This window comes from Fundulus heteroclitus, chromosome 6, assembly GCF_011125445.2.
Source record: "Fundulus heteroclitus isolate FHET01 chromosome 6, MU-UCD_Fhet_4.1, whole genome shotgun sequence".
Lineage (NCBI taxonomy): Eukaryota > Metazoa > Chordata > Actinopteri > Cyprinodontiformes > Fundulidae > Fundulus > Fundulus heteroclitus.
This window is the reverse complement of record NC_046366.1, coordinates 6,074,068-6,359,149: the sequence shown is the minus strand read 5'-3', so window position 1 is coordinate 6,359,149 and position 285,082 is coordinate 6,074,068. Positions and strand designations below refer to the sequence as shown.

General features: G+C 41.7%; 15 protein-coding genes and 1 long non-coding RNA gene across 29 annotated transcripts in view; 7 read left to right on the top strand and 9 right to left on the bottom strand.

Annotated features, from left to right (window-relative positions):
- Positions 1 to 2,815, top strand: part of LOC105925301 (leptin receptor gene-related protein) — a 6,894-nt gene extending 4,079 nt beyond the window's left edge. Inside the window, exon 4 of the mRNA XM_012861076.3 lies at positions 1,999 to 2,815. Within this exon, the coding sequence (XP_012716530.2) occupies positions 1,999 to 2,115 (117 nt within the window). The 3' untranslated portion in view covers positions 2,116 to 2,815. The remainder of the gene's footprint in view (positions 1 to 1,998) is intronic.
- A 6,155-nt stretch (positions 2,816 to 8,970) lies between these two features.
- LOC105925257 (cAMP-specific 3',5'-cyclic phosphodiesterase 4B) lies at positions 8,971 to 91,255 on the top strand. Of its 4 annotated transcripts, XM_021315620.2 has the most exons (18): positions 8,971 to 9,205; positions 14,018 to 14,085; positions 36,099 to 36,227; positions 40,565 to 40,803; positions 51,488 to 51,682; positions 51,887 to 51,923; positions 52,388 to 52,458; positions 57,048 to 57,097; positions 77,188 to 77,300; positions 85,277 to 85,370; positions 87,044 to 87,231; positions 87,320 to 87,418; positions 87,559 to 87,723; positions 88,013 to 88,112; positions 88,251 to 88,405; positions 88,631 to 88,753; positions 88,835 to 89,017; positions 89,110 to 89,484. In XM_021315620.2, exons 3-18 carry the CDS (start codon positions 36,186 to 36,188, stop codon positions 89,482 to 89,484), a joined length of 2,229 nt encoding a protein of 742 aa, XP_021171295.2. In that variant the 5' UTR covers positions 8,971 to 9,205; positions 14,018 to 14,085; positions 36,099 to 36,185. The 4 variants fall into 4 exon arrangements, with proteins under 4 accessions (XP_021171295.2, XP_035993824.1, XP_035993825.1 ...); XM_036137931.1 differs by lacking the exons at positions 8,971 to 9,205; positions 14,018 to 14,085 and having other exon boundaries at positions 36,186 to 36,227; positions 89,110 to 91,255; XM_036137932.1 differs by lacking the exons at positions 8,971 to 9,205; positions 14,018 to 14,085; positions 36,099 to 36,227; positions 40,565 to 40,803 and adding an exon at positions 47,045 to 47,264 and having other exon boundaries at positions 89,110 to 91,255.
- A 10,962-nt stretch (positions 91,256 to 102,217) lies between these two features.
- Positions 102,218 to 110,725, top strand: fzr1b (fizzy/cell division cycle 20 related 1b). Its single transcript, XM_012861042.3, has 14 exons — positions 102,218 to 102,414; positions 102,798 to 102,969; positions 103,230 to 103,331; positions 103,410 to 103,473; positions 103,595 to 103,722; positions 105,165 to 105,247; positions 105,331 to 105,514; positions 106,329 to 106,394; positions 106,477 to 106,579; positions 107,199 to 107,380; positions 107,813 to 108,046; positions 108,203 to 108,307; positions 109,681 to 109,773; positions 110,126 to 110,725. Exons 2-14 carry the CDS (start codon positions 102,892 to 102,894, stop codon positions 110,165 to 110,167), a joined length of 1,464 nt encoding a protein of 487 aa, XP_012716496.1. The 5' UTR covers positions 102,218 to 102,414; positions 102,798 to 102,891; the 3' UTR covers positions 110,168 to 110,725.
- Positions 110,707 to 126,797, bottom strand: LOC105925281 (importin-13). 2 transcript variants are annotated; one of them, XM_012861043.3, is made up of 21 exons: positions 126,392 to 126,795; positions 125,750 to 125,875; positions 124,343 to 124,983; positions 124,132 to 124,272; positions 123,759 to 123,900; positions 123,483 to 123,649; positions 121,990 to 122,110; positions 120,369 to 120,516; positions 119,980 to 120,161; positions 119,874 to 119,900; positions 119,648 to 119,782; positions 117,250 to 117,399; positions 117,071 to 117,151; positions 116,832 to 116,969; positions 116,639 to 116,735; positions 115,051 to 115,103; positions 114,897 to 114,963; positions 114,640 to 114,698; positions 113,000 to 113,089; positions 112,724 to 112,905; positions 110,707 to 111,048 (listed from the first exon to the last, which is right to left on the bottom strand). In XM_012861043.3, exons 1-21 carry the CDS (start codon positions 126,458 to 126,460, stop codon positions 110,955 to 110,957), a joined length of 2,910 nt encoding a protein of 969 aa, XP_012716497.2. In that variant the 5' UTR covers positions 126,461 to 126,795; the 3' UTR covers positions 110,707 to 110,954. The 2 variants fall into 2 exon arrangements, with proteins under 2 accessions (XP_012716497.2, XP_021171300.2); XM_021315625.2 differs by lacking the exons at positions 116,832 to 116,969; positions 117,071 to 117,151; positions 117,250 to 117,399 and having other exon boundaries at positions 126,392 to 126,797.
- A 150-nt stretch (positions 126,798 to 126,947) lies between these two features.
- LOC105925285 (classical arabinogalactan protein 9) lies at positions 126,948 to 141,510 on the top strand. The gene is made up of 5 exons (XM_012861049.3): positions 126,948 to 127,296; positions 129,243 to 129,533; positions 134,006 to 134,290; positions 134,379 to 134,539; positions 139,364 to 141,510. The coding sequence occupies exons 1-5, from the start codon at positions 127,233 to 127,235 to the stop codon at positions 139,406 to 139,408; spliced, it is 846 nt and encodes a 281-aa protein (XP_012716503.2). The 5' UTR covers positions 126,948 to 127,232; the 3' UTR covers positions 139,409 to 141,510.
- Positions 141,511 to 141,760: 250 nt separating this feature from the next.
- On the bottom strand, positions 141,761 to 143,503 carry mgst3a (microsomal glutathione S-transferase 3a). The gene is made up of 6 exons (XM_012861050.3): positions 143,429 to 143,503; positions 142,952 to 143,078; positions 142,778 to 142,851; positions 142,623 to 142,680; positions 142,408 to 142,480; positions 141,761 to 142,306 (listed from the first exon to the last, which is right to left on the bottom strand). The coding sequence occupies exons 2-6, from the start codon at positions 143,066 to 143,068 to the stop codon at positions 142,161 to 142,163; spliced, it is 468 nt and encodes a 155-aa protein (XP_012716504.1). The 5' UTR covers positions 143,069 to 143,078; positions 143,429 to 143,503; the 3' UTR covers positions 141,761 to 142,160.
- Positions 143,504 to 145,400: 1,897 nt separating this feature from the next.
- LOC105925214 (tctex1 domain-containing protein 1-B) lies at positions 145,401 to 148,412 on the top strand. Of its 2 annotated transcripts, none has more exons than XM_021315649.2 (5): positions 145,401 to 145,500; positions 145,845 to 145,974; positions 146,096 to 146,178; positions 147,896 to 148,020; positions 148,103 to 148,412. In XM_021315649.2, the coding sequence occupies exons 2-5, from the start codon at positions 145,871 to 145,873 to the stop codon at positions 148,304 to 148,306; spliced, it is 516 nt and encodes a 171-aa protein (XP_021171324.2). In that variant the 5' UTR covers positions 145,401 to 145,500; positions 145,845 to 145,870; the 3' UTR covers positions 148,307 to 148,412. The 2 variants fall into 2 exon arrangements, with proteins under 2 accessions (XP_021171324.2, XP_012716399.2); XM_012860945.3 differs by having other exon boundaries at positions 145,440 to 145,500; positions 145,821 to 145,974.
- Positions 148,413 to 148,464: 52 nt separating this feature from the next.
- On the bottom strand, positions 148,465 to 148,954 carry LOC105925225 (relaxin-3-like). The gene is made up of 2 exons (XM_012860956.3): positions 148,726 to 148,954; positions 148,465 to 148,634 (listed from the first exon to the last, which is right to left on the bottom strand). Exons 1-2 carry the CDS (start codon positions 148,904 to 148,906, stop codon positions 148,483 to 148,485), a joined length of 333 nt encoding a protein of 110 aa, XP_012716410.1. The 5' UTR covers positions 148,907 to 148,954; the 3' UTR covers positions 148,465 to 148,482.
- Positions 148,955 to 151,025: 2,071 nt separating this feature from the next.
- On the top strand, positions 151,026 to 165,147 carry mier1b (mesoderm induction early response 1b, transcriptional regulator). 3 transcript variants are annotated; one of them, XM_012861055.3, is made up of 13 exons: positions 151,026 to 151,093; positions 152,822 to 152,846; positions 153,073 to 153,221; positions 154,954 to 155,136; positions 157,348 to 157,477; positions 157,606 to 157,673; positions 158,821 to 158,893; positions 158,991 to 159,142; positions 159,714 to 159,795; positions 160,710 to 160,804; positions 161,186 to 161,232; positions 162,657 to 162,784; positions 163,898 to 165,147. In XM_012861055.3, the coding sequence occupies exons 1-13, from the start codon at positions 151,058 to 151,060 to the stop codon at positions 164,221 to 164,223; spliced, it is 1,494 nt and encodes a 497-aa protein (XP_012716509.3). In that variant the 5' UTR covers positions 151,026 to 151,057; the 3' UTR covers positions 164,224 to 165,147. The 3 variants fall into 3 exon arrangements, with proteins under 3 accessions (XP_012716509.3, XP_012716508.2, XP_012716510.3); XM_012861054.3 differs by having other exon boundaries at positions 161,105 to 161,232; XM_012861056.3 differs by having other exon boundaries at positions 151,072 to 151,093; positions 153,115 to 153,221; positions 161,105 to 161,232.
- A 1,237-nt stretch (positions 165,148 to 166,384) lies between these two features.
- On the bottom strand, positions 166,385 to 171,799 carry LOC105925263 (UDP-N-acetylglucosamine/UDP-glucose/GDP-mannose transporter). Of its 2 annotated transcripts, XM_012861012.3 has the most exons (13): positions 171,522 to 171,798; positions 170,207 to 170,240; positions 170,035 to 170,121; positions 169,878 to 169,945; positions 169,717 to 169,788; positions 169,565 to 169,633; positions 169,367 to 169,469; positions 169,198 to 169,290; positions 167,703 to 167,770; positions 167,541 to 167,619; positions 167,382 to 167,464; positions 167,140 to 167,192; positions 166,385 to 166,717 (listed from the first exon to the last, which is right to left on the bottom strand). In XM_012861012.3, the coding sequence occupies exons 1-13, from the start codon at positions 171,722 to 171,724 to the stop codon at positions 166,707 to 166,709; spliced, it is 1,023 nt and encodes a 340-aa protein (XP_012716466.2). In that variant the 5' UTR covers positions 171,725 to 171,798; the 3' UTR covers positions 166,385 to 166,706. The 2 variants fall into 2 exon arrangements, with proteins under 2 accessions (XP_012716466.2, XP_035993822.1); XM_036137929.1 differs by lacking the exon at positions 169,198 to 169,290 and having other exon boundaries at positions 171,522 to 171,799.
- Positions 171,800 to 174,306: 2,507 nt separating this feature from the next.
- On the bottom strand, positions 174,307 to 183,919 carry LOC105925262 (plasminogen activator inhibitor 1 RNA-binding protein). 2 transcript variants are annotated; one of them, XM_012861009.3, is made up of 9 exons: positions 183,534 to 183,919; positions 182,798 to 182,978; positions 182,006 to 182,146; positions 179,789 to 179,857; positions 179,487 to 179,561; positions 179,052 to 179,229; positions 178,190 to 178,255; positions 177,892 to 178,095; positions 174,307 to 175,966 (listed from the first exon to the last, which is right to left on the bottom strand). In XM_012861009.3, exons 1-9 carry the CDS (start codon positions 183,787 to 183,789, stop codon positions 175,907 to 175,909), a joined length of 1,230 nt encoding a protein of 409 aa, XP_012716463.2. In that variant the 5' UTR covers positions 183,790 to 183,919; the 3' UTR covers positions 174,307 to 175,906. The 2 variants fall into 2 exon arrangements, with proteins under 2 accessions (XP_012716463.2, XP_012716464.2); XM_012861010.3 differs by having other exon boundaries at positions 177,892 to 178,080; positions 183,534 to 183,917.
- On the top strand, positions 182,904 to 183,796 carry LOC118563395. The gene is made up of 2 exons (XR_004931191.1): positions 182,904 to 183,004; positions 183,151 to 183,796. It is a non-coding gene; the product is annotated as an uncharacterized LOC118563395 (long non-coding RNA).
- A 3,664-nt stretch (positions 183,920 to 187,583) lies between the features above and the next one.
- LOC105925291 (3-keto-steroid reductase/17-beta-hydroxysteroid dehydrogenase 7) lies at positions 187,584 to 194,780 on the bottom strand. 2 transcript variants are annotated; one of them, XM_012861057.3, is made up of 9 exons: positions 194,612 to 194,780; positions 193,105 to 193,308; positions 192,926 to 193,018; positions 192,705 to 192,819; positions 190,317 to 190,511; positions 190,124 to 190,228; positions 189,966 to 190,022; positions 189,772 to 189,870; positions 187,584 to 187,901 (listed from the first exon to the last, which is right to left on the bottom strand). In XM_012861057.3, exons 1-9 carry the CDS (start codon positions 194,647 to 194,649, stop codon positions 187,767 to 187,769), a joined length of 1,041 nt encoding a protein of 346 aa, XP_012716511.2. In that variant the 5' UTR covers positions 194,650 to 194,780; the 3' UTR covers positions 187,584 to 187,766. The 2 variants fall into 2 exon arrangements, with proteins under 2 accessions (XP_012716511.2, XP_021171259.2); XM_021315584.2 differs by having other exon boundaries at positions 194,585 to 194,659.
- Positions 194,781 to 194,945: 165 nt separating this feature from the next.
- LOC105925292 (discoidin domain-containing receptor 2) lies at positions 194,946 to 224,109 on the bottom strand. 4 transcript variants are annotated; one of them, XM_012861058.3, is made up of 18 exons: positions 224,016 to 224,109; positions 214,312 to 214,433; positions 213,759 to 213,863; positions 209,574 to 209,676; positions 209,203 to 209,440; positions 207,259 to 207,406; positions 206,168 to 206,270; positions 205,877 to 206,060; positions 203,741 to 203,981; positions 203,532 to 203,597; positions 203,085 to 203,221; positions 202,116 to 202,320; positions 201,822 to 202,033; positions 199,421 to 199,548; positions 199,147 to 199,338; positions 198,374 to 198,608; positions 198,114 to 198,263; positions 194,946 to 196,699 (listed from the first exon to the last, which is right to left on the bottom strand). In XM_012861058.3, exons 1-18 carry the CDS (start codon positions 224,087 to 224,089, stop codon positions 196,565 to 196,567), a joined length of 2,778 nt encoding a protein of 925 aa, XP_012716512.3. In that variant the 5' UTR covers positions 224,090 to 224,109; the 3' UTR covers positions 194,946 to 196,564. The 4 variants fall into 4 exon arrangements, with proteins under 4 accessions (XP_012716512.3, XP_021171257.2, XP_035993820.1 ...); XM_021315582.2 differs by lacking the exon at positions 224,016 to 224,109 and having other exon boundaries at positions 214,316 to 214,402; XM_036137927.1 differs by lacking the exons at positions 213,759 to 213,863; positions 214,312 to 214,433; positions 224,016 to 224,109 and adding an exon at positions 211,075 to 211,299.
- A 32-nt stretch (positions 224,110 to 224,141) lies between these two features.
- On the bottom strand, positions 224,142 to 258,792 carry LOC105925168 (carboxyl-terminal PDZ ligand of neuronal nitric oxide synthase protein). Its single transcript, XM_012860895.3, has 10 exons — positions 258,227 to 258,792; positions 255,949 to 256,020; positions 252,641 to 252,733; positions 252,490 to 252,548; positions 252,290 to 252,398; positions 240,198 to 240,327; positions 239,759 to 239,886; positions 228,822 to 228,983; positions 226,226 to 226,394; positions 224,142 to 224,684 (listed from the first exon to the last, which is right to left on the bottom strand). Exons 1-10 carry the CDS (start codon positions 258,329 to 258,331, stop codon positions 224,164 to 224,166), a joined length of 1,548 nt encoding a protein of 515 aa, XP_012716349.2. The 5' UTR covers positions 258,332 to 258,792; the 3' UTR covers positions 224,142 to 224,163.
- A 22,044-nt stretch (positions 258,793 to 280,836) lies between these two features.
- rgs5b (regulator of G protein signaling 5b) lies at positions 280,837 to 281,936 on the bottom strand. Its single transcript, XM_012860938.3, has 5 exons — positions 281,789 to 281,936; positions 281,581 to 281,670; positions 281,418 to 281,482; positions 281,145 to 281,308; positions 280,837 to 281,038 (listed from the first exon to the last, which is right to left on the bottom strand). Exons 1-5 carry the CDS (start codon positions 281,929 to 281,931, stop codon positions 280,862 to 280,864), a joined length of 639 nt encoding a protein of 212 aa, XP_012716392.3. The 5' UTR covers positions 281,932 to 281,936; the 3' UTR covers positions 280,837 to 280,861.
- Between the last annotated feature and the right edge of the window lie 3,146 nt (positions 281,937 to 285,082).

Genomic DNA, 285,082 nt, shown 5'->3' with positions numbered 1-285,082 from the left:
GTAGATTCCTTTGATCTTAAGCCATTGATTACTTGAGCAGGCTTTAATGGTGCACAGGAAAAAATGATGGCAATCAATCACTTCCAAGGTAAAAAAATAAAATAATGTACTGCATTACAGAGCTAATAAGCACAAATGGGCCCCAAAAATGAATTGCTTCAGTTCAGTTTTAAGTTAGATAAACCAATTAGATTTTTTTTTATCCGATGAACACTGTAGCAACATGTCCAAGGAGCCACAATTTTAAGAATTTTATTTGCTACTTCTTAAAAAGAAAAAGTTTCTTTTTCCTTCCACTTTACAATTCTCTTCTGCTGTGTTGATCTATCACAAAAGGTCCCAGTGACACACTTCAAATGTGGCAAAATGCAGAAAAGAGTTCAGAATGCTTTTTTCATTCATTCCTCAAGTTGAACAGCGGCCCTGCCAAGGTCTTCACTCCCCTTGGCATTTTTCACGTTTTGTTGCCTCACAGCCTGGAATTAAAATGGATTATTTACGAGTTTGCGCAGTGTCATTTACAGAACATGCCTACAACTTTAAAGATGTTTTGTTTTATTGCAAAGCAAACAACAAATGGGACAAAAGATCAAAAAACGTCAGCATGCATCACGCCCCTAAAGTCAGTACTGTGTAGAGCCGTGTTTTGCAGCAGTTCCAGCTGAAAGTGTCATCAGATCAGCCTGGGTGAGCTCACCATATCCGGCCTCTGGGATTTTTGCTCATTCCTTAAGGCTAAGCTGCTCCAGCCCCTTCATGTTGGGTGGTTTTAACTTAAAAATGTTTTAAAAGCTCAACTCTAACCACAGTTTCTCAATTAGATTTAGGTCTGGACTTTGACTAGACTGTTCCAACACGTTTAATTGTTTCCCCTTAACCCACTCTAGTCTCTCTTTAGCTGTGTGTTTCGGGTCATTCTCCTGCTGGAAGGTGAACCTCCGTCCCAGTCCCAAATCACAGGCAGACTGACAGGTTTTGCTCCAGAATATCTCTACATTAGGACCATCTATCCTTCCCTCGACTTGGACCACTTTCCCAGTCCCTGCTGCTGAAAAACATCCCCACAGCATGATGCTGCCACCACCATGTTTCACTCTGGGGATGGTATTCTTTGGGTGATGGGATGTGTTGGGTTTGTACCAGACAGCGTTTTCTCCAGGGGCCAAAAGTTTAAAACATGCCTTCTTATTTTTATCACTAAGCAATGGCATTTTTTTCCGGCCACTCTTCCATAAATCCCAGAGTGTACAGCTTACTGTGGTCCTATGGAAAGATCCTCCCGTTTCTGCTGTGGAGCTCTGCAGCTCCTCCAGAGTGACCTTTGGTCTCTGTGCCGCCTCTCTGGTTAATGCCCCCCTTACCTGGTGTGGGTGTTGGGAGGTGGCCCTCTCTTGACAGATTTGTTGTGGTACCAGGTGTTTTCCATTTGAAGACGATGGATCTGATGGGGCTCTGAGAGAACATCAAAGATTCGGATATATTTTTTATAACCCCGCCCTGACTTGTACTTCTCATCGACTTTGTCCCTGACTTGTATGGAGAGCTTCTTGGTCTTCATGGTGTGACGCCTCCTCCTTAGTGGTGCTGCAGCCTCTGGGGCGTGTTTATACTGACGGAGCATGTGACGCTTGGATTGCACACAGCTCGACTTCATATCACTAATATGGGACATTTGAAGGTGGTTGCGTCAGAACTTTTTAGGGGCTTCATAGCAGAGGGGGTGGAAACATACAGTATGCATACACCGACAGGTAGTTTATCTTTTGTTTTCTCCTCGTTTCACTTTACCAATTTAGGCTACTTTGTGCAGATCCAAAACCTAAAATTAGATAAAAAAAATGTTTTAATTACAGGTCAGAATGTAGCAAAAATAAGTAAAAAGCCAAGGGGGTGAACACTTGGAAAATAATCCATGCAGCCTACATTTGGGACAGTTGTCCAACCAGGTCTGTGTTGATGTGAACGCTGTGTGTTACAGTTGAGTCTGTCTTCTTACAGATCCAGTGGGGCGCCTGTGGCCTGGTGATGACAGGAAACGCCGTCATCTTCCTCACCATCCTTGGCTTCTTTGTCGTCTTCGGGGGTGGGGATGACTTCAGCTGGGAGCAGTGGTAGAGTGTTTGTAAAAGGGCGCCGACAGATGGGCGGGTAGGTGGGTAGTGAGATGAAGCGGCAGCAGATCGAGGCCCACATTTGTCTCAGATTTATATTGTTTTTGGAGGGGGGGGGGGGGGGTCGTGACACTCATGGCTAGAAAGAACAAAACCTTCATCAAGATGATTTTTCTTTTAATTGGTGGGGTGAATTAGATTTTGCAGACAGTACTTTGTATGCTTATAAATGTGCCTTAAATGTGCGGGACCATGGGGACGCTGATGCCTCTAGCCCCCTATATCCACCATCTCTATCCATTATATCGTGTGGTTTCGCTTGCCTTGGTTTCAACTCCCAAAGCGCCCTCTCATTGAAGCTATCATCCTTATCACCGTGCCTCCGTTGATCACTACCAGAATGGGATCCAGAAGAGTAACGTATGAAATTCACAGTGCAAAGCTTTCTGTACTACCTGGGCTTATATTTCAATAGAGGAGTGGCTGTACTGAAATACGGCAAGTGCTGTCTGCTTTTAGATGCCGAAGGACTTTGGAAAGTTAATATAAACAAAATTAGAAGGCAGTTTGATGCAACAATGAGGCAAACATGTTGTTTGTCATTTTACTCAAGACTTTAATGCCTTGGTGGTTGTTGTTGTTGTTTTTTTGTCCCTGTTGCAATTGTTTACATGTTCACCAAAGATCACTTCAGACTGCAAAAACGTTGCTTTTTCTCCTCTGAACCGCAGACTTTGATATGTCAGAACAATAGATTCATCTAAACAGTTCAGAGAAAGTGTCCTGATTCATTTTATATTATTGTCATGAACAACAAATGGAGAATGGTGACTAATGATCATGGTTAAACTAAATTTGGTTTATTACATATTGAGTAGCTTATTCTGCTAATGTCGGCCAAGTGCACTTCCCATATTAAACGTATCCATAATTGTCTGCCTTGTATGATGTATTTTTAATTGGCAAAGAAATCACTTTCAATTGACTTGCTTTCTGTTTAATTAATATTACAGCGGCACATTCTGTTTGTCATTGCTGACTGGAGTAAGAGTCAGACTGTCTCATAGAAAACTGTAGTTATTGTTCTATGCAATGTTCTGTTTCTTTTGCATTTTCTTCATGTCTACAGGTTTTTTTTTGGGGTGGGGGGGTGGGGGTGGGGTGGGAGGGAGATAATATATTTTATGTATGTAACTGACACCTATTAGTTAGTCTCTTGGTAGGATCTCTATTCTCTATATGGTAGCGTCCATACACACACTAAGAACAGTGAGCTTTTTATAAGCTCCTGACATCATGTCCTCTAACGTTTAATAAAACTTTGTGTTGTAAATGTGCAGACTCCTTTTTTTTGTGGTACTTATGCTTTAGAATTTGGAAAACTTCTAGGGATGCACTGATTAGACATGTAGTGAAGCTCTCACCTGCAGACTAATTTCATCTGGTTCTAGTGTCTCTTTAAGAACTTTTCTGTTAAACGTGATCTTTATTTACTGACTGAATAAATGGAAAATGCATGTATTCACAATTCATATTAACATAAAATATTTTAAGCACAAAGTATCAAAGGTGACATTTTCTGCCGAACCAAGATCTAAAACAATTGCAGTCCTCCAGTAAAACCTAACTTAAAAACCTTACAGCATATTTAATCTACTCCAATTACTAGACAGATTATGGCTCACTAACATCTTTCTTGTGTCCACCTCAAAATGAACAAGTGTGGCCTAAGATATAACGTTTTTTTTTTCTATAGGATCATTTGAAAACAATCAAAATGATAAGTGTCCATCTTGGTCTTTGAGAAAAAGGTTCCGGTTCACTACGTTTTATACTATAATTAATTTACTATAACTATAAAGGCCGCTTAATCACCTTTTATGTCAGGAAATGACCATAAATCTGGTTTTACTTGGAGCAGTCGGTGTTACACAGCTCTGCTGGGATTTTCAAAATAAAACAGTTATTACAGAGGTAACATTTCTAATAGTCTAATTATTAGTGTCTAGCATAATTCACGAGGCTTAGTGCTCTGTTAGGTGGGTCTTACGTTGACCATGAGATTTGCGGTAGACTGCCAACGTCTTCTAATACATCCTGTTCCGTAACAAGCATGATTGTACCCATCAAGAGGATAAAATGGACTGACTTTACGTTCAGCTTCCTGTTAATGGCTGACCTTTCACTCCATTTAAAAGCAGCATGCTAAAGGAATAGCCGAACTGCACACGAGTGATATGTGTAATAGGGGTGTAAATCACCGGCTTTGTCACGATATGATGATATATTGAGTTGTTTACGATAACGTTATTTGCCGAAATAACCGTCTAACGATTTCCGAACGTTGTGATTGATAGGATGCAATATTATCTGCCCATCTAACACTGTTATTATTGATATCAACTCACAAAAAAAACATTTATGATTTTTTTCAAGCATTTACAAGTCAGTTAAATCAAAAACAGTTAGATAATGTTAGATCACCTGTTCACTATATTCTCGTGCCTGAATTTCAAACTAAAGTTGTATCTTAAAAATTAAGGTATGGGTCGATATTTTCATTTCCCATTGGTGTTATTGGATCCCTAATCATATAATCGATATATCGATGCGAATCGATGTATTGTTACACCCCTAATGCGTAAGCAGCCGCTAGGTCTTCCTTCCTCAGTTACAACTTCCACGGTGAGGAGTGTCGTTGTCAGCAGGGCCTGATGAGGCTCCGCTGTGATGCATTGACTATTTGGAAAAAAGATCAGATATTTCAATTTCTGACCAGCCCATCCCGTCAGTACTGTTCAAGGCTTAGCAGCAATTCCAATCACCATCTAATTTTTTCAGGTTTTCTCGAATCATCTTCATGATTTGGGAAATGGATTTTGATGGAGGCTGAGCTGCATGGTCAACTGCTGATGAGGCAACCAGCTGACCCGGTGAGAATGCATGGAATTAAGCACAGCAGTGGGCCCGTGACTGTTGATTACCGTGGGAAGTGAACAGGAGCTGGAAAGGAGACGCCGCTGACAAGGGGATTGCACTGCTTTTATTTTTCCGCTTTGTCAATTTCTGATTCTTCAATTTAATTTTGCTGCATGTTTTTATATGTACACAATGGCAATATGTTACTGTTACATGTTACAGCTTTGCAGAAGTCTGCAGCTCAGTAACTGCCTCACTTGAGACAGTGAGCTGAGGTGAAGGAACGGGGATGGGAGATTCCAGTCTGACTCGATTCTGTAATGAGAGGATCTGCCTAACGGATAGAAGTGCTGGTGTGAACAGGTGCTAAATAATTTAGACAGGTTTGAAACATTCAGAAAGCAACATGTCAGAAAAGAAAAAAAAACACATTTTCCAAACACAGCAGCATTCTGTTTAAATACAGGCTGGCAAAATCAATGGGTGTGTACAAACCGCCTAACAAAAGAATGATAAAAGCCAACATTATGTAGTCAGGGTTAAATAGGACGTGATGGAAATCAGCCATGCAGCTGCAAACAACTTGAGTGGTTTAATTACCTTCTCTGTTGATGTGTGTCCGGAAAGCACAGAACCTCCCTCCCCAATCAGGGCATAAAGCCGGGTGTTTTCGTGTTTTCTCTACAATCACAATTGAACCCACACAGGAATTAATGCTCGCATGAATTACACCTGATCAACCCGCCTCCAGTGATTGCCTTTTGCAAGGGGTTGGACAGAGCAGGGGATGGTGTATCATCTTCCAGCATACTTAATGTTTCTGGGAGGAAAAAAAAAAAAAAAAAAGCCTATGGAGAAATCAACCGTTTGGAGAATATAAAGCATGCACTGCATGAAAAAGGAGGGGTGGGAGTGTGGACTCTTAAATTCCCTGTTGCCATCAAGGCCAGGCTTTGTGTCGGATAAAGCATAGAGATAGGTTAGGATTGAAGAGGAGATTTTATGCGCATAGTGATGGTGCTTCAGCTCTGGTGTGGCATATGCTCGATTAACATAGCCAAGTGGAGCTAGGAGGACAAGTGCCAGTGGGCTGACGACGACTCCACCATCCTCCAAGCATTTCCTCGCCTAGATTATTTCATTTTTGGTCATTTAGAAGCAGTTAAAGCCCTTAATATCTCTAATTTATGACTATCAAGTTGTTCAGGGGGGGGGGGGGAAGGATAGGGATTAAATAAACCTGACATCCCCTTTGGTTGGGTGGATTTCAGAAGAGTGACTGAAATTTTTGCATCTATGAGACACAACCGTGGATGCCGTTTTCTGATGTAAGCCTGCAACTTAAACCCCAGTGGTATGAAAGATGCACTCCAAGAGAGAAACATATAGTGTGAAAAGGAAACAGGAGAAAAGAAAGATGGAAGAAAAAAAAAAGACCCAGGGACACCCATTCATCTCTTTTTTCAGGACAGCTGTTGCCTGGCAACAACCAAGACATCAAAATTACTCCAAAACACTCCTGAGTGAGGCCTTGAACTCAGCACAGCACAAGTTATATGTGAAAGTGTTATTTTGTAGTTGGCTGCTGCTGGACTTTTTTGAACATCTAAACAGAAAAATGGTGATTGTGAAATCATGCTTTCTATTTTCCCTATGAGACGTACAGAAAATGAAATGTGCTTCAACAGACTCTGAAACTATGTAAATCTGACCTAAAGGGTATTAAATCAAACAATGGTTTCTATATTTATGTATTAGCCCAAGATGAAGACTAATTGGAAAACCACAGAGAGTGGAAGGATAATCTTCTTCCATAGCATTCAAGAGGGATGATTGTCCACATGCTGCTAATCCGGGGCATTTTATTAACAGATCATAATAAATTATGTGCTGTTTACCTTCAGGAAGGCAATGGTTTTGGTAGGTTGGTGATCTGGAGTATGGAGGTCAGTGTTACAAGACATTAAAACAGTGTCACAAACCTTTAGAAAATAAAACTGAATTAAGTTTGAGAACGAGAGCAAAAACTTTCTTGGTTTCAAACGAGTGATAAAATCACCCAGAACATTTTTATTCTAGTTTGAAGGTGCAGAGTTGGAGAAGGATGGAGCAGGGAGGGAGTGATAACATCCTGGGATCGTTGACTGTTAAACTTACATGTTTAGGTGATGTGTAAGAGGACAAATAAAGAGGCAATAAACCAAGAATGGTTTCATAGACAAAAATGCACCTATGAAAAACTCTGCTCAGAGACAGCTATGACCAACTAACCAAAGGATACAAAGTGCAACGATGGGTAAGATATCTGCATACAGTTATACATTCTGGAGCTCTATGATGAGCTGAATGAATAAATAAAGAGATTTTTGCGAGAAATTGATATATAAAATGTCACCATAGTCAAAAAGAGGAAATAATCGGTGGCAATAAGACATTTCCTGCCGTTAAAAGAAAATCGTGACTGATTTTAGTTTCAGTTTCTTCACAGGATTAGCGATGTAAGCTTCAAAGGTTAGCATTTCGTCACTTATTAGACCAAGATATTTGGAGGAGGACACAAACTCAGTTTAGAGGAACCTTCCGAGGACAGAATTGAAGGTAAAATGGCATGCAGTCGCTTTTTGCAGGAAAACAACATTGCCTTGGTTTTATTTGCGTTCTGCGCTGTTTTAATGACTGGATTATAATATGAATTGCAGCTGCTCAAAAGCTATGGCGTTAATTTTGTTACATTATTGTTGGAAGCAAAGAAAAATGCAATCAAGAAATTCTCAATCAAACAAAGGTTTTGAGGGTAACTTTGGTGTTTTCTCAGATTAAATTTTTTAAAATAAAAAAAAATCCTCTTTTCAGATTTTATTTGTTTTCATTTTATTTTTTCTAACTTCTTAGACTGAGTTTTATGAATTGCGTTCTTTTCAAATTGTGTTTTACAAATCACATTCTCTTCGCTTCTTGCTCTTGAGCCGTACATTGACCAATGAAAACGTTAACATCCATGCAGACCAATAGAAATGCATCTTCGCTCCTCATTTGAGAGGAAAGCCCGCCTACAGAAGTGAAGAGAATGTGATCTGTAAAACAATTTGTAAAGAATGCAATTCGTAAAACTCAGTCTGAAAATTTAAATGAATAAAAACATGAAAATATAAAACCTGTGAAAAAAATGAAATAGAAATAAAACGCATCAAAACATTTTTTTGAGAAAAATAATTTGAGAAAATAGCAAAGTTACTCTCAAAACCTTTTTTTTTTTTTTTTTTTTTTTTTTTTTTTTTTTGATAAAGGAGATTTAAGAAAGTTTCATTTGAGGATTTTTTTTTTTTCTAAATCTCCATTTACACAGCCTGTTCTTAGCTTGAAACAAAAATGGAACAGAATTCACTCCATACAAAACAAGCATAATGGTGCAAGCACAACAGTAAACAATGGTCTCAACAGCATCACGGACAGAAGCCTGTGTGGGTTGACTTACATCATATGAATAGTATACAATGGAAGTCCCAACAATGACCTATGAGGTACTCCATTAATAACATTTAAAAGGTTTACACTGGATCTATTGACACAAACACGCTGTTTTCAGTTTGATAACGTAGTTGGACTTAGCTTTCATATGCAGGTTTTCTATTTTGGTATGTTTGATGGGTTAGATTTTACCCTTTTATTATTATTATTGTTATTTATTTATTTTTTTGTACATTGACAGCATGATTTGAAATCATTGATGAAAACGAACTCTTCTATTAGAAAAAAAAAAGACATAAAGTCCTATTATCGCTGAGATTAGTGCATTTGAGACCCATATCTTATATGGACCGTAATCTAAACGTATCGGGAAGGCTTCCAGACAGAGAGCCAGAGGGTTGTGGCTTTCAAACAGACAGGTCCATTCTGTTCTGGGAGGACATCTAATGGAATCAGGCAGGACTGGAGGCGGGAGAGCGGCGGCAGAGAGTGTGCGCGCGACGACAAGCCATTGGTAAACTGGGGGGGTTACGTGGTCGCAGTTAAAGCCAATCGATGTGCTCGCGGAGTCGTGAAGAGGAACGAGCGCGAATGGCACAAATGGAACCTGATAAAAAGGGGCGCGTGCCTCTGCAGGCTCGCGGTGGGACGGAGGCTGGAGCAGAGCGACAGCAGCTTCGTAGGAGAGAGGACGCGAACCAGCACCGGTAAGAGGAAATGCATTCGGTGTAGCCGCTCTCTGTGAAATGTAATCATTTTGGTTCGCCTTTCTAGAGCTTTTCGTCGAACTTATTCTTATAAGCCAAATGAGGGTTTTATTTTCTGAGCTCGCGCGACGTTTCTTTGAAGTTTTCACACATTTTGGCATCTCCGTAACTCTTTTCCCGTGCGTGCTTATAGAGAAAACGTTAGAATAGTGTTTTAGGTTCCCGTCATTTGGTAGAGATGTTATATATTTTTTTATACAGGAAACACGATCAGCAGACTTGGGTTTGCCGTAAAGGTCTTTTGCAGCAGCTTGGTTGTGTTTTCTAGTCTGCTGCCCTCCTTATCTTTGTCTCCACTTTGCAGCGCAAGCATCCCTCTTCCTTTCGACAGTTCCGCGTCTTTGTCTGTCACGTTACTTTTTTTTTTAAAACCAGTGATAACAAGATATTGTTTCTTTATTTGTGACGAAACGATCAAAACGGAAGTTTGAAAACAGTCTGAAATGCACTTCAGTTTTAGGACACGATACGTTGAGAGGTGAAGAGAAGCATTTGGATCAGAGAGGAAATGTCAACAGCTGAGGGTTATTGGCTGCTTTGGTCTTTAATCTGTCTTCTGCAATTAGAGAGTCAGTCAGTTTATTTAACAATGAAGGAACAGGCAAATTAGTTTAACCCAAAGGCCACGCTCATAGATAGCTTTAAGTAGGATGAACAATCCAGATACAATGCCGTTAGGGATTCCATGTATCTATTTACAGAGTAAGCAGGAACATCTTTTCCAAGTGCTTGTTTGAAATGTTCCAAACCCTGACCAGAGCCATCACTTATAACTTATATAAATGATGTAACAGCTGCTCTGGTGTGTAAGATGTTGCGGTAAAGCGTTACTCTGATGCAACACCATGTCAGTGGCTGTGTGATTGTTAGGCTATGACATCATTTCTACAGGATGCCGCCTACATCACTATAAGATACAAATAAATCAGTCAATCAGTGGAAATGGGGATTCATGGCTGATGGTTGTCACTAGTTTTCATCTACTGTTTCAGGTGGATTACAGTCATTGAGGAAAGAAAGTATACACCAACGTTAACGTCTAAGGTTTTACACATCAGGGTGTAAAGAAAAATTATATGATCTTTAGATTAGTTAGGCTCTTAAGTGCTTTTAAATCTTCCCTTACTTGTACAAAAAGATACAAAACAGATTCCAAGCTGTCATTATTCGTCAAACCAAAATAACGCAAAAAAACAAACAAACAAAAAAACCCGGAAAAGCAGTTTGTGGAGATTCATTCATGCACAGTTCTCTTAAAGGGGACATATCGTGCAAACTTCACTTTTTTAGGCCTTAAATACATTTTGTTGTGTACTTAAAGTTAGGGCTGCGTAATATGGACCAGAAATACCATCATATTTTTAGACTGAACACCCATATACAATATTTATCTCTGTTTTTCTTTTGATAAAGTAATTATAAGAAGTTATCTCTGAATCAAAGCTTTATGGATCTTTAAACAAACAGCTGTAGATAAATATGTATTTTATATATATATATATATATATATATATTATAAAAATATATTAAAAAATATAAATTTTTTAAGCCGTTCACAGTTTTCTCTATTCTCCATTACGTTTTTTGAACAATTACGTTGCAGTATTTGCTAAGGACTTGCTAAACGAGGTCATGGACCTCTGGCTAACCAATTGTAGCCCACACAATTCATCACGCCATTCCCCCAGCATACTACAAAAATGGCTGAACGGGCTGGAGTGTGACAACTGCCTCATGTTAAGATCATTGCTTATAGAAACAGTTCAAATTGCATTTTCGATTCTAGAAGACCTGTGGTATTCAGTAGAGATCGTGGTTTCCTCAATACATGCAAAGTGTTTGAATCTTTGGGTGCAAATAAAGCCCAACCCATCAGCCTTCCATCGCCTCTTCAATTGTCTGAGGTGTTTTACATTTGGGAATAATCCTTCTGAAAGTAGAATGATGGGCTTAAAAAATAGCCTTATAGCCCATTTTTATGATGGGCAGCTTCTTTAGGGTCAATGCTGATGTTTTTCCTTCATAGCATTGTGTTAACAGAAATCTATGTATTCCAGAGGAGCAAACTCCCGAAACCTACCAAATTCTGGTCAGTTTGTCAAATGCATCTGATCGCCTAGCTGCCTCTTCTCCATTTTGATTTATTCTATGTTTATTAGATAATAACAAAAAGGGAATTTGTTGTGTGTTTCAGAAATCTTCAAACATTTTCAGGGTCCGGTAAAGACCAGATAATTTTTCTATCATGTCCTTATGAAAACACAGGCTTGAAGGCAGCCGCCTTTCTGTTACCACAGGTTTCAGGTTGACTCATAACAGTAAAAGCAATGTGTGAATGAATTAGAATTTAGATGGAGATTTTAGAGTTAAGCTCAGGTTTTTAAACTCAAAGAAGTTGTTTAGCTTGAGGAACAGTGAGCTTTAAAAGCCCGTCATTTGAGGGAGCTTCAGTTCAATTCCAAGCCATGCTTATCAACACAAGGCCTGGGTTTTGTGATCACTCATGTAAATCCGATTTTTGGACCCTCATCCCACCAATCATCTCCATCTAGGAACAAGTTGTAACTTTCACTTGTTTTTTGATTCAGTTGTACACATTAGGAATGTACCAGTATGTCGCGCTTAAGCCTGCCCCGGAAGCATCTGTGTAGTCTGCATGTTGGTCGGGTGTGATCTCAACGGGTCATTGTGCTTTTCTTCTCAGCCGGTGCTGAAACAACACGGCACATCCAGCTGCTGTTTCAAAGCGTAGCCAGACTGATGAGTCAGTGATTGGTTGCTTGGTGGCGTTAATCCTGATGTGACCGACTGCCGGCAGAGACCATTGATGGTTCTGGCTTGTCTGTGTAAAGGCGTTTTGGGTTTCAGATCGGCCTGTTAGTCTGTCATTCAGCTAGCAGTGAGTACTGACAACATTCTGTTCGTGTTGGCTGGTTTGTGTGCATCCTGTAACTGTTATATGAAGACTGCTGCGAGTGTGCTGAAAAGACGCCGCATGTTGATATTCTTTGTTTGATGGGGCCTTTACCATTAAACCGATTTGCTCAAATGGACAGTGTATGACTAATTTGGCTTTTAATGAGTAAAAATGGAGTATTGCTTTCAGTTTAGTCGCTTTTTTAGAGCCAAAATAAGCAACTGCAAGTTCAGAAACGGGCCCAAAAAAACGTGACTCACAGAATTTACAAACTACTTTAGAAAAAAACAAGCGAGCTTGTCAACAGTGCCAAAAAACATTTTACACGATGGCCGTAGCTATTAGCTATTGGCAGTAGCTAAAACATGGAAGACATGTTGACTTTGTCACATTTATGATACTCCGAGGCTTCCGTAGAAGTTATTACGCGCTTAACGGCGAAGTCGTTTGCAATTCATCTAACGCACCACTAGATGGTGCAGCAGTGTGAAAATCTTACACACTGGATCTTTAACTCAGTGGCTCCCAGAGTGGTGGGTGCGCCCCCTGAGGGGGGTTAGTGTAACTACAGGGGGGCATGGAAGAAATAGACCAGAAGAATTACCAGTTTTGAGAGGTTATTTAAAATGTTGAATACAATTACACAATAAAATTATGATTTAAAGAAGATTGCAGTTTATATCATTGATATCTGTTTTACTGCAGTTGGCTTTTCTCTGGTCAAATGTTGAAAAGATTGGTTGGAGGGGGGCGTTAAAACTTTCTTTTTAATCACGGGGGGGGGGGGGGGGGGGGGAACCACTGGCTTATGTGGTGGTAGTGCTTTCTAAGCACCAATTCTTTGTGTTTCTACTGACACAAACTTTGGCCCCAAGCACTGTAATCCGGTGGTATTGCAGCCCCAGCTTGCTGCGCGACCAGTGGAAAGAACCGATTTTGTCAGGAGGTAGGTGGGGACGGGCTCACGAGGAACAGCAGCCAATGAAAACGTTGTGAGCGCCACATTGAAAACACCATAACAGTACAAACAACGAGAATAAAATGTTGGATCAGCGTCAGAATGACCAGAGCTGACCGTCTCTTATCTACTGGCAGTTTATTTTGAAAGTCCCCGTCAAAAAGTGTATGTAGGTCAATGTTGCGTTCATGGCTGATGATCCCTCTCTTCCCACCCCCCCCCCCCCCCACCACCCAATCCAGAAATGTTGTTCCTTTTACCATCTACTTTTGTTGATAAATCTTTCATTAAACGGCGTGTTTGACTCCCATTATCCGGCTGATCGCGAGTGTGGAGCGTTCACAAACACCGCTGCTTGTTTAAAACAGTGCTAATGAATTCTGGTGGGAATAGTAGAGCAGGGATGCTGAGATAAATAATCTTACTTGTGTTGCTTAAATTGTCTCCATGCACCACAATCTGTCACAAAAAACTCGATCAAACGGTAAATGAATGAGACGTTCATGATGATGTAATGATGTGGTTCTAAAATTGGGCCTCAGGTGGTGGAAAAACAGAGAGTTATTTTCCTACAGAACCCATTGAGAATTGGCTCTAGCACCAGCCCTGGTTAAGAACCAGAACCTCATTAGGGGAAAAGCTCTAATATAGCATCAGTCTTATTGTGATTTTAGTCATAGTAGGAGGAGGGTTTTCACATATGGCAAATAATTTGCAGGATTTCTACTCGTACTGTCGTTCTCTGAGGCATTCTGCAGCTGAAGCTTTTTGTGCTTCAGGGAGAACGTCTGGTTGGGAGCTAGGATGTAGTCTGTCAGGTATTATGTTTCAAAAAGTAATCTGTGCCCTTGTAATACGTGTGATCTCTGTCTTTCAGGTTGGCAATCTGCTTGTGCAAATTGAGCTCCTGCTTTCACCACTGCCACTAAGACCCTCAGCTTCTCTGTAAGTACATTTGGCTGCATGTGTGGATGACTGAGACGTTTCTGATGCTATTGTAGCGTTGCTGTTAGGAATGGGCCAGAACAATGAGCTCCGGTAAAATCTTCTGTGTCAAATTCAAAGCCAAAACTCTCTAACATGATCTAGTTGCTTTTACTTTAAACAGAAGCGCCTTCAGGGCTCTAAACTAACGTTTTGCTCTGGGCGCGCCAACATTTTTTTCCTAGGTGCACCTGCACAAATCCTATTTAACACCTCAGTTTACCAGGTTCACATTCATTTAGACAACTGGTAAATGATCAACTATCTGCTCAACATAAAACCAACATAAAACCGATTAATATAAATCATATATTACAAGGATGCTAATTTTCATTTATAGTCATGTATCAGTGGAGTTTATGAAGGTTACACAGAATTTGAATTTCTGGGCATTTCAGCATTAAACAGCTAGCTATAGTGTTTTGACTTAACGTCACTAGTGTTTGTCTTACTTCCTCCGTTACAAACAAATATGAATATATAGTTTAATATACAACAAACCAGAGCTTTTTTATTATTTATCCTCCCTCTCTGCTCCACCTCTCCCCTTCGGCGGTCTCTCTCTGTGTCTCTGCGCCGCTGTGACGGCAGGAGGGCGGGTGGGTGTCAGTTCTTAATCTGGGAGCAGCTTCAGAGAGGCAACGCGCCCCGACAGAACCACGGACTGCGTGGATTGTTTATTAAAAAAGAAAAAAAAAGTCAAGCAGGACCCGGACCGAGCCTTTGGTTCCCCCTTTGGCGATAGCATAGCAGGCCGGGTCATCGGGGCGAGAGACAGGCTGACACATCGCAAAATGTCCTGATCGCCTGTACGCCCCAGAAACCCTCTTTTATTAGCCTGTATCAGTTAAGAAATTCAGCTTCAAGATCAGAAACCAACAAACTGTGACACAATCATGAAGTTTGAGCTGTTAAAAAATAAACTGACAGCATGGCGATTTTTTAATAGCACAGTAGGCATAGCTGTCACTATGACTGCACAATTCCCACTCTGCTTATGGATTTATGTTTAGGGAAAGGACATATTTATACGTATCATAGCATCGACAGTTTTCTCTTCTTTAATATGAGCCATATTTTATAAAAATCGGCTAAGAATTAAGAGCGGTACGACTGTTTTTCTGACAGATGTGTGCTCATTTCGTATTAGAACAGCATGATTTAGTTGACAAGACCTCAGTGCATAGCAAGGTGCCTGTGTGAGAACGTCACTCTCTATAGAGTACAATATGCGATGTCCTCTCTAGTAATACATATCAATGAAAATTCCTCAGACCTGTATTTCAAGCATGTGTGGAGTTTGGGCTCATTGGATGCTACAGGTAGCCGTATTTGGATTTTTCTCCACTACCTATGATTTATTTCCATTCAGTTTGGCGTCGTATAAGGTAAGGTTTTGCAAAGTGAGCTACAGACCGTATTGCTGTCGAAAGATGCATATGCTGTGACATACAGTTTTGGTTCAGTCCACCTTTTTTTTTGTCCACCGAAGCTAAATGGGAAACCTTCCGACTCCCACATAGCAGAGTTTAGCGATAGCTGGGATTCCTCTCTGTTGTTTTTGGCGCATAAACATTGTGCATGTGTTGAGGTAGAATGGCCTATTTGGTTGGTCCAGATGTGTATGTGACTGACGGGACTGTCCCGGCTATTTTCAGCTACAATACTTGTACCTGTGCATCCCTAATTATAAGTAAAGCCTGCGCAATATTTCACCTCAGTGTTAGTTGTCGTCTGGCGGATTTCACGAAGGAGGGCTGCGGCGTATTTTAGAAATAGGGCAGATTAGTGGAACACGATTATGTGAACGTTGTGTTTCCTTCTTGGCCGACTGACAGGGATTTTGTAAAATAAGACACTGATATTGAAATGAAGCGAACACAAATCAGAGACTGATTAGTTGATCTTAGTGTTTGTTCTTTCCTGTGCTGCCGATGGGGGGGGGGGGGGGGGGGGGGGGTTAAGGTGCATTTTGCTGGATGCTTTCAAAGTAAAGCTTCAAGCCAAGACTAGAGTTGATTCTAAAAAGGATTATAATGCCTCATCAGACGGTCAATGGGGCCACTTGAATAAGGTTTGCCATTGACTTTCTGTATTTTTTTCTTTATTTTAAGGAATGATTCACATTGAATTATCAGTTGTGTTCAGCTGAAACCATCAAACCGTGACTCACTCACTCCTACAGCTGCCATTTATGTGGCCCTCTTTCCTTTATCGCAGCAGTGTAACACTAAGGGGCCATGATGGAATAATTATGTATCTGTGTCATTAAAATGTAGGTGAGATAAAAAATAAACAAAGTTTATACAAAATCAGCAGCCATGGTTGATGTATTCAGTTTCGTTTTACAGCCCCAATTCACAGTTAATGTCATCCCAAGGCACTTTATGAATAAAGCCACTCCAGTCTATTTATGCAGGCAGACTTAAAGTCCTGTTACAGACATTCCAGTTTCATCCTAGTTACGAAACAATACAGTCCAGTTCAGATTGTTATCCCAACTGATAAGAAGGGTTTTTGATCTAAGGATCTTTGTTTGTTTTTCCTTTGCTAGCCATTTGTTTTACTGGGGTTTTAATTCATGGTATTTGGTATTTGGCTGTGATTTTAGTGCTTATTGTAAAAGATAAGGCTGGCAAAATAAATAGCAAAGATAACTATTGACCCATAGCTCTGACCAGTATCGTATCAAATTAAATTCTCTATATTAAATTGAATTGAGAAGTTTACTGTTACATCTGACAACTATATTGGTTTTAAACCAAAACTTAGCACAGATATGTGCGTTTTTGCTCTCAGGGAGATCTTGGACTCGTACAGTAGGCATAATCACACCATTTTATGTGTTTTATTGATGCCCCAACAGCGTATGATTATGTAAATCGTGAAACATTGTTTCATAAACTGTACAATAGAGGAGTTCCGGAATATTTATTGAGAATTTTAGTGTATTGGTATGCTCACCAGTCTATGAATGTGAAATGGGGAAACTCTGAATCATCTCCCTTTTATGTGAGTAATGGTGCGAGGCAAGGCAGCATTCTCTCGCCTTGCGTTTTTAACGTGTATACAGATGATTTATCTAAGTTGTTGGATCAATGTAGGACTGGCTGTCGGGTCGGCAATACAACCATCAACCACCTGATGTATGCGGATGATCTGGTGATTTTCTGTCTATGTAGTGCTGGTCTGAAGCAACTGTTAAGGCTTTGCTCTCAATACGGTATAGACTTTGATATTAAATGCGATGCATCATGATTGTCAGATTGTCAGGAGTAAAGAGGACTCTAAATGATCTCTTCCTGACTTCCCTCTGTCAGACAGCATTCTCAAAGTGTGTGATGAGGTGAAATATTTGGGACATTACACAACTGCTGACCTCTACCTGATGATGGAGACATTGACAGGCAGCGTTGTATGCAATATGCACAGGCTGAAATGCTTATTCGTCAGTTCTCTGTGTGCTCAGTATGGGCCAGAACAGCACTTTTTACAGCATATTGCACTCCCATGTATACTGGCCACCTGTGGCGGCATTACAGAGAAAGTAGTATGCACCAACTTCAGGTGGCATACAGTGATGGCATGAGGATGCTGCTTAAGGTGCCGCGATGGAGTAGTGCAAGTCAGATGTTTGTGAATGTCAGTGTACCAACTTGTGCTGCTGTGCTCCGAAACCTCATGTACAGAAGTATGTGTAGACTAAAAAGATTCTGCAAATGGCATCCCTGATATTCTGACAAACGCTGCACAAAGCCCGGTTAGGTTCTTCTCTAGTCTGTGGAAACGCTGGTGCCTCATCTTATAGGCCAATGGATGAACACTCTTTTTTTTTTGTGTCTTATTGTTGTTGTTCTGTTTGTCTGTTTTTTAATATGAACCAATTGGTGTCTGACATAAAGTTGATGATTAACAATTAGTTCAGTTTGCAAGAAAGCAAAGCTCGAATTTAGTTTGCTTCTGCTGTTCTTGTTTCACTTTGCTAAGGCCAAGTTTAAATAAATAATTAAATAATGGATAATGACTTTATTTTCAGCTCTGTGTTAACAGGCACATGTTGTGACTGCAGAACAATCCCGGGACATTAGTCTCAGTATCAGCAGGCTCAGAAGGTGTGGCCAGCCCATTCTGGCCCTGTCTCGCTCTCTCTCAGCCGGTACAGCAGGGCAGTGGCTTCCCTGCATGTGGCCTCCACAGTGACGTCATCTTTCAGCCGCCACAAATCTCTGTGTTGTTTCTTCCCCTCCTCAGCAAACTCCTCTCAGCCCTCACTGATCTGAAAAGCTTGTTTCTGCTGACATCTGCTCCAGCGCAGAATGGAAACATACAGGGAAATATTTCCACTTTGACACAGTTAGTCATGGTTAGGAGTTTGAGTTTTTATAAATAATCTACTAGAAGAACGCGATCACATCTCAGTGACGTAGAATGTCATTGAAAAGTTACATTTATTTCAGTAAATGAAAAACATATAAATTCATTACACACTGAGTGGTACAAGTTCAAGTACGGCTGGCAGCTAATAATACCTTAATTAGATTTCTCTGAAAATTACAATATATCATTAGACCAATGAAAACAGATTATAATATGTAAAATCTACGCAATCATTGGTAAGACTGCTGACTTGACAGTGTTTCTGCATACGGTCGCTAACGCCGTCCACAAGGAGGGTAAGCCACTAAAGCTCTTTGCTAAAGATGCCGGCCGTGCACAAATTGATGTATTATAGCATATTACGGGACCGTTGAGTGGAAGGAAAAGTCGCGATAGAAGAAGCACGAGAAACATGGGTAGCTGCAGCCTTTGGAGGATTGTGAAACAAAAGGTCCTTCAAATTGTCAGGTGAGATGAACAAGGTGTTTGGGCTGCAGCTGGGTTCGCTGTTACAACACCTGAGTCACTGTCACACAGATGTATCCAGGAAATGGGCTATGACTACCGCAGTCCTTGTGTTTAAACCCATTCTGAACCAGAGACAACATCAGAGGCGCCTTAGCTAAGGAGGAAAAGTAATTGAGATGCTGGTCAGGGAACTGAAGTCCACTTTTTAGACTAAAGTGAATTTGCTTTCTCTTTTTAAAAATGAACAATTTCCCCAGAGTCTGGAGGGAGGCACAGAATTGCAGTGAGTGATGAATTGGGTCAGTCATATTATCTACTGCCGTTGGTTTACTGTGTTTTATCAAGCCCCAAGGAGGCCGTCTACCAGTAAACATCACAGACTTTCATGCATCCCTCAGCTGGCAATGCAATGATCAGTGGCAGGGGACCCAGAATTCAGCTAGACCAGCAGAGATTTCTTTAAAAAGAAGGATTTTAATAACAGAAATCAAAAACAGAGACAAAATCCAAAAAAAACCTGTTGTAACAAAAATGGCAGAAAAACAAACAGTCCAGTTGTGCAGGCAGGGCAGGAACAGACAGAACATGATAGCTCAGGTTACTGGAGACAAAAATCCAAAAGCAACTCATAAACCGAATCTTGCAGGAGGAGACTCACCCATAACTCAACAAGACGACCTGGCACTGATGTCTGGTCTCAACAGTTTATATGGAGGTGGAAGCAGGTGAAACCGGTCAGAGATGATTGCAACAGAGGTGGAGTAAGGCAGGTGTGCAGAGTGGGTAATTACACCAGACATCAGTGCAGAGGATCAAAACAAGAAATAAACCAGAAATCAAAGCTAAAAAGCTGACAGGACAAGTGGACAGAAACTACAAACTTACTGAGAAACAAAATCACTCTAAAGTAAAAACCTAAAAACAGAAAATAAAGCTAAGACTAATGATCAGATTAGACAAAACAGGATAAACTAACAGTAAATAAAAACCCAGACAGGACACAAACTCAAAGCAAGCAGAGAACCTAAAGCAGGAGAGGAAAATGACTCAAAAATAAAATCAGAACAGAAACCAGAATATTACAGGCAAACTTTATGGAGATTCTGATTTAATTTACCAGCAGGACGTTGTTAATGTCACTGTGCTTTGCTAGCTTGTAAACTGCCTAGAGCTACATCCTAGAGAGAATCTGTGGGGTATGGTCGAGAGGAAGACGAGAGGCACCAAAACAACAAAGCAGTAGAGCTGAGGCTGCTATCAGAGCAACCCTCAACACCTCAGCAGATCCACAGGCTGGTCTCCTCCATGTCACACTGCATCGATGCAGTAATTCATGCCAGACGAGCCCAGTGCAGGTGTTGGCTACATGGTGTTCATACACGTTTCTGCATTGAAAATCCCTTTTTATTGTTCCAGCATAATATTATATTATAAGGGACTGAAATCCTGGGTTCTCATTAGCTGTAAGCCATGATGAAAAAAGACAAATATCAGTCTGTTTGTAATGAATCTGTACAATTTAAGTTTCACATTTTGGATTATTTTTAAGTGAATTGAAATTTACTACAGTTTTTGTGACATTCTAATCTATTGAGATGCACCAGGTTTATTAGAAATATCAGTTTACTATTAAATAATAAGCATTGCAGTGTTGCCTTTTATATTTTTTTGCCATCGTTTCTTGACGCTGTGCAAGAAAGGATGAGCCGATGTCATCGTGCAAAAACATGATACAGATCTTGCTTTGAGTTTGAGCTCCACACACAAATGCATGCGCTTCTGGGTGAGAGCCACAGATGTTTGAACACGCTGATTTTTTTTCTTTTTAGAAATTATTGTCCCCAACAGCTCAATTAGATCATAGCCATTCTTTCTTATTGTCCAAATGTCTTTACAGTAGCACGGTGGAATGTTTATACGGGTATGTCAAAGCTAATTCCAGAAGTGAAGAGAAATGAAGTGAAAAAATAAGTGAGATAGAAGAGCCTGTGTCAGCTTAAGTGTGGGCTCAATCAAAAGTTTAAAACGCTGATATTGTTGGGGAATAACCTCAGGAATCAGAAATGCTGATTAGCAAACCACTAATGCAACGGCAAGGTCACATGCACAAGCACTTACTGTTTTTAACCCTTTAAATTTCAGCACTGACTGTACTGGAATTTAAAGGGTTAAAAACAGATATCAGTATTATTTTAGATAACATTTCTGATCTACAGTTTCTTTAACTGCGAAAATAGCCTAAAAATCTCAACAAGCATCATGGAGGTTGTATATTTTTCCATACTTTCATCTGAGTCCAGCCCAGTCAGAGTAAGGACAGCTGCATGAAGTGCAGCCACTGCTCTTTGTGTAGGACATGCCTACACAAACAGTGTGGGATGGATGGATAAGATTAGAAAGACCACATTGCAAGCGGCTAGATCCTACTCCAGCATAGCAGATATGGTACTCTGCACATGCAGTTGTTAACCCTGCAAAAAGGGTTTTAATTTATCAATTTAAACCATTAGTGTTGTGCTCAGCGTGGGGGCGATATTATTTGGTGTCAACTTTAGTGTGGGTTAAATTTAGAGAGTGCATATGTGCTGAAAAAGGCACTAGAAGTGATTGTGATGTTTTTTATTTTTATTTTGTTGCTTTTTGAGACTGTTGAGAATATTCTAACAGTCTCAACATAGTCCAGGTTGAAGACTATAGTTATGTATCTGACTAAAAATAAAAGCTCTTTTAGGTCAGGGCCTTTTATTAACAGCCATTGAACTGTTCTTTTTCTCATAGTAAATGTTTAATAGCGAACACATACTGTAGCACTGCTGCCATCGGTGTTAGGCTTTAGTTACATAGGAAGCTTTGCTGCTTCATCGAAATGGTACCCTAATAGTGTTTTCCTACAGATTAGAAAAGGGCAAAAAAAAAAAAAAACTTCTTCAGCTACACCTTGTAATTAAATATTCTTTATTGGGGATATGTCAGAAAAAGTTTGTGGCATGAGCGCTGAATCTCTCAGATGCTTTATATATTTATTATATTTATTAAGTGAAGCACAAAACTAATTGATTTAAATAAAAAAAAATATTGGCTGCTTAAAAGGATTTATATCCGCCATAGAAATGAATAAACAAATTAGACCACCTTTTTGCATGTTTCCATTGTTATTTATTGTCTATTAGGTTCATACTATCACCTAATCTTTAGCACCCGCTACAGATTCTCTATTGGATTCAAGTCAGTAGCCTCACTGGTCTATTCAAAATGTTAATATTACTTACAGTCTGAAGAAACATGTTTGTAACATTAAATGATTGCTTTAATTCTAGTACTGTTGGGGGATTTAATAATTTGGGCTTAACTTTATACAGTGCTACTGCTACCGAGTTTATTTAACTGCTGTTCAAATGTTGCATCAATGACCCAATAATAACTTTACTTAATCTTGTGATATGCTATGCAGACACTTTGTCTGCTCTGATGAAGGTTTGTTCACCTCAGCATGCTGAATGTTAAACGTCACTCAAGTGACATAGTTTCCTATTAATTCAGCTAACACTTATTTGGCCGCTAAGGTTCGCTCATAGACTGTTAATAAAGTAGGGTTCTCTAACACCAGTCAAATCAAATGGCTGAATTACCGGTTATTGAATAGGCTAGGTCAGGACACCAGTTACATGAATTACTGCAAATGTATCACCAAACAACACACAATGACTGCATTAAATATTAAAAAAATGCTAATATAAGATTTGCTACTCTCCCGAAATCCATTGTGGAAATTATAGTAAAACTAGCAGTTTAGGGCAAGCTCCGATGGCGCAGAGGTAGTGCGAACAACCCATATACGGAAGCCTTGGCTGACCAGCCACGATTCCAGCCAGAAGTCTCTCCCCTCTCTCATATCCTCTTTCCTGTCAGTCTGCTGTATGAAAAACGAGCCACTAGTGCCGTAAAAACCCAGAAAGAGTGAAAAAAAGTAGTAATCGCAACAAAACTTCTGGTTTTTTAGTTTTGTAAACATCATTGTGGAGTTCGTCATTGTCACAGTAAATCTTAATACTTCCGACATTATAACAGATTTATAATTCTAACAGGAAATGGTAATTGTCCATCCTTACTTCTCAGCGTGTCATCAAGTTCTGCAGAAACCTGGTTAGCAACCCTTTCACATGATTCCAGGGGGTTGGAACAGGGATACATCTAAAAGTTTCAGGACTTGAGGTGGACACACCTGGTGTAGAGCATTGAACAAGATTCAACTTGATTGTCTTTTCACATTTCACCAGTAAAACCAGTACATCCAACCAGATGTACAGGCAATGACTATAATTATTGTATATGCAGTAGTATAAACTGGAGATTGCAGGTATGACTAAATGCCATGTGAACATAAATGTGTGCATGGGGCTGGTGCATGACAGTCAGGGGTTGGTGGGGTGAGGAGAAAATCACAGATGTTACACAAAACCTGCTTCATCTCTTCACTTATGGACCAGTGCAAAACATGCTTTTAAACACACCAGCATACATAACGGGAAGAGAAGCAGTGTAAAAGGATCTTAAGTAGCAATACGATCAAGTTTGTTAAGTTAAAGTTTCAAATTAAACATTTGAAATAACTTAAAACAGTAAGTTTAAATGCTGTTAAATAGCAATATGCAAAACAACCTTACTTTGAATATCTAATTCTATGACACTATCTTATATATTTGAGCTAAAAATACTTTGTTCTGTTTTGTAAGTAAATGGCTTTCCTTTAGGGCTTTTACGATTTCTGAGCAGAATGAGAAAACATGGTGCTCAAAAATACTTATTTTAGCTCCACGGTGATACTAATGCTATATGCGTCAGGAAATATCAAACAACTTATGGATGACAAAGCACTGATTTAAAATCTGTTCATGTTACTGTTGCCAAGGTTTGACTCCCATTCAAACAGGAAATGTTGCCGTCTGCAACCGCCATGCCTTGTGATCATTTGTACTTACTTCCCAATTTAGCTATAAAACAGGAAGGGAGTATATGAATACACATAAAACAAATCTATTTTTCACTGACAAGAGTGACACTTGGTAAGTTGGGTCTGTTTCTTTATTCGATTATATATTCTTAGATAATCTTTTTTCCTTAACTTTTTAAATTGTATCCTATAAATCCTTTTTAAATCCTTTTTCTGGTGTGTGTGTGTATAAAGGGGACCTATCACGGTTGTAACATACACGAGTTTTGAAAGGCCTGCCACAGTTCAATGTAACAACGTAGTTCTACATAGAGGGTCTTTTGCTTCCTCTGTTTCAGAACCACAAAGCTACCTTTGTTTCGGTATTTAGTGGTTTAAGTGTATGACAATGATGAACTCACCCTGCACACATCTCCATTGTATAATGGCATTATGTGATAGATTGACGCACTAGACTGGTACACTTTGTGTCATTTGCCTACTGCTTAGTGACATAGCGTATCCTTGTTATACAGGTTTTTTATTTACATTTGTATTTTTGGGCTTACATTTTGAGATCCTGCCATCAAAATATTCCTTGGGTCAGATAATAGGAGCCCATCCCATGTAGCTTCTCACCTACTGAGAAAACGTGCAGTCAGCATTTAATCTAATGTGCTCTGGTTTTCTGGACAAAATTGATTTGAAAATGGCTCTGACTATGACACGTGTGACAAAACCATATAGCCACCTCTAACTGGTAGGAGAGCAATAACATCATGAAAATGCTGATAGGTGGTAAATATATAAAATAAAAAGTTGAAACCAGCTTTTTAAAATGAAAATAAATATCTAAATAAACTTTAAATTGTTACAATTAACTGGTGTTGTTTCTTATATTAGGAAATTAAGAGTCAGATAATAAGCAATTATCACTTTTGCGTACACATGCAACAAGATTTTTGGCTGGGACTGTAATGCTAATCCAACATTTTGCTATTGCAAAAAAAATTTTAACTGTTTTTTTGCTACTAAAAGCAAGAAACGCAGTGCATCAATACTTTTTAATTGGTTGTTATCTTCCATGAGTCCTCCTTCAGCCCCCAATGTGAATGTTTTTTTCCTCCGGCCAATCAAAGAGTTAGTGATGACGTAGCATCCCTTTATTGGATCAGTGCTTTGTCAGAAAAAAATTAAACAGGAAAACCCTACTGCTACGAAAACAGGAACATACATTAGCACTGGATCTAGTTGTGTGGGAAAAAAACGCCTGTTAAAGGTTTGCCATGTTTTTCCACCAAGCGTTTAAACATCAATGTTTTGGATGCTCAGTTTTTTAAAGTTATATCTTAAACATCTTGGCCACTGAGAGGAAAAGAGTTGAAGTTTTAAACACTTTAATTGGATTTTTTTGGATTAGTTCTCGATAAGTGGTCTCTTTGAGGTTGGGAACTCCCCTCGGTGTCCATTATGAAACTCTAACCCAGCCGTTCTGTCCCACTTTATTGAGCTGTCTGGGCAGTTTGTAAACTGAGCAGGTGCTCATTGTCTCAGATAGCAAGAACACACAGTGACTCGACTTCCTCAAATATTTACAGTTCTCTAAAATGTTAAAGGTTTACATCTGTTTCTGCTGGACATTACAGGATCTCACAAAATGTTCTCTTTTCTTTAATGGCACTCTTGCCTATTTGATTGCTTACACCGCTGAGAATTTCTACCAATTTGACCTTTTAATGAAGAAGCAAAAGATTTCAGGAAATCTTTACCGTTACTGGGATAGATTTGCATTTGACATGCTGCACAAATCAGTACTGTGATTTACTGTATTTTTAAAACCCTCACTAACCTAAAAAGTATTTAATGGACAGTATTACACTTAGTTTGGATTGTAGTTTAGTAATACTTTCTCAACAGCAGGGGGGCTTAAAGTGTTTCTGTCCATGTTTACTGAATATTGCTTCTGACTTAAACTTGCCCAAATCTACAGTCAGAGCAGTAGTTAAAATGTATGTTTTGTCACCACACAGTGAGGAGGATGGTATTGGAGGTAAAAAAAAAAAAAGATAATCCAAGCTTGCTGATGGAGAATCATAGCATTTCTTTCCTGGGGGCTTATGCTACTGCTACAATCATTTATCTTACTGCTTTTTGCAAATCTTTCTTGGGCACGCAGGAAAATATAGATGGTGTTACAAATAAAAGATTCCAAACTATTTTAGTTACATTGATTTACTCTTCAGATAAGAACTAAGTAAAAAATATTGCAGCTTTTAATCAAACTTTTGTACATAGTGTGTTGGAGAGGAAGGCACACTCCTCTCTAATTTAGGTTTAGGAAGAAGACCATTACTGTAATGAGCACAATATGGCCACTCTCCAAATCTAGGGGGGCAGTAATTTGACTAAGTGGTTGGAGGAGCTGAAGACTCGACCACAGGAACTGTCAGTCGGAGAAAGTAATTTTATTAGCTTCTATACTAATCCAAATGACTGAATATTGATAGTAGCAAACTGTCTTGACTGCTAACCTGAAGTGGGGATGAGGGTTATGGTTATAAAAATGCATTAAAGTTGCAGTCAACAATATTGTATCTGTTGCAGTGATTGGAAGGCCTAAACCAGGAAAGGACAAATATGGTCCTTTTAGAAACAGACCCAGGAAAATTAAACCAAAAACCTTTGGCCAGTATCATTGTTCATCTTTATTTTAAATTATTAACTTTAACTTAGTTTTAACCACATTGGTGAATAAAACGCAGCCTATAACCGTTTTATAAGGTGCAGCATACCATTTATCCAAGGAAGTAACAATAAACACAACACAAATGTTTGATTTCTAGAATTGGCTGTCTTTTGTAATCATTTCAGTCTTAAATAAAAAAAAGAAAAGAAATAATTTTCACCTGCTCTGGATTTAGCTCAAATAGAAATCTAGATTCCAACTAAAACTTCCAGGCCATCAGGGAGAACTTGAAGTTTTTTGGTAACAAACTTCACACCAAACCTGAGTAGTATAGCTTAACAACGTTGAAGGTCTTGGGTTGAGTTTGGTGAACACTTCCTGGATGGTGGCTGCAGTCCCACCCCCAGCCGTCAGTGTTGTCCGTTCTGCCGCTGATTGAATTAGTGTGTGACATTAACACTTTAAAGAAATTTGTGAGAAACAGTGAAAGTTGCTCTGCCTCCTGGAACGGGATGAAAAAAATAAAATCTCAATGCTAGCAAAGCGGAGTAGAAGCCCATTGAAAAGGGGCATTAGCAAACCTCTGCTGCTGCCACCACACTCTTCCTCTGACCTGTAGTCTCAGGCAGACAGGTAATGTCAGTGTTTGTGGAATCCTCCACGTTGTTTAGTGAAAAACTAACCACAACACTTACTCGGCTTTTGTTCTGGTCCAACATTCCCTAAAGCATTAATAGATAGGGACGGTTACCTTTCACATTTGAACCGATACGGTACCGATACCTGGGAATAGATACTGGTACTCAACGGTACCTATTTTCGTTACGTTTGTGTGTTTAACTTTAGTGTGTTTTTTGTGTGATAAATGTTAATAATAATAATAAATAACAAAAATAATAAAATCTCTAAATTGTTCTATTTAACATATTAATTTCTCAATATATAACCTTGTTTGAAGCTACAAATGATCCATCCATCCATCCATCGTCTTCCGCTTATCCGGGGTCGGGTCGCGGGGCTAGCAGCTTCAGTAGGGAGGCCCCTAGGGCCAGCTCCTCCTGGGGAATCCCAAGGCGTTCCCAGGCCAGCCAGGAGACACAGTCCCTCCAGCGTGTCCTGGGTCTTCCCCTGGGCCTCCTCCCGGTGGGACGTGCCCGGAACACCTCTCCAGGGAGGCGTCCAGGAGGCATCCTGACCAGATGCCCGAGCCACCTCAACTAGCTCCTGTCGACGTGGAGACCTCCCCAGATGACTGAGCTCCTCACCCTATCTCTAAGGGAGAGCCCAGACACACTACGGAGAAAACTCATTTCAGCCGCTTGTATCCGGGATCTCGTTCTTTCGGTCACGACCCAAAGCTCGTGACCATAGATGAGGGTAGGAACGTAGATCGACCGGTAAATCGAGAGCTTCGCCTTTTGGCTCAGCTCTCTCTTCACCACAACGGATCGGTACAGCGCCCGCTTCACAGCAGACGCCGCACCAATCCGCCTGTCGATCTCCCGCTCCATCTTTCCCTCATTCATGAACAAGACCCCAAGATACTTAAACTCCTCCACTAGGGGTAACACATCCTCCCCAACCCGGAGGAGGCACTCTACCCTTTTCCGGTTCAAGACCATGGTCTCAGATTTGGAGGCACTGATCCTCATCCCGGCCGTTTCGCACTCGGCTGCGAACCGCTCCAGTGAGAGCTGTAGATCACATCCTGATGAAGCCAATAGGACCACGTCATCCGCGAATAGCAGAGACGCAAACCTAAGGCCACCAAAACGGATCCCCTCAACACCTTGGCTGCGCCTAGAAATTCTGTCCATAAAAGTTATGAACAGAATCGGTGACAAAGGGCAGCCTTGGCGGAGTCCAACTCTCACCGGAAACGAGTCCGACTTACTGCCGGCAATGCGGACCAGACTCTGACACCGGTCATACAGAGACTGACAGCCCTTATTAAAGGGCCCGGTACTCCATACTCCCGGAGTACCCCCCACAGGATCCCTGGGGGGACGTGGTCGAATGCCTTCTCCAGATCCACAAAGCACATGTAGACTGGTTGGGCAAACTCCCATACCCCCTCCAGGATCTTGCTGAGGGTGTAGAGCTGAGCTACAAATTATCCTTATGAAATAATTTATAATTTTAATACATTGCCTGAATCCACAGCACATAAAAAGTTTTACGAAAACATCAGTTATCAGAGGCACAGAGTGAACGACGGTGATGCTATGTGTGAATAAAATCCAGGGAATTATTTTTAGTGCAACGGTTTAAGAGAGAAAAACTATATTAAAAATATTATATTTTATCTAGCTTTGTAAATCAGGGCGGGATACATTTGCAATGAGGGAACAGAGAAGCTCTCCTCTTTGCTCTGACTGCAGACGGCTTTCAAGACGAGGAAGAAGCAGCTGTCTGTGTGAGACAGCGCTAAGAGAAGTGGAAAGAGGTTCACAGCAGCAGTCGCCGCTGCCTCAATAACTGCAGAATAATTATTAGTTTCATGGAAAATCACCAATAACACAGAAGAAAATTACTAGATTTTTCGCTAGACGGTTTTCTTGAAAAATGGTCGCTGGATAGGTCAAAGATTTCTTTTCATTCAAGCATTTATATGCTATGCCATAAGCTGGTTGAATATGCTTATTATTATTATTAATTATAATTTGGTATTATAATTTAAATAATAAATCATTCAACTCAAATTTCCGCTATAACAAATATAGTTCAAATGGTGGTGATGTTAGCTATAAGCTTGTAAGTATTTATACCACTAATGCATTAGTTAATTTGCTGTTATGAACTCAATTTATGCTGGAATAAATGATCAGGTCGGACTGTTAACCGACCAGGTTTATCCAGCAGGCTGTGAGAACCCCAATGTAACTGCAATTAGAGTTTAAATCCTTATTCCTTATCACCATCCAATGATATTGTCTCTGTATTAATATCAGATGTTAACTCCAAAGGAGGTTAGCTCTGATTTCTGAATACCCATGCAACTGTGAATTGGATTGAACACAAAACAATTTCTATTCCGCAGTCGTTGGTTTTATTGAACCAAAAGCAATTCCCTGTTACAGTAATTCTCTGATTCAAACAACTTTGGAATTCTTACTCATTACTAAACTAAAACATGCAAAATATATATGTGGAAATAAAGAACAAAACAAAATAAACAATGGATTAAAATGAGCGGTTAGCAGATCTTAACTTAACTCAAAGTTGTTTAACACCGCCCTCGAAACATCGGCATTTCACGTATCAGCATTGACAGACAGAACAGCTTCGGGAATCTCACTGGACGCTTTGATGTCTTACACAAAGCTAGTTCAGCTAAGCTACCTACAGTCCAGATACACGTGACCCTCCCAAGATGGCTGCTACGATGACGTATGAGGGGAGGTCCTAATAACGTAACCACGCTTACGCTGATGGGACAATGCCTCGTTTCGAGAGGGGGGCAGCTAACTAGGAGTTTAAAGCAAAGCCCGCGACTTGAGCTCGGACAAAGAAATTAAATTGATAAGGAGCGAAAAGAGAGAGAGGGGGGAAGCAGGGAAGAAGATGAAAAGAAATAAATCGGTAACCCACGGCGGGGTTCTTGATGGATCACAAATCAACACAGCAAATCAATTGTAAAATGCATGCACATACAAAGAAAATGTTCAGCAAAATAATTCCAACTTCGTCGTGGAATAAAAGCATTAACCAACACCTACAAAGTTCTACCGCCTGCCCAGGCACTTCTAAACACCCTGTTGGTGAGACAGAAATGAAAGGGGAAAACCCCCGTTACTTTGAGGTGCCTCGGGGCTGGTCCGGAACGCTCCGAGTGTGGCTTTCTGGACGCGCTTCGACGAGCGCAGTTGTCCACAGGCTGCAGCGGGACGGGGAAGAAGCTGCTTCGTTTCTTCCTCCGGGTTCAACAGTCGCTTTGTTGGCCAGACAAAAGCGGGGTCCTCTTCGATCAGTGGGAGATGCGGAGTCTCTCAGTCTTTTGATCAGAGGGAATTTAAAAGTACTTATTTAAGTCGACCTCCTGTTATAAAGCAGGGAATAACCGTTGCGTCGAAAAATCTCGGTCCAGCGAGCAATCGAACACGTGGCGTGGGAATCAGCTGTGCGTGTCTTCTCGGGTTGGCTAAAAGCCAGGGAAGAAGAAAGATGGTCGTGGGTGATCGGCTTTTATAGCCATCACCATAGCAACTTTATCTTGATCGGCGGCCATTTTGCCGTGTTGCGTGATGGGAGTTGGTGGCCATTTTGACCACATGAGTTGGTGGCCATTTTGACCACATTGCATCATGGGTAACGTAGTCCGTTACGTCCCGAATTGATGCAGCTTTTGTCACGTATGAACTACATGAGTTGGTGGCCATTTTGACCACATTGCATCATGGGTAACGCAGTCCGTTACGTCCCGAATTGATGCCCGCTTTCTGTCACGTCTGAACTGGCACAACATATACTTCCAACAGTCGAGGACTCATTTTGCTAGTTAATTAACATTACATTCTAATATATTTTGAAGAAATGTATTTAAGTTATATTGTCAATATATTATATTTAATAGGCTATATGCCCATTATGGCCTTATTCTGCCTGTCTTTGCCCAGTATTTGTCTATTTACTCAGTTTGATCCTTTGAGTCACCTTATTTTATCAAATGTGTATTGCTTGTGTTGATAAAAATAAATATTGAAGTTCCGACTGTATCCTACTGGGTTTTTGTTTAAGATTATGAAACAATTTGGCAATGAGTGCCCCTTTTTTGGCTCAAGCACCTGTCCCCATAACTGTCTGTGCACATGCCTGCTTCTGAATCCACACACACGTGCACAACCTAGTTAATGCAGTAAGTTATTTTTTGCTATTTCAAGACTTTTTCCAGGACATTCTCTACCATTAAAAGCTAAGTCACCTTTAGTCTCACTTAAAATTGTCCAGAGATACATCATAAGCATGCATTCTGGGTGCTTGTCTCTCCAAAAGGTGTGAAGCGTCAGCATAATGCAAAACCTAGGTTGATTTTTTAAAACTTGTTCTCTCCTTTAAGAATATTTCTTTGACACCAAATCGATCTGAAAACATGTGAGCTGACAATAAATAAGGTGAACTGTAGTACTAATAGTCCATCAACTCATGATTCCTGTATTTCAAATCTGCAGTGGGCCTTGCTTGCTTATTCAGGATTCTGCATATGTTAGTATGTCTGTGGGTAGTCCCATTTCAAAAATTCAAAATGTATCTATCAGCAAATTTATGATTTGTGCTGTTAAGCTAAGCAAACTAGAGTGTTCTTCGTTCCTCATTCCAAAGTCCTTCTCCATCTCACTTTATGTAAACAGCAATAACTGTCCGTGTCAAACATGGAACAGTTGAACATGATGTAAATATTTAAAGCACCGAGCCAGACGGCTTGCTTTTAAGGATCTTTTTAAATAGTGTCATTCCAGGCTAGACTGAGGCTCTTGGATAGAAAGTGAGTTTGAATCCACCACACATTGTAAGCAGGTTTAGCTTCTTCATTATCAGAGAGAGGGGATTCTGGGTTATTGAACGGACAGGGCAAACCTTGAGTTGAATCTCAATACAATGAAAACAGACTGGTATTGACCACATGTGGCGTCATCCTTTCGACATGTCGTATGTTATGGAATTATTTATGGACCATCTTTAACAAGCAAGTTGATTTTAAATACTTGAATAGTTGTCACTTTTTCTACCAAGTTTCCTATTAAATGGGTCAATATTAGATCTCTTGATGCCTTACTTAATAACCATTTAATCAAATCTATTTGTTGTTTAATAACTTATTTTTTTTTAATTATATACCATTTATAAAAAATGTTTTATCCAAGTTTGCATACCTGAGACATATATAATAGATAGATATTCAGAACATCTCTCACCTGCTGTGGTCTAAGTGTTTTTTCTGGGTATTAACCTTCAACAGTCTCAGATAACAAATAAAGATAAATTCCTGTACGATGTGCTGCCATCTTAGCTTTTGTGCTAGCTTTTCTCCTTGTTACCTGTCGCACTACACTTGGCTGTTTGTGTTGGAGGCTACAAACAAAGTCATTTAGTTTCCAGGAGATAAACGATCTTTTGCTATTAAAGAACTCCAATTGCAGTTGCAGCAAAAGTCCTACACTGACATTAACCAAAGGACACAGAGGCTGCCAAGCAGGGCCAGTGTGGGTGGAACTGAGCCTGGATCAATAGAGACATGGAAAATATTGATACGTTTCTGTCCCTCTGAAGAGTCAATCATGTTTGCCTTGTGGTCATTTTCCCTGCTGCTCTGTTGTTGAGGAGGGTACAGGCACTGCACCCAGCGCTGGCTGACCAATGGAACAAGACACAAGGCATGACTGAGGCAGTGTATTAGTGTTATATTATACTATGACAAAGTGGTATGTCCTATGAAAATGGCTCATTTCTATCCTTTATCCTATTTTGATGTGTTTTTGTTAGTTTCCTTTATGGTTGGTTCTTGTTTTTGCATAATTTTTCTATTAAAAGAACAGGGCAAGCTCAACATTGACAGTTTGAAGTTGCCAGTGAGTGACTCAGCACTGACTGCAGTTCATTCTGTGGGATGCATGAATATCCGTTCCTAACTGTGTGGCTGTACCATGTGAAGGTATCCCGTTGTTGCTGAGAGTTTCATTCTTAATCAGTTTTAATCATTTTGATGCTAAATGTTGTGTATAACAGCTTAAAAGAACTTTTTCTCCCCTCATCTTTCACACTTTTTTTCCTTGCCTCTGTCCCTTTTTACACCGATCTCTGAATTGACAAATTTTACCCTCTATCAAATTTTTGGACATCTACAAAAAAAGGAAAGGCAAATCAAGTCCTCCTTAAGTCTGACCTAGAGGTTGTAAAATGTGGGTGAGAACCTGTTCTTAAAGCTGAACCCTTGACTGCACGCTTCATTGGAGACAGTTTCAAGTTTCCTGTAATTTCACCTTTCAGATGAATTCTTCAGCGGCGTGCCCCCTCCGCAGCAAGGGGGATGCCTCATCCTCCTGTGTCCTTTAATGGTTACAGACTCACTCCAAGACTAGTTTGTAGACCCTAAATCCACTGTAATCACTCAGTGTTAATTACAGTGGTAAAGATCGTGCTGGAGATGATGCCCAACTGAGCCTTAATGTTTAATGAGCCCACACAAAGCAGGAAACTGCTAATTGTTGTCTGTGTGCTGGTGATCAGCCACATAACATGTTTAGAGAGGCATCTATAATAGATTCTGTCTGATTTCTGATATACAATTTTTTAAAAAAAACCTTTGACCTGGAGATATTGATTCGGCCAATTCTGAATAGTTTATGAGAAGATACAAGAAGGGCACTGAAGAAATGGATACAGATGGCTCAGTGGAATCAGTAGCTGTGCCTTGCAATTAGAAAGTTGTGTGTTCCCCCTTTCCACATGTCGATATGTCGGTAAGGCACTTAGCCCAAGTTGCCAAAAGATATCAGTGTATGAATGTGTGCGCGTCTATTTGGGAGAGAGTGAGTGGTGGAGTATGCTCTGGTGTAAACCACTTTTAGTGGTCAGTATATAAATTCAGTCCATTAACCAAAATTTGCAAGACATATGAGAGGCCAATCACTGTAAAATAGGGTTAACTGTTTTTATTGACCAAGTTAACCCAGAGTTTTAATTCTAAAATGTTGTTGTCATCTTATGTTAGTGATTAGCACAGCTAGCATTACAAAGACCATTGTCGTTGTGTGCATAATCTGGAGTAGTGGTGTCCAGCTCAAGTCCTCGTGATTTACTATCCTGTACCTCGTATGTAAGTATGTCTGTTCCAACACACCTGAATGGCTGAATTACCTCTGCAGCATGTCATCATATTCTGCAGGTAATGATCCATTCATATGATTCAGGTATGTTGGAACAGGGATGCATGTAAAAGTTGCAGGACAGGACCTCTCTAGGACTGGACTTGGAGTCCTATCTGTTCTAAGGGTTATTCTTTACATTATTTCTGAAATTTCCAGAATGCTGAGAGCATTTCTACATCCAGGATGTTCCTCAAGGATGATACAGAGCAACTTTGCATTGCGCCATTCAGCCTGAGAGTTTTGGACAAAGTCTGCTGCCATTAGACACAGTCAGCCTAAAATACAAGTTCATAATACTTGGGCTAAATTAGCCAACAATTATTTCACTCCAAACTGTTCTTTGTGATATGAATACTGCACACAGTGATTCTGTGATTACAATATTATTATGATAAACTGTGCAGCCTTACTCTGATCTTTTCAGGCATTATAGGTACATCTAAAAACGTGAATATTGTGAAAAGGCTTAATGTTTTTTATCCCTCGTTTCAGACAGTGAAAGTCGTATATTAAATAGATTCATTACACAAAGAGAGATATTTCATGCCTGTATTTCTTCTAATTTTGGTGTATGTGGCTTACAGATAAGAAGGACCCAAAATTCTGTCTCAGAAAGTCAAAATATTGAGAAAAAGTCAAAGATTGGAAACTCATGGCTTCCAATCTACTGACCCAGACTGAGGGTCAGTCTGGGTCAGTAGGAAACAAATCATGGGGGAGGCTGCTGACAGTCGTTGATGCCCTCCAAAAGGAGGCTAAGCTACATAAGGTCCATGCTGGAGAAGCTGGCTGTTCACAGAGTGCTTTATCCGAGCAAATTCATAGACAGTTGAGTTGAAGGAAAAAGTGTGGTAGGAAATGTTACACCAGCAACTGAGAGAACTGCAGCCTAGAGAGGATTGTCAAGCAAATTCCACTCAAGAACTTGTGAGAGTTCAAAGGGAGTGGGTTAAGGCTGGAGTCAGGGCATCAAGAGCCACAGACCCATCCTGCACATGGGTTACACGCACTTTACCTGAGATTTGGAGAAAAGAACTGGACTTTTGCAGTGTTTTACAGTGTTGCAAAGTCCTCTTTTCAGATGAAAGTAAATGTTACGTTTATTTTTTAATCAAGGTCCCAGAGTCTGGAGGAAGAGTGGAGAGACAGAATTTATGTTGCTTGATGTCCAGAGTGACGTTTCCACAGTCGGTGATGGTTTGGGGTACCATGTCATCTGGAAGTGTTGATCCAAAGGGGTTTCTGAAGTTCCCAGTCAATGCAGCCACTGAGCAGGACCTATTAGAGCACGGCATGCTTCCTTCTGCTGACGAGCTTTTAGCGATCCTGGTTTCCTTTTCCAGCAGAACTTGGCGCCTGCCCACTGCTAAAGGTACTAAAAGCTGCTTCAGAGACCATGGACACTGAAATTTCTGTTTTCATTATCTGTAACTCATAATCCCCAAATTTCTAGAAATAAAGGCCTGAAATATCTCACTCTGTGTAATTGTATATTATATATGAGTTTCACTGCATGAAATGAATGACAAAAAGTTCAATTCTTTTGCATGTACCTATATATGAATTGTGCAATATAAATAAACGTACCCTGCCTTGTTTTTGTCAAATATAGACACAATTTGTAACCTTGCCTGTCTCCTGTTTGCAGTACTGTTGGAGCTGTGCAGAGCTGGAAAGAGTTTTGTTTTTTGGAGAGAAGAGCTGACAAATTGAGTCTGATTAACAGTCCCTCAAGATGAAGAAAAGCAGAAGCGCTCACGGAGTCACACCAGGCGAGGTAAATGCTGAACTTTCCAACCATCCATCTGTTCCATCCTGGCAGGCGTTATACTGTATTTAGTTATGATTGTTTTCCTCTCGCTAGAAATTCTGCGTTTCACCTTTCACCCACTGTAAGCACACTTTCTGAAAAAAGTTCCACTTCCCTACCCACCCAGTTTGCTCCTGAATAAAGACACAATGCGGTTTAGCAGGAAAACACGGCGGCAGTGCAGTACAATGTGTCCAGAAGGTGGTTTCTGACTCATTAAGAGATGACTGTAGTCACAACAGGCCGACATTCAGCAGGACACGCTGCTGAGAAGGGACAGCGTGTCTGTGTGTGCGTGTGTGCTCATTTGTAGCTTAGGATGGAGTGTTGTTTGTGTGTGAGCGTTTTCACAGGATTTAGGCCTCATGATATGAGTAAAGGCGGCGCTCCGCAGGAGACGCTCAGAGCAACGAGTGATTGGAAGCGTGGATAAAAGGACAAAGAGAAGAGCTGACAGAGAGGCCCATCTGTTTCTCCTCTCCACCACTGGTGTTTATTATTAGGCTGGAAAGCCAGATCATTTACTTTGACATCTTCCAAATGGAGCTCAGAGGACAAGCCAGACCCTGATGATGAAAGTGTCGCTGCTGTGACTTGCCTCCTTCTGCTTCTCCAACCACTTATACTGCTGCATAGACAATAAACGCTGTTTGATAAACAGAACAGATTAATGCAAATTCAATTCAGCTCAGTTTATTTATGCGGCGCCATTTAAACATGTCATCTCAGAACCCTTTACAAAGTCAATTCAATCCAATCATCCAGACTGATGGGTGCAGAGGTTTTCCATCCAAGTAAACCCAGCAGACATGTCATCATTCTCATTATTTCAGTCTCATATAACGTCCCCTGAGCTGAATGTCTCTTTAAAGCCCTACATGTCATTAGGATTCAATAATGCAACAGTATTTGTGTTTGGCTTTGTTGCTCTGACAAGGAGCTGAGGGTATCTGATGGTAACTCCACACATTTTCTCTCCTCTAGATCAAACAACATTTTTCAGCGTTCGTCTTCCACCTTTCATCGAGATTCCAGTATTAAATATTTAACCCTGAGTCGAATAATAACTGGATAGTCCAGTCATCACATGCAGCGGATTCAGTCGCACACCGATTCATTTATGAAGACTGTCTTCAAAAAGCTTTCCTGGAAGCGCCTCAGAGAGCAGCAGACTTTTTCCTATGCTAAGGAAGCCTTTTCATTATCACAGAGCACTTATTCCAACTTCCTGTGAGGCTCGTTGTTTCCCCCTAGCTGAACTTTGACAGTGTTCTGATGCACACATTTAAGCTTTTATTGCAAATTAACTAAAAAGATGAATAATCTTATTCAGCTATAAGTCATATAAGACTGTTCACCAAAGGGAAACCAGTTGTATTCTACAGTAGCTCAATAGAGCATAATGAAACACCAAAAGCCCCGATTTACTGACAAGAGATGGCTGCTTTCAGCATTCATCTGACAAGAGACTCGGATCAGTAGTTAGAGTAGTCATGTACTGTCAGACTGGATTTTCGGTGATTCTCTGCTACAGGTGCATTGTGTCTTGGAGAGATGGAGGCAATAAATCAGACAAATTGCATCTCTTAGAAAGAGCAAGGACATCAACAGTGCTGTCGTCACTGACAATCAGCCAGCAAAAACAAACTGCAATCCTTGCTAGTGTATGTTATTCTGCCAGAGACCTTTGCTTTATAGTTGTAAAGTCTTTATTTTGCTTTTTACTGTCTTATTGATGTTTTGCCATGTCCATCCCTGCATTCACTGGTAGTGACTTTTTTTTTTGAAAAGAAACGTTTGATCTCTGATTTAACCTTTAAACCAAATGTACCTTTGGGGTAATGATATTTATTAAGTTTGCCGTAGGAGTGGAACAAAACATGATGTCTGCCACTGACGATAAGACTACGCATAATGTTTAGGTTATGAGAACAAGATGGGACAGGAATTTAGTAATATTTGGGGGTAAAATAAGATACCCTGTGTTTTTTGTTTTCATAAGTAGAGTATAGCTTCACTAACTGTGTGTTCAGCAATCTGTACCAGGTGTAGAATATAGCAGTCCAGATTAAAGGGGACATGTCAAGCTTTTCATTTCTTCCTTTTCACATCTAAATCATTCAGTTCTGGGACAGCAATGCCCTGATCTGCATCCTTTATTAATTTACCTCAACATTTCTCTTTCACAGCCCTGCTGTTAAGTCTCTCTGAGACCAACGTGTTTTGGTGCTGCCTCTTTAAATCTAAAGGAAGCACTTCACACCCCACCACCCTCCAGGTCACAGGCCGATCCACTTAACCCCTTCGAACATTTTTGTAGTGTGCTGGAGGACAGTGTTATGAATTCTGTGGGCTACAAAATTGTTCAGCCAGATGTCCATGACCACATTTAGCAGGTCCTCAGCAAATGATTCAGTGTAATTGCTCAAAAAACGTAATGTATGTTCGAAAGTAGCTTAGCTGGTCATCAAATTGTAGATGCTACACGGTCCTGTGTGTAATAAGACAATGTCAGAGTGTTAATTGCCTACAGCAGAGGTGCACAAGTCCAGTCCCCAAAAGCTACTGTCCTGCATCCTTTAGATGCATCACTTCAACAGCACACTTAGGCCGGAACCTGGACACCTTTTCCAACGGCGTTGTGTCTGCCTTTGTCATAAAACACGGATACACAATAGTGTGATATAGGGCTGCACCATATATAGCGAGTGTATTGTCATCACAATATTAACTTGTGCAATATTTATATTGCCAAGGACTGTTTGGAGAGCAATAAATTCTATTCAAAAATACCTTATTAATCCCAAATGGAATGAAATAATATGGATAATATATTTTAAGGATGATAAACCTGATTTTTTTTCATGTTAATGTAATATTTGCCCAGTTAGCGTCTGACGGCACCAGATGCTGGTACCAGAAACAAGTGAAATTGTCCAAATGGCTAAAGGTCACAGAGTGATGGAAGGCCAGGGGACAAAGAGAGGAAAGAGTGTCCTGACTGATGTCGTCATTGCAATATTTACCATTATTATCGCCATCGCTAGAGTTTCTACTATGGTTATACCCCATCTCACGATGAGGTATAAACCCATTTACCCTGAGTGGGAGCAGGATATTAAAACACACCTGCACAAGCTCCTGTTGTGACAAAATATATTTAAAAAATATATATACTTTAGTGTCTGGAATATTATTGAAGAGTGCAAAAAGTGAGAAACATTTATCTTGATGATGATAACGATGAAGTGCATTCTGTTAATTTACTGGACTCAAGGCTGCTCAGGTTCCAGCCATACTCCTGCCGTTGATGTTATGAGCTTTGATGTAGCTTCTGGCTGAAACTGTTTTGGTAAATGCTTAATATTAGACGACTCAAGGTATTGTTACGGATAAAAGGAATCCTGATTTGCACATCCGTAATCCGAAATAATCGTGTTTTGTGAGACCTGACCACCTAGACCTGGTCCCCCTGTAGCTTCACGCTTCCTTCTTCTCATACTCGCTCACTGTCAGATCCTGTGTTGCCCACTCCTCCTCCTCTTCATCATCCGCTCTCTTGCACCCCACACACACACACACCAGCAAAAGAGACAATTTGGTGCTTGCCTCATCCTCACTCAAGGGATCCCCCCCCCTCCCTGTTTGTCGTCATCAAGCCTCCACACCACCCTCCTTCATTTAAAAACCTTTTGGCGTGTTTCATTTCCTCTTGCATGCGGTGAACATAAAGTGGAAGGAAATGAGCTGTGCCAGCCCACTTCTGTTTCCCCAGTGCTTTGGCTTGTTTACAGCCCATCGTTTCAGGCCAGCCCTTTGGGCTTCTTTACTTGGAACGTTCACATTAAACACACAATTTATTTTCGCCACAGCTTCATAAACATGTCAATTGACAGTTCAGGTGTCAAGTGGATGAAACAGAGCATCAGTCTTCTCTGAGCTGAAAAGCAATCCAAGTGTTGCCACAGTAGTGAACAGGGCAGGCAGATTGAGTCTCTTAAAAGATCATTAGTTGTTCTCTAGTACGTTTTTGTCTATTTTTTTCTTCTGTGATGCACGACTTTATGTGTGGTTTCCCTTTTTTTTTATTGCTCTAGCAATCACTGTCACCGTTATTACGTAAGATCCTGTCAGTATGTTCTAATTCTCCCCTCATGCAGGCACAAAGATGATATCTATATTTCAAGCACATAATATAACACCTTTTTAAATCTCCTTTTAGTTATGTTAAAACCCATCTTGACTGAGTCTTCCTCGATATTGTGCAAAAATCTAAAAGCTGTAATAATCTTCTGGCTCTTTAGGAGAATACAGAGCCTCCTGGAGGGCAGTATTCACCGGGCAGCACCCTCAGCGTGGAGGCGTTCAAAGTGCACCGGCGCTTCTCTGGTAACCTGCAGTTGCCTCCCTTGTCCTGGCGACAGGCAGAAAAGGAGAGGGACCGGGGCAGGCCGCTGACACCAGAGGAAGATCCCACGACCCGGACCAGACCCACAAGCCTGCCTCTGCCTCGCATCGACATCACACAGGCCGATCCTGACAGGTGACAAATCAGCCCCTTCAGCACCGTGTTAGAGTCCCGCTAAAGCAGCAAGTGTCTCTGAAATGCCTCCTGTTTTATGCTCGCTTTTCTATTTATTCTAGAACATTTGGTGTTGTTTAAATTTTGTAATTACTTTGAGTATTTATACTCAAGCATCAGGTTTACGTTCATCAGTGCATTAACTGCAGTTCCTATTTTAAACAGGACATGGTGCTTTTGAACGAGTCTGCCTGTTTTTAACGAACGTTTGCGCCGCTAATGTGGACAGTAACGAAAACAGGCATTTGTACGACTGACCGAAACCACTGAACAGAGAGACAGGCGTGTTCATGAGGACAGAAACCTGACTATAAAGCAGGTGTCAGAAGTTTTCTCCTCTTCAGCTCAAACATTTGTCACAAGATGTTTAGAAACAACTTGGGACAAAGGTTCACAAAAAAAAAAAAATCATGATTTTTTTGTTTCTTCAATAGATCTGTTTCATTTTATCAGCAATAAACATAGTAGTCCTATTTTCCAGTGAAAGACGGCAGGACTTTTTTGGCTTGTAATAAGAAACAAATTGTCCAGCGGTGCCTTATTGTAATATATCCGTGTATTTCTGTCTTTGATGTTATTTCATGCAGGAAATTGATGCGACAGAGCATTTTCTGTTATTACTGCGAGCACTTTCTATTGCTGCAATGCACTCAGCTAGATGGGTCCTTTGTTCTTCACTTGTTGCTGCTTTAAACTACATGTAGGGAAGACTCCTCTTCAGAAGATATTACCCATTGACGCTTTCATAGGGTTCTTTCATCTTTCTGCTACTCATATACAATTTCCCACAGCAAATGGTCAATTTCTCTGTAATGGATCTAGAAAACTTTCATTGCATCCCACTATGGATGCAAGGTTGTGTTGTCTTTCTCTCAAACTGGTTTCTGAATAATTTGGTTTGAACTCTTTCTAAAGAGTTTAGGCCTTTTCACATTTTCTTACTTTCAGTGTGTTAAATGATTTCACTGTTGCTTTCTCACTTTTATGTTTAAATTTGATTCTGATTGCTGGAATCATGATTTGTTTCAAACTTAATTCTCTAACTTTATTTGTAAAGCGTTTTAACCCCAGCCACAGCTGACGCAAGATGCTGACCATTAAAAACAATGACATGACACTAAGGGATAAAATGGAAAAACTAAGCACACAATAATAAATTGAATACCGTAATGTATGTACGAAAAAGTATTACTGTTTAGATTAATTTGTGTTACCTTTGTGAAAACTCAACATATTCCTGTCCAATTTAAATCAAAGACACTTGTGCGATGCATAGTGGCAGAGATGAGGGCTGTAGTCTGAGATTTGGGATCTGTTCAGACCTGATATTAATGTGCGTCCTTAGTCAGCACCTGGCTGATCCAGGTGTAAAGTGAACGAGTCTAACAACAACAATTCAGTTATGAGCTCTACCTGCAGATAAAATGTAGGCTTGTCAATGATTGGGCCAGACGTATTTTTACACAGGAGGATATCGGTGAGTAAAACGTACTGAGGAACCTACTGTCCGTGTAATAACTCTGCAGTTGTAGTTGAGTCATGGCAGGTCAGTGGGTGATCTTTTTTTTTCTTTTTTTTTTTTTTTTTGTGATCCTGTCTTTTAACTTGGACCTGAGGTCTGAGACTCGGATGAACATTCTTTATCTCAGGCTATCAAGGATTAAGTCAGTAGGTAAGTAGGCCACAGATTGCAGCTCTGACAGAGATGTGATTATTCCCCCGTGAAAGGGTGCGTTCGATTTATTACCCGGGGACATGTGTGGGCTGTTAGGTGGTAATGAATCATAGAAAAGCTGTTCATGTTATCTGGGGCTTCATCTTAATGACCGCAACGATTTCTCTCAAAGTGAATTTAATGGTAAACATTACACCACAATAATCAAAATTATTCACAACAATTTTTCACAACCATTTAACTCTTTAAATCTTTAAAGCTTTATATAGAGATGAAATAGTCATTGGACATTATTTAATTTTTTTAAATTTTCTGTATTTCCTGAGATCTTTGTCAGCACCTGGAGCAGCACTTTGATTTCTTTCAAACCTCAGTTCTGATGGATGAGGCAAGGTTCAGCATTAGTACGTTTAAATCAATGTTTCCACGTCAGGTGTGCCCACCAGAGCTCACTGACTGAGACGAGCACAGCAGTATTTCCTGCCTGACCTTTTGGTTGCTTAAATGGCGTAAGGTTGCTTCCTCAGTATGAACGTCTGATCAGTACAGAAGCCAGGAAAGATGTGCTGCATAGAAACTCATGTCAAACAGTTGGCCCAGACCAACTTTACACCTGGCACCAACATGAGTCATGAGTGATGCGTTCATCTCTGCAAAGCGCCGTATCAATCATTTTATGAGATGCACCTGTTCAATTACTTGTTAACCCAAATAGTAACATCAATCAACTGTATTGGAGCAGCTCATTGCATTTAGGGAGCTGTGACAAAGATGATTTGCTGAAGCTCAAACCGAGCTTCAGAGTGGGGAGGAAAAGTAAGTTGGGGGGCCTTAAATGCAGCATGGTTGGTGCCAGATGGGCTGAGTTGAGTTTTTCCAATACCTGCTAATCGACTATAATTTTCACATGCAACCAACATTTGGGTTTACAGAGAATTGTCTGAAGGCGAGAAATTACCTAGGGAGTACCATTTGTCTGGGCAAAAAGGCCTTGATGATAAACAGACTGGTTCAAGAAAGAGAACAATTCTCAAACAGCCTCTAATTAGAACCAAGCTATGCAGAATGCCTTCTCTGAATGGACAACAGATTGGACCTTGAAGCAGGTGGGCTACTGCAGCATAGTAGACACATATATGTACACATGATCTCAAAATGACCCCCCCCCTGCCAGATTAAAGAGTGAAAATCATATTTTAATTTTATCATCATATTTATTCTCATTAAATGTAATGTTAAGATTTGGACAAGTCCAGCAGCAGTTTTATCTTGAATCTGATTCAGAATGTGCAAAAAAAAATTGGGGATTGCAAAGGTACCTTCAAACCTCAAGGACCTAGAGTAAATACGAAGGATACTTTATGTATTCAAAAATATCCCTGTTATAGGAAAAAGGCTCTGCAGGAATTATACAAAGGTTGCATTGTTGTCATGATAACAAAGGTATTAAAATAGCTCATTGTGCACAGTATATATAATTCTCAACATGCCATTTCTTTTGTAAATATCTTAATAAAAACAATTTCTTTGTAGAAATTCTACTGCTTGCACATTGTGCTATTATTTTTTTATATAGTAGGTGGACATTTGTGAAAGTTTCATTGCTACTAATCTAGGTCAGAAACCCACCGTTCCCCTGAGCTCTTGTTTCAGAAGAAGGCCACGAACAAACCTCTTTGATGTCTGTTCGAAATACGTTTGCAAAAGTCAACGCCTGATGACAAAGATGATTTGTTTTCTAGTTTCTTCTGACCTAGAATAGTCCCTGACAGAAACCTCGGCTTTGTGCTGTGCCTGGTTAGAGCACAGCAGAAGTTGTGGGATCTTAACTAGTCTCTTTAGTTTGTAGGGGTGTTCTGGGCTTAGTCAATCGGATCAGCTTTTATTTGGCAGAATTTAGTTTACGAGTGTATTTTAGAGCTCAACAGAGGAGTTTATCAATACGGTTTTAGGTTAAGAACAGAAATATGTGGACAAACATTCTTAATAACCTTTGAAGAGCATAACCCAGAAACAGTTGCCTGCGTATCATAACTCAAGTCCCTGTATGGGCTTCAGATCTATCAGGAAATAAAAGCAGACAACCGTAGAGAACAGACAACCATGTGGCTCTCAGAGCAGATTGAAAAATGTTTTTGTTACGGCTGCTCTTTTTAATATGTTGAAATGTTACCATGATGACATTTGCTCTTCTGACATAGTTTCATCATACAGATGCTGAAAGTACAAACCAAGCAAGACTGAGGCCTGGAAGTTTCATCTTGAAACAAGTATACAGAAATTTACAGGATCACGCCCCGTGATTATTCATTTTATTTTCTGTGGTCTCTTTATTATTTAGGTGTGCTGTTGGAGACCTTGTTGGCTTTACATCAATCAGCAAGACTGAATTACTATAAATGTGCATAGCTTAATTTTCCTGTCTCTGCTTTAATGGCAATCACTATTGAGCCTCAGGGGCTCAAAACAATTTTGTTTTTGTTTTTTTATTTTTTCCACTTAGATGGGTGAAATGTTCCACAGACCTACAGGCTCCTGTTTCTCTTATCTAGGTGAATTTTGTGCCCACATAAATGCTCTGTGATGTAAAACATTTTCTCGCCATGATTGTCATTCACCACAACCCAAATTTAAATGAACAAGACCAAATAAATTAGCATTATTTAAGAAAATTGAAGAGTTTAGACAAAGATAAGTGTTCAAAAACCCTTTATATCTATCTAAAGTGCTTGAGAAAATAGTTGCTAATCAAGTGAGTGAGCATTTATATAGTAAAGCCCTGTTTGAGCAGTTTTAGTCAGATTTCAGAGCTCGTGCACTGAAACATTATGGTAAAAAACACAAATGATATTCTCATTGTCTCAGATAATAGACTTGTATCTGCAGATACAAGTTATATACTCAGATCGGATTATTATGATTGGATTAAGCTCAATCGGAATGACATTTTTTTTTCGAATGAGACGGGTGGTTTATGCCGATTGACAATCCGATTAACATGCATGTAAATGCTTGTCAGGACCAACTTATTCTGAATGTGGCAAAATGGCCTGAGTGCACATGTGCGCCTGACGTAAACGTGAAGTTTCTGTCTTTTTTTAGGTAAAATTGATAACTGTGCATGTTAGAGTAGTTCTATTCTGAATAAAGCCTGGTACATATAAACGCACATTATGATCGGGTTAATTGATTGGGTGCCCATATAAATGATACAATCTGATTATCTTTAGTTTTTTAATCCGAATATAATTCAAATATTATTGGGAAATTTGGTTCATGTAAACATAGTTTAAATGAAGTAGAAGATTCTTTCAGAAGTCAGACATGAAGATGAACTTGGCACAAATGCATCACCGGTCAGAGCTCCCAGAGTCAAAGCAAAAGGACTTGTATGAAAAATCTAATCGTTGTGACTTCTTGGTCAGCAGTGTCTGTCCACAAGACTGCTTTGAGTCTCTGTGGTAGACTGATGTGCTGACACACCCTTACTTAGTGTACCGTATTGAGATTTATCTTAGATATGTGCCATATCGGCAGGGAAAAGTTTTCCAAACCAACCTGCCTTGTTATCTTGTCAGGAGAAAGTTAGATGTTAGCGTTGCCAGTCAAAATAAAAACCTCTACTGTGCAGCCAGTCAAAAACAAAAAACACCGCAGGGTTACGGGCAGCTTCTCCTCTATAACAACATTTCTATTATTTTTCATAGATCACCAAACCTTATCTCAGTCTCCATAGGAAAAAAAGACATTGGTGCGCTTGAAGTAAAAGAATAAGCATTCTTAATGTAGCATATATATATATATATATATATATATATATATATATATATATATATATATATATATATCCTCCATTTCTGATGGCTGACCTGATTTTTTTCCTTGTTCCTCTCAGGATGTTCCTCTCAGGACAGTTCTGCTCATTTTTCCACATGTCACTGAGGCATACTGGCTTTCTGGCTTTTAAAACTACATTTTCTGGGATGAGGGCTGTATTCGTTCATTATATAAACCCTGGCAACTTGTCAAATTAGCACTGTTTTGTGGCTTATGTCACTACCAGAACCCTAAAGTGTTTTGTATGATGACAGGAGACTGAAAATTAGACTGTTGGTGATTAAGCTATAATGTAGAACAAGTAGCTACGAGCATTTTCTCACACAAAGTCACAATTCCCTTTTTTAATTGGACTAAATTGAATAAATATACCCACTTGTCTTTGCACGGTCACAGGGGGCTGGTGGCTTTCTCCAGACACACACAAGAGTTCATCCTCGTGCAACATGGCGATCATTTCTAAAATAAATCTTATTTTGTATATTCAGGTTGTTGAACCTTCATTCCACTGCAAACCTCCATGATTTTAGAACCTCTCATATAGCCAAAGTCAGTTGAGACAATGAACAGGCTGACTAATCTGCAGCAGGGTTTTAATATAGAGGAGTAAGGGACAGCTGGTCAGATAAACAGAGCGACTGCTTTTCCATTCCCAGTGTTCCAGCTCAGATCTGCCTGCGAGCGCCTGCCAAGCTGACGTTATCCCGACGCTCCGCTTGTTATGGGACAGAGAAGGGAATCTTCGAGTCCGTGTCTGTCAGCAGCCACAGTATCGTCGCTTTTTGTTGCTCAATGAGGAGGGAAGAAGAGGATGTGAAGGAAAAATGTGGCGGAGGTCCCCTAGGTGCAGAGCTCGGTACTTTGACTTTAGTGAGGAGGTGGTCAGCAGAGCACACCTTGTTGCTCCCAGGTGACCTTTAAACTACCTTTGTCTGTATCATATCTTTTGTTCTTATACTGTAATGTTTTTTTTCTTCTGACCAGTCAGCATGGAATATAATAGCTTTATTATTTTTCTTTAGATGTCTTTTAGACAGGTGCTATATTGTTAGATGACAAACGTGTGATCTAAATATCCCACAATTATATGTTTCAAAGGAAAAGTGGTAAATGGTTCACCATTCTGATAGTTTTGTAATATTTGCAGTTAATCCTGGATTTATAGAAATTGTGTTGGAAAATATGCCGATTCCTGTCTCAGATTAAGAGATTTGATTTCTGTGGGGTAAGCACGCTGGCAATGTTGTTGAAAGCAGGGGATTTTAATGATGCACAGGACAACATGGATCACGCTGGCGGTTCTGTATGCGTTTAATCAGGTTTTGCACATTTCCCATTAATCCATGCTTCTCTGGCAGCATTGTGGGACTTGGCGTCCCACTGGTTTGGTTAATCCCAGATGTAGCAGTTGTGACAGCAGTGCCAGTAAATGTAAAGTAAATGCTGACACGTTGCGTATATATTTGCTGCACAAATTGTGTTGACTTTAACGATACACTAAACTTGCTGAGTTTTTTTCTTTTACATTCTGTTTTCAAACTCATGGTTTGTTGCATCTGTTGGCTCCTCTGGGTGCTGAGGCTCTGACCTTTCAGTGTAAACTTTTACCCCCATCATCTGGTTACATAATAGCTTGTACTCTGTTCCTGCACCAACTCCCTGGTGATGAATAGATTATCCGTCTCTGCTTCTGCAGTGGCTCACTAGGTCATTCAGATGTTATGAAAGGCAATTGGAAAGCTATTTCATTGCAGTTAGATCTCCAAGCCTTTTGGGTTTTACTTTTCCAGCTTTGGACACGTTGAGGCTCATATTGTTGTTGTTGTTTTTGGAGATCAGCGTAGAATCTGTTAGGCTTGTTTTTAGCAATGGCTTATCTGATTTGTCTTTTTTATTTAAGTCAGATTTGTTGATGGACAACTAAAGGTGTGTTCACACCGAACACGAATAAGAAGTTTGGAGCGACATAGGGATAACATGTAAATGTTATCCCTATGTAAAGGCGCTTTCAGCAGCGGATTAACGGTCTGCGATGTAAATGGCACAAATTAGGCAAACAGAGCGAAGCAGAACTGCAAACAGAGCAAAGGGAAATTTTGCCCGAGTAGAAAAATTTAAACTTTTCTGTCAATTCGTGTTGCATTTATGCTGGGTCCTGGAAAGACGGGAACACCGCCAGGAGCAATTGTCATCTAGACCAAAGGTTCCCAAAGTGGGGCTGCACCTTTGGGGGGGGGGGGGGGGGGTTCAAATCCAAAAACGTAAAGCATATTGTGAAGAATTGCAAAATTTGCTTCCTTGGTTACCTTTGGTTTCACCTTCACAATGGTGCATAATGAGGAGAGACCGCAGTGTGTTGTCTGTCTTAAATCGCTAGCTGATGTGAGCCTAACAAGCTCCGATGCCACTTTGGAGATAAAACTTCCAGAGCACAAAGATAAGGCCGTTGATTTCTTTCTGTCAAAAACTCGCAAACTGCCGTGCCCAGCAGTGTATTTTTAGTAAAGCTGTCAATACCAGAACATGCTCAACTCAGCTCATATAAAGTTGCCTATCGGGTGGCAAAACCAAAAAAAAGCAGCGCACATAATCGTGGAGGAATAATTACTTCCCTGTGCTATGGACATGGTTTCAACTACGATTGATGACACAGCAGCCAACAAACTGCGGCTATTCCTCTGTCCAATAATACTATTGGTTGGCACATTAATGACATTTCAAAGGACAAAGAGGAGCAGCTTAATGATAAGTTGTGTGACGGCCGCTTTGCTCTGCAGATGGATGAAGCCACTGACAGTAACAAGGACTGCTTTCTGATAACTTCCGTCAGATTCATAGGAGATGGCATGAGGGAGGAGTTGCTTTTCTGCAAACGAGATCCTGGCAGAGCCACTTCCGAGGAACTGTTTAAAATCATTGACTCATATTTAAAAGAGGCCAGTCTGAAACGGGAGGGCAGCGTGGGGATCTGCACAGACGGGGCACAGGCTATGGCTGGGAGACGAGGAGGGCTGCAAGCTCTCATCAAGGGCGTCTCCTCCTATTGTGCAGTGGAGGCACTGCATGATACACTGTGAAGCACTGGCTTCCAAACAGCTGACTTCTGAGCTTAATGAAGTAATGACCAGTCTCATCGCCACAGTCAACTGCATCGAAGCACGACCTGTCCAAGCTTGGATTTTTTTCAGCGCTGTGTGGCGAAATGGGCTCTGAGTACACAGCTGTTCTGTTTCACAGCGAGTCCTGATGGCCGTCATGTGGGAAAGTGCTGTCCAGGGTCTTTGTGCTGAGAGATGAGATCCCCATCTTTTTGAAGGAAGAAGGCAGGCGTCCTGCCCACCAGTTTGACTGAAACACGCTCCTAATAAAACTTGCCTCCCTCAGTGACATGTTTTTAAAACTGAATGAACTGAACTTGCAGATGCAGGGCACAAACACACACTTCCCACATCTGGCAGATACGGTCACATCATTCACCAGAAAACTTGAGATGTGACAGCAGCAACTGAAACACGGCAACGTGAAATCATTTGAGAACTTGAAATCATTCATTGGAGAGAACAAGCTGCAGATCACAGTGATCTCAGGCATCCAAGCACACATCTCTGCTCTTCAGAAACATTCCTGGGGCAGGATTCCAGAGAGTATGACCGGATCCGTCACCCCTTCAGGGCAAAACCACCTGCCGACCTCAGCACATCAGAGGAGGAACACTTCATTTATATCTCCTCTAACTCAATGATGATTCTATAGTTTAAGTCAAAGACACTGACTACATTTTGGATTGGAGTGGAGAAGGATTACCCACAGCTAGGTAAGAGAGCCCTGGTCATACTTCTCCCCTTCGCCACATCCTAGCTTTGGGAGATAGGTTTTTCTGCTGTGGCCTCAATCAACACAAAATACAGATCAAAGCTGGACAATGAAATCAAGCTTAGAGTGGCAGTTTCACACCTGCAACCCAGATTTGAGAAGATCTGCAGCAACAAGCAGGCTCACACCAGCCAACAATATGAGCATAAACATTTTATTTTCACAACAATACCTTTTTTTTTCCTCTCAGTGAGTTGTTCATGTCTTTACCACCATTTGGATCACACAGGCATTTCTGAAGATTAATAGCAAAGTTAAATATTGTTTTACTTAAAGAATGTTATACTTCAAATATTTACACTGTAAAGGTGGTTTGTTTGTTGCTAAAATGTGGCTGTAGTATATTTTACTGCAACTTAATTTATTAATTTATCGCAGTTTACTGAGATGTGAAGTACATTGCAATGTAGTTCGAAAACAAAATACACATGTGTGTCTTGAGGGGGCTATGAACCAAAGTAGGCCCCAGGAAAAAGGTTTGGGAGCCACTGATCTCACCAAACCTGGTGCGTCTCTGGAGGATCTGGAGGATCTGGAGGATCCAGAGACGCCGATTCCATTGTATGGCTCTCCATCTTCGCCACAGTGAGTGGAATAGACAAAAGGAACTGGCAAGAGGATAAACATGCCTTTTATTTGATGACCCGGTGAAGTGGGGGGAATGCTGCGTTGTCCTCATGAATTGTTTGGAGAGAGACAAAATATCAAGTGACCAACGTCAGGCGATCCAGGCAAAAAAATTCACCTGGATCGGGTTCAGTGTCAACATACCTTAATAGCTGTTGTGTCAACAGATTCTCCCACTTGAGCTTTGAACAACTGTGGCTTTTCTTTTCTTACTTTACTTACCACGTTCCTCTTTGCTGGTTCTCCTATAATATGGCCTTTCAGTTTAGGTGGATGGCCATGTTGTCCTGTACCATTTCCTCTGTGAACTGTTTAAAGCTTGGGCAGGGAGAGAGAGCGTTGCTCAGACTGACCGAATCTGCACTACTGATGTATTTTATGAGCCAATTCCTTTTTTATTAAGTAACTATTTAAAACCTTTCACTCATGTTCTTTGGCCTGTCTGCTGTGTTCCTTGTTCTTCGTGATTTTGTGTTTTCACTAATGTCCTTGCGAGTCACTTTATGCAGTTATCTACCTCAGAATTTCTAAACAAAGTACCACACAATGATGAAGAGAGCCCGAAAGCCAAATGTAATTTTTGCTGAAGGATTGATTAAAAAAAAAACATTCTATGTTTCTTTCTTTTTTCAGCTTTGAGGTTGAAAATGGCCCGTCACTGTGCTGCAGTCCATCAGACCCACAGGCCTCGCCGGGATCGGGTCTGGTTCTGCACCCCAACATAGCAGGTCACGGTCAGCGCAGAGAGTCCTTCCTGTACCGCTCTGACAGCGACTACGAGCTATCGCCAAAGTCCCTGTCCCGAAATTCATCTATAGTTGGAGAACTGTGAGTTGTCTGTGTATACATGCATGTATATATATATATATATATATATATATATATATATATATATATATATATATATATATATATATATTTATATATATATGTGTGTGTGTGTGTGTGTGTTGGTGTGTGTGGCAGCACATTTTCTTATGAACAATAAGAAAATATGAACCAAGCCGTTGCTTTTGTCTTATTTCTTTCCAGGCATAATGAGGACCTGATTGTAACTCCGTTTGCCCAGGTAAAGGATGATCCCATGTCAGGATAAAATAAATAAATAGCAATAACCGCAACTCAGTGATACATTTACAACAAATCGGTCTTTCAGATGCAAGGTGCAGGCAGAGCGTCCTGCCTTCATTAAGATTAACCTTTCTGCCCTCTGGTGGATTTGAATTAGTATAACAACGCCAGTGGCCAAAACACAGCTTTTGTTTTGTCACCGTGTAACCTGCTTAGGATATTCGGTCTAAACTTGTTATTAAAATTAAAATAAGTTTGCGTGTCTGAGGGTTTGAATGTATTCTACATAAGACTGGATTGCAAACCTCACCCATGCGCTAAAAGTAGTGATACAAAATTTTGCTACTTCTTTTGCTAAAAGATTATATGTTTTAAAGAAGGGTTGATAAACTTTGCTGAAATTAAAAGCATACAATCATATATTCGACCTCTTTGTATTTATCTTTGTTTGCTTGTTTTTAGGTTCTGGCTAGCCTGCGGACTATTAGGAACAATTTCACTACCTTGACAAATGTACAATGTGTATCTAACAAGTAAGTAAGCTTGATTTGTTGTCTTTAGTAATATTTAGTTTGACACAATGACTTCATGTTCTAAACCGAAAGGCTGGGTCTGTTATTTATTTTAATTTTTTTTGTTAAAAAGTTGCTGACGAATTTAATTGTTAAAAATGTTTAGTTGCAAGAACCTTGGCGTGCCAATTTGTTTCACCGGGGGGCACCAAAGCATCATAAATACAAGAAAGGTTAAAGTCCACGTCCACATCGACTTACTTTACACCAGGCACGCTGTTAGGGACATGCAGACATGAAATCACTACAACCCACAGGGTTTTCTTTCTCCTTTTTTTGCCAAAGAGGTGTTTGCCTTATCTTGCTTCTTGATGCCTCGATCTGACCTCACATTTGGATCTCTATCCGCAGCTGCATGAGGCTGACTAGAGGTGCACATGGTGTCATTGCAACCTCAGAGAGAAGGGTCACTGTAGGCCTGTGATGGTTTCGGAGAATCCAGACAGCAGCTGTTTAGTGTTTCTGCTTTGACGACAAACACTGTTACTGAAAGCAAGTTAGCACGAAGACGGGAGGAAAAAAAACACCACTTTGCTTCACATGATTTGCTTTGCAGCAAGTTTTAGATATTTACTTCTGCATCTGTGTTTAATAGCTATTAAGCATATGTTTCTTGTATAAATACCAATACGACTGCTGAGTCAGGCAACACAGGAACAGGCACTAAACTATCCTTTGCATATACAAAAATGTCAGAATAGATATAAAAATATCTGTTCATTAGATTTAGATATTTAGATTTAGCATCTTTAAAGTCTCTACCTTCTACAGTTTCATTAAAAGATTAAAAAATCTTTTTTTTTTTTTGTAAATAAGGTTACCAAGTAGTTTCAGTGAAACGTGGACCAAGCAAGCAGCACCATGACGATAGTGTTCTTTCTCCTGTGTTAACATAATCCGGCCTGCACTGCCCTGCTGCAAGTTTTAGAAAATAAGGGTGGATGACTCCACAACCATCTGGGTTATTGACTACTAGGGGAGTAATAATTTATTCAGTTCACAGCACAAGACTACACACAACACTGAGCTCATGAGAACAAGACCAGATTCCAACAAAATTTCTGGGAACGTAAAAGTCCTGTTTTTTGTTTTTAGAAGTACAGTGACTCTTTCTCAAATCCTAAATGTGTTTTAAAGAATCTATCACTGGTGTAGAATGATTTATTCTGCTTTGATCAGTCATTATAACGAGCATTTCCTTCCTTTCTCATTCTATGGTGGCCTTGGTGGCTTGATGGAAGAAAATATATCAAATTATGCTTTAAAAAAAAAGAAAAAAAGAAGAAGAAATCTAAAAGGTGTGTTTTTAAAAAATCTCCTCTCAGTATAAATTCCGCTACAGGTTTGATCTGTGTACATGTTTCGTACTAGTGACGATTAAACACAGTTCAGATTCATCAGAAAATAGTGAAATAGCTCCTTAGTTTAACACCAGGAGGCACCTGCAAGTCAGATGAGAACTTCAGCATTGTTTGTGCCGAACTGTTAGCCAGTCAGTGCTTACAGATTGTTGTTAACTGAGCATTGTTGGTCACCCTGACCAGCAGTCTTTAGAAGATGACTCTGTCTATGTAACAGGCAACTAAAGAGCTAAAATAAGAGTCTCAAACATAAACACGGATTGTCAAGCTTAATCCACTGAGCCTCATATCCCAGGCTTTTTATCTAGACTAAGTCATGCTGACAGAAACTGGATCACCCTTTTACAAAGATTTCACTTTGAAATATCAGGATGTTTTAGTATTGTGAGATCTGGACTGGTGCAGAGTGGGGCTTGTATTACAAAGCAGTGGTGTGTCTGGGAAGGCGCTGAGCAACGTTGGAGCACTGCAGGCCCAACAAGTCTCCTCTGGTTGTTTTGCCCTTGTAGAAATGGCAGCTGTGTCATGTAGAAATGCTCATATGACTGTGCAGTTGTGGAGAGTGTCAGTGGTGATCTTATCGAACGTATTTGTTTAGAGCTGTGGCACAACAGCCTTATCGTTAAGCTGAAGAAGATCCTGGAGATAATTGTGTTTTGTTTTTTTGTTTTTTCGAGGACCTGATGTAGACTTAAACTTACTCAAGAGTTATGGAGACTTGACTTTTGGCTGCATTTTGAAGAAATGTACATGTAGTAGAGTTCTGCTCCCACAAATCCCTGTTACCCACAGGCATACCGATAACCAAGTAATAATTGCCAGTGTGTTTATTCTTCTAGTCAACAGTTTGACATCAATATCCACAGATCATGCAGCCACAGTTATGCTCAGGTACTAGACTCACATGTAGAATAGATGCTCCCTATTGCACAGCGACCTGCTGGTATCCACAGTGTTATTGAAGTGTGCCGCCTGACTAGCTGTGATTCAGCTGTGTGATTTGGATCTGCTGTACAGGGGATGAACACTCTGAATCGAAAGCAGGTTTATCAACTCCACTGACCTGCTGGGACAAATGGGCCCCCTCTCCCTTGCTCAACCCTTCAAAAGGCCGATCAAAGCGAAACAGGAAGTTAGGTTTGTGACAACAGAGATGTCATCTGAACACAACTCGATGGGGCTGTTCACCGGACTGAATCTTATGAAGTTAGTCAGAGTGCTGGTGCTGTGTCAACATTTAGGATGAACGGTTAGTAGTAACCATCCAGTGCTGAGACCTGTGTCACCTAGTTTTTAATATTGGACTATAAGATGGGCTCTGTTGCCCAACGCTAGACTTGTACCCATTTCTCTCAGTCCAACTGTGCATTTCCACGTGCTGGCAGGGAACCCAGCACGTCTCAGGAACTCCAGCGTGGCAGCCACCTGCTGCATGTGCCTTGCCCAAGTCTCCGTGGACGATGACGTCATCCACCTTGTTGGCAAAATGCACTTATTCCAAAATTATTCACACCTTTGACAGAGTTAGTTTTACTGTAACTTTTTTCATTTTATTTTACTAAAATATTTCTTTTGACTGGAAGTAATACCATTTTGGAGTGACCCAGACCAGTCCCACCTAAATCACTAATCAGAGCTAAAGGTCAGGGTATGCCGAGAATGCCCTCAGAAAGGTGCACCTTAATACATTCTAATATAATTGAATATTTTATTTATTTCAGGAAATCTATTCAAAATGCAAAGCTCATATAGTTTTATTACGCACAGAGTGATATATTAATAGAGACTATTTCTGTGAACTTTGATAAATATAGCTTAAAGCTAACAAACTCAAGATTCAGGTTCCAAGCTTATTGTAATCCATCATAACAACAATAAAAAACATTTATAAAGTGGATATTCAGTCATACTGAAAACTATGTCCAAAATATATGTAAATGACTACATATTGCCTTAATACTTGATCAGGGCTCCTTTTGCATGAATTACTACAGCGATACTGCATGAGATGAAGGCGATCAGCCTATTGCTCTGCGGAGGTGTTGGGAAACCATTGGTTGCTTTAATAGCATTCATCTGCATTATTGGGTGTGGTGTCCCTCAGCTTCCTCTTGACAACACTCCAATAGATGATCTATGAAAATGAGGGGAAATGTGTGTGGAATCCCACATTTCATAGCGTACGACTGGTCAATGCTTCCTGATGAAACGGTTGGAGCTGGAACAAAAAGCAGTTCAAGTACTTATGGTCCCAGTGTAAACAGCCTGATATATTATAGTATGTTAAAGCTTGAGCCCTAGCTCAAGAAGGAAATGAGCAGCATTTTTTGTAGTTTTCGTTATTCATGAAGAGATCCCCATGTAGTGTCTCCCGTTCAAAGGGAAAAACTCTTGCAGAACTCCACCGATCCTGAAGCAGTACAAACAGAAGAACCCTGACATTGTGCCCTAATTGCATTGATGCTCTTGAACACATTCACAAGCATTGACTCAGGGGACAGTCTGCCAATAGTTGACTTTACTTTGAAAGAGACCATGCCTGATAAGGTCCATTGGACATAGGACATGGTGAGCACAGGGCTCTGCTTTCAGACCTATTCTTCTGCTTGTATTGCACAACTGCACATTAGGGTTAGCTGGCCAGCAGCCAGAGCTCAGCATATCACTTACAGGCAAGCTCAGAATGAGTCATAACCCATGCAGATTTAGATCTGAGATTATTTTCAATCTACTAAGACGTTAAGAAGGAAAACAGTCATTTCTATATCAATATAAAAATAAGTAGCAATTTTGGAATAAAAATAATTAATTTACATTTTAGTACAAAAAATGCCATGTTGAACATGTGTATACCCTTCTTAATAATCAATAGAAAGATGTTTTATTGGTATTACAGCATTCAGACTGTTCTTACAATTGCCAACCAACGCTTTGCAACTTTTAAAGATCACTTTAACCCTAAATCTGGTAGGAGTGTGAATCAATGTGCTCAAAGGGCTCACATTATGCACATGTTACATCCAGAGCTTTTGAAATAACTGAAGTAACACGTTTTTGCATTAGTCAAGCATTGTACAGTTCTTGGTCAACTGTAAAATTAATACATGTGAGTTGTAAATAAAAAAAATCTGTTACTGTTACTCTGATCTAGGATGTTTATTTTTTTACTTATTTTTTGTCTTGTTACAGAAGGTCCCCTGCAACAAATCAGCCATCAGTCACCAAAGTCTGTCTCTCAGGTGAGTCCAGTTTTTGCTAAACACAATTAAATATACATTAAATTTGGGCCATGGATTACAACTGCAACAATTGTTTTACTTTGTCATTTCTTCCTTAAACTGAAACAGACACAAGTACAAAATAATACATTTCTTCCCTGAATAATGTCATTGTGCTCTGACATTGTACATTTTCAGTGTGATAAACTCTAGTAGTTCATCTAGAGCTCTTAGTGACTACATTTTAGAAAAAAACTTTAAAATTTCTTGAATCCATCTGCATCACCATCTGCAGCACCGGCTGGATTTAATACAAACAAATTAATCAGCTCTTCAGCCGCATCCTCTACTCACAGTTTTAATCTGTGCATTTTTTCGATCTATCAAAGGTGAATCCATACACCTCCAGTAATAATTGGATGGCCCTTAACAAGTTACAGATAAACCACACTGTTTTTAGGTGTTAACAAGGTCTTTGCAAAATTTTGCCCACTCTTAAAATTATAGTTATTTTACATGTGTAGCTTCCTTGGAGAGCAGTCAAGTACAGTCAGTAAGTTTTCACTTGAGTTGAAGATGCTGCCATGCCAGAAGCTTAACATTTTATCCATTGTGAAAACCACTTTTTGAATGCTTTTGGAATCATCGTCCCGTAGGAACACCCAGCTGTCCAAGTTTCACCCATATACATGTTGATTTGTGTTGATGTTGAAAAAGGTGGAGCACTAGTCTCCTGCCTTCATCTTTCCACTCCTTTTGTAAGTGCACCAGTGCACCAGTTAAAGCGTGATGCTGACACCACCATGCCCTACAGTTGATGAAGTGGATGAAATAGCGTGTCCAACGCTGTACCCGTTCACTGTGGGCCTATTTTATGCATGTAAAAGCTTCAGAGATTGCAAAAACATCTCATTTCTTGTCTTGATTACTATAAGTACATTGCATTCACAACCTGTGCTATTTTTTAGTTTTTTGAATGCAAATTGATCTTCAGAGTTGTATTTATGCAACAAAGTATGGCTCAATGACTAAAGTAATTCCATGCACAGACTTTTCAGCTGAGAAAAGGAAAGCATGCGGAGGTAATCTGAAGAATAATAATTGGTTTCAGAGTAGAATCCCGTCTATGTGAAAGACGGGAAAGACACAAGTGACAAAGGTGGGAGGGAGGCTGACATAGATATTGGTTCCTGCTGTACTGGTTTTTCAGGCCCAATTGACGTCAGTGATTGCCTGCACATGGGTGCTCTAAACTTCCTATCAGCGCAGATGGCTGTGAACAGTGTCCCGCACCAGGAAAAAACACAAGACAACCACAAATCTCTTACTGTCCTTCCTCCACACTCCTCACAAACCTTGACCTTCTGCAAGTAATCGCTGACGAATAAAACCGTCTCATTAGACCCGCTTGTGACGCACCGGGGAGATATAGAATAGGAAAAATAAAACAGGATGAACTCTCTAACATTAATGTTTTCTCCACTTTCAACAATATCACACTGAAAGAGACAGTTAAATCCTCTAGTGCGCTACTTCTTCTCTGGTTTACCTTAAACTTGTTAGCTGGAATAGTAGACCACATTTGTATTGTTTTAGTTTTTGTTATCCTTTGGGCTTCCAGGGGTCTTCAGTTACTACTTTACAGTGCATGCATATTTGTCGATATGAGCTTAATACATAGGGGTGAGGTTTTTGCCCCCTAAATTAACTCAAACTCTTTTTGCAGTATGGAAGCCTGAAAGGAAGACTAAAACAGCATCTAAATAAGGCATAAAGTCATCCCACACCCAGTTTGGTTTCAGTTGAGAATAAAAGAAGCTTTCAGGCTCTTAAAGCTGTGAACCTTTAAGTCAGACACAGCACAAGAGGTTGACTTAAATTAAATTATCAAAAGAAGTAGTAACATGACCTTGACCAGTGGGTGAAGGTGCTTTTAGAGACTCTAAATAAGAATCAGGGGTTACAATAAAAAATCAGCTCAGCAGCAAATGCGTCACTGCAGGCTTTTCACCTTTATTAAACATCTTGCCCTTGTAATGTGAGGTGGTTTTAGTGATCCTATTGTAGTTGATCAGTCATGCTTCACAAAACACCAAACAGGCTCCATCACACAGTTTGTGAGTTGGCAGCCAACAAAGGGTTCACTCTTCCCTGACTGAATCTGATTCTAGGCTCGGCTCTAAATTATACCCGATAAACTCTACTTCTGTGGAAAAGAAACTTGACATTGACGTCTCTAACCATCATAATTTAATTAATCTGTAACAGTTATCACTTGTATAAGCTAAGTATTGCCACAACCAACCAGCTCTTGTTAATGGGCAAAAGATCCCTCTGTTTAATCAGGGCCTGCAGAACTAAGGCTTTTCAGTCAATCCTGGTTAAAGAGAGGATTTTATAAAGCAAAGAAGACACTGCTTTTTCTTTATAGTTTGTCTAGTCACTGTACAGTTTGACCTAACATGCTGTACCTACACTTTGTTTTGTTCATCTAAAACTTTAAAGTTTTCAGTTTGAAAATTATTTTCTCTACCAAATGAAAACCCGGAGACTTTTGTAACAACTACTTGAACAAATGAACACAACCGAGGGCATAGTGCATCTTGTAAGTGCTACACTGTTTTTTTCTATGAACCGTTTTAATAATTTTATTTATATTAAATACATTTTTTTTTTCTTTTTAAGATTTTTACACATTAGTAGCTTAACAGAAAGAAAGGCAGAGAGAAAAGGGGATGACGTCCAGTGAATGACGGAGTTGGGAACCATTGGCTGTGGGTACGGTTTTTACTGCTCTTTGAGCTCTGAGCAGAACACCACAACAAAAACATCAGAATTATGCAAATACAAATTCTAATGTTCTAACTTTACACCGGTTCTGACGTTAGCTTCAATGTGTGCTTTCAATGTGTGTATTGTTTCTCTGTGATGCTTTATCATTGATAGGAGGTTTTTAGTGTTGTCACAAACGGCTAGACAGCAGTTCCCCTTTTTGTCCACATAATGTACAAAATTATAACCTGAATCAAGTTTCTAACTGAATTACTTCAGTATTACTAACTGAATAGAAAGTAGACCTACATCCTCTTTTAAGTTTCTTTTTAAATGAGCATTTAATTTGAATAATGTCAAACATTTTCCATGTATCTTAAAATCAGGTAAAGGCACCCTTAGTAAATGACATTCCATAATGACATTATTTATCCAAAACTAATTTAAATGAGTCAGTTCTTTCCTCTTGGTAATCTGTATTGGCTGATAAGGTATTCTGAAACAATTTGAAGCCTATTATCTTCAGATTCATTCAGGATAGTCTCCAGAATTGTTTGCCCAAACAAATCACCCTAAAGTCAGACTATTTAATATTCAGATATTTTGCAAATAATCCAAGAGCGTCATCTCAGGTAAAGGTTTCAGTTAGCGTGTCAAAAGTTATTTTAAAACAATATGGTCTACAAGTATAGATTGTAGACGGCCAAGCAGCCTGTTGAATGTGACGTGTAGGCAATCAGAAAGCGAGGTGAGGGAAACCCAGAGAGAAAAAAAACAGTTCACCTCCATATAGTAGAGCAAACAATAGAGTCCCGTTCACGTTGTCTCCACTAACCACTGCCTTTTCTTTTTGTTGTGTATTTTCTCTGTTAAATTTAGCCTACAGACTATCACCATTGTTCTTCCTCATCGTCCATGTTGTCCTCTGAACTCAGTTTTGATCTTGAGAGGTTTCGCAAGGTTTCAAGTCTGACACCACACGCTGTATGAGCAGAGCTGTTCTACCTATGATTTTTTATCTTTACATGTGGTGTCTCTCAGGCTTTGAAAATCATGCAACTATTTTAAAATCCTGGTTCGTGAACCAGCCTTTATAAGGGTTCCTGCTTGAGGTGGTGTTGTAAAGTGTTGAATCGTGTTCTTTTTCACTAAAGCAGTTCATCTACTTGATGTGGGCCGCTGCCTCTTAGCATCAGTTCTTTCTGTCTCTACCACTGTTGCTCCTACTTTTGCACATGATAAATGTGCAAAAGTAAGGCACTTTGTACTAGACCCACATTCAACCAATCCCATTCACAAACGTGCACACATTCATACATATAAACACAGATCAGTAGGCAACTGGGGTGAGAACGCCTTGCCCAGGACAGGGTACAGCAACACGTAATAGAGGAAACTAGAATCGATCTCGCAACTTTCCAATTACTAGGAGACTCCACCCACTAAGCCAAAATCACCCCCAAATTTAATTTGCAGTTTTTTTCCTAACATTGTCGACTTCCGCGATCTGGTCTGCTTATTGTCTGCATCCTGTTACACCTTCCCTACCCCGTTGTAATAAGCTGTTATGCACCGTACCTGCAAGCCTTCTTTTACACTCCTCTGCAATCAAGCCCATTACGCACTCCTGTTTCCTTGTGCTCTCCCCTGACAGCAGGCAGATGCCAGATTATTGAAAGATATTTATTAGTAGATGTCCAGCGTTCCTTTTTTGTCTAATTACCACATTTTGCTAGATTTCCCTGTCTTGCCCTTGTCGGACATCTACCAAGCCTTTGTTTTCTGGACCTCAAACTGGATTGTACGACAACTTGCCTTGCCATACCTTGCCCATGGATTGTGTCTGCCTTGTTTGGACTTCCGGCATGACCCAGGCCTGTCCCACCGACTCTGACCAAGCCTCAGCCAACCCTGCCTGTCTCCTCTGTAGAGAGTAGGCCTGCTCATCTCTGTCCGGTCTCCAGCTTGTTCCTGCAGAGGATTTCTGTCTTATTATATATAAACCTTTTCAATGCAAAGGTCTCATATTTCGGCTGCCCTGCCTGCCCAGGTTCCTAACATCGACTCACCAACCTGTGATGCTGAAACAATGCTTAAATCTACATGCAGCGCTACTGTTTGTAGTCATTTTGAAATTCTTTTAGACCCAATTTCATTGGCATTGTGAAAGAGCATTCTTAAACACCAAATGTTGTTTAAAACTGCATTTCTAATAAATGTGGGTGATGTAAATCCTGGAATAGGCATCCTGGAATAGTAGCTGACTCATAAATGCAGTAATTTGTATTGAAATGCATTCTTTGATTCTTTTCAGAAACAAAAAAAATACCAAAGAGGGTGGAGGATTTACTGGAAAACATGTGTATAGTGACGTAATGACTTGGCATTGAGACAGCTTTCTACCTGAGGGACAAAAAAAACCCAACCGGTTCCTAATTGTTTTTTTTTTGTTTGTTTTTTTCTTAACTAGCTCTAACACCAACTCCAGGTTCAACCTTTCTTTCGCACTGGAACCAGTCTAGTGGAAAATGCCTCATGCTGTCCTGGTGCATACAACGACAATTTTAAAAAGAACATTTCTTTATGCCATTTTTATTAACAAATGTAAATGATTGTTTTGTTTTGTTTTTTATCTTTTTTTGTTTAAGAATAAAGGTGATTGATTTAGTACAGATGACAATAACTGATATATGGAGGTAAACATTCTTATTCAAGCCAATACTTGACTTTGTGCGTAAACTCACCAGGGCGTGTTGCCGCACACAATTGCTATTACTCATTAATTTTTTGTGGGGTTTTTGGTAAACATGTTCCAAAGCAAGTCGTGAATGAGCTATCCAAAACTGGGGAGTTGGAAAAAATATGAATTTGTTATTTACTGGTAATCTGTAGAGTGAGACAAATATTTAGACATAGTCAGAAAAATGAAGCTGTAGGATTAAGAGGGGTTGTGTATGCCACAAATAGGTCTTTTGAGGTAGAGGATTTCTCATCCCCCTCATCGCTGGAGGTTGAGGGAGACTTTTTGGAGCCCAGTGGGCCAGAGCCTTATTAGTTTGAGCTGCTGGGTCAAGGCGGTAACCCAGCAATGCCCAAAGCCAGTGCTGCCAAAGCAGTGGAGGACAGGATGGGTCCAGTTTGGTAAAGTAATGTTAGCAGTATTATAGCAAACATGCGCTAACTTTCAAAGCAGTGACAAACTTTCTAAAGGTTTACATTTAGATTTAAATTACCTCAGGTAAAGCATATGATCGAATTTATAAAGAATATTACGATTCTCTTTCAGTGCTATGATCAATGATGACAATGCTCAAAATGCCGGCTCTTGACTTGCTACAGGGTTGTGTGTCTGACTGAGATGCTTTTGTCCCTGAACACAAGGCTATAATGACGAAAACATGTACCATATAAACCAATAGGAAAATTCAACTGCAATAGCCACCGTTCAAATTTCGCCCAGCTCGCTCCACCAGTTCCTCTTGTCTGTTCATCTCACCATGGTGGGCATGGATTTTACCGAGCGGGTCATGTTGCTGTATAATGTTGCTGCTGGCCTCCCTTGGTCCACCAGATCCTGCAGAGACGCTCCCCGATTTGGCGAGTACCACCACCTGCTCCAGGAGCTGTGTCTCAATGACGGTTACATCCAGTTGTATTTGGGTTTGTCCAGGACCTAATATAAGGACCTGCTGCCTCGTGTCAGGTGACGGATCACCGTCCTGGACACCAACGACAGGCTCTCTATCCCCTCTGCAGAGTCCATGTCCATCTGGCTTCGATCAGTAAATCAATCAATGCCCAGTAGAAATATAGCCTAATTGTACCATCTAAATGTGTAAAATAAAAACATTTTCAAACCTAATTAAATGGTTGAGGAGGGCCCTCAAGATGACGCAAATGGACAGAAAAGTTAATATTGTTGAACTCAAGTGACATTTCTCACGTCGCACATCCACCATGCCATTCGCAGTTTCGCTTCACTCTATTCACCCAATTCAAACCATTTGCATCACTCGAAACACATTCATATCGCCGACCGTTAATTCGCTCATGATCTCACCTTTACAAGGGATAACATGTAAATCCCTCGCTTCATTTGCCTTGTGTGTCGCGTTCGGGGTGAGCACACCTTAAAAGGGCAGCAGTAAGACAGTTTTAAGACATATTTATCAGAACTACACAACTTCACATGAAAATGTAAAAAAATGCACATTAACATTAAAGAAGAACCCTTAGGCACAGTTTATACAGTTTATCTGCAAAAAAGTTGATTTTTGGGGTGGTTAGAGTGCAGGGCACTTGCGTCCTGGAGAGGCTACAAGGGCCTGGGTTCAAATCCCACAAACTGCCCCTCTGGGTCGCTGAGCAAGACCCTAGGTGTTGCACAGTGGCAGCCCACTGCTCTCTAAGGGATGGGTTAAATACAGATGATGAATTTCATTGGACTATATGTTGCAATGACAAATAAAGTATAAATAAATTATTATTATTAATTATTATTCAATGAAGTATTTAGTTTCAAGATTAATGTCCAGGGTATCAAAAACATTTTAAAATTTGGCATCAGAATATAGAAAACCCTCAAGAAGCTTGGCAAGACTGAAAGAGGAAACATAGGGGACATAGTAGTTGTACAGCTGCAGCAGAAGAATCAATACCTGAGAACCTCAGACAATTTTTAAAAGTTGGGGAGCAAAAATCTCCAATTTTTTGACCCATAGAAAAGTTACTTTTACTTACTTTTAATAAATATAATATAATTTCTTAATTTTAGTCACATACGTCTGAGTTAGTTCAAACCACTGTCACTGATGCCACTGTCTGATTTGGAAAGCAAAGCGGCTTCATCTCAACATGATCTTTTATGTCCAACTGTTTGCAGCTTTGTACAGGAAGGGTAAAATGAAAAGAATCTGAATTTGTTTTTTACGGTATTACATTAATGCTTGATCAGTCTGATAACACGCACATGGAAACTGCCAGAATCTTTGGCACAGAAGATAAAGTGGTTTTGGTTTAATGCTCCACATATATACAAAATTTGCTCCATTATTTTACAACACACTGTAATCAAGCAGCCATGGATCAGAAAGACTGTTGTATTTGAATGCATACTGCTAAAAAAACAGTGAGGACATTTTTTTTCTAATCAGCGTATGACATCAAGTCAAGTAAACCTCTGGAATATTTATCATGCCAGTTCAGCAGTAGAGGAGGATATTAATAATTATGTGTCAGCCGTTCTGATGTTAATGAAATAACTACACTAAAGAGGCAACAATGAGACAACCCCAAAAACAGGAATTGTTTTGCTGGTGGAGGCCTCAGACATTTTTCCCCACCTTATTTTTTGTCTGCTTTTCAATAGTTTTACAGTTGACCAGGGTCAGTGTCCCTACTGGTACCATGAGGTAATATCTGGACCCTACAGAGGTCACACAAGGAGTCCAACTCCACCAGAATGCCTTTGCCAGAAAGTTTGCTGTTTCCAAGCACAGTCTCAATAGCATGAAGGAGATTTTAGGAGACAGGCAGTTACTCTAGGAGAGCTGGACAAGGGCCATTGGAGGTCATTAACCCATCAGCAGGACCTTTACATGATCCTTTGTGCAAGGAGAAACAGGAGGAGTACTGCCAGAGCCCTACACAGTGTCCTCTAGTGAGCCACTGGCATGAATGTCCCTGACCAAAACATGAGGAACAGGCTTCATGAGGGTGACCTGAGGGCCCAACGTCCTCTTGTAGGCCCTGAGCTCACCAGCTGGTGCTGTGAAGAGAGACAGGCATTTGCCAGAGAACACCAGAATTTGCAGGTTTGCCACTGGTCCCCTTTTTATGAAAGTGATTACCTCTGACATGAAAGGGTCTAGAGAAGCTGAGGTGAACGTTATTCTCCTTGCAACATTGTTCAGAATGATCAGTTGGTGGAGGGTCAGTGTTTCTCTGGGGAGGCACATCCATGGAGGAATGTACAGACAAGATAAAGTTGGCACTCTGACTGCAATCAAGTATTGGGATGAAATCCTTAGACCCACTGTTAGACCCTTCACTGGTGCTGTGAGTCCTGGGTTCCTCCTGGTGCATGATAATGCCCAGCACCATGTGGCAAGAGTGTACAAGCAGTTCCTGAAGGAGGAAAAAATGTATACTACTGACTGGCCTCCACACTGACTCTACAGATCAGGCTGGAAGCAGGCTAGTTAAGTTGAACTCAGCCTCTTCAAAATCACAATTAATTCATTTTTTAGCATGGTCTACAATTACTTTTGCTAGGTCAGTTAAGATGTGTTTTTTTCCCTTTATCATTATATTTTTTTTGGAAACTACATTAGTTATTTACTTCAGTTATTGTTGTGTTTATATTAAGAATTGTTGGTGATCTAAAATGTTTAGATGCGACAAAAAGCAAAACTAGCAGAAATCTTCAAGAGGGCACATTCTTTTTCAAATCCCTGTATACACAAAAGAAAACAAAACCCATCCATCCCAGAGGAATTGTAAAAAAGCACAGAAAGGGTCAAACAAGCCCACAAAACATTTGAGGGACATTAAATATATATAAAGGGACATCTTAGCAAACCTGTTACCTTATACAGTTTCATATCTGCATGGAAAAAAATCAAGACATTTCTTGGCTGGTGCCAGTTGCTGCCAGGCTGGACAGCCAAGCCCGTATAAAACAGGTCACATCACAATGCAACAGGGGCATGTCTGCACTGAAGTTTAAGTAATATGAAAAGGTTCATATTTTCTTTATTATTGGGAAGGACAATAGATTCATGTTAATGCAAATAAAAGTTCAAAAACAAAAACACATCAAACAATTTGTAGTATTTTAAAAGGTTCCAATGTCTGCTGTAAAAAGGCTTTCATAAATGATGGATAATTGGTTGCTGTATAGAGAGCCGACCAGGCGTACAGACGCTTTACCGCTCACTGACGGTCAGAACAAAGCTGACCCGTCATTTTCAGTCTGGGCAGCGGTCTCCACTAATTCCTGCAGCAGCTACTCTGCTCCGCAGCAGGAATCCAGTTCACATTTTCCACCGTCACACCAAAGGAAAAGAACTGGCGGGCTGAGACCAAGCAGCCTACTTAAGTATTTGAATTATGCCATTGACGTCAGCACAGTCATAAACTTCGGTTCGACCCATCCCTCAAACTTCCCCGTGCCAAGACAGCTCCATGGAGCATTGTGAAGGAGCCGTCAGACAGGTCCTGATAGGGTGCGTGTGTGTGTGTGTGTGTGTGTGTGTGTGTTTAACACTTTTTGTTTTGATAGGTGAGAAGATTATACAGCAGTGGTAAACTATGCAGAAACTTAATCAGTGACAGTTGTTTGTGAGGAAAAGATTGACAGTAGTTTCAGGGTTGGACCTATTTTTAATTTACACCCTTAGGTTCTCAAGCTGGAAAGATTAAAAGTAAAAACACGCTTATTAAAATCTGTTGCAAACATTTTTTCTCACTCATGTTTTTTTTTTCATTTTATCAAACCTTTAGAAAGTACTAAAAATATATATTTAAAAAAAACAGTTCATATATATTAATGCACAATGTGTTTAGCTCAATTTAACTGAAACACTTCTAAACCCTTCTCTTCTAATTCATGCATTTTAAAGTATTGAAGTATTCAAAATCAACAAAAGATTTTATAATTAGAGGAAGGTGCTCATTTTCCAAAACTAATGCACAAAGAAAATGATTGACACAAGCTCTGTTGAATGAGAGCAAAAATGCTGCGGGCAAGTCGACAATCAGTTTCAAGTTCTTTACATTGAATGTTTTCCTATCATGTGCACTCAGAGCTGACTTTTCACCCATACTGTTAAATGTTACACCGTCGCGTTGTGAAGAAACGTTTCTTTTAATAATTATTATAAAAGCCTGTTATTCCCCTCTGACATATGTGGATATACTGACGTACATGAGGGGTGATACGACTGTGAATCATTGTAAAACGGTGAATCATTATACCACCCCAACACCTCCCCTTAACACACACACACACACACTCCTCCATCTCAGCTCCAGTTCTTCAAAGTCATAACAGTGTGAAGGATTGCATGTATTGTCGTCAAAGGGAACACTTTATCCTTGAAGATGTGATGGAGTCAGGACAGAAAATGGGACTGTTTTAATACACACTGATAGCGTAGTGGTGTTAATCGGAGATTAAAGACCAATGGTCTTTCACATTGTCCATAAGTGATTAGCAGTCCAATCCAGGGCCAACCCCAGTGCAAGTCTATAAATATATAAAATATTAGAGTATCTACGAATTTCTTTCAGTTCTCATTTGAAAACTGACAGACAAGCCTTTGCTTAAGCCTGCCTTTGAATAAAAGACTTAATCCATATTAGTCAAGTGTAAGTCACTGAGTCAAAACTAATGAGCAACTTTCGGTTTACGTCAAGCCTTTTTTTAAGCTGCTTATGACAATATGTTGTCAAAAGTGACTCAGTTTAATCACAATTGTAAAGGATATTTTTAAGTCCTGGTTAAATTATGATGAAACTGTTTTTTATGATAACCATTTGTATACAATAACTTTGTAGGTTTTTATAATATTTGCAATGCGACCACCTTACGTTTTAAAAAGTTATAATTTTCACCCACATGTCTATGGTCGTAATCGAATGTATCTTATATAACATTAGAAACAAAACAGGGAGCTGTAAGTAAGAATATTTTATTTCTATAGCACATTTAAATAGTGTTCAGAATGTTCAAAGTACTGTGCATCATATCTAAAATAAATTTAATGAGGTAACAATAAATAAAATGTAGCAAAGAAATCAATATAAAATAAGATAAGAAACATCTTTATTGTTCCACAATGGGGAAATTCAGGCACGACAGTGACAGAAACACAGAGTTATACACTAGATTAGTAATGGATAACAAGCTCATTTAAAGCTGAGTTCTAAAGCAAACTTATGAGGGAAAAAAGAAAATATTGCACAATTATTGCTAATATGGCATATAAAAATGCAACATTGCAGTTAAATAGAGGAAAGACGGGAGCCGGTCAACAGAACGTTTTATACAGACTATTACAAGCAATAAGACAATTGGGGAAAACTGCCTTTGTAGTACTGTATTTTTCAGACCATAAGGTGCACTGAATTATAAAATGCGCAGTGAATTAATGTGTCTTTGTGTGTCTTTGTCTACACATAAGGCACACTTCCCAAGTGTTTGATATCACCTCGCCCCTTCACGTACACAGCTCTTTCCTGAAAGGGAGAGCTATCCGTCTCTGTCGGAGGCCAAAATAGTTGGACTACACTGCCCTGTTTCTAACATGAGGCCAAAACAAACATAACTTTTATATTGAATTAGCATACTAGGTTTATTGTTGGTAGCGCGTACTATGGACGAGGGCAGCCTGAAGGCTCCCACATACTCGGGAGTACTGTGCGCATACTGTGAGCTGTGCTGACTCTCCGTGGATGTTTTACCTTTTATAGTCGAGCGTACTGTTGCCTACATCTCTTGTGGCTAATTCCTACAATTCTCACACTTTCTGCCAGTGGGGCGAAGGGGTGGAACGGATGGTAAAATGTGTGATTAGCTAGCGGAGCACCTAGAGCTGTTTCTTTTCCAGCAGGCTCCCACCGCACACCTCTGCTGAGTGAACTACACCAGAGTAGGTGGGGGCCTTTACATGAATGCACTTCTAGTTTAGACATTACAGGCAGGCAGTCTTGTAGAAAGCTCAGGGGTCCAATGAGGTAGTGACACAGTGTACCATAATGCTCCGAATATCCATTGAGCGGAGTGGCTTCGTTGCTTACCAAAGTCATACTTACACATTTTAACAGGTTTTTGAGCATATTGTACCACATACAATCAGTCAACGGTAATCATATATAAGGTGCACCATCATTTTTTGAGAAGATTTAAGGGTTCTAAGTGCACTTTATAGTCTGAAAAATACGGTAGGCTGGAAATGGCAAATTAAAAAGCTAAAGGTTTAAGCTTTGGCTTGAAGACATACTAGTAGTTGGAAGGAGCATGTCTGATGAACAGGAAGAGCCGGTTACATAGATGTAGGTCAGCAACTGAAAAGGACCCGACTCTGCTGTGCTCGGGGCGGGATCCAGGGACATGTAGAGAAAAAGGATCTGTTGATCTGAGCATTCTCCAGGACAGATTGAAATCTAGTTCAGTAATAGATGAAAGAGTCTGCCTTTTAGCTTATTAAATACAATCACCAGAATTTTTAAAACAAATTCTGATTCAAACAGGGAGCCAGATCAAAAAGGCTAGGACTGGAGTGTTGTGCTCATTTTTTTGGCACCAAGAAGCTGTTATGCAGCAACATTTTGGTCCATGCATGGTATCACAAATTATGTGCTTAAATATTATATGTTGAAAAGGGCCCCTGTGTTCCTTAGTCATCTAGTATTTTTATATGGAGGTACCTTTTTGGATGACTCAAAAAGCTTTTTCAAGTTGATGAGTGAGCATTAATTCCTGGCCAAAACATAACATGAGTTCTCTTTTTTTCCATCTTAAAATAATGTTAAAATCATTTGAATCTATTCTTGTGTTAAAGAAAATTTGCACAAGAGATTCCTCACTGTCTTCATTTTGTGAACAAAGAAGAAGCCAAAATGAAGAAGTTACATATGAAAAAACTAAACACATTCATTGTTTCTACAAATTAGGAAAAGTACCAAGCAGGTACTGCCAATCAGATGCAACTGTTGTTGCCTTCAGCCCACAAAATAGTCATAGAGTCAAAACGCCATCACTATACAGTGAGAACTAATTATTTTCAATTGGAAAACATTTAAAACAGTGGCCGATGTTCCAAAGGAATCACCCCAAAGTCAGACATTGCAGTGCTAAAAATAATTACACAACAAAACTTTAAAAGCCACACCTTTTTGATAGCAGAATTGGACAAATATATAGAACAAATATGGCTTGTTAAAGAGTTGCACAGGCTTTCTTCGTTCTGAAAGGAATATGGCTTTGGTTTGCAAAGTTTCATCAGGCTTCTGGAACAATGTCACTTTAGCTAAAGTAAAGATGTTTAGCTGTGTTGGCCTGTTTGAAGAAAACAAAAGCAATATATCAGCATACGCCAAATGTCAAACACGGTAGTGCAGATATGATGATTGTAATCGGCAATCATTGAGTCGACGATAAAACCCTTTATACACACGTGTTTTAGGATCAAATGTCACACCAAAGGAACGGATCTTCAGCTGTAGGACAGCTGAAGCTTAGGCCAAATTAGCTTATATGAGGAATTAACAAAGTTGTGTACATAAGAGTGAGCCACTGGACAACATTGTTGGTGGGAAATTTGATTCTGTATGATTGCATTTAGTCAGCTAAAAAAGCACATCCATTTTATTTTATCCAGACATGTAAAACCTCAGGATTAAGGGGCTGTACAATCTTTTAGGTAGAAGGAAGATGCATTTTTAATATTGTAATAATTCTCATGCTGAAGCCAAAACTTTACTCAAAAAATACTTTATCTAGATGTTTGAACAGGGTTATTGTGTATTTCTGCAAACTAAGCTGTAGATGGTTAGAAAAAAACTTGGATAGTTTGAGACGGATGTAAGGGAAAGGTGTCTTGGTGGGATTCTAGGCCTGGACCCAGCCCTGGTCGTTAGTGCAGTTGATGGCTCTTACAGAAGCTGTTTTGTGGTCCTAGAAGGCAGCAAATGAGAGAGCTGATGCAGACGAGGTCTGTCTGCACACTGAGGTCTGCTGTCCTCTGCAGGTTTCAGCATGTGGCTAAAACATTACTGCTCTCCACTTCCACTGAAAAAAAAAACAGGCTGGAAAAGTACCTGTCTGGGAGCAGGTTTGTCAAACTGAGTGTGCGTCACGCCACCGTTGACTGGTGATTCTGTGAAATGTCAGAGCGTTTATGATAAAACAAAGGTGATGAAAGCTTCATTGCTTCATCTACTAAGTGTGTGTACACGTGTGTGTGCGTGTGCCCGGGCATTACATGCTTTTCCTTTAGAACTTCAGTTCAGACCTTACTGTATAATTATTACACAACTCAAGTTATAGAGTAATGGCACCAGGCGTTCTTTCGACAGTCAACAACACATTGTTCAATGTCTGTTTCTGTGATTCTTTTGGAACATTTAAATTGATGGCAGATAACTAAACCAGTGATCATTTGTTCAGCGGACTACACATTTTATTGCCATGCGATTTTACATGCTGTAATGGACGATCCTGGCCTGTAACGAGGTCATATGTTTTGTCCCTATGGCCTAATTATAGCCTAAAGGTGCCTTTCCACTGCAGGAACCTTTTCAGGAAGTCAGGTATTCTTCTTGGAAAACTATTCTCCCTCCTGCGTTTCCACTGCAGTAACCAGGACTGAACCAGAGCCCTGAAAACGGCCCTGCTAGGGCTTGGACCTGTTGAATAGACCCTAAACTAAAGCTGGAGCTTCTCGGTGGGACTATGCTAAACTTTTATCATTGCTGAATATTATAGTGTTTTATTTATGGGCGACAGTGGCGCAAGAGTTAGAGAGTTTGTCCTGTGATCTGGCACGTTGCCGGTCACTTGTTGTGTCCTTGGGCAAGACACTTGCATTGCCTGCTGGGGATGGTCAGAGGGCCTGGTGTGTGCGAATGGGTGAATGACTGACTGTAGTGTGAAGCGTTTGGGGTCATCGGACTTGATAAAGTGCTATACAAGTACAAGTCATTTACCATTTATTTGGGACATCTCCTCCACTGCTGGGCATATTTTGAGTTAGCTTTAAATTATACTGTAGGAGATCTGTATTTTAATGAGCAAACTCATTTAAATCCAGCCACCCATGCTTATAATGAAATACATTGATAACAATGTTTTTAACGTAAGTGGAAATATGAAATTACAAGAAGTGCGTACTACTGCTTTCAGCATCAATGCGGATACAGAGAGCAAAACCCTCTTATCAGAGCCTTTTGCAGTCATTTAGCCAGTAAAGTTCAAATATTTTTGAAGGTTTATGTTCTTTTGTTCTATAGATTAACGTAGAATTTGGTGATAAAAAGATCTCAAAATAATTTTTCTTTAATAGACATATGAGAAAGGTCGATATAGACAGATAAACAGATAAGATGAACAGCCAATGATAAAAAAAAGAGTTGCTCCTTTCTGGACCAGTCCAGTGGCTGGAATAGAGCCTTGAAAAGTTAGACTGATGCAGACAGCACAGTGGCAGCCATTCGCTCTAACAGCTAATGATTGAGCAGCTGCAGCATTAATTCAGATAACATGTAGGTCTTCATTGAGTCCAATGTGAGCGCCCCGAAAGAAGAAAAGTCAGAAGACACAGCAAATGACATTGTTGGCAAGAAGGGCCTGAAAAGTTCAGTCAAGTGGAGCTGCTTAAAGTTGGACAATAAACAAAGTAGTGTGCACTACAAATTATGTCAAGCCTATGTTGCGACAAAGTCGGGGAACATCACCACCCTGTTTTACCACCTGAGCCGTACCACCCACTAGAGTGCGCAGAGTATATAACTTAATCCCACATGAGAGCGAGTGCTAAACCGTCCCATCCCCCTGCCCCTGAAAACAGCGCCTATATAGCAACAACCACCGACCATAGTCAGCTTTCTCTATCCTCGTCCCCTATTAAAAATTTTGATTTCTTTTATGTTTTGATATATATCAATATAGACTGATATGGAAAATATTATGGTGATAGGATATTTTTCCATATCTTCCAGCCCTAGATTAGAGTGATCACAGCTACACAGGATTGTTGATTATTTGCTGATTTGAAGTTTGAATGGAGCAAAAGCACCACAGGGTTCTGTTACAATGCACATCTCACACGCCTGTAGATTACAAACTAGTTAAAAATTATTTTATTTCCGGCAGCGGTGAGTGCGAGGGTAGTGCGTGTGACCCCTGTACGGAGGCCTCAGTCCTCAACGTGGCTGCCTCGGTTTCGACTCCCAACCAGTGGATCTTTGTCACGTGTCTTGCCCCTCTCTCTTAGCCCTGTTTTTTATCAGACCACCTTCAAATAAAGGCCACTAAAGCCAGAAAAAGTGATTTTAATTTTGATTCATAGCTTAACCCCTGTGAAATTGTTTCTTTGGGTAACTGATTGTAATCCTGACCGACTAGTGCCGGTGTAATCACCGGCACAGTTGATCTAAAATCCACTCTATCTAAACATTTAAACCCAGTTTGGAGTTGAAGTCCATGACTGCTTTGTAAGAATCTCAGATTAATTCTGCATTAGTATGATTTGACTGTTTTTAATCACATTAAGGACTCTTGTTGCAGTGGGCTGATATTTTTGTCCTGAGACTGTAGCATCACTCGGGACAGAGGGGGAGTGTCAGGCAATGTCATCAACAGAAACAACCCAAGTTTCAGACCCTTCGAGAAAAGCACACAGGAAACAACCTGGGAAGATAAAGGTTGAAGGAAGTTATGTTCTGGATAAAACCCACCGCCAAAACGCGCCTGGGTGAAAAACAGCCCAGTGTCCATTAGTTTCCTAACCCAGGCCCTGGATTCAAAATGGTCAAATTAATTACATTTAAAGACAACGACCTCATAATGTCTGATAAGACTTTCTCTAGATTTGGATAGCATAATTCATAACATATAACTATAAAAAAATTGCTTGTCTTTGGTAAAAGTGTGAGTGTTGAGCATGGCTTGCACCAGCTTACTGTGACTACTGAGCAGGTATAGTGTTGGGGGGGAAAAAGGTATCTCACCTTTGGCATTGCTCTTTCACATATGTTGGTTTGGATAGATTTTTAACAGATAAGCCTTATTTGGAAACTGCCTTTTGTATTTACTTTGCTAGAAATCCGATTTCAGAAAAAATTGGAGTTCAGCATTAAGACGTGATCGTAACCTTATTTTTTTACTGCGCTGTAAAAAATTAATGTTATCTTAGATTAACAAACACTCTAGTATAGGCTAAAATACTGTTCTGTTGAAAAAGTTCAGTAAAGTCTGATTGTCAATAGTTCAAAATGTCGGTCTATGAAGAGTTTACAGGGCTTCTTCTAGACTAGGGTGTTGGTACCTCTTTCCGGCAGTCATTGGGCGAGAAGCAGGGTACACCTTGGACAGGTCGCCGTCAGTCCATTAAAGGTTGTTTAAAGAAGTAATAAAGTGTCAACAACATGGCTGGAGTGGGTTAAATGTTTTTTGACATTCTGTTCTGTTTCTATGATTTGTATGGCTTAACAACACTTGGCATCTACTTGTTCATTCTACAAACCACTCTGTGAAAGACTTTTGGTAAATTTGACACAGCAGTGTTGGTTATGAGTTTAACACTGCTTACTGGGTTAGATTTCCAATGACTGTTGTTAAGGCCACCAAAGAGATGGATGTAACAAATAACCTATTTCTGATCTAAATCACGAAACAATTGATATTTTCGTCTTCTTCTTTCTATACCCACTTTGGGATGGCTGTTGGCACTCTTCATCAGACATCAAGCAGGAGGTTAGGTGAACCCTAGAAAAGTGTCTTGATCAGCAGAGTCACAGAGATTAAATAAGCATGCAGGCACTTATTGAAAACTAAGGGCAATTAGCCTTACATTTATGATTAAAACTACCCTACGTTTGTTCAAACATCATAAAACCAAGATCTGGGTTAAAGAAGGAACTTAGCATAAAACCTGACGCTTTCTGTTCCCTTTCTGAGAGTTTTGGTTCACAGAACCAGCGGTTTCTCTGAATACTTTAGACAAGAAAACTTTACATCCACTCATATATTTTAGTTTAAAGCTTCTGGGAAGCCTCTGAGAAAAACCAGAGCAAATTTTCTTTTGTTAGTTATAACCGTGGTACACTTACTAAAACCTTGTGGGTAGCCTTAAACAGCAGACATTTCACTTTCTTTGTTGTTCAGGGGGAACTGTTTTCATCATCTTGTTCTGATCAGTGTTAAAAGGGGCGGTTTTCTCAGCTGTGCAATAAGTCCAGGGTTTTTTACAGTTCTTTGTTAAAAAGTGGCAGTTAAAAATCTGTACACCATCACTGTTTGAAAGGCTTTGATCTGCTATATTGACGTAAATTGGAGAGTAGCACGCTGGCTGTCTTGTTGTGTTAAGCATATGGGCTAAATTTCTTCCATGTGTGAAGCCCTATGAAGTACAGATCAGTCTTTTCCATAAAAAAGGGAAGGTGGGGGAGATCCAGATGCATTCAACGGCCCTTCCTTGCTGGCAGAAATATGTGGAGCAACCGCCCTCCTCTATATTTCAGAGAGAGAGTGTCTTCTCTTTGTTTTCTCTTATGAGACATCTTATTTCTTTTAAACCACTCTTTTCCTTCTAAATACCCACGCTCCTGGCAGATGTGAGTCATCACTGGAAACAGCGGAGCTATTAAACTGAACAACATCGATCCGGCGTTTTTCATTAGCAGATCCGCTCCGTGTTTTGCAAAGGTTCAGAGCCAAAGAGGAAGTGCTTTGGTTTCTTTGGCAGGAGTGAGGCTCTGGCTTGACTTCTCTCAGTTGGGGGAGTGAAAATTTGCCTCTCTCATGTTGCTTGTGTAAACAAGTGTTGGTGTTTGATATAATTTTTCGACTTCCTTTCAGAGGATTTCAGAGGAGAGAGACCATTGGTGAGGCAAGGTGGCGTGAGCTGCAGCTGAGACAGTTCAGCGGAGTACAACCTCGTGTTTCAGAAAGGAAGTCGTCGAGATAGGAAGAAACAACGCACTATTAGACGTCTCACCCAAAAAAAGATAAAAAAAAAAAATGTAATCAATGTGATACGAAAGACATCATCATTGGAGTGAAAATAAAACAAAGTGAAAGCGTTTCTTTTCTCTAAGGTCTTTCCTATGGAGGGGAAGGACACACAGAGTTACTGTCCTATGTGGTTAAATGGTGGGGGCCTCATGCGCATTAGCAGTAGGAGGCAGTGGTCTGCCTAGCTTTCACGCCACTTGTTCAGACGAATAGCAGTGGAAAGGAGAGAGGTGAATGAGAGAGCGACCGAGAAGGGGTGGGGGAACCAGACAGAGTGGGAGGGGGTTTGCAGAGTACACCAGCGCGAGGAGAAGAAGGGGTACACGGAGAATGAGGCTGCACACTAATAACTCTACGCTCAGTTTTTCTGAAAATCCAACTGCCCTGAACTTTCTGAGGCTGTAGAGAATTACAAGGATGAAGGAGCTCTGTGTGCACCCCTCCCCCTCTCCTTCTGCGTCTTCCGGATGTCCTCCAGGCCAGTCCCCCATGCGATCAGGGCACTCTGGGACCCCTGGGCCGCCACACGCGGTCTCGGCTGGCTCGAGCGTGGCCATGGATCCACTTGGACCTGATTACATGTCCATGTGTCTGTTGGCAGATGAGTCCTACCAGAAGCTGGCTATGGAGACAATGGAGGAGCTGGACTGGTGTCTGGACCAGCTGGAGACGATTCAGACTTACCGGTCTGTCAGCGACATGGCCTCAAACAAGGTAGGGCGGCCGGCACTTTCTGCCCAAATGATAACTGTCCCAGTTTTGGTTTCTAGTCTTGCGTTGGAAATATGTTTTTTTGGACAAACAGGAAATATAAATAAAGTTATGATCGTAATAAAATGAAGCTCTGTGAGCTGATGTGTTGGGTAAAAGCATATCTGATTTTAAAACAAAAGTTCTAATACGTGAAGAGGAAATCCTCCGTCTCTCTTTGCGTATTCAAAGTTAAAAATAAGATGATTATGACCTTGGTCTGTCCTCTTAAAGTTTAAATTCGTGATGTCTTGACTCTGAAATATGATAGAATAGTTATTTTTCACAGCAGACAGCCAGAAACATGCAGTGGACTCAGAGGCTGACATGATGATGACTGGACTGATCTAATTCCTCTCCTCCACACTTCTGTATAACTGCTCTGTCTGCTGCCAGAATGCAAAATGTTTGTTGCCACATTGACGTACATGCAAATCAATTTTTAGGGCTCTCGCACATAAAAAGAGAAGCGGGAATACTGTGTTTTACATATAAGACAACAAGGTTCCTGTTATCTCTGAAGATCTTTGATTCCTGCTTTATAGAATTGCATGGGTTGTCGTTTGCAGACACGTTTTTCAGCTGGCAGTACAGGCGCATGAATATAACTAACTAAATGCACTGTACATTTTTTTATGTGGTTCGCATATTGACTCTTTTATCTTCAGCTCATTTAGATTATTAAGCAAATTAGCTAGAAGGTAGCTAAAAGTATTTGAGGTCATACTACACATGTCCCTTCACCTTATGTCAAAAGCATTAGCTCAGGTAAAGCCTTCCCTTTGCATGTTAAAAAAGTTACTATACGATATTAATAGCATGTACACCCTTTAAGGCAGCTCAGTTAAGGTTCACCCTGGAGAAGTATTAACTTTAAACAACTCTCATAAAATAAACAGGGTTTTTTTATGTAAAGCTGTATAATATGTAAAATCACGGTCTTCATCAAGTTTAAAATGTACAATTGCAAAGGATTGCTTGGATGCAATAGTTTGTGGTCTATAATATTCCAGGTGCCATGTATTCAAACTCTGCTTTGGCCGAAAATATATATTTGGCCTCTTGGAAGAACTTTAACTGTTTTATGTCAAATATAAACCTAAACAACTGAGATGATCTCAGGAAGAGAGGATAAAAGATCATAAGAATGGAAAAAAGAATACAGTTGTTGCAATAACAATAATATTGTAATTGTGTTTTTTTTCTGAATTTGGTGCATGTCACCTGTAAGATGAGCTCTGGACTTTTTTTTCTCCCTTTTTTTAAAGTTACAAATTCATTAGTGACTATGGAGGTTGCATGTATGCAGAAGTAACCCCCCTAAAAGCAAATGGTGCAGCTTGTTGTGTCACCCCTGTCCCATCAGACACCCCCCCCCCCGTACCCCCCCAACACACACACACGCGCACACACACACACACACACACACATTTTAATAAGTTGTGCTGATGTATTAATTGGACTTTGAGTGGTATAAGATTCCTGCTGTATGATAACTTTGAGGGGAAAAATTGAAAGAATGGTTTCACAGTATCACAAAATAAATAAAAAATACTGTAAATAAAATTCTAGTATGTTATAATTCTTTAAATTTCAACTCAAAGTACACAGTTGTTTAAAATAACATTGATAATGTTAGACCCTAATGTAGGCATAATGACGATGCTAACTTCAAACAATGGGGTTAACCCCTCTTTATTTTTTAAGCTACAAATAAATTGCTAGCTAGAGAAGTTTCATATTTGTACTTTTAAAGCCTTTGTGTTATTGCTGCTTCTATTGCTCTTTCTCTCTGTCCTCCAGAGCGTGATCAGTTCTTATTGTTTCAGTCATCCTGTGGCTAAATAGATGCAATATGCCAGACGGTGTAACTCTGCCGTTGGTGGTCTCGTTCAGTCAGGGGGAGTTTCTCCTGAAGTTTATTTGTCAGTGTCATCGGGCGAGATACTGAACCCCACTTAGATCCCATAAACACCACTGGTAGGTCTGTTTAAATAAAAGCCTCCTCTACACCGCTGGCTACATTGAGGAGTTAACTTTGAAACATTCTTGTACCTTTGTTTCTTAGTTTGTTAATATTTTACCAAATTAGTTTTTCTGGTGAATATTTGAGCTGCCTGTTGTGTCCTATTTAGAGCAACGGGATCACCAATACTACCGAAGGAACATGCAGTGTTTTCTAGATAGGTTCTCTGGAGTCCAGAATGTGAAACCATTTAATGAAACAATGATGTCGGAGAACATCTCAAGAGGCTCATGTCTTTTTTCTTAGAAACATCAGCTTCCACTACATAGAAATACTCACTGCTAGAATAATTAAGTATTCTCAAAATCCACTCACATCATTTGTTGCGACTGGTGAGTAAATCAATTGTAATAAAAGTTATTACACTAATAAAACCTCAAGTATCAGCCATCTGATTTCATTAAATTGAAACTAAATATAAATCCTGATCTTCATGTAGACTCAACAAGAACCGATTACTTCCCTTTGCTTTGCTGCACATAAGTTTGCTTAATTTGTACAAAGTTAAACTGAATTACAGCATGCTGCAAATTATTAGTCACCCTCCCCACTGGCCGTGCAGACAGCATGGCGGCATCAGATTATAAACACTCAGGGTGGTATTGTCCATTTTTTTCGTCAGTGTGGTCAAAAGGAGGATTATGATTAGGAGGAATGTTGTCAGACCGTATGATGGGTGACTGTGACCGTGACACCTTTTTCCTGTCTCTTTTTATTTCCTCTGCTTTGCGCCCAGTTTAGCAGACTACAATGACAGCGCTTGCACACAGGCAGGGTCTTTAAAGGTTACTACGTCATTAGAGCTGGCAAGACAATGACCAGAAGGTCGCTGAAGCCCGCTGCTACGCAGCCTCCTCGTCAGGCACAGTGCCATTGTTGACCAATGCTGATTTTGAAAGTGCACAAGTCAACAGTTCATCGCGTTACTCTTTAGTTTGATCATTGTCCTGGATTTGTCGCAAGATTGCAAAAGGCTTAAGAGATGCATTTTTTTAGGTTGTTGTCCTATTTATTCCTATAACCCATGATGCTTTGCATGAATTATTTTTGTGACTTCTGCTTACATGTATACAAATTCTCTCACAGAGCAAATACAGACAAAGGGGGAATGTCAAAAGTTACACTTTAGGCAGGATAAAACAAACATTAAATTCCATTTGTCTTTTAAAGACTGAGAGTGTGATGACAAGGAATAATCTCTAGAATAAGATAATAGCTTATTTTGCTTCTTCATCAACTCTATTGCTAGAGATGGAAAAATTACAATTTTAAAACATACATTTTGATTGAACTATTTCTGAGGGTTTGACCTATTTACCGTCCACTTTCCATAAAAACCTACTGTGTCAAATAAATATGTTGTTAAATATAGTTTACACTATGATACTGTGTGGATGGAAATCTATATGGTTCAGACCTGGTAGATTTGGATTTGAAATTATTTTGACATGCACGTCTCACAATATAAGAAAACAATGTAAAATGAGCACCAGTTCTGAAGGGAAAGTTGCTTGTTTTACATTTATTTAAATTTGCTGTGGAAAAAAAATTGCATCCCTTCTCAGTCATTTTGTGGGAAGGTCTGCGTTGGGACTGGTATTTTGACGATTTCTCTTAAGTGATGAGCCTAAAGTCTTTGAGTTTGGAAGGCCTCTGTGCAATCACCTTAATCTGTAGGTCCCTCTTCAGATTCAGGTCAGGACCACTCCAAGACATTATTATTTCCTCCAGTCAGTTGAAACTTGTTGGTAAAACTAAGATTATTTAAACCTCCTACAGCAACAGCAGGAATTAGATTTATTCATTCCCTGCTAAATGTACGTCCAGTTTCTCTGTTGCAGCCATTATTGCAGCACGGTGGGCATCTGCCATGAGTCTTGACAAAGAGCCTGTTTCTTTTCGGACCCACAGGATCCAGTTGAACCCATAATCAAAGCCAGGGTGTCTCCGTCTTCAGTGTCCAAGGGCGCAGGTGTATCCGGGGGTTATAGGACCACACACCCTGCTAACCGCCCGCCTGGTCAGGGTGACCTAAGAGGGGGAGCCGTTTCCCTGCCCCTCACTATCATTAGCCTCGCCACACTCCCATGCCGTTCCTGGTGATGGCCTTGGACAAACACTGCCATCTGAATTCAGTTAGAGGATTTTTAGTGCCCTGCGGGCTAGCGTGCAAGCGAGACCCCGAGCAAAAGACGAACCAGTCGGAAACTTTAACTCATGTGTGGTCACTCCAGCTTTGAAGCGCCACCGTCCCAAAAAGGGGGGGAAAAAACGACACAGTTATTGAAACAGATGGAGCAGTGGGTCCGGAGCTGTAGCACACGTAATGGACATTAAATTATAGCTGTGCAGTCTCACTGTTAGGGTGGTGGGGAGATCCGACCAGCTAATTCAAATCGTTGAAAAAAAGTCCTCCATGGGTCCTTTATGGAAAAGAAAGGACATGAAACAAAAACATGTTTCTTACTGTAACTCTTCCCAAGTAGTTCCAGTCAACACCTTCTAGGAACTGTGTCCTTTTTGCTGTTGCTAAACTGTGAAAACTTGCTGGATGTGGTTCACTGGGTGTTGACGCTGTAAACAGCTGCACGGGGGGAACAGAGGCCATGTTGGCTGATTCTGGGCTTTGTTCGATTGCGCAGCTGCGTTTTTTTGCTACATGTCCCATAACGTTTCCCTTGCAATCCCATTTTTATTAGTCCAGTATTTCCTCCGTGTAACAGTGAACCCCTTCCCAAAGGAATAGCTTTGCCTCACTTGTGACTTTCCATCACTTCTTGGCTTTTTGCTCAACTTTTTCTCGGGGACTCTAGCGCTGCGTGCTCTGCTCAGGTATGTCAGTAGGCTGCCGCCTGCCTGAGGCCATGCGAGGAAGCAGGATGTAAATGATTTCAGTGAATTACCCTGGTAAGTGAAAAGGAAGTAGGTGGAGGCACATGCTCGGGCCTGTGTTGGAGGGAGGAGCAACGGGGTAGACTGTTTTTAGCCCAGTCAGTCAGGGCACTTATCACTATATGTTTCCTGCCTGACGCCACATTAGAAAAGAGAGACTAGAGAGTGCAAGCAGGCACGAGCTGAACTGGACTGAATACTTGTCGCTCTTGGATTACTGCGGGATTTTCTTTCGTGTCGAGTTCGGGTTTTGTCAAGTGACAATGGGACTATGTTCTTCTGAAAAGCAGGAGAAAAACTTTAAGATGTTAACAGGTTGGAGACAGGTGAGTTTAAAGTCGCATGCGTGCCATTTGCTATCTAAAGCCAGTTTAGAGAATGAATGCTTTCTTCTGAACTCGGATTTAAAAACAACTCTTGAGAAAGCTTTTTCAGTCTTAATATGTGGTGAGAATTGGGGTCAGAGATTCAGAGGCGTTGCCGTGGAATAGCTGATTTCCATGTATTCAGTGGAAGTGTTGTTTCAGATGTTTTTAGACTTATTGTAATTCATTTATTTGTTTTGATTGTGGGTGTTTTTTTTTTGTTTTTTTCAACAAAAAGTTGGAGGATTTTCAATTTATGTATTTATTTTTTTTTACTTTTTGGGGATTCTTGCACTTACGTGAGAACTACGTGCTAACGTAATAAAAGGATGCACGCGTTAATGCAATTCATTAGGCAATCCGTTCTCCACATAGACGTGTCATCATGCCATCAGTGTGCACTGTGTGTTCAAGCTGAACGAAATGACCCTGAATTATCGGCATTTGACCGGCCGTTTATCCCCCTCCCCGTAGTTGCCTCAAAGTTGCACCATTCCTCCTGTTTAAAGCGCTGATGACAGTTTCCCCCTTTTTCTTAAGTCAGGCCACAGCATTCAGAGCGCAGTTGTTTCTTTCATTTGATCCACGGGGACTTGCTTATTTTCACAGTGGGAGACCAGATCTACTGGTTTAGTATAAAGAGTCTCTGTTGGAAGATTTATTTTTCCTCCAATACTAGGTCAAGATTGCTTAACTTTTTCAGGAAGTAGTTGTGCTCGCAGTTATTAGTGGAGATGCACCGATGGGCTTTTCCTGCCTATCGCAATATTCACTGATTCCATTTATTCCCCAAGAATTATAACAAATAGGAACAACAATTGTGCATTAAAATAAAGAAGTTGCAGAAGTATCTCAATAGCTGTGTCTAGAAAGGTTTTCCAGCCTTTATCTGATTTTTATTGAATTAACTGTGATGAAAGATTTTAGTTTTGATGCATTTAATGAATTGTTAAAAATCGGATTTTTCAATATTTGACCTGCTGGTCACCGTTCTAGGGAAACTTAGTCGATTCTCTGGCTCGTTGATTGGTGGATCTCCAGTTATTTTTTATTCTTGGGGACTTTTGTTGCGATCATGTTTCCTTTTATATAGAAGGAATTGAAACTGTTCTTTTAGTAGCTTTCAAATATCCTGTCCCATTTGTACTCATCTCAGGCTCCTCTGCTGCAGACTGTGAGCGTTGACATGCGCCTTGCTCTCTATGGGTTTGATATGATGCGGTATATTTAGAGAGGGGACCACCGTGGGAAGGATGAAGCAGACCATGTGACTCTGTTGCTATGGCATTCAGGCATCCATGTGGTTGGTGGTCCTGCGGTGGGCTGAGCACCTGCGACTCTTATCTGGATCTATCCTCTTACAGTTATCCTTTTATGACACAAAACCAATTAAGATCTGCTAAAATAATTTGATTAGTTACAAAACATTCGTCAAATGGGCCTTTCCCACCAATAAGCGCGCTGCTGCTCGGAAAGCCTCACATTGCGCAGTATGCATTGCAGCTGTTCTGCATTACAGAGCAGAGGAATGGTGTGCAGAGCGAGGGGAGTGAGCGGGAGATGAAGGGGATTCTCCAAGCTCTCGTTTTCTGCAGTGCTGTGCACGGCTCTGTGTTAGGTGAGGGTGGGAGCCTAAGATGGTGAGAGACTCCATGCTCCACTCTCACTCTGACACAAGGGACTCTGCAGACTGAGCATCCCACCTCCTCCTCCTCCTCCTCTTCTCTGCCTTTTCGCCATCTCTCCTCTCCTCTCCTCTCTCTTGTGGAGCCCGTCTTTCCACCTTGCCTCATTCCATCGGGGCTTCGATAGGCTGCTTGTTACCGGATAACACTTGGATCCTGTCAGAGGAAGACGGACAGATGAAGCCATCTGGAAGAGGAGAAAAGGGAGAGGAATATTGATTGCATCTTGGGGGGAATTCCATCACTCTTTGCCATCCTTGAAAACAATGGATGAGGCTGGGAGGAGGCGCATCTGATTAGACTGGGGGATGTAGAGGCTCCCACCACAGCCCTCCTCCAGAGACGGCAGGCGAGGCGTAGTCGCAGCACTCGACAGGCAGCAGACGGTGATTTAAGTCGCGTCTGAAGCGTCGGGGCTGCCAGGCTGGGCTCAGCCTTGGGGATCCACTCAGAGAGGAGCATTCACTGCTTCTGCTGGGGAGCACCAGGGGCTCTGAACAGCTCAGCACCATGCCTGAGGCCAACTACCTGTTCTCTGTGTCCTGGGGATACATTAAGGTGTGTTCCTTTGGAGAATCGCCGATAATGGGACCGTGTGTGTGTGTGTGTATGTGTTACAATGGAGCTGAAAAAATGAGTCTGATATTTGTTGTTGACTTTACAGCGTTCCAGTTACAGATTTTGTTTGAATGTGTTCGACTGATCTTGTCATGACGCCGTTGCTTCTTTGCATCTGTTTAGACGACTGCGGCAGGAACAGAGATGCATGAATATCAGTGGACTGCATTTCTATGTTTTTTTTACGCTTTGCAGTTTTATCAAAATTAAACCGCAACCAAATAGCCATGACCTCAGACCCTTTGTGGCACATAAAATAATGAGTACTATAACGGGAAATGCTTTTATTGCTTTTTTTTATATGCCGTAAAAATAATTTCATATGGTCTCCTTCTTCTATCTTTCCACTTGCAGTTCAAGCGGATGCTGAACCGGGAACTCAGCCACCTGTCTGAGATGAGCCGCTCGGGCAACCAAGTGTCAGAGTACATCTCCAACACCTTCTTAGGTAAGCACTGCGACGCATGTTCACTGCAGCATCACTAAGTAACCGCAGCATCAGAGCGTCGCCGGCCAGCGTTTGTCAGGAATAACAAAGTCTGGGCAAGGTAGAGGCTGTTAGGTTCCTCAAAGCGAGCCATATGCTTGTGGTAAATTTATATTTGGTGTGCAGCGCTGCTCTGAAACCAGTCTGATCTGGTCTGGAGGAGAGACAGAGTCCCCCTCTCTCTCTGACTGCAGGAATATGTGAGGGGAGGAGGGAGAGCTTTGTGCTCAGGGAAGGCTTCCCTCTGGAGAGATCAGGAGCAGTGAGACGAGGGAGAGCTAGGACAGATGCCATCAGCTGCATCCCGACGCTGCATTATTCAGCAGGAGGACAGCAGTGTTTCCCGGTCTTTAAAAGCAGTGCGGCGTTTCATGACTCACAGCCAGCTTCTCTGCGCTGCACACAGCCTCCTATAGATTTTCCACCCTCCTCTGTGACTTGCTGCCTGCATGCAGCCTACTTATCACAACCGTGTTTCCATCTACCTGGGTTAAAATAATCTGGCGGAAGACGCAAAGAGGAGGAAAATTGGGGGCTAACGGATACAGAACACTGTTCTGGATTATTACCATCCTTCAATTTTTGTAAAACTTTGACCTTACGGTGCTGATTTTGTCAGAGAACTATTCTATAAGAAATGAGCACCAGACACGGCATCACATTAAGTGTGTGAGGGTAGTTGGCTGATGTCTTGCCCAACCTCTCTCTTACGTTGAGTTTTCTTCCTGCAATAACAGCTTCCTCAACTTGGAAGCTCTGAGTGATGGTGCATTTACTGTCTGGAGGAAAAAAAAAAAGCTCAAACATTTGACTTTCCAACGAGCCAGTCACTGACCAGAGCCATCCCAGCTGAATTTCATCAGATTCCTGCGACCAGCAAAGTTTTCCTTCCATTTCAGCCCTTAAATAAAACTATACAGCCAAAGGAAACAGTGTAGCTCCGCTTTCTCTTTGAAGCTTAGCGGGTTTTTCTATCTGCATTGCATTTAACCCTGTCAGGTAGAGCTAGATCATTCTCCTGGGTTTTGTGGAGGATGCAGTTGAGACTTCAAGTTTTTTTGTTTGTTTCGCTTCCGCGCGTATGATGATCAAAAACAGTTTGGCACGCACACACACGCACAACCTCATGGCTGTGTGCAGCATGTGAGAACCGCCACCCAGCAGGCAGAAAGTCACTGACTTTGCCCGCATATTTACATGTCTCTTCTGAGCACTTGGGCTGAGGAGAAGGCATTTTTCCACTTTTCTCTGAATTGTTGTTGCATCTAGGTTTGGTTTCGCAGAATGCACACGCCACTGGAATATTGTGTGCCGGCACGTCCCATTAGCAAGACTCATCATGAGGCCGTCGTCGCGTTTGAATGAAAGTTTTTTGGGGGGATTTAATTTATTTGTTTTTTCTTTGGGTTTTTTTCCTGCGGTCAGCGCGAGTTTATTTTTAGTAGAGACAAAATCCGAGGGATTGTTTTAATTAACTAACTGTCAGTGTAGCTATAGTTTGTTGTTGTTTGCTTAGGTGTTAGAGGGCACCTGTTTATGCGGGAAAGTGGGGGCACGGCTAGGAGGCTTATGCAACAAGCTCAGCTCTGCTGGGCTGCTTCTCCTTTTTCTGACTCTTGTTGTGTTCCCCACAGATAAGCAGAATGAGCTGGAGGTTCCCTGTCCGGTTCAGAAGATGAGAGAGAGGAAGAGGAAGCAGGGCCAGCAGCAGCAGGTCGGGATGGTGACACAGATCAGCGGGGGGAAGAAGGTCAACCACACGTCCATCAACGTCGGAAACCGCTTTGGCGTCAAGACGGACCAGGAGGAGCTGCTCTCCAAAGTACGTGAAGCACAGGTGTAATCAACAAAGTACGGCTAAATGAAATTAAAACGGCGGCTAAATCTTTGCGTTCCGGCTTATTCAACAGGACATGGAGGACATCAACAGATGGGGGCTGAATATCTTCAGAGTGGCGGAACATTCTCACAACCGGCCGCTCACCTGCATCATGTACAAAATCTTTCAGGTATTGCATGTCACATTTTCTTTTTTTACAGTAGGGTCAGGGAAACTCTGCCTTCACTTGCTGGGATCAAGAATGGAGCTCTCACATCCTCAGTTGCTCCCTTCATTAACACCAACTTCCCTGTCTATCCTTGCCTCCAGGAGCGAGACCTGATGCGTACGTTCAGGATTCCCACCGACACCTTCGTCACCTTCATGCTGACCCTGGAATCCCACTACCACTCGGACGTGGCCTACCACAACAGCCTGCACGCTGCCGACGTGGTCCAGTCCACACACATCCTCCTGTCCACACCCGCGCTGGATGTAAGTGGCTGAGATCTGCCTCCGGCTTGCTTTTGTAATGACTTCAAGAGAATTCCAACTCATTCATGCGAGTTACGCGGTTAGCAGATGACACCATAACCAACGCCCCTTTCACAATCTATTATGGTTTAATGGGGCGATTTGTATTGCGTCAGTACTCTGTGAATGCCAGAGGGGATGACACATGAAAGGATTGGTCTCCAATTGTTGTCTATTAGCTCAGCTCATTTGGTCAGTTCATTAACAGCCAAGGCTCATTTTCTTTTTTTTCTTTTTTTCCCTCCTTCAGGCGGTCTTCACAGATCTGGAGATCTTGGCAGCCATCTTTGCTGCAGCCATCCATGACGTGGACCACCCAGGAGTGTCCAACCAGTTTCTCATCAACACTAGTAGGTCTCCTTTCAAAGCGTACGATTGATTTAGCTCCACTTGTATGACATCCCAGAAATAATCTATCTAAATGATTTAAAGGATCCATTGTGAAGCTGGAAGGTTATTTAATTTCTTCCTTCCTCATTTATACGCAGACTCTGAGCTGGCTCTGATTTACAACGACGAGTCAGTGCTGGAGAATCACCACTTGGCTGTGGGCTTCAAGATTCTGCTGGAAGACAGCTGTGACATCTTCCAAAATCTGTCCAGGAACCAGAGGCAGGCGCTCCGCAAGATGGTCATTGAGATGGTGAGGAAACTTCTAGATCTGTCTAAGGCTGCAGGTGTTTTTATTTTCCAACTTAAAGACAACCAGACCAGCGTAGTTTTTAGCTGATCCAAACAAAAGGGTCTAATTTTCGAGCTGGTCGAGCGGAAACGTGGCCGATTCTCGTCAGCTGCTGATTTCTTGGTGCATCTCTTCTTAAAACTTAAAACTACGACAATTTCTTATATTCTCTTTCATTCCTTTCAGGTTCTGGCTACCGACATGTCCAAACACATGAATCTGTTAGCAAATTTGAAAACCATGGTGGAAACCAAGAAGGTGACCAGCTCTGGTGTCTTGCTTCTGGACAACTACACTGACAGGGTGCAGGTAAGGAGCGCGCTCTGCTCATTCGCCTCAGAATAAATCACCGCCAGAGAAGCAGCACACTAAGAGCTGCCCTGCCTACAGGTGCTGTGTAACATGGTTCACTGCGCCGACCTGAGCAACCCCACCAAGCCTCTGGATCTGTACCGCCAGTGGACCGACAGGATCATGGAGGAGTTCTTCCACCAGGGAGACAGGGAGCGGGAGAAGGGGATGGAGATCAGCCCCATGTGCGACAAGCACACGGCTTCAGTGGAGAGAACTCAGGTAGAGACCACACACATAGAAATGGAACCCGCACGCTGACATCCCTGTCCTGTTTCCCTCTCACTGACATCAGCCCTGCTAATCTGTTCCAGGTTGGCTTCATAGACTACATCGTTCACCCTCTGTGGGAGACGTGGGCCGACCTGGTGCATCCCGACGCCCAGGAGATCCTGGACACACTGGAGGAGAACAGGAACTGGTACCAAAGCATGGTCCCCCGAAGCCCCTCGCCTCCTTTCTACACCAGTGATGGAGAAGGAGGCCAACAGGGGGACAGAGACGGGGGCTCCATAGCCACTAAATTTCCCTTCGACCTGACCGTGGACAGCAAGAAGAGGCAGGCTGGACACGGAGAGAGCACGCTGGCCGACACCGCTGTCAGGAGTGACCGTCTGAACCAAGGCAGTCCCTCTGATCTGAAAGCAAGAGAAACGACCACGTGTGACGTCTCTCCTGCAGAAACATAGCTGAACTGACTCAAGGTCCTGGAAAGGGACTTGGCTGAATTTACTTTATTGCAGTGAAGGCATCCTGCAGTGAAGCTTTTTGGGGCTGTCTGGCTAAAGAAGGCCTGTCTGAATGCCGGGCACCCCTGCAGACAAGGCTCAGAAACCCTGTTGCAGTCTGTTTTTGGTGCCCCCGGCAGAAGGAGCTGAGACTGTTTCTCTGAAGCAGAGGCTGCTGAGGCACGGCTGGATCAGGGTCCTTCCAGACCAACAGTCTGGGTGAAATGGTATGAATCTAAAAACTAAAGGTTAAGGAAAAAACTTCCAAACTTGAACTTCAGGACGTTTTTTTATCTTCATGTAGAATATTTGTAATATTACAAGACCTAATAACACAACCCAAACTACTGTTCCGTGGGTTACTTGTAACCGAGTAGTTTGTCACTTGTTGGGAAAAGGAAAAAAAAAAAAGTGCCTTTTTAGTTTTGTTTTTATTGTACAACCATGTCTTTTTGTAAGCGTTTTGATAATTTATTTAACACGCTCATGTAGCTGTAAAATGTTTCCAGTTTTCTACAAGAGGACATCATTGTCTCATAGTCTTCCTAATGTTCTGGCAATAGTCTAAAATTATTCTCACAGGTGGATGAATGTGAAAAATCTGTCGACTTCCCAGCACAATTTGCACTTTGTGGCGCGCTGTAGAGCGAGGGCAGTGTGGATCCTGTTTGAATAAGGACGGCGCCCATGTGAAGCCAAATAATTTCCTTTGAACAACCCAGTTTTTTTTTATTTTATTTATTTTCAATTCGTCACGTTGTCCATTGCTCAACTTCTAGACAGAGGGTAGAACAATAACGTATCCAAAGATCCTCCACCAAAAAGAGCCCTTTGATGATTTCACTGCCACGGCTGAGGAGATTCCTCTGACGTACCGGAGCAACCCATGCAGCACCCTCAAGCAAATATATTTTAGAGCCCTCGTGTAATTCCTCCAACTTCTTCAAGCGTAAAAACGTTCCAATGCCGTTGCTGTTAGCTGTTAGCAGCCCTCCATGCCCCTGCATCCGCTTCACATGGTGAGCCATTTTGGAGCCAAGGGATGCCTGGGAGGCTGCGCGCGGCTGAAAGATACCAAACCTTCGGGACAACCTGACAATGCCAACAGCTCTGCAGCTGGTTGCAGATCTGTTCAAAACTTCCTAAAAGGTACCACGATGTATGGTGAGGGGAGATGAGTTTGTAGTCATAACATGACGTTCTTCTTCTGTGAATGTGTGCACATGTGAGCGCTCACAGAGCTGTACAGTACCAACCGTCTATTTATTACCTTCTCCTTGTATATGATAATATCGGTTGCTAATATTTACCATGTATTTGCTATTATTTATATGCACTACCACACGTCAAAGGACAGTTTGACTGAACCTGTCTGTATTTAGTAAGCTATTTTGCTATAAGACCTCTTCTTGAAGTCCTATAAGTATGCTGGCGTTGAGGCTCCAGCCAGAAACGTTTGGCGGCCCGGCAGACGCCCTCCGGGTGTCCGGTCCTGGCCGGATGACGAAGGCTGGACGTTTACTGCAGCATATTGTGTACGGTGACGGGTCATTGTACAGCTGTAGGAATATTTGCTGAAATATTTAGCATTGTTTCAAATGTATTTTTTCAGTGTTTTCCTCACAGTATATTGGTAAAAAAAAAAAGAAGAAAATATGTACAAAAAAATGGTGTATGTTGTGCTCAACAGATGTTTTCCATGTGATTATTAAAATAAGCATGTAAAACAGAATCATCTGGTCTGCTGTGATTGTTTCATAAACTTTAATAGTTTATTCTTTGTAACTAAAGTCTAAACAGCATTAGGCTAAACCATTGATAATCCTTCGATCCCTGAAAGTATCCGAAAAGTCATCTGACTTTGGCGAGACATTCAGTTTACATTTGAAAACAGTCGTGGTGGCGTTCCATGACCTGAAGTGGTACATTTAGGAGATGCCAGAGTTTTCTCACTATATTTACTTAAACTGTACAAAAATCTAAACTAGATTGGTACTTGATGTTCGGCGGAAGCATTTGTGCTTAGAACGCTTGGTCCTGGGCGGGTAAATAAATGGGAACATGCCAGAATGCAGACAGCAGTGCACGTCGTCCTAAAGCGACCAGATTGTCTTTGGATCAGATCGACAGAATCGGATACGTCAGTCAGATCAGATTACGAACTCTGGAACGCCTTCTGAAACGTTTCCAACCCTGTTTTTTTTTTTTTTTTCTTTCTCGTGTTTTTACCTCATGGTTCCAGTTTCGCAGCTACGATAGTGAAGAAGAAACGACAGGTGACCGGAAGAAGAAACGACGGGTTTATCCAGTCGTTACTGTGAAAGTACTGTTACTTTCCCACAGTAACACCTTTTTTATTTGCTTTTGTCTGGCTTTGAGTTCAGCGCTGCTGGACACGTGGTCCGGCAATGTAAACAGGAAGGGTAGAGATAGTGATGCTATGTGCTGGGTCTTCAGGGCATTCACCCTCCCTTCGCTGTAAGCACCTTGACCCCCAACAGATAAGCGGCATAAATACGTGATGAACAGAACAGGGTGCTGAGTAAGGAAGGTCTTTCCCTGGACCATTTAAGCTAAGCAAAGGAAGGAGGATAACAAAAAAAGACTTCTGACACAATGCCAGGATGACTGGCACAAGGAGAACTAAGCAAAAGTATTCATACTCCTTGAACTTCATCCCATTTAGCTATATCATAGATGAAAAGAACAATGGTTTTTCTAGCCTCCGCCAGTCCTGTATTTGGCTCCGTTCATCTTCTCAACGACACTGACAAGCTTCTCTGTCTCTTTTATATCCTCCAACCAAACCATTCTTTAAATTTTGCCACATCTCTCGTTCTGACATGTCTGCTGGGTTCCCTCGCCTTCATGATGCTGTTTGTTCTCCAGCGTTCAACGACAGACCTTCACGCAACAGCTGCATTTATACTGAGATTAAAAGACACCAATATGGATGCTATTGGTAAACTGTGTGATATCTGAAGGCAATTTGTTGCACTGGATTTTATTTAGGAGTATGAGAGCGAGAGAGAGAGAAAAAAAAGTTTTAAAATCCATATGTCCTTATTTTCACTTTTTATGTGCTACTTGGTGTTGGAGAGCACCTGGATTCCTTTAAAAATATACAATGAGCCCATTTGGGAAGGTTGCCGACTTCGAAGACGTTTCGTTGTTAGTTTTAGATCCCGAAGGTTTGTGTTTATTCTCTGCCATCTGCTTCTCCCCTGAAATTCTCAGGAATCTCCTTTACGCTCCCCTGCTCTCCGGCGTAAACAAGGAGCTCGCTGTTTTCACATCCACTGCTGGTGGGCCGCGGAGTCAGGAAAGACTGGACTTCATGCAAAATGCAGCGGTGAAAATGTTGAACTGCATCAAAAAAAAAAAAAAAGAGAGATTTTGACCCCAGGTGGGTGCAGGTTTACTTTGTTGTTTTTAGATGTTTGCATGACAAAAGGATACGTGAACCATCCTCGTCCTCCTCTGAGGCCGGGGGCCCGCTGTTTAGCCTAAAAACAGCGCAGACATACGCCACTGTTTTCCATGGGGGTGGTCCAGACCGCCATAGCAGTGAGCAGCCAGTTTGTTTGAAAGTCTAGCACGAGCACTTGTGGTGCTGGCGCTAGCGAGTGACGTCAGTGGCCCCCGGAAAGGATCCGCAGCGTCTGGGGCCAGGCGGGGCCAGGCTGGGCCCAGACGCTGCTTCCAGCTCCACATACCAGCCGCCGGGCCCTGAGAGGACCCAGAACCCCGGGCCAGAGCAGAGAGGAAAAGAACCACTTCCACCAAAACAAACCTGCACTCTCCATATCCACGTAATGAAAACACACGTCTTCCTGGAGTTTCTCCTGACCAGCTGCTGTTTGTTTTCAGTCGGCCTGACAGTAAGAAGTGAAGTCAGCTTGGCCGCCGGAGAGAGGGGAATACGGCGTAAGGCGGGGGGCATTCCGGGATACGCAAAACGACGAGGCGGCCGTGCGTGTGCGTGGCACGGATCGGCCCCGAGTGGCGGAGACAGATGGGCTGGGAAGTGGCCTGAACGAGACAGCTCTGCCCCGCTCCGAAGGGTAGGGAGCATCTGGAGGCAGCTCACAGCCGGGGCCGTGTGTGTGTGTGTGTGTGTGTGCGCGTTTATCTTCTGCATTACGGGCCCCGAAAATCTGAAATCCAGGACAATAACAGGATGTGTCCTTCCCAGAAAATGCCACAAATCATCAGGTTATCAAAGGTGGAGGCAGTCGCCGCAGATATGCCATTGTTCCTGTGAGAGTGGCTTTTCCTTCGCATGCAAAAAAACAAAAAACAAAAAAGCTCAAGTAGCTCAGCAGCAAGTTTGTGACATTGCTTATATGATCAACAATAGAGCAGGACACATGTCAAAATAAAGCCACCAAAATGTTACCCTTCAAATGCTTTAGGGTCACTGAGCTATGTAATACACTGGAGTGCTGATTTTGCCGAAAAACTGAAGTCACTGGCCGCCATCTTGCTACTCCCTACTCTCATAGAATCCCATAGGATTTGCCTGCAACAACAAGCAGTTTTCTGACTGAGTGAAAACGTTTCACAGGTAATTCTACAGTCAGTGGATGTACTAACACTATCAACTACTAGGAAATTAGGTGCTGAAATATTTTCATGTTATTCATATTAAATATATATATATGTATATATAAGTATGTGTATATGTATACATGTATATATATATATATATATATATATATATATATATATATATATATATATATATGTTTTTGTATATTGTTATTTATATATTTATAAATGTTAAACATATATATTTAAATGAATAAAATGCAAAATATTTCAGCACATGACTTTTCTCAGAGTTTTAGAACATAACATAAAAGTCTTAAGCCCCCCAAAGCGACTCGTTCAAACAGACGGTGATTAGCACTCCAGTGTATTATATAGCTCAGTGTTTAGGGTCAGCCTTTCTCGGAGAGCCTTATAACTGGAAGCTGTCATTACTAAACCTGTGCGACCTCTAAAGCAAAAAAGGAGAGAAAGAGAGAAAAATTATCTCCAAATCTTTTCATGCTCAGCAAATAAATGAACAAAATCATATACCAGAAAATTTATTTAACAGAAAACTAATTCAGAAAGGAGAAGAAATGCATCAGACTAGTTCTCTCATGACAACACACGCCCTGTAAGCCCACCAGCAGCCATAACCTGAAATGATCCTTTTCTCAATAACCTTATCGGCCTCTCAGATCTCTGCGGTGGAATCTTGGCCCACTTCTCTGTATAATACATCACTGCGTCAAAATTGGTAAACCAGACCTGCGTGGCCTTGTTTAGCAACTCCGCAGAACAATACTGTGACGTAATCGTCCAAACAACCGGATAGAAAGCGGAACAGCTTGACAAATAGGATCCAAAAAGATGATAAAGCGATCTACGCAGAACCTGGTCAGACTGCATTCAGATTTTCTGCACTCTTGCAGACTCCAGGCACACAGCAAAAATGGATTTAAGGCCTAAAAATAGAACCTTTGTGACAACTTGAAGTAGGCAGAAAGACCTCAAAGAAACCGAAGAACCATTGAGGAACAAAGTCAGTACCATCCACTGTCTGTGAAGAATTTAGAGGTCATTTCTAAGGTTTTAGGACTCCAAAGAACCACAAAGAGAACCCTTAAAAACACATAGAGACATGGAAGAGTGGTGAACCTGCCTAGGAGATGCTGGCCTACCAAAATTACTCCGACCACTCATCGACAACCAAACACTGCTGCTCGTAACTTTCAATACCAAGCCCACAATCTGCTGGTTGTTCTTCAAACAAGGCAAAGCCCCAGGCGGACAGGGCCTGTCAGTCTGTGGCTCCTAAACTCTGGAGCAGTTTAACCCTGTCGCTTTGCTTTCCCCCCTCTGTGGACAAATTTAAAAACCAACTGAAAACTATTTTTTTTTTCTGCCAGGCTTTTGTGTCATGATTTTCTCGTCTCGTCTCGTTTTCTTGGACACTGGGCCGATGATCCTAAACACAGATCAAAACTGATAATCCTCAGCAACTTGTATAACATCGTCTTGTTTTTCAAAAAGTTGTGTTAATAACTGGAAAAAGAACAGTTGAAACATATCCTTAAAAGCTGAAGATGAACGCCACGTTCCTGCCGACGACGTGTGGATGGAAACCTCTGAATGGCGCTGCACGTGTTTATTCTTTAAGGATTGCAGAACCTTTATTTTCTATTTGAATAATAATAAAGTTATTATTCAAATAGAATAATAAAATAAAACATTTCTGTGCAGAACCACGTTTGCTCCACACGTCTTTGTCAGTTTTTCGTCCAGATCGATACGTGTCCTCGTTTGACTCCAGAGACAGCCTGAGAGTGAGGTGGGAAGCACACGCGGCTCTGCAGCTGTCTCTGAGTGTGAGAGCGTGAGATGGAGCGTGGGAGGAAATGCTCATCATGCGTCGCCGTGGCGAGGTCTGCGGCGAAGAAAAAAAGAAACTGAGACGGATGGGGGGGGGGGGGGGCCCTACGCAGTGTGAATACATCAAATACACCACATCCAGAAGGGTGACATAAACAAAACACTCTCGGCGCTGCGCCACGTAAACTCCTGACGTTATCAAAGGTCACCAGTCTGACCTGAGATCTTCGCTGATGGGGCCTCTGAAACACGCAGGAGCCGCTGCGTTGAATCAGAAGGACCCGAGAATATGATCCAGCCTGTGACACGGTTGGCTGCCGGCTATGTGCGAGTGGCCTCTCTGTCACACAACAAGCTGAGCGTGTTTCACAGATAAGCTGCTCGCTTTACAGTGAAAGCTGGACTTTCCAGACTCGAGATTTTAAAGAACTGGCTTCAAGCTTTCTTGTACGCCTCGGCCTGTTTACCTGGAAAAAACGCTGAGTTGCTCCCGACGCCCACGGCTTTACCAGGAAAACTAATGTGTCTTTAACCGTGTTTTTTAATTATTATATTTTCACTATTATTATCTGTCATGGTGAAAGTATCCTTTTCCTTGTCAACATAAAAGCAACGCGATGAGTCAGCGTGCTATAATTGCTCAGTTTTTAGTTCCAGTAAGGATCTGAGCGCGTCACAATCTGAAAGCACTGACCCAGCTTCCTCTGGGCTGCAGCTCTATTACAGGAACGATAAGGCTGCAGCATTTCCTCCTCACCCCCCCCCCCCCCCCCCACCGCCACCATAGGCTGGCCTCCATGTCAACACTGGGCCTCTGAGACGCGGGCGCACGTTGGCCTGTGTGGGGATGATAGAGGGCGCAGATAAGGGCGCATGTTGTGGCTTGGGACCAGTTTAAAGGAAAATGCGACGACGGTCCGACAGGTTTCTTGCTGGTATCCCTGGTGCTTGTGTCTCGTGTTGAGTAAGGAATGTTTATTTGGTGAGAAAAAAACACTCTCCTGATGCGTGATACCATGGAGGAAAAACTATATATTAAACAGAAAACAACATCTAAGGGTACCTTACTTCTGCCGTGTTTGCTAAAGTGCCATTTCCACATTTTCTCGTGTTTACAACCACAAACCTTGATGTAACCAATATGACTTCATGCAAAAGACCAACATGACAAGAAAAACATCACCTGGTTAAAAGTGGACATTTTTTATTCACGATTATTCAATATTTGTCTATTATTTATTTATCCTTAATCAAATTATTATAGCTGCATATATAACCCATCCTTCTGCTGAAACGAATTAATTTCCCCCTATGGAGATGATAAAGTTTTTCTCATCTACATATCAATAATTGTATGATTGTTATAGAAGTTTATTTCCTCCACTGTTCAGGTGATGGATCAGCCAATCAGCTCTCTCTGTTTCCACCATCTTCCTGCTTCAGACACTCCTAGGCTCTCTGAAAGTCCTCCTCACTACTCTTAACATTTTGTCACTTTAGGACCCCCCCCCCCCCCCCCCCCCAAAAAAAAAAAGACTAAGATGCCTTGTGAATAACTTTTATCTTACCGAGGTAAAACTAGGATTTTTCCTAAAATGATGTCACTAAGATCTACTTTTAGTCATAGGATTCTTTGTGAATCCGGGCCATGGACTTTAAGTTGAAATGAATTGTAGTTCTGTTTATTTTGACATTTATAGGGTTCTGTTAGTGACTATTTCCTGTTCCCTGTTTCACTCACTATGTTCCCTCAGGTCCTCTGCTTCCTGTTCTCCCTCAGCTGCTCCTCGTCTAATAAAACCCTCACTTGAGTAACACTTAAGCACAAAGATTTATTGGTTCAACAATTATTTTTTCAAATCCTCAGATCCTTTTTTTCCCCCATCTTACTTCTCCCAGCAAAGTCTCTGCGTTTGGCTCCACATCCACCAGCTTCCATGATAGGGTTCTGAAACATCTGCACGGTAGCTGACCCAACATTTATTCTGACACACTGACCCAGTGAGCTGGTATCTTAAAGATGCTTATGCAGAATAAAAGGGGCGCACAGTAATCTGCTTCCAGCCTTGGTCATGATAACCTTTGGTTAAACACCAGGTTTGGTTTAACACAAGGTAGCTTTGTGTGATGGAACAAATATTTAGATGTATTTCAAGTGGAGGGCCAGTGCAATCGGGCAGTTGCCGTTTCATCCAACAGTCGGTCAAATCAGTGAGTAAAGATTACCATAATAACCATCCAGCTTCATGCAGACCATCCTGTCCAATGTTGCTACAAGAAGTTAAAATAATTCCCAAGATTTTGTCAAAGTTCAACTGTCAAACTCGGCAGTGACCAACCTTTCACAAACAGGCAGCTAATTTTTTTGTTTTTGCACAAAACTTCAAAAGAGGCTCTTCAGAATGACTTACCCGTGGGGGGGAAATACCACCATGTGGGGAGTATTGAAGAACAGATAGCTACAGCAATAAAAGGATCTCTAAACATATCGTGTCAAATTAGACAAGCGCCCAGTACGGCACCGGCCAAGTTTATTTGCACACCTTTAAAAAAAGAAGAAGAAAAAAAACATAACATGAATTCATCTTGAGCTGCAGTAGCATGACCTAACACAAATTTATCATCAAAAATCCAACCTTCAACATGAGCACATTTCTTCAGTGGAATTGATTTCTTCTTTTTTTGTTGTTTTTATAACAAGTGGGCGGCAGACAAGAATACAAGTACCTGAAGTATTGTTTAATTTCTCCCTGTCTTTATTATTGATCAGCTTTTCTGAGAACTTCTAGGAATCACATTGATCTTTGCAGCCCGCACAGTGAGCGGGATGATGAGGGCGGTGAAAACAGCTCTGCAGAGTTCACTGCTGGAGAACTGCAGCTGAGAGCAGCACCTTGGGGTCACCAGCTCTCCATAACAACCATTAGACACCATCAGCGCACTGACCGGTTGTTTGAAACCGACCCCAGAAAAAATAAAAGACTGTTGTTTTCAGGGAAACGGGGAGTTTGCTAAACTTGCCTGATCATTTAACTGGAACTGTGTGATCCCGGTGGCTCCCTCATGAGACAGAGGAGGAGTAAGTGGAAGCACACGTCAGGCCTGTTGTTAAGTACGAGGGAGGATGCATCATGCATGATGCTGTGGGCCCTTTTTTCTGAAAAGCCCATTGAAACCCTGTGAGAGTGCATGTCTCCATGAAACACTTTGATCTGTTGAATACAAATGTGTCGAATCAGCAGAAGACTGACAATGAGTCAATTTCGGGTCTTTCAACAGAAATTTCATCGCTTCCTTTTCCCCCCACATTTTCAGTGTCCCTGCTACTGTATCCATAGATCCATAAATAGACAGATTACATGCTTTGTGCCGGTTTGGTAACTGTGTGTGGAAAGTGTGTACGTAGTCGGAGAGAGAAGCAGTGGCGCCTCCAGAAACTTTTCGCAGGGGTGGCCAGATGGGGCCATTTAAAAGCTTAGGGGTGGCACACTGAAACTAAAAGGCATAATTGCAGGATTTTATTCTACTGTTGTAGTAGCTCTGCCTGTAGAGAACTATTTTAAAGACTTAAGTAAACGTCTACTAACATATTTTGGTTTATTGTTTGATTTTTAATGTTACTAAGGATCTAATATGCATAGACCAATAACGCTACAGTTAACATTTTGAGTTGAACAACAATTCCTGGTTATTGTGTAATTATTTTAGGAATTAGGTGTACATTTATTCATTTATCGAAAAATAAAACAATTACTAGGGGAAAGTAGATACTGGCAGATAAAAATAAAAGCGTGATAGAAGGTCAAGAAGAGCGGCGGCCTTGCTGGATGTGCATAATGGGATGAAACGCTAAACTGATGCTACTACAATTTACACCGGCTAGCGGAGTGGCCAGTGGGGTGGCCAGGATATGGCATGGGGGGGGCCATGGCCACCCCATGCCACCCCCTGGTGGCGCCACTGGAGAGAAGAAGAGGGACCACAGGTCACAAGCGCAGGATTGCATTCCAAAACATTTGGAGTATGAATTCAAACATCAGAGACTAATCAGGAACAATCTATCAGCGGAGTGTGGGAAGCCAGGTCTGCTGACGTGTTCCTGCCGGCACGTGGTTTGTCTTGTCAGAGGGTAACGTGACCGCCGAGCCTACGTGCAGCTCCGACCGCCACCAAGGATGCCATGCCTGGTCTCTACTCAACCGTGTCTCAATAACACCTTAGCAACAGTAGGTCAGCTCTACTGTCTCTGTTTTCGTCTTTGACCCCCCCCCCCCTTCCTTATGTATTCGACTAGTTTACCCCAGAAAGTTCAAAGACTGAACGTTTTATCTGTTTCATTTGCCAAATGAGCCCTCCAGAGATACTAGCAGGGGAATTGAAATTTTAGCATCATGAAGTGCAAACGTAAGATCTTGGTGCACTTTGAAGTCACGCTCACACGGGGGCCATTAAGCCAGCATGTGTTATCAGTTCTTACACTATCTGCTCTGCAGAGCCGCATTTGATGTTTGCCACATGGGGCCCAAATTATTGCGAGGCAGATTTTACAGGTTTCAGGAAATCTGGAAATCTTTTGTTTCCAAATTTCTTTGATCCCACCCTCAGATTTGAACCCAATTGAACCACAATGGACAAGATGCTATCCAAGTGCTAATGTTTGCTCTTTTATATTTTGTAAAGGAACAGGGCATCGCAGAAGTATTCACACGCCTTCAACCTCTTCACATTTCGGCAACTTTCCGATCAAAATCTAAAAGGTATTTAAATAGGATTTTATGCAACTGAAATCGATACATGGTTGGAAACACTCGTGACATTTTGAGAAGTGTGTTTTGTATTTGGTTGCAGTCTTTTCGAGTCTTTCTGATAATGTTCATACAAGCCTTCTGAAGGCATGATGCTGCCAACATCGTGTTTCACTGTGGGGTGACGATGGGCACAGTCAGTTTTCTACCAGATGTTACATTTTGCATTAAGGCACAAGAGGTTTTTTTTCTGAGCAGAGCACCGTATGTTTGCGGTCTGCTGCGTGGCTTGTTTGATACTGCAAACCAAATGTACTTCTTATAGAGTTCTTTAAACAAGGCTTTTTCTTTCTGTCACTCTCCCATAAAGGCCAGATATGTAAAATACATTACATATACAATTACAATACAAGTTTCAACAGATTCTCCCACCTGAACTGTGGCTCTCTGCAGCTTCTCCAGAGTTACCACTGGCCTGGTTCTTTGAAAAATCCTTGCCCTGCCTGCCAGTTTAGGTGGAGGGCTGCTTATACTGAGGTTAAATTACACCAAAGTACAGTATTTATTATTTATATGTTTGTTTTTTAGAAGTATTATAGAGGTGAATCATACCAGGGATCTGCAACCCGTGGTTCCAGAGCCGCATGTGGTTCTTTACACTTTCAACTTTGGCTCTTAAAATGTTTGATCAAAAATGCAGGGTTTGGGTTGGAAAAGTATTGGTATTTTTTTTCTAAATGTAAAGGTAATTTAAAATTGCTAGCTTTAGGATGCATTTAGTTCTGCAATATATGCGTAGAACGAAAGAAACCAATGGTGTATAGAATATTTTACTATAGCTAAATGAAGTATCTTTTTCTCAATAGGTTGCATACAACTTGCTTTTTTATCATTTTGATGCCATTTGCTATAAAAATCAAACTGAAGAAAATGTATTAAACCTAAACATAAAAATACTGTTGGTTAAATAATAAAAAACTGTAGATCTTTAGTAAAAAAATGTTTTATCACATTTCCTATAGTATAGCCTACTATAAAAACAAGCTGTTGTTTCAAAGAGACGTGTAACTTTTGTGGCTCTAAACAAAATTTGTTTAGCTGGATCGAGGGCACAAATGGCTCTGCGGGTTGTAAAGGTTGCTGACCCCTGGTATATACATTTTAACTTAGACTTAGACTTAGACTTTCTTTATTGTCATTTTGTATGCATATAGTGCATACAGAACGAAATTTCGTTTTCATACAGCTCAGAAAAATTGCAGTAACTGCTTTTAAGCTTGGAGTCAAACATGACATCACAAATTGTATTTCTTTATCAATACATGTTAATGCAGTTTGTTTCACTTTAGCTCGAATAGTAGGGCCTGCTATTTGAAGATACAAAATGTTATAAATCATATACGGTGCAACAGCGACGCCCGGTGGCCATACCGAGAACACGCAGAGACGCGGCCTTAGCCCGAGCGACAATGAGCAGAAGTCACCAGCGGGCGTCGCTGTTGCGCCGTCTCCAGCGCTGGCAGCGCAGACAGCAGAAGTCAGCCCGAGCCAAAGAATTTCTGCTACAGCTGACGCGGACGCCATCTTTGTCGCGAACATAAACAACATCGGAGAGCGGCGTTGACTGGCTTCTGGCTGTACCGCCTCTGTTTCACGGAACGCAACCGAGGTCGCCCCGTCGCCCGAGCTCATCCTTTCAGCCGAAGATGCTGGCCGCCTTGGTCACCTGAGGCACCGAGAGGTCGGTGAAACGCGCGGTCTTGTGTCGAGTGGCAGGGAATCGCAGCTAGGCGTTAGTTCGCGGAGATGAAAACGGTGGCTGCGCGCGTGAGCATGATGCCATGACAACGGCGCGGCGTTCCTTATTAGCGCACCCTGAAAAGGTTTCGTTACGCCTGCTTCCTCTCGCCTGCATAATAATAAAATAATAATAATAATGGCGAGCAGGGCTTTAACCCACGCGCACTCTGAGCCCACACAGCCCCCAGAACGTCAACACGAACACAGCAGGCTAACCGGGCCGCTTGGTTCGCGTCGCCCGAGCTCACTGGAGATGCCAGCGTGTTTTGGTTCTTTAGCGTGTGGTGTCGTGTTCTGAACAAAGCTGTTTTGGTTTTTTAACAGAGATGGGGATCCTGAGCGGATTTCCTCGCCGGGAGGGAGCGGAGGTGTAAACGGGGGAAGGGTGGGAGGGGCCCCCCCACACGGCCCTGACCAGATGGACCAAGAGTACGAGAGACGGCTGCTAAGGCAGATCAACCACCAGAACCTGCCGGCTGAGAGCCGCGTGACCAAGGTGAGGAGAGCTTCTGTAGCGCAGGTACTTCCACCTGCTCATCCATCCATAGGCTGTCTATCTGCCTATGCATTCATCCTTCTGTCCATCCATCCATCTGGCCTGTAGTCTGTGCTGTTTGCCTTTATCATGTATAAAGTCAGACTGCAGCATAAAAAATCTGCACCAAGCCTGGAAAAGTGTGAAACTGGGTCATGGCAGAACATCGGGGGGTCCCGTCCTGCGCAGTAACCCCACTGGGTCGTTTGTTGTCTTCCTAGAGCCTCGGCGCCGCCTGCAGCCCCGTCAGTGTAAAGTGCGGGGACCGCTTCATTCCCACCCGCGCTGGAAGCAACTGGAGCATCAACTTCCACTATGCCAACGTAAGCGATCTGTATTACCTGTCAGCCATGCACGCGACGCCGGTGCAGCAGCAGGTCCGTCACTGTCTTTCTGTGCAGGAGAACTGCCGCTCTCCCGCTCAGAACCACAAAGCAAAGGACGCCAGCTCAGACTCGAGCAAAGGTCAGAAGGCCCTCGTCCCGCTCTTCCTGCTCTTCCTGCTTGTACCTGCGGCTGTCGTCGTTGATCCCTGAGCTGGACCTCCGCCTGGTTTTACCGCCCTCTCCGTGTCTTACCTCCTCAGATGCCGTGGCGTATGCCGCGCTGCTGAGGAACGAGCTGCTGGGTGCTGGGATAGAGACCGTGGCAGAGCCTCACACAGACGACCGGCGGCATGAAGTCCTCGCTCAAGACTCCTACAGCCTTTTTAGGGTACAGATTAGGATTTTACGTTTTCATCAGATGAAGCTGTTTAAATCTGACCCAAACGTGCATCGCAGTTTTAAACCCTCCAGCTAAAGTCTAAAGCTGATAAAGTCCACTGTAGACTGACAAACGGCAGGAATCTCTTTATCTGCCGTCATTCTTGTGTATATTATTCGCCGTCTGATTCATCCCCGATTTGTAGGAATGGTGTTATTAGTGAGTTGGAGTGTAACAGTGCATCGGTCCACATCCATAAATCAATTAAATGATTAATGATCCAATTACATTCATGCAAAATTAAAACTTTGATCCATATCGTGATTTTTGAGATACACCTTTATTTTGAAATTCCCAAGGCATGAGATTAAAGTGAATATTTGATCTATTATTATTATTATTATTATTATTATTATTATTATTAACATTATTATTATTATTAAATGAGAAGAATTAAATGCCTGTAAGAGTTTAGGAATAAAATGGTTAAATCATGTTTTTTAGAGTTAATATCAATGTAAATAATAGTGTTAGGTGGGCAGATGATATCGATCGCATCGATTTGAGATCGTAACAGACTTTGTAACAGAGACTTTATGATATCCGATACCCAGACGGGATATCGGCTCCGATATTGACTAATTAGTTGGATCAGATATTGGATGAATGACGGCGATCCAGCATTCTGATCCAGTCATTTTTTATTTATTTTTTTACATCATGCACAGCAGTACAGTTGGAGCGATCTAGTCCCCATAGCATATTTATTTATAAACCACTTTACAAGAACAAAGGTGCTGTACACATACAACTGAACATAACTGTAAGATTAAAACAGACAAATAAAACAGACAAACAAGTTAAAATAGACAAAAAAGATAGTTGAAAACAGTAAAAATGGTTAAAAAATTAAAATAATTAAAAATGGAGTCACTTCAATTCTGTTTCCTACGCTGGTTCCGTCTTCACGCACAGCAGCTAGTGATGAGCAAACACAGAGCGACAGTCTGCTATTTGGAAACATTTAAACTTGATACGCCAACAAGTCCAACATTTAATATAGGCAGTGTGAAAATTGCGTGGGATGGTGATGAAGTTGATTAAATCAACACCACAGACATGTAAAGGTATACGGTTCATTCATTCAACAGTAGCATCGGGGATCAGTGTGCTCAGCCCGGGTATTGGGTCGGATAGGAAATAACTGTCTCTGTGCATCTCTACTTTGTGATATGGGCGAAGATCGTATCGGCATCCAAACAATTCCACATAACATCGTATCGTGATAAAGCTGGTGATTTACACCCCTATCTGTTAGTGAGGTGTCATTAAACAAAGAGAAATAAATGAAACCCTTTTGGGCAGTCTTAATAGCGATAGGGATAACAGAATATCAGCCTGTGTTCAGTACCATCTAACTCAGCTCTGCCTCATGTGTCTAACCTCTGCAGTACACCGTCCACACGAAGAGAGTGCCTTGTGATCGCGGCAACGAAGTCTCCCCCTTCTCCCTTTCTCCACTCAGCAACAAGAGGTAATAAACGTCCCCCCCGGACACGTGCTGGAGTTTCTTTCAGCTCAGATAGCTTACTTCTTTTTTTTTTGACTGTTCCATAGTCACAAGCTGCTCCGTTCGCCCCGCAAGCCGGCGCGAAAGATCTCCAAGATCCCCTTCAAAGTGCTGGATGCTCCGGAGCTGCAGGACGACTTCTACCTCAATCTGGTGGACTGGTCGGCGGGAAACCTGCTGAGCGTGGGGCTGGGTGCCTGCGTCTACCTGTGGAGCGCGTGCACCAGCCAGGTGAGGAGGGAGCAACGGCGCCTAGTAAAAGCCTTCGCCCTGCTGGAAGTCTGTCACCTTGTTTCATGTCACAGGCATAATGCGCTTTTGAGGGAGGGAAGATCAAATAAGATTGCAGATGAGCATGAACAGCTTCACTGTGAAGCATGGTGGTGGCAGCATCATGCTGTGGGGATGCTTTTCTTCAGCAGGGACAGGAAGCTGCTCAGGGGATTCCTAAGGGAAATTAGACGTTGTCAGAGCTCTAAGTAAGTCATCAGATGGTTTTAGGAGGGGACGGAAAGAATCTGCTGTAGCTCACAGACGTTTGGTCAATTTGGACTTTTCAGTCAGTTAAATCTTTTTTTTTTTTTGTTGCAAATTCTGCCTAATCATTATGAACACCTTGATGTAGGGTTTGGACCTTAGGCCACACCCTACATCAATACACAGATACAAGTCCCCTGCTATGCTTCAATCCATTGAGCATTCAAGTTTATCCACCTTGGAATTAGAAAATACGTCTAAAAAATGTCGATTTGGTCAAAGGTTTTACTGCTGTAATCTCTGCAGGATGTGCTACAATGGACACAGGCTGAATAGAAAAGGATGAAAAACCTTTCTCCGTTTGTTTGTTTAGAAAAATATTCAAATTTCTTCCACTTTACAGTTATGCTTTGTGCTGATTAAGCACATTAGATCCCAGCTGCTGTCATGTGACAATATATGCAGACTATCAGTGGGTGTGAATACTTCTGCATGGTCCTGTCTGCTGCAGGGACGCGTCGGCTGACACGAGGCGGCTGATGTGAGTTCTTCCTTGTGTTCCCCGCAGGTGACGAGGTTATGTGACCTTTCAGTGGACGGGGACTCCGTCACGTCCGTTTGTTGGAACGAGAGGGTGAGGCTCCTGAAGGTGTCCGTCTGCTCACTAGGTACCCTCCAGAAAAGAATGACTCCTGATTTTCCTCTGGGCCGCACAGGGGAGCCTGGTGGCCGTGGGAACCCACAAGGGCTACGTTCAGATCTGGGACGCCGCCGGAGGAAGGAAGCTGACCTGTCTGGAGGGCCACTCGGCCCGAGTAGGTCAGTGGCGTCTTAGCCGAGCGAGGACGATGCTTCTGCTGAATCACAATAAGACCAATCCTTTGGATTTTAGTAGACGCAGTAAAATATACACTGGCGTTTGTTTTTAATCAGAGCATAACATCAAGTCAGTTAATATTGATGTGGACAGTAGAGAGGGCGGTCCGTTGTTCTGGTGTTAATGGAATAATTACACTAACGAGGCGACATCACGTTTAGGTGGTACGGCACCAGGTTACATCCACGGAGCTCAGTGAAGCCCTGGTCATGATCTGAGAGAAAATGCCCCAGAACATCATGTGTCATCTTATAAGAAGCATGCCCGACTTCATCGGCCATGCATACGAGCACGTTGGGGGCACACAAACGAGTTGCTGCAGGGACACTTCAGCGGATCGGACCCGCCTGCTGCTCAGTTTCACCTTCTCTGTGACTTCAGCTCAACTCTTCTGTGGTTTGATAATGTCCATTTTCACCAAACGTAGCATCCTTTTGTCCCTGACGTCTTACCCGTCCCGTATCAGTATGGACGCCCGGCTGGGTTTCTTATGCGGTTGAGATCTGACGTGTTCCTTCAGTGTTTTTTGAGCAGTATATATAATCCTGTTTGGTGGTGCAGGTGCCCTGGCGTGGAACGGGGAGCAGCTGTCGTCAGGGAGTCGGGACAGAGTGATCCTGCAGCGGGACGTCCGAACACCGCCCTCTGCTGAGAGAAGGCTGCAAGGTCACAGGCAGGAAGTGTGCGGCCTCAAGTGGTCTCCGGACCACCAGCACCTTGCTTCTGGAGGCAACGACAACAAGGTAAGGCGTCTTCAGACCAGGCTGACTCACTCAGACTATAAATATCAAAACTTAAAAAATAAAGTGTACCTTTAGATTGGCTCCAAAGCTTCTGCTGATCAGATTTAAAGAATGAAATGTTCTTTTAAAGTTAGAATAATGATTTAATTACTCTGCACGTTGCCTGTCATATGTAATTGTACCAAACTGAAGGACATCATTGGAGTTTGCTGGTTCGTCTAGTTATCACTCGCAGCTCATCAGAGTACCACTGCTAAATGCATCCCACACAAAGCATCAGGCTCGGGCAGTGTAAGAGCTCCCAGGGTCAGGGTATCAGGCTGGTTATGGTGGTCTTTTCAGCACTATTGTCTTCTCAAAATATAGAAAAAAAATGCGTGTTGTACGCGGCAGCATCCATGACGTCCTCCTCTGCCTGTCCTCTTTGTCCAGCTGCTGGTGTGGAACAGCTCCAGCCTCGTCCCCGTGCAGCAGTACAGCGACCACCTGGCGGCGGTGAAGGCCATCGCCTGGTCCCCTCACCAACACGGCCTCCTGGCCTCAGGCGGCGGCACCGCCGACCGCTGCTTGCGCTTCTGGAACACCCTGACGGGTCAGGCGCTACAGAGCACAGACACCGGCTCCCAGGTCTGCAACCTGGCCTGGTCCAAACATGCCAACGAGCTGGTGAGGAGACTCTGGGGGGGCGCTCTCTGGACTCAGCTGCTGGTTTATTCCTTTATGTTAGTTTTGGTGCAGATTAACCAGCTTATATATGGAGTCAAAATGTGTCTGCCTTGTTTGTGTGTGTGTGTGTGTGTGTGTGTGTGTGTGTGTGTCCAGGTAAGCACTCACGGCTACTCTCAAAACCAGATTCTGGTGTGGAAGTATCCGTCTCTAACACAGGTGGCCAAGCTGACCGGACACTCCTACAGAGTCCTCTATCTGGTACGTGAAGAGAGACTTAACTTAGCAGAAGAAGTCAGAGCCTCTGTGGCTGCTCTGTGGTTGGCTTCTCTCTACAGCTCCAGAAAATCCACTTTGATCCATTCCCTTTAAAGCCGTACTGTGTCATTTTGGAGCGGCGCTCCCCCTGCAGGGCCTTTTTAAAGTAGCAGTGTCGTAAACACTCCCTCCCCACCGCGTTACCCCCCCACAGCTACAGCGCGCTGTCACTCAAAGCAGAGCGACGGAGAGAAAGAGTGATGTGTGTATGGGAGGGATGGTGGCGTCACCGGCTGGCTGGCTGTCTGTAGCGCAGCGGGACCGGGTCTATTTCTACCTGCTGGTATAAAACAAGCCAGACGTTGCTTACAATGAGCAGACTTGGTAACGCTGCTATTGATGCCAGTGGCCTTAGGTCGGCCTGCCGTAAAGCTGCTCATCTTAGAGAGAGAACGAGAACAGAGACGCAAGACCGCCTCCGGGTCGGAGGCATGAAAGGTTGCTCCCACAGGGACTTAGAAGAGGTAAAAATATTACTCAGTATACCTTTTAAATCAATCTGATTTATTCTAACGCAGCCCAATCATGTAGTTAAATTATGTAGTTATGTTATGTATCCAAGGAAGCCCAGCCAGTTGCTTTCAGCTCTTTGCAGGAGTCCCTCCTGATGCGCTAACATATGATGCCAGCTTCCTCTTTCTATGAATTGGTTCTGCACATGAAGACGAAGCTAATCGGTGTGAACAGTAACCCGCTGCTGAGGTGTCTGTCTATCAGGCAGCTGCTGGGCTTAGAACAGACTTGCTTTTTTCCTCCTGAAATAACAGGCCTTCTAAATTCTTCTAAATGTAACAACAGCACCCCCTACTGTCTGGTTTGCACCGGGCGTCAGTAGTATGATGAATACTGTTAATAAACTCCTAAAGAAGTACAAAACCTAATGTAACTGAAGTTTAGCTGTAATACTAAAGGCTGGATATTTTTGTCAGGTTCATAGTTAGCTAAAAGTTGCCTGCAGGTACGAGTTGGGCTAAAAGTCGTTTTTATTGTTGTTAATCTTATATAGTTAACAAAGTGTGGCAATGTTGAAAGATTGTAGTTGTTAGAAACCATTGTTATATGATAGAAATGAAGCCATATATATGGTATACATTTTTAAAGGGATTCTGGGTAATCCTCAGAACAACATTTTTAATGCATTAAAACAGAAAATGATAAAAGTGACATTTTTGACATACTGTTTGGAGGAGGGGGGCACAACAGCAAACATTTGAGAACCACGGCCCTGCAGGACCACAGCGCTGTAGTTGTCATTTCCAGCAGGGCACAGCTCTGCTCAGCCACGAGGTCCTCCTCTTTAACACTGTCCTCCTCAGGCTGTGTCCCCGGACGGAGAGGCCATCGTCACGGGAGCCGGAGATGAGACGCTTCGCTTCTGGAACGTCTTCAGTAAGACGCGATGCACTAAGGTACCGTAACCTGCTCTGTTACCGTCCCCCGCAATCTGCTGAACACGTGTGCAGCGTTCTGCTGGATACGCCCTTATGTATTATCATGGCGTATATGATAAATTATTAGGAAGGTTGCTTACAAGTATGTTATGTAACACGTGTAAAAAAAATCCTCTATCAGTTTATTTTTTTATATTTTTTTATAAACAAACATAAAATTTAATACAAAAACATCTTATTTGGGATTATCTGACAGAATCTGAAAAAGATCACTTGGCGTGAATACTCTTTGCAAGTCAAACTGCTTTAAACCAATGGGATCATGTGACGCATTCGGTGACGTTTGACCCAGTTTTATTTTTCCGCCCAGGAATCAAAGTCTGTGCTGAACCTTTTCACCAGGATACGATAGAGAGCGGCGGCGGCGGGTCCGGGGAGCTGCAGGAGAAACCGCGGCTACAACGGCCCTGACTCCGCTGTTAACACTCACAGACTCGTAGATCGCCCTCCAGCGAGCACCAGCCTCCACAGAGACCGTCCTCGGTAAAACTTTCTCAGCTGAGGACGTGGCTCCAACTCGCAGCGACGGGTGCGGGCCTCGGCCGGCGACGTCCCAGATTAAAAGAGTCACTACACGCCCTCTGCTTTAAAACGTCGCTCTTGTTCTCCTTGCTGTCGTGGATGTGATGAAGTTGTTTTATTGTCTATTAGCAGATGCGTATGTAAGTCTTCTAAGCTATGTAATGATGCAACGATGGAACCTTTTTAAAACGCGGGCTCCTTTGTAACAGAAGGGGGGGGGGGGGCTTCTGCAGCAGCACGGGACAGGAAACGGAAACCAATGGGTGAAAAAACACTCAGTCACCTGCAACTAAAGATTGGTTTAATCAGTGTTTTGTCAGTAAACGTACATTCATGGCACTATGACACTTTCTGACAGGTATTTTATTAAAAAAAAAAAAAAAAAAAAGTCCGGCGGTGACCCCGATGCCTTTGACAGGTTCACTCGGTGTGTGTGTGTGTGTGTGTGTGTGTGTGTTGCCGAGTGGGGTCAGTCCCAAGGGTTGTTTGCCCGCGCCACATCCTGAGTGCACCGTCCCGTTGGACACTCTGGCCGTGTTCAAACGGATCCGGGTTGTCCTGAGGTAAGAGCTGCTTCGTGTCGTCGAGGCGCTGCAGGAACCCGACCGCAGCTCTGACTAGCACTCGGAGTACCCGGACCCCTGCAGACCCCTGCAGAGCAGAGAGAACTCCTTCACGGTCTCCTTAACGCGCCGTTTGTTCGTTTGCTCCCTGGAAGAAGGGCACAGGTATGACGAGCTGTTGAGTGCAGTAGTTTCTGTTTGTGTATTTCATCAGCAAAGATAAATCAAGAGTTCATCTTCTTTTAGTAACTGGGGCTTTTTCTCCCTGCTGGAGCTAAAACGTTTTTACAATTTAAAATCCTTATTTTAAATCGTATTGCCGTAACATCATCTGACCCCGGACATTTTCAGAAAACTGACATTTCATTTGTATAAACTACCTCGGTGCCAAAATAAAATCCCACAATGAGAAATTGTTTGTACCCTTAAACAAATGTACTTCTAGGAATTAGTAACTGTTTCCCCGGGGGATAAATATGATGCCACACAGCTCCTTTTATTTTAGACACTCTACAAAATGGGAAAGACAAGGAAGCATGCCATTCATGTAGGGCAGAGGTGTGTAATAACAAATGGCTATAAGAAATTAGTGGATTCCCTAAACATGCCCAAATCTACAGTCAGAGCAATAATTAAGAAGCTTAAGGTTATGAGTCACATTTGCGTTGGATTTGGGGGAGGGAGGACTGGTAAGGCCACAGCCAGCAACCCTAACCCTGCTGCCTCTGAAACCGTCCAAGCTTGACTGTTCGCATGTTGTACATCTATCACCCGCAGTTCCTCGATTTGTGTGAAACTGTTTCAAGATGTGCTTTGCTTGCCTCCAGAAACGAGTTAGTTCACGTTAAGTAAATGGCAGCGAAGGAGTGTTCGTGTTTACCGATCACAATCAGATTAGCTCCACTACGTTATTACCGCTAAGGTAACTGTTAGCCCATAAAGATTTAGCACTGCATGATTGCAAGTATCACATTTGTCAGCTTTTTATTTTGAAGTTGTTTAAAAATTTTCAAATAATTTTAGCTTTCAATCTGATATTCAGAATTTTTCCGAGCCAGTTTTAAAGTAGGCTTGTTTATAATAAATGTAAATACAAACGTGAAGTTTTGAGACTTATTTCTGGGTAGGGAATGGTGCTCTGGAGAGCTACCTGGGGGGGACCCTAAGCCGGAATTAAAGTTGATTATATATTGGGCCGGCTCTGGACCGGAGTATAAACTACTCTAGATGTGCTGATGGACTTTTACTCTTCTCGTTTCCCAAAAGATGAATCTGAACTCTAAGTTCTGTCTAGACCGATGGTTCTCCTACATTCTAAGTACCTCCTCAGTTAATACGAAGGTTTCCAAGTACCAACACATTAACTGATGTTTTAAAACAGCACTTTTTGTAAAATAAAAACAAAGAACTGAAAAAAAATTACATCTTTTCCATTGATGTTGGATGTTTGGTAGTAGAATAGATTTTTTTTTTTTTTACTCACACCTTCCTAAGAACCAGGTAGGATGACAAGTCAGGAAAATAAAGTCTTAAGTGATCTGAAGACCATGGAGCATGAAAGAAACCTCGGTGTTGTTTCAGACCCTGATCTCAATTTTAGCAACCAGACAAAGTTTATTACTCAGTTAGATTAATGTCATCTCAAAAACAGCCAGAAAGAGCTTCCTGTCCAAGCAGGATGCAGAGAAGCTGATGCATGCTTTAATTTTCACTAGGTCAAGATTGCTGACAGATCGCCATGGTCATAACTGGAATCTTGCATCAGGATATTTCCACAACAGCAGCCTGGATATTGCTGTCCTGGACACCACATGTTAGGTTACCTTAGGATCTGCTGGGAGAACGCGTGCTTCTGCTCTGCAGTCACATGCGCCGAAGGGAAGCCAGGGGTCTGCAGGGTCTCTGTCAGCCACTGAGACAGCAGGGCCGGGCACTGTCGGTTCAGACTGAGCAGAACCTCAGAGAAGTGCTCCATCAGGCTGCGGGAAGATCCCCCTCCAACAGCCTGAGACAGGAGCCAAACAAAACACCGTTACACGGGGGCCAGGGACGCTGCTTATTGGCCGGAGAATAATGTGAGGGAGGAGGACTGTATCTACTTGTAGCACTGTCTCTGTCAGGGTCTTCCCATCGCTCTGCAGCACGTCACTGAGGGATGGCATGTCTTTGCAGCGGCTCAGAAACTCTGTCTGTTGGTAAAATAACGGAGAAGATCATCAGACCTGTGATTGACTCGCTTTAGAGATCACAGAAATTGTCCTCAGAGGATTTTTCATTTAAATCCCATATTAAACAGGTTTCCAGAGTTTCCTTTTTTCACCTCCGGAATATCGCCAAAATTAGAAACATTCTGTCCAGGGGTGATGCTGAAAAACTGGTCCATGCATTTGTTACTTCAAGGCTGGACTATTGTAATTCTTTACTATCAGGAAGTCCACAAAATGCAATTTGAAGCCTCTAGCTGATCCAAAATGCTGCAGCAAGAGTTCTGATGAAAATTTAACAAGCGGGATCATATTTCTCCAATTTTAGCTTCCCTTCACTGGCTTCCTGTTAAATCAAGAATAGAATTTAAAATTCTCCTTCTAACGTATAAAGCCCTTAATAATCAAGCTCCATCATATATCAGAGCTCTGATTACCCCGTATGTTCCTAACAGAGCACTTCGCTCTCAGGCTGCAGGTCTGCTGGTGGTTTCTAGAGTCTCTAAAAGTAGAATGGGAGGCAGATCCTTTAGCTATCAGGCTCCTCTCCTGTGGAACCAACTCCCAGTTTTGGTCTGTGAGGCAGACACCCTGTCTATTTTTAAGACTAATCTTAAAACTCTCCTTTTAAACAAAGCTTATAACTAGAGTGGCTCATGTTACCCTGAGCTATCTCTGTAGTTATGGTGCTACTGGAGGACATCCAGAGTTCTCCTACTGTTCTCCAATTTGCATTGTTAGTTGTTATTTCAGCATTTAACTTTATGTTCTCTGTAATTTTTTATCTTCATAGTAGGTACACCTGGTCTGTCGTTCTGTTAGCTGAGACATCATCCAGGGAAGGCAGATAATCTGCTATCACCATATAACATAGAAAGGACTCCTAGATCAATGTGCACTTCTGTGCTTTTGTGTCTCTGCTCTGTCTTCTCTAACCCCCAGTCAGTCAGTTGCCGCAGGTTCATACTGGTTCTGGATCTGCTGGAGGTTTTCCTTCCTGTTAAAGGGGGAGTTTTCCTCTCCACCAGTGCTTCATGCATGCTCAGAATGAGGGATTGCTACAAAGCCATGGTCAATGCAGACGACTCTCCCTGTGGCTCTACGCTCTTTCAGGAGGAGTGAATGCTGCTTGTCAAGACTTTGATGCAATCTACTGGGTTTCCGTAGACAAGAAACGTTCTGACCAATCTGTCTGTAAGATTTGATTGAATTTGACTTTGTAAATTGCCTTGAGATGACGTGTTGTTAATTGGTGCTATATATTTAAATATATACATAGGAAGTGGTGGCCTAGTGGTTAGAGCATTGCAAACCCAGAGGTTCTGGGTTCAACTCCCACAGACTGCCACTCTGGGTCCCTGAGCAAGACCCTTAACCCCAGATTGCTCCCCAGGCGCCGCACAGTGGCAGCTCACTGCTCCCCAAGGGGATGGGTTAAGATGCAGAGAACAAATTTCATTGGAATGTACGTTGCAATGACTATAAAGATGATTATGATTAATTTAAATCTTTCCCACTTTCCCCTCTCAGCTTACAAAGAATAGGCAGGCAGCTTTAGCAGTAGGCGTCTCTGGGAACTTGATGGACAGGATCCCTGTTGAAAAGCAGGAGAAAACATTTCAAATTGGCTCATTCATCTGATGGCTTAAATACCCTTCTAGTTCACAGACCTTCTGAGGGAAATCACATTATGTGGAAGAACTAAAAGTCGCGGTTCAGTCAGATCTGCTGTGTAAGGTTAGCCCTACTTTTTCCAGTTGTGTACAGAACGCTAACCTGCAGGGGTTCTCACCTGAGTAAAACAGAGCCTTGACATCTGACTGGGCTGACGGATGCAAATCTGGACTCCTTTTAAGGATCTGAAAGTCAACAGGACAAGTTCTGTTATTTTCAGCTTTTGGTTGCCTGTAGGTCTTCGTGGAGAAGGAAATGTGCATTCCACCAACCTGAGCATGAAGGCACATGAATGACTCTGCGACGTCAGGATGCTCCCTTGGACCTGCCAAGTAACACGTCAAAGGACAAACACTGCCTCACAGTCTTGGGTCAATCTAAATCATTTAACACGCTTCTCCCATGAAGGATCCTAACTGGTTTTGAACGGAAGCTCTTCAGGTTTTCAAAATCATTGGATCACACTGGCTGTTATCACACATTTAGTAATGTTAGTAAATGTCACTTGTTAAAACTAAACTAAAACGTTTTGTCTGAACAAAAGAAAATGTATAAAAGGGGCTTCTTTGCACTATTTGTGTGTGTCTATGAATAAATATAATGAACACTGTTCAAATATGGATGTTTTACAAGTAGAGGAAACGTTGCGGTAGCATTGACATACTTGACTGAAAATAGTTAAGTAATTGTGATGAAAATGAGTGAAGCAAGCTTCCCCAGAGAAACCTTTGCAAAGCCACGAGACTTCACGTATCAAGATGTTAAAAATGCACCAATAGTCAGTAGATTCACATAATTTTCATAATCAGCTCAATTGGTCCTGACACGGTCAGAAATTCAAAAATTATATCTTTTTCTATTCTGTGTACTCACCAACCAAAGCAGTGCCAGGTTGCACCAACAACACTCTTTAGTGTGAATGGTGTAGCAGAGTGATAAAGACTCAAATCTAGCCGTTTTCACAAGTGAGATGTTGGCAAATGAACTCAGAGGTAACAGAGACATTAAAAGCTTAAATGGAAGCTTATTTTTCATGAAATGTGGAAACACATCTGTGGTTTAATCAGGCTGCAAGAAGGGAGACCTTTAGCAGTATCCAGGGGTTGAAAACATGTTTCCCGGTTTTGTCCTTTTAACCTCCTGTGTGCCATGATGAACCATGCTGGGTTTGTAGGTGTTGGAAGTCATTTGGAAATCTCAAAAAGTCTAAGCCAGGCCCTAATTTCTCCAGGGTATACACTGACGCTGTTTTAGCAATGCTAACCCGGCTAACTGCTCCAATTGCTAATATAACTACTTTAAGTGCTCTCTCTCACAAACACACGCACACAGTGTGACGTCGCCCCTGCTCCTGATTCGCCCAAAAGTTCTGACAGCGCACAGATGGAAGACTTCTTGTTTATCTCAGCTGTCAAATGGAAGCCAGAGTTTGTTTGAATCGCCATCAGAGCTGCTAAGGAGAAAGGTTTGATCTTTGGGGAGGCGAACACCTGCAGTGAGGTGAAGAGGCCAAAATGGCTACCAGCAACAGTGTGTGTCATACGGTCTCCTCTTTGGGATGTCGTGTGTGTGCCTCAGCGAGTGATGTCGGTTGAACGGAGAGCGGGTCCTTGTGCAATGATAAGAAATTCTCACTATAAAGAAGCAGTCTGTTGGTCTAATTCCCACACAATACAAACGTGTGAACAAAAATGTTTTAAACTCAACAGAGATCTGCAAAAATGGAGGAAATGAGAAAACGGCCAGAAAATTCTGATTAATGTGCCTCTAATAAATATTTTCGAGAGAGTCTGGCTGATTCAGACAAAATAAAGGATAACTCGAGTCTGTGTGTATGTGTAACAGTATAGCTTTCCTTACCTTGTTGGAATATGGCCAGCGTTGTTAAGGTCAGCACTTCCACAAGGCTTCTGATGTCAGGGATGTGTTGCTCCTCTCCAGCAAAGATATGCACCATCTAAAGAGAGCATGAAACAGACTGGATCTCATCCCTGCATTTTCACTCCGAGCAAGGTTTTTTTTTTTATCCTACCCCCGATCTAAGGATTCATACTTGACGGGTCAGGTCCAGAGCAGGGGCTTGTGGGTAAGTGCTGTAGATCTGCCCCAGCATCTCGCTCAGCTGAGGCACCATGGGGCCGAAATCATGCAGGAGGGTCCGCACGGATTTATCAAAGACCCCGCACACTGCCTGAGACGGGAGGGTCACCAAACACGCAAAGGCTGATCATACCTGCATATTCATCAAACATTTAGTTGAAATGACGAGTGAGCTTGAAAAATAAATCCTACCTCTACTACTTCAGAGTCATGAAGCCATTTACTAATGATGGTCTGGATTAAAGGGAACACTTGCTGCAGCACAACTACGACCTAAACGTGTGAAAGAACAACAAGGTAAACAGTATCAAACTGAAACCAAAGTGCTTTTTCTTTAAGTTTAATATTGCACGTTTTTTCTGCAAACTGACTGGGTTTTGAACGCTCTGTGAGGGCGTGCGTCTGGGGCTGACGTCTTCTTCCTCTAAGCCATCTGCAGACCTGTTGACATCCAGGGTGGTAAAGAGGCTGGACAGCAAGCCCAAGCTGTACACTATGCTCTGTTTATTTGCAGGATTGGGCTTTTGAGACAGACAGAGAGAGAGAGAGAGACAGGAAAAAAATGTGATTCTGATGTTTACTGACATTATGTGAATGTGACCAACAGATTTCTTGCTCCTTCTGTAAAAGGTTACTTAGTTTAGTCCCCAAACCCTAAATTGAGCTGCAGAACTGAGCTTCGGCAGAAGAGTCAGCTGATTTGTTAATTTCCTCTCCGCTACACCGCTGGGCTAATGTTGAGTTAAGATGCAGGGAGACAAACTTCAAAGAGGTCTTCCGCTGTTCACGATTTTCCAAATCTGAATGGTTTATGTAAGCCTGACATTGGTGGAGGAGAACAGAACGTTTCAGTGTGTGCTGCTTTGTTAAACTGTATCTGTAACCATCCATTATCTATGTTTCTCATGTTTTATTCCCTGTGTTATATCGGGACTGTTATGTCAGAGATCAAGATAAAGTAGAGCGTCACTGTTAAATAGAAGTAAAATGGTTTTCAATTTTTTTTCTTTTCTTTTTTAGAAATAAAACTCTGAAAAGTACAGTGAGCATTAACCAGTACGTCTCAATTAATCAGAATATCGGGGGAAAAGGGCAACTCATATGTAGATTCATTACATGTAGAGTGGAATATGTCAAGCTTTTGTTTTCTAAAATATTGTCTATGGTTTACAGATAATGAAAAATCTAAATTTAGTCTCTCAGTAAATTAGAATATTGTTAAAAGAGTTAAATATTGGAAACCCTTGGTGTCACATCTTAATCGGCTAAATAACTCAAAGATTTCCAGAGCCTCTAAATGGTCTCTTAGTCTGGGTCAGTAGGCGACACGGTCATGGGGAAGGCTACTGATTGGACAGAAGTCCAGAAGACAGTTATTGACCCAATCCACAAGCAGAGGAAGCTACAACAGGTCACTGGTAAAGAATCTAGCGACTCTTCATGCCCTGACTCCAGTTTCTGCAACTCCTTGTGAGGTTCCCCCAGATTCTTGAATGGATTTTTCTTCACAATCCTCTCAAAGCTGAAAGCATGTTCATGGAAAGTTTAGTGGAAGGAAAAAGCATGGTAGCAAAAGGTGCACCCGCAACTGGGACGACTGCTGCTGCTACAAAAGGGTTGTCAAGACAAATCCATTGAAAACGTTTGGGGAACTTCACAAGAAGTGGACAGAGACTGGAGTCAGGGCATTAAGAGTCAAGTTCATCGTGTCAAGCCGCTTCTGAACCAGAGACAACATCAGAAGAATTCTTAGAGCACTTCATGCTTCCCTGCAGACAAGCTGTATGAAGAGGCTGACTTCCTTTTCCTGCTGGACTCGACTCCTGCCCAGACTGCTAAAGGTACCAAAAGCTGCCTCAATGACTCTATGCTTGGCTGGCCAGCAAACTAGTCTGACCTGAAAAACTACGGGCTGTTGATAAGAGGAGGATGAGACAACAGACGCAACAATGCAGATGACCTGGAGGCCGCTATCAAAGCAGCCTGGACTTCCACTGACCCTCAGCAAAACCACAGGCTTATCACCTCCTGTATACATAGACGCAGTAATTCATGCAAAAGGCGCCCCGCCAAGTATTGAGTGGACATCAGCTCTACATTTTAGTTGAAAAGAAACATTTTTTATTGATCTAATGTAATCTAACTTTCTGAGACACTAAATTTTGGCTTTCCTTTATCTGTAAGTCAACACATAAAATCAAATATATCTGGATCATGATGGATTAAGTACACCGGCCTGCTCCTGCATATCTATTGAAGGCCCATCTTACCCCGGTTCCAGATTTGGCCGTAAATGAGAAAACATTGATCAGAGGTAAAACATTGCAATATGCATATTTAATTTATTAGAAATTAAATATGGAGACAGAGTATTATATTACCATTATAAGATGCCCTCATAGCGATTGCCGATGCAGGATTCTGTCTAACTTTCACAAGTCTGAACACATCTTTTTAAGGGTGAGACCATCCCATGTTTTTTAGGAGGAGGGGGGATCTGTTTCGAACAAAGGAACTCTCTTTCTGACCCACCCCCTCCGGCAATAAACCTTCATGTGTTATCTTACCCAGCAGCAGGGGGGAGACATACCTTAGACATACCAGGGGGGATATTTTTCTCAACAATCGCCATACCTGAAATGTTGCCAATTTACACCTAACCCCTGTTAGGTTGTAATATATATTTGAATTTATGCCCTATCTGTGGCACGGGCCACACTCCAACTGTTGCGTTGCTCTTTTTTTAATTCCTTGTGCTTTTAGGCTTACCTCCTGTCGAGCCAGTGAGTCCAGCTGCTGGATGTGAGGGGTGATGAGTGAGTGCAGCCTGCCTAAGATCTCCTCAGGCGGCAGGGCCGACAGCAGGAAACCCAAGGCCTGCATCAGCCACATGCACTGGCTGCTCTGCACACATACACACACAAAAACCAATGCAGCTGTTTTTTTTTTCTAAGCAAATCCAGAGCTAACGGATCCTCCAGGATTGCTTACTCACCTCGTGGATTTCTTTGAGCAGCACATCCTTACGGGAAGGAACAAAACAAATCAGTGTTAGAAATGCACGTCACGCTGGACTGATGGCTTGGAAAAGTGCGTCAGACCTGAGAGACGGTGAGGATGTCCTGAGCGTAGGGGGCGAGGTCATGTCGACACTCTCTGCAGATCCGCTTGAGTGTGGAGATACTGGACACAGACAGCTCTGCCTTCACCAGGCCCCGCAGCACCATGGGTAATATGCCAGCCAGCATCACAGGATGGTCCGCCAACCACTCAGCCAGTGACCCTGCACAACATTTGCCACGTTACCGCAACAGCTTAGAGCGGACTCTGATTGTGCAAAGGTCGTTCGACCCAAACCCTGATCCCGTTTGGGATTCTTTAGATAACAGAATTTAAAGGTCAGACTAAAATTAAAAATATATTTATAAGGTGTCTCTACAGCCTGACTAAATCCTTTTATTTCGCTGAACAACAAAGTTTGACTTTATACCTATGGTGTACATGACTGTGTCAGCCAGCATCACGTTGCCAATGTTGATTCTTGGGATCAGACCAATGAGACCAGGAATAACGTCAGAGTAGTTCACGTCGATGGTCTCGGCTATGGACTGGAAGCCGAACAGCAATGCTTCAGTGTCCTTAGGACAGTGAAAATGAGTTGCTGTTAGAACAGGAGGTTGTGAACAAGAAAAAGATCTGCAGCTCCAAAATGAAGCACTTCCACAGATCCACATTCCTACAGAAGCTACAGAGCTACAGACGATTTGTGGGAACAAACAAGATCGCTTTAATGTTGCACTGCGTTAGCAAGAACTGAAGGTATTTTAACTTTTAAGTCTTCAGTCTTTCCATCCTTCCATCAGTCCATCAACCAATCATCCATCTATTGTTCTATCCATCATTTTGTTTATTTGCTTTTCAAATGTGACCAAATCAATATGAAACCCCACTGAAATCTTTTAGCACATGACACAAGCGCAGTAAATAAATTACAATGGCATTGAAAAGTTTGTTTATTTAAGTGAAAGTCATATAATAATGGCTTACAGCTAAAGAAAGAACAAGCTTTGATTTCTCAGAAAGTTACAATCTTACATAAGACCCATGAAAATAGGATTTTTTTTAAACAGAAATGTTATGTTACGGTCAACAGAGTCACTGGGTGAAGTGTATGCAACTATATTAATGGAAAGTTGAGTGGAAGGAAAAGGTCTGGTAAAAACAGGCATAAAAGGAATCACCACAAACTTAAGAGGGTTGTCAAGCAAAATGCATTTAAGAATTTGGGGAAGTTTCACAAGGAGTGGAGTCAGAAGTGGAGGATGACGGTACACACAGACCTATCCTGGAAACAACTGTTGCCTTTGTTGTGCTAAGCCACTCCTGAACCTGAGATAATGTCAGAGCCGTCTTATGAGCTAAGGAGAAAATGGCTTTTGTCTCGTTCCTGTACACTCTTTTTCAGACGAAAGTAAAATTTAGCATTCCATTTGCAAGTTAAGTTCCTAGAATCTGGAAGAAAAGCAGAGGGGCACACGATCCAAGCGGTGAAGTTTCCATGTTAGCAACGTTTACCAGAAAGTTTTAGTGCAATTTCGCTTTCCGTGGTATCCCTGTGCTTGGTTAGGCAGCGAACTGTCCTGACCCGAAGCTCACTGAGACTCTGTGGAGTGTTGTGAAGAAGAGCATGAGAGATACCCAGACAACGCAGACATGATGAAGCAACCTGAACCTCTCCTCCATGTTGCGCTGCACTGATGCAGTAATAGATGCAAAATGCTGTACAGCACATGGACATTGCTTTCAGTGGGCCCACATTACTTTCTCTGAAAAATGTCTTTATTAGTGTCGTGTGATAATCACATTTTCTGAAATAGACGGAATCATCCAATTTCAAAGAAATAAACACTTACCTCCCTCTGTAAATAATGAATAGATATTTCTGAATTGAATTACTGAAACAATTGTACTTTTGATGAGATTCTAATTTACTGAGTTGCACCTGTCAGTCCTATGATTTTTTCCCTGTACACCACCTGACTTAGATTACATTCAGAGGCTAAGGGGACACTTTCTTATTGAATGCTTTAGAAAGCCCGTCACGACCTTACCTGCCATACTGCTGACTGCTGCGGGTCCATGAGCAGCCTGGCCAGCCTGTCGTAGAGGTTACTGAGCAGCTCCGCTCCCAGCATCTCATAGACATACATCAGCGTGTCTGAGATGTCCACCCTTTGGAATAAAACACAGCACGGTTGAGGGTGCAGCGCCGGTAGGCAGCAGCAAAATAAAATAACAACTGAAGAATGTTTCGCCAAAACAAAGCTGCCTGTCAGAGCGATGTTCATTTTGAGCCATACCAACGGTCATCATCAGGCAAAATTTACACCATAGACTTTCATATGGCCAACAATCTCAGTACAAATCATGTACATGTATTTAGCTCAAACACTGTAAGTCAAATGGAGCCATTTTTGTATGCCGGTGTGAGTTCTTATCCTCTGTTCTGTGTGTTCTCCCCGGGTAATACAACGCACAGCAAGTGCCACTGGGTAAATTCTGCTTACGTGTAAGCTTGCATGGTTAGGAAATACTCTACACATGATTTTACAAGAGCTGTGACTGGTGGCAATGGGTGGGTGGGGTTGTGCTTCCACCCTTTAAATCCAGCTGATATGGCCTTGTGGAAAAGGAAAAGTTTCCACACCCCTTGAGCAGATCACATGTTGTAGCGTTACAACAACGGAACGGGATTTTTATAACAGACTGACGCTGGATCCTTTTTCTTCGCAAAATAGCTCCTGTTCAGCCAGATTGGATGGAGATCATCTGGGAACATCATTTTTACTAGACAATCTCAATTGGATGTATCTGGACTTTGACTAGGCCATTGTGGCTCTGGTCATCTGTTCAGGGTTGTGGTCCAGCTGGAAGGTGAACCTCTGTCCCATTCTCAAGTCTTGCAGCATTTAACCCCCCCCCCCCCCAACTCCCCCCTTGTTGCTCTGTATTTAGCTCCATCCATCATTCTATCAATTTAGACCATCCTTCCTGTCCTAGCTAAATCAACGCACCTCCCAATCAATAATCCCGCCACTATCATGTTTTACTGGGGGTGTGCACTGCAAAAACTGATCTAAAAATAAGTAAAATGTTCTTAAAGTTAGTGTATTTGTCCTTGATTTGAGCAGGTAAATAAGATTATTTGCCAATAGAATGAGTATTTTGACCCCTAAAATAAGATAATTAGTCATTCTGCACTTGAAATAAGATGATGGCGATGAGTTGTTCCTATTTTAAGTGTAAAAATCTTATTCCATTGGCAAATCATCTTATTTACCTGCTCAAATCAAGGAGAAATACACAAATTTTAAGAACTTTTTACTTATTTTAAGTTCCGTTTTTGCAGTGTGGTGAGTTCAGGATCAGCTCCAGGGGTATGAAAACCTTTGCTAGGCCCTCTCTGAGCAGGACTACACAGACCGGCCTGAGAGTCATGCTGTTTACCAGTAAATGGGACGTTCGCTTTTTTTAGACGCTGCTTCGGAGCTGCACCTCTAGACTGAGAGATGATGGAAAGCATCCATCGTGTTGCGGAGCTGACCTGTAAATTCGAAACTGCTCTTTGTCATCAGAGGACCAGGAGGCGTATTCCTCCTGGGAGGGATAGTGGGATTTGAGCAGCAACACGTCGACCAGCTGGAAGTAAACTGGCTTGTAGACCTGCAGGTAACCCCCCTGCTTTTCTTCCTCAAACGATAAAATGTCGTCCTGAAAATTCAACAAGGTGGGACAAATCAGTAATTGTAACTTGATGAAGTTCGTGCTTTAAAGAACGACATCCTAACGGGTGTTAGTGTGTGTTTGCATGGGTGCGTACCTGCAGTGTGTACCAGAAGGTGAGAGTCAGGGAGCTCGTGGTCTCGTTAACTGGGTAGTGTCCAGGGATCCCCGTGCAGAACAGAATCATGTTCACCAGAGCCATGTACTCCTGCCAGTGGTCCAGTTGTTCCAGCAAAACCCTGCCGGGGACAAACAACTGGAAATGTGTGTGTGTTTTCTTGTACTTGCAGCTGAGTGAGAACACTTTTTGCTCATTTTACTAGTAAAGTGAGGACCTTTTGTCGGTCCTCACTTTCATTCAGGGCTAGGGGTCACGTTTAGCACTAAGCTGTTTAGGGTTAGGGTGGGCTTAGGTATAAACCCAAACAAAGTTAGGGTCAGGGTTAGGCCATAGAAAGCTGTGTGTGTACCTGGAGTGCGTTTCCCCCAGAGCAACAGCTATGCGACAGATGCCATGGGTGGTCTCCATGTCCCCGTCCTGAGCTGCTGTCTTCAGCTGGTCATAAAGGCCCAGCACCAGAGGCATCAGACTCAGAAGGACACTGATGAACCTGCACACAAAGAGTTCTGGGTCACACTGCTGATACCCGACGGCCACCTGTGACCCAGCTTTGTGCTCACCTCTGGCAATCCGGCTGTGAGACGGCGGTGACTATGGTCTCCACCGCGGTGTCGAACAGCCCCGGGTCGGACAGCGCTGTGAAACAGTCCTGGACCAGTTCCTGGCTCTCCCCCAGTGGCACGTCTAGCCCCACCCAGCTAGAGAAGCAGCGGAGAACTTTCTCCTTCACCTTAACAGACGAGTCCTGGCTTTGTAGGAGCTGCCGGAGCATGGCGCACACCACAGCCCACTCCCCGACCAGAGCCTCCCTCAGCTGGGTGCGACGGGCTTGGGCCAAACGGCCACTCTGGAACTCCTCTGGAAGTACAGTGAGGAGCTCCAGGAGGGCAAGGCAATGTGCATGGGGGTCCTGAGAGGCCTTGGCACCAGGATCACCTTCAGAGTCTGCTTTCTGAGGTTGGAATGCCCTCACCATGTCTGCCACTGGCTTGGACCAGGCCTGGGGGATCAGGTTCAGAGCCATGGAGGCCAGCGCTACGCACAGCCGAGTTAGCACCATTTTTGGGCCAGAGGAGAAGCGTAAGATATGAGAAAGAAGCTGTGTTCTGAGGTCCTCGTGGTGCTCCGCAGGCAGGTCGCCCCAGTGACGGCAGATCTTGATGTGGAGCGTGCTGGCACCGAAAAACTGAATCTCTGGGATCTGCAACGAGGCACGTTTGGAAATGAAGCAATCAGAGTGTAACGCAAGATCTATTTCTGCAGAACTAATACAGCTTTATTAGGATGTCAATCTTTGTGAGTTCTCTTTCAGAAATACAACGGAAAGGCTCACTGAAATTGAAATTCCATCTGAAACTTTCAAAGGCGTCAAAGTCCTAAGTTCAGTATCCAGTGTGGTTCCCATGCATTTAAAGCATACAGAAAGTTGCAGGTTTAAGCCATTTATTGGCATTGCTGACATGGTATATCTCAATATCTCGTCATAAAATATTGATATATGAACATTCCCTATCAGTGTTTCATAAAACGGAAAGGAAATACTTTAGTTGGTGCCACAAAAAATTAGCAAATCCCACAGGTTTTCTGATTTATCACGTGAATGAGCTCAACTCAGGTGTGACATCATTTCCATATCCAAGTGACAGCTTCCAACACGAACTAAAGTACTTTTGGCTTCACTTTTTTACACACCTCACTGATACTAAACACAGCCAACTTTAAGTCATCGTCCCTCACAAACTTTGCCACCTAAGGGTGCTGTTCAGTGTGTCCGTTGGCGGTTAGGGACGGTGCATTCACTGATTGGAAAAAGATCTAAAACTGTAAGACGATTTCATCCGACCGGTTACCAGACGGGGCTGATCGAGCGGAAAATCGGCTGATTCCAGTCAAGAGCTGTTAAATCGGTGCAACTCATTGGCATAATGATAAAATAAAGTGAATCTGTAGAAGGTGGAAAGCAGAACCTTTTCAGGGTTGAGCAGGGCCCAGCAGAACTGCCATGCCTGTGCAGAGGCTTGGGCTTGGGTCAACCACTTCTGAGCCACATTCTTACGCTCCATGTCTGGATCGAAGTACAGCTGGTAGAGAGCCTGGAGAAGGAAAGTGGAGCTGATGTAAGGGGAAAGCTCGATCAATGTAAGTAGAGCAGAATGTCTCCAGAAAAAAACGAAAGGAAATGTTTATTTTTGACTAAACTGGCATAAAGTCCTGAAGAAAAAAACAAACAAACATGTTTTAGTATTTGTTAATGGTTGGGCATGCTGGACGACCAATTTCTTAGACAGTAAAAATGTGTTGTCATGGGAACTAATCCAAGACACATGCTGTTGGTTATTATTAGGAGAGCAAATGCTAAAAGCTGGAATCAAGTTACAAATGGACCAGTTTCCTGAACGCCAAACTGCAAAGACTAAACCAGTTCTTTTCCCTGGCGGAGGTTTAATTTCTATTTTATTCTAATACCGTAATGACTAAAATGGCTGATTAAAGAGAAAAAAAACAGTAACAAAAAAAAGTTGATATTTCATGTTCTCTGACACATAATTCATTTATAACCGTATTAAACGTTTTCTGCGGACCTAAGCGGATAATTTAAAGTAACTCACCGTCTCTACGTTCTCCTGCGTAAACTCCAACTCCACCGGGCTCTGCCCCGCCGTGGCTGCGGACTCCATCGGGCCAGATTTGGGTAAATTTCCGTTTCTTACTAATTATGTACACCTAATAGATTAAATCAATTGAATAAATAAAAAGTCTCCAAAAGTGAGCCAAATGCCGCTCTCAGGACTCTCTGCCTTCCACGCAGTCCACGCGTGTGGCCAATGCGCTCAGGTGTGGTGACATGCTGACCTCACTGGGGACAAAAAAATAAATAAAATAAAAGAAGAAGCTGGCTCGCTGCAAAGAGCCGTCGAAGCACGATGCGAATCTAAAACTGCCAGTCTGCTGTCACACAAGGCCTCTGACAGGTCAGGAAGTGTTGCAGGACAACCTTCACAGCGCTGGTGACAGGCCACCGCCGCGGCGCCTTTACGAGGCGCTCCTGACGCAGACCGCTGCGCCTCTGACGCACCGGCGTCTGATTGGAGCAGCGCTGCTCCAGCCACCGCGATCAGATGCGCTTAGAGAAAATTTAAGACGCACAGTGGCTGTATGAGGAGAGGGGGTTGATTTGGGGACGGGGGAGTGTTTAGTTTTAAGGTGGGATCTGCGGGAGCTTCTTTTGAAACGAGTCTGTTTTTTTTTCCTCCCACGCAGCCCTGCAGGCCACGCAGCCCCACCCGCGCTCCTCTTTTGCCCGACTCCCTCGGGATATTTTTAGCGCTGATGATGTGCCCTGTCAGATCACGTAACGGAAACAACATCAGAGAGGGAGGACAGAGCTGCTGAGGAGAGGCGGTTTTCCTGACATCTGCACCGAAAAGAAGGCAGAGGAAGCCCGATGAGATGAGATTTGAGATTAACTTGGTTTGCTGCGTGCTGGTGTTTGGCGGCTCACCGCAGACTGGAGGTAAGAGCTCATCCTCCGATTGCTTTGTGTTTTTTCCCCTCTCTCTCTCTGGCAGGAGTTGGAGTCCCGCAGATGATGCTCTCATCCATCAAATAAAATGCATATGCCACCCGGTTATGTTTCACTTTACCTTGTTTGACCCAGACGCAGCCAAAGCGCCATTTCTGCTGTTTACTGATCAACACCAAGAATCTTCTCCATACCCTTTGAACTTTTTTTTTCTCCATTTAGTCACGTTCAAACCACAAATCCAATTCATCTTGTTGTGATTTTATTTGAGGGACCAACACAAAGAGGTGCATCGTGGTGGAGAAGAGAAAGATGCCTGATTTGCTGTGCATTTGTTTTCAACACCCAGCACTCAAAAGGAAAAATAACAGCCAGCACTCAGTAGCTTTTGCTGCTTTTCCAACTTTCAAGCCTTTTGGTGAGATCCTCCATAGCAGCTTTGCCCATCTAGAGGCACTTTTTTTGGGGGGGGATTTTCTTTCTTGAAAAGTAGGTCAAGCTCGTTCAGGTCGGATAGAGAGCATCTGGGAACATCAACATTTTAAGTTGTGCCACTGATTCTCATGTGCGTAACCCACTGTGGCTCTGGCTGTGTGTTTGGGGCTGGAAAGTGGATCTCTGCCCCAACCTCCGGTCTTCTGCAGCCTCTAACAGGTTTTATTTTATGATTATTTTTTATTTATGCATTCATCCATCTTCACATCAATGCTGACCAGTTTCCCTGTCCCTGGTGAGGAAATAAATTCCCACGTTTCACTTAACTGGGTATTGTGTTAAACGTTGTGCAGTGTTAGTTCTCCTCCTCACGTACTATTTTGCATGCCGGTTTAGTTTAATCTGATCAAAGTGCCTTCTCCTGCATTTCTGATTTACCTTCACGTGGCTAGTGGGAAAGCGCAAACAGGACGTCTTGTAGCGTTGTTCTTGTCACACTTTAATAAACACTGATTTTTCTGGTGCAGGACTAATTGTCGTCCTGTCGGCAGATTCTCCCACATTAGCTGAGGATCTCTGCAGCTCTGAAACAGCACGACGCTGCCACCCTCATGTTGCACTGCCAGGATTGTTTAAAGGGACATGCAGTCTTAGTATCCCCCCCTTATGCACAGCATCTAGGCCGCCATGTTTACCTTTGCTCTCATCTGATCCCGGCTGATCTCATCTGTTGACTGCTTACTTTGCCCCTACATGACTTGAGGCAGATATGACTTTATAGGATTTTTTTTTTAAATGACTTATTTCTTACACTCTTTGCTGGACCAAGGGCGGAATTCCCCTCCTGCTATAAAACTGGGAAACGATTGGTTTAGTGTCAATATAACTATACAGCTATAGAATCAAGCAATTACACTTTGATTCAAATAATTTAGTCTGCTTTAAAAGTATACAAATTCAACCTGTAACTCCCAGATTGTTTAGTTGAAGCAAAAGCCCAAATCATACCACCACCCCCTCCCCCCCACTACCATGTGGAATTTGAAGGAGGTGTTTGTGCAGCAAGCCTGCTTCACCTATCACTGCCAGACATCTCCACTTCAGCGCAATCTCGTTTGAGAAGATTTGTTTTTCGTTCCTAAAGCTTTAAAGCAGCAAAACTGACAACTTTTTTTGTTCAACTAACAACCCTAAAAGCTGTTGAAAAGATACATGATTTTGAACACATGGATGTTGTCCTTGTTTTCCGTTAGAAATAACAAACCTAACCAGTGTAATTTGTCTTCTGTTTTTTTGTCTTTATGCCCATTTTATTTTATGTACCTATATTTAAGGCCTCAAAAATACAATTATTTTGTCGTGATACGCAAAAATATTAGTTATCCCATGTCATGAATGGAGGACTAACCTCATGGATGGAGCAAAGAGACATTTAGGGCAACACCTGAGGTTACAATTTACATATTAAACCATATTACAATAATTATGCTGTTGTTTCATAGGTCAGAGCCATGCTTTGCCTCCTGCTTTTACCTCGGCCCCATCCCCTGCTCCTGCTGAGACCCCCCAACCTCCTGAGGTGACAGAGCCCAATATGAATGAGTTTCCAGAGCAGACACAATATCCTGCAGGCAACAATGAAACCTCAACTGCTCTCACGGCCACCGCGGCAACACAAAGAACGGTTGGATCAGGGACATCGGCAGATTCAGGACACTACCCCATCTCAAGTTCCACTAAAGCTACACCTCAGTGCACCACAGCACCCGCTGTCACAACTCCATCTCTCTCAGGTAACCTGCTTTTTCTCATTACAGTGCCTTGCAAATGTGCTCACACCCTTTACACTGCAGACGGCAGAGGACAGGACAACTAATAGTCATGCACTTCACAGATCTGATCTTTAGGGAAAAGGTCAGGCAATGAGAACGGAAAAACGTCATAAGAAATCATTTTTCTAGTCTTATTGGAACACAGCAATCATGCAGGAGATCAGGGGAGACTCAGTGGAAAGTGTAGTCGTGTTACAATCCGAAAGTTGATGGTGTGCATCCAGCACCCATCAATGTACCCCTGGGGAGGGCACTTAACCATAAGCCTCCTAGCGATCTGTGTATCGGTGTATGGATGTGTGCCCATTAGTGAATGCAATTGGCTAAATGGGGCTCCAGTGTAAAGAGTGGTCAGTATGACTAAATTCAGTCCAATTACTATACACTACCTATGATGGAAAACTAACAATGGACATTAAGTCAAACCCAGCATCCCTACGGCGCAACATGTTGGTGTCAGCATCGTTATCAGGTGGATTAGCCTTTCTTCAGCAGAGCTAGGGAAGTTTGTTGAAGATGGAAACAGGACAACCCTGGAAGAAAATCTATTAGGAACTACTTTATCGGTAAAGCTTTCTGAGAATCTTGTTTTGCCTTTCCCTTCAGAAATAGTACTCTACTAGTTGTTGTTCTGTAGCTTTAAATCCTGATGAACCAAATTGCAGTTTGTGGTTGTAAGATGCTGAAACAAGAACAGCTTCAGGCACTATGTTTACCTTTGCAAGGCTCCGTAAACTCTGGACCATTATTTTTATCTGCACTAATGTCACTACAGTGTTTATTTTTGGCCTTCTGGGTCTGCAGTCATTCCATTTTCTGTTTACTTTGTCCAGACTAAAGCCTTAAAGCAAAGCAGCCCACACAATGACATGTCGCCTGTTCGCAAACACAGCCCATTTCTCCTCTCTCCTGCCAGCCGTGTTACAGGAACACAACCGCTGCCCTGACCTCCACACCACTGGACTGAGCTGAGAACTGGTGTCGTGGGCTCATTTAGGAGATTTCCTTTTTCAGGGCAGATAAATATAACCCCCTCAGCTGATGCTGGCTGTCTATTTATGGGAGCACAGAAAAAGCCAGAGTAACGCCAACAAAGCTGCAGCCATTACAGTCGCTTTGTGTTCCCGACGATGAACATGGAGGTTTTTTTACCTAGAAACAGAAAACCTTCACTTTTAGGCATCAAGCTCTGACTTGCCGTTTTTCGGCAAGGGTTTTTACTAGTTACTCATCAGCATCAAGCCAGATCCTCACAACATGCTTAAAAATCTGTGGACACAGATTTGTTTCTTTCTTGCAAACCTCAATTACAGTTACAGGAAAAAAAAAAAACAAAGCCCGCCCTCTCTCTATTCAAGAAGCATTAGGAGCAGAAAACAAGCTATCTGGTCTTTATCGGCTCTGAAATTCTTTGAACCTTGTAGAAGCAGGACTTTTGGCAGTTTGATGCTCTGGAGAATACAGGCGTGTGAAAATGCGATGCCATGGCGTTAGGACGTCAGCACTGACCGGGGAGATGCAACTGCTGCTGCCCATCAGTCCGAGAAAGGATATTGGGCCGTTTGAAAAACTATTCAGAGTCCATCAATCTCAAGTGGAGAAGATAATTTACTTGTGGAAAATGCAAAAAGCCTTTGCCAGTCTTCCCAGGAATTGGACGTCTTGGCAAATAAACTCGAGCAAGTCAGACTGTCATGTGCAAAAGCGTAAAACCCTAGAATTAGCTTTTCTGCTCTCTAGGCCTCATGTATCAGGTTGAATGTTAAAGCTCAGAAAAGTACGGTTAGAAAAGGACTGAAACATAACTGAAAAGCTTCAGTATAAATGTCCTTTTTTGGAAAGATGTAGATATTTTTGTCCTTCGTTTTCTGCAAAAACTAATTATGGGCACACGGTGAAAAAATGGCTGTATGGTGATTTTTATAATGCCCATTTTGAAAAGCATTGATTTGGACGTATGGGTGGTCTCAGTCAGACCCCGGTCTCAGGTGAAGCAGCTTACATCCGTGTAGACTTGAGGTGCAATAGAAAAAATTAAGCTGTGTTGATAATGAATTAGTCCATGCTAGAGCACATGTTCAAAGTTATGTCTAGAATTTCAAGGGAAATGTTTGTTGTGGCTTATATTTCTGATTCTTCACTTGGTTTGGTCAGTTTTCTTTGAGCATTACTGAATCCGATCTTATAACCATGCCACGCGCTATGTACAGTTTCACCAATGGCAAAGCCTAAATATTAAGGGACACTCATGCAGAAAATGATTCAACTGGATGAGTTCTTAGCAGGATGGAGGCCACTGAGGATTGAGGGGTGGCAATCTCTAAAACAGGAAGTGTTCAGCCAGCGTTGACTGAGCCCTGGATTCCTCGGGGATGACAAGAGTCATGGTTAAAACAATGTTTCTGCATGATTCTGAAGGTGTTTGTGTGATTAAGCGCAGACTTTTTAAACCAAACCAACATACCACGGGATCTTGACCTACAGGTAAGGAGATTCCTGATCTTGAGCACATTGGGGGCATGAAGGACAAGAGATTTCTACATTGAACAGATTTTTTTTCATGCAGTGATGAGTGGCTACCTCATTCTTTTGATATCTGACAAAATCATAAGTTGGCATGCATGATTTTAAAATAGGACATTGCAAATCCTTTGCGGACTTTAAATAGAGTCTGCAATTGTATTGTTTGGTGTTTCAATGAACTTCTGTTGTTGTCCTTTTAAAAACCTGAGAGAAATGTATTTTCCATCCGTGTTTCAACTTTGGTGTGTGTGAAAGAAGCTCATACCGACAGTCATGGGTGTGGTAGCATGATGGTCTGAGAATGCCTTGCTGCTTAAGGAGCTAGATGGCAAGCTGCATGTAATGCTTAGTGGCAAAACCGATATTAAAACCCAATACAGAGTTACATTAAAATGTTTATTAATAGGTGGTTGGTGACAGAGAATGAGCAGAGCCAACTGGAATCCTTCGTCTGGGCGGTGCACACAAGCACTAGCAGGCAGAGTATTGAGGGCAGGGCGAGGACTGGATAACACAGGAAAAACGCTGGAGCAAACAACACATGCAGGCGGGGAAACAAGACAAGACGTTCTGGCAGGGAGTGGATGAGTGAGGCAGGTATAAGTAGGGAGGGTGACAGGCGAGCAGAGTTGGCACTGATGAGTGGTGGCAGCCGGTGCAACCAATTAAGGTGGCTGGTGGCTGAGTGGGGCGGAACGTGCTCAGTCCAGAATATCCAATAACATAAAAGAAAAACCCAAATCCTGACAGCTGTCACTGATGGAACCACAAATTCTCCTCCCAAGCAGAAAGTTCTGAAGAGGACTGTTCAGTCATTAGTTTGTGATCTTAAAGTCAAAGCAAACGTTGTTCAAGCAGCAGAACAGAGATCAAAAATAACAGCAGCAAGTTCACCACTCAATGGTTCACATAGGAACATTAAGCCGTTGGAGGGGTCTAGTCAAAGTCTGGACTGTGATGCTATTCAGATGCTATGACCCTAAACAAGTCGCCTGAGCTTCAGAACTCTCCAAGATGGCTGAATGAAAGCAACGCTGAAAGGAAGAGTGGGACAAAACTCTGCCCAGCTGCTCATTCCCAGTTATCTCAAACACTTGTTGCCCTGTTCACACAACCAGATAAGACTTTTAGGGGACCATTACTTTGCACACAGGGCCAGATTGGTTTCTCTTTTCTCATAAAAAAAAAAAAACTTTGAAAACAACTTTTTGTTCTTGGGTTATCTTTGAAATGTGGTTGACGTTGTGAAGCAGTGAAGCGTTGCAGACAAAAAGCACACGCAGAAGAAATCTGCAATGGATTTATTTTTTTCTGATGTAGTACCTACGATCACTCCTGCGCACAAATCCCCACCTGTTCTTAAAACGTGAGACTTTTATGTTTATACCTTGAAATGCAGAGATACACGTAGCAAATGGTGCTAAATAATACGCATGTCAAAAATAATCTGCATTTCTGCACCTTTTTCTACTCTCTATTCCATTCATCAATATGCCAGTGGCTAGTCTGAAAACGCCTATTTGTTTGTTTTTATGTAATACAGCAGAAAGATTACAGAGGTCAGTAATTTTAGAATAAGTCTTTGGAAACAAGTTTTTCTCAGTAAGCTGCTGTGCAACAAGAACATCTGAGTGGTTGGCACACGAGCGCCTGCACCACTATCACCACTATTATTATGTTGGTCTGGTGACTAAAAAGCCAAACAAGCTTTAGAAGACTCCTCTATTTTTAAAGGCAATTCTTGGTATTATTATGTAGTGATGGTTGTGCACATATCAGGGACAGCAGCTTCAGACGGACTGATCAGGTTTCAGGACCTCTGGCTGCTCAGTTTCTGCTCCGTTTCCTATAAAGAACTCCCTCTAGAGTTTTGAATTAACACAGCTCTGTGCTCTCATCCCCACCTTCAGCCGCTGCAGACAACCTCTCACCCACACCGACAGCCGTGACCTCCACCCCTCAGCAATCTACCGTCCACAGCCATCTCCCAGCCAGCGAGGCTCTCTCCACCTTTTCATCTCGCACAGTTGCCGCTGTGCCGGCGGCAGCCTCCACGTCCCTCACCTCTACCGTACAGCCACCGTCTGCAGTCACCGCGCACACAGCAGTGCTCGCTCAAACCTTGGCGTCCGGTTGGGCCCCCGTGGGCCCCACACACCAGGAGTTTCCATCTGAGCTGAACATCGGCGATAACGGTTAGGAGACGTGATTGAGTGTGACGTCTGACATGTTTGAATTTACAGTTTGATTTTGATTATCTTACATTCATCCTCTGTGATGTAGACTTGAAGGGGTCCCGCCAAGTCTCTCCTCTGGACCCTCTGCTGGCTGGTCTCTTGTCAGTGTTCATCGTTTCCACGGCTGTCGTCTTCACCGTTTTGTTCATCAAGTTCCGCCAGAGGGTGAACCGCCCCGAGTTCCATCGGCTGCAGGACCTTCCCATGGTAAGATAGACTGAATCCCAGCGGCCCGGCCCGGCCAGGCCAGCCCGGCCCGGCCACTCCTTCAGCTTCTATGAGGTCCCCGGTATTGATATTCTTTTCCCAATATGTTTGAATACACAGGAGGTGATCTACAGCTGCACATTGCTAGTTGTTTGCCTCTGTGTGTCCACACCAGTTATGGAAACATATTTCATAGTGCTCGGTTATCTTTAAGTCCTTCAGACAGAATTAGTGGGTTCGAAATGTGGAGAAAGGGGGATAAAAATAATGCTTATTGAGCACACAAATGCTAGGCTAAAAATATATGGAAACGAAAACAAATATTCAGTGTGAACTAAGTTATGTGTAGATTTTCTAGAACTTAGATCATCACTATCTACAACAACTCCTTGAAGAAACCCCTGTGACATGAGTTACACCAGCCTTTAATTTCCCTTTTGGTATCGATAAAGTATTTTTGAGTTGAATTGAATCTTTTGGTAGTTTGCTATTTATTGTAATTATAGAAAGTAAATAAGATAAGTAAAAAATGCTTTTCATAGACACAGTCACAAAGCACTGTAGGAGAATTGAATGAAGAAGAAAAAAGAACAATGGATACATTTCTCAGTCAAAATAGCCTGGTTATAAAAATAACTGCTCTTTAATTATGTTCACACTTCAGTTTGATCAAAATCCAAATAAGAATCAAATATTAAACCAAGATTATCGGTGAATTTGGAAGAGAAAGTAGAAGAGTAGAAGAGAGAAAGCGTCTGACTGATTCCTGGATTTAATTCGGGAGGCGCTATTATTATGTTCTCAGGCTTGTTGGTATTTAAGACAAGATAACTGCTACAAATCCAGTCACTAATGTGTGTTCAGCAATGAACAAGGTTGGACGTCCTATCCACCTGGTAAGGCTTAAAAGACATTTACAGCTGAATGTCATCAGCATACAAGTGATTTTGATCCTGTGGTTGGGGAAAATGCAGCTGCTTCGCTCCGGTGGACTTTTGGTTAAATGTGAATGTTTATTTGTCTGTCGCTCTGTAGAACTACATAGAGCTAACCACATACTGAGGAAAATACACTGGAGGCGAAGCAATGACATAAAACATTACAGGGACGCCAAGCTAGCATGCTAACCCAGCTAACAAAAGCTCTGGTCAACCCTACTCTACCCAAAATCTACCTCTTGATGGTCAGATCCCTAGGCATTAAATTGGCCAAACTGAAGCTAATTTTTGCGGAATGGTAAGAAGTCTTAACCTGACTCTCGCCAGATGTATGTTGCTCTGCCTAGCTCCACTCATACATCTGGGACCTCTCCATAGGAATTGCCTTTATTGAAGGCTGGGCCTTATCAAAAATCCTTGCATATGATTGGATAAGCCACTCTTCTGTCATCTTTATCGACGTGCTATTTCAACCACTCACACCGAAGCTAACCCGTGACTCTGAGAGAGCGACGCAGGAAAAAACAAAACTTTTTTTTTTTTAATGTGTTTGCGGCTCTAGAGGCATGCGTTTTATTGACAGTGAGCTGACAGGAAGAGGGGGGAAGACAGGCGGCAAAGCGCCGCGGGTCGGAGTCAATCCCGGGCCGACCGTGTCGAGGACTAAAGGCCTCCTAACATGGTTCGCGCTAACCGCGGTGGACGCGCCCGGAAAACAAAACTTGCCAAATCCGGTCTGGAGAAGGGTGAAAACATTGTTTCCACCAACAAAAGCCTTCAGAGGCGTTCTCTGATGTTCTTTTAATGAAACAATATTAGGTAGATTGGACAACACGGAAGAAATAGCAGCATCAATGTTAACGCTTGCTTCCTCAATGCGAGCCGCCATTGTTGTCTGAATCAAAACAGTCTCACGTCACGGTCGCTTCTCCACTACGTCACATCTATGAAACTCCAGCCCTGTGTCCTGATTGGCTAGACAATAAAATTGGTTGGAGAAATCACTCTCTATGGAGATGTCCCAGATGTATGTGAATGAAGCTAGGCGGAGCGACATCCATCTGGCTAGAGTCAGGTTAAAGAAGTCCAGGGTCGCGTGGTGATGTTCATCACAGAGACCTGGCTCCATCCGGGGATTCTTGATTAGCCTATGCAGCCGACCAGTCACACAGCGCCGACAGAACAAGCAGCTCTGGCAGGAGCCGCGGAGGATGGTTATACATTTATGTGAAGAAGAACCAGTGGTGCACAAACACTACAGCTGTGAACACATGCTGTTCAGCAGAAGCTGGGTCCATCATGGTGAGATGCCGACCCATTTTTTCTGCTGCAGGATTAGGATAATTACAGACTGCCCTTCTAAATGTAGTGGTGGACATCGAGTGAGTCAGTCTTACCAAAATTATACCAACATGTGAACAAGAGGTCATGTCGGATCGTGTTTAGGAATGGTTGCAGAGTCTCCTATCTCCCCATTTCCAGCTCTCTGGCCAACTCTCTTTGCTTTTCACTCCTTCAGTTTAACAAAACCTAGCGTGAGAATTAGTAAGACATTGTCAGAGAGGGCTTCATCTCAACTGCAGGACTGTGTTGAGCGCACAGGCTTGGAGATATTTGCCGAACAAAGCAATGATGACATGTTTTGCATTAGGACCTACATTGATTGAGTTAGAGCGAAGCAACCTGTTAGGATCTTCCCAGAGAGCAAAGCGTGGATGTTGAGCTTTGCTGTTGAAGCGTAAACCGGCCTTCAGTTCACGGAACAGCACGCTCTGCAGAACTGCCAGAGTCCACCTCAATGGAGCTATCGGGAGGGCAAAAGAGTACAGGCAGAAAATAGAGTGACGTGTTGAGTGATGGAGATGAACGGCAAACATGGCATAATGTACCTCATGAAGTCTGGCAGAGGAGCTGGACTGTTTTTTTTTCTCCAGATTTCAGGTAAATGATGCAATGGTTGTAAAAGAGTCATCGACTACATAGAATACACTGATATTTAGAGGTGGTCTGTCAACGGGAACGTCAAGAAGGCTATTGGTCCAGATGGTATGCCTGGAAGAGCACTGACATACTGTGCAGACCAGCTGGCAGGGGAAATCTGTAACACATTTAATTCCCCTTGTCTCTATGCACTGTCCCTAAATGCATGATGTCTGCTGTTATTGTAGAAATCCCTAAGGAGACATCCATAAATAGCCTTGGTAGCTTTAGACCAATTTCTCTTTAACTATAAGGAAACCCTTTGTAAAGCTGGTGTTACATTCCAATAAAGAATTGGACTTATTTCGAGCGGTTCTTAAAGATAGACAACAAGCTTGTATGAAACAGTGTCACTGCTTTTAAATTGTTTTTATTGTTTTATATTTGTGCATATGTATTAATTGGTTTTATTTTTGTAACCAGGTTGTAGTGTTTTTGCAGATTTCTGCCCAGGTCCCCCTTGAAAATGAGATCCAGATCTCAACGGGGTTTACCTGGTTAAATAAAGGAAATAAAAAAAAAAATAAAAAAAAAAAGCAGCATTACCGCCCACACTGTAAAAGCACTAGTTTCCATACAATGCGAAAAGATCAACAGAGGGCTGTATCAACACAGCAGTATGAATTGCCCTGTCACACCTAAAACAACTTGGAACCATGTGTGAGAATCCTGTTGTTGGACTTCAGTTCAGCAGTTAAACACGATCATACCCAACAAGCTTTACAAAGTATTTGTCCTTGGTAGAAAGCACCCCAGGGGTGTGTGCTGAGTTGTCCGGTGTCCTCACTTCACAAATATGACCGCATACCAATTGATAACACCAATAATATCATTACATTTGCAGACGAGAGTACTATAGTCAGCCTATGGAAAAAATGGTGATGAATCCGCATACAGGGTTGATGTCCTGAGACTAATGAAATAGTGCCCCACAAACAAACTGAGGCTTGACGTCTCCAAAACCACAGAGATTATTATCAATTTCAGGAGACAAGGATGATGTCCTGCGCCCTTATAGATCAGTGAAATGTCAGATTCCTGAGCACAAGAAAGGCTGGGAAGGTGTCTATGCAGCTGCATTTCCTTTGGACCTTTCACAGCAGCTGCTTGTTTCATTTTACAGGAGTTCTGTTGAAAGTATTCTCACCTACAAAGTGCTTGTGTGGTTTGGGAGCTGCACAGCAGCCGAGAAGGCGGCCGTAAAGAGAGTCATCACAGCAGCACAGGACATCATGAGGACTTACACACCACGGGACATTTATAGGCCACAGTATTGCTATATGCGTGCCGCTAACATGATGAGAGTCTTTTCACATCTGGGTCCCCATCTTCTCACCTTGCTGCACACAGGAAGGTGTCCAAAGTCAATCAAAACTAATTTTACAGGTTTAAAAATAGCTTTTCCCATATGCTGTGAGGGAACTGAGGTGACTGTAGGATGTGCAATATGGTATACATTTATTTAGTTCTAATTGGTGGTATTATTGTTTAATCTTTATTATTTTTATATATATTGTCTTTTTACATGTAAATAGATGTACATGCATGCATGCAGATGTAGTTGTTCCATGTGTATAAGAAGCATGTGTGAGTATATAGGTAGAATGCATGCATATATTTATGTCTTTATTATGACTGTCGTGTTTTAAATGCTCCTCCAGGGAAGCCTAGTTTTGTTGTACAATGACAGTAAATAGCAACAATTCTGTAGTTTATTTAATCGTCAGAGAAACAAAACAAGCCATGGATCGGTTACAAGCATCAGCTTGTAGCAAGTTACGGGTTTAAAAACTTTTACTTTATACTGTTCCTGCCTATGGTATGGTTAAAAGTCATATATAAATGTTGCTTTTTGTTAACTGTTTTCTTAGCCTATGTTACAGTTTATCTGTAATTCTTCCCATAGGACGATTTGATGGAAGACACGCCCCTCTCCAGGTACGCCCACTGAATGGACGCTCCTGGCTGGTCCATCACTTGCACCAGGCAGAGAACAGAAGCAGATCAAGATATCTTTGGATATGTGAAGAAATGTGGTCTCCCAAGGACTTCTCTGATTAATGCTCACTGATGAAAATGTTACTTAGTTATTTTTGTTGTTGCTTAAACCAAACGTTTTAGATTCACCGAATATTTCTTCCACATTCCCTTCTCATTCCTGGAGACTTTCAGTTTTTCTATCAAAGTGCAAATTCAAGGCACCTTTGCACAAACAACAGCACTTTTAACGTCACTGCCCTCTAGTGGACATGTGGGATAACACAGATTCCGTCCATCAAAATAACTTCAAAGAATGAATAAATGCGCCTCACCTCACTTGGTGCCAAATATCACTGCAGACAGTCTGAATGGGGATATGAGGTGTTGTCCAAACTGCCTTTAGATGCTTTAGGTGACCAAATATGAATGAAGTGCACTTTCAAACCAAACTGCTGCATTCAGGCTGCATGAGATAATGTAGAAAGTCTACACATAAATTATACGGTTTTTACTTTGTGGTATTACGTCAGATCTTAGGGAAAACACCTTATAAAACTAACAGAATGCTTTGAGTGGTTGAAATTAGGAATATGTGGAGTATTGAACAATCAGGGTAAACTTTGTTGTAAACCTGTCAGTATAGTTTTATGTTAAAATATACATCCTGAATTTAAAGAATGTTCCTTAAAGTGAATGTTAAATGTACCAATGCTCCCTGGGAAGTCATAGTGCCATAATGAATACATACAAATTGTAAAAGGGAAATTATAAAGTATTGCTTAAAGTGCTGTAAAAATCCCCTAAAGAGAAGATGAGGAGCAGCGTGTGGAGTTTTTCACCTGGATGTATTCAGTTAAGAACCATGCACATGTGTGTCTTGCAAAAGCATTCCTATCACACGAACCTTTCCACATTCTATCATGTCACAACCACAAACCTCAGTTTATTTTACTGGGATTTTATGTGAGAAAAACACAGATCAGCGGATAATAGAGAAACGAAAGGATTCAGTCTCCTTTACTCTGATACCTTTAAATAGAATCCAGGACGTGAATAAAATCCCGCCCAATTGGCTTTAGAAGTCACCTAATTAGTAATGCGGTATAAAACAACATAAAAGCTTTGAAAATCTCATACAGCACTGTACAATGCATCATCTGAAAATCAACATAGTAGGACATAACTCCAAAACGACCCAGACACTTCTGTCCAGCTAAGCTAACGGGCTAGGTGGCTTGGCATTTTACATAGAAAGAACCAAGAGGTCGCTGGTAAAGCTGGAGGAGCTCCAGACAGAGATCCACAGCTACACTACATTCTGGTCACTTTACAAATGCAGCCTTTTTTCTGGACAGCGGCAAGAAGAAAGCCATTAGAGCTTCGCCACAAGCATGCAGGGGACAAAGCAAACATGTGAGAGAAGGGGATCTGGTTAGAGACCAAAAATGTACTTTTTGGCCTACATGCAAAACACTGTGTGCTGGAAAACTAACAACACTCCGTGAACATGCCATCCCTGAGGCCAAACATGGCGGCGGCAGCATCATGGTGTGGGAATGATTTTCTTCAGAGAGCTGGGAAGCTGGTCAGAAATTACAAAGGACATGAGTAAGAATGTGACCCTAAATATAAGAGCCAGAGCTACGATACATCAGAATGGGCCAGTTCAACGTTCTAATCTAATATCCAGTTTAAAATTTGTGGCAACTGGAAAATTGCTCACAGATACTCTACATCCTGTTTTAGTGACCTTAAGCAAACTTACAAATACAAAGGGTGCCAAACTCCCACCTCTGGGTGTGCAAAGCAGACAAGACTCCAAAAGAATTGCAGCAAAATGTGATTCTGCAAAGCTTTGACTCAGGTAGCCTAAATACAAAAAGCACACCACACTTTTCAGATGCATATTTTGTTTGTGGTTGTAACATGAGAGAGTGTGACAAAGTTTAAGGGGTGCGAATATTGCAAGGTTCTCTCCAGAGTTTGGACCTAAGGATTGTTTGTTTTTGAGGTGTAACAGTTTACTGATATGAACGATTACCTGTTTAGTAATAAAAGAGAATAAAACAATGAGACAATTGCCTTTTTGAGCTTGCTTCAACCGGCGTGTTGACAGTGATTTATAATAATTAGCTCAATGAGTTATCACTCCTGCCCGAACAGGAATGCTGGACTTTAAACAATACCTTTTCTTCAAAAAGAAAAACACCGCTCCCTTTACACACATATGCCCACGCCTATTCAAGCACACCCTCATAAACTAATGTTCAACAGTAACCCCCGTTAGGCTGTCATGTGTGCAATTAAATTAAAAGTAAAAGGATCAGAAGTGTAGAGATTTTTAATTTACAAAAGTCAGAGTTGACTTCTCACTTCAGGCAGTTATTACAGTAAGAAAATTTAGATTTTGTAGCCTTGACAAATCCAATCAGAAGTAATGAGATGCACAGAAAAAAAATATGACTTGGTCATCTTCAATGCAAAATTACATGTTTAAAGCTACATGACCAACTGATTTTTACTCCATAAAGAGGATACAGCAAACATAATGAGCCAGGAAATGGGCGTGGCGATCCTACAACCAGTCAGATTACTTTCCAGCGTTAACTTAACCCGTTAAGCGGGTGAGAGTTGAGCAGATACGCCACAGGAAGTACAGCCTTATACTACACGCAGTTGCCGTGATTCCAATGAAAATGATTCTGACGCCGATCTCCTCGTCCTCATAAGCGACCGGGCGCACCGCGGAATGGCCTCAGGCGTGCCGGTCCGGTCCAGCCCATCAGATGACGACCGAAGTTAAAAGTGGCCAGCATCATCCCCAACAAAGCCACGTTGCCAAACGCACCCCTCATCCTTTTTTTGGGATCTGACATTTAAAAGGATAGCAATAACAAGATTAGCATTTTAGATTTTGATTTTTTTATATGTTAAACAGAACTGAAAGCTTGCTGCCCGGCGCCGTCTTACCTCCTGTGGAGTATCCGTAGGCATACACCTCTCTGCTAACGATCCACACAGCTCCGAGCCCGCTTACTAGACGCTGTGAAAGACACACAAGGAAACAACCAGCGAGGTATGCTTTTAACTCCAGCGATCTGATAAAAAAAAATAAAAATATGTGCACATCACTCTTATCTGGATGGGGCTTCTGTAGTGTGCAAGAAGTGCAAAACAAAACTCACAGGGCAATGCAAGCCGCCAACTGCCAGGCAGAAGAGAAAGGCGGGGTATACCTCCAGCCTGTTGAAAGGTGATAAAGGTGTTAACCTTCACCTGCTTTCCCTCCTCTGATCAAAGCCACAGTGAGACCAGTGGGGTGGGTGCAGCTGGTACCTACGTGTTCTGGTGTGCACGCTGGATGCAGTTGAAGATCTGTCCGTTTTCTGGATCATCGCTGTACATCTGTGGGTACTGCCAGGGAGAAGGGGAGAAAGATCAACTTTTAAAAAATGCAATAAAATTCAACATCGTTGAAACGGTCAGCATACAAAGTGACGTCACCGCTGCTCACCGACACGTTGTACTTCTTCCGGGCTTTGCCCACTCTGACGGCCAGGTGACCGACCATGACCATGCTGGCAACACCAGTGAGCACAACCAAGCCGTACTCCTTAGAAAGCGCACCCATCTTGGCAGACCTGACGGAACCAGCGTTTGGAGAGATTAGAAAACTTAATGCAAACAACAGCCAAAGTTTTTTACTTTTACATATAGGATGACTTTTTGAAAAAAATAAATAAAAATAAAATAAAAAAATCACTGCAAACAGGTTTGTGACGAAACGGAAACGCGCAAGACAACTCGTCCAGGTGAAACCAAAAGAGATAGTGGGCTGAAGGCTCAGGAAAAACTCTCACACAGACTGGCAAGGACGAATGAATAGCGCAAGGTCAAAACAGAGCCACAGCACGAGCGAAATGAGTTTGGAAGCGTAGCCTGCTTCCCCTCTCTGGAAAAGAAGTTTCTGAGAGAGGAACCGTCTGGTTACCTGCAAACCGGGACGTAGTTTATTCTGAGTCCGACCCCGACGTAGAGACGCACTGTCTGAGCGAGCGCTGCGCACACAGACATGAATACGTAGACGCCGCGTCCTCGGGTGAGAGGCGTGCCGACAGAGCGGCCATCTTAGGTCAGACCTAGCTGCGCTCAGAGAGAATACAAGTCAATTCAGAAAAATGTACTTTATGTTTTCAGACACTCTGAATGCGGTGAATTCTCACCCGATTTCCAGATAAATCAACTGACTGAAACGTCACCCCTTTAGGGGCTACATGGGACCAATTGAATGAAATTAAATTATTGTCTAACTTAATATATAATTTCGATTTTGTATTGAAAGTAAGCAAACTTCCAGAGCTACGTCCCAGGAAGCCTGACTTTTACTCCGCTTATGGGTGCGCAAATAAAAGGATAGGCCTACTAGAAACCAGATCCTGGGGAATTACTTTCCATAAGTAAGATTTTATAATAGATATTCCTCATGCTTTACAGTTACAGTTTTTCTGGCATAAACACAATATGTGCTAATGGGTAGCAGGGATGGAAGCAGAGAAAAGTACATTAAACACCAAAAACAAACAAAATGGTCCTAAATTACTGGATAGACATGATTTGTGGTGGGGGGGATATTGTACAGTTTTTGCTATGATTTTGTAATGTATTTGATTCTTAGATGCGTAAGGTTTTTTGTTGATTTATTTCCCCCCAGATTGCGGTTTGTAATATATAATTTTTAAATGCTGTTATGAGCACCTCTGCTCTCACTTGTCTGTATATAGTTTTGCTCCTATGTAGATCAGTGCTGTTGTCTGTAGATCGGTGTCTGTGTACATAGCCTATACATACAGTATATATATATATATATATATATATATATATATATATATATATATATATATATATATATATATATATATATATATATATATATATATATAGGAAGAAAGAGAGAGAAATTTATGTGTGTATAAATTGTGTGTGTATATTAGATTAATATATAACTGCAAAATATGTAAGTGCATGTACATTTTTCATCCAGTTTGACTTCAATTTAAATAGTTTTGGTTCTGAATAAATATATGTAATCTGTCTGAAATGTCACGAGCGTTGTGAACATATGATTAAAATGAGATCTGAGCTGCCTCCTATTCATTTTGACAGCAGATGTCTGATCTGTGGTCTGACCCAAGATGGCCGCCATGTAGGCACGTCGGCCCAGCGGCCGGCAGCGTACAATGGGGCGTCTACGTATATGATGTCTATGGCTGCGCACCTCTTTCTCTACAGCGCTGCTTCCGCGTGCCTACGCGTTTACGTCACTCGGAAGCACGTTTGGGTGCAGCTGTTTGTTTTCCCTGACTTATCCTCATTTCTTACATAGATATCCATAATAAAGGCCTTTATTATGGATATCTATGATTTCTTATCATTTGGATATTTGTGGGGGGACGCCGGTTGTAAAAATATGAGTCCACCGGTGAAAATAAATAAAATGTACATAAGTTTCTGCGTTCACACGCTGTGTATGTACACATTGTGTATGTTTCTCTTATTGATGTCAAGCGGCTATTGATTTCCTTTTTGGTGAGAGGGAAATAACGGGGTCCTTCAACAATATTATATATGGAGATATAGAAATAACGTAGATATAGAGAGCATCATATATATATATATATATATATATATATATATATATATATATATATATATATATATATATATATATATATATATATATTAGATATTCTAATATACATTAGAATATAATATTACAGTTAACTTCACTTATTTATTTACTTATTCACTTATTTAATAGCAGTGCATGATGTATCCTTATACATGTATATATAGCTGTATGTTTACGAATCGCAACAACAACAAAAAACCTGTGAAAAGTTTTGCTTGACTAAAAGCGCCGTCTTCCTAACGTAAACTCCATGCATTACGTCACTTTCACCTCACAGCCTGGTCCCGCCCACCGAGGAGTCATGGTTGCCATGACTACCGCGGACCCTGTCGGTTCAATGCGTTAAAAACTCGGCACCAGACGACGTGGACTCGGTAGAAACATTTTAAATACACTTGCATGATACTCTTGAATGTCCAATTTTTTTTTAAAAGCGTTTTACGCTTTTACTATAGTTTGCAGGTTTATAAACAAGGATCAGCTTTGCATACCAGCAAACTGCCATTAGCAGAGCTGTAGTACGATAGCTTTCACTAGCTTACTGTTGACTAAAGTGTAGTTTTGTCCATTTGTAATAAGAACGTTTATTTAAATTTTAAACGTTTTATATAGTCTACTTATTATTACAAAAAGTTCTGCACAGAGCGATGCTGTAAATGAGCAACTATAGCTTGAGTTACCTGTGTGTTCATAGCAACATTTCAGTTTATCTTATCAGGGAAGCTAAGGAAGGGAGAAGGAGTGATGGCTGATCTAGTTAAAGACAAACCCCAAAAACACGAGAAGAAAGTAGAAAAACTGCCCACGGACGGAACCAGAAGCAAAGAAAAAGCTGGCCGGACTAAGGAGTAAGTCGTCTGTGTCTTATTTATGTGCCTGGTCATTATGAGGGCTTCTTCGCTTGGTTTAGATCTGCAGCTCACAGCTTTCTTTCTTCTTGCATCTTCTTTCACCGATCCTGACGTTCAGCCCTGCGATCACTGCTCCGGGCGTGGATGAGCAAGGTGACGACCAAGGCACAGCTGGAATGATGGAGAATACCTACCAACTGGGTGAGCAAACGTTCAACCTGGTGGAAACACCGTACAGCAGCACCACGACCACCTGCTTTATAACCTGGGGATGATCCGGACCCGTAACACCTTAACATCTGTATCTGACGGTCAAAGATGCTGAGCCTCTTTCGCTTTAACAGTTTAACAAGTGTGAAAATTTGAATCTACTGGCAGGATTAACCACATTTAACAAACTCTTGGAATTAAGCCAATAAAACTAGTAAATATTTTCATACATTTTGTTGTGGATTTTTTTTTTTTTGAGAAGAAATAATCTAGGTTAACCAGATGAAAGAACCACTGGTTTGGCCTCCATGTTAAAAGGAAGAAAAAAAAGAACGTGAGAAAAACAGTTTGTGATTAAGGCACAAAAGGTTAGTGAAATAGTAGTAAACACTTTAAATCTATTCTAAAAGGTGGCATGTGAAGTTTTTTCCCCACAGGCTGGGATGCGCTGTTTATCGGCAAGGCTAGCGTTAGGTTCAGCTTGCTAACAGAGTTGGACTTTAGCATTACCAGGTGGTCAAAACACAAATTGAAACTCTTTTTACAACACAGACAATTTCACAACCACCGGTCTTAGTAAAAGCCCTAGGTTTGTATTTTCATTCACAACACAACCCATATAAACATGTCCCTCTTGCTCAGATCATAAAAAATAACAACATCAGCTACCATAACTATGCAGACGACACACAGCTCTACATCACCATGTCACCAGGTGACTATGGACCAGTTCAAGCACTGATTAAATGCCTAGAAGAAACCAATGTCTGGATGTGCCAAAACTTTCTTCAATTGAATAAAAACAAAACTGAAGTAATAATTTTTGGACCAATAGAGGAGAAATCAAAAGTTAGCACACAGCTTCAGTCGCTTCAGCTAGAAACCACTGATCAGGCCCAAAATCTGGGTGTAGTGATGGACTCAGACCTGAACCTTCAAAAGTATCTAAAGACAGTTACAAGGTCGGCTTTCTATCACCTGAGGAACATTTCCAGGATTAAAGGACTGATGTCTCAGCAGGATCTGGAAAAACTAATCCATGCGTTTATCTTTAGTCAAATTGATTACTGCAACGGTGTCTTCACAGGTCTGCCTAAAAAGTGGATCAGACAGCTGCAGCTGATCCAGAACGCTGCTGCCCGCGTCCTCACTAAGACTAAGAAAGTAGAGCACATCACCCCAGTTCTAAAGTCCTTACACTGGCTCCCTGTATCTCAGAGAATATAATTTAAAATCCTTCTGTTAGTCTATAAATCCCTGAATGGCTTAGCACCTAAATACATCACAGACTTGTTATCAGAGAATCAACCATCCAGACCACTAAGGTCTTCTGGCTCCAGCCTTCTCTGCATACCTAGAATTAGAACCAAACAAGGAGAAGCAGCATTTAGGTCCTATGCTCCACTTATCTGGAACAAACTTCCAGAAAACTGTAAAAGTGCGGAAAGGCTGAGTTCCTTTAAATCAAGATTAAAAACACATTTGTTTGAAATTGCCTTTGACTGTTCTAGTTAAACTGTTCTACTGCTTTTAATGTTCTTCTTTGTTTCTACATTCGATCCCTACTTGCTTTTATTCTATTTTCTGTCTACATTTTATTCCTACTTGCTTTTATTTTGCTATATTTTAATCATGTAAAGCACTTTGCATTGTCTTTGTACTGAATTATGCTATATAAATAAATTTGCCTTGCCTTATTTGTTGACAGGCCCTTCTGGACAGTTCCCTGTCTCTGCTGTCTCCAATATACTGAAGGAAGAAATCACCAATACTCTCCAAGAAGAGAAGTATGAAGCACAGCGCTGTCAAGATCTGGCCCTAACGCTCTGTGAAGTAGGTGAAGATGAAGCTAACTCTTTTGACTTCTGTCCGAACAGCCGCTGAAATCTGAATATCTCTTTCTGAACTGTTCAAGGGGATAAGGAACCGTGTGAAGGAGCTTCTGATCCCCAGATATAAAACCGTCGTCCTGGTCCACATCGGCCAGCTCAACGGGCAGGGGATGCAAATCAGCAGCCGCTGCCTCTGGGATCCATCCTGTGACACATTTACGTCTTACTCCTTCAAGAACAGCTCTGTGTTTTGCAGTGGCACTGTGTACGGGGTCTACTTTGAGTAACTCAGCTCAGGTTTTAGACGTTGGTGAAAGACTTCCATATTAAACAAGAACTTTGGACAAACATTCATGATGCTTTTTATTCATGCTCACAAGATAAATCACAACATTATGGAAACATTTTTGACTGAAATATCTAAACTTTAGAATGACGGTGTGGGGTAAATAATGCCCCCCCTCTAGCAGAGCATGGACAGCTCACTTCTTTGGCAGCCTTGTTGACAGCACGTTGTTATCAAGGCCTGGTCCTGGTCCCTCCGATGAAGATCCCTCACCGCGACGTCTCTTGCCTCCAGGAAGTCTGGCTCTTCTCCGTCTGCGGCCCAGAAATCTGTTGTGAGACAGAAAGGAATCGGCTTAACGTCGAGATTTGTGCCAAAACATCAACGTCGTCACGGTTTATCAAGCTGGTGCGCACTGACCGTCTGGCAGAGAGCCCGTCTCCTCCAGCTGTCTTCTCCATCTGGATCCTCCGCAGGTGAACACCAAAGCTCGCACCAGGGCCCGGCCGCAGAGCCTCAGCGAGTTTCTTTTCTCCTGAGCCTGAAGGTGTGCGGCGCACAACACGCAGAGCAGAACACCAAGTTGGAGTGACGGTCTCATGTTGCTCCTCTGCAGACGCCTGTCCTGTCCAGCCCTTATATCCAGCGTCCACCAAGCTTCGCTCAGGTCCTTCCTGTGTCAGCGCCTTTCCGTTATCTTTGGAGATCATCTGGTGCTTTCAGCCAGTGGATGTGGCTGCGGTGATTTGGGATATGTGTGGGGGAATCTAGGCTGCTGTAAAGATGACTGATAAGCTGCATTTTCGTAGAGAGAAGAGCTGCGTTACGTCGGAAACGTTGAGGTTTTATTGCCGGGGATTTAGCCGACAGAGACCAAATGGATCGCTTGAGATATCTGTCTGTCAACAAACAGAGGTGATTGCTTTCTACATAGCAACAAAGTGGAATTCACGTGGCTATTAAGAAGAGAGAAAAAAAACTATATGTACAGACACACTTGTCAGATTAAACCATCACTGCGTAGGCCTTTTATCCGCTCTGCCGTGCCGGGATATAGCACGGTGAAAAAGGTATTTACGCACCTTAAACATTTTCATATTTCGTCTTTCTATAACCAAAAACTTAAATGTGTTTTTATGTGGATTTCTGTTCACAAAGTAGAGTGTAATTGTAAGGCAAAGTATAGATGGTTTTCAAAACTTAATAAAAATCATAAAAATATGGCATGCATTTGTATTCGGCCCCCTATACCCTGACACCCTTAATTTAAACAATTAGTTTAAAGCTATACAACTATAGAAACTACCAATATCCTATGTTTTTTTTTTTATCTCACATAGGAAGTTTAATCCATCATCTAAAAAGCAAAGTGTATGGCACAATGCTGCAAAGCTACCAAGATATGTCCGTCCACCTAAACTAACAGAATACCAAGTAGAGCAATAATCAGAGCAGCAAAGAGGCCTATGGTAACTAAGGAGGAGCTGCGGAGATCCACAGCTCAAGTGGGACAATCTGTCAATAGGAAAAGTAGTAGTATGAACTTTTGATACAGCACACAGGCTTAAATCGCAGGCAACCGGACTTTCGTTCAGTTCTTTCTGAAAACATTTCGACACCTATCCAAGAGTCTTTCTTCGTTCCGGTAGCTCACACTTGATCAACCTGTAGTTGGTACGCTGCTGTTTTTAAGGACACGGAGGCCCATCCACCTAAGCGCATTCTAGGCCACATGCCAATCAATGACCCACCGGTCACTGTTCTGGGTCGTTAGAAGATATTGCTTGGTGTGAGTGGAGTACTTGGTCACCTTTTCTTTAAATCTGGTCTTTAAGGAAAAGAGACAGGAGGGAAGCCACTGATACAAGAGAACCGTAAAAGGTTCCTTTTAAAAATGATCTCAAGCTACCTCTGAGACAGAACAAAGATGCAGAGGAGCTCTGGTCTGATGAGACCAAAATTCAACTTTACATCCAAAATGCTATGTGTGGAGGAAAATTAACACAGCTTGTGATCACGTTAATCCCCACATCAACATGATGATGGCAGCATCACAGGCCTACTGAGGGGATGACAGGTAAGCTGAGTTGATGGGAAGGCAATCATGGATAGGTAGCATGTAGAGAGTAAAATACTTGAAGATAAATGTATTTACAATTTGCAATAATACAGAAGCAATTGAAACACAAAGGACTTTATTACAAATGCAGAGAAAATTTTATTTCGGGGAGCAAATTCTCAAAACGTTGATTCTTTTAATGCACTAAAACCTTATATCTAAAACTAGATTTCTTACTCCTAGATTTTGGATTTTTTTTTTAAAGTTATCGGACAATACTGGATTTAATTTTATCACACCCAGCAGTAGTGTCCAGACTCTGGCCACTTATCTCAGAGTACCTGATCTGCGTACTGTACCAAACACATTTACTTGTCAGGTGGACGCTCGTTATGGGAGATTCAAAATTAGCGTTTTAAGGCATTTACTCTTTACATAGTGGTTTACCTGCAGAAGAAAAGCTGAATTTAATAACTTTATAATGAAGCCCACATCTCTGATTTCAGGTAATTAAAAACAATGTTGACACAAAACATTTCACACTCTGTTACAGCTGTGGGAACGGTCGGCTCCAAAAAACAGTGAAAACAAAGATATCAGTCATTAAATCCGCTGTTCTTAACGTTTTAGCGTTGCAGTTGTTGATATTGAGGCGGTGGGCGGAGCTTCACATCCGGGAACCAGTGGTGACCTATGACGTCACCCTGCAGGATCGCAAACATGGCGGAGGTAAGAAAGTGAAATAAATAGTCGGAAAAAAAATGTTTTTCATATTGCGTGATAGTCTGTTCTGCCGAAAGCGCGCGTAGTGTCTGCGTTTGAACGGGTTTAAAGCAACCCGAAGAAGAGCCTACTGGCTCGCTGGAGGGCAGCCATTTCTCTGGAGTCCAGAATGTTTAGTAAACTTCGGATTTAGCTAGGATTAGCTGCGCTAGCCCCGACGGACCGTAGATAGCTGCGGTGTTTATTACTTCGCGGTTTCGTAAGGATATTTATCCTTGCGTGGATTTTTTTTTAAAATGGGCATTTGCTTATTTTTTTACAGTTGTTTGCGCGTTTGGGAACAATTTCCTTTGTTGGCTGTAAACGGCCAGCTAAACTTGGGCGCCTTAGCAGAATTCTATGAAGGAGAAACAACTAGCTTACAACTTGTATTGAAGTTAGCAAGTTGAGAAAATGAACCCCGTTAGCGGCTGTCTGTCAGAAAAAAAAAACAACAACTCCGGGGCTTAATGCGGGCTATAAACGCCATTGGATTTAAAATAAAATCTATCCTTGGTGACATTCTGCTGGATACTAGTCGTTCTGCTCGCAGGAAGCGGTCACGGTAGCCTTTGTTTCGTGTCTCAATGAGCCGCAGTGAGCTTTGGGAGCGCAGCGCCAGGCGCGCTTTTCCCCATTCCGCGCACCTCCCACTGCCAGAGTAAAACCTGGGGGCGAGTCTTCCCGGCGGCTTTATTTGGAGACTGTAACACACATTGTTGTGATCTAAGGCTGCGGGTTTTTTTTAGTTTGTTTATGGGGGAAAATCAAGACTGGAGCTTCTCTATAGACTACAGCCCTGAAGAACAATTATATCAGACTAGTTATAGTCAGACGGCTAAACTTTGTGTAGAATCTCAGTGTTTAAAACCAGTGATCCGTGGAACTACACGGCACGATTTAAACATGGCGCTGAACATAATTATTTTTGAAAACCTAGCCTCTACAGGCACTGTGAGGGGCAGATATATCTGTTGTAATAAAGCCTAAATAAGATCAACTGCAGCTTATTTGCTTTGCTCTTTTACTTGCCCTTCTGCCTTCACTTGTAAACATCCTCAGCTAACAGAGTTTCTCTGCATGAACGACAACCTGTCCGGGGAAGAGCGTTGTTCTCTCCAACTACCCGTTAAACCTTAAATATGTTGCTCACTAATTGCAGAAAAGGTCAGATTTTTCCCTTTGGCCTTTATGTCAAGCATAGAATTAGTTAATCCTGGTCACCAGCGATTCTGCAACCTATCTTTAATGATAATAGTATTAGATTTTTGGCTACATTTTCCTTTTTACGTCATAAAAGTGTCTCCACAGCAGTCCCAGCGTCTGTGGATCTCAGTCACTAGGATCTATAATATCAGCTGTGGGCAGTGAAGGTCCATCCAAGTGACCAAACACATTACTGGAATGTCATTGAAACGGTTTATTCCACAAAATGTTGAAGCCAAGCAGTCATTTGCGATTGCTCTTCTGTACATATTGAAATTGCCGTGACATCTGCGGTTTGATGCAATTGAGCCTCCGTAAATACGATTATTAGCTTGATGGCAAAGCTGTTTATGGGGGTATTATTTGGTTATGGATATTCTGCTTGGTCCGCATGTCTGCTTGTTTGTGTCTAAAACCCGGTCCTGTATATTTGTGGGTGTATTTCTCTTTTTTTGTCTTCCTAACTTAATGCCGTCTCCTGTTTTTCAGCCCTCCCTCGGGAATTCGAGCCCAGGTAGCTTATTTTTTTTTGTTTCTGTGTTGGGTCCTTTTTGAATGGCAACATTTCAATCCTAATAAGCATTTATATTAACACTTATAATTAATATCTAATTTTAAAACTTTTTATTTGCAAATGAGTACCTGTCATAATTCCTGATTTGATCTGCTGTCTTATACAGCCGTGACATGTTGCGTTTAGTTTCAGGTTGAGGTTTTTATTTAACTACGATGTGTTCCAGGAGGCTCAGCAGGTTCCGATGACCATGATTTTGATCCTTCAGCTGACATGCTTGTTCACGACTTTGACGATGAACGTACCCTGGAGGAGGAGGAAATGCTAGAGGCGACAGATGAGACCAATTCCAACGAGATTGAAGACCTAGCACGGGTTTGTGAAGCTCGTCACTCATTTTTAGTTTAGTTAATCGTCTATTTCCAGTTTCATCTTAGTTTTGAATCCTGAACATAGGTTCTGGAATTGAAAAACTCTTGATTAACTATTGATATGTTCTAGTTAAGGTTCCTGCAGGGTCTTAAGGCGAGGCAAGTTTATTTATATAGCGCTTTTCAGTAACAAGACGATTGAAAGTGCGTAAGAAGTCTACAAATGTCTAAAATATGGAACTGTAAATGTATTGCCTTAAAGGGTCTTAAAAACAACCAGATATTCATCCAAGGTCATATTTATCAATCTTTCTCTCTCTCTCTCTGTTTCTGTCTCTATTGTTCATCTTATACGTGGTTATATTTTGAAGGCTACCTGATTCTCTTCCTTCCGACTTCTTGATTGAATGAAAATCTATTTAAATCTAGATCTGCCAGATTTTATAATATAGCGTAACTTAGTTCACTTTTAATTTTATTACATTTGGCATCCGCTTCTGATTCATTCATGGGGTTTATCTAGCAACAAAAATGTGTTTTCAAAGAATAAAGCAGCCATCTGTTTTCACAGATGGAGGCAGGAAGGTGTTTTATTTCCAATAGACAGACTTTTGGTGATTTGCGACAATCAAAGCAAACTGTATCTTTGTAGGACCATTCATACTTGTTGAGAACATGCTGCATTGAGCTTTAATGTTTATAATAATCAATTAAACAGATGTGATCATTCTTATATTTGTATATTGAAAGTAATCAGGGTACCACGTGTAATTAATAAATGCGCCTTTTCTGTTAACACACATCAGAAAAGGACACATTTATCCTGCTCTGCGTACCTGTCCACAGACTCATGTCTGCCTTTTAGTGGGAGCATAGAGACAGAAATAGCTCAGGGTGCTATCTGGTACGGCTAATAAAGGCTATTAATTTTAATAAAATGAACCGTGAACACGCATAGATGTATAATAATTTACTACATACACACAGGACACAGCTGGTGTCTTATGAAAGGAAATCTGTAGCAGTAAAAAAGTGTTGTTAAAACAACAAGGACATAACAATCAGTTGTACTTATCAGCCATGAGATCCATTAAAGCTGAGATTGGTGCTGGAGGGGATGAGCTCAGACGTTTATGTAGACATTATAGTGTTGAGTTGGGAGGATTGCTTCGCTTAAGAAGATAACTGTTTTATTGATTTTAATTCTGAGCTAATTTAAGCTTTTTTATTTAATAAAACTCAATCTTCTTTGATAAATAAATTAATTAAAAACAATGAAACATTTCCTTGCTAAAATGTCTGGGATCATTTGAGGTTTTCTGGTTTTCTCATAATGGTCTTAAAAGGCTTTATAAAAGTCTTAGATTTAACTTAAGAACCCTTTCTAGTTCTCTCTCTGATTCACTAATTGTGAATTGACTGGTTTTATGTCACTAACGTTCCTTCTGGTCTGTGCTGCCTGCAGAACACCGCTGTTATGTTTTAATTAATAATAATGCTAATATATAGCACAAACTTCATTACTGACAAAATGTTGAAGTTGGCAAATAGATCAAATTGGTGTTTAACGTATTTTTTTATGCAGAGTTTTTATAGACTGTCGTGCTGCTCATTAAACTGAGATTTAACCATAAATGATGTCTGCGGCAGCATTTGGATTTTACATCACATAGTTTTCTGAGCTTTATTAAAAAAAAAACTTCCATTGTTTTAGTAACAATATTTCAATTTCACAGGAGGGGGAGATGCCCATAGATGAGCTGCTGAGTCTCTATGGTTATGGGAGTAGATCACCTGCAGAGGAAGAGGAGGAGGAAGATGAAGAACCAGAGGAAGAGGACGAGGAGGAAGAGGATGAAGAAGAGGACCTTGATCATGATGAAAGCAGTAGAAGCACCGGGGAGCTGAAGAAAAACGAGGTATGCTGGCATTTTAGTGGACGGCCCTGACTCTACATGTTTAACCTCTACCTGAAAAACTGAAAAATAAATCATTAACGTTCTGACACGGATACAGTTAGAACTGTTCTAAGGCGTTATCTGAGGGTGAGATTCCCTGCAGTGGAAATCATGTTCTATAAATGTTCTCTCCACTTCAGCCATAGTATTTCCATCTTATCCTTCCTGTCTAAACAGGTCCTGCTAATAATGCACCAATCAATCAACCAGGGGTCAATATTGAGAGTTTTTCCCCTGATCAGCTCTCGCTTGTGATCAGCAAATTAAATACCAAACAAGATTTTTTTTAGATGCACCGTGGAAACATCTGGATGCCGTAATCGGCTCATCTTCAGGTTAATTGGCCCTGAGCTGAACTACTAATGGCTTTTTTTCTGATCAGTGGATGCTCTGCATGCTGATCACCTGACTGCTACCAGGCCACAGGAATGACGGCTCTGGTCAGTGTAGAGGCTGAGGAAAGAGGAGTCCAAGTTAACTGTTCTAGGGATTTGTGAGGCTTTTTAAAATTAGTTAAGGTTATTAAAGAAGAAATCTACTGAATGTCAGCAGTTTACTGCTGCTGGGTTACAGAGAGAGACCAAGACAACAGGAGGTAACGGGAAGGTTAAATGCATTACAGACAAGCTGGCCTGTTTTTAGCCTCTTTTATGGAACCTGCTGGATTTCAAAATGTTTTAGGAACCTCAGGGTTAAAGGTCATCAACACATTTATATGGCACTTTGAGCTGGATGGTGAGAACACTCCTCCCTACCACATATAGAAAATTATGAAGACAAAGAACTACTTTGCCAGCAAAGTATTTATTTTTTCCAAATATTCACACAAAGCTTGTTTCCCGTTTGTTTGCTTGTTTCTATTTGATGTAAACCCTGCAGTCTGCTGCTGGGTTTGGTTGCAAGATAATTTGAACTTGGACTTATTGATCGGCATCAGTCACATCTCCTAATGCCATAGCAACGCCCCTCTGAGACGCACGACAAATCCATATTACACAGACCCACGTGCACACGCTTGCACAATGCTGGGAACATTAAACCTTAGGCAGGAAGACGTCACACATGGAGGGACAAAGGAGTGAGTTGACACAGAGCCTAATGAGCTGCTGAACAATGCGGAGCTCCTAACCGCCCTGACTTACAGCTGTGATCACCTCATTCAGTCTCAATGCAAACAGTAAAGGATTATCCTGCTACATTTGGAGTCATAAAAGACAGCATTTAAAAGCATTTTATAAATGCTACTGCTGCTTCACATCTATAGAAATAAGCTATTTAATTTAAAATGAATTATCAAAACAAGACTACAGAAAAGCTATTTCTCTTCCAAACACTTAAAGGCTTCAACCTCCTGATCTTTAGCAGAAAGCCATTGTGCTGCAGCTGGTTGGTACACTACAGCGCCACCTGCTGGTGACTTGAGGCGCGTGTTTGGTTACTTTTATTACAGTGTTATGAACTTTGATTTATTTTTTATTCAAAGCCAGTGCACTAATTGTTTAATAATCCTATTGTTAGGCCATAAATACACAGTTCATTGAAAATAGGTATCAGACCCTTATAGGTTGTGGGTAATAAACGGTAATAAGCGATTACTGAGCTGAGCATGGGAAGCTCAACACAGTTTAAAATGATAAGTCTGTGATCATTTAGTTTTAAAATGGTTACACCCTGTTTACAACCACTACTCTCTCTCAGACGTGTGTAACGTTGACTCTGCTCTACAAATGAATAACTCACCACATAAAGACTAAAACCATAATTTGGATGGAGGGTAATTGTAGTTCTCTAGAAATTGGAATTGGTTAAAACTGGTTAGAAATTGTCTCCAAACTCTGATCTGGGCGTCTGTTATTCCAGTTCTTTAAATGCAATAAGACTGAAAACCTCAAGAAGTTTCAGTAGATCTCCAACATGAGTAATGCTGTTGCTTTTTAGCGGTCCAGCCGTATTACATAATGTAACGTTTCTTCTCAAGCAGCTTTTATGATAATTGTTGTTCTATTTTAAGAGCAGTATATTTAAGACTGCGTGTTCTCCTTTGTTATTTCAATAAATACCGCATAACGTTGTGATAAAAGTCCATATTTTCTGTCCCTACGTTAGGGACAAGTTCTCTGGTGCAAAACGTTTTCTGTTGAATGCTTCTGTAATGTTGGTGTATTTTTTTAGGGTGAAGATTTCAAGACTTCGTCGGAGCCAGGCAGCGACTCTCAGACCACCTCTGATGGCCGCACACGCTCAGTCCGATCACTTGGCACAGCAGAACTTATTCGCCCTCAGAAACTCAAGTACTTTGAAAGTAAGAGCTCCGTCTTCCTGTTTTTTTTTTTTCTGCTGCTCTGTATTGATGCAACGATATCTGGGTATGGCTGCATTTCAAAGCAGGGACTTGTGATTTAGCTGGCTAACCATCATGATGTGTCTCAGGTAATCATGATGTAGAAGAGGAGTCAGAAGAAGACGAGGACTATGTTCCCTCTGAAGACTGGAAGAAGGTAGGCAAGCTATTTTCACCTCTGTGCTCAGATTATAGGCCTACTAGGACAAAAAGTCTTATTTGTGCATCGGTTTTAATCAGGGATGTAAAAGATGAGAGGTCTCATTTAGAAAACATGGTTTGGGGTCTATACTAAAATTTTGCTTACATCCAAAATGACCATGTGCACGCACACCAGCACACAATTTTCCTTTTATATCCCAGCTGCACCAGAACATCTTTGTTCCTGGTTCCGCCTCAGGTTCTGCCCTCTGCATGCCCAGATTCAACCATAAATGGTTGACGGTGTTAAAATGATCCAGCTGATGAATGAATTATTTCATTGTTAACAATAGCAACCATGGAGAAAAGAACAAAGGGAGTGAAAAATGTCCCATAAAGGCCTTTATTAAATGTGTAAATAGGAGGTAAAAGCCCAGATGTTGTCCACATTAAAAGGATTGTTAAAAAGTCAAGCTTACTGCTGTCTGAAGCGTCGGTGACATTTCATCACATGCTCCGTGTTGAAATTCCTCTTGTCTGGGAGGAGGCTGTGTGTCCGGATGGTCAGGAGCGATGAGGGTTTCCTCCCACTGATGAAGAGTATGTGTTGATGTGTTACACGTAACCCATGGTGATCAGCAGGGAGAGGAACGCGATGCTAGAAAACCCAGATGAAATGTCCTGTGGACTTTGATTTAATATTTAAGTTGGCTTATGGGCATTTTTTTTAAAATTAATTTGAAAGGTCCTTATGTACACTTACATATGTATTATTAAGAGTGATAACACTGCTGCTTTCAACGCTTATGATAAAGTTGGTCTGTGATTAAAGTCTGATATGGAGTAAAATTCAACATCTAAGGGGAATCATGATGCAGTTTGGCTGCAATTCAGCACTTTACCATCAGCGTCGCCACCTACCCCCGTCCCCATAACGGTCGCACGCCTGGGTCAGCGTTAGCGTGGCGGACCACACATTCTCATGTCACTTTTTTCATAATAGATCACAATGTTTGTCTGGAAAGTGACCCACGCGATATTTAGTCCCCGATTTGTGCCTACCCAAGCTTTCTAGATGAGGCTCCAGGAATGGATCCGTTTGTTTTGATGGAACAATAGTCGTCCATGAATGTTCATGACCAGAACCGTGTTGTTTCCAACAGGAGATCATGGTGGGCTCTATGTATCAGGCAGAGACTCCTGCTGGCTTGTGTAAATATAAAGAAAACGAGAAAGGTGAGTCGCACTGTGAAACATTTAAGTGTTATGTGAAGTTCCTGCTGATGTGACATTTATCTTTTAACCTTTTTATTGATTCTAATTTGCGGTGCAGTCTATGAAAATGACGACCAGCTGTTGTGGAACCCCGACTGTGTCCCTGAGGGAAAGGTAGTGGAGTTCTTGACGGAGGCGTCGAGGCGAACCGGAGAGGAGAAAGGAGTGGATGCGATCCCAGAAGGCTCTCATATCAAAGACAATGAGCAGGTGAAGCCAAGCAGCCTGCAGCTTGATACGCAGCAGTCAGGCCTAAAATCAGCCCGGCTGCTGGGCCCAATGAGCAAAATGACACGCACCAGTGCACACTAGCTATCTGTACTTCTCTGTCCAACTCACGTAAATTCTTACATTTTTCCTGCTTCAAACACATCCAACTTTAAGGCTAACATGTTTGCTTGTTGCCTAATGCGGTGGCGTAAAACAATGATTTAGTCAGCCACCGATTGTGCAGCTTCTCCTACTCAGAAAGATTATCATCATCATAGGTACACTTCAGTTAGGAGAGAGAAAAGGAGAAAAAAACAGGATTTTCAAAGAATGAATTTGTAAATGATGGTGGAAAATAAGTGTTTGGTCACCAGCAAACAAGCAAGATGTGTGACCGCCACAGACCTGTAACTTCTTTAAGAAGCTGGTATCAGGATACAGAGATCTTCACTGTTGTTCCCTTCACCTGTCACTGGTCATAATGTTATGCCGGATTGGTTTCAACGACACAGAGCTTGAGGGCCATTTCTTTGTCCAAATGATCGATTTGCATTTTGATTGTTTTCTGTAGGCTCTGTATGAACTGGTGAAATGTGACTTTGACACGGAGGAAGCTCTGAGGAGACTGAGGTTCAACGTGAAAGCAGCTCGAGGTGAGCGCCGCCTCCACGCTGTCATGGTGATAGGCTGGAAACCGCCGCTCCAAACGTAAAAAAGACAACTCCCAGACATTTGTTCCGCTTTATTGCTTTGATATTTTGAATAATGTAAGTCATCATAGGTATTCTGCTGTTTCCTGCCCCCAGCAAGACTCCCTCCCAGTTTAGTTCCAGCTAAAGTTGTGGCTCATTTCATTTCCTGCTGCCACATTATCAGTCCTCTCTGTACAGATGGGTAGAGATAAAGTAGTAAGGGATCTTTGATCCTTCCTCCTCACTACACTCCTCAATCCTGCCTCTGGCCGTCTTCTCTTGAGCATAAGACGGCCGTGGTAGAGGGCTGCTTCTGGGTCCGGTGAACCAGTTCTGTGTCAACAGGGCCGTATGTTTCAGATCATTGTGGCTTTGAAAGGCCCCGTGATGACCTATCTTCACTTTATGGTTAGAGCTCACTGGATTCCCTTCTAATTTATCCTGATATTAACAAAATGAATATAAAATCATGCACTCTACAATGTAAACATTAGATAAACAACGTGGCTCACAGCATTAACAGTGGGTCTGGTATTCTTTTCTCCACAATCATCCTTTGTTTGACTCCAGACTCACCTGGAGAGGATGATGAAGAAACTGAAAGGTGCTGGAGCAGAATGATGGGGTTGAAGCCTCCTCACAAACACTGAGCCGATCCGTAGATAGCGCTTTGGGTTATTGTCTTTTTTCGGTTCTCTGATGAGCTTTTTAATCTCCTTCACCATTCGGTCCACTCTACGCGGCGGCACTAAGCGCTGCTAGCCTTAACCTGTCCTGAATCTCAGTGCTGAATGGGACTGAGGTGTAATGTGTGGAAAGCGATGCATTTTGAGGTGCGCCTGGTTCCCGTTTAACACTCACAATGTCTTCAACAGAGGAGATTTCTGTTTGGACTGAAGAGGAATGTAGAAACTTTGAAACAGGACTACGAGCTTATGGGAAAGACTTTCATTTAATACAGGCCAACAAGGTGAGACACGTTTTTCTATCATTTATCAGTCACAGCATATACAATTTAATTTAAGAAATTTATACCACTGTTATTTTTTACTTATAATGGAAAGATTTTTAAATACTGTGGACTTTTTTTTATAATTCTTTTTAATGACAGATCCAATTTTCTACTAAGAAAATGTTTTTCTCTGTAGATGTTTTGAGTTTTCTCCAGGTTCTAATTCCTAATCTGTCTTGTGTTTTACTTGTACCAATACTGCCTCTCCGGATGATTGTAATAATGGTGCCTTTATTTCTACCGATTGAAATCTTTCAGGTGAGAACTAGGTCTGTAGGAGAATGTGTGGCCTTTTATTACATGTGGAAGAAGTCTGAGCGTTATGATTTCTTTGCACAGCAAACCAGACTTGGAAAAAGGAAATACAACCTTCACCCCGGTGTCACGTAAGTCTTCTTTCAGAGGCGACGAGTAAACGCGCAAATAGGAGCTGAAACGTTTTTCTCCGGTCTAGATTTTCTCCTAATGATATGAAATTTAGTGGTTTAAAATGTAAATGCCAAGAAGCTTCCTCGTTAATTGCTAAATGTTAACTTTAGAAAAAGTGGTATGGTAAATGTGAAGCATTAATTAATCAGTTCCTGAAGAGATGCATTAAATTTCTTTTGAAATTGCAGCGTATATTATCAGGAGTTTCTGTGATGGACCAACACAAAGTAGTGCGATAGGATTCACGGTTTTCATTTCTTTGCAAATAAAAACCTAAAAAGTGAGCTGTACATTTGGATTCAGCTGCCTTTGAGCAAAAACATCATAGAACGGCCTGTTGGTGCAGTTGGAGCTGCAGGTCTTCTGGGATACCAGCTCTACATCTAGAGCAGGAGAGGCGAAGGCACCGCTCTTCCTCCTGTCCTGTGCAGCTCCCAGAGACTTGACTCATTGCTCATGGCTCTCAGTTTAACTGCAATTTTGGAATATCTTACTTGAACAAAATGTAATTTGGGGAAAAAAAACCTTTTGCCTGCGCTGGCCTTCTTTACCCAGCGGTGTCGCATCCGCAGTTCTGTCATCCTTATTGCTGTTACTTCAGGTGACAATGATCTTAAAGCAGAAGAAGCTATCAACTCATAGCCAACAGAACAAAAAACAATCTCTGCCTCATCTGCTGAGATCCATTTTAAAACAGATTTTGCCAGATTGAGTCACAATTAAGGTCACAGTAAGGCAAGTCTGTTAATAACCCCGTTATTCTTCTAAGACCTGTGTGGGAGTAATTCACATGCTGTGTTCAGGGGGAGAAGCAGTGTTCGTTCTACTTGTAGGCCCAAAAGCTTCATTTTGGTATAATCTGTGTTGAGCATCTTCTTCCTCATGTGTGCTTTCTGTGGCTTGTGGCAAACTTTGAACAGGGTTAGTTTTTGTTTTATTTAAACTATACATTTCTTCAGGCCTTCTCCATAAAGACCAGATATGTGGGGAGCAGGACTAATAGTTCTCCTGTCAGCCTGACCTCTGACCTCTGATGTATTGTAGTGGAGAACAAGGAACTCAATACAAATGTACAGCACTCTTCTCAGGCTTTTACTTGTATTAAAGCATATATTATGCTGTTTCCATTTCTTAATTATTCACTACTTTAAGTTGGTCTGTTGGGGGGAAAAAAGTGGCAGTAAAATACATTGAAGTTTGTGGTTTTATTGTTAGAAAATGTGATCAAGTTTAAGGGATAGCGATACGTTCTCAGGCTTGGTGAAAGGTAACGAGCGCCACAGCTCGTTACCTTCAACATACGAAGCCCAGCGTTGGAATATGTAGCAGCCGCCTGCGGTCAGTCAGGTGTGTGTAAGGCTCGTGTGCTGGTGTGTTGCAGGGACTACATGGACAGATTACTGGATGAGACAGAGAGCGTGACATCCAGCAGGGCAGCATCGCCCCCGCCCACCACCTCCAGCAGCAGCGCCAGCCACTCTGAGAGGGAAGACAGCAGCAGTCAGAACGGTGAGGGGAGAACCCACAGGGACGTCAGGCTTACTTAGAACACAGGGGAGGATAATAGATAATAGATTCAGGAGGAGACCAGGTGGGGGGGTCGGAGAAAACAAAGAGTCTTAGTTCTGACCACTAGTGTCGTAAAGATTTCAGAGATTACAAACTGGTTTTAAAAGAATCTCTGACGAATAATCCAGTCCAAGTAGGATTTCTGGAAGTAGTTTGCTTCTCTAAAGTGATAGATTGAAAACAATTAGTACTAATTAGTAAAAGTAGGAATTAGTAATATATTCAACAATGTTTTAATTCAGTTATCAAACATAATTTAATTTTTTTATTACTATATCAGTGCTATTTTTACACCATTCTTGCCTTCTTGGATTGAGTACAGCTCTATAGCGTAGTGAATAAAAGGGGCTAAGTACTGTGGCTCTGTGGGAAGAGCCGTCGTTTTGTAATGGGAAGATTGTGGGTTTAATTCCAGCTTCCTCCAGTCACATGTGGATGTGCCCATGAGCAAGGCTCTTAATCCCAAATTGTCATGAGTGTCTGTGTTTTTCTGAATGTGATTGGCTGAATATGGCGCTAGTGTAAAGCGCTCTGAGTGCTCGGTATGACCAGAAAAGTGATCAATAAATTCAGTCCATTTACCAGTTCTAATAATGTTTATTTTGTAGAATGAGTTACAAATATTAGGTTAAAGAATATCAGTGTCCAGATAAAAGCCTGCTGTGGTTCAGTGCTTCACTGTTGGCGGGATGAATTCACGTCATCGTTAGTTTGACGACTTTTCTGCCTCGTCCAGTCCGGCCTAGAAACCTTATCTCACTTGAAAAATCCTGAATAACCCCTTTAATGATGAAAAAGTTTCATTCTTTGTGAATTGCTTTTGTGTTTTTCTTACACAATACTTTAGGGCTCTTAAATGTGTTTTAGCGATTCTTAAGTTCAACGTTACATCATTTTCTCCACCAGTTTACCTAGTGTTTTACTATTAAACCAAGAGACTGGTTTAGATTACTGAAAAACCAGTGAAACATCCCTTTATAGATGCACGCGTGATGAAGCGTGTGCCCCCTCCTCCTCAGAACAACAAAATCTAAACGTATTGTTCTTCGACAGGTGTTGCAGCTCATCCAGGGGAGCCGTCTCAGTTGCCCGACACGAGTCAAGTCAAGCCTGAGAGCGTTCAGTCCAACGGTCCCTCTCATCCAGAAGCAGACGCTCCTCCTTCGGTCCCAGACAGCAACTCTAACGGCTGCAGCCAAGTCGGCGCGGCCAACCACGACACAAACGGCTCTCTGGAGCTTCTGCTAGACCACAAAACCACACCAGCAGCAGCAGCAGCAGCAGCAGCGGCACAGGACAGACCAGCCAAAAGGTGCAGGACTGAGGCAGAGCCTTTGGGCCAAAGCGAGGTGGATCCACCCAGAACACATGAAGACTAGAGGCTTCCGGTCCGGCGTTGTTGACTAAAACACGCCGTTTTGGGGGCGACGGGGTTCGTTTTTTCCAGTTTCTCCATAAATGGCTAGTTTAGAGGAGCAGAGTGTGAGGAAGATGAAGCTCTGTTGAGCTGTGAGCACAGAACCTCTTAAAAAAGTACTCACTTCAGGAAGTCCAAAGGTCGATGGAAACCCTCGCCAACCAAAACCACCCGCCCCCCCACGCGACTGCCTGCTCCACAACAAAGATCATATCCTAACAGACCCATCTGCTCCATTCCGATTTTGGAGACTTGTCAAAATTTTGCCAAGAATTTTTCTTTTTTTTCTATTTGTACTTAAAAAAAAAAACAAATCATCTGTGATATTTTTCTACACAAGAGATATTTATATTTTCTAACCAAAAATAAAAAGATCTAATGGTCGGCTGTTGCTGTTCAAGCCATGCGTTTGTTGTTGATGGAGGGAGGGAGGAGCTGGCGCCGTCTCCGGCTCACTGTAGTTGCACTTTGATTGTACGTTCCTCCCGGCTGAGGAGTGAAGCCGACAGAACTCTCTGCCACAGCGGCTGGTCTGAGCGCGCTGAATAAGCCCACGGGTCCGTCCCCCTGCAGGTTTGTTTGTGAAAAGCAGCTGACATCAGTGATGTCCCTGTATTATCATGTAGATCTCTGTATTTTTGAATTCTTCATAGTCGACGCTTTGCCTCAACGCTTTGTTTTCACCCGTCAGAATGCTTGAGACCCCCCCCTCATGTAAAGTTTGTATAGACTTCTTATTCTGCCATTTATTTCCTTTCCTCTCAAGTGGTCACGTTGCTTTTTTGTGTTCTTCCTTGTACGCCGCGCTTATTTTTCCCCCTGACAAACCTGTTTCCTAATTATTTCCTGATGGACGTAATAAAAAAAGAATTAGCCATTCTTCTTTCCCCTGCGTGGTCTGAAAGTTTCTGGTTCCCATCTTTTAGTTGAAAATGGAATCCCTCCTGAGTGGAGCTGCGCCGCTCAGCGTTTCGTGGACCATTTTCAGGAAATAGGAGCAACATTCAAAATGTTTGTTTTCTGGCTATCCTGCTGATCGCGCCCGTTAGCTCTGTCTCCTTTTGACCGGTATTGGGGTTTTGGGACATCAGAGGTCACCTGCTCTAAATGAGCGAGGTGGGATGTACGTACGCTGGAGTTGGGACAGGTAAGATGGGACGCAACGTTAAAGAGGTAAAAACATGAAAGGACTCTAAATGAGTGGTAAAAGACGGGTCACACTGAGATATTCCAGTCTACAGGTAATAAAAGCACCAAAGGCTTTTTCCAGTTCAAGTATGGACAAAACAGTTTGATGACTATGTTGACTAAAAAAGAAAAAAGGACTGCACTACTGCGATAAGCTGAGTCATGATTTAGCACGGGATCCATTTTTACACCTAACTTTGTAATCAGAGTTTTTTTCATAAGGAGCTAGTGTAAACAAGACTTCGTCTCAATCTTTTTTTTTTTTCCGTCTACAATCTGAGCGCCATCTACCTCCTGTTGCCATGGTTAATGCAGCTAGCATCGCAAAAACAACTTGTGTATTCCTTTGTAGGCTGCAGATCCTTAACGCTGAGGTTTCCAGATCCAGCACGTAGCGTGGTATGCTGAGGTTAGAGGTCAACAGGATAAAACTTTGGTGTTCTCCTGTCAGCCTTCCTGTTATCCACTTTGAAGCCGTACTCTTTTCCTCTTAAAGTAGCTTCCCACGTCTCTGGCTTCATTTTGAAACGCCTCGCTGATACTGTAACCAGTTAGCCTTCAGTCTTGTGTTGCTCAGCAAAACCATCCGCACTGAAGAGTGTTGGGATGACTGCAGTCTCTTAGGACGGGTGGCATATTCGCTGATCACAGAAAGATCGGATTTCTGAGTTTGCAACCATCGATCAACCTGAACCAATAGTTTCAGTGTTGGCAGACTGAACAGACGTCAAAGTGTAGCAGGGAGGTTACATTCAGATGTAGTTTATCAGTGCTGATTTATAGTTGTTTTTTTTTCTCAAATCTAATAGATGTTTAATTGTAGAACATTTTAGAAGTCATCTTTTGAGTTCCAAAATAGTATCTAAACAGAATAAAAAGCTCTGGATTCTAATTTGTTTTTTAAATGCATACCACAGATACGATACGCAGACTTGTAATTTGAATGTTAAAATATTTATTGGTTTCCTGTATCAACAAGTACATTTAATGGCTTATTTATTCAGGTAACCACATCTTTTAAAATTATAAAATAATTCTGATTATAAAAAATAGCATTTTTATGATTACAGATGGAATGGCTAAAGAATCCCATCTCCACGGCTGGTAAAACCTTGCTAAGGAAGTTCACATCATAATACAGAGCTTTAAGACAACGGCAAACTTTAAAAGTCGGATGACTTCTCCTCAAAGTGCAGACGTGCCGGTACCAGCGGGCGATCATCGTTCTTCCCCTTCAGTGGGATCGGACTCCAGGATTTATGCCTTTTCTGTGCAATAAGAAGGGAAAAAACAAGGTTAGGTAGAGATACTTTCAAACAAAGAGCCCCTTCACACTGGACTAAGAGGGACCGGAAGGCCTTAAAAAGGTAGTGATGGCGAGCTCTGGTCCGTGTGTAATAAACTGTGAAAGGGTTGAAGCATAAATAACGCTGACAAAGTTGTTGTCAGTTTAGCTATTCATCCCAGGCACACACAGCCAAATAGAAATATGGATCCTAGCATGGGCTAGTTTGTCATATTAAATCCAGCAAAGTCTTTGTCAGGAATGTGACTACTTTTGCAAGGCACTGTAAGTGGTTTGGAACATAATCGGGTCTTAATCCAGTGTGAGGTGGATGTAGAGGAGGAAAAATAAGCATTTAAGACTACAGTCAGGATTAGGATTCCTGGTATTTAAAACCTTTCTTACTGGTTTGTTCCTGTGTGAAGATGATTTTGGAGTACACCAGGCTCCCAGCAATGCTGTTGGAGACAAAGAACAAAATGCGAAACTAGTGTCACCCAGAGCTGAGGCACGCTGTTCACGACCATCATCAATATAACTCGCCAGTCTCTGGCAACCCATCAGCCGAGCTCCAGTTCTGTCCCGACGGCGTCAGCGTGCTCCTCCTGCAGACAAACCCAAACGACTGCATCTGTACGGCCCATTACCTGATATTCAGACCTAGGAAGTTCAGCCAGGTGAATATGTAGTCTCCACCGAACACCATCCCGATGTACGTCACCAGGATGTTCTGGGGGGAAGATCGCAAGAAGTGCTTCATTTCCTGCATGCATCAGAGAGAGCGTCGGCAAAGGGAAGGGTCTCACCTTGATGCAGCCTATAATGGAGGTGGTGAGCGCCGAGTTGCACTGCGTGCACAGCATGATGGAGTACATTAAAATGAAGCTGCATGGACACACGAGAAGAAAATGAAGCAACACTGAGCCCCACATGGTGTATGTATGAAATAACAGGGTTATCTACGTTACCCCATCACACAGGAGAGCACAAACTGCACAACAAACAGCCGGTCAGCCCAGCCTTCGAACTCCAGGCCCTGTTCCCAAAACACACACACACACACACACAGCAATGACATGTGACAGCCAGCTTTAACGAGGATGACAGAATCACAGAAAAGACTGAAAAGTGGCTGAAGTTTTACTGAAGACTTTTTGAACAAACAGCAGCACGGAAGGTGCGGACCACAGCGCTGTCACTAGTTGATTTCACTTCTAAATGCTGCCAAATGTAAGAAAGGTGTGTTTGTAACTGAAAAATCCGGCTGACTGACGAGCTGATCCGCTGTATGATTTTCCTGTTGCAGCCCAGATAGCTACCTCCCTTTGTTTTTCGGTGCCACTGTGTTGAATCGTGCTGCCAGGTTAAAGCCTTTGGTCAGCTTGGCCTCGCCTGTCCCACACCCTGCAACACAAATACTTCCAGCAGCCATCATTATGGCTGGGGCTCCCAATAGCCCCATTTCCACTACCCTTGTTAAACCGATCCAGGCTGAGCTCGGAATGAGCTTGGATCAGTTAACCAAGCCGAGCTTGGTTCTGACGACCGTTTACACATCACGCTAGCACGGTTCCTTGGTTTCCTCGCCTCCTAGTGACGATCTGCGGTACTGCTGCTCTCTGGGTTTGAAGGCGGAAATCAAGCTAATCAAAATGGCGGCGCCCGTAACATTCAGGAAGTTATGCTTGATTATTATTGTGATATATCGTTGTTTGCGGACAGTCAGGCGAAGAAGGCAACTTTTGGTGAATTTATTTGACAGAGTCGGCTTTTGGGAAGTGGATGAGACAAACAAACGTCTAATAAGGATTTACAGACGCAGGAAACAACGACAGACGTTTAGGTTCATCACACTGCTAATCAGAATCATCACTGGAAATCGTGTGTAGGGAAGCTAGTATTATTATGAATGTCTGAAATGTCAGCTGGCTGTAAGGAGATGATGCGGTCTGCTCATGCGCTTATTGTTATCAGAGAACCGGGCCAGAGAAAAACTGAGCCGAGCCCACATCTGGAACTGGTCTGCATTTAGCGCGGTCCGGTTGTGTCTGGCTCGGTTCAGTTCAGTTTGCATTCCATTTACACTCAATAGTTATTTCGGTTACCGAACTCGGACTGGTCTCGGCACGGTTAAAAGGGGGAGTGTAAACGGGGTGATAGACACCTTGATCCATTATTATGGCTGCTGGAAGTATTTGTAGGGCTGCTTAGGTTCCCACAAGCCACTGCTTAAGGGGCCCTAAGCAGCAGCTTAGCTTGCTTATTCCTTGGGCTTGCGCTTGTACAGGTTTAAAAATTCAAACTTGTGCACTCCTTCCTTTCTTTTGCATTTCTTTCAATTTATTGCAATATTCCACCCTGGAAACAGATTTGTTTTTGCAGAGAGGCTCGTATAAATCAGCCGCTCATGTCCGCAAGCTTCTGACAGGAGCAGTGCAAAGCAATTTGTGTCTGCTCACCTACCGCCTGCAAGTCTCCAGAGTAATACGCGTATGCCAGCGTGGGGAAAACCATGATCAAAGCATTGTAGTACAGCAGCCCGTATTTGCCGAGCTCCTGTGAGGACACAACCACATCTCTTTCAGCTTTCTCGTCGGCAAGGCTCAGAGCTTCCAGATCTGCGGCCGCTGACCTTTGAGTCCAGTTTCTGCTTCACAAAAGCTCCACTAGCTGCTGTCAGGACGTTGTTCAGCATGATGAAGACGTACCCTTCCAGATCAAACGCCAGGTCGGCGCTGCAGGGGACACAGCGTAGCGCGGCAGAGAGTGAGACCCGCGCTCGGCACACGCAGCGTGAAACGTCTGTTGAGGCTGCGTAGAGCCGTCTCACCTTGCAGCGATAAAAGCCCCAAAGATCATGGTGAATACGGTCATCTTTATGGACGCAGAGAAGGTCTTCCTGCACAGGCAGGGATTAGAATCTGTCTTTAACGGGAAACATTCTGGAAAAAAAAATAAAAAATGTGCAGAGGTTTGACTTACTTCAGGAGGAGCCCCTCAAACACCATTGTGAGAACAATGCTGAACCTCCTCAGAACGGTGAACATGGGCAAGCTAAGGCGGCGACAAGTAAACGCCTCACATTAGAAAACAAGAAGACTGGCTTATGTATGACGCACTGATTGGGGCTAACAAGCTCTCACTTGAGTCGCTGGGTCCCAAAAAGGCCAGAGATCTGATTCCCAACATACAGCAGGGGCAGAGGGAACATCTGGAAGGACAGACCTGGTGTCAGCTGCACGCCATCGTCTCCACGTTGCTTTGCTATCCTCCGAAAAAAAAAAACGATTCTCTCCTCACCTTGCCTGGTATGGTCGAGTCCAGATCCGGGAAGGAGACGACACCCACCATCTTCCCCGCCCTCAGGACCACTATGGTGGCCAGCATCTGCAGCGGTCAGTGCAGACGGAGGCAGTAAGCGGGGGCTATGCCACGACATAAGCAGGAAAGCGTTGTCTTAGGAGAGACTTACCTGGCCAATCCCAACGCATGTTGATGATGGGAACCTGTAAAACCCAGAGGGGGTCAGAAACATGCGCTCACGCTGACATTTGCTTCAGAGCTGTGGATCAATCATCACGTAGAGCTAAGATTGAAAGTATCGTGCAAAAACATTTTTTTTCCCCACATTTTATTACAACCAAAATCTGCAAACTAGATTATTGGGACTTTGGTTTAACACAGTTTAATTTTTTTGGCTTTTGCTTTCACAAAGAAAAACCTGAAAAGTTTATTTAGCCCCCCTCCCTTTTTTTCTTTTAGCACATCAGTGTCAAACCATGCTGTAGAGCAGGGGTCTTCAACAGGGGGTCCGCGACCCCTAGGGGGTCCGCGGAGGTACTGCATGGGGGTCGCGAAAGTTTTGGTTGATTAGACATTTTTTTTATACCCCCCCCCTGCAATTTTTTTCCACTAATTGAAATGTCTTTAAATACACATTAACATGAATTCAACACACTGTAGTAAACAGATAAATGGAGGCAGAAGATGTCTTTCAGTCATCAATGCAGCTTTTGATCTTGGCAGGTATCAGTTTATTGTGTTATGTTATGTTTATAAATGGCAGTGGCATGGCCACCCTACTCACTGTGCCTCGCACATGTTTAAAATAAAAACATGAATATATGAACCTGTGTATTATTTGAGTATCTTAGTATTGAATGCACAATAACAAGGTACATTTACACATGGCACTATAGGACCAGTTTGATATAACACAATTTTATAAAATATATATAATTAGGGGGTCCCCGCTCCATCTCGTCATCAGTTTGGGGGTCCTTGGCCTGGAAAACGTTGAAGACCCGTGCTGTAGAGCACCATAACACATCTGCCATGGAGTGATTTCCACTCCCACTGGTGCAGCCTGCGCTTAGAAGACTCTACTAACATGAATTTGACTGGTCAGTTCATAAAAGGGCAAAAACACCGTGAAAATGTTTCCTGGTAAAGTAAACCTGAAGATGTTTGCACTGAAACAATATGCAGCTGATCGTTCTGGATAATCTCTAATCAAGCTGCAAAGTCTGCAAAACAATATCAGTCTTGGACGGAAACCTAAAAGGGAAAGCAGAAGTTTGGTAACAACTTGTTCTACTTTGTAGGTTTTTTTTTTTTTTTTTTTTTTTTTTTTTAGAAAACTTTTTTTTTAGTTATGATTCAGCGATGCTTCCTGGTTGTTCACATTAAATACCAGAGTAACCGCAGGTCCCTTCTCACATCCTCTGCCCGGTAGCCTGCTGCCCTTGCGCCTACTTTGCGCTCCTGTTTGAACTTTGCTCCTTTACCTGTAGCTGGTGAGGACGCTTTTGTTGACGACAACGATCAGAAACGAGCTGACTCCGTAAAAGGCCGCGGCTAGCAGTTTAACAAACACCGTGGAGGTGTCTCCAGATGTTTCCCTCTGGACTCCGGGGCTGGGTGAGGATGCGCCCTCAGCCGACGGGCCGCCGCTGCCGCGCTCCTTTCTGCGTCCGTGGAGCTCAGCCATAGCTTACGTAACGAGCGTAAAGGTAATCGAGGCAGAAGCCTTCCCGTCCTGCCGCACATGCGCACAACAGCTGGCGGGGAAAAAAATTGAAACGGACTGTAAATACATGCACTGCTGTCTGTTCTCCTCCTTGAGGAACAGCGCTGTCACTGTTCTCAAACTGTGGTGCAAGCCCTCTCGCTCAATTCTGGGATACGTAAAATAAATACAAGCTTTTATATGTAGCGAATAGTGTGTCTGAATGTTGCTTTATGCATAAAACAACCAGGACAAAACTTGAACTTGGGAATATCACACCAAAAAATAAGTAAACCGTGTTAACTTTAAACATCAAAATTTCTACTTTTCAGTAAAAAGGGTAAACAATTCAGGAAGATTAAACCAAAAACTAAGAGACTCAAAAACAGTTTAATTGCCAAAGCTGTGGGCTATCACCTCCTGGCCCTGATGAGAACCAATAAACCACCAGCCCAGTTCATTGTCTACGACATGTTTATAAACATGCTGCTGGTTCCCCAGGTTCTTGATCCGACTGAGCACAACATTTCACGATCAGACTGAAATGTATTTGGATAAAAAAAAAAACGAATGGGATTGTACCGTTTATATGGGCACAATCATCTGGTCATAATGTGCGCCCATATGCACCTGGCTAATGTCTATCTGCACACTTTTAGTTTCTCTGGGAGTGTTTGTCTGGACATCCATTCAAACTGTTGTTTTTCTTTGACTTGAAGATGAAAGATAAAATAAAATTGGTATTGTCTACTTGCACTTTAACTTCTCCAGGAATGTTTATCTAATAGTCATAATTGCAAAGTATTTTTTTTTACACCTTTCTGTCAATTGTATGCTGTCTTTTTGACTTAAGTATATCTATGAACTTGAACATTTAAGTTTCAGCCAATATTTGCACACTTTTCAACCTCTCAGGTAGTGTTTAGTCTGATAAATTTGTGCAATTGCACAGTAATTTACATCATTCTGCAAAATGCCTGCTGTCTTTTTTGACTCCAATCTCAGATTCTGGGGACTATGCATATGCTTTTAGCTTCTCAGGAGGTGTCATCAGTGCAGTCAGCTATCTGAACATTATGTCTAGCTTGTGTCTGTGTTTTGTGTCAATATGTGCATTCTGAACTGGTGTTTCACCAAAATGTCATCATGGTTATATAACAAAGATTCTTGAAATAGATTGCATAATTTCAACGGATCTTACATTTCCAATAATTGTGAAACTTTATTTTGACAAACTGAAAAAGTTCAGCTGCTATTATAAGTTTTTAAAAGGCTGAAAAATACTGATACATGGGAAAACTTAGTATTTACTTTGGCAATTATTCTAAAACATCAAAAAGTGAGAAGCACCTGTTCAGATGTTGATACAGGATTCCTACCCAGTTTGGAAAAAGTCTTAAATCAGATGGATTGTGACCTCTGTATTTTTCAGGTCTGGAAAAATATTTGTAGATCCCGACTTAATTGTCTTTCGTTTACCTTTTCCTCAAGTCCTCCCTCCTTTCATTCCTCCCTTGTCACCTACCTAATCATTCCATGACCTTTTTTTTTATTAACTTCCATCTTCCCAGTATCCTTCCGTCCATTGTATCCTTTGATTTACTTTTCCTGCCTTTCTACTTACCTTGTATCCTTCCTTCCTAGTGATCCTTCCTTGTGTCCTCTTCTTCTTTTGACAGGTTCCATATGTAAATCTTGACCGCTGTAAAATATCTTGGATGTATGGACAAATGTGGAATTTTGATATAAAACTGCATCTAATAAATTCAGATAAAGGGCAAATGAACAGTTTTAACTTCTGGTTTCACTACATTTAATTTACAAGGTGGCCATATTGGATTTTGAGATCAAGGTTGGTGAGAAACCAACTCAGAGTTTAAGACACTTGGGGATCTCTGATAAGTCTCACAACTTCAAACTTTTTACAAAAGCAGCATCAGGCCAATGGATAACTTTTTTTAGTTAATATAACATGGCGAAAAAGTCCTTGTTAACTTTATCAAAAACAGAACTCCCTATAAATAGCCCGTTTGAGTTATATCAGGGAGTTTCATTTTAGGCCAACAGCCAAATGCTGTCTTGCACAACATACAATGTAACCCAAAAATCTCCTTAAAACAGAGTCCAGTCAAAACTAAAGGCTCTGGGTCAAGTCACTTTTTCACCAGTTCATCCTCACGCTCCCACCTGTGTACTGACCTATTAATTAAAGTTTTTTTTTTTATGGAAACAGGTTTTCAGGAATTCTGGAGCTAGAGAAATTGTCAAGTCTTTATGTATAATCCTATTGTATATTATTGTCCAAAGACTTCATAACACCCCTTCTTATGGATATTTTGTAGTCTACCTTAGAAAACGAGCTGAAAACCCAAGTTAGCACAGCAGGTATGAAATGGCCTCAAGGTGGGTCCAAGTGAATGCGTGGCTGGTCCAAAACAGAGTGGCTGAAGTCAGGGATGATACCATCAGATGGAAAACCTGCTAAGACCTAAATCGGTTATGCCGGCAGCTTTAGAAGTCCCAGCAGAGATTTAAAGCAACCCAAAAGCCATGGACTGGACCGGTCACACCTCTAGAGCACTTTATTAGAACAGGGATGTTTATAGAGAACGTTTCATAGTCATGTGGCTCAAACAGTCCAACGAGAAATCTGCCCCAGCCGTCTGTATCGCGCGTCGCCAGCGAGCCTTTGCAGAGCACGACGTGTAAAGCTTTACCCCCCCCCCCCCATGTTTCCAATGCAAGCCCCCTGCCCTCAAACCTAATTTGAAGTTTACAGGCTTTATTAAAAGAAAAAGCTCACTGTCGCCGCCGACACAGGTGGCTGAAAGCACCGTTAGCTTATATTACATTCTGTGGCCCGATGATTGTTCCACAATAACAGCTGACATTTCTTTAACATAAATAACGCAGCCATGAGTCTGCACTGGTTAATGAAGAAAACGGAAAAAAAACAAAGAAGATGTCCAACTGCAAAAAACAAACTTCAGAGGACAGTTGGTGATGAAAACCAAGTGCTTTGAGCTCTGAAAAGAAAAAAAAAAAAAAAACAGTACAGGTACTGTGGGAGCGGGATATGTCCCTGGTCCGTCTATCCGCTACATTTTAACAATCACTACTTCAGCCCAGAACTTGCGGCTATCTGTAGGAGAATAGCAAGTTCAAAGCAGAGGAATCCTGCAGCTTCTAAGTAACTAGCTGTCACAACAGTCTCACGCTCAGCTACACACACACACACACACACTCACACACACACACACACGTCACTTAAAAAACAAAAATAATTCGCTTAGTGGTCCTGAAGGTACAGTCTGTATGACCTATGAGGACCAGCCTTAAAATACACTTGGCCCTGAAAGCGCAGGTAGCACATCTGGATCAGGGGATACAAACATTACTAACCGCTGGTCCGCTATTCAAAAGGAGAGGAGGGAAAAAAAAAAAAAAGAGGCGTCGACGTTCACTGCACGACAAGCAGAAAAATACCAAAGCTTTTGTATGGAGTCACTTTGCTGGTTCCCCACGCTGGGTCTGCGCCTCGCAAAGCGTTGGCTGGTCGGGAGCCCATTAATCACAACTTCAACCTATGCAGTACTTCACATCTAGCACACGGTTCTTATGTAGTGTAGCACTACCACATGGGTGTGTATTACTGGGGGGGGGGGGGGGGGGGGGGGGACTCCAGCAGAAAGTCTTTTCTACAGATGACCTAATACTGTGCTGAAGTCTTCAGGGGCGGGGGGAGTTGGGGGGAGGGGGGGAGGGTGGTTGAGGTACACAACACTTCAACCAAACTGCAGAGATGCAGGAATTCAAGCAGCACAAAAATATTAATGAAGAACGCACGATCTCTGAAGGAAACAAAAAATAAAATAAAATATGAAAACATCCCTGCTTTCATGTTTCTAAATACAAAACTTCAGTGTAACAAGAGGTCCTTTTTCCGGCTGTTTTTTGTCTTTTCTTCGTTAAAACCGATAAAACTCGAGTCCTCTGGTGTCGTGAGTGGTATGGGATGACGGTTTGCCTTTTTTTTTTTTCTCAGTTTGTTTTTGTTTTGTTTTTTTTTCTTATATACTTGAAGATGTGGTAAGCATGCAAGCCTCGTAGAGGAGGGGCCCCCGGAAGGGCAGATGGGTGGGCTGGAGGTGAGACACGGCGTCTTCAGGCCAGGGCTGGGAAGGCCTCGGGATCATCCACGTTGGGGACTGACGCTCCACCGGCCTGGCGGGGCAAACACAACACAGCGAGCTTAACGTCAGCCAGACTGGTGGCTGGTAATACCGTTTATGCTTCAGAAACACACTGCAGGCTAGTAATGGCTAAAGGAACACCGTCCTTTACTCCTGTCCTCTCTGCTGCAGGAGCCACGGCCAAACCAGGTTACAGCGGTCCAAGGTGCAAAGTATATTTTGTTTCAGTCATTCCTGAATCGAGGCTCATTTTTTTTCTGTAAACTTTTGAATGATCCATTTAAACCCAGCCAGTCACGCTAAACATCAGCGTCTTATAGCGCTTACATTCAGATCCATTAATGGAAATCACCATGGTGAAGCAAATTCATTAAATAAGACTTCTGACGAGGCGGAGCGTTGCCTACTGGGCTCAAATGATTCGAGAACCTTAATTTCTAAAATTCCTTAAGGCAATTATCTGCGTTGAGGCTTCGTTAAACACCGTGTAAGTAGTCAGGGCACCGTGTTTCTGCTGGACAATGCTCTCGCTAACGATAGCCTATGCTGCTGATGTGTGGACCCCCAGCTCTGTCCTGAACTTTGTTCCCGTAGCAGAACGATGAGTGATGCTTGAAAGCGAAGCAGCGTCTGGTTGCAGTTTAACGATGTTGGGAACAACAAAGCAGAGCTCCCTCACTGCAGGGTGATCAGCACTTTAAGAGCAGGTTCCACTACAAACCTGCAGAGACGTCTCAGAACCGTTTATCGTGCAGCTAAGTTTGGTTCTGGTCTGTGGATTTGTTTGCAGCTTTTTGTTCATTTGGGAACTTTAAAAAAGTATCACTTGGCACTTGGGTACATTAATGGGATCCATTTAATTTGGATTATGCTTTTGATGTTAAAATAAATCCAGTCTACAGTATGAAAGGAGCCATATTTCCATGCAGTACTGATGTGAATTTTGAGCAAACTTTTAAAATGTCCCAGAAAAGGAAATGCAAATCAGACGACTTTCATTCTACTGGTTTGTAGCAAATTAACCAGGCGACGCAAAGCGGAATGTCGCCATACGTTGGCTGTAATAAACAGGAAGTAGATGTTGCTAACTAGCACAGACCATAGATCAGTAATGGAGCGAGGCTTTAAAGAAGTCATCACTTGGAAATCAGACTTTTTCATGTTAAAACTTGTGAGTTGGTGTTGGGCCCTAGTTAAAACCTTCCAGAAAACCAGGAATGTGAAAGTGACTGAAGCGGACGCTAAACTGCCGAGGCTCAGATGTAACCGCAGATTAAGTTTCTGTAGATCGTTTATTTAACGCTGAACTGTCGCTTTACTGCGAGGCATTGCAGAGGGTCAGGCTCGGTCCGCCATTATTTACAAGCGATTTATTAATTAAACAAACCGACATTATGATAGTTCTGCGATACTGTCACTAGATGGCGCCACATCTGTTTATATCCGCTAATGGTGCCCAGTGCTGAGGCTATTTTAATCCACAAAAAAAGGAGCATTAAAACATTAACAGGTGGTGTATATAACTTGGTGTATATAACCATATTTTCTCATGATCAAACGGTGTCTGGTCTTTTTTAATAAGCATATTGCGTGGCTATATAGCTTTAAACTTTAAGTCTTCAACACTTGTTCCTGCCACAAAACCCCCCAAAGCTCTTCAGGAACCATCTTTAGACCAGACTGCTGTCATGTGAACCACGCTGATTTAATCTCATCTTAAGTGCAACGTTAGTGAGAAATGAATGCCCTCCACAGCCAGCTCATTGATGAGCAGTGACTGCTGGCCTCACCACTGGCATGAGGTCAGCCAGGCAGCTTGGAATGGCTGGACTGCTTTGTTATTTCATAGCCACGGTGTTCCACGGTGTTCAGCGCTTTTACTGGCTGCTCCTGCTCTTGCAGCGGGGACTCTGAACCGTTGTTTTTTTTAGCAGCAGCGGGGGCTTTTGTTGTTACCTTTTCAGAGCGTCCTCCCCCGCGTGCCGTCCGGCTGCCTCCCCCGCCGCGGCCCCCCCTGCCTCCACGAGCGCCGCCACGCCCGCGTCCAGGACGGCCAAGGTCTCCGAAGTTGATCTCCAGCTGAGATGTGATGTCGTTGGCAGGTTTGCGGAAATGGTGCTCGGAGGACTCGTCCACAGCGCCCTGCTGGTGAAAAACAGACTAACCGCACTTAGACCAGCAACGAGGTGCCACGGTAAACAAGTTCTGACGAATCAGCCATCAGTGTCTTCAGACTCCTCAGAAACCCAGGTACCTTTTGGTAAAGAGCATTAGCCTCTGCTTCCGTTTCCGCCGCGTCGATCAGAGCAACAACAGGCCTCTGAAAGAGACGACAAATAGAAAAAAATGACTTTCTCTAACCCTAAAAAAAGTTGACTTTTTTAAAAACAGGCTGGTTCCTATAAAATGTTTTAAGTGAACAACGTCTGCTGAGGAGAGATGGGTTTGAGTTGAGCACACAGCAGCAGAGGACCCGTCAGGCTTCTGATTGGATCTGTAGGCCGTCTCCTTCATCATTTAGCTGGGCTGGGACACATGGACAAATCTCAATATATGTTTCTTTTCATAAAGTAATACTAAAAAGGCATCTCTGATGGGGCTGGGTATTGTTAAGAACCTCACAATTTGATTAATAATGGATTCCACAATGATTTTTTTTTTTTTTTTTTTTTTTTTTTTTTTTTTTTTGGTATAAAAGGTAGAAGTGCAGAGTTTTTAGAACCTGTCATAACATTTTAGCTACTTATTAACATTTTGTCCATATGAACAGCCATAGTATACCAGTGCATGTATTCATAGTTTTGAGCAAAAACTTGACAGAACCGTATCAACGTTTAAAGTGCATGTAAACCTAAATTATTCTCCTTTCCTCTAACAAACTAAAAAAAGATCTGCAAATTATCTCAAAGTAACAGATGTGAAAATAAAGCAGTAGAGCAGTGATATTTGTGGAGAGCCAACGTTAAAAAGAGGATTACAGGACTGGGTTTTGGCCCGGTGGGGAAAGCTGGCCTGGCAGTAACGGACCGGCCCGCTCTCATCAGCTGGGTTGTGAGCGGCGGCGGCAGGAGAAGCCGTGCTGATCAGACCCTAGCATCAGAAACGACCACACTTACATCTTCGCTCTTGGACTTGTGCAGCACATATCCTTTCTTCCACTGGCTGTCGGCTCCCTCGTTGGGCTTGCGGATGTTAAACTCCACCTTGGTGCGCTCCTTGTCCTGCATGGCCTTCCACTCGTCCAGCGTCATCTCTCTGGGGCCTTCCTGTTTCACCTCTTCCACCTCGTTCTCTCTAGAATTAAACAGAGGCGTGTGGGAACTCTGAACAAAGCGCCAGCCCTTTCACCTCTTTACACACTCTGTAATCCTGAGGCCCAGGAGGTCAGAGACAGGGCTTATGCACCACGCTGCAAAGCTTTGCGGCAGAAACATGGCCGCCGACAGGACAGCGCGTGTTTAGGCGCCCGTGTTCTCATAGACGAGACGGACAGAAGCGGCGGGCAGCGGTGCCTCGCTACAGAAAACATCTGGCCAGAAGCAGAGCCTTACTTGTTCTCAGAACCGGCGGGTGCGTTTTCCTCTCCCTCTGGGGCCGTCTCAGGAGCAGCAGTGGGTTCAGCCTCACTGAAAACAAACAAACAGTCATACGTTGACCGGATCCAGCTTACTGCGCTTTAAATAGAATCAGTACGACAAACAGCGCGACATCAGAAAGCTAAAAGCGCCTCACGTCCGACATCAAACCCGGCGCCGCTGTGTTTGTTACGGAAATAGAAGGCGTTCACAGCGGCGGCACAAAGGGACCCAGCCGCCCGTCACTGTCCCCGTTGTTCCTTATTTTCAAGACTCACCTCACTTCATCCTTCACGTTGCCCCAGTTGTGTGAGCCGGAGCCGCCGCGCTTCTCCTCGCCTTTTAAACTGGGTAAAAAAAACAAAAACAAAACGCACACGACTTAAAGGAGGAATCTATAACAAGTTCTGCAATATGCCGTGCATCCAACAAGCCTCTAATGTGTGTGAAGACATGCAACTCCAGGACGCCTGTGTGCCATAAAAAATAAAATAAAAAAGAAAACTCGAGGCTTTTCCAGACCCAAACGTCCACTTTGCGCCGAACTGGAGTCTTTGCTTTGGGAAGGATCAACAATCTTTGTCGCATTTGTTACTATGGTGACATTTGCTATGGGACAGGCACCAGCTTAGGATGTACACGGACAACAGACTCAGTATTTACAGTTAAACAAATACAGAAATAATAGTCTTAGGGTCTGAGGATGAGTGATTTTTCATCATCTACATTTAATCGTGGAATAATACGACAGTTAAACTGGATTATATTTGGAAGTGTGTTTTTTTAGGCCTGAACTTAAAGGAGTTATAAGTAATATTGACACCTTTTGAGGCAAATTGGTTTGCCAGTCACAACAATCTAATATGCTGTTTTTTAACGGTGTGAATCCCTTCTGAACTTTTACTTCCACAGTACAGGTCTATGATGCTGTATTTTGTTCTATTTCTGGTCTGCTTCTCTTACTGGCTTACATGTTTGCAGGCTGCAGCTCTTTTGCCAAGATAAAATACCAATGCTGTGCTCTGTGCTGGGAACTCTCATATGATTGGCTCAGGAATCAGGAAGTAAACACGGGCTGCACACTGAACCAAAGTAGTTCTGGACCATACCTCTAGGTTTGAAAGTAGAAAAACGTGACTAATACATTGTTGATGGAGAGGACCGGTTATTTACAGGGAACGTTACTTCCATCCCAGGTGACAGATGAGAATGGTTTAAGTTGATTTTACAGTGAATATCTTACTTATAGCTCCTTTGAATCAGTTCCCTTTCAAAACATATCAAACCATGACACAAGCACAATTTGTGAACCTTCAATTCTTTATTCTGTCTCTAAAATTCAGAAGCACTTTTGTGTCGATGCTTCAGCATCTGGACCATCTTTGATCAGGCTCCGTCTAAGAACCACAGGCCCACTTTAAAAAGTGGGATTTTTAAAGTGGGCCTTGGGGGGCAAAAACAAACAATAAATTCCAATTTCAAATTTTAATAAGTCTGTATTTATATGTGGACCCTCATCCTCAAACTCTAAACACTGATGGCTAAAGTGCTAAATAGTCCATTTAAGTATCAGTAAAAAAACAAAAAAAAAAACAGGGGTTGAGTTGTAGCAAACGGAATAATAGGAATAATCTCTGGAAACTCAACCACGTTTTAAAAACTTCCCTTCTCTGTACTTATCCACACCTGAGATTTCAGAGCATACTGCAAAACACTGATTCAGCAGAATTATGTATAAACACTGGGTTAAATTCTAAATTCTAGCCCAGTAGGAAACAACACACAGAAGTCTGAGGGCGCCGACTCGCTGCTTGACTGGCCCTGACTGGTGGCAAACACAAAGAGCTGTTTTTTTCCCCCGGGTCAGTGAAAGCATCATGTTTAAGTTCACACAGATGGTGTGTGGATGTGGGTGCAAAAGGTGTGAAAAGCAGGTCACAAAGACGTCTCTGGCTGCGAGATTCAGCAGATAATGTCACAGCAAGATTACTGTTTTTGTCCTTTTGGACTTTAAACCCTTTCAGTCGTGGAGCATTGCTGGAAAATGTACACACAGCCAAGGGTAGAGTTTCCAACATCTCAGAAACACACACAGCTTACAGATACCACCGCTCACCGTGCTAGCTGCAAATAAAAGCTGCTAAGACAGTTTAAAATGTCCACTTAGACATCCTGTCTTAGTCTTAAAATAACCCACAGCGTGATGTCACCTCCGTTCCTAATATACTTGATAATGACAAAGAGAGAAAGAAGCAATATTAAAACGCAGCTTGTATCGACACCTGATTCGGTGTTTGGCAGCTTTACAAACAAGACTTCAAACCATCACATCTACATAAAAGGTTTAACCCCAAGCTGTAGACACCCATCTAGCCTGACAAGATAAGCATTTTATTTTCCACCTGATAAGAAAACACTTCAGATGAGCCACACGCAGCACTTCATCTTACTTGCGTGTGACTCTCTACAGCGGCAATGCCTCGCCGCTCACTCACCTTTTGTCACTGGTGCTGTGTCTGTCGAAATCCCGTTTCCCGCGCGAGTCGAAGCCCTCGCCGCGGCCCATGCCTCGTCCTCGTCCGCCTCGGCCTCCCCGGCCGCCGCCGCGGCCCCTCGGGGGCCTGTCTCCAGAGGGCCTGACGGACAAGCACAACAACAGGCAGTGAGCGGGGCTTTCCTTGGGTCAGCAGGACCCCTCGCCTGCCGCCGTCTGGGCCCACGCGGCGTCCGTCGCCGGCGATGCCTTTCAGTTTGTAGCACATCATCAGAAACAGCTTTATTTCCACAGCGCCGTAGCTTCAGGGGACACATTAATATGTTTAGAAAGGGCGGCTTCCGGTTGTTCTGTCACATGTTGGTTTCAAATTACATCACATGATGTTGGTAAGCTCTGGTCCTTTTAATAAAAAAAACAGCTTATTGTTTCTGAGCGCAAGCACAGAGCTTTCTCTACAGCCGGTCCCAAACTCTGGAATAATTTACCACCATGCGTATCAGACTTCCTCTGATCATTTCTAAGTCTCATCTTTTCTCCTTGGCTATTAATACTCAAGAGGATGCTGGTGTTTGTTGGTTCTATGCCAGTGTTTTTCTATGTTTAATCTCCCAGATGGTTTTTAAACAATATTACTGAATTCTAAACTAGTGTTTTTTTTTTTTTTTTTTTTTTTTTGTACAGCATTGTGTTTAAATTTGTGTTTAACCAGCATTGAGCCTGGCTCAGGCAGGTGCCCGGTAAGCCTCGCAGCCCTTCCCATCATGCAGCTGACCACCCATCAGTCTCTCACTTGTCTGCGGGGAAGTCGGCGCCTCCCTCCGGCTTGTCCTCCGCCGGCTTGTCGAAGCGCCGCTCACGGGGCGGTCTCCGGTCCGGCCTCTTGTCTGCGGGCCGCCCATCCCCCTGGCCGCCTTGATGCTGGGACCCAGGCTGACCCTGCTGCTCCGGCCTTCTGCCCACCCGCCTGATTCCTGCAAAGCAACAGAGAGAAAACAGGGTGAGCGTGAGCATGCCATCCCAGAGACGTGCAGCCCTCCGCGGTCCATTCACCGCAACCACGGTGTGTATATTTATACACGCTGTCATGCTTCTGCTCACATGAACCCTTCTCTTTCACCGACTTATCGTTGCCGGTCATTAAAGCTCGGACTGAACTCTGCAGAGCTCCGCTCCGGACTGACACCGGCGGCATTCGGCAGGTGTTTGCCGAGCGAAGCCCGCAGCAGGAGCAGAGCAGCAGCATCAGCCGTAACCCAACACCGCGCCTCCCCATCGGATGCTAGAGGAGCATATCTGCGACACACGGCGCTCCGCTCCGGGCTCTACCTCCGCGTCTACGCCACCAGCCCGCCGACACGTGCGTGCGGCTCGCCTCGTCCCTCCGTCCTCTAACAACAACAACAGCAGCCCAGGGTCCATGTTGACCTCCCAGCAGCAGCTAATGGAGCTAAGCGGCGCCGTGCACGGCAGCCGCGGACGGAGCTGCAAGAGAAAGCTTTAAGCGGGACCACGGGAGCCGCGTTTACCTTCCTTCTTCAGGGGCACCGGAGCCAGAGACTCCTCCTTTTTGTCCAGCAGCGGGGTTTTCCTGTCCTTCTGGGACTCCTTCTTCGGCTGCTTGGCGGCTTGCGCCGCGGTCTTCGCGGACCCAGCGGCGGCCCCCTCCTTCTTCTTGTTTTCGGCGGCTTTCAGGATCTCGAACGGGTCGGACTCGTCGTCCAATAGCTGGTCGAACCTGTTGGTCACGACGCAGCCGAAGCCTTCTTGCAAGTGTCCGGGCATGATGGCGCCCCTTCGACGGGATTCACCTCCGATTCTACGAGGCTTGATGCGACCGAATCGCTCGGATGCTGCCACAAGATGGCTGAGAAGAGCTGCCCCTTCTCTTCCGGTGCGAGCATCATCCGGGACACCGAGCCGCCCGCCCGCCCGCGCGCGCGCGCCACTCTGAGCACGCGGCGGACTCCGTGAGTTTGTTTACAATCGTGACGAAGTGCTTCTCGGGATGTTTTAGCGCGACACCGGTGAGAGAAGCGGTGTCAGTCAGGCGGAGGCATCGGCTCTGCTCCGGGAGCGCGACGCTGTTTCTGTCGATTCATTTTCAAAGGCCGGTTCTACCAAATCGACATCGTGTTGTAGCAACTAGAGAGATAAAGCACATTTAATTGCTGTGAAATAATCCTATGCAGGTTTGACCTGTCTGGTAGATTTAACCAGGACCCGGGTGCAAGGTGGTCTTTGTTAATATATCCAACAATCTGGCCTTTTTTTTTTTTCTGTAATCACGAACTCAAATCAGGTTTCACCAATCACACGGCAGCTTTAATAGAATCTGTAACTAGAACAAAACAGTCTATTTCCGGTTTGGGCATTTTACATAGACTATGTTTAATTTCTAACTAAACTGGATCAAATGTCTTACAATGTTTAATTTGTACTAAAGGGCCACAGTGTGCAACAAAACAACACAAGTCCCCCACATCACTACACCACCAGCTGCTGCATGGAAGCATGGTTCCAATTCTCTAAATTCTGACCTTATCCATCTAAATGTCGCAGCTGAAATCAAGACTCAACCTGGCCAGGTAGCAGTTCTCCCAATCTGTCCTCATCCAGTTGTGGGGAGCCTGTGTGTTCTCCGTGTCTGGTTCTTATCTGACTAGAATGGCCCCCGGTGTGGTCTTCTGCTGCTTCAAGGTTCTGTGTTGCGAGTAGTGATGGGTCATGCTCATAAGCATTGACTCTGACAGCGGATGCTTTGTAGTGAGTCAGAAGAGCTGTCTCTCCCCCCCCCCCCCGCATTTCACTGCTCAGTTTTCACTGAGTGGCTCTGCTCAGCAGAACTTTGTTTTGACCGACAGCATGGTGGCCCTGTTATCTTGATGAGCCCCTCATCCAACGAGCAGAAGAACCGCTGAGCTGGTGGCAGGCCGTGGACTCAGTCTTTCCACATCTGGTGAAGGTGATGGAGGGGAGACTGTTGTGGTAACATCTGTTCTTTTCGGGGAAAGCGTATTCAAAAACAGACCTGATACTTACCAAGAGGAGAAACTGCATCAGCCCATCCAAGCTGAGACAACGACAACGTCCACCGAGGACATAGTTTGGATCCTGAGTTTGCTTCTGTTCGGTGGATGTCACTTGTTTTTGTGTTAAATAATAGTAAAAAAAAAATGAATAAGAATGCCTCTTTCATAACGGAAGATATACAAGTATACGACTTCTCATAAAAATTCTAAATGCAAAATGATTTATTAAACATACAAAATATTCATATCTGCAACTCAAGCTAAAGTAAGAGGTCACAGATGATAATGAATAGAGAGCCATTTAGGAACTTTTGGCTCTTCTTTGGGAGCCGAGCCAAAAGAGCCGAACTTCCCATCACTAGTTGTGAGACAGAATATAGCATACTTTGGTTGCAACCAGTTGAGCCACAGCTGTGGTTCTATCATCTCAGGCTGGTCTCCCCATTCTACCCTGACATCCTCTTTCTCTAGCAGAGTTCATATAAATGGATTGCTTTCTGGGAACAGATCTGGGTTTTAAGAGTAGTGTATAAATTCTTAATAGGGCTTGGCAGGGGAGCTCCCATTGGCCTGCTATATCCATTCCAAAACCAGCAATGCTGTCTGTTCGGGGTCATTGTCCTATGGGGACACCATATTGTGTCCAAGTTTCAACCGTCTGATGTAAAGTGTCACTATCAGAAGAAACTGGAAGAATATTTAAGAACAGGAAGCATCAAGGCTCAGAAGATCCTGGAACACCAGCTTCACCGTCCACACTGCAGCCAGTTTAACATCAAGATGGACTGAGAGGGTCTAGACCAGGGTTCTTCAGTTCCGATCCTCCAGGGCTGGAGTCCTGCAACATTTATTTGTTACTCTGCTTCAACACAGCTGAGTCAAATATTCAGGTCATTAGCAGGACTCTGGAGAACGTGGCTGCTCACCGATGAGGTAAATCAGCCATTTTATTCAGGTGTGTTGGATCAAGGACACGTCTAAACGTTTCAGGACACCGGACCTTGTGAACAGGAATAGAGGACCCCTGGAGTAGGCTAAGAAAGAAGTACCAACTCCAAAAGTAGCACCTTTAAGCGCGGCTGAAATTAGCAGCTGCCTGCATGGAAAAGCTGATCGTCTTCTAGTTTTCAAACCTGAAAACACTGTACGCTCAATCATGGTGGTGGTAGTAGCATCAAACTGAGCGTCTGTATCGGTGCGCTGCACACACTGGATGAAACAAAGAAGGAGGTCTAACTCCAAACTCAACAGCACAATCTGCTAGATGTCCTTTAGATGTTTTAAACTACCTTAGAACGTTAGTAATCAGTAAACTAAGAGAACATACAGAGGTGATCCTGTAAGTACACCATTAATCACCTGCGCGTGGCTAAAGTTTAAGAAACATCCCGTTTCTTCATTCATTCACTGTTTTCGCCACCAGTTGTCCCAGTGGTCGTCTCACCACTTTAAGCTCAATATACCATCCGTAGTTTTTGCTATGCGGTGAAAAGACTCCCAGATCACAGACGGCGTTGCTATTCAGCTGCTCGTTCATTTTCCCCCACAGGGTTTCCACCGAAGCCTACGTTTTGGATCGTAATCTGACCGAAATACCCAGTGCTGATCCATTTTCAGTTTACCAGAAGAATCCACCATGATTTGATTTTAAAAGCTCTATTTCAGAAGACTATGATGTTCCTACGGCCTTTGGGGGGGGAATAAGTGGCCAGTAGCGTCACAGATCCTCAACCACATTTAACAGTGGGCATGGTGTGCTTTTGTACATATTCCTTGCATGCCAAACCCACATGGAATGATTGTTGCTGAAAACCTCAATCTCATCTGACCAAAGCATGTGGCTCCAGTAGAGTTTAGCTACTCCAAATATTTCTGACAGTAGGATAGAAGAGACTGTCTGGTATGCCTCCAAAACAACCCACTGGCCTGTAGATACAAACTAATGGTTGATATGGAGACTTGAGGAGCTGAAAATGCCACTCTGCTTAAGATTTCTCTGACAGAAGCTGTGGAGAGGTTTCTTTTTAAAGGATCATAGCGCAAGTTTGAGAGTATCTGCACAAGTCTGCCCTCTCTGGCGACGAGTTGAAATGACGCCAGTGTTGCACGCGCGCGCGTGGGAGAAGAGGAAAAGCATCTGCCGCTGTGACGGCGTAATGTCTTCTGAAGCTAAAAGTTATAAATATTGAAGTTAGCTCGTGTTCTCTCACTAATACAATGATTATAGCGGCGACTCAACAAAGTAGCCAGGTGAACGAGAACCTGCAGCGATCGCATCCACGCGCACGCCCAGAGAATTCGGCCCGAATCATCTCTCATGAACGGACTAATGGACTCATTTTAAACGTTGGGCAATTGTTAGAGCATGTATGGGAATGAAAAGAAATATTAACTTCAAAACAGCACCATGCGACTTTAACCTCCCTTATCATCTTGATCGTTGTGGGCCTACCCCATCGTAAATTACTGATCAGCGGTTTCAAGGAGCTTTGATAAACTGAAAGGTCATTGGTTATTTTTACTAAACAAAAAAAACCTCAACATGCGTTAAGAATCAGACAAAAATATACATTTATTTTTACACATCTTACCCTGGGGTGTCAGCAATAAGGTAAAGGAAGTTCAATCTCAAGAAAATAAAAAAGATTTCATGTTTGATCTGGTAAAAAGTAAGAAGAATAGCAGTGAAAATAATGTTTCCAGAGAGAGAAACCTTGCATCAAAAAACTGCTACTGTATCTCATTGAGATACTGCTGATAATGTTCGCCGTCAGCACTTTTTTCTCTAAGGTTTCTTCTGACTGCTCTCTCGAGCTCAAGAAGCTTTGAAAAGAAGACCTCAGTCATTTCATCATCAAGGTCCATCTGGAACGTAAAAGAGAAGAACATTTGGATTAGCTTCTGAATGGTGTTAAAATGACATCTGTGCACTTTCAAACTTTCCAACATCTATTCTCTCAGGCTCGGCTCTTCCGTAAATCATGACGGGAACACCTCACTGAAGAAGACGCTAAGCTTCTTCCTTTTATAGTCACGATGGTTCCAGTAGGACAGAGCTGGTAAAACGTTTGCACGCACATCTTTTAGACATGAATGTCATTATTTTGGGAGGTTTACATGAGGCTTTTAAGACATTCTTTTCTCAGGGTGACATAGTTACACAACAGGCAACCTCAGAGTTTTATTTTACTTTTTGGAAACTAGAATCAGAAGCAAGCCTTTTAATTTATTGCTGATTTCCTCTAAACCACACAAGGTCAAACTTATTCATACAGGCCCAAAACAGTAGAGTCATTACCTACTAATACTGAGCTAAACGTCATTTAGAGAGTTACTGAGTATCTACATACTTCGGAAGCCATACGCAAGCTTCTGGTACTATTTTGACTGAATATCTGACCACTTCTCCTTTAATGGCTGGCTTCCTGTCACCGGCCCACTGCCGCGCATCAAGCAGATGTTATAAAGCTGAGGACGAGTTTGGGATCACCGTCCTGCTGGAACACCCACCTTGGTCTACATTTCAAACCTTTTCCTGACATCCTGCAGCCATCTGGTCAACTCTAACGTTAGTCCTTTGTTGTCCTGAGTTAATTCACTCTGTGCACACAACCAACAAATCAGACTCAGTTTGACGCTGCCCCCACCACGTCTGACAGCTGGAACATGGGTCTCAACTCGACTCCTTCAACCAATCTCGTCAATATGAGGCAACAGCTCAGTGTTTTTGTCCTCGAACCATCAAACTTTTCTCCAGAAGGTATTTAAGCTTGTCCGTGTGGACAGCTGCAGATTTCAGTTGATCTGAACAGCGGTGCCTTTAAGGCAGGCTCTTCTTTCTTGGTCAGCGTCCTCTCAGTCCAAATGATCTAAAACCAGCTCCTTCATCGTGGACACCTGGTATTCCAGTATCTCCGCGTTCGGTTTGAGCCTCGGCGGTTCCTGGGTCGCTCGTGAACGTCCAGGCTTAATCATTTGGCGCTCTAACTGCACAATGACGCGAGACAACCATCAGAACTGCCTTTGTAATGAATGAGGCAGTTTACATTCGGCACTTGGAGCATCCCCAACCTCAGCCTCAGCCCTACTGTGAATGTACGGACTACACCTAAAAGTCACATCGGTCGCAGGAAACCAACCAGTTAAAAAAAAAAAAATCTACCAATGCAGGAAAAATGCCGTGGACTACCAGCACTTGGAATCATCCTGTTACATTAAAGTGCTTTATATTTATTTTATTGCCTATCAAGTCTGAATTCTGTCTGGACCACCTTGATGGGGAGATAAAGTGCGTGTTTGTTCACAACTCTCAAAATAACGTTTAACCAAATATTAGTAGAGGTGTGTGTTTATATCAGACTGTATGTATAATTGTGACCCAGCGGGGATGATTGGAAATCCGTGATAAATTCAAAGTTGCTGACCCAGATCTTGTCCCATGTTGGAAAAAGCAAGAAATCGTTATAATCTTCAAACTAATATGAGATACATATGGTGACCTGGATGTGCGTATGGAAACTTTTCACCTGCACAATAGATAACTGAGCAAAGTATAAGCATTTATCTACTTATTGCTGTACAAACTTTAGTCCATCAGAAACGGCTTGATTCAGCAGGCTTGTTCACACAGACAAGGAACTTGACTTCGGTTCACCTTTGCCTTCCCGGCTCTCCAACCTTTTACTGTAACTCATCTAAACTGGAGCAGAACCTCCACAGAACAGGTGTTACTCACTCTGCGAGGTTCAGTGTAGTTGGTCCCAAGCCCGGATGTTAGACTGTGGTACTTTGCTCTCGGATCCAGAGCCTCTGGCTTTTGAAGAAACAGCCAGTGCTGTGACGGACCAGAGCAGAGGTTTACGTTTACTCCAAGCTTTACACTCCACACGCTAAAGCCAATCAGACGGTATATTCTGGCTGATTACATACCAGCGCCTCAGCTCCATTGTACGGCGTAAGCGTAAAGGTGTTGGTGAAAATCCGGATCTGTGTCCAGAGAGCAGATCACAAGGTAATCAACAACCCGAATGTGGTTTAAGGCAGATTTATTTTGCAAAGACATGCAGAATAAATAAAGAGCCGCCCACCAGCCACATGATGGGCATGATGAGAGTCCAGAAGAAGGAGGGGAGGATCCCATAGGTCAAATTGGTCATCACCAGGCCCGGACAGATGACGGAGGAGAACAGCCCCTGTCACAAAGAGATGTGTGCCGTTGTCTGAATTCGAAATAAAAGCTTCCATGCGGATTCTTGTGCCATCACAGAGTGCCAGACCAACCTGCTCGTTCTTGTGTCTGTTGAGCGCTAAACTGAGCATGTCCGAAGCATATTTGGAGGAGCTGTAGGGCTCCTTCCCTCGCCTGTGCTGGATGTCCTCGATGCTGAAGGCCGAGCGCCTGGCGTTGCTCGAGGATGTCCACACCAACCTAGAGGTGTGACCCGGCTGACACAGTAGCGGCTCCAGCTCCCTGATCTGAAACGACGACACACGCGTGTCAGGCCCAGTGGAATCTGATGCAGAGAAATCTACGGCAGGCCGGAGGTTATCTCAGAAATAATCAAACCATTAAAATCACTAAAAAGATAGCTAATTCGTTATTTAGATACAAAAATGGAAAATGTTATTCATGGAAATAATTACATCAGCTCCAAAAAAAAAATTAAATAAAAATGCATCACAATATATGCAAGTAATTTTATGATCCCTGCTGCAGCCGATCTTAAACTCTTTTTACGTGTCAGCCTGTACAGTGGGCGGTGCTAGCACTGCTGCGATCAAGCTGATTGGTTAGACTTAATGGCCAGGTTAGCCAAACCGTAGCAGTTAACAGTATTTTATGGATCCCTGCAGCATATATACAATAAAAAAAGACAAATAAATGCAGGAAAAAAAAGAGGGTTATAAAATATCAAATCAACTTTGGTCAACGAATTTCACAAAAAAAAATGTATGTCCTTTTTAATTATATTATGACAGATACAAATAAACATTTATTTATTTACTCAATCAAGGGCCCTTTGACCTAGCCTCGTGAGACCATCCTGATCTCGCGAGCTTTCAAGGTTTCACTCGCAGATCAGTCTGGCTACTCTCCGTTAAAGAAAATTTGGAGCCGTTCACCAAACGAACGTCCAATCAGCGTTGGCTTTGAGGCGGGTTGAGGTGTGACGCAACGAGAAGCGCGACAGTTCAGTCTAAAGAACATGGCGGCTTCAGCCGATGAAACTAGCGTTAGCGTGGCTATCGAGCAAGTTTTATCGGAATTACAGAGTATTTCTTTGCTGAGCTAACGAGCCTTTACCTGCAGCAGCAAGAGTAGCTTGGCTTGTGGTTGTGTTTTCGTCGTCGCTCATAACAGAGTGACGACGAATCTGATTGGTTCATTTGGCCCGTCTATCACCAACATCACCAACGCCAATCAGCTAACCAGTATTTTCGCCCCTTCCCAAAATTACTTCAACGGAAGGTTTCCAGATGGATATGCGGAGCAAATCTATCTGGCGGAGTCAGGTAACCTTTGACCCTCTTTAGGGGGTAAAAATGGTCTCGGCTGATGTTAGTCATTCTTTAACACATCAGTTCCATATGTAAACCGAGGACAATAATAACAACCAATGTTTATTCCCATCCTTTTGCTGTTTGTGTGTGTGTGTGTGTGTGTGTGTGTTGTGGAGTGTAGGGACATGATAATGTGTTATTTGTTTGGTCATGTGACAGTGAATCTGATGCAGGACATCATCTTCATATTCAGGGGGGAAACCTTGGTAATTAAATGTTTATAGCAATCAGCGCTGCCGCACACCTTACAACGTACGTGTTAACCTGTGGTACGCTGCACCCAGGCAATCATCAGGGAGAGGAATGCCACGGTAGAAAACCCAGATGAAATGTTGTGCAGACTTTTGATTTTAGATCGTAAGCGTTTTTCATTCCCACAAAAATACTTTTGGGCCTTTGTCATCAATTTAAAAGTTCCTTATGTGTAGCTATGGCTCAGCAGCGTATGCGGGTTTGAATGCTTATGATAAAGTCGATCTATGATTAAAGTCTGATGTGAAGTGAAATTGAACGTCAGAGGAACCACGGCACGGTCTGCGTCTCCAATGTCTCCTGTCATAAAAATGAGCCTGGGTCAGAGTTGTTGTGAGGCTCGCACATTTTCCCCATCAGCTTTGCTGTTGCGATGACCCGGATAACTGAGAATTTAAACGAGCAGTTAGCTTTTTACAGATCACAACGTTTGCGTGGAAAGTTTCAAAACCTGTTTTACCCAAGCTTTATAAATGAGACCCCTGAACTTTACCAGGTTCTAAAGAACCCACAACAAATGGTTCCACATAACACGTTTGTAAAATGAAAAAAAAAAAAAAAAAAACTATGGGAAAAAAAACACTTGATCTTGGTTTTGATGCCTTACTTCTATTAGCACTTAGGTCCAACGAACCTGATGAACTGATCATCAGCAGCTGAGACCACGTTTTGCTGCTCTGGTTTCCTTCCCCTCCGCCCACTGCCCTGAATGTGACACCTTCTCATATATATTCCGCTGTTACTTTCCGATCTCAGCGGCTGTCTTTGAAGTGCACTTTGTTGATGAAACAACCAAACTGGTTGTTGTACAGTGTTGTACAGTGTGGCGGATGAATGGGGGTTTCTGCAGCGTACCAGGAGAAAATGGCCAAACAGGTTAGTGGCAAAAACTTCCTGAAGGCCGTCTGAGTTGAGCTGGTCCTGCTGGGTTAGGAGACCTTCTGCTGTTGCAAACATGTTGACCACGTTCCTGCGGGTGGCGGTCGGTAAAAGACAAAAACAAGTGTTATACGGTGTTTCAAGGTAACCCCCCCAGCATCAAAGCAAAGGCAACTCTCCTCAGTTTAGATTTCTACCTGGAAAAGAGACCTTTGAAAAATGCTCCGACGTCCACCGTTGGATTAGGCATAATTCCTGCGTTTAGATACAAAAAGTCGACGCGGCTGTACCTGCAGAGACAGACACACGTTAGCTTGCCCCGTCTCAACAGCTGATTCTGCCACGGTGAACCTGCAGAGAGGAAGCTCTTATTGACCTGGCCTTGACCTCCTCCGCAGCACCGATCACTGACTGCACAGATCCAACGTCCAGGGGCAGTAAGTCTACGCGGGCGCCGCCGTGAGCCGTCAGCAGGGCGGCGCGGGCCGCCTCGGCTCGCTCCATGTTTCTGCAGGCCAGACAGAGCCGGAGCTGGCTGTCCTCAGAGAGCAGCCTTTCACACAGGGCCAGACCGATGCCGCTGCAGACACAGACACTGACTGAATCCCCAGACTCGGAAAAAAAATCATGGTAGATAGAAATAAAGTCTTATAGTTTGTTACGCTAAGTTTTTTTTTTTGCTGTTAATAATTACGATCTTAATGCTGGGTTCATCTTCCTCCACCTCACCGTATCCTTTAAAGTTTAAACCCAGTGTTACATCAACCGCTTGCAAATGTTGTCGTGTTACAAACACATACTTCAAAAATCTAAAATATTTGCTTCTGGCCCCCTGCGTTCTGATACCCCTAAATAAAATCCAGTGCAACCAGCCCCAGGCTGACCTGGGCGATAAATCGATTTAAAGTCGATTCATTTCAATTTACATTTTTTTTTAAAGATTTAATTTTTGGAAAACCTGAATTTTATTTTGCCAGTGCACTCATTGAGCTTCCTTGAAGTGAATAGCACACAATGCTGAATATATGTTTAGAAAAATATATTCCGTTTGACCTCACCCGGCAACGCTTTTCATGACCATAAAAGGATTTTCATGATCTCTATGGTCAAAGCGCTGCCTTTAACCCATCTGTCATTAACCCATCTGTCACTAACCTCCCACCTCACCACTGTCTAGCTGTTCCTTGCAGTCATATTCAAAGATCTGGGATAAGACTGAAAAGTTCTTTTTTTTTTTCAGTAACTCAATTCTTTATGAGGGAAACACATTATATGGCCTTTGTTTCTGATAATTGTGATTTTTTTCACCTCCAGCCAATAAAATCATAGCATTTAAGACTAGAATACTGCATCCAGATCAATAGAAAAGCAACATTTCAATGCAGAAATTGGGGCTTAATGAGACATATGTTTAATACTGGGTTATTATAGGTGTTTTGTTTTTCTTTAAAGGTTATTTTATTCTGACAAACAGGCCTCTTGGAAATGCATTTCTAATTGATTGAACATGACTGTAAAGGCCCAACACCAGCTTCACATACTGTCCTCATTCTGTACTGCTGCTGCTCTCCTGGCACCCTCTCATATGCTTTCATATGTTATTAATATACACTAATATTTGCTGTTGTGTCTAATTTAAAGCTGAGAAAGAGGCATTTATGACTTGCAGAGAGCTTCCCCCAAAACACTTAAATAATAAATAAATAACGTCATGGTGGATGAATGAACCCAGCGTAGAGGCTCTACCTGCCTCGGCAGGTAGGACATTTCCTGTCTCCAGCATTTCAGATTCATTGTGAACGGAAACGGATTAATTCGCGTTTTTATAGCAGTGAGAGAAGCTGAGCCTAATTTACCAGTGAAACGGTTTCCAGGTGGCTCACCTGTTAGCTCCCGTTACGATGACAACTTTCTCCATCATGTGCGACTGACGCTGGAGACCGAACAGAAAGGGAAAAGCCGCGAGAAGCTCCGTGGCTTCAGTCCGTCTAAGTCTATCGTCTAAGCAGCTGGACGGCCCATCGTCCGATTCCCCCCGGTCCGTCAGCGACGGCGCAAGCCCTGGTGTGACTGGATGTCAACAGGCAGCCAGCCAATCACCTTCCGCTACGGCAAGTCCAAAAGTCCACAACGGCCAGAAAGCGCGGACTACTTTTTAAAGGGACCTCTTCCAAACGTGTGCTCGCCTCAAGCCTGCCCCCTGGTGTCTTAATGAAGAAAGCGACAAAACAAAACTGGTAGTTGTAACTTTATTTACAGGAACGTTTTGGTGGCAGACGGGCAGGCAACCATGTATACCGTATTTGGATTACTGCAGCAGCAACAAACGTGTTTGTAACACGTCATGACACATCATCCCGACAAAGCCCCTACCATGTGCGTAATCTACCTGTGCAACATTAAAACTAAACAAGAAGACAGTTGCTAAAATGCCTGCAGTGAAACATAGAACCTATGAGTGGAAACATTCTCCAGGCTCCCTGGTAGAGGATCTGTGATGTTGTGGGCCTCTTTCCTTTCTGGAGATCCTGGGAATGTTTAGTGCATGGAGACACAAACTTCTAGAAATACCAGTATATTTTAAATATATGTTCAACAAATTGGGTCGGCATGTTTTACCTGTTCCTGCATAGGTGTTGACTAAGTACTCGGCTTCTTGCCACTGTCCAAAGTGACTGTCCAAAACAGGCATGTTAGGTTGATTAGCCATTCTAAATAGCTCTTAGATGTGTCAATTAGGTGTGACTGTGTGCCTGCAGGACTCTCTGTCTTTGTATATCTTAAAGTTGCATTGCAATATATAGATATATTGCAATGTGTTAAGAGATTTTCATAGTGCACTATACACAGAAAGAATATAAAAATAATATAATAATAAATACATGTACATGTGGATGCTGTGTATAAGTGCTGCTTATTGCTTACAGAAATACAGGAGCAGTACTTGTTTTTATTTGAGACACCATCACAATGTCATATAGAAATACCATTCCTCTGTTTTCACTGAGTCCATTTTAAATTCATCGGGAAGCATCCACGTTGACGACAGGCAGCCTGTCAGAGAGGAATTGTTGTTTTGTCTTTATTAGTTAATACAAAGAAAAAAAAAAGTTTAAATACACCGATCCCCAAACAGCTCTATTATCCACTCTCCTGACTCATTAGGAAAGATTGGTCCATTAATACACACGTTCTGTTTTCACATGAGATGTAAAAGTTTGGAGCCAAACAGATAATCTTAAATCCAGCTTGAATAACTTTAGCAATATAAGAAAGTCCCTGGTAAAATAACCCCAAATAGCTTCTTCCTGGTATTGCGAATCAACCCTTGCTATAAGTGTTGTTTGTGAAACCCATCGAGTTAAAGAGTATTTTTTAAATGAACATTTGATTTCACAGCATTTTGATTTTTATATTTAAAAAAAAACCTATTTTTTTAGTTTAGAGTAAACATAATAGTATTGCATATCCTATCACGTGGTTTCATGTGATCAAATGTACTTGATAAGCCAATATTCTGTAAAATCATCGTGATTTAGCTGAGAATAACTCGTATTTTTGGGATTTTTAATTTTCACATATCCCATGATATCTGTTTATTGGTAAACCTGGTTATCTTCTAACTTATTAAGCAATCCGGCATTTTACTTTTGTAACAGACCTTATTTCTTATGTTAAGCATGATGCCCTTCTATTACTGAACCAGTTAAACCAGAAGTGACACTTCTTGCTTGAAGCCAACCCTTCAGCAGACATAAACACTTGTGAGGTGTATAAATGTGAAAGTGGAGGGGTGGAAAGTTTGGGTTTTGAGAATTTGCTCCACATCTCATCAGCTATGCCATGCTCTCCGTCAGCTGGGTGTGTATCTCCTGGAAGCTGGGCCTTTCGTTGGCGTTTCTCCGCCAGCAGCTTAGCATGAGGTCGTTGTAGATTCTCTCAGGACAACGCTGAGGTTTGGGCAGGCATACCTGTGAGCGTGAAATAATCAGGAATTATAAGCATGGCAGGCACCGCGATGAGCTTTTTTCTTCAGTTTGTGAAAAGTACCATTTAAAGTGTACCACACACACCATACAAAAGACAGCAAACATGTTGAATGTGTTCTAGCCAGATGCAACCAAAATGAACCATTTTTAACCCACCCACAAAATACTCATGTGGCAGGGCGGTGCACATCCCTACAGGAAAACATGGTGGTGGGAGCATCCTGCTTGTCCTTCTACAGGGACAGCAAAGCTGGTCGTAGTAGAAGATGGATGGAGCTAAATATAGCTCGATCTCGGAAGAAAACCTGTGAGTTTCAGGATCCTCAGGGGTTTGATTACTTGTTGTAGCTCCCTGGGAATCCTGCAGTCTGTTTGTTTTTGCACCTCGTTAGTATTGTTTGCCTGTAGATTGTTGTCCTTGTCACTAGTTAGTTTCGGTTCATTATTACGTTAGGAACATAAGAAAAAAACAAACACAAATAAACTACTGTCTACCTGTCCTCAGTGTACTTTAGTTAGGTTATTCTCTCTCGTCTGTTCTCCTCCTGACCCTGCCAGTTCATTGCCCACCCTTTCCTTCAGCCTAATTGCCTTACTCCTCTCACCAGTGTTAATGTGCGCCACCTGATGTTCCCCCTGTCTCCTCCCTTATATAGCCAGTCAGTTCAGTCACGCTACACCTTGTCTCACCTGCCCGCCCGTAAGTTTAATATTTCTGTATTAATAAACCCACCTTCACCTCACTGGCTCCCTACCTCTTGTCTGCAATTTGGTCCAACATTTCTAACACAACAATATGACAGTTAGAGGTTGCAAAAAAACTAAAGTCCAGGTTTACCTTCCAGCAAGACATTACCAGAGGTGGGGAATCCAGCTTTAGGAAAGTGAAAACCCTGCCTGTGTTTCCTTTACCCTGTTCACTTGACCAGGGGATTTTAGTCCCTGTCTATGTTGAGGAGCCTGAAATGCAGATAGTTGGAACTGATCTCTGGACCAGCTTTTTACTTTCTGAACCTGGATTCCTCACCTCTGCCTGTAACATACAGTAAGAAATATAAGGAAATAACTTAGATCAAGGCATATTCATATGTCAGAAAAGGCCCAGTCAAAGTGCAAACTGAAATCCAAACTAAAATCTCTTGCCATCCATTCCAGAGCTATTGGCTCTGCAGGGACTAAAAAGAAATGCATGCCGCAGATTTGATTTGAAATTCATTATATTCCTTCCAATTCATATTTTTGGACTACCTTTGTGTTGGTTTATCGACTAAAATGGCGAAAAAATACACTGAAGTTGTAAATGCAAAAAAGTTCAAAGAGTGTGAATACTTTAGCAAGACTGTAAATGCACCTTGACCACCAGGCTGTCCTGAGCATAAGCCCGTGCAGTGCTCACCTGCTTGCCCTGGTTCCGGAAGAACTCCCCTGTGTTTTCGATCACCTGCTCGTCAGAGAGCTGCGAGTACGGCTGCTCCTCGCAAAGAGTCAGAATTTCCCACAGAGTCACCCCGAAGGCCCACACGTCGCTGGCCATGGTGAACTTACCCTGAGAGGACAGACAGCAGGCAGCTTAAACCAAAACAGAATGCAACATGGACTCTTTCCTCATAGTTTTTTTTTCTTTTTTAGGTAGTCCTAGCTTCTTTGATCACTCACTAAGAGGATGCTTTCCCAGGACATCCAGCGAATTGGCAGGACGGCACGGCCCTGAATGCGGAAGTAGTCCCCTCTGTAGAGGTTACGACTCATGCCAAAATCTGCAATCTTGATGGTGTCGTTCTTTCCCACCAGGCAGTTACGGGTCGCCAGATCCCGGTGGACAAAGTTGAGAGAGGACAGGTACTTCATGCCGGATGCGATCTGCACCGCCATGCCTAACAGTTTCATGTAACTACAAGAAGAGAGGACAGAAGAAATGCTCAGTGTGACATGCCCACTGTTTAATGTTAATTTAATCATACTCTGAGTGTCTTCTCTTTTTGTCATGTTATAACCACAAACCTCATGGATTTAATTTAAAAGATCAACACAAAGTAGAGCATAATTGTGAAGTGGAAAGAGACACGGTTCTACTTCTTAGAAGGTGTGGCCTGCAATTGTTTTTAGCCCGGTTTCCTCTGATGCTCCTAAATCAAATCCATGAATTGTCCTCAAAAGTCTTTTCATTCATTCAGTATACATTCACCTGTTCTATGAAGACCTCAGAGGCTTGCCAGAGAAATAGAGAAAAAACAGTATCATGAAGATGTGAAGAAGTTTTAAAGCTCTGTTAGGTTATAAAAAAGTAACTCTAAATGGTTTGCAGTCATGTATGGTCTTGGCACCATCATGCTGTGGGGTTAGTTTGCTAACTTCAGCATAACACACTGAAGTTTGTGGTTGTGATGTGCCAAGGTCCTGACGAATCCTTTGCCAATGCGGTGCATTACCTGACTTCATCATTCCCCTCCTCTCGGTCTGCCTTTTGTCTGAGACTGCACAGGAACTGGTTTAAGTCTCCGTTTTCCATGTACTCTGTGATCATGCACAGAGGGTCTGTGTCCACGCACACCGCCAGCAGGCTGACGATGTTGGGATCCCTCAGACGGGACATTATTCGGATCTCCTTCAGGAAGTCATTCCTGCAGCAAATAAATTAATTCACCATCTAACTGAGGACAAAATGAGCTCGACACAAATCCACGGTTCTACATTTTACCTTACCTGGCGTTTTTGTTTGCATCTTCACGCAGCATCTTTACAGCTACGAGGAGAGGAGATTCGCCGCCACCCTCCACCGATAAATCCTCATCTAAAATGTCCTGCATGCCCACAGCCTCGCACAAGTGCACCTGTGTAGTGAAGCAGTTCAACATCCACTTCAGTTCTTTTCTATAAACATGTAGTATAAATGAGTCAACTCCTTCTAATTATTTCAATCTCCACATTCCCAGAACTATTAGTCCTAGGGCAATTAACAACTACAATCCTTTTGAACATTTAACCCTGAGTTTCCCTCACCCAAACTGCAAAGCAATAAAACAAAATTGGTTGTGTTTTTAGATCAGTTCTCAGACTTCTCATCTGATTTATTGTTAAACACTTACTAAGTTATAGCAGTGGATTTCAAAATTTCTCAATGTGTAGATTTAATTTATTTTGCTCAAAATGTGCATAAACCGACACATTCCTGCCTTCATATTTTCGACCTTCTGCTGACAATTAACAGTATTTCCTCACAACCCTGTCCTATCTGACCATTTTAATAAGCTTTGAGTTCAATTTAACTGACTTCTCTACCTCAAAAAGAAGGTTTCATTATAGTAGGTCTTTATCAAATAAAGCTGTATCAAACTTTATTTTAGAATTTAGAATCACCCTTTTAATTTCCTCAGTATCACAGAAATGCCTAGCAGATGACAGCAATGTTACTTCTCCCCATTCACAAACTGATGCTCTTGTTCTTACTTCCTTATTGGGTTTTCATTAGACAACGTTCAGTTGTCTAATGAGTTTATTTTGTCTTAGTCTGTTCATTCATTATGGTTTTGTAATCTCATTAGGTTCTGTTTTTCTCCTGTCTCATCAAAACCTGGATGACCTTAAATTTACTGCTTTCAAATTCTGGGAAGACACAGAAGTTGTCATTTTTGGTCCCAGTCCCTAAAAATAAACTTCTTAATAAATCACTTAAACTGAAAGGAATTAAATTGGCCTCTGGTAATAAACTAAAAAAGTCTTTGGGTTATTTTTGACCAAGGCATGTCATTTACATCCCATATTAAGCAGGTTTCTAGAGTTTCCTTTTTTCACCTCAGGAATATTGCCAAAATTAGAAATATTCTGTCCAGGAATGATGCTGAAAAACTAGTCCAAGCATTTGTTACTTCAAGGCTGGACTATTGTAATTCTTTACTATCAGGTAATCCACAAAATGCAATTTGAGGCATCCAGCTGATCCAAAATGCTGCAGCAGTTCTGATGAAAATCAACAATAGGGATTATATTTCTCCAATTTTAGCTTCCCTTCATTGACTTCCTGTTAAATATGAATAGAATTTAAAATTCTCCTCACATAAAAAGCCCTTTAATAATCAAGCTCCATCATATATCAGAGCTCTGATTACCCCGTATGTTCCTAACAGAGCACTTCGCTCTCAGACTGCAGGTCTGCTGGTGGTTCCTAGAGTCTCTAAAAGTAGAATGGGAGGCAGATCCTTTAGCTATCAGGCTCCTCTCCTGTGGAACCAACTCCCAGTTTTGGTCCGTGAGGCAGACACCCTGTCTACTTTTAATCTTAAAACTTTCCTTTTTGACAAAGCTCATAGTTAGAGTGGCTCATGTTACCCTGAGCTACCTCTATAGTTTTGCTGATATAGGCTTAGGCTGCTGGAGGACATCAGGATCTATTTTTCTCACTCTTTTGAGTTATCCTACTGTTCTCCAACTTTGCACTATTTTTTTTATTATTGCAACATTTAACTTTGTTTGTCTGGTTTGTTTGTCTTTTTCTATTCATAGTAGGTACATCGGGACAGGAGTTCTGCTAGCTGTGACAACCATCTTTGGGGGCAGATCGTCTGCCATTACCCTCTCTAAAATAGAAATGATTCCTGGATCAGTGCTTTTGGGTTCTTTTTGTGTCTCTGCTCTGTCTTCTCTAACACCCAGTGGGTCGAGGTAGATGAACGTTCACATTGAACCTGGTTCTGCTGGAGGTTTTTCCTCCCTGTTAAAGGGGAGTTTTCCTCTCCACTATCACTTCATGCATGCTATGAGGGATTGCTGCAAAGCCATGGACAATGCAGACAACTGTCCACTGTGGCTCTACGCTCTTCCAGGAGGAGTGATTGCTGTTTGTCAAGACTCAATGCAATCTGTTGGATTTCCTTAGATGGTAAACCCAGCAGGTCCAGTATGATTTGATTTAATTTGACTTTGTAAAGTGCCTTGAGATGACATGTGATGAGAATTGTCGCTATACAAGTAAAATAAAATTTAATTGAATAGTTTATAGACACTGAATGCCGCAGTAGTGGTTTCACCTCACACAAAGCTCTGCCATATATCTTTATAAAAAGTAAGTGAAAAAAGTATATAAACATGAGCTAGTAAATGAATTTACCTCCCCAAATTGGCCCTCCCCTAGTTTCTCCTTAAAGGTGAGCCTCTCTCTGGGGAACTCCCTCAGGGTTGAATCTGATCCAGCAAAGAGGTTTATGCTGACAGCTGTGATGGAGCTGTTGTCTGAGGACTCCTGCAGACTGATGATGTCTGCCTCAGCATAGTGTGGAGCAACGTCAGAACTAATGGCTGCTCTACAGGAGGCTCCTGACTCTGGAAAAGAAGCATGCACTGCAGGATCTGATGCTTCAACTGCTCTTAAAGATACTTGAAGGCTTCCTTTTTCCCAGCTTACCAAGGTGGTCTGTGCACTCAGCAAATTCAGGCAGTTTGCGGATGAGGCGAGAGGGCTCCTGGTAGTCGGCACGGGGAGGGTAGATTCTCTCATACGTGGACGTGGAACCATCCTCACTGGACAGAGATGAGTTAAGGAAGTAGAAGGCCTGGGTCTGAACGGCAAGACGAGCTGTAAGCTCATCGTCCAGCCCGCGGCGGGAAGCCTACAAATGTGTGAGAAGATTCAGATTGTGTGGAACAATCCAGTAAAAAAAAAAAATGCTGTAGCAGGATTTGCGTTGACACATAATGCCTCCATAAGCTCTTGCATAACTGTGGAATATAAAGAAAATGGTACATGGTTTATACAAGTGCACCTCAATAAATTAGTCAATTTGTTTCAGTAACCCAATTAACTAGGGTAAACACATTATATAGATCAATTTCTCTCAGACTGATGTTTTAAAGCAATGTTTGTTTTTTGCTTATGTATGACAAAAAACAACATTCAAGATTACCATATCAAATCAAACTTGATTTTTAATGCAGGAACGTGAGCTTAATCAAGAGTATTACTTGCTTAAAGGTTGTTTTTCCTCAATGGAACCCATATTCTAATCTATTGAATATGACGGTAAGATTAAAACATTACATTAGAACAATAAAAAACATTATCAAAACAGAAAAGTAGGATTAATTAAATTCTGACAAACAATCCTCCTTGGAACACATTTTAATTTACCTAGAGGTGTAACAACTTTTTTCCCACCAATCCAAATATGCAACACACATAACTTTTAACGTGGCTCCAATTTCAGCTTTCTGGTCTGCATTTTCTGTTATTAGTGCTTGTTGCCTTTAGAAGCTGACATGGCTCCTGTGTCTGTGGGACAGCATGTGCACACACTGTACCATCACTAACCATGAGATGCTCAGACAAAAGATCCCAATATAAAATAATGTAAAAAGTAAAGTAAAGATTTCGCACCTTCTCGAGCATCTTCTGCCAGACCTGCCTCCACAGTATGATGACTATGATAGCCGAAAGGATGGCTATGATAGCCACCAAGCAGCCGATCAGGATCCTTGTGTTGCTGTCATCCACCTTGTGAGTGGGGTCATCACCTGATGAAGCACAGTAGGAATGGCTTAATGCAGTCAGTCATTTGCCATATTATTAGGCCATATAGCATTGTGAAGTCATTTTAGGGTTGGATAATGAATAAAATAGGAAGCCTGCTTTTACATCTAAAAACTAAGCACTGACGTTTCCAATTCTCTCAGCAGGGGGCAGTGTTTACCCAGAGAGCATTTTCCCCCAGCCCTTAACTAGTTCACTGTTTACCTTTTTAATAAAACAACTCTGCTACACTTCAGAACAGGACGCATGAGAAAGATTCAGTAACAAGGGACCAGCTGAGGTTAAACTGGTTACCTAGCAGTGTTTTTTTGGATCGTCCATCTTTGTTGGGACCCAGTGACGTGTTGTAAACTGCAGAGCCTGTGGAAGACAAAGGGAAGAAGGTCAAAGCCTCCGGATGAACATCAAAGTGAGTTATGGAGGTGGTTGTGTTATAAATCCGACATGCTGACATTATGCCGCGGAATGAAAGCCTTTCTGGTGGCATGACTGATCGTTTTCACCTGACTGGAAGGCCACCTCACTGAACAGCATCCACTGGTCGCTGAAGTGAAAACGACACTTGATGCTCCTGGCCGTCCGGTCCCCGAGGGGCATGGTGACAAACCGGGCGCTTTGGCTCGGGGGCTCAGCGGCCGGCCTGAAGCTCACAGGGTCCGACTCCCATTCTGATTCGGAGCGGAAGTAACAAGTGGCCTGTCTGAACTGCCTCACTCCACGGCTGAACATGTTGCTGCAGTGAACCTGTGGTGGCAGGAAGCAAAATTAAACAACCGGACCCTTTTTCGTGTGCCAGGCTGTGTTGTGAACATTCATTTCCAAAAAGTTTGTATTTGCTGCTTTTATAGCCATGATGTTGTGTTGGCCCATCTTTAGTAGTGGTCTTTCTGCGTGGCTTAATGAACTGCCAGAAATAAACCAAAACAGCTAAAACGGAGGAATGAACAAGCGTCGGAACTGCACTTAAAAAATGCACTTTGATCATTTTGAGCTGTGTGTTAAGTGCCTGGGGTGAAATGTGATTGATGTGCTGTCAATCTAAACCAAGCTGTCGTGCAAAAATGGCATTAAACAAAGAAGTAGCCAAGGAAGCCCATGGTAACTCTGGAGGAGCAGCAGATCTCTGCAGCTCAGGTAGAAGAGTCTGTTTTTAGCTATTCCGCCCGTCTCACCACCATGGGGAGCAGAGCATTCAGCCGCTCTGCCCCCCGCCTCTGGAACTCTCTACCGCCCCTACTTAGAAACACGGACTCACTTCTCCATTTTAAATCACAACTCAAAACTCATCTGTTTAAGACTGCCTATTCTCTTTAATTATCAATTTCCCTGCCCCAGCCTCTGTATTTTTTTTAAATGTTTTTGTTTTGATTTTGTTTCTGACATTCTTGTAAAAGATGGCACGCAGAAAGAAAGAAACATCGCCATAAGAGGTCCCGTTTCCAACAAGCCATGTAGAGCACACAGCAAACACATGGAAGGAGGGGGGTCCGCTCTGATAAGACCAACACTGAACTTTGTGAGCTACCTGCCACATGCAAAACCCAATGTGTGACGGAAAACTAACACTGCACATCACCCTGAGCACAATGTGCCATGTGGCGGGTGGCAGGATCATGCTGTGGGGGATGTTTCCTCTCTGAAGGGACAGAGAAGCTGGTCAGACGGTGGCAGTACAGGCCAAAGGTGACAGTGTTCATCCAATCCAACTAAGCTATTTTACAAAAACAACGGGCATAAGAGTGAAAAGTATTGATGGTATACTGTATTAGACTTGATATACTTCTGACAATTAGTGGCCCTGGATTCATTAATGTGTATAAGAACAGAACCGATAAATGGTGCAGTGCTCGGCTTTTTCTCTATAGAGAACGGTGCGTCATTTTCCTTTCACCTCTTCAGTTCTGTACTACCTTGTGCTGCTCTATCACACATCTCAGGTGGGGTTTAAGGTTTAAACCGACAATGTGAAAAGGTTCAAGGGGTAAATTAGCACACACAGTGTTTTGTAGGGAGGCTGCTTTCACACTGGTTCTTATCTTGCCACACCTTTACAGTGGTCAAACGTAAAGAAACGAAGGATCATATTTGAACCACAGCCTTGACACGTGTATGAACCATTTAAATCACTTATGATGCTCCTCCCTTTCATATGTTGTGCGTGTTTCAGGATGAAAGGTGCAAAAATACAGCATCCTACTACAGAGGGCAAATAATTTCTAAATGTAGCCCCCCAATACATAAATACTACAATAGCCTTAGCATCTGGACTGCATGCTCCCAACTGGTCAAATAATTGTTAGATATGCTGACTACAAAATAAGGCCATGCCTCAATAAAATATCAGACATGTCAAGCATTCAGCATGTCGAGGTGAGTGCAGTCTGATCAGTGTTGGCGCATCCCTTACCTTTAACAAAATTTTTAAGATAAGTGGCCAGACAAATGCTAGAGGCTCTGTACAGAAAACTATTTAAGAGGCAGCCAGTCTAACTTTAAAAGATCTCCTGAGAACCAGTAAGTTCTAGCATAATAAAAAAAAAACAAAAACAAGAAAGCAGCAAACCACATTATGCACACTTTTAGCACAGCAGTTTAATCCAGGGAAATATCTAAAACATCCTCCTGCACTGAGTTCTCACCTTCATTGAAGTGAAGTTGCGGATGTGGTCAAAGTCAAAGATCATCTCCACGTAACCTTTAGGGAAAGTCTTGTTGCTCCATCCCACATAGTCATACCCAGGCCACACTCCTGGGACGTGGCTGTGCAGAAAATCATCCAAACCCCAGGTTCCATCTGTCAGCTGGCCCAGGCCCTTGGTCAGTCTGGAGAGGCAACATTTTTGTCGACAGGTCATTTACGTAATCTGAGAATTATTTCCCTTCCCACGCTCCTCTTACTCATGTGTCCATTGCTAGAAATAAATTCAGACCTTTGAGCTGTTGCTCCATCATACACAGAGTCATTAAAGAAGATCTCCAGGCCTCTGTAGATCATTTGGTGTCCATCTGGAATGTTGTAAGACACCAGACCGTCTGAAAAGACCAGGTAAAAACAATTAAAGGAGGGGTTTATTAAAGGCGTTTACAATACAAAACCCATTTTCAACAATCAAAGTCAAAAGTATGGGCATTGACTGGTTACCTGTATCATGGTATACAGAAGTCGCCTATCGTTGCACACTATTGGTCAGCTGGTTAAAAAAAGCTGGCCATATACTTTCCCCTTACTTACAAGAAAGACAAATTCAGCTATTTGGAAATATTTCCTGTCATGGAAAACTTTAACAGACACGTGGTGGGAACCAGAAGACCTCCATCAAACTACAAAAACAAAATAAGTTATCCATTAATGGTTTTCAGCTTATTAATAACTTAGTATGTTTGTGTTGTGGTGTTTTTGCACACAAACTTACAATATACCACTAATTTTAATTAAAGCCACATTTAAAATAACTTGTTTTATTTCGTATACCAAAGACAATGGAAAAATCAAACAGAGTTATAGTTAGAGCACGCTTTGCCCAAAGATGGATGGGTGGAAAACAAGTGGTGTGTCTTGTGTTCTGTGCAAAATTAGGCAATATTTGATCCACAGAGCAATCCACAACTTTTAAGAGACACACATTTGACCCCAAATCACAAACATCACTTTTTTCCACCGAGACCTTTAGAATTCAATAGGGATTTCATAAAGCTTTGTTCCAATTAAATAAGCATTTAATTTACATACCTAAACTTAAAAATGGGTCAAATTTGACACAAACACAGTTTAAGGGTAAAGCAGCTAAGTATAGGATGGCATCCAAGCAGGCTGCCCAACTAATAAAGCAGCAATCTAAATAAGATTTTGTGAGTCACTATAGTAAAGCTGTGGTATTTTTATTTGACTCATCGACCCTGCACAGATAAGCAGGTATCAATAATGGATGGATAAATTTTCAGTTGAGGTCATTAAACAGTTAGAACGTCATATGAGCCCATAAGCATGCCTGAACCCGCATAATGAAGAGTTGTGACTAACCGAGCCATTCACAGCCGTAGAGCTCCACTCTCATACACACGATCATGGAGGGATCGGTGACGGGCATGAAGCGGACGAAGCGAGCTATGATGGGGGGTTCAAGATCCTTCAGGACCGCATCATATGTGTTCCTGTTGCCCTCGATAACCTAGAAGAGGAGAGGTAGGAGGCTGAGTCGGGATAGAACGCTGTGTTTTACCGATGAAAAGTGCAACACATTGTGGTCTGGTCTGAGGAAATTCAAGAACAGCTGGAAAACGAAGCAATTCACATCTTTTAGTCTGGAAAGAGTTACAGTTATTTCTCAGGCTTTGACATTCCATTGAACCACAATGAGCGCCATCAGTCACATGTGGAGAAAGCATAGGACCTTGCAGGACCATCAACAACTCCAAGAGAGCATGTCAACACTGAGCTATATTATCCACTGGAGTGCTAATAGCCCGCTGTTAGAACGAGTCGCTTTGAAGCCACCAGCCGCCATATTGGTACTCCCTATTTTCCCCCAGTAACTAGGGAATATGTGCGCTACAGCATCGAATAACGAGGATTTTTTTAGTGTTGGTACATCCACTGACTGTAGAATTACCTGTGAAACGTTTTCACACAGCCAGAAAACTGCTTGTTGTTGCAACCAAATCCTATGGGATTCTGTGAGAGTAGGGAGTAGCAAGATGGCGGCCAGTGACTTCAGTTTTTCGGCAAAATCAGCACTCCAGTGTATTATATAGCTCAGTGCATGTCAACAACTCATCCAGGAGGTCACAAAAGAGCTCAGGACCACATGTGAACCCCTGGAGGCCTCACTTACCTCAGTTCAGGTCAGCGTTCTAGATTCAAGAATGAGAAAGAGGCTGAGCACCATGGTGTCCCATGGAGAGGCCAACGCCGCTGCTGGTCAAAATCTACAGCAGGGCCTGTTTCACATTTACTGAAACATCTCCAAAAATGTTGGGAAAAATGTTCGAAGAACTCTTATAAGAAGAGTTTTTTTTTTTTTTTTTGGAAGGTGCGTGTCTCGTTACAGATGGCATACAAGCAGCAATAGAAAAAGAACATCATTTGCTTTCAGTCTGGGGCAGCTGTCTGTTGTATCTGTCCTCAGAAGGACTGACGCTGTCAAAAATATGCATGTCGGATGTGTAGCTCAATGACGGGTTTTAACTTAAGTGAAAATCAAATATTCAGCCACGACTCGTAGAGTGACACAGCATATCCCATTTAGTTGTGAGTTAAAGGCTGGCAGATTTCTCATCTCTGTCTCCCTCTGTGATCTTCCTCCAACATCAAACCCAGCTACCTTCTCTCTGCCTCAGAAGGTCCAAAATCTTCTATCAACAAACAAGCTCAGTCATTCTTACAGTGGTGTTTACACTGCCATCATGATAAATACCGTATTTTACTCTATTTTGCACCTGGCAGAGAGACGTGTTAACCTTTTTTCAGTGCAGTTATATCATCATCACCGGTGAGGCGGTCAAAGAGTCCCGCTCAAATCAATCCATCTTTCTTAGCCGACTGCTATCTGTCAAAGAGACAGGTTCGCTTGCATGAGAAGAAACTTCCCAGGATTCCATATCCACAAGCAAGCACAACATTTTGGGAAAGGTTCCCCCTTATCAGACTGGGTTTGATTTTTATTACCGCATTATTGGGTTATTGGGTTGTAATAGTAAGCACATCATGAGCTTTGTACAATCGAGTGTATGTGTACACATACCTGGCAAATAAAGCTGATTCTGATCACTGTAGGCATCGGTGGTGAAGCTGAGAGATTATTCTCTTATTTTAGAAATGAAACTCTGTCACACAGAGACTGTATAAAAAAGGCTTTAGTGTGTTTTTGCTGTTTCTCCAGAGCTGTAATTATAATAATAATCAGCAATTTGTTGCCCTGACTGAGTCAGATGTGACGAAGCAACGAGGTCCTGTTTGCCCACTCACCTGCTTTCCCGTCCTGTCATGCCAGCCCACCCAGCTGCTGCCGTCCCGACTGTACTTTATTCTGTATCTCTGGGCAAATTCGTTCCCCATGCCGTCGGCGTGGCGACCTTGGGTGCCCACAAGGGTAATGAAGTGCAGCGAGCGCAAATCCACCTGGAGGTACTCTGTGAAGCCGTCCGGCTCCGACATGATGTCAGGACACCAGGCCCCATCGCCGTCGCCCGTGTCAAAGTCGAGTCTGCAGAAGGGCGAAGGAAAGGAAGAGCATGGAGGTTAAGTCCACTTTCCGTGCTGTAACGACTTTCAGCTTTTTCAGAAAGCAAATAAAATAGAGCTTGAGGCGCTGGAGTATAAACAGGAATTAAAGTTGCCTTCCAAATCGTGCGGCAGTGGACTCTGACCACTGACTGGAAGCGGTGATGTCCTCGTCCTGGATCTGGCCACCGGTCATACCGAGAGGATAGCGGCAAATTTCTGTAAACACAAGAGGAACCACTCAGGCACTCTTCAGAAGAGTAATAATTACTTTTATGTATTTTATGTCATAGACCAACACAAAGAAACAGAATTGTGAAGTGAAAGGAAAATGATGCGTGGTTTTTAAAACGTTTACAACTGAAAATCTGAAAAATGTGGCAGGCCTGTTTTTGCCTTAGTCCCCTGTACTTTTATACCCCCCAATAAAACCCAGGGCAACCATTTACCTTGAAGTGCCAGCACACGTTGTCTTTAACTAACAGTGGGGCAAAAAAGTATTTAGTCAGCCACTGATTGTGCAAGTTCTCCTACTAAGAGAGATGAGAGGTCTGTAATTTTCATCATAGGTTCATTTAAACTGAGAGACAAAAGGAAAAAAAAAATCCAAGAGTTCACATTGTAGGATTTTTAAAGTTATTTGTAAATTATGGTGGAAAATAAGTATTTGGTCGATAACAAAAGTTCAACTCAATACTTTGTAGCATAACCTTTATGGCAATGGCAGAGGTCAAACATTTCCTGTAAGTTTTCACCAGGTCTGCACCACTGTAGATAGTAATTTGGCTCATTCCTCCATGCAGATCTCCTCTAGCGCAGTGATGTATTGAGCTGTCGCTGGGCAACACAGAATTTCACCTCCCTCCACAAACTTTCTGTAAGGGTTGATGTCCAGAGACTGGCTAGGCCACTCCAGGACCTTGAACTGCTTTTTACGGAGCCACTCCTTTGTTGCCCGAGCAGTGTGTTTGGGATCATGGTAGTGCTGGAAGACCCAGCCACGTTCCATCTTCAGTGCTCTCACTGATGGAAGGAGGTTTTGGCCTAAAATCTCACGATACATGGCCCCGTTCATTTTCCCCTTAACACAGATCAGACGTCCTGTCCCCTTTTCAGAAAAACAGCCCCAAAGCAGGACGTCTCAACCCCCAGGCTACATAGTAAGTTTGGTGTTCTTGGGATGCAACTCAGCATTTTTCTTCCTCCAAACACGACTAGTTGAGTTTGTGCCAAACATTTGTATTCTGGTTTCATCTGACCACATGATATTCTCCCAATCCTCTTCTGGATCCTCCATATGCTCTCTGGCAGACTTCAGACAGGCCTGGACATGTGCGTAAGCCGGAGGACCCTCCTGGTCCTGCCGGATGTGAGTCCCTGTTGGCGTAGTGTGTTACTGATGCTATTACTGATGTTACTGAAGCCTTTGTTACTTTGGTCCCAGCTCGCTGCAGGTCATTCATCAGGTCCCTCCGTGTAGTTCTGGGATTTCTGTTCACCGTTCTCATGATCATTTTAACCCCACAGGATGAAATCTTGCGTGGGGCCCCAGATCGAGGGAGATTATCAAGGGTCTTGTATGTCTTTTGCTCCCACAGTTGATTTATTCATACCAACCTGCTGGTCTATTATAGATTCAGTCTTCCCAGCCTGGTACGGCGTTACAATTGTCTTCCTAGCATCCTTTCACAGCTCTTTGATCCTGACCATGGTTGTGAGTGGAGTCTGACTGTTTGAGGCTGTGGACAGGTGTCTTTTATACAGATAACGAGTTCAAACAGATGCCATTAATACAAGTAACGAGCGGAGGACAGAAGAGCTTCTTAAAGAAGTTACAGATCTATGGGGGCCAGACATTATGCTTGTTTGCAGGTGACCAAATACTTGTTTTCCACTATAATTTACAAATTAATTCTTTAAAAATCCTAGAATGTGATTTCCTGGATTTCTTTCTCATTTTGTCTCTCGTAGTTAAAGTGTCTCTCATCTCTCTCAGTAGGAAAACCTGCACAATCAGTGGATCACCAATTACCTTTTTTGCCCCACTGAATTTTTAAACTGGTATGAAAAAAAAAAATCAAGATTTTATTAGAAAACAAACACCCATCTAGCAGAACATTAAAGTGGCCACAATAAAAAGCATTGTCTTGATAAACATTTTATCTCTGATAAGTAGAGCATTCAAATGTGTGAATGGGAGCTGCTTTTTGAGCATTTCTGCCAAAATAAAAATCAGTTTATGTGAACAAAGAGAGCAGAAGAGAACCAAACAGATGTCAATAAGCCAGCAAAGGCCAGGTTGCAAACACTGCAACAATGACAACAAGTAATAATTACTTAATGACAATAATTAATGCTGCATGTTCAAGAATCAAAAATCAAGACATCTTTATTGTCTTTGTGTGTTATTTTTGATGAGACATACACCGACTCAGGATGCACTCTGATTACACATGACACACAAACACAACAAGACATAATCCTTGCAAACTCCCCCCCCCCTTTTTTTCTCCTGAATTGATCCTGTATGTAAACAGGTGAATGACATATATGTTTGAACTTTATTTCAGAAAAACAAATTGTTAAGGGTGCCATGACATCACCGTACAAACCATTTCATTTAGTTGATATTGCTGCATATGTAAATTCTCCAAAGAATTTTGTAAACAAATAACATCAGCTTGTTGTTTTGTCTGGACAAATGTCCCTCTTTCTGTCTGCTTGCTCCTCTACCTTCCTCCTCTCCAGTGGAGCAGTAAGACATGCCAGCGCAACGTAAAGCTGGTGGATCAGCTGAGGGGGGAGGGAGGAGAGAAGGCTGTGTGCTTGATGGTGTGTTCTGATTGGAGAATATGAATTATGCAGAAAGACAACCTACGTAGAAAGACAACCCGCTTTCTGATCTGACCGATTTTGATTTTGATCCTTTGGTCTTCAGTTTTGACATTCCCCCGGCCTCATGTGTGTACAACAGATCATATTACACCCCAAAAACCTAAGAAAAAGGAACTTTGTTGTCATGGTCCCTTTTCGGGTGAAGGGGTCCAACGTTGCCCATGCGTCAGAACATTCCATATAAAGTCCAGGCCTAAATGCAGTGGAGAATCTGTGGCAAGACTTGAAAATTGGTGTTGACCGAGTCTCTCAAACCAATCTGATTGAGCTGCAGTCCTTTTGCAATGAAGAACGGAAAATATCTTCGGTCTCCACTAGTGGAAAGATACCCTTAACAATTGACCGAGGGAGGCTGACTACAGTTGATCATCACACTTCTTCCACATTAAAAGCATGAAAAACTTATTGTTGATCTATGACATTAAATGGATTTGAGTACTTTTGCAAGGCATGGCAAATGCTTAAAGGAGCCACTTTTGCCCCCTTTCTCATATTTTTACAGAACCTGAGTGTTAATTGGTGTGGCCCGCCTCACCCCAGCCCCTTTTCCTGCAGCCCTGCGTGGCCTCTAAAGCCAAACAGAGGTATCACTGTGTGGGTGCCAGTCTAAGCAAAATGAAAAGGGAGTGTCCAGCGAACTGCCCGCTCTTCATTTTCCTCTGTTTTCATGATTTCTGCCAAAGGGAGGTAAGCAAAATCTTTCCAGTTTTAGAAAGTCGGGCCAAATTCTATGTGAAAAGCGGGACTCAAGATAATGGAGTGAAACATTAAAGCCCACATACAGCAGCCAGGGCAAAGGTTGTCCTGATTCTTCTTATTCCCTGTCACAGTTTCAGGTTGAAACACAAAACTTTGAGAAAGCAGGCAAACAAAAAGTCTTTAAATGTGAGGACATATCTGACTGGCCACGTGTGGAGAATGTGTGCACAAGTGTATGTTACCCAGAACCATGCCAGAGAACTTTCTTACCGTCCCCAACCCCCCTGCTTGTGAAAGGTCTCCCTGTGCTGAGGATGTTTGCCTCCTGACCATCGGGTAAACCAAACACACACACACACACACACACACACACACACACACACACACACACACACACACACACACACACACACACACACACACACACACACACACACACACACACACACTCTGAGCCCACCCACCTAAATGTCCTGACGAGATGCTCATACCTCTGGTTTGCAAAGAGAATGTTTCTATATTTTAAAATGAGATTGCTGAACGTCTGCCTTGCTCCACTGTAGTCCCTCTGAGAAACTAAACCTGGGTTTAATCTAGTTTAAGAAGTTTAAGTTTCATCTTATGAACAGCAGCTGATTGGTCCATACCTTCCTTACTGGCATAAAGAACTTCTACCTGAAGGATAAACAGCATCAGTTAGTTTTTACCTGGATTGACTTGAGCCCTTATGGTGACAGCCATCAGACTAAAGCAGATGAAGCACAGAATCAGTTTAACCTCCATGAGGTGCATCGTCTCAAGGAGTTGGAGACCTGAAAAGCCAGAATGTGCATAAGCAAGGAGCGTGGTTTTCTTTTTTAAACCTTCAATATTTTACTCTCAATCATCAATCTCATGCATTCAGTATTCTTATATATTTCTGCAAACGAATTCATGTGAGAAAATCAGAGGTTTGCAAGGGATGAGGTCTTAGATATCTCATTGTACAACTTGACTGAATTTAAAATGAATAACTGGTGCGTTGACATAGACATGCTCTGATACAATTGTGCCCTTATTTAAAGTACATTTACACACACTTACAAGAAACCTGAGTAACACGAATAAAATAACAGGAAGATGAGTTAGAGTTCCAAATCATGCATCTAAATTCTGAAAATGCAACTTTCAATAAGCCGGTAGCAGTGGTATAGTATGTTTCTCAACATCTAGAATATGGGAGAAACCTGAGATTTCTCCTTCTTTGTGGGTTTTACTTACGTACTCTGACTTTCCTCTGTCCTCTCTCAGGGAAGATTCTACATTTTCCGGGACTTGATACACTTAGAGCCATAAGCTGCTGACCTCCTCGCTGGAAGGTATTTCTAAGCATGGACAGGAGACTCAGAGAGAGAGAGAGAGAGAGTGAGAGAGAGGAAGAGAGGGAGGGAGGGAGGGAGGGAAACACTGGCTGATGTAACAGTCGTCCCGTCTGGAGGAAAGAAATTGTGGCCCAGAGTTGGAAAGCTGCTGTATGTGTGATGAAGACATAAACAGAGGAAGCTAACACTTTAAAAGTAAAATAAACACACTAAGCTCCGTGTGAAACAACAAGCTTTGAGAGACACACATGCACGTTGTTACGTCTAAAATTACAAAATTACTTCAGTTATGATGAAATATCACAGATAACCTCTGAGGAGTGAGGATCATTTATGATGTATTGTCTAAATGAATCTCCTATGCCATGGAGGAAATAGAGGCTCTACTTTGCTCCTGCGTTTTTGGTAGCCTCAGCTGGCCAGGATGGTGCTAGCAGCCTGCGAAAAGCTTTGTGTGAGCCGGCACAAGCTTTGATTCAAACTTACCAGTCTGATGATGCCCTAAACACACACAGACACACACACACACACACGCACACACACACGCACACACACACACACACACACACACACACACACACACACACACACACACACACACACACACACACACACACACACACACACACACACACATCAGGCATTGAGGTTTGCTTGAATCACGGCTGGGGTTTAGTAGCTCGGTTTCGCAGTCAAGGCAACTGGAAGCGCGGCTCCAGTCAACTGCATCTGATTTTTAGTAGAGATGTTTTGCTTTTGTTAAAAAGTGAAAGAGGAGTGTTGACACTTTATTGTTCAGTTAGTGGGTTAAAACAGAAAAAACTGTTCTCCCGTGATTGTTTCAACACATCGAGACTGCCTAATATGAGGAGAATCTCTTCTGTTTAATCCCCATTCCCAACATTGTTGCTCAATATTGCACCTTATAAACAAGTAAACGGCTCTGTGGTAGTTTCCAGATTTTTGATGAAAATACTATTGTCACTCATCTCTAGAAATTCTGCTTGCTGCCACCAAAACTCCACCTTCCTGAGTCCGTACCAGCTCTCTGCTTTATTCTTGTAAAACTGATAGACCTGCATAAATGGATCAAATGAAACAGACCCCAAATAATCACTGAATAAAGTTGAGATCAGGGGTGAAAGTAGTTTATTTATGCATTTATATTAGTTTATTTTATTATAGAGTACCACTCATGCAGAGTGCCTCAAGGCTCCATTCTTGTCCTATTCAACTTCTCTCTTTATCCTGCCGATTTGGAGTCAGTTATAAGAAACCACTGTTTAGCCTTCTTTTTCAGGCAGAAGACAGCCCGACTTTTATGACACTAATAAGGAAAATATTTGCTCTAAAAACAAAGTTTATGTTGTTTGGGCCCATTGATGTCTCTAACATCAGTGTTGACCTGGGACCGTAGAGTCAGAATGTGACACATACTGCTACAGACCTGGGTGTAAGACTTTAGAATACTGTAATCTAAACTTAATGCTCAGTTAAAATTTGTGGTCCAGTCCATCTTTTTCAAACTGAGACAGTTGACCAAAGATCTTAATCGATTACAACTAAAATACAACTAAATTACAACTTGCTTAGATTACTGCACTGCACTTTACTCTGGGCTTAACAAAACTCCATCTTAAAACTCCCAAGTGGTGTGTCATTATTAGTTTTTAAAAAGGGGGAAATATGGTATTTAATAATAAAATAGTGTCATTGATTATGAAAGGCACAATCTAAATGATCAGATTCACATCCATGCAATAAAAACACTACCGATTATGATTAATCTATGGGTTTGTTTATTAATGTAGGTCTATAACCTCATTGGTGAATGAGGCAGAGTTTCATCAAGGCTCCTTATTGTCCGATATTTTCTCCTCAAACATAGAATTAAATTCTAAGGGTTATAAGTTTTACTTTGCATGTTCACTGTTGATTTTTCACATGTACCCCCCAAAAATGTCCCTTGCTGGCTTTGAGGCTCTAAGTGGCTGCTTTGCTTGATTGTGCTTTGTGCTGGTTCCTCAAGTCATTGGAAATTAGTGGAAGAATCATAATTTGTTGTGTTTTTGATTTCCACATTCAGAGGAAAATTTTAATTGTATAATCACACATTTTAAACAGACTGTCAAATGTAGGATGGATGTTTTAATATGTAGAAGAAAATCAGTAAATGTGAAATCAAGTGCGATAAACAAAGCACCTTTAAAGTTTTTTTTATTGTTGATGAATTGGTTTTATTTAAGAATAAAGTCAGGAATTTTTATATCATTTTTATATCAATTTTTATATATTTTTATATTTTTAATTTCTCTTGATGCAGTTATAATACTTGTTTCTTTTAGCAAAGCTCAAGACAAGTTAGGTCTTCTGTCAAACCGTAAGCCTGAGACAAAAAAAAAAAAAAAGCTTATTGGACAGCTCGGACAGCTGAAAAGCTTCTTTCCTACTTAAACCAGCAGTTGTTCATTTAGTCAGCGGACGAAATGTGTTTATCTGACTGCACTAAGTTCACAGTCAGTAAAAGGTTTTGGTAGCAACAGAACTGTGATATCTGGCTTAAATGCATTACTTCTTCTAAAATATAGAAAGCCTTTTCATGCACAGTGGTCACTGATATTCAAAATCAGATTTTCTTGTATGTATGAGTGTTAACGGGATACTTCTTTGGACTGTGGGTTGCCACTGCATACTCAACATCTACCAAACAAGCAGGGAAAGTTCAGTATCTTCAAACACTCATGCTTAGCAGTGAGCCAAAAATGCAGATACTTTGGGAGTGTCTCGCTGTCCTTCAACAGCATGAAACCGTTATGGATAAAAATGTCAATATTAATTAACAGCTAAGGACCAATATATGTGGTGTCATTTTGACAGTTCAGAGTTAATCAACTGTGGACATCATGCATCACTGGCTAGGTTTTAACTAATATTTTCACCACTACTGCTACTGTACTACTTTAAAATATTTATAAAGTGGCAAGTGTTTCTATAGTAGAAAATATGGCTGAAACCAGATATATACAAACACTGGACAAAAAGAGAGAAAACCTTTTTCTCTCATTGTCTGACATTTGATCAGACTAATCTTGTAGGATTACCAATATTATGCAGGCTAGTTAAATGCCAGAATAACGAGAGTGATAAGTGATAATGGACCCAAACGCAGAGACAAGGACCAAGCGTGCATGATGAAAACTAATATTAACGATAAAAACAACTTTAGCAAAGTAACATAACAGGCTTGAAACAACAGGACTCCCACCTGCTTGCCATGTCATTCTCCTCACTTCTTCCCATGTATTTAAGCTGTTTGCTTCTCTTTTTTCCTTGCTGGTTTTACTGCTTTCTCCAGGACTTACACCTCTTGCCAGATCTGTTTCTCTGTCTGACATGCTCCTGTGTTTCCTGCCTGAAAGGAGCATAGCATAGGTTCCAGGATTTTTGCAGACCTCTGCCCCCTCTGGCAACAAATTGAAATGACACTAGTGTTGTGCATTTGCATATAAGAAGAGGAAGAGCATCTGATACTCAACATAGTAGCCGGGTGAACAAGAGCCTACAGCGTGTCACACCCACGTACACGGCCAGAGGATTTGGCCCAAATCACTCTCTCATTAATGGACTAATCCATCCTATAGAGGCAACTGCGGTAAATAGAGAAAAAATAATTTTGCACATTGGGCAATTGTAAGGACATGTATGGGAAAGAAAATAAATAAATATGTTTTATTTTATAAGTCCATCATTTATTATTAAACCTCTTGCTTATATTACTCTCTGCACTTGGGTTCTCCTTAATGACAAATTCAGAATCTGTCCACTTTTCTCCTGCCTTTCAAACTTAGGAGATCATTTTGACTTTCATTAACTTCAGACTGTGCCGCACAGGCTAGGTTGGATCAAAACAACTCAGAAGTATAGGAGGGCGGGACTAAAATTTTGTATATATTTGTATACATAGTTTTTTGCCTTGTAGTTGAAAAAATAGTACGGTAATGACAATTTACAGAGACAGAGGAAACGAAAAATACTGTATAATGTATAGTCACCAAAAAGTTTAGAGTGCTGAGGAGTATACAAGCATACATCCAAATTATAAAGAAAGACTCTTTAGAAAGAGTTTAGTTAATGCAAATATTTCATACAATTTGAGATGGTGATAAACTCTCAACGTAAAGGATTGGCTACTGAATCCAAAGGTTCTTTAACAAATAATAATATTTAAGGTGTCCTCACTTGCAATAAAGTTATTACAGCTATAATTATTTTCAATATTTTCCCCTGACAAATTTTCTAATTTTTTAGTTCATTTGTACAGAAGATAGGCCACATTAAAGGTGGGAAAGGTCTGATAGTGTTTTTCTCCTTTTTTACATCCTAAAATCCTGGCCTTTTAACAAGGGTGTACAATATTTTTTAGAGCCACTGCATGCCATACTCTTTTCCTTTTTTAGATGACGGGTTTTAAAGTACTCCAGAGGCGTTCAAAGCTGTGGATATTATTTTCTAATAAATCCTGCTTTTTACTTCCCGATAAAAGACATTCAAGTGAATATTTGTGACATTACTGGAATTCAATAACCATTAAAACTTTTCCACGACCATTTCAGCACACAAGTGTCTTTCTTTTACAAGCAGCCGCATCAAATCTGGCATCTGTATATTCTGGAGAAAATAATTGTGTGCAGTAAATGACACTTTGAATTCAAATCTAGACAGTTATTTCAGCATATTTGCACAATTTGATCCTCACTAAGCCCTCTTGACCAGTCTCACCCAAAAGAGAACCGAATGGGTCATGCCAGAACAACGTACTGAACGTAAACACATGTTTTTAAACTGGAGGATTCAATTGATCGGCAGGACCCAGAAAGAGATGTGGCTTTAAGAGTGTGACCCTGCAGCTTCATTTTTTTTTTTAAATAATCAAGCACATTAAAGAGGATGCCAACTGCTGTGGGCCGCCCACTATCTCTGTCAGCAGCAGCTGCAGCAGCCGTGGAGCTGCAGGATGCCGTGGCTGGATGTGGGTGGGTAATGGCTGATATTATTCATACCTTCCAGCTTATCAGCTTACATCGTGCTGCGGCTGCCTGCAGACATGTGGCGCTTAATGGGAGCTGACCCTGTTTAATGAGCACAGCTGGTGCGGCTCTGTGTTATCACCAGAACCGTCACCTTCTCGAAGAACTTTCTGCATTGCCACGTCTCGTTTTCTCTCAACGGTGAAAACATTTTGAAAAGATCAGCTCAAGACCTGGTGCTGCTGATTGTTTCATACGAGACATATTTTAGTTTGGAACAGTCCGTAGATATTTTTCAGGGGTTTGTAGAGAACATCTAACATACCAAACACTACACGAAACCAGATGGAATTTGAGAAAGGACATTTAATTCCACGAAGGAGGAACATCAACGTAAGTGCACTTCCATTTAGTACACTTCTTGTGAACACGCATAACCTTGGAGAAAAAATGTAGAAGAGAGACAGAAAAAAGGGGGAGAGAGGTGAAAATGTTCAAGAGAAAGGTGAGGAAGAGGAGCAAAAGGTAGAGAGAGAGAAAGAGAAAGAGAGGAGGGAACACAACATTCATGTTTAGAAATGGCTCAGATATACTGTCCCAGTTCAGGGATACAAAGAATACACTCACAGTCATTATGGTGGAGCTGGTGCATCAGAGTCCAAAAGTGTCTGATAGGGCTTCATCACTCCCTAAATTCTTCTAAAACGTTTTCTTCAACAAATGGAGAAACACTAATGGAGCAGTTTATGACTTCTGCGATACAGTATTAGTGGGGTAGCTTCTTTTCCTGGAAGTGGGGCTGTGTGGTGTAGTTAGGAGCATTCAGTGTCTTACCTGTAGTAGACAGTCATCAGAGGCTTCTGATCTAAGTAGCTGTTAGGTTAACTAGTTTGATAATAATTTTTGACTGATTATTGACTACTCTGACTGCTCGTGACAACGCCACATAGCTTGACTTAAAAAATAACAACAAAAACATATCCCCTAAAAGCACTGAGATGGTGAGATGGCTACATTTTTAAGCACCAGAGACAAGACTGAAGCTAGTTAGGTGTTTCTCTTTGAAACGTTCAACCACCAGGTAAAAAAAAGGTTCATTAACAAAACCCAGAATGAAGCAGACGGAAAAAAGTCCAGCTGATTATTTTATGATTTGTACAAGTGAATAGAGGGTCATACTGTTTAGATGCATGCTCAGTTTTACAAGTCAAAGCTCGTGCACCAAAATGTACTCTTCCAAGAAATGTATTGGCCTGTATAAATAAATATAAATATTACACACACAAACTAGGATTAAAACAAAGACAGTGGTCATAGCAGCTTTCAGACATCAAAGGAAAATCTTTGCTTTTGAAGTATGTTTGATGAATTAAATAATATGACTATCTTACTATCCAGTCGTAAAACCTGTGCTTAGTTGGAAATATTTTTCACGACAGATCATGTCGTAATTTAGTTTTCATGAAATTTAAGATTTAAATCGGAACACTGTCAGGTTGACCTTTGCTATTTAAGTTCATGTGCTATAGAAAAAAAAAATACTTAAACCTTTTAGTCAAATGATGCACTCTTTCAACCTTTGAAACATTTCTAAATAACATTTTCCATAGGCCTTGTAACATAGTGGTTAAAAAGGTTGGTTTACTCTCATTGGTCAGCATTACTAAGCTGATCCCTTACCATTACCAAAATCCTTAATAAAGTTGTAGTTTGTTCAAAGACACGGATAAGTGGTAATTATTTTCCCTAAATTCTAACCCTAACAAAATTATTTTTTCCTTGTAAATCTAAAGTTAAAATTTTCAATACCTTGGATAGGACCAGAACAGTCCTTGATCTTACTGACTGGCTACATAGCAAAGTTTTTGTACATTTTATTCAAAGTAGTGATTATGTTTTCTTTTGTGATCCAATATTTGCACTAGCTGACTACAATGTCAACTAGCACAACACTCAGGGGGAGAACCACATTTTACCACTGTCACATTTTTGCATATCTGCCTTCCTAATTATTATTATTTTTTTTTACATATATGACTATCCAGTGTGTGTCATACACACCACATTTACTGCACATATGCACTATGATAACAAGCTTTGTGGAAGTGCTGCTCAAATGTCTTAGCAATGATCCAATACTAACATTACCTAAAGTCGTGATACACTAATCAGATGCTCTGTCTGCACTGATGAAGATTAACTCACCTCAACATGCTGGGTGTTGAGGAACTGGGTGCTTAAAGTGGCTTCAAATGAAGTCAGATCTATCTACTTTATGATTAATTTAGCTTGTAATTGTTTTTTAGCTTGCAATTAACCTGGGAGAGTTAACAGACTGTGTAAAGAGCATTGAACTTACTTAACTAGATGGTCAGGTAACTATAAAGGATGTGAAATAATCAAGACTTTGGCACCATGGCAAATGTATCTTACTCACTCCTTATCCAGTAGCTGAGTATATGTAGCACCCAATATCCTAATAAACATGTCTTTAGGGCTGTAATAAGGGCTGCATATCATAAGAGGCAAACCTACGTTATATATATATGACTTGATGTTCGATGCAAGATGGTAGATTTCTTAATGTTTAAAGCTGGAGTAGGGCGTTCTGAGAGAACTATGGACAAAATTTGAACAAGCACACCTTCCATATCCCTACTCCTTGCTCTCTGCTGTGCTAAAGCCCTCCATCCACAGCTGCTCCTCCACAGCAGAGCCTGGTATGCTGCTCCATTTTTTACCCTCATTTCATTTCGGTCTCGGTATAATTCTTTCTTTTAAGCGTGCTTTTTGTCATTCGTCTTCTTCTGTTAACCTGTCTTTGTTGTCTGAGCTGGTACAACTCAAGAACTTGGCAGTTTTCCTGTAATGTTAGGTTGTTCCATTGCCACTTCTCAGCACAGCTGCAGCCCACCAGCAATATTGAGGGTTGAACGACGGCTGTGCGGGGGGAGGGGTATGAGCAGTGCATATACAAGTGTGATTGACACTGCTAAGACACTCTTTCTAGCTCTGATTGGTTGTCTCTGTCTGGGAGCGGAATATTTCTGCAAATGGCAGTGGGACCACTGGGAGGAGCCAGAGGAGTTTAATGTTTTTCACAGATTATCTCATTCATATTTTACTGTCAGGACATAGTGCCAGTTTTAACAAATATGTAAAAAAAATACATTTTAACAAAAGTTATCAACTGCAGCTTTAAATCCAGATAAAAAACATGGTTAGATACGACAACATACAGTATGTGGTAATATAAGTGTGAAAGCAACTTATATCTGAGTTTACGTTAAAGGGTACCAAAAAGCCACACAAAACCCCACCTACTGCCTGCTTTTTAGTCTAACATCCTTCTAACAATATTGCATGTCTGTCTCTTGTTTCAACACCATAAGGAATACCCAATACTGTTGGACTCACTCTCCCGCATCAATTTACTACGCATTTCATACAGTAGCATGGACTACTAAGAAGGCTACCGCACATCTTTTGGACTTGTTGAAAAATTCTACCTACGAGCGGCATTGCTCTCACACACTTGTTTACCGCATTATTGCAGCAAAGACCCAATAATTTATGTAATTTCAGGCTACTGCTATCTGCACTCATGAAGACCCGCTCACCTCAGCATAGCTGATGCTTGAAACTGATGGGTTTGACTACCCTGCGATTAATTTAGCTAACAATTAACTTGGGACACTTGCGGGGGCACTGGAATTTGAAACCCAGACGGTCAGTTGATCCTTCAATATGACAAGAAAAAATGAAACACTGACGTAACATTTAAAAGTATCGTATCCCATCAAGACGCAGTGCAACACTGGGAATTACACAGTCTTGATCCTAGTGCACACACACTATTTAGAACAGGAGCACTTCAAATGTGACATACATAATACAAAGACGTCACAGGACTGCAAGTTCCACAAAATCCCAGCTGTTTTCTCATGTTTAGACCTTTGTAACACAGATTTTTCAAAGCGAACAAATAAATTGCCAGATAAGATACAGTGTGACAGCAGTTTTGAATTCGTACTTCCATTTTATGCCCCAGTCTATTTTGTCTACAGCACTGAATTAATGCTATACGCATGTAGTCCTCTGTGATTTTTATATACAGGGCATGGATGAGGTCATCCATTATTTACTCAACCAAAACCTTGCTTGTGATGTTAACAGAAACCAAAAAACTATTTGGAGTTTTAGAAAGACATTGCTGCGTATTAGTAGAAATAAAGATGTCTAATAAAAAACGGATTTCCAAAGAAGTTTAAGAAGAAAAATTAAATAAACATTTCTGTCAGAATAATTCCTCTTAAACAACCTGTTAAGCACCCACTGCACCAAGGCTGATTATTTTTGAAGGCCTAACAAACCCAGCAGCTGAGCAGTTATTGACAGACTGTTAGCAATCAGCAATGGAAGAAAAGTTATTTTTTTTATAACTTTAGCAGTTCAGGATCACTAGTTTCAGTTGTATACTTGTTCTTTACTTTGCAAAGATACATTTTTTTTTTCAAAAAGGGTAAGATACAGATAAGGCAAACAACTGGAAACACATAGGTGCCTGAATAGTTACCTTATAGCTGCAGATGATGGAGAGTGCAGGTGAGTGCTTTTTCTTTCACAACACAAATGTTTTGTGTAATGCATCTTTCGGTTTCTGTGCTAGTTTTCATGAAGCGGTGCATAAATTTAGGTTGCCTCATACAGATGTCAGAACACCTCTAAACAGCCATCTCATCCCCCAAGCAGTCCGCCAGGCTCTCTGAATTCAGCACATTTAGGAGTCGTGCAGCACCATCCGCCCCCGCTCCTTCCCCCTGGCCCCAGCTGTCACGGTCATCGCTTTCATCCGTGTTCGATTCATATTCCGATCCAATCCCCGACTCTCTGAAGCACAGCAGCTCCAAGGCCCCCAGGACCTGCTCTCCCAGCAGTGAGCTTTCATCACTGGGAGTCTCTCCCATGTCTTGGCCCCCGGCTAGGCTGTCTGAAACCAGGGTGGAGAAACGGAAGCACTCGAGTCGGACTCCGCTGCCGCTCGGCCCCAGAGGAACGGAGTCGCTGCCGGTGGTGGCTGGAGAACAGGGCCCGGACAGAGCCGGGAACCAGGTACCGTCACTGATCTGGAGCTGAGAATGAGCCGCTAATGGGCCTGCAGATGAGGAACGGGTCATGGATGCAGTGGGAGCACTGGGGGGCTTGGCACGGAAGGTAATCTCCAGAAGACTGTCCTGGGAACCCACTGATATTACGAAGATGTGACAGAAAGAAAAAACATTAGAGACAGATATACAGTGGCCTACAAAGGCGTTCATAATTTTTAAATTGAACTTTTCACATTTTGCCATGTTAAAAACCACAGACTTCAATTTGTTTTATGGGGATTTTATGAGACAGACCAAAACAAAGTAGTGGAAAGCTGAAGTAGAAGTTAAAGCATACATGGTTGTGCATTTGTTGTTGTTGTTGTTACAAATAAAAATGTATGCAAGATATTTACTTTGTAGGTGCTGCAATTCCAGCAGTGAATATTTTCTGGGTATGTCTCTTAGCAACTTTCCACATCTTGTGATCAACATTTCTCACAGCAGTTTAAGCTCTGTCAGACTAGATGAACTTCTGTAAAATATCAATTTTGAAATATTTCCACAAATTCTCAGGTGGATTCAGGTTTGGACTCTGTCTGGACAATCCTAACGCATAAACATGCTTTGATCTAAACCAATTATACCGCCTTCCTCCACATGGCGGCTGTGTCGGCTACATGGCTCGTGTAAAAACCAGAAGCAGGACTTCTGGTGGCTTTGTTTCTACGATGGACTTTCTTCTTGCTCTACTTCCATAAAGCTCAGATTTGTGGAGTACATGACTGATAGTTATTCCACTGTAGCTTTCTCTAGCGCTTCCAGAGTTACCATGGGGCTAATGGCTGTTCCTCTCATCACTTCTCTCCTTGCCTGGCCGGACGGTTTAGGTTGGCAGGATAACCTGTCCACTATGCTCCTTGTTCTTCATGATGCTGTTCTCTAGTGTTCTCTAACAAACCTATGCAGCTTTTACAAAAAAGCTGGGTTTATACTGAGATTACAGTAAACACAGCTGGACTCTATCTGCTAGTTAAGTAACTTCTGAAGGAGATGCCCCACAGAAATGAGAGTGAAAACAAATCCACCCGTCACAATTCAGATTTTCACTTTCAAAAGGTTCTTTTGAAAGCGATGTATTTTTTTTTCTTCCATGCTAGTTTACTATAAATAATCCCAGTGAAATGAACTGAAGTTAATGTGACAACATATGAGTAAGTTCAAGGTATGAATACTTCAGCAAGGCACTGCATGGCAGTAAACAAAGAACTGAAGGAATTTAAGTAATCACATAAAAAGGCAGAAAACAAGACCAATAAATCTTCTAAGCAAAGCAGAAGAAATTACACAGAGTGGGATGATGTCAGTGCTGACAGGGTTTCATAAGTAATTAATTCATGGTAGCTTATCGCTACCGGCTGGATGCAGGGAAGGGGGAACACAGATCTATGCTGCATTCTCTGACATGCCTGTCATGGGATAATTAATTGCATGCCAGCAGTGGATGATAAAAAGGAGCTATAACCGGAAGCTGGGAAGAGAAAATTACACCAGAAGAAGGGAAAGAAGATGAAAAAAAAAAATGTATTTGAAGTTTTGCAGTGGAGAAAAAAAACTGAACTAGACATAAAAAAATTCTAAGTAATAAAGTACGGAGATAATTAAATAAAAAAAAAAAAAAACAATGCTTTTTACTCACTAGATGTCAATTGCCCGGCAGATTTGAGTTCCAGCTCCTGGATCTGTTTGACCAGCAGTGAAATGTGTTGCAGTAGGTCTGTGTTCTGCTGCAGCAGCCTCTGAACTCTGGCCTGGGCTTCAGTGCGTGCACACATCTCCACCGACAGCTGCTCCTGGAGAACGTGGACCTGGGTACAGCAGCACACATCATTAAAAAGAGATGTAGCTTTCTGTTCCTCTCGTACCAGGTGGCCAAAGCAGAAGGTTTAAGAAATGAAGCAAACCGCACACACTTGAAGTGAACTTTAGACCCCAGGTTTCCGTTTACTCATGCTTTTCACCCTAGCTTTCACTGATTAATCCTCCACCATAATTCTTGAGAACATTTTAATTGTAAAGATGTACCCATTAGGCGTGCAACCATTTGTTTGTGTTAGTAGAACCTGCAAGATTAAATCACCACAACATTTCTCAGAAAAGGAAAGTTTGTCTCGCAAAGCACTATGTAGTAGCTGTCAGCATGTGAATTCATCTGGTAAGTGTAAGTTATTATTATAAATCCCTAAAGTGAAAGGGAAAACATGGGAGACAGTGACCGAGAAGATACAAATGATTAGTAGGCATTGTGACAATATGGCCATAGACTAGATCTGTTAACTGCAAACAATGCTAAAGTTATTTTTTACTTCGTATTTAATTCTTTTTAATAAGTGTAGATTGTATTGGATCATCTCCAGCGTTAACTGGATAACGCTACCCTAATGAGAGATTTCTAAAAACACTGCATAAAATTTATGAAAGCTTTCATTAGAGCTACACAGTTTGTCAAATTGCCACTGAAATATAAATAGGGGTAACGCTGCAATCACTGGACTGCTTGGATGCAACATTTGGTACCTTAATACATTTTAGGTGCCATACATGCCAATCATATTTTTAGCTTGTTGCATGGACTTTCACTGGCCTCAACGCCCAAACTTAATGTATATGTTTAGCAGCCGAAATGCTAAAGCTCACAAAGAATGGTGGGACCTTGTAAGAAAAAAAAAAAAACTAGTCTTGCAAATGTGGGTTAAATGTAATCTTTGTTGTCATTGCAATATTTCTCAATGGCATCACGACAGTGTCACGATTTAAATGGCCAGCAGATTTTATACTGCCCCACCTTTATTTTAATCTAAAACACAGCAGGGATGGTTTTAGACTAGAACCACCACAGAATTAAGCAGGCAAGAAAACTGAATTAAACACTAAAACTGGTTTTAAAACTTTTATTCTATGGGAGGGTGACTTATGGGGATTCTTAGTTTTGCCAAAATCAATCTTTGTTCTCGTGACCCACATCATGTTTATTTTTCTAATTTTGTGGCCAAAATGTAAATCTCTGTCATACCGCTCCTACAGGTAAAAGTCCTTTTATTAAGAAGCCTGGAACAGTCCTGCTGTGACCGACATTTCTCTTGCCTTATGAAGCGAAGCCCAGAGAAATACTGACATTTCTCTCCCTGCTCCTGAACACTCAGCTGACTGAGCGAAGGCTCCTAAACGTTTTCCTCACAAATACAAATTGGGCTGTTTGGAAATATTTCCAGTCGTGAAAAACAAGACAGTCATGACTTGGAAACCATAGGAAGGCCACCCAACCCTTTTAAGGTAACGGTTTTGAAGCCACAGTTCGCAAGCTACAAGCAGCATGTCGGACTGAAAGTTGATTACCCGAGACTATAATTAACTCGCTAAACTCATCTTAACAAACTTGTTTCACACATTTCAGAACAGAACAGCATACAAGTTTAATAATCTGCACAATAAAATAAATGCGGTAAGGATTTGCATTTCTGTGAGGCTATGTATCAAAAAGAAACTAATATTGCAATAGTGCACTACATCATTAAAGGTAAGGGCATTAAAACACCAAACTAGATTACGTCACTATTTTAACTAGCTTACCAGTAACGGTCCAGATGCTGCAGCCTCTCTACGTTAATATCCTTCGGCTCCGAACATATCCTGGTCCGGTGTCAGTTAATCATGTGTGGAATAAACTCACAGAAAAAGCTTTTCTGCTTCAGACACTCTGTGATTTTACTATACAGTCTTCAAACTTAGCAACGGGTGTTTAAGCTGCAACTCTCCACACACAGAGGAGCCTCTGCAGCCTCTCTCACACACTAAATGTCATTTTAAGGGGCAAGAAAAGCTCATCTTCAGAAATTAAAACCCAGATTTGTACCACAAAAGTATCTGAGTGAAGGATAATTCAGTTTAGCAATCCCTGATGTGTAAGTGCTGACTGTGAAAAACATGGCTGAATGTGCGGCTGACATGATCACAGACAGCAGACCAACAATACAAAATCCGCCATCAGGTCCCCAAGTCCATAACCAAAGATAGAATACGGACAAAATTAATAATAACTGTAATATTAACTTTACTGTAATATATTAGCAGAAATATAAATAACTGCTTCATTTATGTTTTAAATAAAGGCCATTAAATCATGTCATTTTTTTGTTTTATATTAGTTTTAAATTAGCGCCTCGCATGCAGGCCCTGGGTAATGCAGGTGCCATAAGAAATAGAAAAAAAATCAAAGCTTAAAAGACGGCAAGTACCTGTGCTGAAGCCGCTAGTGATTGCTGTTCCTGCTGCTGCAGCTGTTTCTGAAGAAGCTGGACCTGATACTCTGCAGAACCAGATACTTCCCCTGGAGTCTGGGCCAGCGCTGAAGCTTCAATAATGGGAGAGCCCAGCAGAAGAAGGGAATCCTCAGACACCTGCACAAGGGAAGAAGGCCAGCTGTGCTTACATGCTACTAAAAGCTTCCGCATTACAGTAAGCCATTTAAGATTTTATTGTGAATCATTTTTATTTCATTTTGGGGCTGTAGTGGCCTTTATTTGACAGTGGGCTGACAGGAAATGGGGTTGAGCGAGAGGGGGAGGACATGCGACCAACATCCACGGGTCAGTTCTCAAAGCTGGGATGGCCGCACTGAAGAGCGAAACTATGGGTTAAAAAATTCTGCCACAAGGGAACACGCACGACAAATACTCATAAGAGCATTTTTATTTAATTCACACGCACATAAACTACTCTCCATGTGCATTGTGAACGTTTTACGCTTGCAGATCCAGTACCACGAGGCCCCATCAGAACACAAGCATGAGTGCACGCTTCTTCTCTGTGCGCCCGTGACTTCATGCTGGTCTCTGATTGGTTAATTCTTCTCGGGGCGCAGCTCACTCACATGCTTTTTGTGTCTTGCTACATCCAATCAGATAAATTCTTGAAACCTGTCAATCAAAGTCACACCCCTGGCAGCTGAAATGTGTAGGTGCGAATCTCACTCACACATGATGCAAACAGAAGAGTCGGACTGCAACACCGACAAGACAGGAGACAACGGAACAGCAAAATCAAATTCGCTAATTTATTGACAAAGCTTTTGATGGAGGAAGAAAGCGGGTACAGGAACCTGGACCCGAGCGAGCAGCGGCGGATTTATGTTCAGGTAGAGTTAATTGTTGTTTTGTAATCTCCAACCACTAGTGCGCTCCCCCATAATTTTTATCAGCAGCCCCCGCTGGTCCTAACCTAACCAGAGTAGTTGGCTGAGTGTGTGTGATTGTAATAAAGGGAATAAAGGAATAAAGCAGGTGAGATGAAAAAGTGAGTAAACAACACAACACACTAAATATGTTTAGAACAGAAAACATATAGACTTTTTGATGTCACAATTCCAACCCTCTGCCAAAAACTGCTACTTTACTAATACTAGACATGCTAAACTATAACTAGAGCATCGCCACATGATGTCATTGAATCAGGAGTGGCTCTGCTGCAGCCATAGGAAACAAGCAAAAGAGTGTTCAAGTCACCTCTGTGTAAATATGGTGACCCACTGCTGGAGTTTAACTCTGATCATGAAAACATTTACATTTTTATAAGTTGGGTACAATAGAGAATAAAATAAAAAGAAATAAAATACGAGAAATGCCACCACCTGTTGGAGGACAGAAGTTGTCTTGGGCTAGCCGAGCCACATTATCACTTCCAGGAGAGGAATATCAGCAGTGTCCTCAGTACCTACATGGTACAAAACATGCTACTGACAAAGCTACAGTTTTGTTGTTCATTTACACTGTTTTATAGCTTGCGCCTTGCAGGGGGTTTACCTTCCACATGTATGTGATTGGTGTTGCCCTGATGGCTGTGCTGCTGTCCCAGCGGCTCTGCCTGCACTGCTATGTACTGTAGCACTGAGCTCCTCAAGTCAGATCCTTAGTCCTCCTGCTTGGTGAAATCTGAATCTTCATAGCACCTGGCATGCTTATCAAAGCAAAGGTTTTGATAAGCATGTTGTTACCCTTTCCATGCTAATAAATTTGGATGTCAATGACTGTTCTTGAATTTCTTTAAGATGGGGGCATGAACTGCTTGAATTTTGAGAACTTTTAACCTACTTCAAGTTGGACGACGGGGTATTTATTTGATTTATTGAGCGTACAGGTCTGGTACTATTCAAACCACTAGTGGCGTTGCAGGATATGAATCTGTTTTTATAGTGCTTCTGATTATGCAAAAGCTATTAAGCCGCTTTGAGAGGATGCTTGCCTGACTGCTGAATTTCATTAGCACTCTGCATTCTAATGAAACCAAGCTGTGGCAAAAGGCAAAAATTTAACTAAGAACTCAACTTGTACGTCTGTTTTACATTAAGAGAACATTTTGAGGAAAACAGTTTCTCTCTCTCTCAGACCTAATACAGACCAGCAGCTGTAGGCAGGAAGCAGCGATGGAAATCAGTTTGCTCCATCACATGGAATTAATGACTGAGGGTGCTAAAAGGTCGAACTTTAAGTGGGTTATGTGAACTCTGCTGTGCTGTTCATGGTGCCTTCCACTTTAAAAATAAAATATATCGCCATGGGATATGACACCCAACTCCAACTGCCGAGTACTCCTGTAAAAGATTAATCTCTACTTTGAACACCTCATTTGAAATTAAAGCAATGGTTCAATATTCCCTTTGTAGTTTCCAAGCACCCACTAAGGCAAAAAGATTAATATAGAAAAAGCAAGAGACATTTGACTAAAGCAAGTAAAAATACATTTAAACCCACACAAAGACAGACCTTCGGTGGACTCATTCCTTGGGTTTATTCATTTTACAGCAAACTAGAAGGAAATTCATCTGCTTTTTCTCCTGGTTTACATAGCCTGCCAACTTTTTCTGAGTTGGCAAGCTGCATGTAGTAGTAGTGTCTGTAAGTGACACTACTACTGATTTAGTGACAGCCCAGCTTGTTTGGTTTCAGGAAAAATAATTGCATCTACAGTGCTGTGAAAAGTATATCCCACCTAATAGATTTCTTTTCCATTTTTTTTTGCCTTTTTTGTAAAAAAAAAAAAAAAAAAGTAATGTAATGTACCTTTTATCAACCATTTGTAACGATCCACAAGTGTTTGTGTTTTGGTTTTCTTTTGTGTTCCTTTCTAATTGTTGTTAGAAAAGGACTTTCCATATACAGTTGTTTATTATTGCTATTAGGGATTTTAACATTTAGGGTCAATCCTTTGTGTTTAGTTTCTTCTTTATTATTATTTCTTGTGTTCTTTCATCTATGCATTTTTGCTTATTCTCTTAGGCTCTTTCCCTTTTGGTGTCTAGATCCTTTTGAGTTTTATTTTAACTCCTTTTTTTGTTAATTATGTTGCGTCCCATTTGCAGTCAGAACTTGGAAATCACAGCTTCTGATAGGAAAAACCAACTGCTGCTGAAGTCTGACTTTCCCTTCTGAAAGTCTGCAAATTCTTTTTTTTTTAGGCCGATTGTTGGATCCAATATGGCAGCTCCTTGCATCAATAGCAGTAAGCTGTGATAAAACATCTCTATTTTACAAGACACAGTTGTAAGACTGCATCTAGAATCAATGTTACGTGTAGTGGCTGCAACTCTGAGCTGAACAAATTAAACTCAGACAACCTATTTTCTTATCTGACCGTTTTAGAGCAAAGCAACAAAGCTAACTGGCCCTGAGCAGGTCCTTTGGTATTCAGTTTTGACATTCACACCGCCTCATGAGTGTACAACAGGCCATATTATTTCCCCAAAACCTCAGAAAAATGGAATTTGTTGTCAGGGCCTGACTCAATTTCTGAGGTACATCAAAGAGTGTCTGCAATGCTGTAGCAGTAACGCAGGCTGTTCTTGGTTCAAAGGTCTTTGAAGTAGGCTAAAAATCTTGGATGTCAGATTTCAGCAGATAAATAAGTTCAATTAACTTCCCGTTAATGGGGAGTTTTTCTTCCCACTGTCGCTTCATGCTTGCTCAGTATGAGGGATTGCAGCAAAGCCATGTACAATGCAGACGACTCTTCCTGTGGCTCTACGGTTCCCCAGGAGTGAATGCTGCTTGTCGGGACTTTGATGCAATCAACTGGTTTCCTTATATAGGACATTTTTGACCAATCTGTATAATCTGATTGAACTTGATTTTGTAAAGTGCCTTGAGATGACATGTTTCATGATTTGGCGCTATATAAATAAAATTGAATTGAATTGAATTGAATAATGACTATAAAGTACACTGGAGCAAAGTATTTTGTATCTTACAGTATTTTAGCAAAAAGGCTGATTCTATCAAATAAAACAGTAGATGTGATAAAATTAAAATGAAGATGCAGAGCAGCATACCCACTAACCATCAATGATAGAGTAGTGATGGAAAGATTTTTGACAGCCTGTGTATAAGTGTGTCTGTGTGTGCTTGTAGAAACATGTACAGAAGTCGTTTAAAAGCTGAGAATCTGCCTGTCGGAGCTGCTCAGAGAGGATGATGTAACGAGAAACTGTCCTGCTTTCATCCTCCCGTGAAAGAAAATAAAATCCCCTGATTAATGCAACACTGACATCTCTTCTGATGATCCGGAGCCTCACCGTATTATTATCTGATGAACTCTCTTAAATTATTTGAATGAAGTGGATCTACTTTGTCTGCTGAGTGAACCTACTGACGAGCTGGTTGAGCAAGAAATATGTTTCATGCTTGAACCTGAGGGATATTATAAAATGACTAAAATTGAGGTTGAAATTTTGGTTTGGAGAATATATTATTTACTTTGAGCAATTTTCCCCCCAATTTTTATTTATTTTTTTATCCCCAAAGGCAAAACTGTGCAGCTATTGACACAAGACTCAAATAAAAGAAAAGACTGAGGAGTCAATTACCCATGAAGCCTGGAGTTATGAAGCTCATACTTATGTGACAGACAAATTACAACCCGGGCGGTTCATTAACAGCACATTAGCCAGCCCCATTATTCAGTTTGGCCAGTGAAACCGCGCCTAAAGAAATCCAACAAAGAGGAAATAGTATTGTATAGCAAATAATGCTAAAAAACATAAACAGTATTCTGTTGAGGGTAATATAGTTGAGAGTTTTCAAAAAAATTTTTTTTGCTTGTTACCCCAAACCGAATAGCAGGAAGAATTACATTTTTTTTATTTTAATGATGAACACAAAATCACAATATTTGCTGATGTTTGATGCCTATTAATTATTTCTACAGGTTAAAAATGAGAATGTGCTAATTTATCATTAGAATGAATTTAGACACGTCTTGAGTAATATCCACCAGTCAAGCCAAGCAGTATACTGCTGTTGAATTAACTTAAACTATATTGATTTTACAACAGGGTCACTTATAATCTTTGCTATAGGCTGTTATAATGCGTGTTGCTTTTAACAGTCAGATGTTAACTCCAGTTACGTCCATGGCCCCAGGAATCAGCACCCCAGGTTGTGGTTTCTAGGCTTACTCAAGGTTGGTTGTTATGCTGTGAAACACTAACAACTAAACTTAGCATAATAAGTAGGGAAATTAATGTTGGGCTATGCACATAAAAATGTGTAAAACCTTTTCTGCCACTGACAGATAGCTGACTATTGTTTTGAGGCACCTGTGATGTCTGCTTCATCCTTAATAAGTTTGACTGATAACGGTTGGCGTCAGAGACAGGATGCAAAGTGGGTGTCCAAACATTTTCACTATGTAAGCTTTGTTTCTTTATCTAATAACCCACCGATATTCAACATGCCACTCCTGAGCTCTTGTCTGCGATTCTGTCCAGCTCCTAAAAGCATGACAATTTTATGGGATGGACCAAAACAAAGTAGTGTATAATAGTGCAGTTCAAGATCCAAGTCCAAGTCCAGGGTTTTCAATATTTTATACAAATAAAAATCTTAAAATTTTAATATGAATTAGTTTTCATATGACTTTAATCTGGCACACCTAAATAACATCTAACTACCTTTACAATTTGCATAATTAGTAAATATAGTCTTCTTGTTCAGTTGTACAAAAAACATACAATTAATACAAGCTTTATATTTCACACATACGTTGACTACATGTCACTTAAATGTTAAAAGCAAACAGGAGTGCGGAGTACAAATGCATGCCTCATGATAGATTTTTACTTTCCAATTTTTTTAATGGCCATATAACATTTTCCTTTCTCTTCGTAACTATGCTCTGCTTTTTGAATATTCACACAGAGCTCAAATGAAATACATTGAGGTATTTGGTTGCAACATGAAAAGGTTTAAAAGATCTATCTATCTATCTATCTATCTATCTATCTATCTATCTATCTATCTATCTATCTATCTATCTATCTATCTATCTATCTATCTATCTATCTATCTATCTATCTATCTATCTATCTATCTATCTATCTATCTATCTATCTATCTATCTATCTATCTATCTATCTATCTATCTATCTATCTATCTGTTTGTGTGTGTGTGTGTGTGTAAACATAAACTACTTTACTCAAACATCTCCCAGTCATGAAAGTAATATTTGATCATAAGTCTACCAGTTACACTAAAAAAAATGATCTGAAGAGGCACAAATGTTCTGCTTTTTAATAATTCCCAAATCAAGCTAACATGCTGAAAGTTTAGCCTCATAAAATGTCTATGAAGTTGAGTAAACAGCTCCGAGGGATGCAGAGCATATTGAGCAAGCAGACTTTTGAGGCTTGTTTGTGGAGAAATGCTCCACAAGGTCTCTTCAATATTGATGGGATCCTTGGTTTATTGATGAGATCACAGCGTCTGTCTGCTAATCTTGCTATGTCGGACAAGCCGCTGCCTGTTTTCCGATATTTGACTGCTGCTCAGCAAGTCTCCGAGGCGCTGGGAACTTTATTAGTAAAGAGAGAAAACTGGTGCTGCTTTGGCTCTGAGCGAGAGTGTTTACGCCGAATGCTTTCACAGAAAAAGGAAATAAGCTCCATATCTTCTGTATTTAATTTTTTTTGTGGTGGCAGGGATTATTTGATGAAAGATCATTAACTTAATGTCAACTTTCTATTAATTCCCACCATAATATTCTTCCCTCTCAGGTGTGATGCTTCATTCATGATCCTCATGGCTACTTTTCCAACAGTTGCGGTATAATACAATTGTCAGCCAACAGGGTATTTTGAACAGATTTTTAGAATCTGTTTATTTTTTGTGGTTTTCTGTGTTCTTGTTGGTTTCCTGTGTTTAGCTTTTGAGTTTGGGAGCTCTGGCATCTTACACTAGAACGGCTGTCAAAAACTTGGGGGTTACTTTTGATAGCAGCATGACATTTGATAAGCAGTAATGTTGTTAAAATGAGCTTTTTCCAGCTTTCTCTGCTGGCTAAAGTTAAGCCTTTTCTGTTCAGGCACGTTCCTAAAAAGGACCATTCATGCATTTATTAATTCGAGGTTGGACCACTGTAATGCTCTGTATGTTGGTCTGAATCAGACGTCCATCTCTCGCCTTCAACTTGTGCAAAATGCTGCCGCTTGCTTTTTAACAAATACATCTAGACGTGCACACATCACTCCCATTCTCTACATCCTGCATTGGCTCCCGGTGCATTTTAGAATAGATTTTAAGATTTCAACTTTGCAGAAGCCAAACCGGTCATTAAGGTTTTTAGATCATTTGGTTTTAAAAGTCCCAAGGTCAAGGTATAAACGGTGGGGTGATCAGGCTTATGCAGTTGCTGCCCCAGGACTCTGGAACAAGTTATGCCCGTATATTCGCACTGTTACAGATATCGCTCTTTTTAGGTCCAAACTCAAGACATATCTGTTTGTTCTCTCTTTCTACTGTATGTTGTGATTTTACTCATTTTGTTAAGCACTTTGGATACCTGCTGGTTGTTGTGAAGTGATATATAAATACTAGGGCTGTCAATCGATTAAAAAAATTAATCTAATTAATTACATACTCTGTAATTAATTAATCTAAATTAATCGCATATAATTTTTGCTGTGAAAGTATTTTAAATATTTAAATTCAAATGATTCAATGAATAATCAGCATTAAATACATTAAAGTATCGGCTGTATCTAATGCATTATCCGTTGAATACTGGTAATGCATTTGGCCACCGGGCCGGACTAAATCGTTTGGCCAGCATTCACAGACTCGCTATCTGGACGGTCTCTGGCAATCTGATACCATCAACCATCAACTTACTCTTAAAACGATCTTGTGATACGTTATCTAAAGAACAAAAATACGTTGAGAACTCGTCGTTTGCTCTGTTTGCGTCTGCCACTGTGCTCGCCTTCTGCCTTCCAGTCCGGTGCGCAGGCGCGAAAAACCCGGATGAAAACAATAGCAGTGAACTACCCTATACCAGGGCTTTTCAAATTCATTGAATGTGAGCCTCCCCTTGGGAGGTTCAAAAGTTCAAAAACAACTGATAGCCCAACACATGTTTTTTTATTGTATTTCTTTTAACAAAGTACATTCATAAAAAAGGCCTATTCATAAAATATCCATCCAAATATTTCCATCTTACATGCTACTTTTACTGAAACATCATGGACAGAGGGCTTAGTTTTAAAATTGAACTGTCATTAGAGCAAATTCATAAACAATTGTTTTCAACAGCAGACAAACTGAACTAAACAGATGCCAATGTCAAACTGAACTCACGTCAACAGGACACATCAACTGAAATAATAATAAAAAAAGATAACCTGAATTTAACAGACGTCAACATATTCCATATTCCAATCTAGTTTTTAGGCTAATTATACACAATTTAGACCTAGTGCTATTTTAACAAACAAGCATTTTATTAGTTGTTATCTCTTATCTGATGTATATCTGATGTTTGGCGCTTTGTTTTACCTCATGTTAAAGTGCTCTTTAAATAATGATGACATTCATGAAGATTATTATCAGAATAAACTTTTGCATCACCTCCCAGAAGCTGGAAAGAAAAGAGACAAAAACATTTTGTCTCTTTTTCACACCTCACTTAGTAACGCTAATATTTTAGGCTAAATACTTTAGCCTAAAATATTTTAGGCTAAAATATGACACTTTTTATTTGTTTTTCTTCAGTCCCACGGTGATGTTTAATAATTTCTGCTAAAGGCTACAGCATTTTGATTAATCTGCGTTATTTTTTTAATTAATTAATTAGTTAATTAGTTAATTAATTAATTAATCAAAATTAACGCGTTATTTTGACAGCCCTATTAAATACATTTTGATTGATTGATTGATCAGTCTTTTAATGACACTGCCTCTTCTGATGATTATTATTCCATGCCTGCTGTAAGTCTGGTTATTTTTTCATTAAATCCTCATCATTCACTACATCATGAAGTTCCATGCCTCTTGTCTGCACTCTGGTTCCCCAACAATAACTAAACACAACACGACCATTTCAGATCATCTAACAAATTTTAATACATCACATGATGTTTAAACACGGATATCTGTTTCCAGATGATAATTTCATTCACTAAGTCAATTCAAATCAAGGAATGTATTATTTCTCAAATTTCTGAAGGTATCTAAAGATTAAAGTTCAGAGTCTTCTTAGCAAATCAAACATTTTACCTTCAAAAATGTTTCTGTCTTTCTGAACTGCGAGGGCAAGGTTAATTTGAAATGCTAAATTCCTGACTTAACTTTAACTGACCCTGGTGTCACGTGTCTCTGGAAACCGAATTTGGACCTGAGCAGGTACCATTCCCACACTACTGTCTCTGACACAGCAGGGAACATCTCCACACACAGCCGTTGTCTAGCTGAGAACCTGACCCTCAAACTGGTAAGAATCAAATATTGCATTTACTTTTTGACATCTTGAAAATTTAACAGTTTATTAATTTAACTGACCGGGGACTCTGCAGTTTGTGGAACTGTTCAGAGCCACCAAAGCCTTGGACCTCCTCCTCACGCAGGTCAGCATCTTAGTTTTGCATTGCTCTGAGAAACCCTCCATCCTTCAGCCACTATTTGTTCTAAGTTAGCCAGTATTGTTGTGTTGGTCACTCTGACACAAACAGCACACCCGCCCTGATCCCATAAGCTTTCACTGGGGTAAGGTCAGGGCTGCAGGCAGGTCATTTTAGATCCTGGAGTCTCAAGACTAGCCTCTGATGAACCCTGCTGTGTGAAGGGGAGGGTTGCATATCTCCCAGATCATGGACATATGGTAGTGCCACTCATTGCTAAATATCATATCTATATCTCAGGTTTTGATCTTGTCAGCAATTATGACAAGCCATTATCTCTAGAAGACTGCCTATATGATTCCTAAGTACTGGCAGAGAAAAGGGAACCAGGAACACAGTGACAGTGAGACCAGAGCAAGGCAGACAGATGGATGAAGATGGAGGACCTAACAGCATCTGACAGAGTGAGCTGAACTTAAAGGGGAAGAGACGGAGGGAAGCAATGGGTGGACAATTAGGCGCAGGTGAACCGAGTGAAACAATCAGCTGCAGGAAAGGAGGGGCAATAAACTGGCAGGGGCAGATGGAGAACAGAATCTAAATAAACTCAGAAGGAACAGATATAACAGAACTACAGACATAAAGGACCATAAGCTAACTACATCTAAGAATACACAAATAGAGTGCAACACAAAAACTGAGCTAAAAAAGGCATGTATAAATAAGGATCTAACAGAATACTAAAGTAATAACATAAGTTAACAGAAAACTAAACACATAACAAGAATAAGGATCTCTAATTAAGAAACGACCGATCTTACCAATACCTGAATCTATGATAAACATAAATGCTGAACAGAAACTAAAGAGAGGATAATGCAAGGATCTAGGGAGTAACAAAAACACAGACTGCAGGATCCCCAGGGAGCTACCATAAGTAATGGCACCCGGGGGATCCTGACAGAAATGCCAAAAGGATCCATTGAAGTTTGTGATGGATGCAATGTCAAAAAAGGAATCTAAAAGTTAAAACAGATTGAACGCTTTTACTTTCTTACAGCCTGAAGAACTATTCCCAAAAGATTAGAAGAAAGATCGGTTCCTTTGAAGAAAAAACGTAAAGGAAAAAAAAAACAAGAAAATCTTGCAGAATGATGTGGGAGTCTGTTGGACTGAATAAAATACCTCATGGAGGTTTTATAAAAGCGCTTTGAATGGAGTGTGAAAATAGCTGGGCTTTGTGTGAGAAACGCTGCATTGATGACGGGCTACATCAGCGAGCTGCACCCTACCTTCGCATCTGCACCCAGGGCCTCGTCCTTTTTGTTCTTCTCCAGGTCTGATGAAGAGACACAATCGATGCTCTCCTCTGTGGTGGCTTCAAGGTCTGTCTCCTCTGACAACGCCAGCCTCTTCTTTGCTGCGGAGAGATGACATGCATCGGCGAGAGTTTCACACAGAGTTTAACAGAATACATGACAGGTCTTTGATTAAGGGTTGGGGTGACTCATAAAACAATCAGCATCTTTAATTTAAAAAATAATGCTATGAATGAATAATGACAACTTTTCTCAAAGTGCTGCAAATTTGTGCTTATACCAGCTCTTGGAGTTTAATGAGTTAAAGAAGGCATGAGGAGCTTTTGTGTGAAATTGAGATGGAGCAGGCCTGACAACCGGGAGGAGAGCGAAGCGAACAGAGGTGTTTTGTAGTTGCGAGTGTGTGCGTAACCTGGTGCTGCCTCCAGTTCCTCCGCCCTCCCCTCTTCATCCTCCTGATCCTCGCTTTTCTGTTGGAGGGTCAGCTGGTGACACACATCAAATGCCTGACCCACGGTCCGCACGATTCTCATGGCCTGAGACTGTGTGGGAGGACACAGACAGAGGGTTTCTGTGTGTGTGAGTGTGTATGTGTGTTCGAGGTAAGGTAGTAAGGGCAGAGAAGCAGCAGGATGAAGAGCACATTAGAAAGGAGACATATAATTAGGCTACGCAGCAGGCGAGGAGATAGGCTGCTGGAGGAGAGGAGAAACAGAATGTGACCATTTGTGCACAGGTGGTGAAGAAGAAAATGAAACGTAAAGGTATGAAGCGAATGGAGGGGAAAATTATGAAAGAGGGAACCTGAAGGACAGACACTGAACACAAGCTTTGTTTGAAATTCATTCTTTATATAAAAAGCACTCCAGTGAAAAATGAGCGAAGAAATGTGTTATCTTTTCTTGACTCAGCGATCTATAACTTTGCCATCCAAATTCCTCAAGTCAAAGAACAAGGTGGTGGAGGGGTGGGGGGCGTGATCGCTGTACGATCTCAGTTGTCATTGAGTAACAGGTGGGGATCAACCTGGACGGGTCAACACAGAAACACACGGGGCAAAGGACACACAACTATGTGCACACACAGTGTACTTTAGAGAGATATTCATGTGTTTGTACTGTGGGAGGAAGCCAGAGTACCCGAAGAGAACACACACATGCACACAGAGAACATGCAGAAAGACACTAGTCTGGGATTTGAACCCAGGACCTTCTTGCTGCAACATTTTTTAATGTAGTTAAGGGATAGAATTTCAGGTTGTGGACACTGTAGGTTTTGGCCAAGACTCACAGTCTTGATGGTTTAGCTGCTTCTGGTTTTTATTCAGTTTTTTCTTCCTTTCCTAGATATATGTAAAAAAAAAAATATTATTTGACATTAGGCCCCTGGCGACAGAGCACTAGCACTCTTGCTTCAAAAGGCTCAAACTGCTCAGTCCTTACAAGGGAGCTTCTACTCCAGACTTTATACTGTAATCTCCTCATATGGAAAATGACACATGTTGGTGTAAACTGTGGTGTGATTTTAAGGGGTGGGAGATAGCTTAGCTAGTGCGAAGCCACAGAGATTAGCTTCACGAAGCTAATCTCTTCAAGAAGCTAACTAAAGTAAGTGTTGCTTCGTTGTGTGAGTTTGCTAAAACAATTTTGGACGCCGTCATTTTCTCTGGTCCCCTGCCTGATCTGACCAGTGATGACATGTTTAGCCGCATGTCATCATTCAACTGCTGGTTGTCTAGGTGGTGTCCTGAAAACGACGTGGGCTTCATTGATAACTGGTGAACCTTCTGGGGAAAACCTGGTCTAATCCAGAAAGATGGCATCCATCCAACTTTGGATGGTGAGGCCCTTCTTTCAAAGAATCTGGGTGGATTTATTAGTTCTCCTAAATGCTGAACACACAGGGTCCAGACCAGGAAGCAGAGCCGTAGTTTAACACACCTATCTGCAGCTTCTACTGTTACCCACCCATTACCCTATTTGACAGAGTGTTTCCCACGGCCAAAACTATCCGTCCATCCATTTTCTAACACGTCTATCACTTGTGGGGTCGCGAATAGTGCTGGTGCCAATCTCCAGCAGTCAATGGGCGAGAGGCGGGGTACACCCTGGACAGGACACCAGTCTATCGCAGCGGCCAAAACTAAACAGATTAAAAACAGATCTAAAAGGAGCAAATCATAAAAATAAAAAAAAGCCATAAAAATATGACTCAGCTTGAACCAAAAAAATAATACAATTAAATGTGGTCTATTAAATATAAGGTCTCTCCCTCCAAAGACTTTGTTAGTTAATGAATTGATTTTTGATAATCAGATTGATTTATTTTGTCTCACAGAAATCTGGCTACAAGAGGACTACGTTAGTATAAATGAGTCAACTCCCTCTAAGTAGTCAAATTTCCACATTCCCAGAACTACGGAGAGAGAAGGAGTAGCAACCATCTTTCTGTCTGATTTACTATAGTCCCAGGCCAGTTGATAACTACAATGCCTTTGAACATTTAACCTTTAGTTTTCCTCATCCAAACTGCAAAGCAATAAAACCTCTTCTGTTTGTTGTTTTGTATCTTCTACCAGGCTTTTACTCTCAGTTTTTAGATCAGTTCTCAGACTTCTAATGTGATTTAGTGTTAAATACTCAATATGAGGGATTGCTGCAAAGCCATCAACAATGCAGACGACTCTCCCTGTGGCTCTACGCTCTTTCAGGAGGAGTGAATGCTGCTTGGAGAGACTTGATGCAATTTGCTGGGTTTTCTTAGAGAGGAAACTGTTTGACCAATCCGTATGATTTGAATTCAATTTGACTTTATAAAGTGTCTTAAGATGACATGTCGTGAATTGGCGCTATATAAATACAATTTAACTGAATTGAATTAAAAGATTTTATCACATGTACATGCACTGTTGTAATATTGTGGCAACAACAAACAACCCTAAGCAGTGCATCACCAATTAAACATGCTACAATCATCTTGTCCATATAAGGCTTTAGAGTACATCAATTCTGGTTTGCCACTTTGACCTGGAAAGACAGCTGAAGTAAGATGAAAAAAAGACACATACCAGATAAACTATTTGAACTTCGTGTAATTAAAAACCATCAGATGTAACACAACAAAATAACTGTGTAGTCACTGATTGAATGTCTCTGGTGTGTACTTATCTGAAGGCATGAGTCACCCCATGATAGACATCTTCATCCCCAGATGTTCTGACCTACTACCCTAACTTTAAATAACAATTTGAACGTCTGAGCAGAATATTTGATCAAAAAGAGTTTACTCTGCACATTAAGAATTACTTACAGAAAAGCCAAAAATTATTCACAGCCCTGGTAGATTTAGATTTAGATGCACTTTCATTTGAAGTTTGTTTTCTTATAGAAAAAAGACAGATATCTGAAAAAGCAAAAAACAAAACAAAATAGAAAGCAATTTAGATAAAAAAATATAGTAATCTGTTTTTATTTATACTTTATCAAAAATTTCATGTCAAAATGTCTCAATTATCAGTGTCAAAATCTTTACTGGCATGTTAAACTTTGAGAATTTAATACTAAATCATGTTTATCACCTGGACAAAACAAAGTGGGTGCAGTGTCTTGCCTAAGGACACAACGACTGAAACAGTTGGAGCTGAAATTTGAGCTGGCAACCAGCCGGTTCCAGGACAGTCTCCCTAGCTCCTGTGCCACTGTTACAAGACCAACACACTTGTTCTAGGCCTTCTTTGTTGCGTCAAGTCCTGAACATCTTGCTGTAATTGATGTAAGCACAGATTCTGCTCTTTATCAGAAAATCCTGAAACAACAAATTCAACTATTAGTTTGTGACCTTAAGCTCAAGGTTAATACAGTTTTAGAGTGGCCTAGTCAAAGTTTGGACTTGAAAATGACTGCGATGCTGTAGCGTGAGCTACAGCGAGCTGTGGGTAAATTGAAACAATTTCATCAAGAAGAGTGGGCTGAAATTCCTTCTCAGCGAAATAAAAGATTCATCACCTTGTATTGCATTCAGTTCATGGCAGTTTTTTTCCATCAAAGGTGGCACAGCTAGTTATTAACGTAATTGGGCAAATGCATTCTTCATTTTAGATAGGGCCAGGTGGATTTTGATAGCTTTTTTCCTTAAATGAAATTGAAATTGTGGAAAAGAAGTAGGCAGCCAGATGGATAATGTTTAGCACTCTAGTTCTACACATTATTCTTGTGTGTTTGAGAACACACAAATACCGCAAGAATTCATCTTGAAGGCAAAGTAAGGAAAAATGCACTTTGTATTTACTCAGGTTACCTCTGTCTGGTATGAAAAGTGGTTTTATCTGAATCATTTAAGTGAGAAAAAAAAGTAAAAACTGAAGAAATCTGCATGGAGGTAAATACTTTTCTGAAGCGCAGCGTGATGATGAGTTAACTACGGATTTTACTGTGATAAACTTAGTGTGTTGTCTGGCCTCGTCCCTGTTCTGGACCTCCAGAGTGGACCCCCACCTCTTACATGATAATAACATGGTTGTGTATTTACAACTGGGATGTCATCTTTGCTGTTATGATTTAAAACAATTTGTGATGGTTGCTGGACAATTAAAATGAATATTTTTGGATACTTCATAGACTAAATATTTCAAAAAACACTGTGTTTAAGACTGGTCCAATACCATCAAGACATTAATCAATACAACATTCTGTTTTTCCTCTGATATAAATGCCCTTATTTTCTAACCTGAGCATAGAGGTAGCAACAATCAGCACCAGTTATGAGACACCATCATCAATTTCAGGTTTCCGCCCACCCCCCCACCCGCCCTCCAAAGCTCCAAAACCATTCTAAATCCGCCAGAATGATAGGTTATCCACCCTGTCCTTCCTCAGTCGGACTGAAGGTGATGTTTTCAATCTTGGGAGTTGGCAGGAGCCGTGTCAAAAATAAATTCATCGCCATCTGCCTCTGGAGGATCCTCCTGCCTGAAGCTATTCAGTCAATATGTCAAGGTAGCTCAAGCTTGAAAGAGGTTTAATCAAATGCAACGGCAAAATACGTTTCAACAAAACCAGAAATGGTGTGGGGAAATTGATTAGAGCGCTCTGTCAACACAGATCAGAGAAGTGAATTCTGGCTCCGAATTGTAAAGTGAACATAACAAAACTCGCAGAAACCAAACACAAAAGGCTGCATTGATGAGCTCACTTCTAAGCCTCGTTCTACAACACGCCGTGATGAAAATAAACCAAATCTCCTCTAATCAGCTGATCCATCTCCTCCTACTCAGCACACATGCTTGGTCTGCAGCACACAGATACGGCTTCAAAGACCCGGGGAGGCAGTGGAGAGAAGGCACCACTGACTGTGTCCCTGACAATAGGGTGGGTGTTTCGTTCAGCACTGGTGCAAATGTCTTGAAGTGCCGAGCAAAGCAGCGCCCTTTTTCTTTCCCCCCTTCCCACCAGAATGATTAGTATTCAGCCTCACTAAGTCGCTGTCGGCGTGGTATCCATGGTGAGGGGATGGGAGTCAACCTCACTGATGCTCCGTCTTTGTCATGGAGGAAAAACTGGATCAGCTTGTGGTTCTGATATGTGGAAAAGAACATGCTTCTACTTTTCTTTTGGTTATGAAAATGAAGGGTCTGACTTTCCTATACTGTGCCATGCAGAAGTGTTGCTGACCTTTGAACTTTGACACATTTTAGCCATGTTACAACCACCAATTTCAATGTGTTTTATTTGGATTTTTCTTTTTTTTTTCATCACAGACCAAGATCAAGCAGTGCATTGTTGTGGAGTGGAAGGAAAAGGGTGCAGGGGTCTGAATGTTTTTTTTATTAACTTAAATTTGAAAAGTGCTGCGTGGATTTGAGAAACTGGTCAGTGACGTTGAGAGGACAGACGGAGCTAAAACAGGGCCTTCAAGGCACCTGTTAGGGGCTACAAAAGAACTGGAGCTTAAATCATTTCGATCAAAGCATTTTTATGTGTCAGAATGGCCCAAAGTTCAAACCCAAATCCAAATGACAGTGAGTGGTGAGACTTGCAAGAGTTTTACTTTTTGAATTTCAAAAGCTGATAGAGACAATGACTAACAGCATTAATCGCAGGAAACGGTGGCTTGATGCGTATTGAATTGGGTGGGGGGTAGAACGCAAATAAAGCTGCACTTATTAGATTTTTCATTGTAAAGAGTTTTGAAACTCTTGTTTCATTTTCCTGAAACTTCACAACTGAGCACGCACTATCACACGAATCCCCAAAAAAACACGCATTGAAAACAACAAACCAAATAGTTATAACCGTCTAAATGTACTCAAGTCCTACAAATCAATACCAGCACAAACAAATGCAGCAGCAGGGATTTTTTTTTGCACATCATTGTTCCCTCAAATGGTTTTATTAGCAGTAAAAACTTGAAATGAACAACCATATGCAGAAGTAATTCTCTGCAAAAATCCCCAATGTGGTCCTGAAATCTATAAGGTCTGAGGTAGTTTGAAAATACTCTTGTTCTGGTGGTTCAAATCTAAGCAACTCTCCTTACTGACTGTGTAAGCAGAGAGTAGGCTGACTGCTGTCCACAGAAAACAAGACACTGACTGCTCAAGTACTCCACATTACCCAAGTTAAAACACACATCCCTTGAGATTCCTCAAAATAAACAGATAAAGATGCAAATTGCCAGATGTTAATTAATCAAAGCAGAGGAGAGGGGTTCATATGCAACAAAGCACACCAATTAGACAGTCTACTGAAACACTGATGCATACGGTTAGCTTTATCAAGTTGTTTTAATACAAGTGAGAAAGTGATAATGATGATGAACTATAATGATCACAATCATGTTATTATGTAAAGCTGCAGGAACACTGTACTATTGCCACTGTTTCTTGCCATGAATGCTAGTGTACTGAAAAATATTTCTTACAGAGCTCTACATGTGAGCAAATAAAGGGGTTTTAGAGGAAATGTAGGTCCTGTCACAGCTTTCAAATACAGTAAGTGTGCTGCTTTTGATGTACTCTTCCGAATAGTGCATGTGTACTGGGGTCAAGGATGTTGATTTCACAGTGTTCAACTGCATCAGCAAGGCGTATATTAGCTTTATGTTTTTAAAAAGTATTTTTTCACATTCAATAATCAATTGACAGTTTGGGAACTGGCATTTCATTTAACTAATTTAATTAATGAATAATTATTTGGGCAAATTCCAAGCATCATTAACCATATAATAGTAATCAAAGATGCTTCTCTGTCAGTCTGCGCCAGAGCAGCTGTGGCTGCTAACATAGCTCTCCACCGTCAAGGTGTGAATGACTCAATGTAGTGCTTTTGGGTCGTTGGACTTGATAAAGTGCTATACCAGTACTTACCATTTAACATATATATTAGGGATGCACAATGTATCGGTATTAACAATGGTATCAGCTGATGTCAGTCATTAAAATATTGGTATGTCCCAAGCTGGAAAAGGGTAAAGTTTAAGTATCTCAGGGTCTTGTTCATGAAGGAGGTAAAACTAGAGTGAGAGATTGATAGGCAGATTGGGGAAACGGACGCTGTACCGGTCTGTTGTGGTGAAGAGATAGATTTGAGTATGAACGAATACTGGTGAATATATGTTTGTACCCATATCGATGGTCATGAGCCTTGGGTCATGACTGAAAGAATGAGATCAAGATTACAAGTGGCCGAAATGAGTTTTCTCCTCAGGGTGTCTGGGCTCTCCCTTAGAGAATGGGTGAGAAGCTTCTGTCATCTGGGAAGGACTCAAGAGTAGGACCGTTGCTTCTCCATGTCGAGAGGAGCCAGTTGAGGTGGCTCGGGCATCTGTTTAGGATGCCTCCTGGACGCCTCCCACACATCCTACCAGGAGGACACCCAGAAGAAGACCCAGGACACGCTGGAGGGACTATGTCTCTCGATTGGCCTGGGAAAGCCTTGGGATTCCCCCAATAGATAGACAGATCTATCTATCTATCTATCTATCTATCTATCTATCTATCTATCTATCTATCTATCTATCTATCTATCTATCTATCTATCTATCTATCTATCTATCTATCTATCTATCTATCTATCTATCTATCTATCTATCTATCTATCTATCTATCTATCTATCTATCTATCTATCTATCTATCTATCTATCTATCTGTCTGTCTGTCTGTCTGTCTGTCTGTCTGTCTGTCTGTCTGTCTGTCTGTCTGTCTGTCTGTCTGTCTGTCTGTCTGTCTGTCTGTATGTATAAAATTAATATCTGCATAAATTGTTATATTGGTGCATCTCTAATATCAACCAGAAAGTACGTAAGGCAGTCAGTTGTGCAGTGTTGTGTTATTGCAGGTTATTTACTGTGATATGTGAGTCCCAGTCCTGTAGCAGTGCTGTAGTACACATGGTGGGTGAGAGCCGTAACGCACATGTAACAACAATTTTACAAAATCTGTGGCAGCCTGGCTTATGTAGTGATCAAAGTATATATGCTACAGTGTCAAATGCGTACTAAATCAATGCTGGAGTGTTATTTTCCAAATGCATTGTGGCCTCCTACACAACTGCAACAAAAGACTCACATTCAATACTGTGATAAGGCTATAACAGCTGTAAACAGGCTTAAATCGGAGGCAATCGGACCTTCGCTCAGTTCTTTCTGAAAACGTTTTGACACCTATGCAGGAGTTTAATTCTGGCAGCACGCGCTTGAGCTGTGAATTTGCACAGGCACCAGCTGTTAAACATCTAGAATAAAGAATCAAGCGTCTTTATTGTCATTATGTGACCAGAAAGAACATTTTGGTGAGACGCAAGCTCAGAATTCACACATAACACACACAGTCGCCAATCAAGACATAATGTTCAAATCGAATGCACCGTAAACCCCTCTGAGAAGCTAAAAGCGTACAAATAGTCCTTAGCATCTGGTAAGATTTCCGTGTTCGGGTCAAATGTTCAGGTCAAAAAAGACAGATAACCGTCGTTTTACAGAAACAAATTATTACATAAAGGAAATAGATGTAATTGGAGCAAAATCACAAATTTTACATGACATGAAAAAGCTTAGTAAAGTATAGAAGATGTGCAATGGCCCATGACTGTCAAGTCTAAAGACCCCCCTGAGTGGCCGGAAGTAAGTGGAAGCTATGTGGTTTTCTGGCAGTCAGGGGAAAAGAAGGCATACAAGCTGCCTGAGCCACTGCTATGATAAAACTCAAGTAAAGGAAAGGTGGCAGCTTAATCAGGACGTGGCATCAGCAGTATCTTGAGAGGAGAGGTCAGCCACATCAAGAGGAGACCGAAGCAGCAGGGTGCATGGAATGCATAAGGTGGAGGACAAGTGGAGGAGGATGAAAAAAAATCAATTTGAGAGGAAGAAGACTTGTGGTGGCTCTAAGCAGTACTGCCTTCAGAGAAAGGCTGCAACGAGAGCAGCTTGCCAGCTGAGCTTCAGGCCAGAGGTTCTGCAGAGGCTGTGCAGTGTTTATGACTTCATGCAAGAAAAGAGAGAGACAGTTATCCTGCACAAATCCAGGCTACAAAGAGAGCCCCAGGAGCCTATTTATTCAAGAAGGCTGATTTATAGATACAGCCACTGGAACAAGCCTTCTCACAACTCCAGCTGATGCAGCAGAGATGGTGAATGCATTGACATCTATCGCTATGACTCGGCACTGAGAGAATATCTGCAATAACTTGTTTGCGTCCAAGTATTTGAAACTACCTTTTGCTGATATGGAATGCAAAAGCAATTATCCAGTCACTGAATCAGCCAAGATTTATTCTGTTACTATTCAATTTGTTAGTCTCCATTAATTGCTTGTGCTGCAACCTTGGTTGCCATAGGAACGGTCATACCTCTAACCCAATGTCTGAGCATGCAGCATTTTACATTGTTTCCGACAAGATAAGGGGTAGTATTTTGGTGGCTACGGGCAAATGTACCAATAGATTTTTTTGCTGGGTGTCACAGACACAGGTAGAGTGATTTAAAGCTTTACTCCATTACTCTAAACCACAAAAACACACATCAGATACAGCTGCTGAAATAAAACACCAGCCTTTTCTGTCCATAACAATTTAAAAAGCCGTGTGAAGATGACGATTAAATAGCACCAGCCTCGGCAGCAATAACTCTGAGCAGTTGTGTAGTCCAAACTTTAACAGCGTCTAACCTTGTTGTGGAGGAATTCTGGTCCACTCGTCCTTACAACATTACTTCAGTTCATTTGCATCGCTCTCCTAACGTCCTCAGTTGAGATTTGGGCTTTGACTGGGCCATTGCAAGACACAATTGTATTATTTTACAGCCACTGGGCTGTTGGTTTGTGGTGGTGTTTGGGATCATTGTCCTGTTGATGACCCAGGTTGAACCAAGCATCAACTGTCAAAAAGATGGCCGCACATCTGACTAAGGTGGTAAAAAATATAAAAAATAAGGTGGTACACAGAAGAGTTAATGGTCGACTCAGTGATTGCAAGTTATCCAGGTCCTACGGCTGCAAAACAAGCCTGAATCATTTTCCCTCTACCACCCTGTCTGGCTGTTTGTTGAAGTGTTTGATATGAGGCAATTTTGCTGTGCTGCTGTGTATTATGGTAAAATCAAAATCTCTGCTTCAGTCTCGTCTGTCTAAAGGAATTATTTAGAGGCAATTTTACAAACCCCTGTACCTGTACATTATTTATTTTTAAAAGAAAAATAATATTTTTACCTAGCAAACCCTTTACAACCCATAATTGTTCTGTGTTTTTTCTGCTGCATTTCATCTTAAATCCTATAGAAGCGGGAGGGGTGGATTTAGTTTTAGACACAGCTTTTCCATTGTTGCTATGTTTTTTGTTTCTTGTGTATTGTTATTGGTGAAATCAGAGAAAGATGGAAGATGGAAAACAGGGTAGACATTCTTTTCCCCGTGGCTATAGGTAGTCACAGTTACCACCCAGTAAACAGTGGTAAAGTATCATGACTGGTGCTAAAGCATACATTGGGATAATGTTGCCATCAGAAATACTGGAAAACTAGCAGTTGAGTGCACCCACCTCAGCAAAACCTATGCAGCACATCAAACTCACTTTTAACCTAAAATACAAACCTCTGGAAGTCTGCTTAGTGACTCAAAATGTTCAGAACTGGTGCTGATCTGCAAAAAGCCAAACTGTATTACTTTTGATTACTGTTTAGCAAGATTCACTTAGACCAAAGAACAGCTTCTTTGGAGTGGCTGTGGCCATTAAACTATCAGTTTCCTCTCCTAACTTGAGTGGAGGCATCAGTACTGATCTTTACTTTTAAAGAGGGGGCAGGGTTGTTGGTTGAAACCCCTGCTCTGACGTTCTCAGTCGTTGTATCTTTGTTCAAGACCTGCTTTGCCTGCTGGTGATGCCAATTGTATGGCAGGACTTGATAAAGCACTATACAAGTGCATACCTGTTACTATTTAATAGTTATCAGGCTCCTCTCCTGTGGAACCAACTCCCAGTTTTGGTCCGTGAGGCAGACACCCTGTCTACTTTTAAGACTAATCTTAAAACTTTCCTTTTTGACAAAGCTCATAGTTAGAGTGGCTCATGTTACTCTGAGCTACCTCTGTAGTTATGCTGCTATAGGCTTAGGCTGCTGGAGGACATCAGGGTCTATTAAAAGTCACTTATCTGTCCTAATTAGCTCAGGTTTTATAATTATATGCCTTGAATGAACTGTTGATTTGCTGCAACTTATGATCTATCTTCATGTCCATGAGTTTACATTTTCAAACGTTAGCACCTAGCATGTCGATGCTAGGTGCTAATGACGATTAAGAAAAGTTTTTTCTTCTAAAGAATTCATATCTTTATAATTTTTTTTCAAAATAATTCAATTTATTGGAGTGACTACACATATCATACTGTCATGAGTGTCCTCCTCATGTGTAAATATTTATTTAAATTAAAAGCCATTTACAAGGATCTGCCCAGGTTGAACAATAGAGGGAGTTAGAGGCAAGAAACTAATTGCACTCATTTTCAAACTTTTCAAAGCTATGTAAAACTTCCTGTTAGGCAAAAGTAAACCTGAAGACTAGAAATTAATATGCAAGATTGTGTAAAGGATAAGAATAAATGGATAGGGAGTGGGAATATAGAAGTTTACTCTTCTACCCACTCCGTTAAATATGTAAATATGTAAATACTATGTTTTAACATTATGCTACATGTTACAAGTATTCTTGTACACATTCAAAAAACAATTTAAAAAAATGAAACGACTTTCTTACTTAATTTCTGTAAATCTACCTTAACTGTTCTGAGTCTAGAAAGCTTACTGTACAGTTTGGGCTGCCACAGTTTTAGTGCTTGGTGTTTTTTTTTTTTTTTTTTTCATTTATTCGACAAGTCGTCAGCACATTAAGTGTACCTGAGGAAGATTTAACGTTTGTCGGGAAAGTGATTTCTGAGAGGGATGTGAGCCGGGCAAGGCTCCTTAAGGACGGCTGGGATCTCCCATTTCTCAGCTAGAAGTCACAATCTACCACTCACCTTCCTCTTAGACTTGAACACATTGCAGCGGAAAACGTTGCTCTGTCCATCTCTCGCTATATAACTGAATATCTTCAAGTCTTGAGCATCGTGCGAGACGTAGAAGATCCTGTAGAGGCACAGAAACACAGGAGCTCAGGTCCATGAGTGTTGACTAGGGTTGACTAGGTTGATGCTGATTAGGATCGGCCTTTTCCCACCTGTAGATGGGGTCCTGCGTCAGTAGCATGGAGCTCTCATCCCATGACCAGCCCTTTCTCTGTTGTAGCACAAAAACACAAGATCAGAGACACAATATTGCTCCAGACAGGAATAAATCAGTTCAACTCCTTTTTTTTAAAGAAGTCATACCTTCTTCTTTTTACGCAGGATCACTTTGACATAGTCAGTGGACACAAGGATGTTGACCTTCTTTTTCTTTATGTTCTTCAGCTTGAATTCATACTGGAAGAAAACACTTTATTAAACGTGTAGGCTTTATTTCTATTGCAGCTTTAGAGAACTCTCCCTAAACAAGCCAAATAAAAGAGGGAAGAGACCACATTGCTGGGGGATTATTTTTATCTTCTCCACGGGGGATAGCTGAGACGGAGTAAACATGGAGGAACTGTCAGTTTCTGTTGCTGGTAGATGTTTAAGGTTTCAAAGGCTGCCTTTCCAGAGGGAAGCAGACATGTGTGGGACACTTTCATCCCTCTGCATGATTAATACTAGATACTGCGCTTTCACTGCCTTTCTCTGGCTCCAAATATCAATGTACTGGCATAAAGAAATCCAACAGGATCAGTAAAAAAAAGAAACCCCATCAAGCTTCAGAAACTCAGTGACCAACTTGAGATGATTAACTGATCAGAGGAGGTTCTGTGAAATCAGAGGGCGAACAAATCCTGCTCCTCTCCGCTGGAAGGACTTGGATATTCTCTCTCATCTCTGTTTTCGTTTAAGTAAAAATAACAACTCAGTGCTGGATCTTATGAGGCCTCGCAGGCGTTTTGTCAGGTTATCACCACAAACAGGAGTGTGTTTTATTAGAACCTTGTGTAATAGACCAAAAAAAAGTGGCACATCAGAGCAAATCAGTTTATTTATATCGTGTCAATTTACAACACATGTCATCTCAAGGCACTTTACAGAGTCGATGCAATCAAATCTTAGAGACAGGTTGGTTAAAAGGTTTTCTATCTAAGGAAACCCTGCAGAATGCATTCAATTGTTGACTTGCTTTCACTCCTCCTGAAAACGCGCTTAGTGACAGTGGACAGTCAGCTGCATTGTGCCGTTGACTTTGCAGCAATCCCTCATACCAAGCAGGCATGGAGCGACAACGACAAATAATTTCGAATAAACAAATGAAAACTTGGATATTTGTTTATATTAATGGATCAAGGTCTGTCGACAGATTTATAGATCAAGGTAGATCCTCTCTGGCCATTTATCATTTTGGCAAAAAATGATCAAGACCTTAGAAATATTTTTAAATATAAACATAAAAAAACTAGTTCTAGCATTTTTGTCTGTGTTTATTTCCTGCTATATTTGTATAGAGTTTCCACAGCAGTCATGCGAGGACACTTTTCCATTTAGTTCTTTCGTTTTGTAAAGTAAAAAGTTTTATGGTCTTCTCGTAGAAGTCAGATCTTTTCTTCATTGTGAAATTAGATATACAGTTTTAGTTCTTTAATTTAACTATAAAACATAAATCATTTCATAAAACTGAAAAGGCTTGCTTCTATCAAAGGGTCCTGTAGCGTCTAGACACATTTTATTTATGAAGAGAGAGGGAAATGCTGCTGACTACTACGCTGTACTCCTTCCATTCCCTGGTGATGGGTTGAGATGCTCAAAGCTTTAAGCTTTTGCACAACGCCCTCCCTGACACGTTTGCTGGGTTCCTTTGTCTTCGTGACGCTGTTTGTTCACTAATGTTCTCTAACAAACCTCTGAGGCCAGAAACAGAACACCTGAAATTACACTGAGATTAAATTACTCACGAGAGCAGATTGATTATTAATTAGGTGACTTCTGAAAGCAATTGGTTGGGCTGATTTAATTACGGGTATCAAAGAAACCGAGTCTGAGTTCAAAGGCTACATCTTTATTAAATTTGTTTTTGTAAACTTTAAAAAAAAAAAAAAGGAAACCAGGAGTCTTTCTCCTTCCACTACACAACGTGTGACTTGTGTTGGACTGTCACACAATATCCCAATAAAACACACTGAACATCGCGGCTGAAGCATGACAAAACGAGCAAACGTAGCATCTGATCTTTTAATTCTAGAAGAAAAGAAACAGAGTCTGTTCGCGGCACTCGTGGTGGAGGTGATAGCAGGCTTTTGAAAAGTAAAGAGGAAAACTCCAGGTGGACTGTCTATAAGCGAGTGACCTGTGTTCTTCACATGTGCTCTCACCCAGTTAATCCATCATGTAGCTGCGTGGGAGTTTCAACACGCGTCCACGGTTCTATATATTCAGTGGAAGGACACCGATCCCTTAACGGGTGTGTGTGTGTGTGTGTGTGTGTACGTGTCCGTTATCTCCCATAAACTGGGCCAAGACGACCATCCATCTCACAACACAGTGCTGTCAGAGGGAGATGACGTGGAACACGGGGAGTGTGTGCGTTTTCACGCACATCTGCTTGAAGCTAACCCAAACGGTCTCTTCTGCCACAGGTTGAGCCTGCTGGCCCCGGGTCTTAGCTAGGAGCTACTTGCCTCATCTTCTGAATATTCAGTCAGTCCCACCTTTGGGTCCGACTGCTTCTGTAACAGACCAGCTTTAAATGATCACATCCCATTCTACTCTATTCTGTATTTTATTTTGTTTTATTATCTCTCACTTTATACATTTTCCTTTCTATCTTACACATATTAACAGGTTATCGTTGCAGCTTCAGGAAACATTTTTCATTGTTTGCCTTTGGATAGAAGGAACAAAATTCAACCATTTAATTAACGTTTTGTTCATTTCAACGCAGATGAGAAAAGCATCTTGAGCCAGAAAGCGCTTCAGTATTTGTTTTAAGCTGTGCAATGTGTGGCATCCTTTATTACTTCCTTTTGTTTGAGCAGCTATATTGAGCATGTCTGTCATCTAATCCTCGGCGTCGTACTAATAAAGCCTCTGCTGCCTAGTGAGAATAAAAAAAAAAAAAAGAAAAAGAACATTTCAAGCGTGCGACATTGCTTCTATAAATCTTTGGGAGTAGAATAAAATGGCCATTATCAGGAGCTACTGGCAAGGGAGCAGGATTAGGTTTTTCCCCGGGTGTCATAGGGATGTGGCTGACCTCTGGGTGACACAACAACTTGGTTGTTAGATTAGATGGAACAGCTGACAAGCGGCTAAATCCTCTGCACTCTGCGCTGCTGTGTGCCACTGCAGTGCTTCGTGTTTGGCAGCCGTTTCTTTTTTTTTTTTTCTTTTTTCCCCTTTTCTTTTCTCATCACAAGATTCAAAGCGCTTGTGACAACCCACTGACTCTGACCGGTGTGTGCTGTGCACTGACACGAGATCTGTGGGTGAAGACGACGTGGAGCGGATGCTTCCTAAAACATCGCGCAGCAACATGAATGACTGACAGCTTGTTAAAGGTTCACATACGCTACTGCCACCAGGTTTGAATATAGTCTCATTTCAATGAAGTCACATGTTCTTACTCTGATTCTCCTCATTGCAGCGACGATCTCCATTCTGCTGCCGGGGCGACCCACCTCCAGGCTGCCTATGTACTGCAAGGCACAAGAGTTAAAAGATTACTCCAGATTTGGCTTGTCGTTGATGTCGGTTGTGCTTTTCCCCCCCTCAATTTTCTTCGGATAACTTTTCTTTGCCAGACCAGTGAAATCTAGATGCATGGTGCAGGTCCAAAGTTCACATCCACTCATCATCAGCATAATTGTCATGATAATTTGCGGATTTGAATGCAGCATTTTGTTTTTTTTTCAGGGTGGTATGACTGGATAGCAAGCGACTTCAGTACATTTTAAAAACAAGGACTAGGTGGTGGCCTAGTGGTTGGAGCAGAGCGCTTGTGTTCTAAGGCTATGCATCCCTGAGCGAGACCCTTAGCCCCAGATTGCTCCCTAGGTTTCACTCAGTGTGGCAGCACACTGTTCCCTAAAGGATGGGTTAAACGCAGAGACAAACTTCCCCTCCGTGGGACTCTAAAGGCAAATATTCATTTATTTCAAATTTGATTTTAAAGGCTCAAATATAAGCATACATTTGACTGAACAGCCTTTTAGTTACCCGCATGCCTTTTGTTGCCATCATGAAGCTTCTGGTGTAATTCTGGATATTTCAGCATTCTTCTAATCGGGAGGGGCAGAAAAGTTTCTGGACATAGACCTGGATTTTAAGTACAGTCTACAAGTTCCCAATTGCATTGGAGTTAGAGACATTCCTGAACCTTATCCTGCCTTATCCATTTCAATCCAGTTTTGATGTGTGTGTGTGTGTGTGTGTGTGTGTGTGTGTGTGTGTGTGTGTGTGTGTGTGAGAGTGAGAGAGAGAGATCATTGTCCTTTTTGAACACCCAGCTGTGCCCAAATATCAACCATCTTTCTGTTAATTTGAGGTGAAGTTGAATAATTTGGGTGTATTGAATGAAACACACCTTCTGCATGATGCTCTCGCCACCATGCTTGACAGCTGGCACGGCGATTTAGGGTTAAAAGTCTCACCTTGAATCATGTAAACATAGTGCTTGTTATGGTGGATGTGTTACGGTAAAAAAAAAAAAACAGGTTTACAGCCAGCCAACTCATTGCCGTTCTGATGAGAACTGATGTTTCAAGCCAGAATTATGCCAGAAGCTTGAGCTACAACAACTGTGTTTTTACCCCGCAACTCATTTAACCGATTAGGGGTGCTGTACACAGTCAGAATATTATGAAAAAAATCATCTCTTTCACCCTTTAAGTTAAACACATAAAGGGAGTGCTGGCCTAGGGGTAAGAGAGCAAGGTGCTTATGTCCTGGAGAGGCTGCACAGTTCTAGGTTCAGATCCCATAGACTGTAACTAACTGATTCTGGGCCCCGGAGCAAGGCCCTTAACCCCAGATTGCTCTCCAGGCGCCATGCAGTGGCAGCCCATGGCTCCCTAAGGGATGGATTAAAAGCAGGGGACAAATTTCATTGGGATGTCTGTTGCAATGACAAATAATAATAATAATAATAATGATAATAATAATAATAATAATAATAATAATAATAATAATAATAATAATAATAATAATAATTACACACAGCCTGATGTTTTCAATACCCTGCAAGAATAAGAAGGTATAGACAATGGATCTTTCATCTGGGTAGATTAGATGAAATTTAGATTAGATTCGCATGTGTGCACCCTATTCTAGTTTTTAAATGTTATACGTTATATTATGTTGTATGAAAATAATCTAACTGAAGGCCCAGAGCTCATGTGACATTTTTGCTGTTGAGGTTGTATATTAGCCTACCTCTGTCGTCTGGCACTGATTTCAATTGGATCACACTTGAAGTTCTACATCATGTAATCTTTCAGACCTTTTCTATGTTCTTTTATGTTCTTTAAACGAATTTACAGAAAAAAACACAGCTGGATCTCACAATAATAACGAACAAAAACTACATATAACAGTTTGATTGTTTTGCATTTAGTGTTTCTGGTTTTGAGCATCACAGCCCAAACCAAGCCACTATAAATCTTAAGAAGTGGCTGAATATTATCCAGTTGACGGAAAGCTCATACCTGGTCACTGTGGTCTGGAAGGCACAGGCATGTCAACAGGACGAGAATAAAGTGATGGACATACAGCGGTAACAAACAGCCATATCTGTCCATGAGCATCCACCGCTCCTCCCTCCTCGGAGCTTCCCTCCACTCCGTTAAAACAAACAAACAAACCAACAAACCAACAACCTCACTATCTGTTGCAGAGGGTCCTTACCTTTGCCTCGAAGCAGACCCCATGATTAAAAACCTCCTCGTTGTGCATGGGGACCCTCAGATCGAGCGCGTCATCCACTAAATTGTACTTGGTCACTCCGGGCATGGCTGCGCTCCTCGCAGACTTGTTTTACGACCGCGCTAGAGACCTGCAGATATGCGCATCTCCTCCGGCTCTCCTCCCCGCCGAACACCGCCGCCGCCGTGGCCACCTCGCACTCTCAGCCGCCAGACGCGTCACTCCGGCGGACTGCGGGTCATGCGCGGGTTGAGGCGCTCAGGTCGCCACCGGCCGAATGATTGGCTGTGGGTCTCAATTAAGGCGCCGATCGCCGGTTCGGTGAGTGCACTTATTGACCCGTTTAGTCCGGTCTGCTCTGACGCACGACGGAGACGCAGTGGTCTCTGCCGCCGGTGAGCTGATGACGCACGGATATCAACAAATGATTGTTTTGCCTTATGCCTTTCTCGCAGGCGCTAATCACACATAGGCTAGATTGGCACGGGAACCGCACTCCCAGCTATAATGGAGCGTTTCTGCCGTGAAATGAAATGGAAGAAGGGTTTCCCTTTCACAGCCGGCTGCAGCTTGTGTTTGCTTGTGTGACATCTAGTGGCATTTCAGGGAACAAACAAACTAAACTCCAGGAGCCCCCGAGGGTCCTGAAGCGTAGCCGTTTCTACAGGTGCAGGGCCGGTCCAAGTTTGCATGGGGTGGGGGGCAATAGAACCAAATTTGGGGGGCTTTCCACCTACCATTGAAAATCGGCACATGAAAGCTCTGCCTTTACATCAAATGTTTTAATGTTTGACCAGTATGCAACTAATGCAATCTTTGTCCACCAATTAGGCATAACATTATGACCTCTGACAGCTACAATGAATATCAGTGTACTGCAAGACATGCATAGACTCTTCATAATTGTAGCTGTTAGTGAGTTAGATATATTAGGCAAAAAGTGAAATTTGTCCTCAGCACTGATGTTATAGAAGCGGGATAGGTTTGGGGTTAGGAATGGGTCAGAGCATGTTCCAAACTGCAGCTTTTGAAGGGTGTTCCTTGGCTGGAGAGGTCAGTATATATCAAAAGTGGCCATTAATACACATGAGGAGGGACGTTAGGCCCATGTGGTCCGATCCAACGCTGGCTCCAAAAGAAGCGTGTAAGAATACGCAATTCATTGCAGTTTTTTGTGTATGGGGCTGCATTGTTTCACCATTTAGGGTGTACGCTGCATTCCTTTGAGGCCTGTATGCTCTTTCTCCAGGATAATGCACCCAGCCACAAAGCCAAAATGGCTTGGGAATGGTTTGAGGTGTTGACTGAAAATTCCCCAGATTTTAATCCAACTGGGCAACTGTGGGATACTTTGGATAAACAATTCAATTTAAAGATCCCCTACTTTGCAACTTACAGGACTTGAAAGACATTTGGCTAAAATCTTGGTGGATAACAGCATACTATCAAAGGTCTGGTGGATTTAATTCCTTGGGCTGTCTTGATAGCAAAAAAAGAGGGACCAACATACTTTTGGGCATCTGGTAACAACAAAAATGTAAAATCTAAATCAAAACATACTCATTCATGAAATTATGAGGAAATTGTCGGAATAATAGTAGTAGCTCTATTCCAGGTTCCCCCTATGTTGAAGTTTTCTAAGTTGCCTACAGAGATTGTAGGAACATTGCGAATGTGGAAGGGTGAATGCGACTTATGTCGTAAAAGTGCTTTGGGTGGTCAATGGGACTAGAAAAATGTGAAATGCTGTATAGAATAAATACATACAGCCTATGGTCCTCTATCCTTTATTTCTGTTAATTATTTCAGTTAATCGTGATGATTGTTTTGCATACAGATAATGGAAACAACATTTAAGATTAGAATATTAAATCAGGCCAATTAAAAAAACATTTTTGATACAGGAATGTGGGCTTATTGAACAGTATGTTTAATAAGTATTTAAAGGTTATTATTGTCAAAAGGTACTTTTAATCTGACTAACCGCCCTTCTTGGAATGCATATTCTAATTGATTGAATATAACAGTATATGCCCAGACTATTTACTATTGCATTAATTCTTTAGAGTCAACTATGTGTGTCTTGATTTTTTATTGAATTATAGGATTGAGGATGCATTTGAATGGATTCAGTACTGATGAAATAACGTTACATCCTGATCTAAACAGCTTTGAGTAATTGGTCTTAATGTCTGCAGTTTAGGTGGCGGCACCATGATGAAAGGTGAAATGTAAAATGTCTAGGTTACTTTTAGATGTCATGTGGTGTAAAGCTGCAGCAGGACCAAAGTGCAGACAGGAAGTTGGGAGCCGCATGGTGAATGAAGGATTAAATGATAATAAAAGACAAAGTTACAGCAGGTATGAGGATAACAGGACCCGGAGCACAGACAAAGAACTGGGCAGAGTAATGGAGAAATGGCCCATCAACAGACAGGATAATCGAATCGAAGAATCCAGTGAAAAACAAGGAGAAATGGTGAGCAGTTGTACTGAGGGACAATTAGAGAATGACATACAATGCAGGTGAGTTAATCAGGTGAAGCAGCCGGAGAAGGACTACAGAGAGGATGAGGAAGGGGGACTAGCTGACATTATTAGAGCTGAACAGAAAGACAAAGAAACTATTAAACCAAGTTGAACATCTAACAGAGACGTAACCAAAAATAATTTAGGATGCAGAGACAACAGGACACAAGAAATAAGTATGAAACTAAACCTAAATGAATGAACAGACAATGCAACACCTAGATAACACAAACAGCAGGAAAGTAATGAAAATAGAAACACAATAAAGCACCCAAACCTAACACCCAAGGATCATGACATTACAATGAAAAATCAGTTCAGCCACATTACATTTTACAAAGACCTACAAGTCCCATTTTTTAATCACACCTCTACTATCAAAACATTTTCAATCAGTACTAAAATATGAGTTGGGCTAATTGTTAGGTTTAGACCTCCCTGCAGCATTTGATACTGTGGGTCACAATATCACCATGTCACAACTTCAAAATGTAGTTGGTTTTAAATGCTTAGGATCTAATCTATGCTTTTGGTGAACTTTTCTTCAACTGTCGTTTTACCCATCTGAGGGGCTCTAATAGGGTCCATCATTAGTCGTCTACAATTCATTTACAGTTTTTATTGGTTGCTTTGACCTGTTTGATGGTGATGCTGAAACTCTCAGTTTTCAGCATCACCATCTCAGCAGAGCAAAAGACACCTCTTGCAAATGAGTTAACCCATTTTCATTGGTTTGACTCATTTTCCCCACCCTTTTGCAAAACAGTTAACGCAGATGTCATTCATGCAGTCCAATCTCCATTGCTTTAGCTGTGGTAGCAAAACAGAAACCATATGTTCCAATCTCTTAGAAACTTCTTGATCAGAATGAAATCACTGAAGCACCTGATTGACACCTCTTTACACAATTTTTCAATTTGCAGTCAGTTTGCAGGCTTTACGTAAAAGGTGCCATGTTGTGTGTTGTTTCTTTGCAAGCATGGATGGTCTAAGGCAGATGAGAGTCAGAGTAAAAGGTGGATGGGTCAGGGGAAGAAGATTATGAGGAAGAGGAATCCGTGTGTGAGGTGGCAGTGTAGCTGGAAGGGCTGAAGTTACAGATGAAATTTGGGCAACTATGATTGATCATGTGGTAAATCATGGGCTTTCACTTAGAGGGGCTGGACAAAGAGTCCAAACTTTTCTCAATAGAAACACGGTTGCATCCATTGTGTTTTTCGATGGGACAGCAGGTATTGCTGCTATACAGTATATACATCTCTATCTATTTCTATAGAGGAATTCTTCAGTGCATGGAGATGGAAAGTATATGATCACTGCCCCTATGAGCAGATGCCCTTGCTCAATGCAATAACTGCTGCTGCCCAAGATGTAGATGCAGAGGCATGTCAAGGATGGATCAGGCATGCAAGAAGATTTTTCCCTATGTGCTTCACAAGGGAAAATATTGAATGTGACGTAGATGAGGCCATGTGGCCTATTCATTAGGACAGAATGGACTAGAAGGAACAAACAGCTCTAGCATTTTCTGTTGGAATCATTTTTTGGAATATTTCATTTGTTTATCTGGAAAAAAAGAATGAAGAATCAATAAAATTTGCATCACAACATATTTGCTTCTGGATCCATTTTTCACAAAAAGGCAAATTTGATTACAAATGACACTGCCATGTAAGCTGCGTACAGTCTTTGGCTACAATGAACCAGCAATGCTGCACTGATTCACATTGTATTCTGTATTTTGTTGCCCCTTGTGTAACGAATGATTGGAAGGGCTCAAACATTTGTGTGCAAGTTGTGTTGTTTGAAGGCAAAATGTGCTTTTGGATCATATGTTAAATGTTTTGGCAGAGTTGGAGCCTTTTGCAAACAAAATGTTTAATTTTGACCATTGGTGCGACTGTTTAGACCTCTGCGTTAACTGTTTTGAAAAATGTGGGTTTTTAGTTGACTGCTGTGTCAAAGAATCCAATAAAAACTGTAGTATTTGCTGCCTCACTGGTCCAGTTACAGTAAACACAATACTCCCTTTCATTATTTTGCTTAAGATATTCATATCCAGTTCCATTTCCAATTTAATGTGTTATTGAAATTTCCAAATTGGCAAAATGTACCTTTCTGAGCCTTAAAAATAATAATGAAATTGAACTTGTAAAGCCCAAATCCTTTAACAGCTCCCATATGTTTCCAAATTGATTTTAAAATATTGTAATTTCCTTTAAAGATTAAATGGGTTAACCAACCTCTTATTTTACTTCAGCACACTGATAATAACTCTCTACTCTACCAGACAATTTCTAGATGTTCTATAATGTAGATTCAAATGCATCGTAAATCACATTTTCATAGTAAAATTGTGAAATTCCTGAGAACAAGGAGACTAGATATTTCAGTTCATGTCATCAACATTTCTCTCAGTTCCACTAAAGGAAGCCCAAGTACTACTTGTGCTAGCTGTACCAGTTTGATGATACCTATGGAGTTAGAACATTTCAAGTGGGTTCTATCTGTATATTTATACAGTATATATATACTATATATATATATATATATGTGTGTGTGTGTGTGTATAAATTCCTCCAGCGAGTCCTAGATCCGCCTTAGAATCTCCTCTCAGTTGGATCTGCCTGAAAAACCTCTAAAGGGAGGGCATAGTGAGCGGATGCTTGAACCTCCTCAGCGACTGTACTCTGAACTCCTCAAACTGTTTTCAAGGCACAGCCTGGCCATCCTTTATACAGAGACAGCTTATTTCAGTTATCCCATTCTTTCCGCCTTAATAGTTTATCTGGTAACTCTTGGTGAAGGTATAAGCATTGATGGACCAGTAATTTTAGATTTTCATGACCTATCATAATAATGCCCTTAATAATGGATATAAGACCCAGTTAATCCATCCAACTTCCTCTCCATTCTGATATCAGAAATGAACAGGTAATATCAAACCACTTTGCTTGAAACAGAGACTCTAAAAGAAGGGAAAAACTTAAAATTTCATGTTGTCTGTTCATTTCTCTTGCAATGTTCTCTATAAATTAAATAAATGCTTTTTCTCCATTTTTGCTTTCAATTCATCTACAGTGCTGTCCAACTGGTCAGTTTTAGGATTTACAATTGAATAATTTTGCAATTATCACATCTGCCTTTAACACCTGTGTATTTTTTAGACCTAATATTTCCATTGTTCATCGCATTTTAATTCTGCATTTGCTCTCCGTCTGTGACATTATCTTTGCCTGAAAGACAAAACAAATTCAATCAGATTATTTATCAAAACAGCTAAAATCAACATTTTAAAAGTAACAGCCTGTGTGGATGAGTTCAAAGTAGCAAAGCCGAAGAGCTGTCTCTTCAATGTTCAGCTCTTGTTTTACAGAGATTTGCAGCTATAAACAGTTTGTTTAAAAAAGTACAAACACACACACACACACACACACACACACACACACACACACACACACACACACGCACACACACATATATATATATATACATGTATATATATATATATATATATATATATATATATATATATATATATATATATATATATATATATATACATGAGCATTGGATTGGATAGATATTTTGTTTTTTCTAAAGATATTTGTGTGCTGTTGCAGCAGCAGATATAACATTGGCAGTAAAGTTTTAGAAGCCTGGTTTGAGGCTTAAACAAAAAAAAAAAAATCAATAAACAAACATAAGGACATGCTCCATAGTGGAGAGAGAAACCGGTAAATATGAGCAGTTCAATTCAAAAATAAACAAGCAGTTCTGTCCACATCCAATAAAAAAAACATTGAAATAAGTTTAAACTTTAAATAGGTTTACGCATGATTTATATTATAGAGAAACATTTCACCAGCAGATGGCATCAGTGCTCTTCTATATCAGAGGAACAAGTAATTTTCAACATATCCTCCACACACTTGATCTGTTTTTCTTCCGTTTTCATTAAGAACATAATTACAGTGATACTGGGGACTGAATACCCGGTGCAACACAAACAGCGCCCAATCCCCCAGCTCTTCATCCACCCCTCTGAAAAGCACAGATAAACCCTTACATCATTGTAAGTACCATACTCTTTGCTTTTCAGGTACAAATTGTGCCCTGAGATCCGTCTTAGAGAAAACAGGAATACTTCATCATGTCCTTGAGAACATGTTCTTGTGTAAACGCCTCATTTCGTGCATAATAGAATTTGCGCGGTGCATCCAGTTCCTGCAGCTTCACCAAACACTTTTGAGTTTCTGTTTTCCTTTCACCATCTTCACAGTGACGGCTGATAACTTGGGTGGCAGGTACTAATGTTGGTCAGTTCTGCCTGGTGTCCAGTTCCTCCTCTGAGTGCGATGTAAGCTGTTGAAGCCCCCTTCACACCAGGCTTAGTCTACTCTATGATTTTTGAAAAGATACATGTCTCTAGATAATGTTTTGGTATGATAACCCTTCCAAATCAATAGCTTAGTCCCAGTTATCAGCTCATGAATTGAACAACCTCTTAAGATAAATTCTGTTTTTTGACACTGTTGGTTTAGGCTTATGTTATGTTATGACCTGGTCACAGGTCTAGAATATAGTGTTTGGTATCATCTTAAAGGGAACCCTCTAGGCTTTCATGTAAAAATTATGATCAAGTTTTGCCACTCTGAGATGGACCAAAAAGTGATCTGGCACATGGACTAATAGCAAAGCCGTAACGAAGGACCCTTCTGTTAACCGCCTCTGGTTATTCATAAATCACTAATCGACCCAGGTATGTCCTGCACAGATAGAGGATTGATTTTAAAATCAAGTCAGTATCATGGAACCTATGGAGATTTAGAGTGGGACTCTGCAGGGTCGTTATACAGCATGAAGCATAAAATGTGTCTCGCATGTCTCCCATTTATTTCTAAGCATCACCAATATTAAAGAAAACTACCCTTAGCTGAAGGCCAGTCATCTGCTCTCTCAGTGCACATCCCTGTGACCTGTCCAGTGTTTGCAAAAGGCATAAAATTAGATACAGAATGCAGCCATTGTCTTCTGGCTTTTAGTTTTCCATGCAGACCATCTGCCACAGCTACATTTCAACCTTCAGCTCCAGAGGTAAACCATTAGGGGACTGTGCCTGGCACGGCAGGCCCAAGGTGCAGTAGCAGCGGTTTGTTGTCAATGCTACTTACTGCGCCGTTCCTTTCAGAAAACACATCGGCAGACAGAAGTTATGGACTGAAGACTTTTCTGTAGGAAATCAACATTGTTTCGCCAGTACTCATCTGCATGGACCGGCGTAGCATTGGCCTAATACCAAGGCAACGAAAAGCAGTGCTGCAAACATTTCATGTAATGCTGGTAGCTGCACAGCTACCATACATCTGCATCTAGCTACTGCTCTGGTAGCAACAAAAAAGGATCTACAATCTCCAAACATTGAATACGGTCATGATCAAGTTATTTGCGCAGAGACATCAGCGTGTCAGGAACTCCAGGTTAAATAGGGTTTGCCTGCTGTGGAGAAGTGCACACACCTCCAAATCGCACATCGGCTGTTTGACCCAAGAAAGCTGTGAGATTTCAGTCTTCAGCATAACAAAATTAGAAATCCCCTCACCTTCATGAGCTAAAGTGGCTGATAAACTAAAAATAAAGGTACCGATAATGTTTGCTCCTCCACAGCAAAGTTAAAACTGATGGTTGAGGTGCAGAAACCTTACATATCAACATATACTGTATAGGGGAATTCTGTGGTTTGTGAAGAGCAGTTCTAGTGGAGATGGAACGACCACAGCAGAAGCTTTGTGATAGGTTTGGCAAAAAATGTCCACAGGAAACCCTGCAGACATTTTTCCTTTTTATTGTTGGATATTATTCTAATATGTTTGAACAAGGACCTAAGTGAATGGCCCAATGAGTGAGAAAAGCAGCTTTTGTATAATAAATGCATGCTGCACATCTCTTATTTGTGAGGATTTAAAAAAAACAGATTAGCCTTAAAGAAATTGGTGCCACTTTCTTAAATATTCACCCAGCTCTCCAAACCTTGAGCAAATAGCACTCACGTGTTATGTTACTATTTCCATTCTGGCAAAGCAATCTTTCGTTTACTGACAAGAGATCAAGTGCTTGGAAACAAGCGCTGCTCTTCATGGGTTGGCAATAAGTGACCCCCCCCCCCCCCCCATCTAAGAGCAGAGCTGACCTAACAATCCCCAGCACTCTGTGAGCGAGGAAGTCTCTCAGTTATTGCCAAACACATTTGTCATTGTTGCTGTGGATGACAACAGTGTGACAGCATGTCAGCGTTTCCTGTGGCTTCTTAGAAAATGGACTGGAGAGATTCACAGCCCTGATGTTTAGAACTTCAAGTTTAAAAAAAAGCCCCAAAGGTGACTCTATAAAGGTTGAAAAAAAAAAACAACACGACTGGACTTCTGTTTTTGTAGTTGAAAATGTTTCTCCATCATATCCCCAAAGGTGAATCCTATTGGAACTTAAAAATCAGCACAATCACATTTGGCTGTAGACGTTTGTCTAAAATAAACCTTAACAGGACTATGTAACAAGAATGTGAAAATGAGTTAAGAGCAACAATATTCAATCCGCATATTGGATTTTTTAAGAGAAAAGTCTCTAATAAAAGAAAAGACAATACATTTCTAATTAGAACAACAGCAAACAACAACAATATTAATGATAATAATAACAATAATAATATTTAAAAATAATATCTAATAACAACTTAACAGAGAGGGTATTTTCAGTATCATAAGTTGTAAACTAATTGATCCAAATGCTTTTGGTTCTGTTGCCGTGGTTTCCATGTAGGTCTCAATCTAAGGTGGTCCTGATGTCAAAAAGCATTAAAAATGCATCTTTTTGTACCCCAACGAACACAATAAAGGTTTCATGGATCTCTGAATGTGTTTGAATAAATCTGCTCAGTGTGGGTTTTACTAATTCAGGTTTGATCAGATTTTGATTTGGGGATGATAAAATGCAGTCTGAAGGCATGTATTATTCATTTCATAAAAATGAAATAGCCGTTTGTGCCATCAGGAAGATTCAAAGCAGATGATAACTTAGGGTGACCATACTTTGATTTTTTTAAAGGAGGACAACACTTGGCCCAGTTTGGAAACACATTAATGGTACTCTCTTTACCCAAAGAAACCTTTTAATGTTTTACATATTTAAAGAAATTTAATAATGACAAAAATACTGTATTTACTGAAAACTAACCCGTAACATTAATAGCTCACTTTTTGATTCATACTGGACCTCATTCTCCAGATTTTGCTGCAGAGCTGGTCTTACAGTTTTTGGTTGCTCGACAAATTCGAATGAAAGCCTTTGCACCAAGTGTCTTTGAAATGATATTGCCCAAGCAGAATCCCCTTCAGTGACTCAACAGGAAGCTGGTTCCTCTCCTTGGTCCACTGGCTCTGAATCAGAGAGGAAACCCTCTCAAGGTTTGCTCTGTGTGAGGGAACTACAAAGACGAGCTGCTTAATCTTCAGTAATTCTAAGTAACGTGTCATGATTTTGGTCTTCTCAGAATATTTGGTCCATTTGACATGCATCCTAACCCTCATACCTTGCATGGCCTTTATTTAAAATCTCTTTCCATGTCCAGGTCACAGATGAGGCTGATGGCACCTTCGTCATACACAGAAGCATCTATGCCAGTTTTTCACACAGTGCAACTCTGCCACCCATTTGCCCCGAACAGCATGGCTCGACCAAAATTGATTTTGGAATTCGTCTTTAAAGCTATACTTGTGCTACTGACATTTAGTTTATTCCCGATTGGGCTTCTTTTGAACATTTTAAGAGCTTGCTTGAGAAAAACAAATAGCTTTGAATGTGTTGGAAAAATTTGGGCTGCTTTTCACAACGTACGCTGGGTTTTTAGAAAGTATTTACAGGAAAATTCTAATCAATACTTATCATTGCAATAAAAAATGTTGTATCTGTATGCTCATAGCATTAGGTCATTTGTTTAAATGTAGAGAATCTGTGAGAATTGACATCATCAATCAGAGATGGTCACTGGTTAATCAAGAGCTATGGTGAAATGATGTTGGTCAATGTCAATTATAAACAGCCACAAATGGGGTTAAGAGTTCAACTAAGCTACACTGTGGTGTGTTGGCCTGAAGTCTCTTTTCTGTTAAGTTTTGACTTGATGTTGAGAGACAACATCATGCTGACATGGAGAAAATACAAAAAAAGGTCCAGGAAGGAATGGGAGGCTGAGCCGGAGCTTAAATCATGGATTGTTCCCAGTTCCATAGGATCTCTTCAAAACGTGTTGCAAGTGTTGCAGTACAGACAACTGAGAGCAACTTCATGATTTCAAAGAACATACTTGCAATAAAGGTCAACATCCCTCAATACAAGAGAAGGCAGATGATATGATACACAAAAGTAAGATCACTTTATTTTTTCTATGCAATGTGTGTGATGGCCTTAATCGTTTCTGACATGTTCCACTTTTTTATAATGCTTATATAATCTGTTACAAAGGGGAACCTGGATTTTATCCTGTGTGTCTTTTTGTAGCTCATAAACTAAACTCACGGATGCCAATAGTTTTAAATATAAAAAAAAAACATGTGATGAGACTTTATTCCATAACCAAATGAGTTTTCATGCCAGGCACATGTGCCCAAGACAAGGGACAAACTGAATTCTGGTACAACATCTATCAGACAGGGATAGAAGGATGGAGGGAAGAAAGGAAAACCCTGCTCAGATGTGGTTCATGTCTTTGAGGGCTTTGGATTCCCCACAGCTGCCTGGGAAAAGGGGGAAACAGCAAAACTAAACAGAAACATGACAAAAGCCAACCTCTTGGCTGTCACATCCTCACTTTCTGTCCAGGCAGAATTCGCTCAACATGAAGGCATTTTACAGTATGCCTCTTCGTTTCATGTTCTTGCATCTCATCAATCTGATGAACAAGACAAACAAATAATAGGAAACGCTGGTTTGGAAGTAAACTGTTGTGCTTCTTGTAAGATTTAAGTGCTGCACTATTTGCAGTAAATTCCTGCCTGTCAGCGCTATCGTGGGAAAGACAAAATGTCATGTACAAAAAAACGATATTAAATGATAAGTGCGGAACATTTGGTCAGATCATGGCAAACTTCAGAGTGAAGAGGATTATTAATGGTAAATTTTGACACAAACACTAATGAAGCCACTTTACCACAGTAATAAACAAGGGTTAACCTTCAGCTGGTCTGTCGTAATCTCCTCACATGCTCCTGCATTGAAAGTGCATATTTTTTTCATATCACAACACTCTATCAACATTTAACGAGATTTGATATGATTTTATGAAAACAGTTCAAAGTAGTGCGTGACTGTGGAGCAGAAGGAAAAGAAAACATTTTGGTGAATATATTTCTGAAGTCAAAGACTAAAGTCTCTGTCAAATTAGTCAACAGAGTCCACATTAAAATAAGAAGCAACCAAGAGAGTAACTCTGGAGGAGCTGCAATGATCCACAGCTCAGGCGAGCAAATCAGCCCTTTTATTGAAAAGTACCAAGAAGAAAGCCATTGTTTTAAAAAGCCATAAAAAATAAGCACAGTTTTCCTCAAGCCATGGAGCGTACACAGCAAACATGAAAAAGAAGGTGCTCTGGTCAACAGAGACCGAAATGTAACATTTTTAGTCTATGTCACGCTTATCTACAGCGTGGATGGGAATGATACGATGACAAATAAAAAAAAAAGATGATAGATGTAGCAAAATGCAGAGGAATATTGAGAGAAAACCTGTGACAGACTAGAAAACATTTGACTTGGGCAGTGCTTCACCTTCAGACAGGATGGAGCAAAATTATACAGCCAGAGCATCAACAGAAGGGTTTCAATCACAGGATATTGAGGTTTCCGAATGGCCCAGTCAATGTGCAGACCATTTGAGAACCCGCTGCAACCTGCTGGTTAAAAAATTCTGTTTACAGGCTGTTGTGCAACAGTAGGTTTGTTATGGCCATCAATAACTATGTATAAGTGCATTAAACATCAAGTACTGCACATGTATACAGATTAAACACAAAGTTATCTGGAAAATACAATAATTATTTAAAAAAAATACTTCTATCTCTAATAAAATTTTCTTGAGCCAAAAATCTCTTACCAGACTGGTAACATAAAAAAAAGAATACGGAAAGCTAATAATACAATTTTGCATGTTGCAACTGTGATGACAATGTATAATTTTTTTAAATCCAATTCACAAGTATTGGTGTTGGTGTTTCACATTAACTCCAAATGCAATTTTGGAGTTTGTGACAGTGATGTGATCAAATTTCAAAAGGTAGTACCTTTGCATAACACTGTAGGCTATACATGTCGTTGACATTATGACGTCAGTGTGACGAATAAAAAAATCTCTCTGTTTGTGGAGAACCAGAAGGAAAAGGTAAGACAAGAACCTAGAATTATCCCTCCAACCCCAGTAAAACACCTCAGGCTATATCCATAGTTACCCTGGAAATTAAGAGAGAAAAAAAAATCTGCGCTTTTCACTTCACTACAGTGAGTCATCACGGTTTCTGAATCCAATCTTAGTACTAGCTGGCTCAGTATTGTTCATGTTTTAGTAAAATACTGAAACATGAACTAGAGTCTCATATCTCATGCCGGTGGTATAAACTGATCGCTCGGTGTCTTGGTAAATGCGAGAAGTGGATATGAAGCGCTCTATTCAAAAAAGTCTATTTACTCCTACTTTGCAATCCAAATGAAATGAAAGTGGCTTTAAGCTCCGTCTAGTATAATTATTTCAGATTAAACAGCAGGAAGGGACGACGCAAATCTGCTGCAGTGGTTTCCGTGGTAACCTGGTCACTATGACTACATCTTTTTTGTTTTCACTCAACTCCTCTAAGTTGGTCCTCTGTCTCCAGAGCTATTACTCACCCCTCGCAGGGAAAATATGGTTTCAGACATGGGATCTGACTCATTTCCACCAGCATGGCCTGATGAGCAGGATCCAGCCACTGGAAGAGCTCCACCTCTCCTACCCAGCATGGTTTCACCTTCCTGACATTAAAAACACTCCACAGTGTTTTGGGAATACTTGTGTGAAAACTGCCCGGCTGAGCCTCTCCCATGCTGGCTCGTCCCACCTGTGTGTACTGTATGCAATGTAGAACTTTGTTTAGACAACAAAGCCTGAAATAAAACCTGATCATCCAGTTTATTTTCTCCATTCTGTCATCGTGGTACCACATCATAGTTATTTCTGGCCCAGAATAATGGAATATTCCTCCTAAAAATAAAAATGCAGAACTTGTGATCAGAGCCTTGTGATGTTAGTAGCCAAAAGGTTGTCACGGAAAATACGCCAACGAAATGTTCCGTAATAGCCTCAATTTTTAAGACTTATATTAGCTTTTCATCTTCAGGTATCAATCTATTCAACTTTAAACAGCAACTTGAAAAACGAATCAAATGCAAGTAAAGTGGTAAATCTTTAAATGGAAACTGAAATAGATATTAAATGTAAAACTCAAGCAAATCTGTAAGAATGTGCTAAAATGATAAAACTCAACAAAGAGAAAGATTTAAACTAAAGGACATTAGAATGAGAGAAAGTATACTCAATGGTACGAGTCTAACCAGAGAAGGGAGACAACTGAAGACATTATGACTAGAACCAAATTTCAAGCGTTATCAACAATATTACATTTTGAATTCCTAAAACTAAGAATGGAAAAAAAGCACAAAATGATGTTCTATTTTGAGGAAATGTTAAAAAGAGGAACCTGAGAAACCAAGCAACCTTTCCGGCTTAAAAATTATAAGGACATTAGGACCTCAGTTACCCACTGTGTGTCTGCTGCATTTCCGGTTAAAACATTCTTGTTATTCGTTCAGCGAAGCAAGCCGAGGTTTGTAGCATAGCCAGAAGCTGTACTTACTCAAGCAGAAGTAAAAAGTAGAGTGCAGTAGTGCTACTCCTAGAAGTACAGTAAATAAGTTGCCAAAGTATATGTAACTTAGTAAATGTAACTAGTTACTACACACGTCTCATTTTGATTTCTCCATCAAAAAAATTAGCCCTTTGTCTTCCTCTAGGCCTCCTGCCTGGCTGTTCCAGCCTTCTACCGATGTACTCACTATGCCTCCTCTTTACATGTCCAAACCATCTCAGTCCGGCCTCTCTGGCTTTATCTCCAACACATCTAACGAGCTGTCCCTCTGATTTATTCATTCCTGATCCTATTCATCCTCGTCACTCCCAAAGAGAACCTTAACATCTCCATGCATGCTACCTCCACCTCTGCCTCCTGTCTCTTCCTTGGTGCCACTGCTTATAAACCATACAACCATACGATCGCTGGTCTCACCACCATCTTGTAAATCTTTTCTTTAATTCTCACAGAGACTCTTTTATCACACAACACACACTTTCCTCCACATGTTCCAACCTGCTTTTTCTTCACTTCCTTTTCGCACTTAACATTGCTCTGGACTGTTGACCTTAAGTACCTAAAATCTTCTTTATCTCTGCGTCATGTAACCTTACGGCTCCACCTGGGTCTCTCTCATTCACTCATGTATTCTGTCTTGCTCAAGCTAACCTTCAGTCCTCTTCTTTCTATGGCAAACCTCCATCTCTCCAGATTTCCCTCCATCTGTTCCCTGATCACAATGTCATCTGCAACCATCATAGTCCATGGAGATACCAGTCTAACCTCATCTGTCAACTTGTCCATCACCACAGCAAACAAGAAGGTGTTCAGAGCCAATTCTTGATGCAGTCCCTCTTCCACCTTGAACTCCTCTGACATACCTACAGCACACCTCACCACTGTCTTACAGCTCTCATACATGTCCTTTCCTGATCTGTGCCATTCTGCTTTCTGCACTGTACCATTTCCCCCCGCCCCGCTGTAATCAACCTCATGTCGCAGACGGGTTTCCCGCACTATTGAAGCTCTCCACAGCCACCAAACCAGTAGCAGATTATCGAAAGCTTTTGCCTGTAGATGTCCAGTGTTTCAGAATGAGCTGTTTTAGCGCACTTTTTTGCAAATAGGCTGGTACCCCTAACTCAACGTTAACCCTCACACCTATTTAGGCAATGTGGCTGGGACATTGCGTTCAAAAATGAAATGAAGCCACGCAACACAGTTTGCTGTGACTGGGAGACTATGCATAAACACATGGTGTTTATTCGCTTGGGTTGGGCTCGGCTGGAGTTGCTTGGTGAGGGCAAGTGCCTGCCGATTGTGATGTAATATTTGAGAGGTTTTTGAAATGGCTTCTTTTTACAGACACCAACAAAACATTTGATTATTGGCAAATAAATAGTGGGATCTTTGTTTCAGCTGTTTCTAGAAGCAGTACAGACCCAACTGAAAGTACAGAAACATACAAAAAGTACATTTTGCACCATAATAGGTCCACTTTAATCACCCTAACCTGCCGAACATCCTTCCCATCTCTGTCTTGCTGCCTAACCTGTATAAATTCTTCTCTCCCTCCTTACTGTCCAATTTATCATTCAAGTCACTGTATGCTCTTTGCTTGGCCTTAGCTACTTATACCTTGACTTTGTATTGCATATCTACTACTGGTGAGTCTTTTCAGTCATCACAGTGTGCCGCTTCTTCTTTGCTGATCTGGTTCTTCCTACTCACTCCTGTACTATTTAAACAGATTAAAACCCCACTGAGATCAAGATCTCATTTGCAAGGGGGACCTGGGCAGAAAGTCTGTAGCACACATTAAAAGAGTTACCCAAGTCAAACACATTTAAAAGACAATCAATTAAAACCATTGCTACAATTTTTAAAATGTAAATTAGGATATTAAATGTAAAATAGATTCATGTTGATTTTTCTTAATAACATTCTCTTTTCAGAATAAGGAATGATAATGTTAGAATATCTGAGCTCTGCTATGAAATCATAAAAGCTAGTCCTGGTGCGGTGCTGAGTTTGAAAGACTGTAAGTGCTTTGGATTAAAAATAGAATGTATTTTTCTGTTTTTGAATAAAACATATTACATCATATTTTCTATGGGAAAAAATAAAATGGAAAAACTTCAAAATCTGATGCTTATAATTGCTATATGCCACAAATGTCAAACATAAATGAACACGAGAAGGGCATATCTATAAAGTCATATATATCTCACAGCTTAAGTCCTTGGACATTCAGGAAAAGGAGAAAAAAAGGAGCTTGGACAGCAATGCTAAATGGAAAGAAAAAATCCCCCCCCCTCCATAAAATCCTGTCAGTTGTTTTCCACTTTTTCCTTCTGTGCTGTTTCAAGTGGTTTTTAAAAACGGCTTGTGGTTTTCCAGCTTTCCATTTGGATTTGGCTGAAGTTCTTTTTTCCTGCAGAGGAAACGGGAAACGGCAGCAGTCAAAATGAAACTCTAGATCCTGGACACATTGCTTTTAAAATGAGATTTAATTGGAGAGTAAGACGCAATCCGTGACAAAATCCAATGAAGCCTTTTAATTAAACACGGAATATACTTAAAGTCATCTTGACCTCTGAATGTCATGATTTTGGACTTTTGTTTTTCTTTTGGACTTTTCTGGACTGATTATTCCACTCCATGCTCCACTCCTCTCAGCCACCAGTCACTATCCTGTCTGTTCAGTCTCCTCCCAGGCAACACTTAGCTAGCACCTCAATCAGCTCCACCTGCTGCTGCAATCAGTTAGTCTCTGCTCACCTGTGACTCTGCCTATACACCTGCTTCAGCTTACCACTCCCTGCCAGAACGTCCTGTCTTGTCCCGCTGCCTGCATGTATCGTTCCCCAGTGTCTTCTTGTCGCTCTGCCTGTTTATTTCCTGGCCCTGCTCACGCCCTGCCCTTCCTGGTTTGTTTTACTAGTGCTTGTGTACACCGCCTGGTAAAGGTCTCTTCTGGATTCTTCGTGCCTCGATCTGCCTCACTGGGAAACTCATCTACAGCTTCAGGTCTGCTTCAGCATTCAGCTCACCATCAAGTCTGATTCTGCCTCCATCACCTGGTCAGCTTGCTTCTGTCTGTTCCTGCCCTGGTCAGCTAGTCCTGCCTGCCTTCCACATCACTTTCTCCCTTTTAAAATAAACTTTTTAAAAGCAACCTCTGTGTCCGGCTTGGATATCGAGTTCTCAGTTATCAATTCATTACACTGAATTCATAGAACTCCCCTCTTTTAGGACTATTCCTCAAGAAAGGCCTGTTGGTGGTGGAATATACTTTGGAAAACAGTTTAGAAAAAGATAGAACAGCACTTAAATTAAACTGAGGAACTTTAATTTCATACTAAAACAGAATCTGCTGTTTACAGCCATCTTTGAAAATCCAGCAGCACTTTAACCAGCTGTTATGTTCATTAATCTTATTACTAGATTTTTAATTAGATCTAGTTTAATTAGATTTAGTTGTGCGACATCTTATTAAAAACCTACAATATTTTTCATCAGAGCAAAGCCTGCCTTGTAAATGTAAAGCTCTGTCAGCATGTGAAGTGGGGTTTAAAGGATTTCTTTGAGGGCTGGACATGAACTGGTTTTAGCTCAACACCCGGTTGCATCTGTGTTTGAGACTCATTAAGCCCTTAAAGAGGAAGTAGTTCCTACTTTGGCCAGTTCTTTTCACACTCTGCTCAGAAACTGCCCGTTGAGCCAGCTAACATCACTCAGTTAGTGAAGGGCTGAAGAAACCTCCACCACTTTATAAATTGCATGACTTTTTTTTGTGGGTGGGGGGAGTACTTAGCATAAAATTAAAACAATGCAAAGTGATGGATAAAAGCGATGTATAAGCACTGTGAGAACATTCGTCTAGCTGACGACGGTTTGCTAAAGGTGCTGAAGTTACCGTCCACTGCAGAGCTTACTGTCAGCAAAAGGACTGTTTTATGGTTGGATGACACATTTGTCTTATCTGGTTCAATTTCAAAAATACCTGATGTTGGGGATCCCAGCCACATGGAGAACAAGGACTGAACTGACGGAGAACAAAAAGAGTCTGGTAAAGAACTTGAAATCCCTGGATGCACGGCATTAACCCATTTTCATGATGAGCTCCTAGGAAGCAGAGGTTCCCACCACGCTGCATTCCCCATGACGTGGTATAGGTATGAAAACAGTGGACGCAGCAGCATTCTTTTCTCACGAGCTGCAACTGCTGCACAAAGGAGAATGTCTTGAGCTTGGTGGTTGGGTAAAAGACTGAACTATCAGGGAAGAAGCTTGGAAGAAGACGTTTCAAGGTTGTTCTCTGTGTATCCATTGATTCTTTAAAACAGTTTAACTTTAATGAAAGCTTTATTCCATCTTTTTAAAACACAAACTGGAAAATATTCCATACTTTTCCATAGGACCACCTTGGATTTAGATATTAAAAAATTCAACATGGACTAAATGTGAGCTATATTATGCCACAGTGATTACAGATTCTTTTAAACACAGCTATAAAATGATTTGTCAAATCTCTATTTATGTAAATCAAAACATGTGTGCTCTTAGTTCTCCCAAACACACACAGTCAAGACTAAAATGAATACTATATCAAATGCCTTTTTTAATAAAGTGTATTTTTTTTCCTTCTAAGACAGTTTCATTATTGTTTGAAAGATGGCAGTCTCATATGTTATCAGAATAAAATGAATGACTAACTGTAGACCTGAATGTGTCAGGGGCATTACTAATTTCGGGCTTAACTGTACATGATATCCTTTTTACCGAAATGTGTCCCATTCCAGAATAGTTATGATGATTCATCTTTTACCTTTTTAAGTTACCATTACATTTCAAAAACACGTCAGCAGCTGTCCTACACCGTTCAAAAAAACTGTGTGAACATAAAGTGATATTTCATGTTTTTGTTCATAAATCCTTTACATCTTCTCGTTTTGGGACAGAGCACGGCTTCCCCTACCACCTGTACCATTTTTTCCCCCTCGGTTGTGTCTCACCAATGTGCAAAGAAAGTTGTTTAAAAAGAACAAGTGTCACCAGGAAAGGTAGCTCTGATCTTCTACATCTTTGTCGCTGTGCTCATCCAACCTGTCACAGTGAACAGATCCAACGTAGCCTTTTCTGCACATGTCGATGCATATAGAAAGTTTTATCCACCCACATGCAACCGTGCCTCATCGTGTCTCGGCACGCTGGTTTCTTTCTCCACTACAGAAACTGACGTTTGGCGTGCTAAATAAGGCATGAATCATCAAGATGTGCACAGCAGCGCGCGGTACATCAGCCCTGTAGGTTAAATCGTACTGAAAACCCGTGTCTCTGAAACTGTCTACGTTTGCAGCGCCACGAAATCAAAACAGAGTTTAAGTACTTCATCTTAATTAGTATGGGCAGAGTCAGAATAAGGCTCTCTGCTCCTCACTTTGCACTACAAATGACAGCGATAAAGAGGGATGGTCCACGAGACTCAGAGTGGAGTTAATGACTTCACCCACACCTCTCTAACAGCCTAGTGTTTGAACAAGACTCATTTGTTTCAGCTGTAAGGCGTAGGATGGGATGAGTTTGTGAATCATAGACGGACTGGCAAAGGTAGTAAACAAACCTGTCTGTGAAAGTGCACGGTAGGTGGCTGCTGTCTCCATGGTGACCAGCCCTCACACTCAGATGGCTCCCTGGAGAACCAACTTGTTGTTTAGCCCGCACATGTGCCCACACACACACACACACACACACACACATGAACACTTTATTTCACAGCTCTGCACGTCAGCCATGTGGGCTTTCCGTTTCCCACCGCCGCAGAGCCAAGCTTGGCTCAGGCCCTGACCTCCACCCTGGATTCTGATGCTGGACTGAGTGTAGGTCTAATCTGAAGTGAAGAAGTCGTCGTTCCCAAACCTCATCGGCATCTCTGCCTCTGACTGCCTACAGCGGTGTTCAATATAATGGCTTTGAAAAAAAGGGAGTTAAAGCTTGAATTTAATATATTAGATTTTATTTCCATAGACGCAAATGCATCAGGAGCACTTTACTTTTCAATTCAAATTAAACTTGAAGAAATATTGATCTTGTGTTATGAATCTACAGAGAATGGGGGACGTGGAATATCAGGCTGTTAAAAATCAATAATTCTTCTGCATTTTCTTCTGCATCTCAAGAATTTGCTGTTTAACCCGGAGAGGTCCTTGAAGATTTAACTTTCAAGTTTCCACATTAGACCATTATTCAGTATTTCTCTTTGAAGTATTTATATATATATATATATATATATATATATATATATATATATATATATATATATATATATATATATTACTATATATATTACTTTTTCTGTCATATTTTTTAAGATATTAGAAATCTGCTTTTGCCTCAGTCCAAATCTCACTAGCTAATAACTACAAAACATATATTGTCGCCAAAAGATAATTTTCTACTACAGGTAAGAGTTTGGGTTTTTTAGATTTAATAAATAAATGTAAGAAGCTGTGAGCAGTAAAAACCAAAAGTGTTACATTTCATTGACAGAGGTAGAATTTTTTTTACTCCAATAGAAAATATGTCCATTACAACACTATACACATGTATAAAAAAATCCATGCATATGTGCTAGGCGTTATTGGTTAAGGATTTGGCCTACAGTTTGTGTTTTGGTATTTTATAGATTTTTTTTTGGTTAATTCATTTATTTCCTGTGTGTTTATGTCATTCAGTTTTTCCCTCCAGTCAGCCTCATTGTGGTGATTCCCTCTCAGCTGTTTCAGGTCTGTTTAATAGTTTCACCTGTTACTGTTTCAGTCTTTGCTACCCTCCTCAAAAATATATACATTGCAGTTTTTTTCATTCACGGTGACATACTCCTTCCACCTCTCCTTGTAGCCAAGATGTTTTTACGTTCCATGTTGACACCTGGTCCCCCCGCCCCGGCCTTTTCAATTTAATTACTAATTGGTTTAAAGAACACTTTATTACAGCTATTTAGCTTTATATGGTCATCTTAAATGATATTTGTGTTGTAAGCGTTCTTTTTTGTATTGATCCCACTACGTAGAGGGAGTTCCTTTCAATGCAGTGAATTGGTTTGACACCTTTTTCCATTGTTGCAGCAGGGTGAAGACATTAGATATATTATAGCCCCGACTTATTTTATAAACACTATTCTTAAACCATCTATTTGGTTCTCTTAAATCAGTTTTCTTGGTGTTGGTAAGTGATTTGGATAAATATCTGGGGAAGTATTTTGTTTTCTTTAGTATTTTTAGGCATAAAAAAGAAATCCCAACCATTTATCAATCCAAATCCAATCTCTTAATCCTGTCTTGCCTCTCTGGGAGGCCGACCTAGAGTGCTTTGAGAAAGATGGGCAAGGTACATTATGGATAGATTTCCCATCCATCACCGGGATATTATAATTTAGGTGTACTAAATGATAAAAACAGGCTTTTTATGGTAGCAAAAAACTATGTATCCCACATATTCATATCCAAACATACTCATTTGATCCAAAGACTGCAACCTTAGAACAAAGGAGTCACCCTCTCACCCACTTGTGAAGTGTAAACTCTGTGCTACAGATTAGAAAGTTGCTAAAAAAAACGCACAAACAAGTCTTTTCTGATCATATTTACTCATAAATATCCAAATTTTCTTCAAATACTGCATTAAAAACATCATAACAGTTGGACTCTGTAGTTTTTTTTATACAATATTAGTTTCACATAAAAAATGAACTATATAAAATATACAAGTTTTGAAGAAACAGTTGCGCAGCAATTGTTCAGTAAACAATTTTCAATAAATAAAGAATAAATAAATAGTGATGCTACACTTCAAATGGTAGTTTGGTTGTGTGATAGCACCTCAGTTGTGTATAAGCTACAGCACATGAGGCTTTTTTAATGCTCAGTCTGTGTGAGCTTCTTCTCGCAGCTTCCAGTGTACTTCAGCTTCCAGCTTGCATCCCGATGCGTGGAGTCTTTGAGGAGACAGAAAGAACTCCACAGCTCATCCAGAGACCCCCCAGGCTGTCAGCCGAGCCTTTGTAGCCCGTGCAGGGCGTCAGTAGCCTTACGTCCCTTTTCAAGGAGAAGACAAGTTGCTTCTAATTTTCGTCTTTTTTTTTTTTTAAATAAAGTCTCTTAGCCTGTCTTCGTGTTCCTGGTCAGCTCCAGGTACGCCGATGATCTGAGGAAGCGGGGGTAGCAGTCCTTCTCCATTAGGGTGTAGATTTTGTCCTGAGCCTGATCGAAACAGGACTGGCTGGCCCGTTTCAGGTTCTCCTTGGTGATCTCTTTGGTAGAGTGGTCAAGGTTTACCTGCGGAACAAAAGGAACAGAAAGTTTAGAGTAAACGTCTGGCTGCAAGTTAACCAAAAACAGCTGAGTGAAGGAGGATCCAAGGGTGTAGTTACAGGAAACATACCTCCCGCGGTGCATCGGAGGAGATGAACTCCTCGTAGATTTTCTTCGCCTTGGCGGCCAGTTTGGACGGTTTAGTCGTCCTGTAGTCCTCGCAGGCCAAGTAAAAGGCCATGTTTTCCTCACTAAACTCCGACACCAGGAATTCTCTGAACACACACAGTCCATCTGGAGGTAGAGCAGAGGAGCAGTTAAAGCCTGCTGGTCACCTTAAATCCATCAGGAATGGAGGAATTCTCCGTTGAATTAAGCCCGACCTGAAGAATCGTGAACTTACTTTGACTGGACAAGAGATTTTCAAACGACTCCTTCCATTTTAGAGGCTCGTTGACTTCATGTAATCTGCGTTGACAGGAAAAAAAAACCCAGCATCGTTAGAAAACATTTCAACCGTGATATCACTGTAACTCTTCCAAAGAGAAGCTGCGTGCCCGCCTTACCTCAGTTTGTCACTTCTTGTGGACCGCCCTGGGATGCTGTGGTCTGATCTCTGCAATAAACTGCTGAACAGCGCTCTCAGCTCTTTCGCCCTGTGAGAACAAGGTACAGGGTTACAGACCGCTTTAGACAAGCTTCAATCCATGAGCACATCGCTGGTGTAAGAAAACCAGAAGGTTTGTTATTAGAGTGAAAAGTGGCTCAGTTTACCTCTCCAGGCAGGTGATAGGCAATGATTCAAGTCCTCTGCACATGATGAGGTTTGTCTGCTCCTGCTGAATAACTCTAAGCGCTTCTCCCAAGTTACTGCGAGTGCGAGCTGTCCTCCTCGTCGCCAGTAAATGAGCTTTCATCTGGTCTGCCGCCTGTGTGGGAAAGTGGCTTTTTATAGAACAGGCCAGGGTGACATCAGGGTGACATCATGCTTCTCAGCCAATGAGAGAGATGAGTGGGTGGTTGAAGAGACTCCTTGAGGCTGAATTTCCTCCACACTACTTCCTCATTGCTCAGTGACTCGTCAATGAATGAATTACTTCACTCCTCTTCAATGTCCTTGTGGTGACTAGGTGAGGGAGGACTGTGTCTTTTTGGCGCAGGTTCTTTTTTTTTTGTCTGTGTTCATGCTGCATGTCTCTAAAGAGAATTAATCAGAAAACCCCTTTGAGCGGAAACCTTTGTTATAAAACAGGTGGTTCTGCACAAAGATAAAATCTGCTTTAGTGCTTCCACCTTCAAGAACCTAACACGTATTACTGACCTGCCTTTGCATGAGCTCTTCTTCAACTCTCATTTGTATCTGATCTCACTAATCCCTCATAACTCCTTTTATCCAGACGTTGGGAGCTGGAGGGTCCACTGATTAAACACGCCACCTCCTACATATCGCAAAGATGCATAATTTTACTGGGATCTGAGATCAGGAATCTCATCAACAGCTCAAACTATCTCATGCTTATAGCTTGGTAGTGGGCGCTGTCTGGGTCATGTTATCCGAGTATATCAACAAAGTTAGGGTTTCAAAGATGATAAAATCTTCCACCACACACTTCCAATGATTACATTTATATTAATGAGATAAAGGACACTAGCACAACAACGTCTTAGAAAATAAAACATCAGACGAAGGGCTAGAAGTGAAGTGCTTGCCTCTGCATCTGGTTACAAAATAAAATAAAAAAACAGACAGAATGTTCTCTTCTCTTGGACAGATATTTTATGATTTTAAATATGAAGACAAAATCTTCTGCTCAACTATGTTAGTTTTCACTTTAATCTTTTGCATTTCACAGTTAATTTAAAGAAATACCTGTTTTGTGTGTCTCAGTACAGGATTCTGAATGACAGAGGAGCATGATTAAGATGACCAGTGTGTGAATTATTGACTTTAGGTTAAATGAGATCAGTTTGAAAACAGCTGTTTGGCTGTTTATACTTGTCCTGTGTGTTGGCATATAGAATAATGTGGGTTATGTGGGTCTATGAAGTGCGTTTTGTGGAACATTAAGTTTTGTGACATGTTTGAAATATGTGTGTCGCTTTTGATGCTTCCCAAGATAATATGTGTATTAGATAAAAAGTGTCGTACTGTGCAAGGATGGAATGATTTATTTTTGGTTGGCTTGTCCCTGTTTTGCTTTTTTTAATTTTTCTATAATTAATGATCAACTGATCATATGGAGATGAAAGCTCTGAGAGTGCCATTAAGAAGTCAACTGATTATTACCTGAACGTCCTTCAGTTGGAACTCGTTCAAGCGTTCAACATGCCAGAGTGAGTCGACAGTGTAGACAGAGTGTCTGCATGGCATTGCATGACATTAAGTAAAATTATCATTGGGTAATGTCTGCGACATTGCTGGTTGCAGCAGTCGCATGTGTATGTGGTATATAAGCCACTTCCAAGCTTTATATGATGCTCAGGGCGCAGCATTTTATTCAAATGTCCAAAAACAAACAACCATCTATGACAGCTTTTGGTCTAGCTGGCAATCAAACTGCATATGCTACACAGCTACTGTATCATACGTACAGGATGGTAATGCTGGAGTGTGAGCTACTCAAAGCATCTTCCTACGGGTACGCCAGTGAATCGCAAGCCAGATGTGACATAGTTTGATGGAAGTATACAATAGTTTTGTAGGATTGATTCGAAACAAAATAAAAACAGGTAGTATGTTCTGAATAAAAAAAGATTAACTTCCTGTAAATTATGAACTTTTGCTTAAATATAATAAATTGCTCAAAAAATAAAAGCAATGTTAAAAATGAGGAATTTAGTTTCAGTTCTCACACGTACCTTAATGAACACGTGTCTTTTAGTTACTGCCTGCACAGACTGTGGCTGGGCTGTTTTTCCTATCAAGGCATGAACAAGCATAGAAAGTTTTACCTATAAATAGCCCTGTCGGAGCAAAAACAATGCTTTATTGAATCCCCGAGTCTATGTTTAGACTCAACAGGGAAGCCAGTTAACAGTAAACTCTGCTAATGGTCTTTTTTCTCGGTTAGTTCACAGCCTGCGCAGGAAGGAGACGATCAGATCACCGGATGAAAAGGCACCAGGCTCACTGATAGCGGCTGAGACGGCTTCCTCTACTGGCAGCCGCCGACAATACTTTCCCTCTAAATGGCCGCACACAGCGCTGGATGTCAACACAACGTCACTTCAGCCTATAAGAATGGGCCTCTCCTCTTCCTCTTCATTGGAATCACGGTCTGGGAAGCTGACCAGTAAAAATACAAGGCTCAGGGCAGCAAACATGTGGTATGGGTTGCGGTTTTAAACTGTTGTGTACAGTATTGAGATCTTATGTGATAGCATTGCACAATGATACTGAAGGGGCAGGAAAATGAGCCAAAGTTGTCGAGTTTTACACCTGCCAAAGTTCATCTGTGAGTAATATAAACTCAGTATGAATGCGGTTGCTTCTGTGAGGACCCTGGGGGTTTGTTATAAAACATATGTGGAAAAAAACTGTATGCTGAAAAACAAGGAATACAGCAGAGGGGTCAGGGAGAAATGTTTTGGAAATTTAAAACAAGGTTAGCTTGAGAAACAATTCTCAAACTTTTACCATCTCACTGAACACGTTTTAATCCCCAACTGCTAAACTAAGTCAAAGACATGGCCATCCAGTTAAACTCACCGGCTGGGCAAGGAGAACATTACACAGAGAAAAAGAGCCAAGAGCCCCGCTGTAACTCTGCAGAAGAGGCGGACCTCCACAGCTCATGTGGAAAAATTGGTTGAAAGGAAAACTATTATTCATGCACTCCGAACAACTGGCCTCTATGGAAAAAGAAATTCATTATTAAAAGGAATAAACAAGAAGTCCTTGTTTGAGTTTGTGTTTGAGTATGTGTAGTGTACACATCATACAGAGCAGAAAGTCTCCACCACCAAACATCTGTGTGCATGCTTGTCTTCTGCAGGGACAGGTCAGCTGGTTGGAGTTGATGGTTTGATGGATGGAGCTTAATACACGAGAAGCTGCAAAAAACCTGA

Coding starts and splice junctions, on each gene's coding strand:
- LOC105925257 (XM_036137931.1), top strand. CDS start 36,186: ATGAAGAAAAGCAGAAGCGCTCACGGAGTCACACCAGGCGAG. Junction 51,924..52,387: donor TTGTAACTCCGTTTGCCCAG/GTAAAGGATGAT, acceptor GCTTGTTTTTAG/GTTCTGGCTAGCCTGCGGAC. Junction 87,724..88,012: donor TGTCCACACCCGCGCTGGAT/GTAAGTGGCTGA, acceptor TCCCTCCTTCAG/GCGGTCTTCACAGATCTGGA.
- fzr1b (XM_012861042.3), top strand. CDS start 102,892: ATGGACCAAGAGTACGAGAGACGGCTGCTAAGGCAGATCAACCACCAG. Junction 103,723..105,164: donor ACTCCTACAGCCTTTTTAGG/GTACAGATTAGG, acceptor TAACCTCTGCAG/TACACCGTCCACACGAAGAG. Junction 109,774..110,125: donor GTAAGACGCGATGCACTAAG/GTACCGTAACCT, acceptor TTTTCCGCCCAG/GAATCAAAGTCTGTGCTGAA.
- LOC105925281 (XM_012861043.3), bottom strand. CDS start 126,460: ATGGAGTCCGCAGCCACGGCGGGGCAGAGCCCGGTGGAGTTGGAGTTT. Junction 125,876..126,391: donor CGCAGGAGAACGTAGAGACG/GTGAGTTACTTT, acceptor TTCCTTCTCCAG/GCTCTCTACCAGCTGTACTT. Junction 122,111..123,482: donor GAGCAGTTTCGAATTTACAG/GTCAGCTCCGCA, acceptor TTTATTCCAAAG/GGTGGACATCTCAGACACGC.
- LOC105925285 (XM_012861049.3), top strand. CDS start 127,233: ATGAGATTTGAGATTAACTTGGTTTGCTGCGTGCTGGTGTTTGGCGGC. Junction 129,534..134,005: donor CACAACTCCATCTCTCTCAG/GTAACCTGCTTT, acceptor CCCCACCTTCAG/CCGCTGCAGACAACCTCTCA. Junction 134,540..139,363: donor GGCTGCAGGACCTTCCCATG/GTAAGATAGACT, acceptor TTCTTCCCATAG/GACGATTTGATGGAAGACAC.
- mgst3a (XM_012861050.3), bottom strand. CDS start 143,068: ATGGGTGCGCTTTCTAAGGAGTACGGCTTGGTTGTGCTCACTGGTGTT. Junction 142,681..142,777: donor CAGCGTGCACACCAGAACAC/GTAGGTACCAGC, acceptor ACCTTTCAACAG/GCTGGAGGTATACCCCGCCT. Junction 142,307..142,407: donor CTACGGATACTCCACAGGAG/GTAAGACGGCGC, acceptor TTTAAATGTCAG/ATCCCAAAAAAAGGATGAGG.
- LOC105925214 (XM_021315649.2), top strand. CDS start 145,871: ATGGCTGATCTAGTTAAAGACAAACCCCAAAAACACGAGAAGAAAGTA. Junction 145,975..146,095: donor AAAGCTGGCCGGACTAAGGA/GTAAGTCGTCTG, acceptor CCTGACGTTCAG/CCCTGCGATCACTGCTCCGG. Junction 146,179..147,895: donor GGAGAATACCTACCAACTGG/GTGAGCAAACGT, acceptor ATTTGTTGACAG/GCCCTTCTGGACAGTTCCCT.
- LOC105925225 (XM_012860956.3), bottom strand. CDS start 148,906: ATGAGACCGTCACTCCAACTTGGTGTTCTGCTCTGCGTGTTGTGCGCC. Junction 148,635..148,725: donor GACGGGCTCTCTGCCAGACG/GTCAGTGCGCAC, acceptor GTCTCACAACAG/ATTTCTGGGCCGCAGACGGA.
- mier1b (XM_012861054.3), top strand. CDS start 151,058: ATGACGTCACCCTGCAGGATCGCAAACATGGCGGAG. Junction 151,094..152,821: donor GGATCGCAAACATGGCGGAG/GTAAGAAAGTGA, acceptor CCTGTTTTTCAG/CCCTCCCTCGGGAATTCGAG. Junction 162,785..163,897: donor AGACAGCAGCAGTCAGAACG/GTGAGGGGAGAA, acceptor GTTCTTCGACAG/GTGTTGCAGCTCATCCAGGG.
- LOC105925263 (XM_012861012.3), bottom strand. CDS start 171,724: ATGGCTGAGCTCCACGGACGCAGAAAGGAGCGCGGCAGCGGCGGCCCG. Junction 169,946..170,034: donor ACTCGACCATACCAGGCAAG/GTGAGGAGAGAA, acceptor CTGTCCTTCCAG/ATGTTCCCTCTGCCCCTGCT. Junction 167,193..167,381: donor TTCCTAGGTCTGAATATCAG/GTAATGGGCCGT, acceptor TGTCTCCAACAG/CATTGCTGGGAGCCTGGTGT.
- LOC105925262 (XM_012861009.3), bottom strand. CDS start 183,789: ATGCCCGGACACTTGCAAGAAGGCTTCGGCTGCGTCGTGACCAACAGG. Junction 179,562..179,788: donor AACGTGAAGGATGAAGTGAG/GTGAGTCTTGAA, acceptor GTTTGTTTTCAG/TGAGGCTGAACCCACTGCTG. Junction 175,967..177,891: donor GGGGAGGACGCTCTGAAAAG/GTAACAACAAAA, acceptor TTGCCCCGCCAG/GCCGGTGGAGCGTCAGTCCC.
- LOC105925291 (XM_012861057.3), bottom strand. CDS start 194,649: ATGATGGAGAAAGTTGTCATCGTAACGGGAGCTAACAG. Junction 190,512..192,704: donor TGTTTGGCCATTTTCTCCTG/GTACGCTGCAGA, acceptor TCGTCGTTTCAG/ATCAGGGAGCTGGAGCCGCT. Junction 189,871..189,965: donor ACAATGGAGCTGAGGCGCTG/GTATGTAATCAG, acceptor GGTCCGTCACAG/CACTGGCTGTTTCTTCAAAA.
- LOC105925292 (XM_012861058.3), bottom strand. CDS start 224,089: ATGCATTACACAAAACATTTGTGTTGTGAAAGAAAAAGCACTCACCTG. Junction 206,271..207,258: donor CTACGGCTGTGAATGGCTCG/GTTAGTCACAAC, acceptor TGGTCTTTTCAG/ACGGTCTGGTGTCTTACAAC. Junction 198,609..199,146: donor GAGGGGAATGATGAAGTCAG/GTAATGCACCGC, acceptor CTCTTCTTGTAG/TTACATGAAACTGTTAGGCA.
- LOC105925168 (XM_012860895.3), bottom strand. CDS start 258,331: ATGCCCGGAGTGACCAAGTACAATTTAGTGGATGACGCGCTCGATCTG. Junction 256,021..258,226: donor GGGTCTGCTTCGAGGCAAAG/GTAAGGACCCTC, acceptor TGTGCCTTGCAG/TACATAGGCAGCCTGGAGGT. Junction 252,549..252,640: donor TCCTGCGTAAAAAGAAGAAG/GTATGACTTCTT, acceptor GTGCTACAACAG/AGAAAGGGCTGGTCATGGGA.
- rgs5b (XM_012860938.3), bottom strand. CDS start 281,931: ATGAAAGCTCATTTACTGGCGACGAGGAGGACAGCTCGCACTCGCAGT. Junction 281,671..281,788: donor CCTATCACCTGCCTGGAGAG/GTAAACTGAGCC, acceptor TTGTTCTCACAG/GGCGAAAGAGCTGAGAGCGC. Junction 281,039..281,144: donor CCTCCGATGCACCGCGGGAG/GTATGTTTCCTG, acceptor TTTGTTCCGCAG/GTAAACCTTGACCACTCTAC.